The sequence below is a fragment of the Lynx rufus genome, unplaced genomic scaffold, assembly GCF_022079265.1.
Source record: "Lynx rufus isolate CCGP_SWC_20201006 ecotype Redwood Valley unplaced genomic scaffold, mLynRuf1.p SCAF_23, whole genome shotgun sequence".
NCBI lineage: Eukaryota > Metazoa > Chordata > Mammalia > Carnivora > Felidae > Lynx > Lynx rufus.
The window spans coordinates 7,830,050-8,118,407 of NW_025814838.1; the positions used below are offsets into that span (position 1 = coordinate 7,830,050).

The 288,358-nt window shown below is 38.3% G+C and overlaps 2 protein-coding genes across 2 annotated transcripts; one reads left to right on the plus strand and one right to left on the minus strand.

Annotated features, from left to right (window-relative positions):
• Window positions 1–35,213: 35,213 nt before the first annotated feature.
• LOC124517903 (phospholipid-transporting ATPase ABCA3-like) lies at window positions 35,214–223,346 on the minus strand. The gene is made up of 31 exons (XM_047087601.1): window positions 223,287–223,346; window positions 222,671–222,935; window positions 217,733–217,860; window positions 215,791–215,938; window positions 209,123–209,382; window positions 190,647–190,763; window positions 189,950–190,067; window positions 173,702–173,875; window positions 172,825–173,003; window positions 171,935–172,069; window positions 142,421–142,550; window positions 128,467–128,621; window positions 128,072–128,227; window positions 127,504–127,714; window positions 109,039–109,189; window positions 101,477–101,575; window positions 100,809–100,977; window positions 99,525–99,825; window positions 92,266–92,515; window positions 91,908–92,112; window positions 83,926–84,148; window positions 77,774–77,944; window positions 63,671–63,849; window positions 55,408–55,533; window positions 54,984–55,178; window positions 44,341–44,528; window positions 43,508–43,678; window positions 42,938–43,128; window positions 36,686–36,759; window positions 36,156–36,287; window positions 35,214–35,297 (listed from the first exon to the last, which is right to left on the minus strand). Exons 1-31 carry the CDS (start codon window positions 223,344–223,346, stop codon window positions 35,214–35,216), a joined length of 5,145 nt encoding a protein of 1,714 aa, XP_046943557.1.
• LOC124517904 (lysine-rich coiled-coil protein 1-like) lies at window positions 52,450–53,425 on the plus strand. Its single transcript, XM_047087602.1, has one exon. It carries the CDS (start codon window positions 52,589–52,591, stop codon window positions 53,360–53,362), a length of 774 nt encoding a protein of 257 aa, XP_046943558.1. The 5' UTR covers window positions 52,450–52,588; the 3' UTR covers window positions 53,363–53,425.
• Window positions 223,347–288,358: the final 65,012 nt, after the last annotated feature.

Here is a 288,358-nt window from a genome sequence, read left to right on the forward strand (position 1 = left end):
TTTTACAGATACTGTGTTTCTTACAAATTGAAGGTTTGTGGCAACCTTGAGTCAAGCAAGTCTACTGGCACCATTTTTCCAACAGTATTTGCTCATTTCATGTCTATATGTCACATTTTGGTATTTCTTGCAATATTTCAAACTTTTTCATCATTATTTTATTTGTATGGTGATATGTGATCAGTGATTATGACTCGCTGAAAGCTCAGAAGATGGTCAGCATTTTTTAGCACTAACAAGTATTTTTTTAAGCATTTATTAATTTTTGAGAGAGAGACAGAGAGCACGAGAGAGAGACCAAGCGCATGAGTGAGGAAGGGACAGAGAGGGAGAAACAAAAACTGAAGCAGGCTCCAGGCTCTGAGCTGTCAGCACAGAGCCTGATGCAGGGGTCGAATTCATGAACTGTGAGATCATGACCTGAGCTGAAGTCAGATGCTTAACTGACTGAGCTACCTAGGCACTCTGGTAACAAGTATTTTTTAATTAAGATATGCAATGCTTTCTTAGACATAATGCTACTGCACACTTAACAGGCTACAGTAGAGTGTAACTTTTTATATGTCCTAGGAAACCAAAACATTCATCTAACTAGCTTTACTGTGATATTTGCTTTATTTCAGTGGTTTGAAACTGAAACACAGTATCTCCCTGTGGTAGGCCTGTATTGTTTTATTGATTTATGTGTCTATCCTTCCACCAATACCACATTGTCTTTACAACTATAGTTATACTGCAAGTTTTAAAATCAAGAAGTGTGGGGCACCTGGATGGCTCAGTTGGTTGAGCATCTGAATCTGGATTTCAGCTTAGGCCATGATCTCATGGTTATGAGATTGAGCCCCGCATTGGGTTCTGCGTTGGGTGTGGAGCCTGCTTCATATTCCCTCCCCCCATCTCTCCTTTTACACTTCCCCCCACAAAATAAAAGAAAAATAGCAAGAGTGATTTCCTCTGATTTTATTCTTTTTTTAAAACACCACTTTATCTCCACTGAAAAGCAATTTAATAAGTTTTACAGAAAATTTTAATTTCTAACCTTTTACACTGATGTTCAGATTCCTCTTCACATTCTCAGCAATGTCGTTTACCAAATTAATATTAGAAGGCACATAAATCCATTCCCAGTCTTCAGGATTTATGAAGAAAGGAGGCAGAGTATTGATGGGCTGAGAAGTAAAATTGTAAGGTCCAACAGCCTTTATATTAATAATTGTACGGAATACCAAAATCTCGTTGGGAACACCAGTACTGATAAGACTTCCAATATTAAATTAAAGAAATGCCTCCTCTAGAAGAGGAACAAAAAGATGGTATTAATTAATCTGAGAATACACATTTAATGCAAATGGATAGCTCTATGATATTGAACTTCTGCCAATTTCACTCCGAAACAGCCAAGTGCTTCCTAGACTATCTTGTGCTACCCCTTCTTCTCCCCTCCCAACTTTCTAATAGGTCATACTAAACTATTGATTAACCAGTTTTATACATTTAGAAGAGCTTTGGAATTGCTTTTTTCAAAAGAATGTACACACATACCCCTCAACTACAACAAACAGGAATTTATGAACATTTTATATGGATGCCTTCACCTACCTTTAAAGTGAAATTTTTCCAGAGGAGCACTGCAAATTGGTTGAATGTCAACAAGTCCACTCTTCCACAATTCAACTCTGGGGATAGAGGAAAGGTTTTATAATGTTAAGTTACCTAATAATGTGGATATCAAGCAAATAATAGAATTACTTCTTTCTCCTAATTTTCCTTTCAATCAGCCTCAAATACTGATAGCAATTATGATTACATATTTGAATTAAAGAAAGTCATACCGTGTCTATTTTTCTATTAGTTTATTTACCATCTAATGAACATATTTAGAGTGTAATTAAGATGTGGCTCCATTTCTCCAAATGGTTATATGCCTGTGGATATTAGGGCCAAATCCTAATTCTTTCATAGAATGATGGTGAGAATGGTTTCATGATATATATCCAAATAAAATACATACATACACGCAACAAGGAAAATATCCATGAGTACACTTAATACAACTATTTGTAATAAAGAAAACCTAAAAACCACCCAAAAATCAACAGTGGAATGGAAACTGCAATGTATCTGTACAACAGAATATTGCAAATCAATGATAGGTATTAACTGCAATTATGCAGTCTAAACATCCCAACATAGTACTTACCAATGAAAAGCAAATTTGGGGTGCCCAGGTGGCTCAGTTGATTAAGTGTATGACTCTAGATTTTGGCTCAGGTCATGATCTCAGGGTCGTGAGATAGAGCCACATGTCGGGCTCTTCACTAGGAATGGAGCCTGCTTAAGATTCTCTCTTCCTCTTTCCCTACCCCTTCCCCCCACCACCTTAAAAAAAAAAAAGAAAAGAAAAAAGAAAAAGAAAGAAAAGAGAAAAGCAAGTCGAAGAAGAATATGTTCATTAACTTCCCATTTAGCTCAAGTTCAAAAGGCAAAACTTCAGCACATAGTGATTAAGAATGTATTCACAGGGATTATACTGAAACAAGGAAAGGATTAATCCAAATTATCAGAATACCTACAGACTAGGTTTGGAGAGAGGTTTACAAGTGGCTCTAAATTCCTGTAAATGTTATAATTTAATACTATAAAAAATAAGTATTTCTTCATTATAGTTTAAATTTCTTATATAATAGTCTTCTCTATGTATTACATGTAGCAACATTAAGCAAACTTGGAAATAATGTTTTTAACCTACTTTCATTCATATTTAGAAACTGAGAGTCACACCTGCTTCCTAAAACAATACTGAAAATACACAACAGAATGTGGGAAATGTAAAGATAGCTCAAAAATATAGAAAGAAAAGCTAATTCATGGTGTCAGCTCTTGGTAGGCTTATTAGAACTGGCAACACTCAGTCAGGAACCAAAAGGATAAATTAGATTTCAACAGACAGAGGAGGGAAAATAATAAGAAGAAAGGTAGGATGGCATAAAACTACAAGGTATGTTCAGAGAATGGCTGAATTTTTTTGGCTTTCTGGTGGAAAAAGTCTCATAAGTCACTACAATATACAGCGTTTTTCCTCTTGGCTTTTTTTTTTTCCTTCTGGAGAGATGTATAATGCTAGAATATGAATTTTATAAATTGAACAATTATTAAAATAAGGTGCACATAAAGTCCTTGTATGGAATACATATGTAACACTATACCTGAAATTATACATTATGTACAATTTATTTACCTCTGCTTATATATGTAGAATTATACACTTATCATTAGATTTCCTGTATGCTGAAGATATAATCACCATCTTAAGAACCAGATTGCTCCAGGTGCCTCCCACAGTCCCAGGCTCCCAGTGGGATGGCTCCCATAAACCTACCCTCCCAATCCACTCTGGCACCACCCAGCTCCCATCCAGCAGATTCCCAGTCCATTCTGATGCTAGCCAGCTCCATGGCACCAAGCTCCTGACAGGGTCTCAAAAGCAAGGCTCCTGGCTCACTCCAATGCTCACCAGTTCCATGACTGTGGTGGCTCCTGTGGCTCTAGCCTCCCAACTAGTCCCCATAAACCCAGGTTCCAGATAGGCACCTGTGAACTCAGGCTGCCAGCTAACCCCAGTACCAGATTGGCCTCCATGGACTTAAATTGCATCCTGGCTCCCACACATTCAGGTTTCTGGCTTACCTCACCACCAGACCAGCCGTGGAGACCCACGTTCCCATCCCACCTCAGGACCACATCAGCCCCCACAGACGCAACCTCCATGTTGCATACTGAGGTTATAGGCAGCCTCCTATAGTCCAGGTTCCCAGAAAACCCTAGGGTCAGGCCAGTACCTATGGCTTCAGTCTCTAGGCTCACTCCTGTGAAACCAGGCTCCTGACCTGTCCCAGTATCAGACCAGTACCCATGGACCTGTTGCTGGGCCCATCACGGTGCTCCAGGGTGCTGGATGGCTCCTGTAGACCTGGCTCTAGTAGTACCCACACAGACCCAGGTCCCAAGGTCCATTACCACCACTCAAATTCCACACCTATCCCTATAGACCTAGGCACTAGACTGGCCCCCATGCACCCAAATACCAGGCCTTCACACCTGCTGCTCCAGATAATGGATCAGCCCACCGGCAGTAGCCCATTTGTGGACAGCACCAGACTGCCCACCCAGAAACTCTGGACTGCCTAACTGGTGAAGGGCTTTTCCTGACAAACCCAGTCTACAAAGACTGGAAGATGTACCTACTTCCTGAAGTGCCAGACACAAGGCCACAAAGATTATGAATAATCTAAGAAATGTGACCACCACCAAAGGAATATAAAACTCCAATGACTAACCCTTAAAAAATGGAGGTCTACAAAGTGTCTGACAAAGAATTCAGAATAACGCTCTTAAAGGACTTTAGCAAACTACAAGCAGCATGGAGTACAATGCTGTTATTTAGTACAACTAAATAAAATCAGGAAAACACATCAACAAAATGAAAAGTTATAAAAAAAGTAAAAATTGAGATGAGTTAAGTAAGATGGTAGAAGAGTAGGGGGACCCTAAGTTTGCCTGATCCCTCAAACACAGTTAGATAAATATCAAATCATTCTGAACATTCAAGAAATTGATCTGAGGACTGAGAGCACAAACTGCACATCTACAGATGGAACAATGGCCACCTTTTGGAAGGTAGAAGCTGCAGAGAGTGGATTTGGGGGAGAAAAGAACTGTTGGCGCTGCAGAGGAGAAGGAGACCTGATCATGGAGACAGGAGCGACACACACACACACACACACACACACACACACACAGGGAAGAGAAAGAGGGAGAGAGTGCATGAAAGCACATGCAGGGAATTGCACAAGAAAAACTCATACCCAAAACCAATGACTGCAAATTTTTATAGGCAGTGGAGCACAAAATCTGAAGTTTTAGAAGTCTGTGGCATTGCCAGGGTTGTGCCTGGTCAGCTTAGTGGCATTCTGGTAGGGAAGAATGGCAGAGACCCAGGAGCAGGCAGCATGGTCTAAGAATCCCCTGGGTTGCATGGGGAGAAACAGTACCCCTTCTTGGAGTACATTTGGGAGTTTGTCATGGCTTCTCCAGGGACAAAAGAAGCTGTGGCACCAAAGTGCTGCTCTGTTCACTAGCATAGGAATGAAGACACAGGCTGAGGGCAGCACCTTGGTGCTGGTTTTTTGCTGTGCTTTACCATAAACTGAACTGCTGCACAGTCGCATGTGCATTTTCTGGGACAAACTAGCACTGGCCACAGCACAGTGAGACCCTCCCCCAGAGGAGCAGTGTGGGTATGTGCAACACAGATGCCTGAAATTTGGCATTTGGAAACCCACTGAGACAAAACACAGGAGTACTGGGCTGCATGGTAGGCAGACAGCTCAGTCACAGACATAGTGAAGGCAGGGATCTGACAGAAGCCAGGGACACAAAAGGGTGAATGTTTCCTCTTCTGTGAGGGCTTCTTGAAGAGTGGCAGGCACAAGCTCCCTGCTCTGGAGATAAGACAGTGGGGTGATGACATTTCCACCCTCTTTCTCCATCAGTCCTGACCAACTTCAGTGAGCAAAACAATGCCAAAACTGGAGGCCAGGGCCGCTTACACAAAGTCCCACACTCTTGCACCTTGCAGGTGCATCTCCACTAGGGCAAGTCTGTCTGAGAATCAGTGCAGCAGACCCCTCCACCAGAGGACCAGCACAAACCCCTCCCATGCACTAAATCTATTGATCACAGAGTGCTGCAAAGCTTCAGCTCTAGGGGAAATAGGATCCCTCTAGCAGCTTCTGCTGCTGCCGCTGCTGCTGCTTCTTCTTCCTTTTCCTCTTCCTCTTCTTTTTTTTTTTTAAATGATCTATCTTCCTTTATCAAGCAGACAAAAACACACTTAATTAAAACTTGCAACATAGTGGACAAGGTCCAAATACACCCACCTGCTTCTGAAGGCAAGGAAAAACTTTGCAAAGGACAGACCTGTGGGAAGGAGCAGTGAAAACTCAACAGTAGAATGCACACTCCAAACACCTCCTGAAGCAGCAGACCCAAGTCAGTATAGGACTTCTTTTCTGTTTTTGTTTTTGGACCTCTTCTTAATATAGCCATTATCCTCAGGAGCAGGAATATAACAGGCTTTCCTAACAATCACACACAAAAAACTGAACTAGACAAAATGACAAAATGGAGGAATTCACCCCCAAAAAACAAGTAGCAGCAGCCAGGGATTTCAATATAGATATAGGTAAGATGTGTGAACCAGAATTTAAACAACAATTATAAGGATACTAGCTGGGCTTAAGAAAATCACAGAAGACACTACAGAATCCATTACTGTAGAGATATAAGAACTAAAAAACATTCAGGCTGAAACAAAAAAAGCTATTAACTGAGACACAAAGCCAACTGGTGCAATGACAACAAGGATGGACAAAGCAGAGGATTAAACCAGTGATACAGAAGATAAAGTTATGGAAAACAATGAAGCTGAAAAGAATAGGGAAACAAAGGTATTGGATCATGAAGGTTGACTTAGGGAACTCAGTGATTTATTAAAATGGGATAACATTTGTTTCCTAGGAATCCCAGAAGATGAAAAGACAGAAAAGGGGCAGAAGGCTTATGTGAGCAACTTATAGCTGAAAATTTCCCTAATATGGGAAAGGACACAGAAATCATAATCCAAGAAGCACAGGGAACCTGCAATAAATTCAACAAGAGCTGGCCATCGCCAAGACACATCATAGTCAAATTCACAAAACACACAGAAAAGGAAAGAATCATGAAAGCAGCAAGGGAAAAAAAATCCCTAATGTACAAGGAAGACAGATAAGATTCACAGCAGATTTGTCCACAGAAGCTTAGAGAGCCGGAAGGAGTGGCAGGATATATTCAACACATTGAATGGGAAAAATATGCAGCCAAAAATACTTTATCAAGCAAGGCTGTCATTCAGAATGGAAGGCAAGATAAAAAGTCTCCCAGATAAACAAAAACCAAAGGAGTTCATGACCACTAAACCAGCCCTGCAAAAAAATATTAAAGGGGGCTCTCTGAGTGGGGAAGAAAAGACCATAAGCAGCAAAGACTAGACAGGAATAGAGAACACCACCAGAAACACCAACTTTACAGGTAACACAATGGCACTAAACGCATGTCTTTCAGTAATCACTCTGAATGTAAATGAAGTAAATGTTCCAATCAAAAGACACAGGGTATTAGAATGGCTAAAAAAATAAGACCCATCTTCTATATGCTGCCTACAAGAAACTCATTTTATATCTGAAGACACCTGCAGACTGGAAGTGAGGGGATGAAGTACCATCTATCATGATAATGGAGATGAAAAGGAAGTCAGAGTAGCCATACTTCTATCACAAAAACCAGATTTTAAAACAAAGACTGTAACAAGAGATGAAGAAGGGCATTATATCATAATTAAGGGGCCCATGCATCAAGAAGATATAACAACTATAAATATATATGCCCCCAACTTGATAGCACCCAAATATATAAATAAATTAACAATAAACATAAAGAAACTCACTGAAAATAACAATGGGAGATTTTTAATACCACTCACAGCAATGACTAGATCACCTTAAGCAAAAAATTAACAAGGAAACAATGGCTTGGCATGACACACTGTACTGGATGGACTTCACAGATATATTCAGAACATTTCTTCTAAAGCAGCAGAATACCATTCTTCTCAAGTACACATGGAACATTCTCCAGAATAGATCACATCCTGGGTCACAAATCAGACCTCAACAAGTATAAAAAGATCAACAACACACCATGCATATTTTCAGATCATGACACTATGAAACTTCAAGTCAACCACAAGAAAAAATTTGGAAAGACCACAAATACATAAAGGTTAAAGAACATCCTACAAAAGAATGAATGGGTTAACCAGGAAATTAGAGAAGAAATTTAAACATACGTGGAAGCAAATGAAAATGAAAACACAACAATCCAAAACATTTGGGCTGCAGCAAAGGTAGTCCTAAGAGGGAAGGAGCAAGGAAAGTCTCCAAACACACAACCTAAACTTACACCTATAGGAGCTAGAAAAGGAACAGCAAATAAAGCCTAAAGCCAGCAGAATAAGGTAAATAATATACAATAGAGCATAAATAAGTGATATAGAAGCAAAAAAAAAAACCCACAACAAATAAACAAAAATCCCCAAAAACAGTAGAACAAAATGAAACAAAGAGCTGGTTCTTTGAAAGAATTAACAATATTGATAAACCCCTAGCCAGACTTATCAAAAAGAAAAGAGAAAGGACCCAAATAGATAAAGTCACGAATGAAAGAGGAGAAATCACAACCAACACCACAAACTACTATAAGAGATTACTATGAAAAATTATACGCCAACAACTGGGCAATCTGGAAGAAATGGACAAATTCCTAGAAACTCACAAACTACCAAAACTAAAACAGGAAGAAATAGAAAATGTGAACAGACCCATAACCAGCAAAGAAACTGAATCTGTAATCAAAAATCTGCCAACAAACATAAGTCCAGGCAGGGCCAGATGACTTCCCAGGGGACTTCTACCATATATTTAAGAAGAGTTAATATCTATTCTTCTCAAATTGTTCCAAAAAAATTGAAACAGAAGGAAAACTTCCAAATTCCTATGAGGCCGGCATTACCTTGATTCAAAAACCAGACAAAGACCACACTAAAATGGAGAACTACAGGCCAATATTCCTGATGAAAAGTGATGCAAAAATTCTTAACAAGTTACTAGCAAATTGAAACTACAGTGTACTAAAAGAATTATTTACTATGATCAAGTGGGATATATTTCTGGGCTGCAGGGCTGGTTCAATATTCAGAAATCAATCAATGTGATACACCACATTAATAAAAGAAAGGATAAGAAGCATACGATCTTTTTTTTAAGAGCTTATTTGTTAATTTTGATAGAGAGAGAAAACTGGGAAGGGGCCAAGAGAAAGGGAGGGCGAGAGAATCCCAAGCAGGCTCTGCACCCTCAGTGCAGAGCCCAATGTGGGGCTCAGTTTCATAGACCATGAGATCATGACCTGAGCTGAAATCAAGAGTTGGATGCTTAACTGACTGAACCACCCAGGCATCCCATGATCCTCTTACCAGATGCAGAAAAAGCATTTCACAAAACACAGCATCCATTCTTGATAAAAACCCTCAACAAAGTAGGAATACATGGAACGTACCTCAACACCATAAAAGCCATATACAAAAGACCCACAGATAATATCATCCTTGCTGAGGAAAAACAGAGCTTTTCCTTTATGGTCAGAACCAAGAAGGGAAGTCCATACTCACCAATCCTAATTAACACAATACTGGAAGTCTTAGTCTCAGCAATCAGACAACAAAAGAAATAAAGGCATCCAAATAGGAAAGAAAGAAGTCAAATTTTTACTATCTGCAGACGACATGATACTCTATGCAGAAAACCCAAAAGTTTCCACCAAATATTACTCAAACTGATATATGAATTCATCAAAGTTCCAGATTATAAAATCAATGTACAGAAATCTGTTGCATTTCTATACAGCAGAAAGTGAATGAAGCAGCAGAAAGTGAAATCAAGGAATCAATCCCACTTACAACTGCACCAAAAATAGTAAGATTCCTAGGAATAAACCTAACCAAAGAGGTAAAGGATCTGTACTTTAAAAACTTTAGAACACTTATGAAAGAAAATGGAAAGGACACAAAGAAATGGGAAAAAATTCCATGCTCATGGATTGGAGGAACAATGTCACAATGTCTATACTATCCAAAGCAATCTACACATTTAATGCAACCCCTATCAAAATACCACTAGCATTTTCACAGAGCGAGAACAAACAATCCTAAACTATGTATGGAACCACTAAAGAATCTGAATTAGCAAAGCAATCATGAACAAGAAAAGCAAAACTAGAGGCATCGCGATTCCAGACTTCAAGCTATGCTCCAAAGCTGTAGTCATTAAGATAGTATGGTAGTGTCACAAAAACAGACACACAGATCAATGGAATAGAACAGAAAACCCAGAAATGGACTCACAACTATATGGTCAATTCATCTTCGACAAAGCAGGAAAGAATATCCAGTGGAAAAAAAGACACTCTCTTCAACAAATGGTGTTGGGAAAACTGAATGGTGAAATGCAGAAAAATTAAACTGAACCACTTTCTTATACCATACACAAAAATAAATTCAAAATGGACGAAAGACCTAAATGTGAAACAGAAACTATTAAAATCCTAGAGGAGAACACAGGCAGCAACCTCTTTTGACCTTGGAGGTAGCAACTTCTTACTAGACATGTCTCCAGAGGCAAGGGAACCAAAAACAAAAATGAACTAATGGGACTTCATCAAGATAAAAAAGTTTCTGCCCAGTGAAGGCAACAACCAACAAAACTAAAAGGCATCCTATGGAATGGGAGAAGACATTTCCAAATAACACAGCTGATAAGAGTTAGTATCCAAAATCTATAAAGAACTTACCAAACTCAACACCCAAAAAACAAATAAAACAGCTTTCCAGTTAAGACATGGAAACAAAGAAGACATGAAGAGGCCCTGTTCCAAAGAAGACATCCAGATGGCTAACACACAGAAAACAATGCTCACTATCACTTATCATTAGGGAAATAAAAATCAAAACCACAATGAGGCACTACCTCACACCTGTCAGAATTACATTAACAACACAAGAAACAACAGGAGTTAATAAAGATGCAGAGAAAGGGGAACCATCTTGCACTGCTGGTGGGAATGAAAACTGGTGTAGCCTCTCTGGAGAAGAGTATGGAGGTTCCTCAAAAAACTAAAAATAGAACTACTCTACAATCAATAATTATTTTAAACATAAATGGACTAAATTCTCCAATCAAAAGACAAAGAATGGCTGTTGACTGGATAAAAAAATGAGACACACCTATGTATTGCCTATAAGAGACTTACTTAAGAAGGACAGACAGAATAAGATATTCCATGTTTCTTTGAAACAAAAAGAAAGCTGATGTAGCTCTACTTATAGTAGAGTCAAAACAGACTTTAAGGGTAACTGGCTGGCTCAGTCAGTAGAGCAAGTGACTTGACCTCAGGGTCATGACTTCAAGCCCCACACTGGGTATGGAGCCTATTTAAAAATAAATAATTAGGAGGGGGCCAACATGGTGGAGAAGTAGGGGGATCCGAACTTCCCACATTTCTCAAACAAAGAAGTGTTGAAGCCAAAGGACTTTGAATCCCAAGAGTCTGGGAGGCAAAGAGACTGAGTTGCTGTCAGGGATACACTGGGACAATCTGATGGGCCAGAGGTGTGTGGCTGCGAACTGGGAGAGATTAAAGGAATGGAGGGGAGGGATCCTCTTCTGTGGACAGACAAAGGGAAGAGAAAGAGCAACTTGGGAAGCATAGGACTGTATCTGGACAAGAGGAAAACCTTGGACTGGGATGGGGAAAGATCCAATCTGTAACTGCTGGGCTTTCTCCAGACTGGGGCCGGCTGCCCTGTTCGTGCACCTGAAGAGGAGGGGAGTCAGCCTTCGTCTCAGTGGCTAGGTCAGGGGCACAGTCTGCAGTAGGAAAAAGGGATCCCCTCCTGGAATGCTGCAGGACAGGACAAAGCCTGTCCAGGGATCACATATCGGGTGGAGTGGAGCTGCGCTTCCCAGTACTGGGCGTGCCGAGTGGGAGTTTGAATCCCACCCAGCAAGCGCCAGGGTGTGAGAGTTAGCAGAGTGAGACAGACCACCTCGTCTGTACCTGTGGCACAGTGAGGATGGCTCTAACGAGGTGATTTGGGACACTGGGTCTGTGGAAGAGAGACTGGGGAGGAAGGAGTCACCATTTTTATCCCCACCACCTCAGGGATCAGTTGGTGGGGCCCACAGTGGAGGTGGGACCCACCTACACCAAACCATGTCCCTCTGTGCCGGGTAACTGGGTATCTACTGGGGTAGGAGAGATGCTGAGGAACCAGATGGCCTCCTCCTCCAGACTAGTGCTGCTGCATGGCCTGGATTAATTCTTGGACAATTCTCGTTATATAGACATATTCTTCCTTCTTTTTCTTCTTTTTTTTTTTAAATTTTTTTTAACGTTTGTTTATTTTTGAGACAGAGAGAGACAGAGCATGAACAGGGGAGGGGCAGAGAGAGAGGGAGACACAGAATCTGAAACAGGCTCCAGGCTCTGAGCTGTCAGCACAGAGCCCGACGCGGGGCTCGAACTCACAGGCCATGAGATCATGACCTGAGCCAAAGTCGGACGCTTAACCGACCGAGCCACCCAGGCGCCCCCCTTCTTTTTCTTCTTATCTCTTCCCTCTTCTAGTCTGGTTACTCTGGTTGTTGGTTTGTTTAAACAGACATATTTAATCCATTCTCTTGACACATGTTCTACACCTCCTTCTTTCCTTTCACTCTCTCTGGAATAATTAAGCTGTATAGTTTCTCTGTCTGTGAAACTTTATCTTCTTTTCTTTTCCCCCCTGCCTCCTTCTCTCTCTCCCTCTCTCCCTTTCCCCCTCTCTCTCTCTCTCTCTCTCTGGATTAGGCCATTTAGTCTCTCTGCTTGGTCAATGTTTACTTTTTCTTTTTCCCCAGCCCCTGTCCTTTCTCTCTTAGTATGTGCTCTTCCATCAGGACCGTCTCCACCCTGATCTTTACTTCTGGCAGGTGTTTGTGGTTTTTTTCTTTTTTTCTTATTTTTAAATTTGTGTGTTTGTGTTTTTGTTTTCTGTTTGTTTGTTTGTTTTCCTTTCCAGGGCTACTTCAAGGAACAAATCAAAGCACACCTGGTGGAGGGTCCAAAAAATCACTGCCAGTAGGGAAATAAAATAACCAAAGTCACAACAGAGAGCAAGTAACACTCTCCAAAAAACACTGCTTGAAGGGCCAGACCCTGGACAGTGTATGACCGCCCCCCTTTAATACAGCAGTGCTTACAGGTGCAGAGCACATAACAAGCTTTTAAAATGCATAAGGGACAGAAAACTAGCCAAAATGACAAAACGGAAGAATTCTCTACAAAAGAAATTCCAGGAAGAAGTGACAGCTAAAGAACTGATCAAAAGAGATATAAGGAATATAACTGAACAAGAATTTAGAATAATAGTCATAAGATTAATCACTAGGCTTGAGAAAAGCACAGAAGACAGCAGAGAATCTATTGCTGCAGAGATCAAGGAACTAAAAAATAGTCATGATGAATTAAAAAATGCTATAAATGAGGTGCAAAATAAAATGGAGGTGGTCACAGCATGGACTGAAGAGGCAGTGGGGAGAAGAGGTGGATTAGAAAATAAAATTATGGAAAGAGAGGAAGCTGAGAAAAAGAGAGTGAAAAAAATTCTGGATCATGAGGGGAGAATTAGAGAATGAAGGGATTCAATGAAACAGAACAATATCCGTATCATAGGAGTTCCAGAAGAAGGAGAGAGAGAAAGGGGCTGAAGATGTACTTGAACAAATCATAGCTGAGAACTTCCCCTATCTGGGGAAGGAAACAGACACTGAAATCCAAGAGGCACAGGGGCGCCTGGGTGGCTCAGTCCATTAAACATCCAACTTCAGCTCAGGCCATGATCTCACAGTTTGTGAGTTCGAGCCCTGTGTTGGGCTCTGGGCTGACAGCTCAGAGCCTGGAGCTTGCTTTGGATTCTGTGTCTCCCCTTCTCTCTCTGCCCCTCCCATGTTCATGCTCTGTCTCTTTCTGTTTCTCAATAATAAATGAACGTTTAAAAAAAAAGAAAAGACCTCCAAGAGGCACAGAGAACTTCCTTCAGACGCAACTTGAATCGATCTGCATACATATCATAGTCAAACTGGCAAAATACAAGGATAAAGAGAGATTTCTGAAAGCAGCTAGGGATAAATGGGCCTTAACATACAAAGGTAGACACATAAGGGTAGTAGCAGACTTATCTACTGAAACTTGGCAGACCAGAAAGGAATGGCAGGAAATCTTCAATGTGATGAACAGGAAAAATATTCAGCCAAGAATCCTTTATCCAGCAAGTCTGTCATTCAGAATAGATGGAGAGATAAAGGTTTTCCTAAACAAAAACTGAAGGAATTCATCACCACTTAACCAGCCCTACAAGAGATCCTACGGGGGATTCTGTGAGTGAAATGTTGCAAGGACCATAAAGTACCAGAGACCTCACTACAAGCATGAAACCTACAGAGATCACAACGACTCTAAACCCATATCTTTCAATAACACTGAATGTAAACGGACTAAATGTGCCAATCAAAAGACATAGGGTATCAGAATGGATAAAAAACAAGATCCATCTATTTGCTGTCTATGAGAGACTTATTTTAGACCTGAGGACACCTTCAGATTGAAAGTGAGGGGATGGCAAACTATCCATCATGCTATTGGAAGTCAAAAGAAAGCTGGAGTAGCCATACTTATATCAGACAAACTAGACTTTAAATTAAAGGCTGTAACCTCTACTACAAAGCTGTAATCATCAAGACAGCATGGTATTGGCACAAAAACAGACACACAGACCAATGGAATAGAATAGAAACCCCAGAACTAGACCCACAAAAGTATGGCCAACTCATCTTTGACAAAGCAGGAAAGAATATCCAATGTCTCTTTGACAAATGGTGCTGGGAGAACTGGACAGCCACATGCAGAAGAATGAAACTAGACCACTTTCTTACACCATTCACAAAAATAAACTCAAAATGGATAAAGGACCGGAATGTGAGACAGGAAACCATCAAAACACTAGAGGAGAAAGCAGGAAAAGACCTCTCTTACCTCAGCCGCAGCAATTTCTTACTTGACACATCCCCAAAGGCAAGGCAATTAAAAGCAAAAATGAATTGCTGGGACCTTATGAAGATAAAAAGCTTCTGCACAGCAAAGGAAACAATCAACAAAACTAAAAGGCAACCAATGGAATGGGAAAAGATATTTGCAAATGACATATCGGACAAAGGGCTAGTATCCAAAATCTATAAAGAGCTCACCAAACTCCACACCCAAAAAACAAATAATCCAGTGAAGAAATGGGCAGAAAACATGAATAGACACTTCTCTAAAGAAGACCTCCAGATGGCCAACAGGCACATGAAAAGATGCTCAACGTCGCTCCTCATCAGGGAAATACAAATCAAAACCACACTCAGATACCACCTCACGCCAGTCAGAGTAGCCAAAATGAACAAATCAGGAGACTATAGATGCTGGAGAGGATGTGGAGAAACAGGAACCCTCTTGCACTGTTGGTGGGAATGCAAACTGGTACAGCCGCTCTGGAAAATAGTGTGGAGGTTCCTAAAAATAGATCTACCCTATGACCCAGCAATAGCACTGCTAGGAATTTACCCAAGGAATACAGGAGTACTGACGCATAGGGGCACTTGTACCCCAATGTTTATAGCAGCACTCTCAACAATAGCCAAATTATGGAAAGAGCCTAAATGTCCATCAACTGATGAATGGATAAAGAAATTGTGGTTTATATACACAATGGGGTACTACAAGGCAATGAAAAAGAATGAAATATGGCCCTTTGTAGCAACGTGGATGGAACTGGAGAGTGTGATGCTAAGTGAAATAAGCCATACAGAGAAAGACAGATACCATATGTTTTCACTCCTATGTGGATCCTGAGAACCTTCACAGAAACCCATGGGGGAGGGGAAGGAAAAAAAAAAGAGGTTAGAGTGGGAGAGAGCCAAAGCATAAGAGACTCTTAAAAACTGAGAACAAACTGAGGGTTGATGGGGGGGTGGGAGGGAGGGAAGGGTAGGGGGTGGGCATTGAAGAGGGCATCTTTTGGGATGAGCACTGGGTGTTGTATGGAAATCAATTTGACAATACATTTCATATATTAAAAAAAATAAATTAAAGGCTGTAACAAGAGATGAAGAAGGGCATTATATAATAATTATGAGGTCTATCCATCAGGAAGAGCTAACAATTATAAATGTCTATGCACCAAATTCAGCAGCACCCAAATATGTAAAACAATTAATCACAAGCCTAAGAAATCTTACTGGTAAGAATGTGGTAATTTCAGGGGACTTTAATACTCCACTTACAACAAGGGGCAGATCATCTAGACAGAAAATCATAAAGAAACAATGGTCCTGAATGATACACTAGACCAGATGGACTTGACAGATATATTTAAAACTTTCCACCCTAAAGCAGCAGAATATACTTTCCTCTTGAGTGCACAAGAAACATTCTCCAAGATAGATCACATACTGGGTCATAAAACAGCCCTCAACAAATATAAAAGAATTAAGATCATACCATGCACACTTTCAGATCACAATGCTATGAAACTTGAAATCAACCATAGGAAAAAGTTTGGAAAACCTCCAAATGCATGGAGGTTAAAGCACACCCTACTAAAGAAGGAATGGGTCAACCAGGCAATTAGAGAAGAAATTTTAAAATATATGGAAACAAATGAAAATGAAAACACAACAATCCAAACCCTTTGGGATGGAGCAAAGAGAGTACTAACAGGAAAATACATTGCAATCCAGGCCTATCTCAGAACAAGAAAAATCCCAAATACAAAATCTAACAGTACACCTAAAGGAACTAGAAGCAGAACAGCAAGGAAACCCCAAACCCAGCAGAAGAGAAATAACAAAGATCACAGCAGAAATAAACAATATAGAATCCAACCCCCCGCAAAAAAACCCAACAGAACAGATCAATGAAACTAAGAGTTGGTTTTTTGAAAAAAATAAAAAAAATTGATAAACCTCTAGCCAGGATTCTCAAAAAGAAAACAGAGAGGACCCAAATAGATAAAATCACGAATGAAAATGGCTTTATTACAACCAATCACTCAGAAACACAAGCAATTATCAGGGAATATTAGGAAAAATTATATGCCAACAAACTGGACAACCTGGAAGAAATGGACAAATTCCTAAACACCCACACACTGCCAAAACTCAAAAGGAAGAAACAGAAAATTTGAACAGACCCATTAACTAGTGAAGAAATTGAATCTGTTATCAAAAATCTTCCAACGAGTCAGAGTCCTGGACCAGATGGCTTCCCTGGGGAATTCTACCAGACATTTAAAGCAGAGTTAATACCTATCTTTCTCAAGCTTTTCCAAAAAATAGAAAGGGAAGGCAAACTTCTGGACCCATTCTATGAAGTCAGCATTGCTTTGATTCCTAAACCAGACAGAGACCCAACAAAAAAAGAGAACTACAGGCCCATATCCCTGATGAATATGGATGCAAAAATCTCAATAAGACACTAGCAAATCAAATTCAACAGCATATAAAAAGAATTATTCACCATGACCAAGTGGGATTCATTCCTGGGCTGCACGGATCATTCAACATTCGCAATTCAATCAATGTGATACATCACATCAATAATAGAAAAGAACCATATGATCTGTCAATCGATGCAGAAAAAGCATTTGACAAAATTCACCATCCTTTCTTAATAAAAACCCTCGAGAAAGTCGGGATAGAAGGAACATACTTAAACATCATAAAAGCCATTTATGAAAAGCCCACGGCTAACATCATGCTCAGTGGGGAAAAACTGAGAGCTTTTTCCCTGAGATCAGGAACACGACAGGGATGTCCACTCTCACCGCTGTTGTTTGACATAGTGTTGGAAGTGCTTGCATCAGCAATCCGACAACAAAAGGAAATCAAAGGCATCAAAATTGGCAAAGATGATGTCAAGCTTTCACTTTTTGCAGATGACATGATATTATACATGGAAAATCCGATAGACTCCACTGAAAGTCTACTAGAACTGATACATGAATTCAGCAAAGTCGCAGGATACAAAATCCATGTACAGAAATTGGTTGCATTCTTATACACTAATAATGAAGCAACAGAAAGACAAATAAAGAAACTGATCCCATTCACACTTGCACCAAGAAGCATAAAATACCTAGGAATAAGCCTAACTAACCTATGTGTTGAAAACTATAGAAAGCTTATGAAAGAAACTGAAGGAGACACAAAGAAATGAAAAAACATTCGTGCTCATGGATTGGAAGAATAAATATTGTTCAAATGTCAAGGGTACCCAAAGCAATCTACACATTCAATGCATTCCCAATCAAAATTGCACCAGCATTCTTCCCAAAGTTAGAACAAGCAATCCTAAAATTTGTATGGAACCACAAGAGACCCCGAATAGCCAAAGTAATAATTAAGAAGACCAAAGTGGGAGGCATCACAATCCCAGACTTTAGCCCCTACTACAAAGCTGTAATCATCAAGACAGTTTGGTATTGGCACAAAAACAGACACATAGACCAGCGAAATAGAATAGAGAACCCAGAACTGGGCACACGAATGTATGGCCAACTCATCTTTGACAAAGCAGGAAAGAATATCCAATGGAAGAAAGTCTCTTTAACAAATGGTGCTGGGAGGGAAGCTTGGGTGGCTCAGTCAGTTAAGTGTCCAACTTAGGCTCAGGTCATGATCTCACGTTTCATAAGTTCAAGCCCCGCATCAGGCTCTGTTCTGACAGCGCAGAGCCTTGCACCTGCTTTGGATTCTGTGTCTCCTTCTCTCTCTCTGCCACTCCCCTGCTCATGCTCTGTCTCTCTCTCTCAAAAATAAATAAATATTAAAAAAATAAAAAAATAAAAAAAATGGTGCTGGGAGAACTGGACAGCAACATGAAGAAGAATGAAACTAGACCACTTTCTTACACCACATACAAAAATAAACTCAAAATGGATGAAAGACCTGACGGAGACAGGAAACCATCAAAACCCTAGAGGAGAAAGCAGGCAACAATCTCTTTGACCTCAGCCACAGCAGTTTCTTACTTGACACATCTTCAAAGGCAAGGAAATTAAGAGCCAAAATGAACTATTGGACCTCATGAAGATAAAAAGCTTCTGCACTGCAAAGGAAACAATCAACAAAACTAAAAGGCAACCGATGGAATGGGAAAAGATATCTGCAAATGACATATTGGATAAAGGGCTAGTATCCAAAATCTACAAAGAACTCACCATACCCCACACCTGAAAAACAAATAATCCAGGGAAGAAATGGGCAGAAGACATGAATAGACACTTCTCCAAAGAAGACATCCAAATGGCCAATAGACACATGAAGCAATGCTCAACGTTACTCCTCAGCAGGGAAATACAAATCAAAGCCACACTGAGATACCACCTCACACAGGTCAGAAAGACTAACATGAACAAATCAGGCAACTATAGATGCTGGAGAGGATGTGGAGAAATGGGAACCATCTTGCACTGTTGTTGGGAATGCAAACTGGTGCAGCTGCTCTGGAAAACAGTGTGGAGGTTCTTCAAAAAATTAAAAACATAACTACCTTATGACCTAGCAATAGCACTGCTAGGAATTTACCCAAGGGATATATGAGTGCTGATGCATAGGGGCACATGTACCCCAATGTTTATAGAAGCACTTTCAACAATAGCCAAATTATGGAAAGAGCCCAAATGTCCATCAACTGATGAATGGATAAAGAAGATGCGGTTTATATATACAATGGAATACTACTTGGCAATGCGAAAGAAGGAAATCATGCCATTTGTAGCAATGTGGATGGAACTGGAGGGCATTATGCTAAGTGAAATAAGTCATACAAAGACAGATACCATATGTTTTCACTCATATGTGGATCATGAGAAACTTAGCTGAAGACCATGGGGGAAGGTAAGGGGGAAAAATAAGTTACAAACAGGGAGGAAGGGAGACAAACCATAAGAGTCTCTTAAATATAGAGAACAAACTGAGGGTTAAGAGGGGTAGTGGAGAGGGGAATGAGGATGATGGGCATTGAGGAGGGCACTTGTTGGGATGAGCACTGGGTGTTGTATGAAAGCCAATTTGACAATAAATTATATTAAATAAATAAAAATAAAAAATAAATACACAATTAATTTTTAAAACCATGCAAAAAAAAAGACTTTGAAATGAAAATATAATAAAATACAGAAGGCCACTACGTTATGATCAAAGAGTCAATCCAGCAAGGAAATATGACATTTATACATATACACACCCATCAAAGAAGCACCAAAATACATAAAACAAATATTAACAGACCTAAATTGGGAAACTGACAGTAGTATATAGTAGGGGATTTTCACACCCCATGGATAGGTCATCCAGACAGAAAATCCATAAGGTAACGTCAGCCTTAAATAACACATTATACCTGATGGACTTAATATATATACACAAAACATTCCATACAAAAGCAGAATATACATTCTTATCAAATGGACACGGAATATTCTCCAGAATTGATCACATATTAAACCACAAAACTAGTCTCACTAATTCAAGAAAACTGAAATCTTATCAACCTTTTTTTCAAACACAATGATATAAAACTAAAGTCAATTACTAGAAACTAGAAAACTACAAATATGTGGAGATTAAACATGTTACTGATCAGCAACTAGTTCAGAGAAGAAATCAGGGGAGAAACTAAAAAAAAAATGCAAACAATTATGATACACCAAAATCTATGATATACAGCAAAAGTGGTTTTAAAGGGAAGGTTTTTTTTTGTTTTGTTTTTTGTTTTTTGTTTTTTTTAGCAATTTAGCCCTATCTCAAGAAACAAGAGATGTATCAAATAAACAATCTAATTTTACAACTAAAAGAACTTGAAAAGTATAAACATAGACCAAAGTTACCAGAAAAGAAATAATAAGGATTATAATGGAAATAAATTAGGGACTAAAAAAACAATAGAAAAGATCAACGAAACTAAGAGCTAGTCCTTTGACACAATAAACAAAACTGATAAAACTTTAGCTAGACTCACCAAGAAAAAGAGAGAGAGGGTGCAGATAGAATCACAAATGAAAGATGAGAATTTACAACTAATACCACAGAAATACAAAGGATCATAAGAGACCACTATTAAAATTATACATCAACAAACTGAACAACTTCGAAGTAAGTTCCTAGAAATTTATAATCTTCCAAGAGTGAAACATGAAGAAATAGGCAATTCTGAATAGACCAATTATTAGTAAAGGGAATGTAACAGTAATAAAAAACCTCCCAAAAAACAAAACTCTAGGAGTAGACAGCTTCACTGGTGAATACTAACAAACTATCAAAGAAGAATTAATACTTAACCTTCTCAAACTCCTTCAAAAAAAAAGAGGAGGAAACAATTCCAAACTCAGTTAAAAAGGCTAGCATTACTCTGTATCAAAACCAGACAATCACACCACAAAAAATAAAATTACAGGCCAGTATCCCTGATAAATACAGATGTAAAAATACTCAACAAAATATTAACAAACCAGGGGCGCCTGGGTGGCTCAGTCAGTTAAGTGTCCAACTTTGGCTCAGGTCATGATCTCACAGTTCATGAATTTGAGCCCCATATTGGGCTCTGTGCTGACAGCTCAGAGCCTGGAGCCTGCTTTGGATTCTGTGTCTCCTTCTCTCTCTGCCCCTGCCCAACTTGTGCTCTGTCTCTCTCTCCTTCAAAAATAAATAAAAGTAAAGAAATTTAAATTGTGCATTAAATACTGTTATCCCTTCTTTAAAAAAAACATATATTAACAAATCAAATTCAATAATATATTAAAAGGATCAAATACCATGATCAAGTGGGATTTATTCCAGGGATGCAAGGATGGCTCAACATCTGCAAATCAATATGATATAGCATTAACAAAATAAAAGATAAAAATGATATGATCATCCCAACAGATGCAGAAAAAGCATCTGACAAAATTTAGCATCCATTTATGATAAAAATTCTCAACAAAGTAAAAACAGAGGAAACATACCTTAACATAATAAAGTCCATTTATGACTAACCCACAGCTAAAATCATATTAATGGTGAAAAGCTGAAAGCTAAGATCAGGAACAAAACAAGGCTGTCCACTAGCCCCACTTTTATTCAGCATAGTCTTGCAATTCTTAGCCACAGCAATCAGACAAGAAAAAGAGGGGCGCCTGGGTGGCGCAGTCGGTTAAGTGTCCGACTTCAGCCAGGTCACGATCTCGCGGTCCGTGAGTTCGAGCCCCGCGTCAGGCTCTGGGCTGATGGCTCAGAGCCTGGAGCCTGTTTCCGATTCTGTGTCTCCCTCTCTCTCTGCCCCTCCCCCGTTCATGCTCTGTCTCTCTCTGTCCCAAAAATAAATAAACGCTGAAAAAAAAAATTAAAAAAAAAAAAAAGAAAAAGAAATAAAAGGTATCCAAATTTGAAAGAAAGAAGTAAAACTGTTTGCCATATATAAAAAATCCTAAAGACCCTACTAAAACAGAATAAAGGAATTCAATAAAGTTGCAGGATACAAAATTAATATACACAAATATATGAATTTCTATACATTGACAATAAACAATAAGAGAAAAATTATGAAAATAATCCCATTTACAGCTGCACCAGAAAAAAATAATAAGATACCTAGGAATAAATTTAACCATGGAGGTGAAAGACCTGCATACTGAACTCTATAATACATTGTTGGAAAAAAAATGGAGAAGACACAGATAAATGGAACGATTATTCCATGCTCATGGATTGTTAGAATTAAGAGTTAAAATTTCCATTTTATCAAAAGCAATCTACAGATTCAAAGTAGTCCCTATCAAAATTCCAATGACTTTTTTTTATAAAACTAGAATAATTCTAAAATTTATATGGAACCACAAAGACCTTGAATAGCCAAAACAATTTTGAGAAAGAAGAACAAAGCTAACAGGTATCATGCTCTCTGATTTCAAAGTATACTTCCAAGCTATAATAATCAGAACAGTATGGTATTGGCATAAAAACAAAAAAATAAATCAATGGAAAATAATAGCAAGCTCCTTAATAAATCCATGCATACATGGCAATTAACTTACAACAAAGGAGGTAAGAATATACAATGGCAAAAGGACAGTCTCTTCAGCAAATGATGTTGAGAAAACTGAATAGCTACACGCAAAAAAAATGCAATTGGATCACTATCTTACCCCATATGCAAAACAAACTCAAAATGGATGAAAGATTTGAATGTAAGACCTGCCTGAAACCATAAAACTCCTAGGAGAAAACAGGCAATAAGGCTCCTTCACAATGGTCCTACCAATATTTTTTTTGGATCTGACTCCAAAGGCCAACTGGATGTCTTCTTTGGAGAAATGTCTGTTCATGTATTCTGCACATTGTTTACTTGGGTTATTTGTTGTTTGGTTGTTGAGTTTTGTAAGTTCTTTATATATTTTTATGCTAGCTCTTTATTGGGTATGATGTCATTTGCAAGTATCTTCTGTAAAGTAACATACCAAGAATGAACTTGTAAAAAATGTAAACTACGGATTTGGACATTTTGGTGTGTTAATGGAGGTTGATCAGTTGTAATGATCTGATGAGTAGTAGTATGAGTATCAGTGAAACACAACATTAAACAAAAATAAGATACCTCAATACATACACTAGAATGACTGAGAAGGGACACTGTACAGGAAAGTTAACAAAGGCATGAAACTGAGATCCCTACCAAGGCATTCTTGCAAGAATGGACCCTGGCTAGCATATGCAAACTTGGATCTCAGGAGATTCCTACCCTTCTCCAACTGATAGGTGGCACTCACTGCACCTAAATCGTTTCTGCCTAAACAACGTGGTTTATGTTTGAAGGGGTTCAGAACAAAATATTCTCTGGGGGTTCTCTCCAAAATATTCCCCTTTTGGAAAGGGGTTCTCTCCAAAATATTCCCCTTTTGGAGAGGGGTTCTCTCCCAAATATTCTGCTTTGGTATATTTATTATTTTGAATGAGGGAATTTGAGTAACAACAGATGCAAGAAAGGCTTTCTGACCTCTTCCCTTTATATCTAAAAACAGTCACAAAACTTTATATGAAAGTCTGATGAGTGGATTAAGAAGATATGGTATAAACATACAATGGAATATTACTCAGCCATCAAAAGAATGAAATCTTGCCATCTGCAACAACGTGGATGGAGTTAGAGTGTATTATACTCAGTGAAATACGTCAGTCAGAGAAAGATAACTACTGTATGATTTCACTCATATGTGGAATTTAAGAAGTAAAACAAATACACATAGGGGAAAGGAGAAAAATGGGAAACAAACCAAAAGAGAGACTCTTAACTACAGAGGACAAACTGAGGGTTGATGAAGGGGAGGTGGGTGAGGAATAGGTTAAATGGGTGATGGGCATTAGGAGGGCACCTGTTTTGAGCACTGGGTGTTATACTTAAATGATGAATTACTAAATTCTACTCCTGAAACCAATACTACATTATATATGTTAACTAAAATTTAAATAAAAATTTGGGGAAAAAATCTGAGAAATTGGAAAAAAACAAAACAGAACAGAAAAACCAATTTCACATGAAGAAAGCACCCTCTCTGTACCAGAAAAAAAAGAACACTTGCATGACCAGAACACTGAAATTCACTCTGAAAAGGACCTGTACAAAAAACCCTACTAAAATAACCTTTATCTTCCATTACTTCCCCCTATATATTTCTTAGTCACTTTCCCACAATTGACTATCTCTAGCCCAAATCCCTTTGTCTTATCACATTTCCACATATTTATCATTTCTTTGTTAAAAAAGTATATAACCTCTGAGTCCAAACTGATGCTTTAGATCTTCATTTTCCTTATGAAGACCCCCATATGCATGTAAAAATGTTAAATAAAATTTGCATGCTTTTCTTCTGTTAGTCTGTCTTACATCAGTTTAATTCTCAGGCCTAGCCAAGGACTCTGACTGCAGAAGGAAGTCTTTTCTCTCCGACATGCTGAATACCTGCTTTTCTTCTGGGAGCCTGGAATTTTGGTACATGCGAGGCAAAGGGTACCTATATGATTGCTGTACAATCAAGAACTTGGGGGCTGAGTCTCTGATGGGCTTATATGGGCAGAAACATCACATGTGTCACGTCATTCTTGCTGCTAAGGGAAGAGTGAGCTACATGTGTCCCCTCAGGGGGGAGAGTGAGCATAAAGAAAACTGCACATTCCTCTAGACTCCACCTGTGTCTTTTTCATTATGACCCAGCTATGTATCCTTCCTACATCACTGCAATAAATCTTAGCCATGAATATGACTATATGATTAGTACTGTGAGTACTTCTAGCAAGTCTTTAAATATAGAGGTAGTCTTGGGGACCTCAAACTCAGGCACAAGAGAACTCTATGGGGTGATGGCAGTGTACCATGTTTTGATATGTATTTGTCAAGACAGACTGGATAGTACACTTAATATCTGAGCATTTCACCATATGTAAATTATAGTTCAATAAAATAAAAATGATTAAGAAGGCTAAAAATTTATAAATGCCAAGTTACAACAGGCAAGTATTACAAGCAAGGAGCAGGCACAGTAGAAATCAGGCCAAAAGGCAAAGAAAAATTTATATTGCTGAAGTCTACAATTTATGAGAAAGAAACAATAATTTTATCTCTGCTCTCAGTAATACATAAAACCCAACTACAAGAAATGCCAAGAAATACACACAGGCACACTAATGACAGGATAACTTAATAAAACAGTCCAAGAAAAGGCAAGTAGACAAAAAATAAGTGAGGGTATATAAGCCTTAGTAAATAAATCAGAAACTATTTAAACAGTGATTGAAGGAAACAAAGATAACAGGGGCACCTGGGTGGCTCAGTGGGTTGAGCTTCCAACTTCTGCTCAGGTCACCATCTTGCCATTGGTGAGTCTGAGCCCTGCATTGGGCTCTGTGCTGACAGCTCAGAGCCTGGAACCTGCTTCAGATTCTTTGTCTCCCTCTCTCTGGCCCTCCTCCACTGATGCTCTGTCTCTTTGTGTCTCAAAAATAGATATAAAAAACATTTTTTTTAAAGACAACATAAATGCTCATGTTAATAAAAAAATAGGTAAATTGAAAAAAACTACAATATTAAAATGGAAAATAGTAGGCTAAAGAAAATAACAAAAATAAGGAAAATTATGGGGTTAAAAAACTGAAGAACTTCAGAATTAAAAAAAAATCAAAATTGGTTCTATGGGGAAAAGGAAAGGAAAAACAACTAGCTAACCTGTTCAAGAAAAGGAGAAAAAAATACTATAAAAAGACAAGGAGCCGGGCGCCTGGGTGGCACAGTCGGTTAAGCGTCCGACTTTGGCTCAGGTCACGATCTCACTGTCTGTGGGTTCGAGCCCCGTGTCGGGCTCTGTGCTGACTGCTCAGAGCCTGGAGCCTGTTTCCGATTCTGTGTCTCCCTCTCTCTCTGCCCCTCCCCCGTTCACGCTCTGTCTCTCTCTGTCCCAAAAATAAATAAACGTTGAAAAAAAAAAATTTATAAAAAAAAAAAAAAAGACAAGGAGGAAAACATTTAAACAGAGGATTTTTTTTTAAATCATAAGAGATTACATGTATAACTTTATGCAAATACATTTTAAAATCTATTTGAATGGAAAATTTCCTAGAAAAATACAATACACCAAAATTTATCCTTTTGGAGATATAAAACAGTCCAATTTTCATCGAAGAAACACATAGTATCAAAGAAATGCTCCATCATAGCATAGGGAAATTCTGTCAAACCTTCAAATATCAGACAATTCCAATACTACTTAAACTTTCAAGAGCATATAAAGTAAATGACCAAATTATTTTTAGAAAGCAAACCTATCTAACAGACTACCTCCCAAAAAAACCCCACTAATTCCACTCACATATCAATGCAAAAATTCTGAATAGAATACTACCAAACATAATTACATTAAAAAAAATTAACACTCGGGGCGCCTGGGTGGCGCAGTCGGTTAAGCGTCCGACTTCAGCCAGGTCACGATCTCGCGGTCCGTGAGTTCGAGCCCCACGTCAGGCTCTGGGCTGATGGCTCAGAGCCTGGAGCCTGTTTCCGATTCTGTGTCTCCCTCTCTCTCTGCCCCTCCCCCATTCATGCTCTGTCTCTCTCTGTCCCAAAAATAAATAAAAACGTTGAAAAAAAAATTAAAAAAAAAATTAACACTCTAAGCAGGTGGCATTTATTCCAGGAACAGAAGGGTGGTTCAATATTAGAAAATCTATCATGTAATTCACCATATTAATATATCTCAGGGGGGAAAAATCTTACAACCACCTCCTTGAAAAGGCCTCTGACAAAATTTAACTTCTGTTCCTGATTAAAACCACTAAAAACGAATAGGAATTCATGAATATGTTCTAACACAGTAAAATGTATACACAAAGAATGATGGCCAGTGTAGTCACTAAGGTTTCACAATGGATTAAAGATATTAGACAATGAAATCAGACAAGAGAAAACAAGAGTAAAACTATCAAGCAGATATAATTGCTTGACCTAAAAGAATCAGAGTGAAAAGCAAAAAATTAAATCTTCTTAAATTTTAATAGTATGTAAAATTTTACTTAATTTGTAGTAATATATAAAATTAATGTAAAAACCAGTAACTTTCACATACACACTTCTTATAAACAGAAAACTTATTACAAGGCATAAAAGAAGAGAATATTCCAGTTTATAATGGTAACAAAAAGACAAAATACTTAGAAACAAATATAACAACAAATGTGCGATTTTAAATGAGGAAAACTTTAAAGCCCTCTTGTAAAACTCAGAAATTGATTTGAACAGTTGGAAAAATATTCCTTGTTCTTAAATAGGATATAAAATAAATATATCATTCTTCTCCCAAGTCAGTATGTATTTAATGTTGTCTCACTGAAAATAATAACCAGTAAGTTTCTTTTTCATTCTAAAGTTTATGTGGAAAGGTAAGAAAAAACAGCTAGGAAAACACTGAAAAATAAGATTAATGAGGTGAAGTTTAGCTCTACCAGATGTTAAAACATTCTATAAAGTCTACTTAAAAATGGGTGGTACTAGTAAAATAATTGAGAGTCAGAAAAATGGAACAGAATAGAAAGTCAAGAAATAAACCAAAACACATACAGAAATTCAGGATATGCTGTAAGTGACAATGAATTCACTGGGCAAAAGATGTATTTTTAATAAATGTTGCTAGAACAAAATAATACTCATTTGGAAAAGGTAAAATGTGGAAATGGGAAAAGTCTCCATGAAATCAAAATCCACTAGCAATACAAGTTTCACATTATAATATATATATAAAAAAGTAAGTGTTGTGCAGTAAATAGTAACGTGAGCCAAGTTAAAAGACAAATGACAAACTGAGGAAACTAGCAATGCATATGACAGGCAAAGGGCTCATCTCTCTAAAATACAGAGTTCTTCAAATGGAAGGGGGGAAATAAGCACCACAAAAATAGGGGGAAAAAAAAACCCTGTGTGGTATTGGTGAAGAGATAAAAACTACAATCAACGACACAGAATAGGATCCAGAAATAGATTCACATAAATATGGTCAATTATTTCCCACAAATTACCAAAGGAATTCAATGGGTAAAGAAAAGACTTCAAACAATGGTGCTGGGATAACTGAATATGTGAATGGGAAAAAAAATGAGCACTGACCTTACCTCAAAAATGAACCCCAAATATATGACAGATCTAAATTAAAAGCCTAAAAATATAAAACTTTCAAAGGAAACAGAAGAAAATCCTCATAACCTGGTATATGAAGATTTCTTACTTAGGACACCCAAACTATGAGGCACAAAAGAAAATGTAACTGGATGTAAGCAATATAAAAAACTTTTACTCTTCAAAAGACATTGCTGAAAAAAACCAAAAAGCCAGCCAGAAAAAGGAAACATTCATAATACATGTATCTGATAAAGATCTTCTATCTAGAATACATAAAAAATTCATATAAAATTTTAGGAACAGAAAACAGATCAGTACTCTAGTTATGGGAGGATGTGACAAAGGGGTACTGGGGAAAAGAGCCAGACACAAATGTACAGCCCATTAAGATGGTACCCAGAATAGGCAAAATCCTATCAAGGGTTAGGGTGAGCAGGGTGAGTGGTGGTTGAACACAATGGGGCAGGAGGATATTCTCTGTTGTGATACAAATAGTCTGTGTCTTCACAGAGGTATGCATTTTTCAAAACCGATCAAATTGTCACTCAAAATCTGGGCATTCCATCTTATGTAAATTATACTTCAAGCGAAACACATTTTAAAGATCATTGTAGCTCCTATTCATTGAACACAAAGGGTAAAAAACCAAAAAACAAAAAACCAATCTTTAGCTTTAAGAATGTGACAAGACACCTTCGACAGCCCTATAGTAGGGATAGTGTAATTTTCTTTTGGGTCTCAAACAACATGAAGCCTGGTGCACTGCGCATTATTTATATAAAGATTGCAATTCTCAATATAAGACTAACCTCACTCAAAATGGCATGGCAGGTGTTCTGTTTATATGGCAATGGCATAACATCAACTTATAATTCATACAACCTTCTAACTCTGCAATAGTGCCATTCTTCAATTTTTCATTAGGAGGGAGGGCTTCACCTCAGGGTAAATATTACTTCTCACTGATTGATAAAAGACACTCAATATATGTCTGCTACATTAATAATAAAGGAGTTTATGCCAATCAAAGTCTTAAAGAGAAAAAAAAAAAACTACAGAAACAAAGTTCCTAAAGCAAAACCATAGCAAAACAAAGACTCATACAAAAAAAAAAAAAATGATCATTCACCAGAACACTGGAAATAGTAAGATAAAATGAAAACAGAATGATTGCATAAATAATGGCAATCCCTTCAGTGAAATTTTATTTCATTCTGTTTTAAAGAGGATAAATTTCATGAGAGGATAATATATCATGAAAGGGGGAAAGATGAAAAGCATTCTATGTGATATAAATGCTTTTTTTTAAAAAAAATATATGTTAGTTTATGTATAAAGAAGAAAAATACAGAATAAATGTGTTGACAGTACTTGTCTCTCAGGCGGTGGAATATAGGAGATTTACACATTCTATAATTTGTTATGCCTTTAAGATTTGAATTCTACAGAATTCACCTGTACTATTGTTCTAATAGCTTCTTCAGATGTTGGGGGTAAAAACCTGTGAAGAAAGAACTACCTGATGTACTAGCTGACCCAAGAACTTTTTTTCTTGCTCTTATAGTGAATAATATTTTGATATATTAACCATAAGTTTGCACTTTAGTACAATCTTAGTATCGAAGTACTACATTCCCATTTTTTTTTTTTTTTTTGGTCTCAAAGAAGAGTGAGGAACACCTAAGCCTAAAAGGACAAAGTCTAATTTTTACCATTTATCCTTTCTAGGGTAACTCATGTGATTTGGAATTATACACAAAGAGGGAGTACAAAGCTTCTTAAAAACCTGTCATTCCACCTCCTTCACTACCTCCAAGACAGTTTTGGGAGAACCTTCAGGAAGAAGAGTCTAAAAGAGCCTGGCCAGCAATCAGTTCACCCACAATATCCTGGCCCTAAATACTAATTTCACTACCACTCTTGTCCTCCCCAAAGCTGGATGTAACACTGGGGTGGGAGGGAAAAGAAGAGGATGTAGAAGAGGCACAAACCTAGTATGTCTGAAAAGTTTTAGGGCAGTCTATTGATGTGTGGGTTCCAAAAACACAATTAAATGGAGTTACTGAAAATTAAGCTTACATTGCTTACAGTGCTGATTTCTTAAAATGAGATTTTTAGTCACTATACTTACTTCATTTACTTTTCTTAAAAGTACTTAGCTGTTCTTTTTTTTTATATATATATAATGTTTTTAAATTTATTTTTGAGACAGAGAGAGACAGAGCATGAGCAGGGGAGGGGCAAGAGAGAGGGAGACACAGAATCCGAAACAGGCTCCAGACTCTGAGCTGTCAGCACAGAGCCCGACGTGGGGCTTGAACTCACAGACGGCGAGATCATGAACTGAGCCGAAGTCGGACACTCAACCGAGTGAGCCACCCAGGCGCCCCATGAGTTGTTTTGAGTGAAATATAGCAGCTTTCTTAACTCTGCTAATACAGAGGCATCTTTCCTTTTAAATCTTCTGCCTACTTTGCATACAATGAGGTGACCAAGATGGCCTGCCTGTTACTCTGAGCTGGACCAACCTTTAGAAAGGCTCTTCTGGCTCTAGGTCCTAACCACCCTTTTCTTTGAACATGTGCTTTAGAAAACTTGTAATTATACATCTCTTCTCTGTTTAAAATACAGATAACCCTTTTTTACAAGCCTTTTTCCTGTTTTACAACCCCAAACTGCCTTTCTGAAGGACCTGGGAGTCATCCTTTGACACGTAATCCTCAAGGAAGATAACACCCCTATTCCCAGTCTCTGTGCGAGGGGGGGAGCTAGCTTTCAACAGGAACCAATCAGCAAACACAGATGGCCTCATCAGAGAACCACATGGACAAACTCAGGAAGTTACTCAAGGTGTTCTCCTGGTCAACCTTCCCTCTGAAAAGGTGGGCCTACGCCGGCCGACTCCATCTTGTTCTGTGTTCTCCACCTTGAGTGACTATGTCCCCGACATGACCCCTTTTCCAGGAAAATGGCAGAAACCTCAGGCCGTGCCTCCTCCCCTTGAGTAACCTCCCGCTCACCCGTTCAAACTTCCTGATCAAAACACGCCCAGCGACCTGCGTAACAGGACTCCGACCCTTCCCCAGCCAATCGGCTGAGGCCACAGCCATTACCTCACCAACTGCCCCTAGACCCCTATAAAACCTTTGTGCTTTTGAAACTCGCTGGCTCTCCCTGGTATCTCACCGCTGCGTCGGTGCAGGGGTGCAGGTAGGGGATTGAGCTCGAGCTAGCTCGAATAAAGGCTCTTTTGCTTTTGCATCGGACTCGGCTCCCTAGTGGTCTTTGGGGATCACGAATTCTGGGCATAACACCTCCAACTTTTCCAACTTTCCCACTGTCTCACCCCAGTCCACAAACACCTTCCCACCCTTGGTTTCAGCAGAGTTGAGCTCAGCCTGAGTTCTGGCCTCTCTTCCCTGCTCCGGTAGCCTCGCATAAAGTCTTCCTTGCCTGTTTTACTTCGTCCAGTGCAATTTTTGCTTTGACAGAAGAAAACTAAGACAACGTGAGCTTCCTGCAGCACTTAACTTCCATACCCCTTCTCTCTATTTATTGAACACTTACTGTGTTCTGTCAGTTGAAATAGTCTAGTCACCCTGAGAGATGGGTACACGTAATATCCAGGTTCTTTCAGACAAGGAAACCCAGGCTTTGTGAAGTCAAGTTTACCTTGGGTCATTGCTATAATCTGACTGTCTGGGTCCTCCCCTCCTCCCCAGATTCTTATGTTGAAATCCAAACCCGGATGTGATGGTATCAGGATGAGGGACATTGGGCACGTGATTAGGCCATGAGGATGGAGCCCCGGTGAATGGGATTAGTGCCCATATTATAAGACAGGGCCCCAGAGAGCTCCCCTGCTCCCAGAAATCAGGCTCTCACCACACACTGAATCTCACGGACCTCTGAGCTGAGACTTCCCAGCCTCCAGAACTGTGAGAAATACATTTGGGTGGCCCAGCCCACGGTAGGTATTCTATTACAGCAGCCCCAGCTGACTGGGACAGTCACACAGCAAGTCAATTCTGGACACCCCAGCCCTCGACCCAAAACACGTGCCTCCAGACCCCTGGCTTTCAAATACTGAAGGCAACCAAAATAAAATTCTGTTTGTTTAATGTGTTCCCATTAGCTTCTCTGTGTGTCTTGGGGTCCAGAGAAGTGTCTCCTACGTCATGTGCTTGTTTTGGCACTTTCTCCTCCCCGGGAAGTCAGGGATGCATTCCCCAGAGCAGGGGCACTTGGAGAGGAAAAGGAAGGGAGTGAGGTCCAGTGAGGGACATGCAAAACTACAGGATGGAGGGTCAACGCTGGGTGTGGCGGCCAGCGGCGAGCGACATTAGACAGCGAGGTACGGGGAATATTATAATATATATGTTACATACAACGGGCTTTGGAGGGGGCAGAAGGGTTGTGGAGGGTTCCAGTGTATTGGGGCTTTTGGTGTTGGCGGGTTCGCACTTTCCGGCTCTGCACTCAACAGTGCGGCCAGGGGGTGGGCCTCCGGGGAAGTCCAGGAGGCCCACCCTCCGCCTCCCCGGGGGAATCTGGGGAGCAGACACCACCAGGGCGGGGTGGTCCCGCACTCACCGCTCGGGCCTCGAAACCGCCACTGCTACACCTGCGCCTCCGCCGCTGAGGGACGCGGTCACCGGGCGCGGCGCCTCCTCCCAACGTCTTCGCCAACCGCCCAGCTGCCTGCCGGCCCCACGAGCAGCTCAGCGGCCAGGGACCCTTCCTCGCGCATGCGCGCACGCACCTACTCCCCAGCCTGCCCCCTCCTCCCTGCAGCCCCGCCACCTGGCCCGCACGAGCCTCCCTGCCCCCTGCGCGCTCTGGACCCTCCGCCCGGGACCCCTTAGAATGTGGGGCCCCACCCAGCACTGCCCGAGGCCCCCAGACCCTGAGGGCCCTACCTCGGGGCCCGTGCGCTTGCCCCCAGGCTCTCTGCCTCTAGACCCCGCTGGACCACCCCACCACCCTCCGACTCTCGCGGGCTCCCCTCTCCCTCAAGTGTCATGGTCACCTCAGCGGGCCAGTAGCTCGTGGCAGGAAGTTGGGAGAGATTCAGTGGCCGCCCTCTAGGGTCTGTGGGCGGCAGCAGAAAACTTGCAGCGTTCCCCCCCTCGGGGGCCCGCAAGCCTGCTGCGGGGGCCACTCGCAGCCCCCGACGTGGGGCGACTCTGGCGTAAGGCGCGCGATCCTCGAGTCCAGCTCCCCAGCGAGCGCCGCCCGCGCCTCGACACGTGGGCGCTCTGCGCGTTGTGACTCCCACGGCGTCCTCTCCACGCGCTTCCCCGACCCGCCAGCCACTCAGGGGGCCCCACGTCCCGACCTCTCTCCTGCTCCACAAATTCGTCAGTGGTCGCTTCTCTTGGCGGACCCCGCCCCAATACCCACCTTCGGTGTAGCTTAAGCGTTGCCAGGCAGGTTCTGAATTCTGCCAGAGGCAAATCTCTTCCCTACCCCGCCAGGGATCGGGTTCAGGCCTGTAGGCAGCAAATGGAATTGGGTTCTTGAACTGTCAGGTTAAGCTTGGTCAGGAGAGGGTGCTGGCGGGACGCTACAGGACCAAAGGCTGCTGCTCCAGGTTCAGTGTTTTCTCTTGATTGTTGCTCTCCCCTTGCTGCCAGCAGCAGGTGTGGAGGACATTTCTGGGCATTCACCCTATACCTCCCCCGACCCCCATTAACCGTGGATTCTCAGTGACTCCGGCAGGTGCCCCTGCCTAGCACCAGCCTGCCAACAACCACAGAGAAGAGTTTCCTGCTTGCTAGATCCAGCCACAGTTCCTTGCTGGCTAGCCTAGGCAGCCTGTAACTATGGGGTGTTTCTTGCTTGCTCAGCAGGTGTGGAACAGCCTTGACCCAGGGCCAAGAAACTTCTCCACCATCAAGTGAGCCCCAAGTTCACCTTCTCCAAGAATATCTGTCCCAGCCTTGGGGAAGGGTCCTCTTCCAAGTTTGTTTCTTCCTTGGATATTTTCCCTCATCCATAGTGTATCCTTTGGAGTTCCCTGTACCTCCTATAGCTAACCCCCTGCTATAATTAATCATTCTTTTAACTTTCCCTGTTCAAATTGCTGTGTGGTTTCCTGACTCCAAGTGGGGATACTGATGAATGCTCCTGCTTACTTGCTGGGTGACCCTGGGTAAATCCCTTAACCCCTCTGCCTCTCCCATGTACACTGAAGATAATAATAGCTGCAATACCTAGCCCAGAGTTTTGTAGTGGGATTAAATAATGCAATGCATGTAAAGTGCTTAGTAGAGGAACTGACATAATTTGTTCGTTTCTTGCTGGAAGATAAGAGGTGAATTGGATCATAGGACAGTGAAGAGACCACCACACTCAAGGAATTTTAAAAAGAGTCATTAATTATGCCAACTGTGAGACTAGATGCAAGTAAGACCTTAATAAAATGAGCTCCCCCTCCTCTTTTAAAGTTTGCCAGCCTGCAAATTTTGCAATTACTGAAATCACTGGTGATGTATGGCACGTATGGGAGTGGAACCCACAGAAAGTTATACCTAAAAACAATTAGCTTTTGGGTATAATTTTATTACTCACAAATGTCCAACTAAGAATATATAAACCTTGAACAAACCATCCTAAAGTAGAGCAGCTTCATGGATTCTTTCTATCTTGCAACTGGACAAAAATCATCTCTTGTCTGCTCATCTGCCCATGAATCTTGAGAGTTACTAGATTTCTCACATGGCTTATGGGGGACTCCATGTGGCCAAACAAGAATCTGAGGAAGAGCTCTGTATATCATTCTTCACTTCATTTCTTCTTCTTTTCTTCTTAATCAGAGGTGGGACAAGAATAGAAAAGAAAATAGTATTTTTTAAATAATGGTTTTGCTTTCTGTTCTTGGACTCTAAATGTTATGGTACAAAGATTCTCTTGCAAATGAAGAATCTTGGTTTGAGTTTTGGAAATAATAACCCCACACACCCCTACCCCTTAAAATTTGATACTGATTTTAATTAGATCCTTTTTGGTATAAAATTGTGTGTGGGTGAGGGGTGCCTAGGTGGCTCAGTGAGTTAAGTCTCTGACTCTTGATTGTGGCTTGGGTCATGATTTCATGGTCGTGAGACTGAGCCCCACATCTGATTCCGCACTGAGCATGGAGACTGCTTAAGATTCCCTCTCCCTCTCCCTTTGCCCTCAAAAAATAGTGTGTGTGTGTGTGTGTGTGTGTGTGTGTCTTTGTGTGTGTGTGTATCCATGGGAAAAATGGTTTGATACATGCTTAATGTTCCTCTTAACCACAACTCAAGTACTGAAACAATCCTTTTGCTTTTCAAGCTGTCCCATTTGACAGCACCATTTTTTTTGGATGTTTCTGTTTAAACATTCAGGATGCTCAAGAATATGTCCTTTTCCTACCCTGATTAATGCTGCTCTTTTGTATTTCTAGGAAAACAAACATTTCACCAAATGTCTTTAGATTTGCACATGCTGGATACACAAGCCACCCATGTAAATTTACAGAAGAGTGACATATGTATGTTATTCTTTGGAGGACTCTTTATTATGTAAATACATTTATGCCAAGATATACACACCCATAGTAATGCCCCTCTATGTGTCCAGTAATAGAGTAGTCTAAGGAAGACAGAAGGGTCACTGTTTGGGAGTAAATCTCATGGTACCTTTTCTTGATAATCACCTTCTGTGTTCTCTGGGTTAGCAAAGATCAGGAAGACTTGTTCCAGTGTTATCTGACTGATGGAGTAGTCTTCTAAATTGAATTTCTCTTTAGCTTCCTCCAAAATACCAAACACCTTTAGCAACAACAGCAGTAAAAAAGTGCAGTTACCATTGCAGGCCTCCCCTCCAGCCTCCAACCCAGCTGAGCATCTCCTGCCTGTCCTCCAAGTCCTGCCAAGTTCATGTTGGAGGACAAAAGGGGAAGATGAGAAAATGAACAGATAATTGAGAATCTGCAAGGAAGCACTTCTCTGTCCCTATTATCTTGTTAGACATGACAAATAATGGGATTTAAGAAAGAAAAATCAATTAAACTCTAGGGGCCTTTGAAAAATAACATACTTTAGGGAATTTTTCTGCTCCTCATACAATGTCAGCCTCCCATTACATATGCTTGGATATCAGATACTTCCCCCCATCAGAAGCACTTTCTTAACATGTAATGTTAGAAGAGCATGGTTTCTACATTCACCTTTCCCCAGCTGTTGTCCTTGCTGGGAATGTAGTAGTTTAGGATCCCTTGATTCTCATGCTTTAATACACTACCTAAGAAATGAAAGCAAGATAGATAATCTTAACAGATACCATTTTTAATTTCCAAAATATTGCTATATCAACTTCATTATACACAATTGTTAATACAAAAAAATGACATGGTCAAATAACCCACTCTCTTTGGTACACATGACATGGTTAATTCCTTTCAGATTTATTCCTGATGAATAGCCTTATTATGTGGAGTTCATAGCAATTACTAAAGGTATGCTTTCAGGTACAGTAAAGTTGTCAGCTCACATGCCCCATGTTCAAAACCTGAGCCTCCTCAAATTCTAATGTTACAACAAGACTTTATTCCTGAACATAGTGCTGAGAATATGATGAGCTGGCTGTAATGTTACAACAAGACTTTATTCCTGAACATAGTGCTGAGAATATGATGAGCTGGTTGTGTGGATATGTATGCATGTACAGTGTGCTTGGTGGGGAGGAGAGGAGGACAATGCCTCCTCACTATTCGCATGATCACATGCCCCATGAAAGACAAAATCATGCCTATAGATTACCAAAGTCAGCCTGTATGTTCTGTGTGTTCTTACCCACTGGTGGAATGACAGGGAAAAGGGTGGTATCCATTTCTAATGGGAACAAACATATTTACACTCATCAGTGCACATTTGCAGGTTGATGAAAATTGGATTAACTGGGTTTAAAATGTTTTAAAGTAAAAAGTACATGTTCATAATGGTGAGATTTTTTAATGCGAATTAAAAAAAATTTTTTTAACAGTTTTTTTTAATTTATTTTTGAGACAGAGACAGAGCATGAATGGGGGAGGGGCAGAGAGAGAAGGAGACACAGCCCAGAGCCTGACGCGGGGCTCGAACTCACGGACCGTGAGATCGTGACCCGAGCAAAGTCGAACGCTCAACCGACTGAGCCACCCAGGCGCCCCTTTAATGCGAATTTTAATGCATGTATTGTCTCCATGGTCATGTACAGCTTTTTTGTGTGTGTGAAATATTTGAAACATGGAGTTTAATGAATTACTCAGAGCAAACACTGGTGAAATCATCTCATTTAGGCCAAGTAATAGTAACACAGAAACTCCCATGTGCCACTTCTCAGCCTCTATCCCCCATAAAAGTCACCAATACCTTCGTTGCTATTGTGGATATTTCCTTTCCTAAGTGTTTTTACCTGTGCATACACCTCTAAAAATTGAGGAAGAGTTTTCCTACCTTTGAAGCTTATGTCAATGGAATCATCTGATATATATTTTTTCTTTCTGCTTCTTTCACTAAATGTTGTGAGATTCATTCGTGTGGTTGCATATAGCTATAATTCATTTTCCTCTGTAAATAGTAATCCGGTATATGAATATTCCACAGTTTGTTTTCCATTAGGCTACTGATAGACATACAGGTTGTCTGACTATTGTGAATATTGCCGACTTAAGTATTATTTTACTTATCTCCTTGTTACAGGTAGATGCAAGTATCTAAAGTGTAGCTGTAGGTAGAATTGTTGGGCCATAGCTTTTTTAAAAACTGGAAAGAGTGTCACTCGCACTCTTCCTACAAGAAAGCTGGAAAAATTGCAAATAATGTTTTTTCTTGAACCCATCAGTTTTATGATAGGGCAAACTCAGAGCAACCTGTGTCTGGGGAGAGACAGGCATCTACAGAGAGGATTAGGGCCAGAGCATTTGTTTGTGCAAGGCAGACACTGCCAGATGATAGAAGCTGAATTTAAAAAATGTAATAAGTAGCTAAAGATCAAGTGTGGGACAGCAAGAGAATTAAGAAGCCCACTCTTTCATTTTTAACTTCTCTGATTTAGTTTTTTTTAGTAGTGCTTCTTACACACATTAGAGAACTGGATTTTGCTTATGAGCCAAGCTGAATTTTTTTTTTCTTTTCATGCAGGAGTTAAGTCTATTTATATATGCTGAAAGCAACAGTATGTTTAATTGTAGTCCTCCTATATAATTTTTAAAATTATATATGGATATATATAGATAAGTGCATAAATATAAATACAAATGTAAATATACAAAATACATGTGTGTATGTACTTCACCTTGTGGTTGGGTGATATATTTTGTTCTTATGGCTAACTTCATACTAATGTCTTTTCCTAATACCCATAAATAGTCCCTTCTTTTCAAGACAGTGGTATAAACATTCAGTGCTCACCAGTAGTTCCTATGCAGAAACTTCTCCAATCATTCGTTAGTCGATAACAAAATTTTTGTTTGTATAGTCTTCAGGGAGAACCACTGGGGACAATATCTCCTGAATACCTATTTGTTTATAACTCTTTTTGAATTTTATTCTTGAAGATCATTTTGGTTGCATGTGAAAACTACAGGTTGTATTTTTCTTAGCATAAAATGTTTTATCACAAAGCCTGAGATCAATCTAATTTTCTTTCCCTTATAAACTTTCCTTCTTTCCCTTATCTTTTTACCTGGAATCCAAAGGTCAACCACCTTTATTATTAAAATACAATAGTTACATTGGAATACTCCTTGGTGTTGATGATATTGAGTCAATTTTTCAGGTTGTCCTTTTAGTAAGCAGGTTTGTCTCATCTTAGGAAATTTTCTTGAATGATAGTTTTTAGTATTTATTCCATTTTATGGCTTTCCTTTTCTTCTTTGTGGACTAATTTCATATTGTGTTGGATGGTCCTTGCCTTGCCTCTCTCTTACTTTCACATGCTTAACTATGTTTCTGTTTGATGGTTTTCTGTTTTTCTCCTTTCCAATACCGTTCCCTTGTGCTTTCTGTGTGGTTTATTTGCTCTTGATAGTTAAGTATTTCTGAAATATTTACTTAAAGTATTCTCTCCAGTGAGGTCAGCTGTCTTTATATATCCCCTTGATGTCTAGCCATCTAATCTTCTTGCCCTTTCAATTCTAATTTAGGATTTTCTTACATACCATCTATTCCCTTCTTAATTCTGTAAGCTCATATTGAAGTATTAGATGCTAGTTTCATCTACTTTGTAGCCTTACAGCTCTGCTGTTCTTTCAATCTCTGTAGGTTATTTTCTTTTATCCTCTTTTATGATATTTTTCTGTGGGATTCAATTTTAATCTTTTCAATCATTTATATTTAAATGAGGTTAATTTTCTTATAGCTTTAGTAGGTGTTTCCTATGTAGAAGGTAGGGTAGGACAGAATATTTTCTTAGCTTTAGAGTCCTCTTTTGAAGGGTTCCTTCTAAGAGTCTTCTGGGATTTATCAAGTAGACCTTCCTCTGGTACTCTCTGATATCTGCCTCCTGTGGGTCTCTCTCCACTCCAAGCTTAAATTTGAGATCCTTTCCTCCAGAAAGGATATCTGCTTGCTTCTACTTGGAATCAGAGGATGCTACTTTGATGAGGGAGCTTGGGGCAAGCTGAGGGCAAAATGCAGGCTGGCATCCCCTGCCCTCCCCCCCCCCCCCAAACAAGTGGAATATGTGTGATATTCCTTGGACACTCCTGGTTACCCAAAAACAAAGGAAAGGGGTTTAAGTGTTCGCCACAGTAATATGGGAAACTAAGGCAAATGAAAAATTAAGTTCCTTTACTGCTTGTAGCCCATTGACAAGTCCTTGAAACAGAGTGACCTCCTTCTAGGAGCTTAGCTGCCTCAATGATGACAGTTTGCTGGGGCAAAAGAGAACATTAGCTTAACATTATCCCAACCTTAAGGATCCTTAAAGTCTACTTCCTTTATCTCAGCTGCCCCAAGATATGTGCTGACAATCATACTCCAAGCTTATGGCCCCCGATATACTTCTGAAGGGTCTCAAGACTGAGGTTTTGTTAAATGGTAATAAATGATGTTTGCCTAGCAACAGCTAGCCCCTCAAGGTCCTGGAAACCTTGCTTCCAAAATTCTTTCAGAGACTTACTCTATCCCTGACCCCCTCCCAACCTGAGGGTGTATAGTGAGTTACCCATCAGGACTCCAGTGCAGCTCTTTCTGCCCATGGGTTCTGTCCCCGTGCTTTAATGAAATCACCTTTTTGCACCAAAGATGTCTTCAAGAAGTTTTTCTTGGCCATTGGATCCAGACCCCATGAACCAAAACTTCATCATAACTGACCAACCCACTTGTGGCTGTCTCTGGATGAACTTCCCAACCCTGACGAGGGTCCAGAGCTTCATCAGTGATCCCATTGCCAAGATGGCACTTGCTTCCACAATTCGCATTTTCTAACTGCTCACTGTTTCTTTTATTTGTTTTCTCCTTTTTTCTTATTTTCTGGTTGTTAAAATTTTTTCCCAATTTTGTTTGTAAGACAATTATTGTATTTAAGATGTATTTGTTTAAATTTTTACCAATTTCTAGGTTATTTCACCAGGAGCACTTTTCAGAATATATAAGCTAACATACTGTAGAAATCATCGTTGCCTTAAAAAAACCACATGGTCATTTAAATTTACTCAGGATTATGCAGAATTATTTACCCTAGATATCTGATTATTGTGGCAAATCCTCTTTAGAGTATACATTATAGATGACTTTTGCTTGCAGTATTTATTTCTTCTTTTTAAAAATCAAAATTTGGGTATAGATGCCATGTCAATTCCTTTTTGATTCTGTCATATTTGAATAGGTATTTGCTCTAGCATAATGTAAGAAAGAACAGGGCAACAACCACCTTACAGTTGAGAAAATGCCTCAAACCCACATTTCCATTAAAGTTCTTGTGTCCACATCCTTGAAAATAGGTCTTGGGTCAGTGTTTAGTGTCCTTCCTTCAAGAAGAGCTAGGACAGCACACAGTAGTGACGTTTTCTGGTCACAGCTTCTCTCATGGTAATTTATCACATGAAATAGAAGTTTGATAGAATAGTACTCAAAAATATGTGAATGAATGCATTAAGTGAGTATTAAACTTCTTTCTTAATGGACGCATCCATCTGCATGTGTCCTATGCACATGATAATCACTATGGCCAACAGTGAGGTAATTACTTTCCCATACATCTATTCTCCACATCTCCACTTCCATTCATTTCTTATCTATTTTCTTTTTTTTTAAGTTTACTTATTTATTTGGGGGGGGAGGGGCAGAGAGAGGAGGAGAGAGAGAGACAGAGAGAGAGAGAGAGAGAAAGAGAGAGAGAGAGAATCCTAAGCAGGCTCCACACTGTCAGCATGGAGCCTGACACAGGCTTTGAATCCAGGAACTGTGAGATCATGACCTGAGCTGAAATCAAGGGTCGGATGCTTAACCGACTGAGCCACCCAGGCACCCTTCTTATCTATTTTCTGATATTTATTCCTACTGTGTAATCAATCATGCTCTTTTCCATTGCCTGAAAGATAAACTTATAACTCCTCAGCCTGACACACAGTGGGAACTTCTCTGATATTTTACTCACCCTCACAAAGTGGAGTAAGATGAAAAACCAGAATTATTAAAATCTTTTCCATGCCTCTGCTTTATGTTTAAGAAAGAGAGGTAAAGGGGCACCTGGATGGCTCAGTCAGTTAAGTGTCCAGCTTCAGCTCAGGTCATGATCTCACCGTTCATGAGTTCGAGCCCCGCAACGGGTTCTGGGCTGACAGCTCAGAGCCTGAAGCCTGCTTCAGATTCTGTGGTCTCCCTCTCTCTCTCTGCCCCTCCCCCATTCATGCTCTGTCTTTCTCTCTCAAAAAATAAATAAACATTAAAAAAAAAGAAAGAGAGGTAAAGGACAGAAGGAAATAGTTGCTGTCTCTGGTATTGTACCATATAGGCAGAGAGATGCTTGTTGCATTTAGCAGCAGAAGCAGAATTAATCTTGAGAGAAGAGAAAAACTTAATGTTTCTTGTTTGCATTTCTATATCACATCCGGCTGAGATATCAAAAGATTGGGATACATGCTTAGTTAGAATAAAAAGCCTTAAGACTTTGCAAAAGTAATATGTGAAAATGAGCATTGTACTTGAAAATATGACTTTAGTGGTATAATTTATATTGATAGCACAAATCCAAAACTGCCTTATTACAATGATACAAGAGATTAGTGAGAACCTTTTTATATGTGTGTGAAAAAATATGTATCGTAATGCTAAAGTTATAGAAAGAAGGATCCCAAAAGGAATTCAGTATGGAAGGTCAATAAATATCAATATCCCACAGGAAACACTTACTGAAGACATAAAACATATGGATGATGAAACAGTAAAACCATGATTTAACACATCTTTATAAAAGTTAGCCTAACCTAGTTTACCTGGGAATGTCATTGTGATGAAAAATTTTAAATCATTCAGTTTATCCTCCTGTGCATCAATCTTGACCTTGATCTTCAGGACGTAAATGTTGCCAAACTTGCTTTTGAGGTGCTGAGGGCTACCCAGGCACATGAACTTTCCCTCCACCATGATGGCCAGCCTGGTACAGAAGGCATCACATTCCTCCATTCTAGCAAAACATGATACCATAAAAAGTTCTGGTTTTGGAGGACATTCTGTAGTTCAAACAGAGCCAGGATTTGTGACTCTGTTTTCAATGTGAAGTGGAATTTGGTAATCGTAAAGATTATAGTTGGGAAGTGAAAAATTTTCAAACAATTAGTAGTAGAGTACAAATCCTCAAACACAGCATCTCTTAAACTTCCTGCTCTTTCCCCACTCTTAATTGTTTAACTCAGTGAGTATTTTTGGCCACTCTATTCATTAGGATTAAGGAGGAACTCACATACACTAAAATTTATTGTCAATATTCCTAGCCCCAAATAATTCTCACTTATAGTCAGTATAGTACTTGACAACCCTCGTTCAAGCCTCCAAATGAGCCACACCTATGGGAAGTTATAATGATGGCTTTGCCACTTTCACGTGTCCATGTCACAGCATCCCAGAGCAGGCGTCGGGCTCCAGGGTCCATGCCAGTTGATGGCTCATCTAGCAAAATGACTGAGGTATTTCCCATTAGGGCAATAGCAGTACTCAGCCTACGTTTGGTTCCTCCACTTTATGGTCATAGAAGGAAAGAAAATTTAGAAGAAAGGGAAGTTATACAAATTAGTTATTTATAGGAAAGAGCATAAACATATCAACAAACATTTAACATGAAATTCCACAATGTTGATTAGTTTTACTTCAATAAGTTAGGTCCAGTACAGGTGTATATATCAAATAATTTTCATTTGAAATGTAGATGAGTGACTTCTATGTAACTGATTTTAGCCACATTATCAGTGACATTTATTTACTTGTGCTTAGGGTACCATGATTTCCCAAGTATATGAATCTCCCATAATTCAAAGGGCCTAGATTTCTTCTTTCTTGGGAGACAAAGAACTATTTGGACACTAGGACGAATAGTATACCTTTGTGATTATAGATAATATATTGAGGAAACATCTCTTTTGAGATTTAGAGGCTATAGTTCAAATATAACCGGGATTTTAGTTTCATCTCTGCAAAAGAAAGACATGGAACTACACTGATTTATCTTAATTGCTATTATCTGATATTAGCAACTCATGAGATAGTTTCACAATTAGATAATACTGTTACAGAGGGACTTGGGTAGAGCTGTGCACATTTATTTCAAACATAAGAGACATAGGGAGGCATCTCAACATTATAACAGCTGCAACAAAAAGATCCTAATAATGAAATAACTCACCTGTAGGTTATGATAAGCTTGTCAGCATGGAGATCCAGTTGCATTGAATTCAACCATCTATTCACATACAGCTGAATCTGGGGCTCAGAGATTCCCCATAACCTGGCATACATGATCATTATTTCCCGACCAGTCATGTATTCCAGCAATGCTTCAGACTGAGGACAATAGCCAACTCTCGATTTCACCTGATTAAGAGAATTGCCTTAATAAGGACCCAAGTCATCTATCCCACTGAGTGTCCCTGGATGAGACAGAAGACTACAGTCCTCCAGGCCATGTCTCTAAGAGTCCTACCAAGAATTTTTCTTTTCTAAATGCTACACAATGATGGCCACTGGATCTGTTGTAATAAGTTGGAATAAAAGATTCCTTAGTTCAGTTTTAATGATATTAGCAATGAAAAAGTTAGAAATAAAGTCCCAGAGCCCAGTGAATTTGGAATGTTAGAGTATGAAATACTCCCCTCATTAATAAGAAACTCTAATGGGCATGGCCACCATGGAAGTTTTTGCATTGCACAACCTGCACAGTCATGTCTAGATCTTGTTTCACAGTAAGACTGAACCAGAAGCAAAGCCTTATCCCACTCTCACAAACAGAATGCAATGAATGTTGCTTTGCCAATTAACCAATCCTTTTATGGATTTGCATTCAGATGCAAATAGGTATTCAGAGGAAAAAATAATAAAATTTTATTTTATTTATTTTTATAATTGTTTTTTAAAAATATAATTCATTGTCAAATTGTTTTCCATACAACACCCAGTGCTCATCCCAACAAGTGCCCTCCTCAATGCCCATAACCCACTTTCCCCTCTCCCCCACCCCCATCAACCCTCAGTTCTCTGTATTTAAGAGTCTCTTATGGTTTGCCTCTCTCCCTCTCTGTTTGTACCTTCCCCCACCCCCACCATGGTCTTCTGTTAAGTTTCTCAAGATCCACATGTAACATTATTTTATTAAAATTAATTAAAAATTAATTAATATTTAAAACAGTATTTCTAAATAATTAAAATTCATCCCTTTTCCTCTGAGATTTTATTAATTAATTTACAGTAATCCCAGACTATTTGCAGCCCTAGTCTCTTTGCAGAAATCAAAGCAAACCCTTTCTTCTATTCTAGGTATAAAATTATTGTCCCATATTATTTTTGAAAGTAAATGAACTGCATACAACATAACCCAGTGAACAAAGAAAAAGATACCATGAATGCCATCAGTAGAAATAATACTTACCAGCAACATATTTTTAATGACTTCAAATATTGGTATTATCAGATCAGATGAGAAAATGATTGTGCTTATTATGTTTAAATATATTTTAAAAAATTAAGAATATATTAATGAAAAAAGTGAAGCTGGAGATATTACAATTCAAGATATCAAGTTATACTACAAAGCTATACAAATCAAAACAGTATGGTACTGACACAACAATAGACACATGATCAATGGAACAGGAAAGAAAGTCCAGAAACAAACCCATGATTATATGGCCAATTAATCTTCAACAAAAGAGGCAAGAATATGTAATGGAATAAAAACAGTCTTGTCTCTTCAACAATTGATGATGGGAAAACTGGACAGCTACATGAAAAATAACAAAACTGAACTACTTTCTTTCACCATATACACACAAAAAAACTCAAAATGGATTAAAGACAAAAATGTGAGACATGAAACCATAAAAGTCCTAGAAGAGAATATAGGCAGTAATTTCTCTGATATTCGCCACTGAAGCATTTTTCTAGACATGTCTCCCAAGTCAAGGGAAATAAAAGCAAAAATAGACTATTGGGGCCACATCAAAATAGGAAGCTTCTGCATAGTGAAGTAAACAATCAGCAAAACTGAAAGACAACCTACTGAATGGGAGAATATATTTTCAAATGACATACTCAATAAAGGGTTAGTATCCAAAATATATAAAGAATGTATACAACTCAACCCCTGAAAATGAAATAATACAATTAAAAAGTGGGAATAAGACATGAACAGACATTTCTCCAAAGAAGACATTCAGCTTTCCAACAGCCACATGAAAAGATGCTCAATATCACTTATCATCAAAGAAGTGCAAATCAAAACTACAATGCGATATCACCTCACAGCTATCAGAATGGCTAAAACCAACAACCCAAGAAACAACAGGTGATGGTGAGGGTGTGGAGGAAGGTAAACCCTCTTGCACTGTTTGTGGAAATGCAAAGTATGGAAAGAGCCCCTCGACTGATGAATGGATAAAGAAGATGTGGTATGTATATATACAATGGAATATTACTTGGCAATCAAAAAGAATGAAATCTTGCCATTTGTAGCAATGTGGATGGAACTAGAGTGTATTATGCTAAGCGAAATAAGTCAGTCAGGGAAAGACAAATGTCGTACGATTTCACTCATATGTGGAATTTAAGATACAAAACATGAACATAGGGGAAGGGAAGCAAAAATAAGATAAAAACAGAGAGGGAGACAAGCTATAAGACACTTAAATACAGAGAACTGAGGGTTGCTGGTGTAGTGTTGGGTGGGGAAATAGGCGAAATGGACAATGGGCAGTAGGGGGGGCACTTGTGGGAATGGGCACTGGGCATTATATATAAGTGATGAATAACTAAATTCTATTCTTGAAATCGTTATTACACTATGTATTAATTAACTTGGATTTAAATAAAAAAAGAAAAAAATGCTAAAAGCTTGTAGCAAACTAGACATAGAAATGAATTTTCTTAAACTGACAAAGGGTAGTCAAATATAATATATAGTAGTAGAAATTTAGAAGTATTCCATGCAAAGGCAGGGGCAAAAAAAAGATATTTATCATCATTGCCAGTATTCAACATTGTACTGGTGGTCCCACTTTATGCAATAGCACAATAAATGAAGAATGACAATGGGAAAGGAAGAAAAACTCTCATTATTTTTAGATGATAAACCTACCTACATAGAAAAGCCAAGCTAATCTGTAGATAAACTGAAAACTAATTAGAGAATTAGTTCATATAGGTTTCTGGATAATAATATCAGCATATAAAAATTCAATAGCATTCCTGAATACTAGCAACTTATGTCAGAAAAAAAAGATCCCATGAACAGTATAAATAAAACCCACAATGTACAAATAATAATAACGTGACAAAGGAGGAGGAGAAGGAGAAAGAGGAGAAAGGAGGAGGAGGGGAAGGGGAGGAGTAGGAGGAGTTGTTATAAGGAAATAAATAAAACTGTAAAGGAGTTTAGGGGTAGAATTACAAAACAATGCTAAAAAGAGTAAATCAGAAAAATGTCCACCTGGGAAGCTCTAAGCCCTTGTTTTCCATGGAAACCTCAAAAAATAATCAGAAAGGGACTAAAATATCCTTATAGGAGCTCTGAAAAACTGTTGAAGCCTACAGCAACCAAGTGAATATTTAATTAAGAAAAAGCCATCTTCAAAATAGTAAGATATTTGGTGGCATTTTTACTCATCCTTGCCCAAACCCTCCCTGTTGCAGAATAGTCTTGGTCGGAGGAGGCAGCAGCCCAGTTCCCTATTACTTCTCCCAAATGAGAGGGAGTTGAGTAAATCTAACCTGGCTGGGGACTGCCTGAAGATTGGTGTTTGTTTTGCTTGGGCAAAAAACTGGAGGGTACTGTTCATGAAAGCTGCAGGAGGACTATAGACCTGCAGACTCCTGGAAGAATACAAAAAGCCACATGAACAAGCAGACAAGATGCACACACAGAAAAGACATAGAATATCTATCATAAGCCTTCACCTAAAGCTGATATCCAAGTTCAGAACACAGTCAGCTAAATAGTGAAGGACTGCCTCAGCACAGAGCCAGTCGGCAAAGACTAGGAGAGGTGGCTGCTTTGTCAACAGCCCAATTTTCAAAAAGACATACAAATAAACATGAATATAAGGCCCAAAGAATAGAATAAAATAAATTGGCAGAAACTGCTCCAGAAGTAGCACAGCTAGGACTTACTTGATAAAGACTTTAAAATAATTGTCTTCGGTATGCTGAAAGAACTAAAGGAAACTAAAGAAAATTATGAAAATGATAAATGAACAAAAGGAGAATATCAACAAAGAGGAAGAAATAATTTAAAAAAAAGAGAAATTCTGGACCTGAAAAATATAATGAACGAATTTAAAAATTCACTACAAGTGTTCAAGAGGAGTTTGATCAGGAAGAAGAAAGAATCAGTGAACTTGAATATAGGAGACTTGAAATTATTAAGTATGGGTAGCAGAAAGAAAAAAGAAGGGGCTTATTCTACATCATCAAACACAGCAGCATATACACATGGGATTCCCAGGAGAAGAGAGACAGAAATGGGAGGAAAGGTTATTAGAAAAAACTTCTGAAGTTTAACAAAATATATGGATTTACAAATTCAAGACACTTACAGACTTCAAGTAGGAAAACCCTAAGATACCTACAATAAGACACATTTTAATCAAACTGTCAAAAGACTAAAACAAAGATGTAATCTTGAAAGCAGCAAGCAAGAGCAATTTATCATATATAAAGGATTCTCAATATGAACATCAGTAGACTTCTCAGCAGAAACTTCTGAGACTGGAAAGTAGTGGGATGATATATTTAAAGTAAGAAAAAACATCAACCAAGAATTCTATAGCAAGAATTGTGTCCTTCAAAAATAGAAAATAAGAAATTCCCTGATAAATAAAAGATAAGGGGGTTCATTACCAACAGATCTACCCTACAATAAATGCTAAAAACAATCCTTTACATGGACATTAAAGGACACTAGACAGTAAATTAAAGCCATATGAAGAGATAAAGATCTCTGGTAAAGCAAAGTCCTCTGACACATATAAAAACCAGAATTATTATACTTTTGATTTATGACTCAACTATTTATTTTATACAATATTTAAAAGGCAAATGCATAAAATAATTTTTTTCCTTTTTATTTTTATTTTTATTATTATTATTTTTTATATATATGAAATTTATTGACAAATTGGTTTCCATACAACACCCAGTGCTCATCCCAAAAGGTGCCCTCCTCAATACCCATCACCCACCCTCTCCTCCCTCCCACCCCCCCATCAACCCTCAGTTTGTTCTCACTTTTCAAGAGTCTCTAATGCGTTGGCTCTCTCCCACTCTAACCTCTTTTTTTATCCTTCCCCTCCCCCATGAGTTTCTGTGAAGGTTCTCAGATTCCACATAAGAGTGAATCCATATGGTATCTGTCTTTCTCTGTATGGCTTATTTCACTTAGCATCACACTCTCCAGTTCCATCCACGTTGCTACAAAGGGCCATATTTCATTTTTTCTCATTGCCACGTAGTATTCCATTGTGTATATAAACCACAATTTCTTTATCCATTCATCAGTTGATGGACATTTAGGCTCTTTCCATAATTTGGCTATTGTTGAGAGTGCTGCTATAAACATTGGGGTACAAGTGCCCCTATGCATCAGTACTCCTGTATCCCTTGGATAAATTCCTAGCAGTGCTATTGCTGGGTCATAGGGTAGGTCTATTTTTAATTTTCTGAGGAACCTCCACACTGCTTTCCAGAGCGGCTGCACCAATTTGCATTCCCACCAACAGTGCAAGAGGGTTCCCGTTTCTCCACATCCTCTCCAGCATCTATAGTCTCCTGATTTGTTCATTTTGGCCACTCTGACTGGCGTGAGGTGATAGCTGAGTGTGGTTTTGATTTGTATTTCCCTGATGAGGAGCGACGTTGAACATCTTTTCATGTGCCTGTTGGCCATCTGGAGATCTTCTTTAGAGAAGTGTCTATTCATGTTTTCTGCCCATTTCTTCACTGGGTTATTTGTTTTTCGGGTGTGGAGTTTGGTGGGCTCTTTATAGATTTTGGATACTAGCCCTTTGTCCGATATGTCATTTGCAAATATCTTTTCCCATTCCGTTGGTTGCCTTTTAGTTTTGTTGGTTGTTTCCTTTGCTGTGCAGAAGCTTTTTATCTTCATAAGGTCCCAGTAATTCACTTTTGCTTTTAATTCCCTTGCCTTTGGGGATGTGTCAAGTAAGAGATTGCTACGGCTGAGGTCAGAGAGGTCTTTTCCTGCTTTCTCCTCTAGGGTTTTGATGGTTTCCTGTCTCACATTCAGGTCCTTTATCCATTTTGAGTTTATTTTTGTGAATGGTGTGAGAAAGTGGTCTAGTTTCATTCTTCTGCATGTTGCTGTCCAGTTCTCCCAGCACCATTTGTTAAAGAGACTGTCTTTTTTCCATTGGATGTTCTTTCCTGCTTTGTCAAAGATGAGTTGGCCATACGTTTGTGGGTCTAGTTCTGGGGTTTCTATTCTATTCCATTGGTCTATGTGTCTGTTTTTGTGCCATAAAGATGTAATTTTTGACAACAATGACAAGGTGTGGACATGGGAACAGTGGTGTACAGAAATAGAGTTCTGTGTGTGATTGAAATTCAGTTGGTATCAATTCAAAATAGATCGTTACAACTTTACGCTATTAGATGAAACCCCAATGGTAACCACAAAGAAAATATCTGTACAATATACACAAAAGTAAATAAGTGTATCAAAACATGTAACTACAAAAAAATCAACTAAACACAATGTAAAGCATTAATGGAGGAAATCAGGGGCAAAAAACATCGATAAGAGATATGGTAAACAACAAATGGAAAAAGTAAGTCTTTCTCTATCAGTAATTTCTCTAAATGTAATTCCCCAATCAAAAGGCATAGATTGGCAAAATGAATTTAAAAAAACAAACATGATCCAAATATATGTTATCTAGTCAGACTCACTTAGGTTTGAGGACACAAATAGGTTGACAGTAAAAGGATAGGAAAAAAAATTCATGAAAATAGTGCCCAAAAGAGCTGAATGGCTATACTATTATTAGAGAAAATAGACAAAGTCAATAACTGCTACAAGAACAAATACAGTATTATATATTGATAAAAGGATCAATTTACCATGAAAATATAGCAATTATACACATATATGCACCAAACATCAGAGCTCTAAAGTATATGAAGATAACAATAATAGATTTGAAGGGAGAAATAAACAACTGAAAAATATGAGTTGGAGACTTCAGCACCCCACTTTTACTTATTTTCTTTAAATCTTATTATTGAAGTATGTTTGACATACAATATTATATTAGTTTTAGGTGTACAACATAGTGATTAAGTTCTATACATTATGCAGGGCTCACCATATGTATAGTTACCATCTGTCACTAGACAATATTATTATAATATTATTGACTATATCCCCTATGCTATATTTATCATCCTCATGACTTATTTATTTTATAACTGGAAGTTTGTACCTCTTAATCCCTTTCATTTATTTTGTCCATCCTTCTACCTGTTTCCCTCTTGAAAACCCCCAGTTTGTTCTCTGTATCTAGAGTCTGTTTCTGTTTCTGTTTGTTCATTTGTTTTTTTAGATTCCACGTATAAGTAAAATCACATGGTATTTTTCTCTCTCTGTATAACTTATTTCACTTAGAATAATACCATTACGTCCATCCATGTTGTTGCAAATGGCAAGATAACATTTTTTATGGCTAAGTGATATTCCATTGTATATACATCTTCTTTATCCCTTCATCTATCAATGGACACTTAGGTTACTTCTGTATCTTGACTACTGTAAATTCTGCAATAAACATAGGGGTGCATGCATATATCTTTTGAATTAGTGTTTTTGTTTTCTTTGGGTAAGTACTCAGTAGTGAAATTTCCAGATCATATGACATTTCCATTTCTATTTTTTTAAGAACCTCATCACTTCCTGCTGGGAATTTTGAAATCTCTGACCCCAAGGACCACCTGGAAGAACCCACTCACTTCCTTTTATCACGTATCACTTCTTTCTCTATTTCAATTTCTTCCCTTCAAGTGTAAATGTGGTCAAGTTATTTAATGTATCAAATATCTCCTATTTCATTCCCACAACTTTGAGTGAATGTTTCTCAAACTTCTCACAAGTGAACTTTCTTTGCTTCAAAACTGACTTTCTCAGCGCCTGTCCCTGCCTCTCCGCCACCTCCACCCCCTCCTATCCCCCGGCTGGCCAGCGGCGTTGGTGGGGAGGGGGACAGTAGTTGTAGACGCCCGCCCCTGCCTCAGAGAAGCTTCCTGGTTGTTGCACAGTCTCACCATTTGGGGAAAGTCCATGCTAGAAAACTGAAGCAATTAATGGGGGAATATGATCAGATTTCTTCACCAAGTTCCCAGCCTTATAAAGAGAACCCCTTGTTGTCAACCTAATGAAGCATTCAAAGAAGACATATGACTCTTTTCAAGATGAACTTGAAGATTGTATCAAAGTGCAGAAAGCCAGAGGCGTAGAGCCAAAGATTTGTTTCAGAAAGATGAGAGAGGACTGTTTGGAAACTTGTGGGTACAAAGAAGAGGTTGATTACAGACCGAGGCATAGAATGTTTGATCACAGACTCTCATCTGAGACTGTCCAGACCTACCCGAGATCATGCTCTATTTCACCAAAGGTGGAAAACTGGTTACCTCAGTGGCTACCAGCTCATGACAGTAGGCTAAGACTAGACTCTCTGAGCTACTGCCAGTTCACCAGGGACTGTTTCTCAGAAAAACCAGGACCCCTGAACCTTAGTCAGCAAGGGTATAACTGTCGCCCATACAGTGTGGAATCTGGAGTTTACAAGCGTCTCTCCTCAGAAAACAGTGCCAGCGCCCATCAGGCCAGTCATAAACAGATACATCAGCAGGGGAAAAGGCACCCAGAGGAAGCCAGAGAAAAAGCAGAGGAGGAGCGGCCCAAGCATAAGAGGAAAAAAGGTTGTGAGGAAATAGATTTAGACAAACACAAGAACTTGCAAAGAAATGAAACACAAATGAAAACAGTCAGGGTCAGTACAGAAAAGCTTAAGAATCGAAAGGAGAAAAAAGGCCGAGATGTGGCCTCTAAGAAAGAGGAATGTAAGCGTAGAAAAGAGAAAAAGGAACAAGGTAAAGAGAGGACAGAGGAAGAAATGCTTTGGGACCAGTCTATCCTTGGATTTTGAAGATCCTGAGTTGGTTCTCCTGAGGTTAAATTGAAAAAATAGTTGAGGAGCTTGGTTTTATGATGTCCATGTTCATATCGATTTTTTCATGTGAACGGGTACTTTAATTTCTAACAACAGGCCAAGTGAACTGGAAGTATTTAATGTGGTTACTCTCCAGCACGGAAATTACTTTTCCTCATTTCCTGAAAGCATCCCTACGTTTTTCTTCTATATAATGTAATTTTCCTTAATGAGAGTGGCACTGCTCTTACTCATCAAATTGCTATGATAGTAGAAGTATTTTTCCCTTGGGAGGTCACTTATTTTAAATTGAAGTATTAACGGGCTTTGCAGAATCTATTTCTTGATTAGGTTTGTTTTAGTTTTGGGTGGGATATTTTTATATTCATTAGTTTTCTCTTTGACACAATTTAGACTGATTTTTTTTCCTTTGTTAGACCTAACTTGCAGTGTATTTTCTAGATTGCAAAGTGGAAAACGAAATGCATTATAATAATAATAAGCTAAGGTTACATATAGTTTTAAAAGTTTCAAAGAGTCTTGATATAAAATCAGTTTATATTCTGGAAATATTTATAATAAAGTGTTCTAATTTCTGAAAAAAAAAACAAACAAAACTAACTTTCTTCAAAGTATAATCCAAATTCTTAGCTTCACCTCTGTTACTAGAATACTATTCATCTTAGAGCATGCAGACTCCCACAACCCCATCTTCCTGATGTCATAATGACAATGTCCTGTGAACTAAAGAGGAAAGAAATGCACCATTCAGGCTCCCATTAATACCACCCAACTGACCATAGTACAATAGTTCTTGCTAACTGCATCAGTGAAGTTCTAGTTGCTAAATCCAATATACAGGTGTCTGGGTGGCTCAGTCAGTTAAGTGTCTGCCTCTTGATTTCAGCTCATGGTTTGTGAGTTTGAGCCCCGCATCAGGCTCTGTGCTGACACCATGGAGCCTGCTTAGGATTTTCTATCTCCTCTCTCTGTCTCTCTGTCTCTCTCTCTTTCTCTCTCTCAAAATAAGTAAACTTAAAAAAATCCAATATGCACTATTCAGGCTTTACGTTGCCTGAGACTTTCTGAAGTTTGAAACCTTTGACCATTTTCTTCTTGAATTTTTCCCCCACTTAGCTTTTCCCCAAGATTATTCACTCTTTCCCAGGTGGCATGTAAACCAATGACTGGCTGATTCAGAGATACAAAAGACGGCTATTTTGCTTTGATTTGGGACCACTTGGAAAGGCCATCCTGTTCCAGAACTCTCATGTGCATGAAGACCTCAATTATAAGTGAACTGCACTTATATGTGAACTGCATCTTCTGCCCAGTCTTTCCTTCCTTACAGTACCTTGTCTGGCATATATTAGATGTACTATTGATAGAGCTTGCCTTTTAATCTAACATTTTCAAAGAACACAAAAGATACTCATGTCTTAGATTCTGCTCTTGTTGCCTATCCTCAAAAATTTATTTCTCTCTCCAGAACTTACTGAGCCAAGAGTATCAATATCAATGTCTCTCATGATGGCCATCTATTATCTTCAGCATCTGCCCATTACCTGTACCTCAAGTCATCAAACTTCTTATATCTTAGATTGTAATAATGTCTTACTTTTTGGAGCCTTTTAGTGACGCTAAATTGCTCAAGGAACACATCCCCAGAGGTAACAGTCTCCTCTCCAGTCAAAATTTTGAAGGTAGTAGTTTTTCCAGCTCCATTGAATCCAAGCAATCCAAAGCACTCTCCCTTTTGGATTGTAACAGAGATATTTTTCACAGCCAGAATGACTGGATACTTAAAATATATCTAAAAAAAAGCCAGAAAACACAATATAGTAAAGAATATTTGAAAATCAAATATAATAAATTTCTCAGGTCTCTATGGACCACTACTTCAGACAGTTTTACAAGAACTTTTCTATTACACTTGGAAAAATACTCATAGATTCTGACAAACCACAGTGTGTCCCAGACACCAATGACATGTTCTTAGGGATAAATGAAGCCAGCATATATTGGCCAGTGAATGATGTTACCTTTGTGAGTTCCTTAATAAGTACTGCAGAATTCAGCAACTCCCTAGGCTGCCCCAGGATTCTCTGTCTTTCATTTTGTACATCTTCATCATCGGATTCTCCAGATAGTTCCTTGGACACTTTTTCCTATATTTTCAAAACAAGAATCATAAAAGTAAATTCTATTTAGGTGTCTGGTCTAGAGTGGGTGGTTTTATGAAAGCGAAACTGGGGATAATCTCAAAGATGTTAACAAAGATTTATTTTAGTAATTCCATGAAGTCTTTGAATATCACCTCAGCATCGTGTACAACTCGACTGAGTTTTGTTTTTTTTTTTTTTCAACGTTTATTTATTTTTGGGACAGAGAGAGACAGAGCATGAACGGGGGAGGGGCAGAGAGAGAGGGAGACACAGAATCGGAAACAGGCTCCAGGCTCCGAGCCATCAGCCCAGAGCCTGACGCGGGGCTCGAACTCACGGACCGCGAGATCGTGACCTGGCTGAAGTCGGACGCTTAACCGACTGCGCCACCCAGGCGCCCCATCGACTGAGTTTTGAATAATAAATAGTTTGTCGGGAGAATGATGGCGGAGATTAGAGAAGGAAAAGTCATCCACATAGTAGAAATATTGTGAATTAACATGCTACAATATGTACTTTAAATCTTTAAAATAGAGAATTTATTTTTTTAAGCTTTTACTTAAATTCCAGTTAGTTAACATACAATGTAATATTAGTTTCAGGGACACAATATCGTGATTCAATACTTCCATACAGCATCTGGTGCTCATCACAACAAGTGCACACCTAAATCCCCATCACCTTTTTAACCCATCTCCACACTCCCCTCCCCTCTGGTAACCATCGGTTTGTTCTCTATAGTTAAGAGTTTGTTTCTTGGTTTGCCTCTTTCTCTCCCCCCGACCCCACTATGTTCACTTGTTTTGTTTCTTAATTCTACATGTCAATTAAATCATATGCTATTTTTTTAAAAGACAGAATTTCTTTTAAGCATTCAGAGAAGTGATTTTTATAACTTGGATCTTTAAGAAAGAAATCATCCCAAGAGGAATGGAAATTCTAAAAAACAGCCATGAATTCTAAATAATGAATAACTTTTTCCAAAATTAATCAGGAATAGAAGCAAGAAAATCAGCAAGGCTTAACTAGACTTTCCCTAAGAAATGCCTGGACCCTATGGCCTATATTTGAATGATAAATATTACAAGATAACATTGCTCTTTATTATTCTTGACTAGACCAAGTAGCTTTAGGAAACTGATATCAAGATGGTACAACAGAAATTTGGCATAATTTTACAGACTGTTTTTTCCAATCAATTCAGAACATATTCATTTTTATTTACACAACTTTAAAAAATTAGGATTACATAGCATGTTGTTTTTTCCAGAACTGGACACCTCAGGAAAAACTGCAGCCACAACTGAGATCAATCAAGTGTGATTTATTACAAGTACAGCATGTTCAACAGTGAAAGCCTAAAGAAGAATAACTCTTTCTCTATGAGGGAAAGGAAAAAATCAGTAGGACTTCACCCTGAAATATTTTACAACTAACAGAATGTCAATTTGAGGAGATATGTGGACATGTGCCCTAGTGAAACTGGTGAAAATTATCTAAATAATAGTCATTTAAAGGTTCTGGAAATGATCCTAAGGGCATATAGCAAATTAAGAAAAATTTATTCAATAAATCTACTAAACTTGGTAAGAACGGGGAAATCCTGTGGCATTGGATCATAACCCACTCTCTCCCTCCCTTCCTATTGCTCAGAAAAGAACTTCACTTCAGGGAGGTGCAGCTATGAAAACAAAGCCTCCCCTTCCCTCACCTTTACAATTGAAGGCCAAGTAAATTCTGGGAGACACAGGATATCAGCATTTCTCATTTTGCAGAGGCTATGTTCTGGGTGAGTGTAAACGGGAATTTGGGGTTCCCTTCTCCCACCTATTCTCCACACAGGGAGTGGAGGATCCTCTACGTTGGGTGTAATGTGGACTCTAGTTCATTCTTAGGGCAGAGGCTTCATGCTGGGAGAGGTAAGCCAACAAGACCAGAGACCACTGTTCCCTACTGAGGACCCAGCTCCTGAAACAGTGATATCACTCAAGAAAGAAGCATACCACTGTTTCTGTCCTCAACTTTGGAGCCATGGCTCAGAAATTTTACCCAGGGATAGAGTTAGGTTGTAAAACAGAGAGCTCATATATTCTCGCCCATAGAACTGCCTTCATTCGAAACAGGGTAGAGAAGTTCGAGCCTAAAGATACTCTCAAAACAATGGTGGTTTTGTGTAAAGCAATTAAGACATGACTGGTAGCTTCATTAGATATATAAATTAACCATAGGCTAGCTACTCTACTAGAAAGAAACAGGGAAAGAGACAGCCATGAAAAGCCCTCCTGGGTGAAACAAATCTTGATTACTGACCTCAAGCTATTTCTGCAAAGAAGCTCAAATTTAATGGATCTATCAATAGAGCAATTTATGTGTTAGGAGAACACATTGTTGAAATAAAAAATCAGCCAGCAATTAGTGGAGCTTAACAGTTGGGTGTGGATATGGAAAGAGACAAAGAGAGACCTTAAAACTACAGTCATTCCAGGGTTACTGCCCCCATGCCCAGGTCTGCATCCTCTGAGGAATAATATCAGATGCTTCACACTACAAGGAAAATAGACTTCACAAAAACATCCCAGCCAGTCACTTAAACAAACTAGCAAATGACAGAAGTTCCCTAGGAAAGAACAATACCTAGAGAACCAATACACATTTAAAATATTCAGGGGTGCCTGGGTGGCTGAGTTGGCTGAGGGTCTGACTCTTAATTTCAGCTCATGTCATGATCCCAGGGTTGTGGGATTGAGTCCCACATCAGGCTGCATGCTGAGTGTGGAGCCTGCTTAAGATTCTCTCTCTCTCTCTCTCTCTCTCTCTCTCTCTCTCTCTCTCTCTCCCTCTGCATTCTCCCACTCTCTCTCTCTTTATCTAAAATAAAAAAGACCTCTTTCTAAAATAAATAAGTAAACAAACAAATAAATAAAATATCCAGAGTTCAGCAAAAATTATGAGATAAAAGAAACAGGAAACTGTGTTCCATACACAGGAAAAAGAGCAAACAATAGTAACTGCCTATGAAAATGAAAATGACCAGATGCAAGATTTAACAGACAAAGACTTTTAAAGACTTTCAAAGTAGCCATTATAAATATTTTCAAAGGAAAGGAAACCATGCTTGAAGGAGTAAAGGGAAGTATTATGACAATGTTTTTTTCAAATCAAGATTAATGATAACAAGATAGAAATTAAAAAAAAGAAGTGGAAGTTCTGGAGTTGAAAATTATAATAACTAAAATGAAAAACTCACTAGAAGGGCTCAATAGCAAATTTGAACTGGTAGAAAAATGAATTAGAAAACTTGTAGATAGATACAAAGAGGTACCTGAAGATGGAGAAAAAACCAATCAAGAAAAATGAACAAAGCCTCAGAGAAATGTGGGATACAATTTAGTGCATCAATATATGCATAATGGGAATGTCAAATGGAAAAGAGAGAAGTAAGCAGAAAAATATTTAAAGAAATGGCTGAGACTCCCCAAATTTCATGGAAAACATTATACACATCCACCGCTTAGTGAATACCAACTACAATAAATACAAATATATCTGTACACAGAAAAATTGCTGAAAGCCAAAGGCAAGGAGACAATCTTGAAATCACCAGGAGAAAAACATTCGTCACTTATAAGAGATTCCCAACAAGAGTAACACCTGACTAAAATCAACAGCACAAGAAACAACAGCTGTTGGCAAGCATGTGGATAAAAAGAAACTCTTGTGTGCTCTTGGTTGGAATGCACAGTGGTGCAGCCATTGTGGAAAGCAGTATGGCGGTTCCTGAAAATGTTACCAATAGAACTACCCTATGATCCAACAATTGCACTACTGAGTATTTGCCCAAAGAATACAAAAACACAGATTCAAAGGGATACATACACAGCTACATTTATTGTAGCATTATTTATAATAGCCAAAATATGGAGAGATGAACTGAGGAATGGATAAAGAAGTTTTATATATGTTTATATAAAACATATATATTTATATATAAAGCTTTTATATATGTATGAACACACACATATATAATATTTATACATGTATATATACATACAACTTTTATATATGTACATCTATATGGATAAATGGGTAAAGAAGTTTATATATATATATATATATATATATATTACTCAGCTATAAAAAAGAAAGGAATCTTGCCATTTGTAAAAATATGGATGAAGCTAGAGAGTATAATGCTAATTGTAATAACTCAGTCAGAAAAAAACAAATACCATATGATTTCACTGATATGTGGAATTTAAGAAACAAAATAAAGAAAGAGAGAGAAATGAACAAGCTGACCAAGAAACTCTTAACTATAGAGAACAAACTGGTGGTTGTCAGAGGGGAGATTGGTGGAGGGTATGAGTGAAACAGGTGAAGGGGATTAAGAGTACACTTATCCTGCTAAAGATGCTTCTTTTTTAAAAAATTTTATTTTTTTAACGTTTATTTATTTTTGAGACAGGGAGAGACAGCATGAATGGGGGAGGGTCAGAGAGAGAGGGAGACACAGAATCCGAAACAGGCTCCAGGCTCTGAGCTGTCAGCACAGAGCCTGACGCAGGGCTCGAACTCACGGACTGCGAGATCATGACCTGAGCCGAAGTCGGAGGCTCAACTGACTGAGCCACCCAGGCGCCTGTAAAGATATTTCAAGGTAGGGGGGCCTGGGTGGCTCAGTCAGTTAAGTGTCCAACTCTTGATTTCAGCTCAGGTCATGATCTCACAGTTTGTAGGGTTGGGCTCTGCACTCAAAGCATGGGGACTGCTTGGGATTCTATCTCTCTGCCCCTCCCCACCTGCACAATCTTTCTATAAACAAACAAACAAACAAACATTAAAAAAATGTACACTTATGATAAGCACTGAGTAATGCATAAAATTTTTTGAATCACTCTATTGTGCACCTGAAACTAATATAACATTTTATGTTAACTATACTGGAATTAAAATTTAAAACTTGGTAAAAATATGGGGCGCCTGGGTGGCTCAGTCGGTTGAGCGTATGACTTCGGCTCACGTCATGATCTCGTGGTCTGTGAGTTCGAGCCACTCGTCGGGCTCTGTGCTGACAAGTCAGAGTCTGGAGCCTGCTTTGGATTCTGTGTCTCCCTCTCTGTCTGCTCCTCCCCCACTCATGCTCTGTCTCTCTCTCAAAAATAAATAAACATTAAAAATTTAAAACTTAATAAAAATAAATAAAATATAAACATGTACAGGCAAAATGCAGTAAAATGAATTGCTCGATATTCGTTACTTTGTTTTTTAAACACGGCAATACAACAAACAAGTATTTGGAAAAAAAAGTATCTAATCATGGGAAATGACATTGCCATTCCCTGACTTATCCTAAGTAAATAATTGTGACTAGAGTTATGTTAGATGATACTCTTTTTAGTGGCATTATGCACAGCTGCTAGTATAGGTTGGAGTGGACAAGTTAAGAAGAGAGATATGCTGCTGTAAGACTGAGTCTAAGTCTGCTTCAATTCTGCCTTCAAAATCTCATGTGAATCTCCTTCTGTAACAACTCTAAATTGGGATAATACAGGGAAGGGGATTCTGGAAAATAAAGTTCTGGCTTAGCTAAGTTGGTTTATGCCTTAGTACATAATAGTCAAATTGGTGGAAACCAAAGATAATGAGAAACTTGTAAATAAAACAGCCAAAGAAAAACAGTGCATTACATAAAAGGGAAAGCAGTTTGAATGACTACCTCTTCGTATTTGAAATAAAAGAAACCAGAAGACAGTTAAATGATATTACATATAGAGTGCCCAGAAAAAAAAAATTATCAACCCAGACTTCTTTTTTTTTTTTTTCAAAAAATTTTTTTCAACGTTTATTTTTTTTTTTTGGGACAGAGAGAGACAGAGCATGAACGGGGGAGGGGCAGAGAGAGAGGGAGACACAGAATCGGAAACAGGCTCCAGGCTCTGAGCCATCAGCCCAGAGCCTGACGCGGGGCTCGAACTCACGTACCGCGAGATTGTGACCTGGCTGAAGTCGGACGCTTAACCGACTGCGCCACCCAGGCGCCCCAACCCAGACTTCTAATGAAAGCAAAAATATACTCCACAAATAAAGATATTTTCAGATAAAAGAAGACATAGGTCTTCTCTAGTTCTTAACTAAAATAAATGCTTAAGTAAGTTTTTGGTCTAAAGGAAAACCATAGCAGAGGGAAACTCATATATTCAGGAAAGAATGAACAGCACCAGAGATTGTAAATATCTAGGTGAATATAAAATCATTTTTTTCTATTACTTACTTTGAAATACATGCTGTTTTAAGGCAAAATATAGTATTATTTTTCATGGTTAATTATATAATGACATATATAGATGTAAGACATACACCAACTATAGCATTAAAAACAGTGAGCGATAGAAACAGAAATTATGGTTTCACATTTTCTACATTTTACAATATTAACTCTAAACAGACTATGAAAAAAGAACTATATATTATTTTGTAAACCCCGCACCAATCATTAAACATAAGTATGGAAGTATAGCTAAAGAGTGAATTGAAAAATTAAAGTGGAATTCTAAATATATTCAAATAATCCAAGGAAAAGCAGAAATGGGAAAGCAGTGAAACAAAAATCTGAAGGGACAAACAGAAAACAAATCATATATGTATGTGGTAGATAAAATATACAAACTTATCAACGAAGGGCTAAATGCTCATATTGAAAAAAGAACTACGTATTATTTTGTAAACCCTGTACCAATTATTAAACATAAGTATGAAAGTATAGCTAAAGAGTGAATTGAAAAATTAAAGTGGAATTCTAACTATGTTCAAGTAATCAAAGGAAAAGCAGAAATGGGAAAGCAGTGAAACAAAAATCTGAAGGGACAAACAGAAAACAAATAATATATGTATGTGGTAGGTGGAAATACAAACTTATCAATGAAGCGCTAAATGCTCATATTGAAAGGCAGAGATTATCAGAATGGATAAAAAATTAGGGTGTAACTATATGCTATTTACAGTGAGAATAAATACAGTGAAAATAAGTGTATGTAAAATGGCATACCATGAGAAAGTAAGTACAAGACTGAAGGTGCCATATTAATGTCATAGGAAATAGACTTTAAGACAAAAAAAAATAGGCTTAAAAAAATAGTACCAGAGATATATGTCATTACCAGATATCCTAGAATTTAATTAATCAGAAAGACATAAAATAATAAATGTCTATTGGCTTAATGATAGAGATTCAAAATATACTTTTTAAAATGACTGAATTAAAGGGGAGAAATAAGCCTACAACTGGGATTGGAGATTTTACACTCTTCTTAGCAATTGAAAAATAAATCTGACAAAAATATATCAGCTAGAGACTAGGTGTACAGCAATCCTATCAACCATCATAACCTAATTGATATTTATAGAACATTACAACTAACAAATGTACACATTTATTTCACATGTACATGGCACAATACCGATATTGGTCACATGCTGAGCCATATACAGCAATTATCAATGGTTTTTAAAAAAATTCACTACAGAGTATGTTTTTTAACCACAAGGGAATTAAACTAGGGATCAATAACAATATATCTAGAAACTTTCCAAATATTTTTACATTTATTTACAGACTTTTAAAGTAATCCATGCATCAAAAAAGAAATCGTATAGGAAATTTAAAAAATACTTAAAACATTTGAATGATAACAAAAATGTACAAAATCAAATTTTTTCAGAGTACATCTAAAGGAGTGTTTGCAGGGAAATGTTTTGCTTTAAATGTTTGTATTATTAAAGGAGAGAGACCTAAAACCTGTAATTTCAGTCTTTCCATAAAGAAGCTAGAAGGAGAGAAGTAAGCCAAAAGCAAGCAGCAGGAAGAAAAATTTTTAAATAAAGACCAAAAATATCAATGAAAGAGAAAATAGTCAACAATAAAGGAAATTAGTAAACACAAAATTTGGTGCTTTGAAACAATAAAAACAAATAAAGTTTATTGTAGGTAAATTAAACCTCAATGAGTTTTATTTAAGAAAACATATTTCTGTGAACATAGACTTTCTTTTACCCTGAGATAGTCATATATAGATACATGCTTTTCAGGCTTAATGTTCCCTTTTCTTGGAGTTATTCTTAAGGATCATGCTTAATTACTTACCTTCCTGAATGTCTTATAGATACCAAAGTAAACATATTGACTGAGAAATGTTCTTAGCTTCCACAAAGTAGTGTCCAAAAAGAAAAGCAAGAGAAGGCAAATAAAGCCTGTGATACTCATTACAATCATGTACTTTCCAATCATTTTCTCTTCCAAAGAATAAACATTCTTCGCAGTATCTGAGGATGGCGGGGGTGGGGGGTGGGGTGGGGTGGAGAGAGAGATTAGTACAGAACATTGACACTATGAACAAGGCCTGAGAAAACAATAAATAAGAAATATAGGGTGGAATGAAACATTAGGCTACACTGAGACAAGTAAACTATTTGGAGTGTGAGAAGTGATTATCCTGCTACACTAATATTCAACAATGAATTCTGAAGGCTAATTTCATGAATATAATGTACGGTAATCAAGTAAGCTAAGCAGATGAATATTAATATATTTATTGATATGCTTATTATTACATGCCATGAAAAAATGCTCCAAGTCCTTTCAAAAGTGTGAAATCTTAAACCAATAATTAGAAGCCAGTATTAAAGTGCACGTACTCTTGCAAAAGGTAACATTTTGTGTTTAAAAGGTAAAAATGACCATTAGTGATACTTCTTGAACTGTCTTGAGAAGTTGAGTAAAAAGTCCAGAATTTGTTATAAGAAAATTATATACTTTCCCTCCTTTAAAAAAAGTCAATCCTTTAGAATGGTTTTGGATTTACAGAAAAATTATAAAGACAATATAGAGAATTTCACATACTCTGCATGTGCTTTCCCTAATTATTAGCAACATACATTAGTATGGTATGTTACAATAATGAATAAATATTATCATTAATAAGTACCAAATATTACCATTAACTAAAGTCTCTGACATTTTCAGGATTCCTTTTTTTTCTAACGTAGTGTTATTTTTTTTTCTTCTGTGAACCAGTCCAGAATTCTACATTATATTTAGTAGTTATGTTTCCTTTGGTTCCTCTTAGCTGTGACATTTTTCTCAGATTTTATTTTTTTTCATGATATTGACAGTTTTGAGGAGTACTGGTGAGGAATTTTGTAGGACATCCCTCATTTGGGACCTGTCTAATGGTTTCTTTTTTTCTTCTTCATTATTAGACTGGGATTATGGATTTGGGGGAGGAAACTCACAGAAGTAAAGGGATATTTTTATTGCAACAACAATAAAATGTACACACTACCAGTGTGACTTGTCACTGTTAATGTTGACCTTGATCACGTGGTTGAAATTGTGTTTGTCAGCTTTCTCTGCGGTAAAGTTACTCCCTCTCGTCCCTTGTCTGTGCTCTCTATTCTCTGGAGGGAAGTCAAAATGTACATCCCACAAATATGGAGTGGGAAGTTATCCTCTACCTCCTAGAGGTTGGAATATCTACATAAATTGATTGAAACTCTATGGAGAATTTTTCTTCTATGCATCATTATTTATTTAGTCATTTATTTATATCAAAACAGATTCATATTATCAATTTATACTTTCAGTTACAAATCCAATACTACCTTATTTTGTTGTTGAAATTGTTCCAGTTTTGCCTTTGAACACTTTTCTAAGTGTTTACGGTTGATGTATAGAAATGCAATTGAATGTTTTGTTTGTATTTATTTTGCATTAATCAACCACAATATTAGGCTTATAAAGCCTAATAATTTATCAGGGGATCCTTTGAGATTCCTGCTTAGACCATCAAATCTAGTATTATTTTACCTTTTCTATTCCTCATACTTTAGAATTCTAAATAAAAAATACTTGATTCATGCATATTATATGCTATATATATACAGATTTAAAGCATAATATCATAATGGAATCTATGAACCCAGTCTCCAAATTAAGAGTTTACAAACAATTTTAAAATACTTAGATACTCCTTCATATATTTCCATCTTCCACAGGTAACCACTATGATGAATTGTATTCTGCATTCCTATTTTATTTAATACAAGTAGACCATTAAATATATATGAAATATGTAAATATATAAAGCTATATATGTAAGTAAATAAAATTTTGTTTAATTCTTGAATTTGAAATTTATAGAAATAGTATCATGCTCTATGTATTCTATGGGAGTGTCTTTTCCCTCCGTGTTATCATTGAAAAATTTTTTCAAACATAAAGTAAAATTGAAATAATAAAATAAAGACCATTCCCTCCACCTAGTATCAACTATGTTGATGTTTAGCCATATTTGCTTCCCACATATCACCCCACTATATGTATATTTCTAACTAAGTTAACTCTGTGGCTTTTTAAATTTTATTTTCTAGTATGTGTTATTTTTATTTTTGCCTTCTAGCCATACTAGCTTTTTATGAATGTTGGTTATCTCTGTTGTGAATTGGGAATTTTCATGAACCATCAAAACAATAATTTTATGGAGTAGTGATGATAAGTTTGGGCTGATTCCTTGGTTGCTTAGTTTATGAAAGGATTTTTGTTGGCAGAGTGAAATGTAATTTCTTTAAAAATGTCCTTCTGCTGGTGGTAGTGGTAGTGTGGTGGTAATGTGGATACAGTTTTCTGATTTCCTGATAACCTTCTGTTTCTGCAGTACTATCCATTGTTGCTATATTTTCCTTCTTTTTGCACATCATCAAGCTTCTAAGGGATAATTCTGTCTTCTAGGTTGTTCTTCTCAAAAGTGGTATCTTCCCAAGATGAGAATTTTATAAAAGTAATGAGAGATCAACTCACAAATACAGGAAGTTCAGAAAATACAAACAAGGAAAATACAAACTTCCCAAACCCCACTGCGATCCATCCTTATCATGAAAAGGAGATAGGCTGACAATAAATGATTTAAGAACCCATCTTAGCTCTCTCCCCGGTATCTCACCGCTGCGTCAGAGCAGTTAGGCATCAGCAAATTAATGAGAGGAGAGAGGAGGCCCCTGCTCTTGGGCACCCGCAGGAACTTACTCCAGCTCCAGACACACCATAAACACTTTAATCTAACGGAAGATAAGCTGTGAAATCGGATTTCTGAACCACAAGACACTTGTGTAAAAACTGCATTCCATGCCAGGCCTGAAATGTTCCAAAGCTCAGTTCGCTATCAGCATCCAGGTGGTGCAATTAATAAAGAGCTAGAGTGGGGCCACTGGCACAAACAAGGCAGCTCCTTAGAACCTGAACTTCCTATTTGTTCCATTCCTTGGGTAGATAACGCCTGTTAATTACTCTGGAGAAATTATTTTGGCGAGGAGAGAGGGAAGATGGCGGCGGAGGAGGACGCTGGGCTCATCGCGCGTCCTGCTGATCACTTAGATTCCACCTACACCTGCCTAAATAACCCAGAAAACCGCCAGAGGATTAGCAGAACGAGTCACTGGAGCCAAGCGCAGACGAGAGGCCCACGGAAGAGGGTAGAAAGGGTGGCGAGGCGGTGCGTGCTCCACGGACTGGTGGGAGGGAGCCGGGGCAGAGGGGTGGCCCGCCGGCCAAGCAGAGCCCCCTAGTCTGGCTGGCAAAAGCGGAGGGGCCTGACAGACTGTGCTCCGACAGCAAGCTCGACTTAGCGTCTGGGAGGTCATAAGTTAACAGCTCTGCTCGGAAAGCAGGAAGGCTGGAGGACAAAGGGAGGGAGAGCTGCGGAGCCCCCGGACGACAGAGCTCAGTTTGGTGGGGAACAAAGGCGCTCGCCAGCGCCATCTCCCCCGCCCATCCCCCAGCCAAAATCCCAAAGGGAACCAGTTCCTGCCAGGGAACTTGCTCGCTCTGCGCAAACACCCAACTCTGTGCTTCTGCGGAGCCAAACCTCCGGCAGCGGATCTGACTCCCTCCCGCTGCCACAATGTCCCTCCTGAAGTGGATCACCTAAGAAGAAGCGAGCTAAACCTGCCCCTCCTGCCCCCTGCACCTTGCCTACCCACCCCAGCTAATACGCCAGATCCCCAGCATCACAAGCCTGGCAGTGTGCAAGTAGCCCAGATGGGCCACGCCACCCCACAGTGAATCCCGCCCCTAGGAGAGGGGAAGAGAAGGCACACACCATTCTGACTGTGGCCCCAGCGGTGGGCTGGGGGCAGACATCAGGTCGGACTGCGGCCCTGCCCACCAACTCCAGTTATACACCACAGCACAGGGGAAGTGCCCTGCAGGTCCTCACCACTCCAGGGACTATCCAAAATGACCAGGTGGAAGAATTCCCCTCAGAAGAATCTCCAGGAAATAACAACAGCTAATGAACTGATCAAAAAGGATTTAAATAATATAACAGAAAGTGAATTTAGTATAATAGTCATAAAATTAATCGCTGGGCTTGAAAACAGTATAGAGGACAGCAGAGAATCTCTTGCTACAGAAATCAAGGGACTAAGGAACAGTCACCAGGAGCTGAAAAACGCTTTAAACGAAATGCAAAACAAAATGGAAACGACGACAGCTCGGATTGAAGAGGCAGAGGAGAGAATAGGTGAACTAGAAGATAAAGTTATGGAAAAAGAGGAAGCTGAGAGAAAGAGAGATAAAAAAAATCCAGGAGTATGAGGGGAAAATTAGAGAACTAAGTGATACACTAAAAAGAAATAATATACGCATAATTGGTATCCCAGAGGAGGAAGAGAGAGGGAAAGGCGCTGAAGGGGTACTTGAAGAAATTATAGCTGAGAACTTCCCTGAACTGGGGAAGGAAAAAGGCATTGAAATCCAAGAGGCACAGAGAACTCCCTTCAGACGTAAGTTGAATCGATCTTCTGCACGACATATCATAGTGAAACTGGCAAAATACAAGGATAAAGAGAAAATTCGGAAAGCAGCAAGGGATAAACGTGCCCTCACATATAAAGGGAGACCTATAAGACTCGTGACTGATCTCTCTTTTGAAACTTGGCAGGCCAGAAAGAATTGGCACGAGATCTTCAGTGTGCTAAACAGAAAAAATATGCAGCCGAGAATCCTTTATTTAGAATAGAAGGAGAGATAAAGGTCTTCCCAAACAAACAAAAAATGAAGGGATTTGTCACCACTAAACCAGCCCTACAAGAGATCCTAAGGGGGAGCCTGTGAGACAAAGTACCAGAGACATCACTACAAGCATAAAACATACAGACATCACAATGACTCTAAACCCGTATCTTTCTATAATAACACTGAATGTAAATGGATTAAATGCGCCAACCAAAAGACATAGGGTATCAGAATGGGTAAAAAAACAAGACCCATCTATTTGCTGTCTACAAGAGACTCATTTTAAACCTGAGGACGCCTTCAGATTGAGAGTGAGGGGATGGAGAACTATTTATCATGCTACTGGAAGCCAAGAGAAAGCTGGAGTAGCCATACTTATATCAGACAAACTAGACTTTAAATTAAAGGCTGTAACAAGAGATGAAGAAGGGCATTATATAATAATTACAGGGTCTATCCATCAGGAAGAGCTAACAATGATAACTGTCTATGCGTCGAATACCGGAGCCCCCAAATATATAAAACAATTACTCATAAACAGAAGCAACCTTATTGATAAGAATGTGGTAATTGCAGGGGACTTTAACACCCCACTTACAGAAATGGATAGATCATCTAGACACACGGTCAATAAAGAAACAAGGGCCCTGAATGAGACATTGGATCAGATGGACTTGAAAGATATATTTAGAACTCTGCATCCCAAAGCAACAGAATATACTTTCTTCTCGAGTGCACATGGAACATTCTCCAAGATAGATCATATACTGGGTCACAAAACAGCCCTTCATAAGTTTACAAGAATTGAAATTATACCATGCATACTTTCAGACCACAATGCTATGAAGCTTGAAATCAACCACAGGAAAAAGTCTGGAAAACCTCCAAAAGCATGCAGGTTAAAGAACACCCTACTAACGAATGAGTGGGTCAACCAGGCAATTAGAGAAGAAATAAAAAAATATATGGAAACAAACGAAAATGAAAATACAACAATCCGAACGCTTTGGGACGCAGCGAAGGCAGTCCTGAGAGGAAAATACATTGCAATCCAGGCCTATCTCAAGAAACAAGAAAAATCCCAAATACAAAATCTAACAGCACACCTAAAGGAAATAGAAACAGAACAGCAAAGGCAGCCTAAACCCAGCAGAAGAAGAGAAATAATAAAGATCAGAGCAGAAATAAACAATATAGAATCTAAAAAAACTAGAGCAGATCAACGAAACCAAGAGTTGGTTTTTTGAAAAAATAAACAAAATTGACACACCTCTAGCCAGGCTTGTCAAAAAGAAAAGGGAGATGACCCAAATAGATAAAATCATGAATGAAAATGGAATTATTACAACCAATCCCTCAGAGATACAAACAATTATCAGGGAATACTATGAAAAATTATATGCCAAAAAATTGGACAACCTGGAAGAAATGGACAAATTCCCAAACACCCACATTCTTCCAAAACTCAATCAAGAGGAAATAGAAAGCTTGAACAGACCCATAACCAGCGAAGAAATTGAATCAGTTATCAAAAATCTCCCAACAAATAAGAATCCAGGACAAGATGGCTTCCCAGGGGAGTTCTACCAGACGTTTAAAGCAGAGATAATACCTATCCTTCTCAAGCTATTCCAAGAAATAGAAGGGGAAGGAAAACTTCCAGATTCATTCTATGAAGCCAGTATTACTTTGATTCCTAAACCAGACAGAGACCCAGTAAAAAAAGAGAACTCCAGGCCAATATGCCTGATGAATATGGATGCAAAAATTCTCAATAAGATACTAGCAAATCGAATTCAATGGCATATAAAAAGAATTATTCACCATGACCAAGTGGGATTCATTCCTGGGATGCAGGGCTGGTTCAACATTCGCAAATCAATCAACGTGATACATCACATTAACCAAAAAAAAGAGAAGAACCATATGATCCTGTCAATCGATGCAGAAAAGGCCTTTGACAAAATCCAGCACCTTTTATTAATAAAAACCCTTGAGAAAGTCGGGATAGAAGGAACATACTTAAAGATCATAAAAGCCATTTATGAAAAAGCCCACAGCTAACATCATCCTCAACGGGGAAAAACTGAGAGCTTTTTCCCTGAGATCAGGAACACGACAGGGATGCCCACTCTCACCGCTGTTGTTTAACATAGTGCTGGAAGTTCTAGCATCAGCAATCAGACAACAAAAGGAAATCAAAGGCATCAAAATTGGCAAAGATGAAGTCAAGCTTTCGCTTTTTGCAGATGACATGATATTATACATGGAAAATCCGATAGACTGCACCAAAAGTCTTCTAGAACTGATACATGAATTCAGCAAAGTTGCAGGATACAAAATCAATGTACAGAAATCAGTTGCATTCTTATACACTAACAATGAAGCAACAGAAAGACAAATAAAGAAACTGATCCCATTCACAATTGCACCAAGAAGCATAAAATACCTAGGAATAAATCTAACCAAAGATGTAAAAGATCTGTATGCTGAAAACTATAGAAAACTTATGAAGGTAATTGAAGAAGATTTAAAGAAATGGAAAGGCATTCCCTGCTCATGGATTGGAAGAATAAATATTGTCAAAATGTCAATAGTACCCAAAGCTATCTACACATTCAATGCAATCCCAATCAAAATTGCACCAGCATTCTTCTCGAAACTAGAACAAGCAATCCTAAAATTCATATGGAACCACAAAAGGCCCCGAATAGTGAAAGTAATTTTGAAGAAGAAGACCAAAGCAGGAGGCATCACAATCCCAGACTTTAGCCTCTACTACAAAGCTGTCATCATCAAGACAGCATGGTATTGGCACAAAAACAGACACATAGACCAATGGAATAGAATAGAAACCCCAGAACTAGACCCACAAACGTATGGCCAACTCATCTTTGACAAAGCAGGAAAGAATATCCAATGGAAAAAAGACAGTCTCTTTAACAAATGGTGCTGGGAGAACTGGACAGCAACATGCAGAAGGTTGAAACTAGACCACTTTCTCACACCATTCACAAAAATAAACTCAAAATGGATAAAGGACCTAAATGTGAGACAGGAAACCATCAGAACCTTAGAGGAGAAAGCAGGAAAAGACCTCTCTGACCTCAGCCGCAGCAATCTCTTACTCGACACATCCCCAAAGGCAAGGGAATTAAAAGCAAAAGTGAATTACTGGGACCTTATGAAGATAAAAAGCTTCTGCACAGCAAAGGAAACAACCAACAAAACTAAAAGGCAACCAACGGAATGGGAAAAGATATTTTCAAATGACATATCAGACAAAGGGCTAGTATCCAAAATCTATAAAGAGCTCACCAAACTCCACACCCGAAAAACAAATAACCCAGTGAAGAAATGGGCAGAAAACATGAATAGACACTTCTCTAAAGAAGACATCCGGATGGCCAACAGGCACATGAAAAGATGCTCAACGTCGCTCCTTATCAGGGAAATACAAATCAAAACCACACTCAGCTATCACCTCACGCCAGTCAGAGTGGCCAAAATGAACAAATCAGGAGACTATAGATGCTGGAGAGGATGTGGAGAAACGGGAACCCTCTTGCACTGTTGGTGGGAATGCAAATTGGTGCAGCCGCTCTGGAAAGCAGTGTGGAGGTTCCTCAGAAATTAAAAATAGACCTACCCTATGACCCAGCAATAGCACTGCTAGGAATTTATCCAAGGGATACAGGAGTACTGATGCATAGGGGCACTTGTACCCCAATGTTCATAGCAGCACTCTCAACAATAGCCAAATTATGGAAAGAGCCTAAATGTCCATCAACTGATGAATGGATAAAGAAATTATGGTTTATATACACAATGGAATACTGCGTGGCAATGAGAAAAAATGAAATATGGCCTTTTGTAGCAACGTGGATGGAACTGGAGAGTGTGATGCTAAGTGAAATAAGCCATACAGAGAAAGACAGATACCATATGGATTCACTCTTATGTGGATCCTGAGAAACTTAACAGAAACCCATGGGGGAGGGGAAGGAAAAAAAAGAGGTTAGAGTGGGAGAGAGCCAAAGCATAAGAGACTGTTAAAAACTGAGACCAAACTGAGGGTTGATGGGGGGGGGGAGGGCGGGGAGGGTGGGTGATGGGTATTGAGGAGGGCACCTTTTGGGATGAGCACTGGGTGTTGTATGGAAACCAATTTGACAATAAATTTCATATATTAAAAAAAAAGAACCCATCTTATGATGTCAGAAAATTAATCCCCTAAAATGGAAAATGTGGAATATAATAAAGAGCTTAAATTGATAATTTAGGAAATAAACATGCAATAGGAAGAATCATCAAAAGTGAAAATTTGTGTTTTTTTTTTCTTGTTTTGAGAGAGAGAGCAAGAGAGCGAGCAGGAGAGGGATAGAGAGAAAGAGAGAGAATCTTAAGCAGGCTTTACACTCAGCTCAAAGTCAGTGTGGGACTTGATCTCATGGCTGTGACCTCATGACCTGAGCCGAAATCAAAAGTCAGACACTTAACTGACTGAGCTACCCCAGTGCCCCTGAAACATGTTTTTTGAAAAGACTAAAATAATTGATAAAACTTTGGTAAGATTTATCAAGAAACAATGTGGGTGGAAAAAATTCAGAATATCCTAAGTGAAAATGATAAGTTCTATAGAATTCACAGGTGTTAAAAATACCGGACGATATGGGGCGCCTGGGTGGCTCAGTTGGTTGAGCTCAGGTCATGATCTCGTGGTTCATGAGTTCGACCCCCATGTTGGCCTCTGTGCTGACAGCTCAGAACCTAGAGCCTGCTTCAGATTCTGTGTCTCTCTCTGCCCATCCCCTGCTCATGTTCTGTCTCTCAAAAATGAATAAACATTAAAAAAAAACGCAGAAGATATTATAAACAAATTTACTCCAATGATTTTGAAAATTTAGATAAATGAAAGGATTCTACAAAAACTCTATTAATTCCTCTCCCCAAATTGTTAATAGGACACCCAAATAATTGTATCTTTATTAAGGAAACATGATCAATAATCTCCATGTGTAATTATTCAGTCTATTTATTTTTTTTAATTATTTAACACTAGAAAATCCGTTTATGTAATTCAACAGAATATGTAATTCAGTAAAACAAAGAGAAAAATCATTTGCCCATCTCAACAGAAGCTTAAGAAAAGCTGAACAGTTTTTTGTGATTTAAAAAAAAAAAGGTTTACTAAACACAGGATAGAAAGAAAACAAAACAAAACGTTTTTAATCCAAAAACTAGGATCCCTTTGAATCTCAGTTCTGACTCATCAAAGCTGTGTGAAATAGGGCATATAGTCAGTATCAGTGAAGATGTTCTTTCTGAAATTGGAGTGAAACTGGATGTCGGCTATCACCACTTTGATTATATTTAAATTGTATGTCCTTAACAAAGCAGTAAAAGTAGTGTCCTTATTAGCAGCTGCTTTGAGTGTACCCATTGAAAATGAAAAATAATCTACTCATAAATTATTAAAGTTAATAAAATAACTTAGGGAGATCAATATACAAAAAATGAGCTCTTTAATTTTATTTCTCTATATCAGCAAAAAACAATGAAAAATGACTCTTCAAAAGTGATACCATTTATAATAACATCAAAAGATATGTAGGAATAAAGCTAACAACATATCTATAATACCTCTAAATCGGGGCGCCTGGGTGGCGCAGTCGGTTAAGCGTCCGACTTCAGCCAGGTCACGATCTCGCGGTCCGTGAGTTCGAGCCCCGCGTCGGGCTCTGGGCTGATGATGGCCCAGAGCCTGGAGCCTGCTTCCGATTCTGTGTCTCCCTCTCTCTTTGCCCCTCCCCCGTTCATGCTCTGTCTCTCTCTGTCCCAAAAATAAATAAACGTTGAAAAAAAAAATTTATAATACCTCTAAACCAATAACAAATAAACAGTATTAAATAAAAATGCAGAAGGCATAAGTAAATAGATGGATGGCTAAAACTAAATAAGCAAAGGAATGTACCAAGTTCATAGACTGTAAAATCAAAATTGTAAAGGTATTAAATCTTTCAAAATTGTTCTATAGAATTAAGGCAATGTCAATAAAAGTCCTACAGATTCTGGGGTGCCTGCATGGCTCAGTTAGTTAAGTGTGTGACTCTTGATTTCAGCTCAGGTCATGATTCCAGTGTCATGAGATCAAGCCCCATGATGGGCTCCACACTGGGTGTGGAGCCTGCTTAAGATTCCCTCTCTCCCTCTCCCTCTGTTCTTCTTCTGCTCGTGCATGCATCTTGAGTACTCTCTCTCTCTCTCTCAATAAATAAATAAATAAATAAATAAATAAATAAATAAGTAAATAAATAAAATTTGTTTAAATCCTACTAGATTTGTTTTTTGGGTCTTAAAAAAAGTAATTCTTTTTTTAAAACTTTATTTATTTATTTTCAAATAGAGAGAGAGAGAGCGAGCGAGAGAGCATAAGCAGGGGACGACCAGAGAGAGGGGGAGGGAATCCCAAGCAGGCTCTGCACTGTCAGTGATCATGAGATCATGACCTGAACCAAAATCAAGAGTTGGACACTTAACTGACTGAGCCACCCAGGTGCCTCCCCACCCTCAAAAAAGGTAATTCTTAAATGTATAAGGAATTGCAAAACAAATATCAAGACATAGCCAAGTTCCAGTTTCAAAAACTTACTACATAGCTAAAGTAATCAAGATGGGGGTGATACTGAAACAAGGACAGACATACACATCAATGAAATACAATTGAGAGTTTAGAAATAAACCCATGCTTCTGAGATCAACTGGTTTCAACAAGAGTGCCAAGTTAATTAAATGGGGAAATGAATAGTCTTTTTAACAAACGATGCTGAAAGAACTGGATATCCATATGTACAAGAATCAAGTTGGAACACTGTCTGACACTATATACAGAAATCAACTAAAAAAAGGATCAACAACCTGAATTTAACAGCTAAAACTATAAACCTCTTAGGATAAAACATTGAATAAATCTCTGTGACCTCTGATTAAGCAATTGACACCTAAAGTATACAAAAAACAACAACAAAAAAAAGTGAATAAACTAGACTTCATCAAAATGAAACACTGCTGTGTATCAAAGGACACTAGCAAGAAAGTGAAAAGATAGTCCTCAGAATGGGAGAAAATATTTACAACCCACATATCAAAGAAGGGTCTACTTTACAGAATATATAAAGGCCAATTACCCAATTTCAAATGGGTCAAGAACTTGAATAGACACTTTTATGAAAAAGATACACAAATGGACAACAGGCACATTAAAAGATGCTCAACATCACTGGTCATTGAATGCAAATTGATACAACAGTGTGATACAACTTCATACCTACTAGAAAGACTGTAATAAAAAAAAATGGAAAATAACAATTGTTGGAGAGGATATGGAGAAGCTGGAACCTTTCTATTTTTCTGTACAAAATACTCCATGCTTCTATGGAGACTCAGTAATACTCGACTTTCCATGTCACTAGATTTTGCATGAAATATTTCTTTTCCATTTTTTCCCCACCTCACCCCATCTGCTAAAGTTTATTGTCATACAGTTACAGTTTACTGATCTTCCCTTTGAGGTCATCAACTACTATTCTAGGTAGGATCTGGTTTGCTACTAAATATTCCTGCCTTTCTCATTCTGCCCACTCTCACCAAAGTAAGATACTTCCAAAATTACCTAATAAATGATACGGTGCCACTGTGGGAATTTCTTTCTTTCTTTCTCTCTTTTTTCTTTCTTCCTTTCTTTCTTTCCTTCCTTCCTTCCTTCCTTCCTTCCTTCCTTCCTCTCTTCCTTTCCTTCCTTCCTTCTTTCCTTTCCTTTCCTTTCCTTTCCTTTCCTTTCCTTTCCTTTCCTTTCCTTTCCTTTCCTTTCCTTTCCTTTCCTTTCCTTTCCTTTTCAGTAAGCTCCATGCCCAGCATGGCACCCAGTGCAGGGAGGGCTTGGACTCAAACCCTGAAATCAAGACCTGAGCTAATATGAGGAGCTGGATGCTTAACAAACTGAGCCACCCAGGCACCACCACCATGAGGACTTCTAAATGTTTATTCTTTCTGACAAATCTGCAGTATTGTTCTCCTTTCTCTTACTCTCTTTTTCTGGCTCTTTTCTCTATCGTACTGCTCTTTATTACTCAAATCACCACATCCTGACCTTTACTTATTTATTTAAAAAAGTTGAGTTCCTCTATGTGCAGATACTATATTAGACACTGGAGAATGGGTTTTATCTATTCCTTCAAATAAGTTGTGGCCAAGTGAGTGTGGGTGCTTATGAGTGATGAAAATGCTGAGAGGTAACAAGAGTAAATATCACACAAATTATTCCTACGGAGGTTTTTTTCTAAAGATGAAATGCATTATGCAATGAGGGAACATAAGCTGTGAATCTCAGTTCTGGACCACAAAAGCTATGTGGTCTAGGGCACAGTTTCCTCAAAATGAGCATAAAAACTGACAACTTGAGGTTGTGAAGATTTAACATAACATAGTTACTATGTGGTTGATTACTAGTAGCTCTTATTTTTATATCTGATGACTACTTGAAACTTGGCTTTGTTTTTGAGGTTTTATTATTACAAAGGCTTTCTCCCACTCTGATAAAATGACTTATGTACTGAATATGTGTCCTGACTCTCTCCTTTGAAATAAGGGCTGATTCCCCACTGTCTCATAGGCTAAGACTGAGACTAATTTTTTAGGCTTAAGGACTCCAAGGATACTGTGAAAATTAAAGGTAAGCCTCACTAAGATGGAGTCAGAAGGCCAACAGGCAGAACTCTCATACCATGCCCCTTGTCAATTACAAGAATTGTCAATTGTACACCCAACAGTAGAATCCTTAAAAAGAAAGAATCATTGATTACAGGCCCCAACAACAACAAAAAAGCACACTGTATCTCCTGTAAGAAATTGACTACCCCCTGCAGCTCAGTCAATAAGAAACTGTCATCACCCTGAAGCCTTGCTTCTCTCCAATGGAATTTTGTTCAAACAATTCCTCCCAATTTCTCCCCTCCTCCTAAATAATGTTCCTCTCTAAAATAATAATGTTTGTGAGACTTGTCTATGATTTGCTGTAACTTGCTTGTCCTGTATTGCAATTCTCTCCCATTCCCCAATAAACCCATTTTTGCTGGAAAAATTACTGGCAGTCTTATGTTTAAGATTAATGATACTTACTTTCTTTACTACAATTTATGTAGACAGGAGGTTTGTTTCCAGAGCACCATTTCTTTATCTGGTAGAAAGTAAAATAGTCATCGATACACTTCGCAAGGTTGTAATTAGGAAAGAACAGTAATGAATTAAGTATGAAGGCTCTGGTGGCTTTTGACATCTTATGTTGAACTTCTAAAAAGATGATAAAATTAGATTTCATTATAGGAAATGAACTATCCCTAGGACAACAAATCTCCCAAGGATGATCAAAATAAACTCTGGGAATTAAAAAAAAATTATTACATTTGAAGAATAATAATTACTACTCAATAAGTTTCTTCCAGTCAATATCCAGTGACAGTTTGTGTTGATAATTGCAGAGTTCTGAAAAGTCTCTTTGGTGAAGTGGGTGTCTATGTGATAAGACTTATGGCACCTGATATGGACAGGAAACCACTACTATTTTTTACATTTCTAATCCTAATTTATCAACTAAGGGAATAAAGTAGGGGTCAGAGATATAGCCTACAATTCAACAGTGGGGAACAGATGGGGAAATTAAGACATGTTTGAGAGTAGAAAAATCTTCAAGGGAACAATTATTAGAGACTAAGTTCCTGGAGATATGAACATGCTTAATTTATGAAGTGACAATATGAAATTTTGATAATGAATTCAGGTTTTTAGAAAGAATTCAACAGTGGGGAACAGATGGGGAAATTAAGACATGTTTGAGAGTAGAAAAATCTTCAAGGGAACCAGACTTCTAAAGAATTCTCTAAAGAATGCATTTGATTTGAACAATTATTAGAGACTAAGTTCCTGGAGATATGAACATGCTTAATTTATGGAGTGACAATATGAAATTTTGATAATGAATTCAGGTTTTTAGAAAGAAGATAAAAGGCCAGTCTAAACAGAAACTTCATATAAGACATTTTGGGTAAAGAGAGATGGCCAAGAAGCAAATCTTCAAGTGCCCAACCCATAGTGATTCTGTCCAGTGTAGATTTTGAGTTGATAGAGACAAATAATTGATTCAAGATATTGGCTAATTGAGCAGATGCCAAAAATGACACTAATTATATACACCACACTGTCTTTTTATGAATATGGAAGAGCTCTATAGCTGCACTAATATACACATGTGGCTACTGAGCACTTGAAATGTGGATAGTGTGGCTATGGAATTAATTTTAAATTGTACTTAATTTCACAAATAAAGGATATAGAATATTATACTATATCCCTAAAAATGTGTTTAGGAGAGGAGAAAGGAATGGGTTCAAACTAAATAGCCATCACTTAAATATAGACTGCTATATGCAGAAGAGTTTATATAAAAACGTAATGGTAACCATATATCAAAAACCACTAATAAATATGCAAAGAATAAAGAGAAAGAACTCCAAATATATCACTAAAGAAAATCAGCAAAACATGAGAGAAAGGCAAGAAGAGATCAGAAAAAAACTTGAGAAACAACCACAGAGCAAGTAATAAAATGGCAATAAATACATATCTTTCAATAATTACTTTGAATGTAAATGGACTAAACATTCTCATCAAAAGACATAGGGTGAAAGAATGGATACGAAAAAACAAGACCCATCTATATGGGTCCTACAGGAGACCCATTTACACCTAAATTTAATTTACATCTGTAAATTAAAATAAGAAGGGATGGAGAAACATTTATCATGCAAATGGATGTCAAAAGAAAGCCAGAGTAGCAATAGACTTAAAAACCAAGACACTGGGTGACAGAATGGGTAAAAAAACAATACCCATCTATGTGCTGATACTTCTATCTGTTGAGTTCTTAATTTAAATTATTATTAAATTTCATTTTTCAGGATTCTATTTGGATCTTTTTCAAGTCTACTTGTTCTCTCTCTCTCTCACTCTCTATTATATGCATGTATAACATACATGTACATAAATAGTATATGCATATATATGTTATTTTATTTATTACATATTCTATTATATATATTCCAGTATTTGCTTTTATACCTGAGACTCTCTATTACAATTTAAATATATTAAACATACATATTTATGTATGTTAAATGCACATTATACATATTAATCATTTAAACATATATATTTATATTGTATGCCTATATATAACACACATGCATACATGTCCTATTATTTATTACATGTTCAATTATTTGCTCATATTACTGAGACTCTTACAATTTAAATATTTTAAACATACATATTTGAATCTTTATTTATTTTTGAGAGAGAGACAGAGTGTGAGTAGGGTAGGAGCAGAGAGATAGGGAGACACAGAATCCGAAATAGGCTCCAGGCTCCAAGCTGGCAGCACAGAACCCAACGTGGGGCCCAAACCCACGAACTGTGAGATCATGACCTGAGCTGAAGTTGGACGCTCAACCGACTGAGCCACCCAGGCACCCTGTAAACATACATATTTTATATCATTCAAAAGTCCCCAAATCTTAATTTTGCAGGTCTGATTGTGATTCTACAATTTGTGATTTCTGCTAGCACTTGCTCTTAAGAGCTTGTATTTTTTCTCTTTCTTCTCTTTGTGCTTTTAATTTGATCTCAAGTTCTCTAGAAAATTTAACTATGGGAATACTTTGAAGTCTGGGAATTGTGTATACCTTTGCCACTCACCTAGGGCACACACAACCAACTGAGATTTAAAATAAATTATCAAGTTATGTTTTTTAGCTTACATAGGTTCTATGACTTCAGGATACAAACCAATATGAACATTTGCATGTGTTTATAAATTCCAAAGGGAAATTGTTATTCCTAATTCCAGTGCCAAATTCAACCCTTACAAATTTCCTTTATGTGTCTTACTGTGGCTTTAGTTTTGTTCACTCTTTTTTAAAGTTTATTTATTTATTTTGAGAGGGAGAGAGAGAGAGAATCCCAAGCAGGCTCTGAACTGTCAGTGCAGAGCATGATGCAGGGCTCAATCTTAGGAACTATGAGATCATGACAGAGCCAAGATCAGGAGTCTGATGTTTAATGGACTGAAACACTCAGGTGCCCCTTGTTTACCCTTGCAGTGAGTAGCCCTTTGAACTTCCAATTTTAAATAGGAAGATATTAAACCTTTGTTGTACCTCTATGCTTTTTATTCTGACTTCTCTGATCCTCACTACTTATACAATGGAAAATAAATGTCACCAGATGCTGTCAATAACCTCAAGTCAAAGCTACCTTCAATTATTGCTTTCATGTCATTGTAGGCCTCTGCCAATTCCATACTTTCTTTTCAGTTCATTATTTTTGGTACAGTATCATTCAGTGTTTGCTCTGCCGCTCAAAAGTGGAAGTCTCCTGTGACTTTCTAATTGCCAAATCTACTGGCTTCTGTTTTTAATCCCATTCTACTCTGCATTACTCTTTGCAACATATTCTTCCTAAAAAAAGCCTTCCAAAACTTTTCTGAAGTAGTAATTTACTCCTATTATTACCCTGTAACAACTATTTCTCTCTAGTTCCTTAAATGATCATTTCATTTTAGGTCTCACAAACTCAAATGATTTCAGCTGAGTCTTCCTCACATCACAAAACATGTGTCCAAACACCTGTCTTTGGACAAGTGTGCAAAAATATACAGACATTTGCTTTCCATAATTTGGGTATTCCTTTGTGAGAATGAGTGCTAAGGTATATCTATTAACACGTTTGGTTTTTTTTCATCTGCTATGCAGAAGCTTAAGTCTTACACATGTGAACTATTCATTCTCAAAGGAAGTTACAGGCAATTATTTTGTGACCAGTGAAGGACTAAGGGAACAAGACCAGTGTCTGTGGAGCAACAACAGAGAGGGAGGATGTGGGGGAAGTGTTGAGGTCAGTTGAAATGTACATTAGAGGGTGAATCAACAACTTCATTTTTAACAATAACCATTTTAGTGAATATCTCCCTGAATCTCAAAATCAGAGAAGGAAAATGAGATACAAATTCAAGAATACTATAAAAAGCAGGCCTGGGAGGAAGAAAAACTGGCTTAGGTAATTGTATGCGTGTCAGAGGCATATAGAGATTTTCTTTGGAAAACCTTGTTAGGGTGCTCACAAGCTTGTACCTTTTCGTTGAATTAGGGAAGGACAGCCACATGATAAAACCTCCTTCAACAAAACTGTCAGCCTCTCCCAAGAATTCAAGATTCCTCTACACTCTTCCCTCTCTTCACTTCACTACGAACTGCCCTAACATCAAGGAAGAACATTTTTTGGCACAAAAACAGACACTCAAATCAATGGAACAGAATAGAGAACCCAGAAATGGACCCACAAACGTATGGGCAACTAATCTTTGACAAAACAGGAAAGAATATCCAATGGAATAAAGAGAGTCTCTTCAGCAAGTGGTGCTCGGAAAACTGGACAGCGACATGCAGAAGAATGAACCTGGACCACTTTCTTACACCAGACACAAAAATAAACTCAACATAGATGAAAGACCTAAATGTAAGACAGGAAGCCATCAAAATCCTCGAGAAGAAATCAGGCAAAAACCTCTTTGATCTTGGCCACAGCAACTTCTTATTCAACACGTCTCTGAGGCAAGGGAAACAAAAGCAAAAATGAACTACTGGGACCTCATCGAAATAAAATATTCTGCACAGAGAAGGAAACAATCAGCAAAACTAAAAGGCAACCAACAGAATGGGAGAAGATATTTGCAAACGACCTATCAGATAAAGGGTTAGTATCCAAAATCTATAAAGAACTTATCAAACTCAACACCCAAAAAGCAAATAATCCAGTGAGGAAATGGGCAAAAGACATGAATAGACACTTCTCCAAAAAAGACATCCAGATGGCCAACTGACACATGAAAAAATGCTCAACATCACTCATCATCAGGGAAATGCAAATCAAACCCACAGTGAGATAGCACTTCACACCTATCAAAATGGGTAACATTAACAACTCAGGCAACAACAGATGTTGGCGAGGACACGGAGAAACATGATCTCTTTTGCATTGCTAGTGGGAATGCAAGCTGGTGCAGCCACTCTGGAAAACAGTATGGAGATTCCTCAAAAAATTAAAAATAGAACTACCCTATGACCCAGCAATTGCACTACTAGGTATTTATCCAAGGGATACAGGTATGCTGTTTCAAAGGGGCACATGCACCCCAATGTTTATAGCAGCACTATCGACAATAGCCAAAGTATGGAAAGAGCCCAAATGTCCATCGATGGATGAATGGATAAAGAAAATGTGGTATATATATACCATGCAGTATTACTCGGCAATCAAAAAGAATGAAATCCTGCCATTTGCAACTACATGGATGGAACTAGAGGGTATTATACTAAGCAAAATTAGTCAGTTAGAGAAAGACAAATATCATATGGCTTCACTCATATGAGGACTTTAAGACACAGAACAGATGAACATAAGGGAAGGGAAGCAAAAACAATATAAAAACAGGGAGGGGGACAAAACAGAAGAGACTCAAATATGCAGAACAAACAGAGGGCTACTGGAGGGGTTGTGGGAGGAGGGATGGGCTAAATGGGTAAGGGGCATTAAGGAATCTACTCCTGAAATCATTGTTGCACTATATGATAAATAATTTGGGTGTAAATTGAAAAAATAAAATTAAAAAAAGGAAGAACATTTTTATTTATTTATTTATTTTAATATATGAAATTTATTGTCAAATTGGTTTCCATACAACACCCAGTGCTCATCTTTTTAAAGATAATAATGGCCTCCTATAGTTGAGGCAGAATTTATTCCAACTTTCTGAGGCCTCCCCTTCAAAGAAGAAAGCTGCTTTTTTGTGTTTTCTCTCTCTCTGTCTCTCTGACAAATAAGTCTCAGGACAAATGCTCCTAAAATTTACCATATCTGTTGCGAAACGGACTTTTTAGGTCATGTGATGGAGTTACTGGAGCTGGGGATAGAGAGGAGGAACCCTGTCAAAGACCTGTAGGTCAGGTTCAGTCCTATCACTTCAGCATGAGGATCCCAGCTCTAACACAGTGCCCAGAATATCAGAGGCACTCGAAAATAATTTTATGGACTTAGATAAAGTACAGGATTTTCCCCAAACTGTGAACTTAATTGTCTACTATGTCTTTAGTCCATTCCTATTTATTTATTTATTTATTTACTGCCTTCTGGGGAAGGAGAAATTTTGTGAAGCCCCTTACCCTTACCGAACTGAAGAGTGACATCTATGAGGACACTGAAAATGCCTGAAAGGTAGTTGAATAGGACAAGCTTGATGTAGGCAGAAGTACTTTTAGTAAACAGAAAGCTCAGCAGGTACATGAGGGGAATGACAGACCAGCCATATAGCATGAAGATCAGCATTGTGTCCAGAAAATGGTAGTCTGTGATGTAAATATCCAGTTGGCAGAATTTGAATGCTCCCTGAAACACAGAAGACACAGAAATAAGGCAAAGTGAAGGGCAACTGCAAAAATAATGCAAGCCAGAATGTTTAGAGAAGGAGATAGCAAATCCCATCACTATTTAGCATGGAAGTATTCATTAATTACATCAGCCTCTAAAAAGGTCATTAGCCTAGGAGCATGAAGTAAGATACTTCTACGTCTGCTTCAGTAGAGGACAGCTCAATGAGCAGAACCAGTATAATTTCCTTTATTTTTTTCTACTTGGAATGATTTTTTAATTAACAAACAAAGTCAGTATACTTTCCCCAAAAGTAGATTATTTCTCCAGAAAGCCTATTTCTCTAAAGATTGTTTATCTCTGGTTATATATATTATTTATCATACCTTTAAACCAGGTCTCCTGATTCTATTCTATTCTCCCACTCCTATCACATCCACCCAAGCAACTCTGGGGCCTCTTTCTTCCATTTTTCTAATTGAAATTTAAAAACAGATACCGAAGCACAAAATTAGAGGTACCTAAACTGAATGGAAGATGGTGGTGGAGAGAAACCTGTAGTTGTTAAAGCAAAAAGATTTCTAGAAATCTGTATCTCATTAGTTAGTAAATGCAGTTTCTCCACAAATGTCAGCATTGTCTCTTTGGGCAGTTACACAATTACATAGCAGGACAACCAAGGAGAAAATAATACAGTTAAGCTAAGAATAGTTATGCAATTGATTACTGATACTCTTGGTGGTGGTAGCAGTAGCAATCGAAAGGATTAGTAGGTTATTTATTTAAATCCAGTATCTGTAGCTATGGTTGGTTTGTTTCTGAATGAGCATTCTGTAAACTTAAGCAGAATAAATACAATGAGGTAGTCAAATAAAAGTTGGGTGATCTAGAAATCTCTGTGTTTGAAGGCTTAAAATCCTTGAAAGTCACAAATCATAAGTTATCTCAAGGAAAAGTTAAATTCCTACTTGGATATGTAATATATTCTGTTCTTTGACAAGAAGACTGCATACTGTGAATATGTAGATTCTACCCAAATTGATCTATAAATAAACATGCACACAAGGTTTTTAAGTAAATATTTCAACCTCTTTATTATGAAATGTAACACATGCCCAGAATAATGCATAAAACATAAATGAATTATCACATTTTATTATCACAAAACATCGCGGGCAACTACACCATGCCAGTACCCAAAGAAATCAATCATGAACTCCTTCAACTCCTGTAAAAGTAACCACTATTCTGAAATTTATCAATACTTCCTTATATTTCTTAATAGTATGATATGCAGGCATTCCTAAATACTAAAATATGTATTAACTGTATTTTGAAATTTTTATGATTGTAATTATACAATACATATTTTTTGAATTTGGATTCTTACACTCAGCATTATGTTTGTGTGATTCATTCATGTGATGAACGCAACCTTAGTTCACTCTTTATCATTGCTATAGAAGATTCCTTTGAGTTTTACTTTTGATCGATAATGGGTTTCTTCCAAAGTTTCATCACTGTAGTAGCTTTGTTAGGGCTGCCGTAACCAGATAGTGTGGACTGGTGGCTTAGGCAACAGAAATTCATTTTCTCACAGTTCTAGAGGCTGGAAGTCCAAGATTAAAATGCCAGCAGGGTTAGTTTTTTATTTTATTTTCTCTTTTTTTAATATTTCTGAAAAATTTTATTCAAACATGTTTTTCTAGTTACAGAAATAGAACATGTTCAATGTAGAAAAACTAGAAAACGCACATATGCATAGGAAAATACAAAAATACTCAAAGTTCACAGCTCAAAGAACTTCACTATTAAAATGTGAACATCTATCACTTCAGACTATTTCAACTGCATACACTTATATATTTTTTCTTATAATGGACTAAATTTTTGATTACTTAATGCTTTTCATGAGAAAAATATACTTTTCTAGTAGCTTCTTAGTAGTTCAATATCATTCTTTTATATAAATGTATCGCAATTTACTTAGGCAATTTTTAAAAGTTTTTATTTAAGTTCCAGTTAACATACAGTGTAATATTTCAGGTGTATGATTTAGTGATTCAACACTTCATACAATACCTGGTGCTCATCACAAGTGCACTCCTTAACCTTCATCACTGATTTCACTCATCCCTCCACCCCCTTCCCCTCTGGTATTCATCGGTTTGTTCTCTATAGTTAAGAGTCTGTTTCTTAGTTTGCCTCTCTCTCTCTTTTTTCCCCCATGGTCATTTGTTTTGTTTCTTAAATTCCACATATGAGTGAAATCATATGAGTGGTATCACATGTCTTTCTCTGACTTATTTCACTTAGCATAATACCCTCTAGCTCCATCCATGTGTTTGCAAATGGCAATATATCATTCTTTTGATGGCTGAATGATATTCCATAATATTACATTCCAAACACTTGGGCTGTTTCCATTATTTGGCTATTGTAGATAATGCTGCTATAAACACTGGGGTGCATGTACCCCTTTGAATCAGTATTTTTGTATCCTTTGGGTAAATACCTAGTAGTGCAATTGCTGGATTGTGGGGTAGTTCTATTTTTAACTTTTTGAGGAAACTCCATACTGTTTTCCAGAGTGGCTGCACCAGTTTGCATCCCCAACAGTGAAGGAGGGTTTCCCTTTCCACACATCTTCGTCAACACCTGTTGTTCCTCATGTTGATTTTAGCCATTCTGACAGGTGTGAGGTGATATTTCATTGTAGTTTTGATTTCTGTTTCCCTGATATTGAGTGATATTGAACAACTTTTCCTGTATCTGTTGGCCATCTGTATGTTTTCCTTGTGAAATGATGTCTATTTATATCTTCTGCCCATTTTTAAATTGGATTATTTGTTTTTTGGGTGTTGAGTTTAATACGTTCTTTATAGATTTTGGATACTAACCCTTTATCAGATATGTCATTTGCAAATATCTTCTCCCATTCCATCGGTTGCCTTTTAGTTTTGTTGTATTGCTATATACTTCCCTCTTAGGACTGCTTTGTTGTACCCCAAAGGTTTTGGACTGTTGTGTTTTCATTTTTATTTGTTTCCATGTATTTCTTTTAATTTTTTCTTTGATTTTCCTGATTTACCCATTTATAGTTCAGTAGCATATTGTTTAACCTCCATGTATTTGTGGTCTTTCCAAATTTAATCTTGTGGTTGACTTCAAGTTTCATAGAGTTATAGTTAGAAAATATACACAGTATTATCTCAACCTTCTTACATTTGTTGAGGCCTGACTTGTGTCCTAGTATGTGATCTATTCTGGAGAATGTTCCATGTGCACTAGAAAAGCATGTGTATTCTGCTGTTTTAGGATAGAATATTCTGATTATATCTATTAGTCCATCTGGTCCAGTGTTATTCAAGGCCATTGTTTCCTTATTGATTTTCTGTTTAGTTCATCTGTCCATTGATGTCAGTGGAGTGTTAATATCCCCTATTATTATTGTCTTATTATCAATGAATTCCTTTATGCTTGTTGTTAATTGTTTTATATATTTTGGTGCTTCCATGTTGAATGCATAAATATTTACTGTGGGAACAAGAACACCACAATGACCACAGGTGCATATTTGTTCAGGCTCCAAGATCTCTGAGAAAACTTGAGATTGTAAGGTTAAAAATAACCTAAAAGGACTTGAGTGAATTGCCCTTGGGAAATGTGGTCTGTTTTTTAGTACACAGATAGGGATGTTTTGCTTAAAGGAAGCCAGCTGTATATAGCACAGTGCGTTCACTCCCTTCTTTGTCTTCGCTTCTATCCTAAAGATTCTTATCAGAACATATGTATCTGCAAGACTGCTTTGTATGCAAGATAAGTATGATAGCTGAATCAGATGTACATTGTTGACATGCTTTGCTAAGCTTCTGTTGTTAATCATTGCTGATCTGTTTTTCCTGAAAACGTATATAAGATGTACAATAAACCTTGGTACACCAGGCTGTTGGCTTGGGTCCCCTGTGCCTTGCTCTACTGTTGTCTTTTTTTCTCACTTCCTTCACCATCCCAAGTCCATTGCCTATTGAGGTCGACAATTTACAATTGTTAGATCTTCTTCTTTGATTGTCTCCTTTATTATGATAGAGTGGCCTTCTTCATGTCTTGTTATAGTCTTTGGTTTAGTGTCTAGTTTGTTGGATATAAGTATTGCTACCCCAGCTTTCTTTTAAGATACATTTGCATAATAAGTGTTTCTTGAGCCCTTTACTTTCTTTTTTTTTTTTAATTTTTTTTTTCAACGTTTATTTATTTTTGGGACAGAGAGAGACAGAGCATGAACGGGGGAGGGGCAGAGAGAGAGGGAGACACAGAATCGGAAACAGGCTCCAGGCTCCGAGCCATCAGCCCAGAGCCTGACGCGGGGCTTGAACTCACGGACCGCGAGATCGTGACCTGGCTGAAGTCGGACGCTTAACCGACTGCGCCACCCAGGCGCCCCGAGCCCTTTACTTTCAATTTGCTGTTGTCTTTAGCTCTAAAATGAGTCTCTTGGGCACCTGGGTGGCTCAGTCATTAAGCATCTGACTTGGGCTCGGGTCACGATCTCATGGTTCTTGAGTTTGAGTCCTACATCAGGTGAACACGAGCCCCAATTCCAGTGAACTCAAGCCCTGCTTTGGATAAAAAAGTCACAAAAAACATGTGCCCCACTTCAGGGGAGCCCCATTTTCTCTCTCTCTCTCTCTCTCTCTCTCTCTCTCCTTCTCTCTCTTCCTCCACCTCTCCTGGGATTCTCTCTCTCTCTCTGCCCCTCAATCACTCATGCCCTCTCTCTCTCTCTCTCTCTCAAAATAAAATAAAGTAAAATAAAATTAAAATAAAATAAAATAAAATAGTCTCTGTAGACAGCATATAGATGGGTCTTTTTTTAAATCCATTATGACATCCTGTATCTTTTGATTGGAGCATTTAGTCCATTTACATTCAGAATAATTATTGATAGATATGTATTTAATGCCATTTTATTATTTGTTCTATTGTTGTTTCTGGAGATTTTGTCTGGTCTTTTCTTGCCTTTGTCATTTTTGGTCTCTCCTTTCCACTTGAAGATTCCCTCTTAATATTTCTTGCAGGACTGGTTTAGTGGTACAAACTCCTTTAGTTTTTGTTTGGAAAACTCTATGTCTCTTTCTATGCTGAATGATAGGCTTCCTGGATAGAGTATCCTTGGCTGCAGCTTTTTCCTATTCAACATGTTGAATATATCATACTACGCCCTTCTGTCTTGCCATGATTCTGTTGAGAGATCTACAGCTAGCCTTATGGGTCTTCCCTTGTAAGTTAAGGACTTCTTTTGTCTTGCTGCATTTAAGATTTTTTTCTTTAGCACTTTATTTTGCAAATTTTATTATAATATATCTTGGTGTTGGTCTGCTTTTGTTGGGAATTCTCTGTGCCTCCTGGATTTTGATGTTTCTTTCCTCAGATTAGGGAAATTATTAGCTATTATTTCCTCAAATTTTCTGTACCCTTTTCTCTCTTCTTCTTCTGGGACTCCTATAATACAAATGTTATAACGTTTGATGGAGTCACTGAGTTCCCTAAGTCTATTCTTGTGTTCCATGATTCTTCTCTGTCTCTTTTGTTCAGTTTCATTATTTTCCATTATTTTGTCTTCTATATCACTTATTCATTCCTCTGCCTCTTCCACTCCACTGTTCACTGCATCAAGCTTGTTTCCAATCTCAGTTATTGCATTCTTTATTTCTGACAGATTCTTTTTTAACTTTTTTTTTATCTCTGTGGTAAGGGCCTCTCTGATGTCTTCCATTCTTTTCACAAGCCCACCAAGTATCCTTATAATTGTTGCTTTGAATTCTCCATCAGGCATGTTACTTATATCTGTTTCACTCAGATCTCTGGCTGTGGCCTTATCTCGTTCTTTCATTTGGGACGAATTCCTCCATCTTGGCATTTTTGTCCAAGTCTCCCCTGCCTTCTCTGTGTTAGAAAAGCCTGTAATGTTTTCTGTTCTTGAGAGTAAGTGGCTCTAGGAAGGAGGGGTCATATAGTGTCCAGAGTCTTGTGCCTTACTGTCTCTGGTGCATGTCGCATACACTCTGCATTGTGTTCTGGCTGCTCTATCCTTCAGACCAGTTGTCTGCAGAGGCTCTCCTTGCCTGCAGTGGGCAGTGTTTAGTCCTTGGCCAGAATGTATTGAGTTTTAACTAGGTGTGCTCTAGTCTGCTTATTAAATGAGACCATACTACTTCTAGAAGACCTGCAGAACTCTCTGGTCCGGAGACATGGTGTGATGAGGGGTTTCTGCTGGTCTTCTGGGGAAGGGGACCACTGCACTGGGACTGAGTCATGCTTGACTGAGATGGGCCATCCCGCCAAAGCACCGGGACATGGGACTTGTTGTAAGCAGGTTAGGAATCCTGTGTCAGTGCTGTGCTGCTTCCCTCAGGTGGCTGTGTGTTTATGATGAGGAGCAGGTGAATGAAATGGCACCAGCCAGCTCCTTTGTCCCCAGAGACATGTTTCTGTGAATGTTGCCCCTCAAAAAAGCACTACTGGAAGAGCGAATAAGCTCCCCACTGTGTGTCCCAGGTGTTTTTCAGATCGCTGTTTCCATGCTGTTTGCCTCTGAACTGTTCCTGCCTTCTTTCCAGGGAGCAGCACAGTGTCCTCTGAGCTCTATCCCAGCCAGCCTGCTGACCTTTAAAATTCCAGGCTTTAGAGAAATGGTGTGGCCAGGGGCTTGGCTGGTCTTCAAGGGAAAGGACTCTCTATACTGTACTGACACAAGCTTGACTGAGAAGAGAAGTCCTGCCAGAGTACAGGGGTGTGGGGTTTGGTATCAGCAAGTTAGTCAGCCTTTGTCAGCACTGCACTTCTTCCAGGTGGCTCTGTATTTAAGCTAAGGGGTAGTGGAAGGAAATGGGGCCAGTCACCTCCTTTGTCCCTGGAGAGGCATCTCCATGAATGCTGCCTTTCAGGGATGCCCTCCAAGAAGAGCAAATAATCGCACCCCTGTGTGTCCCAGGCATTCTTCAGATTGCTTTTCCACATCATCTGCCCCCTAGGTTGTTTGCTGCCCTTCTCTCCAGAGGAAGGATAATGACTTCAGGGATCTAGCCCACCCAAGCCCCCTGACCTTTAAAACTCCAGGATTTAAGCCCTGGTGGTTGCAAGAACTCACAAAAATCATTCCCTCTCATTTTCCCAGCCAATGACCTTGGGGAAATGATTTCCTGTGCACTCATCTGTGTGCTCTACTCTCTCTCACCCTTCTCCATTACCATGGCTCTCTCCCATCCACAGCACCTGTTATCTTTTTCTCCCCTAAACCATCTCCACACTTCCTACCTTCTATGATGTGGCTTCTTTTCTCCCTTTAGTTGTGGAGTTAGCTTTGTCAGTCTTTAAGTTGACTTCTGGAGTATTTAGAATGATTTGATAGTTATCTAGTTGTGTTCGTGGAAGGAGATGAGCCTAGCATCATCCTACTCTGCCGCCATCTTAGGGTTGGTTTTTCTAAGATCTTTCTCCTTGGCTTGCAAGTGGCCACTTATTGGCTGTGTCTTCAATGGTCTTTACTATGTGCATGCACACTCCTTGTATCTCTTTGTATGTTCAAATATCCTCTTCTTATGAAGGATACCAGTCAGATTGGATTAGGACCCACCCTAACTACTTCATTTTAACTTAATCACCTCTTTGAAGGTCCTATCTACAAATACAGTTAAGTTACATAATTAGAGAATAGGAATTTTCCATGGGGTACAGAAGGAAAATGAGCCCTCAAGAAACTGTATCTAATACTTACTAGTAATAAGCAGCAGGTAATAAAGAATATGATGAAATCCCACAGTAGAGCAGAAAGCCAGTACACAGGGACATAAACCCCACTCAAAAATTGGATGTGCTTTGCCTTAGTGATTTGTTCGGTCACTGTCAGGAGACAAAAGCCACTGATCAAAAGAGCCATGCCAAAATGTATATTTAAGGCCACGTGGAGTCCATTTGACAATCTACAGAATAAGGAATAAAAGTAGATATATCAGAAAATCAATACAGCAGAAACAAATTTCTAGCAATAGGTATTTTTAATTATCTAAATGTAATCATATAGCATAGGAGAGATGCATTTAAAATATCAAATTTTAATAAAAAGGATAACATACGTTGCACTTTGTTTTTTATGCCTAAGGTATGGCTGAGGCTTATTGGAGACTGTTAAAGAAGCATTAGAGCCAGCAATGGTCATGAGAAGAATGTTGTCTAATATCGACAGGGTCAGAGATGGTGAATGATATGCTTGATTGTTGAAAAGACCAGTAAGTATTATTTTATTTGTCTTCACCTCAATGGAAAATGCAACAATGCATAAGTGAATACAATCTTCATTTTCCATTAAGTATTTCAGTAGGTCACCTAGGATGAGGAAATGAAGTTGATCAGTTTATCCACAAAAGAGGTCATCTACAACATATGTTGGGGAAAGGAACAAATAATTTTACTTGGTTCTCATCCCTTTAAATTTTCTCATAATAATTATTTCAAAGATTTGCCATTCTCCTCAAGCACTCTATTCCATCATTAAATTCCAAGCTCTCTCACTTCATAGCCTATAACCTAGATTCCTACTTCACTGAGAAAACACAGGCACATGGTATAGACTTCCTTATCTAACTCAAAGAGATCCATAAGTATTTCCACTTATAGATTTTATTGCTTAAGGCAAAAAAACCCTTCCTCTGTGAAAATAAAAGTGTGGATTAAAAAAATAAAAAGTCACCTATTTGAAGGTGTAGATATCTAAAAATACAATCAACATTTGGGGACTAAGCCCCTAGAAGGAATATAAATGCATTGAAGTGAGCCAAAAATTCCATACCCCTTTTTCCTTTAAGGCATTTTAGATTTATAAATGACAGAATGCATTGGTAAATCTTCAAGTTTTCAGTGCGGCTCCTGAGGGCTATTCCATAAGAGTAAGAGTGAGTAACATTAGATCAGTTCTTATAAAAATTTCCACCCAGTCTCAAATTACTTAAATCACTGATTAGATTTAGATCTTCCCTTAACCTCACTATCTTTCAGAAGCTAAATTAAATCTCCTCTGGAGAAGACAATCTCAAGTAGAGTCATATCATTTTCATGTACAATATTTGGCATTCAATTAAAAAATTACTAAGTATAATAAAAAAACAGAACCAAGAAAAACCACAGATAATAGAACTAGATCCACATATAAACTAAGTATTAGAGACAGAAAATTTATCAGAGAACTGGAGTCCACAGAAAGAATCAAATATTGATGTTAGAATTGAAAAAACACATCAATTAAAATTAAGAATTCAACATGTTTAGGGGCACCTGGGTGGCTTAGTCGGTTAAGCGTCTAACTTTGGCTCAGGTCTTGATCTTATGGTTTGAGTTTGAGCCCTGCATCAAGCTCTGTGCTAACAGCCCAGAGCCTGGGGTCTGCTTCAGACTCTGTGTTTCCATCTCTATCTGCCCCTTTCCCTTCCCCCTGTCAAAAATAAATAAACATTAAAAAGTTAAAAAAAAATTCAACATATAACTCATAGCAGGTTGGATACAAATAAAGAGTTGACAGGAAACTGGAAGACAGGTTGATTAGAAAATACCCAGCTAAAAGCACAGTGAGAAAGAGAATGGGAAACAAAAGACAAGACATAAATTACCAATATTAGAAATGACACAGGGGAAATCAATACAGATCCTACAGATGTCAAAATGGTAATAAAGGAATACTGTGAACAACTTTACACACAAAATTTGACAATTTAGATGAAACAGAATACTTCCTCTAAATGGATAAACTACAACAATTCTCCCAATGTGATATAGGTCATTCAAATAATTGTAATTATTAAGGAAATTTAACTCATAAATTAAAAATTCCTCCCAAAAGAAATCTCTAGGTCTAGATGTTTTCACTGGAAATTCCTACCAAATGTTTAAGGACGAATCAACACTAATTATACACAATGTCTTTCAGAAAATATAGGAGAAGGGAGTATTTTTGAATTCTTTTTATCAAGTTAGTATTGCTCTAATAGAAGAAAGACAGCACTAAAAAAAAAAAAAGGAAAATTACAGACAAATATTCTTCACAAATATAATGAAACACCCCTTAACAAAATATTAGCAATAAAATTTAGCATGAAAATAATTGCAACTCTGATCACGTGGGGTCTATTCCAGGGATCCAAGGCTGGTTCAACATTTAAAACTCAGTCAATGTTATCCACCATATTTTAGGCTGAAGAAAAATCATTAATAATCATATCGATCTATGCAGAAAAAACATCTGACAAAACTCAGTAATCAGTCATGAAAATACTCTGAAAAAGAAAGTTATAGAGCTGAACTTCCTCACTTTTATATAGAACATCTAGAAAATCTCTATAGCTAAAATTATACTTTTGATGAAAGACTGCCTACTATCCCCCTAAAACCGGGAACAAAGGAAAGAATGCCCACTCTCACCACTCTGATCCAACACTGTGCTAGAGGTTCTACCCAGGGCAGTAAAGCATAAATAGTAAATAAAAGATATGCAGATCATAAAAGAAGAAATAAAACTGCTTTCATTTGCAGGTGACATGATTGTCTATATAGAAAATCCAAAGGAATTCACACACAAAAATTTGAAACTAATGCATGAATTCATCAAGTTTGCAAGTAACATACAAAAATCAATTGTTTTCTATACACTAGAATAAACATATAGACACCAAAATTAAAAATACAATACCATTTATATTTGCTAAAGAAATGAAATGTTTAGGTGTAAATTCAACAAAATACATACAGGACATGTACGATGAAAAGTATGCAACACTGATGAAAGAAAAAAGTTCTTCATGGAATTCTAAATAAATCAGTTATGTTCATGGATGGACTATCCAACACAGTAAAGATGTCACTTCTCCCCAAATTGAGACACAGATTTAATTAAATCTTGTCAAAATTCCAAAAATTTATTTTTGTATTTATAGACAAGCTTATTCTAACATTTAAATGGAGGGGCATCAGGGTGGCTCTGAAGTCAGCTAAGTGTCTGTCTTCAGCTCAGGTCATGATCTCATGGTTCATGAGTTTGAGCCCCGCATTAGGCTCTGTGCTGACAGCTCAGAGCCTGGACCCTGCTTTAGATTCTGTGTCCTCCTCTCTCTCTGCCCCTCCCCTGCTTGCATTTTGTTTCTCTCTCTCTCAAAATGAACAAACATTAAAAAAATTTAAAAAATATTTAAATGGAAACAAAGGAACTAAGAAACTTTAGATAATAAGAAAAAAGTGGGAGGAATCAGCCTACCACATATCAAACGTAATAGTGATGAAGGAAGAGATACACAGGTTAATGGAATAGAAAAGGGAGCCCCCAAATAGGCTCACATGCACCCAAATGATTTTTGATAAATGTGTGAAAAATTAAATGGATATCATAGTTTAACAAATGTTATTGAAGCACTTGGACATCTACAAGTACAAAATTTATCCTTGACCCACATCTCACATGTATTAAGGTCAATGCCAAATGAATCATGACTTTAGATGTAAAGTGTAAAACTAAAAATTTCAGAAAACTATAAACATTTAAGATAAAATTTTCAGGATCTAGGGCTAGGCAATGAGTTTTTAAATTATTTTTTAAACATAATTTATGGCCAAATTGGCTAACATACAGTGTGTAAAGTGTGCTCTTGGTTTTTGGGGTAGATTCCTGTGGTTCATCGCTTACATACAATACCCAGTACTCATCCCAACAAGTGCCCTCCTCAATAGGCAATGAGTTTTAGACTTGACACCAAATACACAATCCATAAGAAAATGAATATGTGGGACTTCATCCAAATAAAAAACTTTTATCCTGCAGAACCCATTAAGATAATGAAAAGATAATAAACAGTATGAGAGAGAATATATAACTAACTCTCAAAACAACAGTAAAAAACAAAACAAAACACTATCCACTTAGAAAATGAGCAAAACACTTGAACACACATTTCACTGAACATGATACACAGATGTCAATAAGCATAAGAAAGGATGTCAAAGGCAAATTAAAACAACAATGAGAATCTTAAGGTTTGCCTCCCTCTCTGTTTTTATCTCATTTTTCTTTCCCTTCCCCTATGTTCATCTGTTTTGTTTCTTAATTTCCACATATGAGTGAAATACGATGTCTTTCTCTGATCGACTTGTATTTCACTTAGCATAATACATTCTAGTTCCATCCATGTTGTTTCAAATGGTCTTAAATACAGAGAACAAATAGAGGGTTGCTGGAGGAGAGGTGGGTGGAGGAAGGGGTAAATGGGTGATGGGAATCAGGGAGGGCACTTGTGATGAGCACTGGGTATTGTATGTAAGTGATGAATTACTAAATTCTACTCCTGAAACCAATACTACACTATATGTTAACTAACCTGAAATAAAAAAACATAATGAAATACCACAACACATCTATCAGAATGGCTAAAATAAACATAAAAATAGTGACAACACAAATGCTGGGGAAGATGAGAGGAACTGGATCACTCATTCATTTTTGGTGGGAATATAAAAAGATATGGCCATCCTGAAAAACAGTTTTGTAGTTTCTTCAAAAAACAAACATGCAACCATCATGAGTCAACAATTAAAATTAAAATCCCAGGCATTTATCCCATAGAACTGAAGATGTAGGTTCACACAAAAATATGTACACAAAGTTTCATAACAGCTTTATTCATAAAAGATAAAAACTGGGGGGGGGCGGGGAACGAGGTGTCCTTCAATGGGTGAACGGTTAAACAAACTGTGGTACGTCCCCATGATGGAACAGCTCATAACATATGATGGAATGAACTATGGAGAGACACCACACCAGAGAATTATGCTGAGTGAAATGCCAATCCCAGAAGTTTACATATTATATGATTCCATTTTTATGTCTTGAAATGATTAAGCTATACAAGTGGAGAACAGATTAGTGATTGCCAGGGTAGATAGGGAATGAAGAGAGCAGCAGGAATGATCCTTGTGGTGATGGAATGTTCTGTATCAATGTCAATATCCTGGTGGGGATATTGTACTATAGTTTTGCAAGATGTTACCCTTGGTACACAGAATCTCTCAGTATTATTTTGCACAACACTAAAATGACAATTATCTCAAAACAAAAAGTTAAAGTATCAAATTCAGTGCTAATGGTTCTTATTCTCCTCCACTTCTAAATGGAAAACAAAATCTACTTTAGTCCTCTTCAGAGATCTTTCAAACCTATCTTTCTTTCTTTCCTTCTTTCACAGCCTTAACCTCTCTTGCCTGGATTATCACAATTATATCCTAGCTGACTTCATTGACATTGGATCCCTCCCCTTTCGAATCATTCCCTCACATTTAATTCAGTTTGATAAGATTATATTTAATTATATGCTCATTATGTGCCAGGAATTGGGTTAGGTTCTAGAGATATAAAAGAAGTTCTGGCCTCTCCACAATTAGTTTCAGAGGCACATGAAAAATGCGCTATTGTAATTCAGTGAGATAAATTCCATAAAAGAGGCATTCATCTAAATTGTGGAAGAAGAGGAAATGTAAACCGTTGTTTGGGAGGGCAGATGGCATTTTTCAGTTATTATAAGCTCATATCCTTTCTAAAGCACATACTCACTTATTTTGTGGTTCTGCTTAAAAAGTTAGCAGTGATTTCCCCAGTGTTAATGTGTATACTATTTGAGAAGAAAGTTAGAGAGGAGAAATTATCTAGAAACAATTTCCTTGTTAGTAAAGATTTTCTTATAGTTTGGGGAAAAGAGAGAGCAAGTTCTCGCTCTACCTTTACCCTAAAATTTTCAGTTAAAAAAGGCATGCAGTTTGGAATAGAGAGAAACCATGTAAAATTAGTAGAGTTCACTTATAAAAGGTTCTGTGTCTAAGCTAATGAGAGTACAAGATAGAAAAGTACATGTAAGGTTCTTAAAAAACAAAGTAGGACTGGCTAAGCCTAAACATTATCTCTCTACGACTTGATAATTTCTAGCTAATGAACTTTAAAATAATAACACTAAATTGAGAATGCTTATCAGTGGGGCTACTGTATTATTCTATTGTATTTTTCAGTCTTATTATCAATATAATAAAGCATATTTAATCATTTTACTTTTTTAATGTAAGCAGTATGTCATAATTTTTTAAAAATAATGATTTTATTCTTTATCCTCTGTCCTTACTGTATGACCTTGGTTAACAAAGGCTTACCTACTATTTGTAGTGGAGGAAGAATAGGGATGATTATTCGTAGTCAGCCAACCTATTACTTGTAGGTTGTAGAATCAGTATCAGTATGATGTTTATAAAGAACAATTAACATTTCTGAAATGCATTTTTACAACAGAACCTCAATGACAGAAAAAAAAGAACCATACAAGCTTGCCAAAACTTCAGGCTATTTGCTAACTCAAGAACACTGTTCATCAGATCACAGTTAAAAAAAAAAGTGCAGTCTCTGGGAGGAAATGATGACTTAAGAGAACAAACAGACTTTATGGTCAGAGAGGTAATGCAGTGCAGTGAGTGGTTAAGTTTGCAGATGTCAGCAGAACAGATTAAAGTCTCTATTTATTACATGCCTGATATGGGGCAAATTACTGCTTCCTTAAATGCCAGTACCCTTCATTTAACTGATGTTATGAATAAAAATATCTACTATAGGGTGCCTGGGTGGCTCAGCTGGTTAAGCGTCTGACTTGAGCTCAGGTCATGATCTCACAGTTCATGGGCTCGAGTCCTGCTTTGGACTCTGTGATGACAGCTCAGAGCCTAGAGCCTGGAGCCTGCTTTGGATTCATTGTCCCCCTCCCTCTCTGCCTCTCCCACAGTCGCACTTTGCCTGTCTTTCAAAAATAAGTAAACGTTATGGGGAGCCTGGGTGGCGCAGTCGGTTAAGCGTCCGACTTCAGCCAGGTCACGATCTCGCGGTCCGTGAGTTCGAGCCCCGCGTCGGGTTCTGGGCTGATGGCTCAGAGCCTGGAGCCTGTTTCCGATTCTGTGTCTCCCTCTCTCTCTGCCCCTCCCCCGTTCATGCTCTGTCTCTCTCTGTCCCAAAAATAAACGTTGAAAAAAAAAAAAATTTAAAAAAAAAAAAAATAAGTAAACGTTAAAAAAACATTAAAAAATAAATCAGGGTGATTGCTCAGATTAAATAACATGCAGGTAAAGTGCTTAGCTGAGTTCTTGTCAAAACCAAGGGCTCAGTAAATGTAAACTATTATTGCTAGTATCTTAAAAACAAATGTATTCAGAGGAACTAGCCCATTAAGTCTTTAGTTACACTGTAGCCAAATATACCATTAAGACCTTCTTTGCAAATCATACAACCAGATCTTCATCTAAGAGCAGTCTTTTTTTACTTAAAGAGTCTTACCTTGCACTTCCTTAAGTGTGTGTTTGTCAGACTCTAGCATACTCCTAAGATGTTTTAGGAAAATCAGGGTCAAATTAGAATTCCCAGAAATAGATAAAGGCACTATAGTTTGACCATATTGATTCAAATCCATTTGTCTGGCCTTTTCATCATTATTATGTAAAAAATTTTCAGCCTTTGAGAGAAAAGTAAAGGAACCTAGAAGTGCCAGCATCTGTAGCAAAATCAATTTCCAATTCCTCCAACTGAACAGCGCCCTCTTTATGAACATGGCACAGAACTGCTGGTGGTAGAGGGAATACTAAAGAAGGAGAAAAAAAACACCGTGTTACAATATTCATGGACCCAAACAGATCATTCATGATGACATTCATTAAGATGAATGAACACTCTGGAATTTTATAGTAGAAGACACATAAAATTTACCTACATAAATACTTAGAATCTAAGCATAGTGTGATACTACCTGAGAGTTTGATCAGTCTTTTCTTTATAAGGCAGGGGTCAACAAACTATGACCTATTTTTGTAAACCAAATTTTCCTGGAACACAGCTATACCCATTCATTTCTGTATTGTCTATGGTTGCTTTTTTGGAGTGACTGCAAGAGAGACCAAGTGGGCAACCTGCCTCAAATATCTATTATCCCTTTCTGCAAGTTTGCTAGCCACTATTGTAAGGTATTAAATATGGTGTTTAAGGTCTGGATTTTCATATAACACACTTAAAATCTCAACAGGATGATTTTCCCCAGACTCCTGACAGTCAAAATACAAACAAACAAACAAACAAACAAGTTCCTTATAGGAGGAAGAGATAATTAGAAGAAGAAGCAAAGAAATGCTGGGCAACTCACTTCCCATGGGAAGGGACTTCCCACGCTGAGGATCGCACTGATTAAGGAAAGATCCCTTATGCAGTATGAATACCCACAGCAAAAACTTAAAACACTGGGCATGCTTGATTACTAAAAACCATGCTCTTTCCAGTTCTCTTTAGCTTCAGTGAACTACCAAATTTCCGGGTTAGCAATTTGAGATAAAAGAATTCTAAGACAGAAAAAAGAACTAAGGAATAGCAATGGTGAGAGTGACCTTTATCTAGACCTCATCACTTCTGCACTGGGAAATTAATTAGTTCGTGGTACAGACTGCTCCCTAACTGGTGGGGTGCAGTGGCTAAGAATGCCACACCATCTTTGTTCAAGTAGTAAATTACAGATGATGCAACTCTTGTGCGCCAATCAAATAAATATACATAAGGTTTCTTAGCAAAGGTGCTTACCCCAGTATTAAACATAATAGCAGGACTTTCATTCATGGTGGAACACTGTGCTCTCTCATTGCTTTTCATATTCCTATTCTGGTTCTTAACTGAGACTTCACTCATCACACAGGGAGGTGGAGTTTGGGTAGCTGGGATATCTACTTGTGAATCTTCCATATTATTGACTCTGCATAAAAATAGAACACAGCATTTAATTTCAGTTCTATCCCATGTCTTATTTGAAGAATGTGAGTCACAACATTCAATTCAGAAGCCTCCTTGGTTTGCTTATTGACTTGGCAGGGGGCATTATATGGAGGCAACAGGGTAACTCGGGTAGAGTAGTGGTTCCCAAACACCAGTCACAGGACTGCTGTGAGACATAGTAAATCTAGGAAAACTAGTGCAAGGTATTAAATGCTTCATTAGGTTGAACTGATTCAAGTTAAAGATTAACATCTTAGTCATATTTTGAGTATATCAAAATATATGCTCCTATTTTGAAATGATGGCAGTATTTTTTCAGTGTTGCTGTAGAAAAAATCATGTCAGTTCCCTTCTCCTTGCACCTCTTAAATTTCTAATGTGTGACTCTGAGCCTTGTGAGTTTACAGAAGGGACCAAGATGTGGTCCTCCCCCCACCCCCTGGCCATGGTTTTTATTTTCCCTATGTATCCTTGCTCACCTAAAAAATACTTCTTCCATGGTAGTAACAGAGGCACCAAAGCTAGCAATACCTAACTCATACCGTCTCTTTTCCAGATCAGTAAACAGAGCTTCAAAGCTAGAATAAGAATTAGAATAAAAGTAAGAAGGGGAAGGGAAATGGGGAAGGGGAGGAGTAAATGTTAGCACCAAATCAGAAGATTTTCCTACTTATATATTTTTATTTTGAACTGATTTCCCCCCAGCAGTGGGGAAAATGTAGCTCATTCTTCACTTCAATACTTATAATAGAACCCACAAACTGCTGCAGCAAATTGTTTCCCATTCTACTTAATTCTTGAAAACACATAATTCTGGTCTTCTAAAACTACAAAAAGTCGGGGCGCCTGGGTGGCGCAGTCGGTTAAGCCTCCGACTTCAGCCAGGTCACGATCTCGCGGTCCGTGAGTTCGAGCCCCGCGTCAGGCTCTGGGCTGATGGCTCAGAGCCTGGAGCCTGTTTCCGATTCTGTGTCTCCCTCTCTCTCTGCCCCTCCCCCGTTCATGCTCTGTCTCTCTCTGTCCCAAAAATAAATAAACGTTGAAAAAAAAAATTAAAAAAAAAATAAAACTACAAAAAGACTATATATGCTAATGACTCTAGGGCACATGAGTTAATTTATCACGCACATATACAGGCTATGGTTCTTATTCAGTAAGTTTAAAAAAAGGGCGGCGCCTGGGTAGTTCAGTCAGTTGATGTCTGACTCTTGGTTTTGGCTGAAGTCATAATTCCAGGGTTGTGGGATTGAGCCTGGCACTAGGCTCCACACTGACAGCACGGAGCCTGCTTGGGATTCTCCCTCTCCCTCTCTCTCTGCCCCTTCCTCACTCATGCACTCTCTCACTGGAAATAAACTTAAAAAAATAATAACAAAAACATATTCCAATTAGCAGGGAAAAAGTCACTCAAAAATAGAAAATGGAGTAGGTATAGTAAAAATTATACGCAGAGAAGAACATACAGTTTCAGTAATCAAGAAAAGCCATGGAAATTGAGCCAGATGCAATGTAGAGACATCAAGAGTGGTTTTAAAAAAATTTTTTTAATGTTTATTTTTATTTTTGAGAGAGGGGGAGAGAGAAAGGCAGGGGCAGAGAGCGAGGGAGACATAGAATCTGAAGCAGGCTCCAGGCTCTTAGCTGTCAGCGCAGAGCCCAACATGGGGCTCGAACTCATGAACCTCAAGATCATGACCTAGGCCAAAGTCAGAAGCTTAACCAACTGAGCCACCCAGGTGCCCCAGAGACATCAAGAGTTTTAAAGAATAGTTTTCCTGGGAAGATTTTACAGTACTTCATGTTTAAAAGATGATCTTTTCCAAAACCCTCCAGGTCTCAAAACCATTGGATATATTCCCAATGAGGAGCAAGTGAAGTGTTTGTCCCTCTCAGTGTTGGAGGAACTCAAAATTCACTCTTTTGGAAGATAAAAATTTCCTCCATATTTAAACTTAAATTGTTTTCCATTCAATACATCTAGTTTTGCACATTGGTTCTAAACTTACACCCTTAGTTATATAGAACATGTATAATCTACCTACATGACAGCCTTCATATGTTTTAAGTCCATTTCTTCTGGGTGCTTCTTCATTCCTAGTGCTTGACTTTTCAGCTAGGATTCACACATTTTCTTTTTTTTCTTTAATTTTAGTTAAGAAATTAATATGTGTGCATCATAAAATATTTAGAGATGAGTTATAAAAATATAAACATCATCACAATACCAGGCCCCAAAGACACCGACTGTTAATACACTATAATTTGGCATATTTATTTGTTTTTGTTTGCTTTGACTTTATACAATACATCACAAAATTAAACTTGTATAATGCTTTAAATGCACAAATATAGCACTAACTGGAGACAAATACCCATTAACAGTTTAACAAATAAATTATGGTATGATATGATACAATAACATCTAAGTAAAATGTAGATTTTTCCTCAGTTATCTTAAAAATAGGAAATCCTAAAAGTCCTACCATAAACAGCTGACCAAAGATTCAGGTAAACAAAACAAGATTCAGAACACTATTACGATAGGATTTCATTTCTGTAAAACTAATTATTATTATTGTATCTATGTCAGTATATGTATGCAATGTACAATATATTGTATTCATGTCAGTATATGCATGTAATGATCCTGAGAAATATACACAGAAATCTTCCCAGTGATTATGGGAGACATTCACTTTCTATTTCATACACTTCAGAACTAAATAAGCTTTTTGATTCTGTAGCTGAGCAAACTTTAGGCTCCTTAGTGATAATCAGTAAAGAAGAAAGATAATAGGTAAAAAAAATTATTGTATGAGCCAATCATAATGTGAAGAACATGTATTTTTCTCATTATATAAATTTTATTATGTATAATATATAAAATAGTATATATTTAACAAATATAATTATATACATTCTATATATTATACTTGAGATGAATACAAAAAATATAAAAAAGAAATAAAAGTGACCATCTTGAGTATAGCTGTTTTTCTCATATGTCTTGTTATTTATTATATACAATATATAATACATGTTATCTATAATACACATAAATATATATTTAATAAGTATATAGATAAAATTATAAAGATAATATATAGTCTACTTAAGAGGAGAATACAGAAAAATATAAAAACAGAAAAAATGTGACCATCTAGAGTATACTACTGTTGACATTTGATGTATTCTACCCATTACGAAGTTTTTTTCATTACATATGTTTTTAAATAAAGATATTTTTTTACTGAGGTATAACAAAGTGTACTACTTATGAACTAATTTTCACATATGTACATACCTGGATAACCACCCAGATAAGATAGAGAACATTTCCAGAACCCCACAGGGGGATTTCCCAAGGCCCTTTCTTAATCAATAACTTCCTTCCCTGTGTCTATGTGTGCACACAACCCCCCCCCCCGACGTGCGCACACACACACACCTAGGCATTTTATGGTAATTTTATTATTTTTTTAAAAAAGATCTTATTTTGGGGGCACTTGGGTGGCTCCATTGGTTAAGCACCTGATTCTTGATAGTAGCTCAGGTCATCATCTTAGGGTTGTGGGGTTGAGCCCTGTATCGGGCTTTGCCTGCTTGGGATTCCCTCCCCTCTCTCTCTACTCCTACCCGGCTTGTGCCTGCTTTCTCTCTCTCCTTCTCTAAATAAATATTAAAAAAAGATTTTATTTTTAAGTCATCTCTACACCCAATGTAGGGTTCAAACTTACAACCCTAAGATCAAGAGTCATATGGTCCACTGACTGAGCCAGCCAGGCACTCCTCTTATAGAGGTGATTTTAATTCTAGAATTCCATAACTAAAGATTTTTTTTTCTTTTCTTGAACTTCATATAAATGGAATCCTACAGTCTATATATTTTTTCCTAATGTTTCCATGTCTGCGAGATTCATTCATATTGTATATACTAATAGTTTTTTTCTTTTTATTGCTATATTCTTCCATTTTCCTGCTGACAGACATTTAGGAGCTATTATGAATAGTGTCTACAAATATAAACACTCTTCTACGTCTCTTCTCAGGGACAAGTGTTTTTTTAGGTATATATTAGGAATAATTGCTGAGTCGTAGGATAAGCACATATTTAGCTTAGTAAACATAGCAATGTTTACTAAGTTTACATGTTAAGCAGTTTTACCATTTTATACTTCTATCAGCAAGGAGATCCATTTACCATGTTTATATGCTATAATCTGCCTTTTTAGTTTTAGCCATTCCTGTGAGTGTGTAGTGGTAATGTACTGGTTGGTCTCTTTATTTTTTGCAGTTTTCTTCATAGTTCTGGGAAGAATTCTTGACACAGTGTTCTCCTTCAGGAGTTCTCTTTTCTGCCACAATTATTTGGTCAGTTTTTTACTAGTCAATCAAGAATTTCATATCATTTTATCCCATTTTCCCTCCTCCAAGTGTTCTCTTTAATTGTTCAAGTGTTCTCTTTAATTTGATTGAGACTATAAAGCAGAGAGTTTCTAAAGTTTTTCATTTTGGGAAATTATTTTCAAAGTAGGCATTTCTTATTATTTCTTAGATTGGTGCTTTTATTTCAAAATGCAGTATCTTTTCTACAGGCATTCTTTCCCTTTTCACCTTTATGAAAGAGATTGATGTTTATCCATCATGTGGAAGAAACATGTGGAGGGAATTCTGTCCAAGACTAAGATGAGTTTTTGCATGATTTAGTGATTTCTTAGTTCTCATTCTAGGTTTTGTTGTGTTTGATTGTTTTCTTTGTGAATCAACCATGGGATCATCAATGTCAATTTTTGAAGTTTAAAATTAGAATTGGATTGGCACATCTCCAGTTTTCTAACACAACGGGTGTCGATGGGAGAACATAAAGTTTGGAGATAAATGGCCTTGTGTTTGAATCCAATTGTATCACCATTTCTTTTTGACTTAATCTCTCTTGATTTACTATTAACTTAATCTTATTATTTGGTATAATCTTTCTAAACGTGAGACATCATATCTCTTATAAAAAGGTAAAATTGAATACATTTGATTTTCTTCCCTTATTTGTTGCAAAGTTATTCCATCTGAACTAACATTTATTCCTCTGCAGTCACTTCATAGTGGTGTGCCTCATATGCACTTTATCCTAGCTTGGAGACTTGAAGTTACTTACAGCTGTGAGAAGCACAATGAAAATTTCTCCCTCTTTGTTTGTTCTTATATTTTAAGTTGAAAGATCATTTACTTTGATCAAAAGATTGAATCAAAACAGGAGTTAAAATTTTTTCTTTCCTTGACCCCAGCACTGAAGCTTCTTTTCCTTCTTGATGATATTTTAGACTTTTCTTTTTCTCATTTCCATATCCTAACCTCAAAATCTTATGCCTTTAAGACAAGTTGAAACCAGACTAGAGGAAGGTTTCAGAACACTTCAAAAGAAGCCTTGCCGAAGCATAACAATTATCTGGAGCTTTCATGTGCACATTTAATTTCCCTTCTATTTCTTCCTGGTTAACTTGCTGGACCTTGTCTCAAATACTAGCTTTTCTTCTGCTCTACCAAATAGATTCTTGTAACCCTCATATACCTTTCCAAATTTTCTGCTTAGGAGCCAGACTTGCTCAAGACACCCTAAATTAACATGAAATGAACTACTTTTTAAATTACTGTTGAATAACAGATTGGGGTGATAAAATTCCTCATGATATTCTGTAACAACTCTATTATTCTTGTTTATTGAATTTTAGCTGTCAGTCTATTTTCTCTATCTTTGGGATCTGTGGTAAAAATTTCATTTTTGAAGCTTCCAAACAATCTTGAGGTTATGTTATGGAAACTTGCTTTTCTATGTATCTTCCAATATTGGCCTGTATCTAAAAATACCAGATCCTTCCTTCTTTCCTACCATGAAATTTACCATGATGTTGTACATTTTCCGTAAAATATCTGACTCTTTTTTCCTTCAACCAACATTTTCTTGATTATCAGAATTAGAAATAGAGAGTTAGTTTTTTTTTTATTTCCTCCACTTTTCTAAGACATATTTGTTGGCGACAATCCTCAGAGACCCATCAGGAAAGCTGCTTTGAGGTAAATGAAATATTTGTTGCATGACTATACTTGATTACTCTCTTTATTATGTTGTCCTGCTTAATTAAACCTTATATCAGGAATAACACACTTCCTCCTTTTAACTTGTAGGAGTTTCACAAAATTATACTTGTTTCTTTTTCTTCCTATTATCACCTGCTGGTTTCCCTTTATATTTATAGCCTCTTCAAAAAATTTAAAAAAATGTTTATTTATTTTTGAGACAGAAAAAAAGAGTGAGAGCAGGACAGTCTCTAACTCATGAACTTTAAGCCTGTAAATATTCCCTGATATGTAGCACTATTATGAGACCCATCTTATGTCTCTGTGCCTTCGGAAGGCTGCATATCACTCCACTGCTACATTCTGAACTTAAGCTTCATTCCAACAAGTCTCAGCACTGTTTTACAGCAAGTTACAACACTGTTGTAAAGTTTCAAGAGTACTTTCCTTACGAGATACATTCAATGAATCAGAATACAAGTATATGCTGTTAACATTCTTTTTCTCTTCCTTATTGTTTATTCAGATTTGTGAATAAATCCTTATTAGAACAACATCTTGCAAACAGTTAGTGCTCAATTATTATTAGCTATGAAAATCTTAGCTGGAAGGAAAGATCACTAAGAATTGTAACCATCATTTCTTTTTTTTTTCATATTATACTCTGAAAAAATAGATCCATAGGTATTTTTGTCTTAAAATTGTTTTTCCTATTTCATACTTTAAAACATCTCCCTGTTAGAAAAACACATTCTTCCCTAATTTCATGGCTTTCAGTTTATTCTGTAGTGAGTCCATCATTCTAAATCTGAATTTATTGCCCAGCAATGTATAATTAGTTGTTCACCTTCTGGATCTTCTTTCTTTTTCTGTTCTTGAAGCCCAAATGATTAGTAAGAATATGTGATAAACATCCTTTGCTTCCAAATATGAAGGTATGATAAAATATGGAGAAGATATTATCAATATGAATATGAAGATATGATACAATAAATAAGAATACATTTTATAAATATGAAACAAATACACAGAAGATATCATCTCCTTCAGAATATTTTCATTTCCAGTTTTAGACATTTTTTGAGAATGCCATTTGTGTCCACATGAATAAAGACAGGCAGATAGTGTGATAAGTTTAAAGAAGTGGTTTACCTTTATGTCTCCTTCAAGAGAGACTGTGCATTTCACATGGATCACAAATGTCACAATGGGCCAAAGCACTCATCTGACTCCCAACTTTACTGAATGAGTCAACCACCATGCATCTTTGAGGTTACATATCTAGAATTTTATTTCTAATTCTCCACGGTATTTCATTCTCTTATTCCAGAATATGACTAGAATTTTAGTTCCATTCTGGTGCCTGATCACACTATACCATTCTGCTGATTCTCAAGAACTTTCAGATTTACTAGAAAAGAGGGCATTAAAGTCCTTCATATTCTTCTTGAATATGACAACTGGCTTTACTTTAGGGAATACTACATCAACTCCTTACTTGTATATTACAAGAAGATAAAAATATCATACTCTGAAAGTCTCTGATAAGTACGCTTAGTTTCCATTTCCCTTTATTAGGATGGTTGTCTTAGGTACAGTTATTATTCTTTGTGATTCCCTTTGATGAAAAACTTGCTTAGCTAGTGTAGTCAAACTGCCTATTTACTCGAAGTTCTTGTCACCTTGACTTCAAGAGCCACCACTAAATTTTTATCTCATTATATTTATATTTCCATTCACTTCACTCACCAGACAAGTTTTACTCTACCAATACCATCCATTATAACCAATTAAAACCAGGAATCTATAGCCAAAAGCAGAATCCTTCTTTTCAGTGCAAGTGATAGCAATGACTGGAGTTTTGGTTTGTTAAATAAATTCTACTTGCTATGCCTAAAGAAACCAGAAAGAGCAATAATAACATCCGGTTATCTAAACATCAATCATTTTACATTCTTTGGACTCATACCTGTGTGTATACTCTTTGGGTAGAAGAAAAGATATTTCATTATTAACATTCTTCTCCAAAGTGGCTTCTGGTATATGATACTGAATACATTTTAAGATTTCTTCAACATTGCAGTGAGCCTCCTTCACCATGACCATGTGGTATCCCACACCTGAGAAAATCCATTAAAAAAATTTTTTTTCAACGTTTATTTATTTTGGGGACAGAGAGAGACAGAGCATGAACGGGGGAGGGGCAGAGAGAGAGGGAGACACAGAATCGGAAACAGGCTCCAGGCTCTGAGCCATCAGCCCAGAGCCTGATGCGGGGCTCGAACTCCCAGACCGCGAGATCGTGACCTGGCTGAAGTCGGACACTTAACCGACTGCGCCACCCAGGCGCCCCGAAAATCCATTTAGAAGAATGAATAAAACAATTTTGTATTTCCAATATTCTTGTGAGACCACACTTGGCTTTCCATGGTTTGGGTGAGGTAGAATATAAGGCATGCTAATCATATGATTACAAGTCTAAGAAATCTAGTAAATACTTCTTTTGTAATTTCATTAATTTTCTTAGGGACTGAGAGAACAGAGATAGGGAAAAATCTCTGTTACATAGTCTCTTGTTCTACTGACACTAAAATCTGAGAAAACAAGGTTAATATTCATTAAACAGATATACATTGGGTGCCTATTATATGTAAGGGAGTAAATTAATCAGATACAAGTCCTTTCCTTCAGAGATCTGAGAAACCTTTCCAAAGTAGTCTCCACCTCCACTACCTGCACTGCCTAGGCCCTCAAAGGTGCAGCTGGGGTTTGGGGGAAGGGTAAGGCAGTAAAAACAAACAAACAAACAAACAAATGAACAAAAATGCCTTCAGGGCTCTTCAGAACTTTGTGAAAACATTGCAGTGGTACTCTGATAGCTCAGGACAGGACAAAAAAGCTAAGAAAAATACTTCTGAGGAACATCAGTCCTTTATTACAATGGGCCTTTAAAGGGTAGGAATAGGGCAGCAGCATAGAGAGAAAACCTTTGAGGTAAAGAAAATAGTTTAGAAATGGAAAGCAAAGAGCATTTGTCAGATCTAAAAGCTGGGAACTGAATTATAGCTTCAAGAGATCCCCATGATCTCATTCATATACAGATCCCATCCTCTGCTAAGAGCAAAATCCTGATCCTATTACTAACACACTTGAAGACAGTGATAAAGAAAATCTAAATAAAGGTGTAATACATCCCAATATTTGCTCAAATACAGGTTATATTAACTCAGTCTTCCATAACAGTGGCCTAATAGACCACGTTATACCATTTACTGAGGATAATTATCAGTTACTTTAGTCTCCACTATTATTTTATTCACAAATTGAATTATAAAAATGAAAAAAACATGCAAGGAAACTAGAAAATATAACACTAAATGGGATGGAAAAAATCAAGAGAAGCAGACACAGAAATGTTTTCCAATAAGAAAACATATATCCAGAATATGGCTCTATTAAATGGGGATCTATATAACTTACCTGACAGAGAATTTAAAATAACATAATAAAGATGCTCACCAAGGTCAGGATACCAATGCATGAACAAAGTGAGAATTTCAACCAAGAAACAGAAAGTTTAAGCAGTACCGAAAAGAGGCTCCGAGGAGGAGCCAAGATGGCGAAACAGCATGGAAGTTTTTTGTGTGTCTCACATCCATGAAATACAGCCAGACCAATACTAAACCATCCTACACACCTAGGAAACTGATTGGAGGATTAGCACAACAGTCTGCACAACCTGAACTACAGAATTCATCAGGTACGTGGCACAGAGAGGTGAATTTGGGGAGCAAGAAGCTGCTGAGGGTAGGGAACCGCTTTTGTGGGTGGAGAGAGGACTGAGACTGGGGAGGGGGGCAGAATACGGGAAAAGTACCCCTCCCCAAAAGCAGCTGGAGAGAAAGTGGAAAATTGGAAACAGCCACAGGGACTAAACTAAAAAGGAGAAAGGAGAAAGGAGAAGGTTTAAATTCCATTAGCACTGTAAACAAAGGGAGTGCAAAGGCTGCAACTCCTCAGCTCGATACCTGGTGGTGCTCTGGTGGGAAGGGCAAATCCCCAGGAACAGAGTGGGGTCCAGGAAGTTCTCAAGCCACACAGGGAAAAGTGGTTCCACTGCTGGAAGGACATTTGGTAGAGACTGTTGAAGCCACCTGGTCCCAGCAGATCCCAGAAAACAGTCACATTCACCGGTGCTGGAACAAGGTCGGTAAGTGTGAAGCCTGGTGCCAGATGTGTGTTGTGATTTTCCATAATCCCTGAAATGCTGCTGCTACACTATCTCGCAAACTTTTTCTGGGGTGGGCTGGCACCTGGCCGCAGTCTCGGGACACCGGCAGCAGCAGGGTCCAGCAAGTGTTCCTAGGTGCAGCCGACATTTGGCCATTGCTCATTCGGCCACTGCTCGGTGAGACCCTCCTGCAGAGGGGCGGAAGAGGTCAAAGCCGCAGTCCTTCAGAAGTAAGGGGCCGGGGAAAACAGCTGCATCTGAGACAAAACTCAGGAGAGAGGTACTGCCTGGGGCCTGGTCACAGAGAGTGAAAAAGCAGGGAGTGGATGAAAGCTGAAGATAGAGGACGGGTGCATGATTGCTGATCTGGGAGAACAGACTGGGTAGCTGGGTGGTGCCGTTTTCACCACTCCCAGGCATGTGCATACGCACCTATGAGCACCGCAACAATACACCCCAGTAGGCTTGCAGTGCCTTCTAGTGGAGAGCGGAGCTGTTACACTGAGCCCGGGCCAACTTTGCTCTTCAAGAACACAAGTCTATCGACCAGGTTAGTTTATGGACTATAAAGCGCTACAGAGACTGATTTCTAGGGGAAAACAAAGTAATTTCAGCCCTACTTCAATCTGTTAGCAGGTTCATCTATTCAATTTTCTTTCTTTCTTTTTTTCTTTTTCTTTTTTGCACTTCTTTTTCTTGAATACAGAAAGAGAAAAAATTCATTTTTATTTTTAATTTTTATTAAAAATATTTTTCTTAAATTTTTATTACTATATTTTTTACTTTTCTGTAAATTTTTTCAAATTCTATTTTACCCCCATCATCTCATTTTAGTCTACTTCAGTGTATTTTTTTCAAATTCTCAAATGATTTCCTTTTTTTTCTGCTCTGACCTTTTTTTCTCTAATCTGTCAAACCACTTTCAACACCCAGACCAAAACACTCCAAGGATCTAGCATCATCTATTTTATTTTTGTGTGTGTTTTTAATTTTTAATTTTAATATTTTTTTATTTCAATTTTTTATTTTCAATTTTTCTACCTCATTAATTCCTTTTCTCCCTTCAAAATGACAAAACAAAGAGCACCCCAAAAGAAAGAGCACGAAGAAACGACAGCCAGGGATTTAATCAACACAGACACAAGCAAGATGTGTGAACCAGGATTTAGAATCACGATAATAAGAATACTAGCTGGAGTCAAAAATAGATTAGAATCCCTTTCTGCAGAGATAAAAGAAGTAAAAAATATCCAGAATGAAATTAAAAATGCTATAACTGAGCGGCAACCATGGATGGATGCAGCGGCGGCAAGGATGGATGAGGCAGAACAGAGAATAAGTGATATAGAGGACAAACTTATAGAGAATAATGAAACAGAAAAAAAAAGAGGGAGATTAAGGCAAAAGAGCATGATTTAAGAATTAGAGAAATCAGTGACTCATTAAAAAGGAACAAAATCAAAATCATAGGGGGTCCCAGAAGAGGAGAGAGAAATAGCGGTAGAAGGGTTATGTGAGCAAATCATAGCAGAAAACTTTCCTAACCTGGGGAAAGACACAGACATCAAAATCCAGGAAGCACAGAGAACCCCCATTAGATTCAACAAAAATCAACCATCAAGGCATATCATAGTCAAATTCACAAAATACTCAGGCAAGGAGAGAATCATGAAAGCAGCAAGGGAAAAAAAGTCCCTAACCTACAAGGGAAGACAGATCAGGTTTGTGGCAGACCTATCCACAGAAACTTGGCAGGCCAGAAAGGAGTGGCAGGATATATTCAATGTGCTGAATTGGAAAAATATGCAGCCAAGAATTCTTTATCCAACAAGGCTGTCATTCAAAATAGAAGGAGAGAGAGAAAAAGTTTCTCAGACAAACAAAAACTAAAGGAGTTTGTGACCACTAAACCAGCCCTGCAAGAAATTTTAAGGGGGACTCTCTGAGGGGAGAAAAGATGAAAATATACATATAAAAATAAACAAATACCAAAAGCAACAAAGATTAGAAAGGACCAGAAAACACCACCAGAAACTCCAACTCTACAAGCATCATAATGGCAATAAATTCATATCTTTCATTACTCACTCTAAATGTCAGTAGACTCAAGGCTCCAATCAAAAGACACAGGATAACAGAATGGATAAGAAAACAAGATCCATCTATATGCTGTTTGCAAGAGACCCACTTTAGACCTAAAGACACCTTCAGATTGAAAATAAGGGGATGGAGAACCATCTATCATGCTAATGGTCAACAAAAGAAAGCTGGAGTAGCCATACTTATATCAAACAATCTAGACTTTAAAATAAAGACCGTATCAAGACAAGCAGAAGGGCATTATATCATAATCATGGGGTCTATCCACCAAGAAGACCTAATAATTGCAAACATTTATGTGCAAAATGTGACAGTACCCAAATATATAAATCAATTAATCACAAACATAAAGAAACTCATCAATAGTTAATACCATAATAGTAGGAGACTTCAACACCCCACTCTGAGCAATGGACAGATCATCTAATAAAAAAATCAACAAGGAAACAATGGCTTTGAATGAAACACTGACCAGATGAACTTAACAGATATATTCAGAACATTTCATCTTGAAGCAGCAGAATATACATTCTTCTCCAGTGCACATGGAATGTTCTCCAGAATAGACCATATACTGGGACAAAAATCAGCCCTAAGTAAGTACAAAAAGATCGAGATCATACCGTGCATATTTTCAGATCACAATGCTACGAAACTCAAAATCAACCACAAGAAAAAGTTTGGAAAGGTAACAAATACTTGGAGACTGAAGAACACCTACTAAAGAATGAATGGGCTAACCAAGCTGTTAAAGAGCAAATTAAAAAGTATATAGAAGTCAATGAAAATGATAACACCACAACCCAAAACCTCTGGGATGCAGCAAAGGGGGTCATAAGAGGAAAGTATACAGCAACCCAGGCCTTTCTAAAGAAGAAAGGGGATCTCAGATACACAACCTAACCTTACACCATAAGGATCTGGAAAAAGAACAGCAAATAAAACCCCAAACCAGCAGAAGACAGGAAATAATAAAGATTAGAGCATAAATTAATGCTATCAAAACTAAAAACACAGTAGAACATATCAATGAAACCAGAACCTGGTTCTTTGAAAGAATTAACAAAATTGATAAACCAGTAGCCTGTTTGATCAAAAGAAAAAGGAAAGGCTCCAAATAAATAAAATCAAGAATGAAAGAGGAGAGATCACAACCAACACAACAGAAATAAAAACAATAATAAGAGAATATTATGAGCAATTATATGCCAACAAAATGGGCAATCTGGAAGAAACAGACAAATTCCTAGAAACATATACACTACCAAAAGTGAAACAGGAAGAAATAGAAAATTTGAACAGACCCATAACCAGTAAGGAAATCGAATTAGTAATCAAAAATCTGCCAAAAAATGAGTCCAGGGCCAGATGGCTTTCCAAGGGAATTCTACCAAACACTTAAGGAAGAGTTAACACCTATTCTCTTGAAGCTGTTCCAAAAAATAGAAATGGAAGGAAAACTTCCAAACTCTTTCTATGAAGGCAGCATTACCCTGATTCCAAAACCAGACAGAGACCCCCACTAAAAAGGAGAACTGTAGACCAGCTTCCCCGATGAACATGGACACAAAAATCCTCAACAAGACATTAGCCAACCAGATCCAACAATACATTAAAAAAATTATTCACCACGACCAAGTGGGATTTATAACTGGGATGTAGGGCTGGTTCAATATCCACAAAACAATTAACGTGATTGATCACATCAATAAAAGAAAGGACAAGAACCATATGATCCCCTCAATAGATGCAGAGAAAGCATTTGACAAAATACAGCATCCTTTCCTGATAAAAGCCCTCAAGAAAGTAGGGATAAAAGGAGCATACCTTAAGATCATAAAAGCTATATATGAATGACCCAATGCTAATATCATCCTCAATGGGGAAAAACTGAGAGCTTCCCCCTAAGGTCAGGAACAAGACAGGGATGTCCACTCTCATCACTGTTATTCAACATAGTATTGGAAGTCTTAGCCTCTGCAATCAGACAACACAAAGAAATAAAAGGCATCCAAATCGGCCAAGAGGAGATCAAACTTTCACTCTTCGCAGATGACATGATACTCTCTATGGAAAACCCAAAAGATTCCACCAAAAAACTGCTAGAAATGATCCATGAATTCAGCAAGGTTGCAGGATATCAACACACAGAAATTGATTGCATTCTTATACACCAACAATGAAGCGACAGAGATATCAAGGAATCGATCCCATTCACAGTTGTGCAAAAAACCATAAAATACCTAGGAATAAATCTAACCAAAGAGGTGAAAAAAACTACACACTGAGAACTATAGAAAGCTTATGAAAGAAATTGAAGAAGACACAAAAAAATGGAAAAATATTCCATGTTTCTGGATAGGAAGAACAAATATTGCTAAAATGTCAATACTACCCAAAGCAATCTACATATTCAATGTAATCCCTATCAAAGTAACACCAGCATTCTTCACAGAGATAGAACAAATAATCCTAAAATTTATTTGGAACCAGAAAAGACCCTGAATCGTCAAAGTGATCTTGAAAAAGAAAACCAAAGCAGGAGGCATCACAATCCCAGACTTCAAGGTATACTACAAAGCTGTAATCATCAAGACAGTAAGGTACTGGCACAAAACAGACACTCAGAAATGGAACAGAATAGAGAACCCAGAAATGGACCCAAAAATGTATGGCTAACTAATCTTTGATGAAGCAGGAAAGAATATCCAATGGAATAAAGACAGTGTCTTCAGCAAGTGGTGCTAGGAAAACTGGACAGTGACATGCAGAAGAATGAACCTGGACCACTTTCTTACACCAGACACAAAAATAAACTCAACATGCATGAAAGACCTAAATGTAAGACAGGAAGCCATCAAAATCCTCGAGGAAAAATCAGGCAAAAACCTCTTTGATCTTGGCCACAGCAACTTCTTCCTCAACACGTCTCTGGAGGCAAGGGAAACAAAAGCAAAAATGAACTACTGGGACCTCATCAAAATAAAATATTCTGCATAGCGAAGGAAACAATCAGCAAAACTAAAAGGCAACTGACAGAATGGGAGAAGAGATTTGCAAGTGACCTATCAGATAAAGGGTTAGTATCCAAAATCTACAAAGAACTTATCAAACTCAACACCCAAAAAACAAATAATCCAGTGACGAAATGGGCAAAAGACATGAATAGACACTTCTCCAAAAAGACATCCAGATGGCCAACCAACACATGAAAAAATGCTCAACATCACTCATCATCAGGGAAATAGAAATCAAAACCACCATGAGATACCACCTCAGACCTGTCAGAATCGCTAACGTTAACAATTCAGGCAACAACAGATGTTGGTGAGGATGCAGAGAAAGAGGATCTCTTTTGCATTGTTGGTGGGAATGCAAGCTGGTGCAGCCACTCTGGAAAACAGTATGGAGGTTCCTCAAAAACTAAAAATAGAACTACCCTACGACCCAGCAATTACACTACTAGGCATTTATCCACGGGATAGAGGTGTGCTGTGTCGAAGGGACACATGCACCCCCATGCTTATGGCAGCACTATCAACAATAGCCAAAGTATGGAAAGAACCCAAATGTCCATCATGGATGAATGCATAAAGATAAATGGTGTGTGTGTGTGTGTGTGTGTGTGTGTGTATATAATCCATATATATATCCATATAATGGATAAAGATGAATGGTGTACACACACACACACACACACACACACACACACACACATAATGGAGTATTACTCAGCAATCAAAAAGAATGAAATCTTGCCAATTGCAACTATGTGGATGGAACTAGAGGGTATTATGCTAAGCAAATGAGTCAGAGAAAGACAAATATCATATCGCTTCACTCATATGAGGACTTTAAGACAAAGAACAGATGAACATAAGGGAAGGGAAGCAAAAACAATATATAAACAGGGAGGGGGACAAAACATAAGAGACTTTTAAATATGAAGAACAAACAGAGGGCTACTGGAGGGGTTGTGGGAGGGGGGGATGGGCTAAATGGGTAAGGGGCATTAAGGAATCTACTCCTGAAATCACTGTTTCACTATATGCTAACTAATTTGGATGTAAATTAAAAAAAAAAAAGAAGTACCAAAAAGAAGTTGCAGAGCTGAAGAATACAGTAACTAAATTGAAAAATTCATTATACAGGTTCAAAAGTGGACTACATAAAGTGGACAAAAGGATGGGTGATCTCAAAGTCAAGTCATTAATTGGTCAAGTGAATTAATTAGTCAAGTGAATAATTTCACTCAGAGGAACAAAAGAAAACAAAAAAGAATGAAAAAGAGTAAATAAAGCCCAAGAGACCTATGGAATATCACTAAGTAGAGCAATAAATGCAATATAAGAGTCCCATATGGGGAGAAAGTGGGGGGAGTTAGAAAGTTTATTCAAAGAAATAATGGCTGAAAACTTCCGAACCAAGGAAAAGAAATGGACATTCCGGGTCACAAATGCAAAAGTTCTATACTAGATGAATCCAAAGATATCTACAATAAAACACATTATAATCCAATAGTAAAAAGTCAAAGACAAAGAGAGGGTTTTGAAAAGCAAGTTGTCACATACAAGGGAACACACATGAGACTATTAGCTGATTTTTCAGCAGAAACCTGAAAAGATGGCTAGAAGGGAATGATGAGATATATTCAAAGTACTCAAAGAAAAAATTACCAAGAATACTATACATGGCAAAGTGTCTTTCAAAAATTAAGGAGCAAGATTTTACTAGACAAACAAAAGCTAAGAGAGTTTACTACCACTATATCTGCATTATAAGAAATGCTAAAGGGAGTTATTCAAATTGAAAAGAAAGGGTGATTTAAAGAAAAGGAAAGAAAGGATGGTAAACAGTAATACAAAGTCATATGAAAGTATAAATCTCACAGGTAGTGTTAAATATACAGACAAATACAGAATAATTTATATTGTAATGGTGGTGGGTAAATTACTTAAAGAAACTTGTTTTTAATCTTTCTTTATTTTGAGAGAGAGAAAGAGTGTGAGCAGGGGTGGAGCTGAAGGGAGGGAGACACAGAATCAGAAGCAGGCTCCAGGCACTGAGCTATCAGCACAGAGCCCAACGCGGGGCTCAAACTCATGAATTGTGAGATAATGACCTGAGCCGAAGTTGGATGCTTAACTGACTGACCCACCCAGGCACCCCTAAATTACTTTTAATTCTACTATAAAAGTTAAAAGATAAAAGCATTAAACACTATAACTAAAAAGTGTTATATTTTTACTAAAAAGTATAACTAAATAATAAGATACACAATACACAACACAAATAGATATAAATCTGATATCAATAACTAAAGTTTTATGAGGGGAGTAAAGAAAACAGTTTTTTATATGCAATGGAGGTTAAGTTGTTATCAGCTTATAATATACTGTTATATTTTATGTACGTCCCATAATAACCACAAAGAAAATATGCCTAGAAATTACACAAAAGAAAAAAAGAAATCAAAACATATCAATACAAAAATTAGTAAAAAGGAAATGAAGACAGCAAGAGATGAAAAGAAGGACATAAGAACTTCAAGGCAAATGGGACATGATTAGCAATAGTACTTCCTTATCAAAATCTGTGTTAAATAAAAACTGATTAAACTCTCCAATCAAAAGACAGAGTAACTGAATACATAAAAAAAAAGATCCACTCCTACAAGAGAACACTGAGTTAAAAGCCTCTTGACATAGGTCTTGGCAATGATTTTTTTTGGATATGAAGTCAAAAGCACAGGAAACAAAATAAAAGATAGAGTAGTTTGACTACACCAAACTAAAAAGATTCTGAGAAGCAAAGGAAACAATCAACAAAATGGAAAGGCTACATACAGAATAAAGGAAAATGTTTGCAAACCAAAAATTTCTAGAAGAAAATACAGGCAGTAATCTGACATTGACTGTAGAAACATTTTTCTAGACAGGTCTCTGACAAGGAAAACAAAAGCAAAATTAAATTATTGAGATTACACCCAAACAAGCTTTTGCACAGGGAAGGAAACCATCAGCAAAACAATAACACAGCACATTGACTGGGAGAAGTTATTTGCAAATGATAACCAATAAGGGGTTAATATCCATGATATATACATATGTATATATACGTATATATATGTATATATACATATGTATGTATATAGTTTTTATATATATAAATTATGCAACTCAACTCCAAAAAACAAATAATCCAATTAAAAAACAGACATTTCTCCAAAGAAGACATACAGAAGTCCAACGGACACATGAAAAGATGCTCAACATCACTTATCATCAGGGAAATGCAAATCAAAACCACAAGGAGAATCACCACATGCCTGTCAGAATGGCTAGAATCAGTAACACAAGAAACAACAGGTGATGGTGAGGATGTGGGAAAAAAAGAATCTGTTAGTGGGAATGGAAACTGGTGCTGCCACTGTGGAAAACAGTATGGAGGTTCCTCAACAAATTAAAAATAGAACTACTATATGATCCAGCAATTCCACTACTGGGTATTTACCCACAGAACACAAAAACAGTAATTCAAAAAGATACATGTACCTGTATGTTTCCTTTAGCATTATTTATCATAGCCAAGATATGGAAGCAACCCAAGTATCCATCCATTGATGAACAGATCAAGAAGATGTGGTAAATATATACAATGGAATATAACTTAGCCATAAAAAAAGCCTAAAAATAGCTAGAGAGGGAAGGAACCAAACCAGAAGAGACTCTTAAAAACTGAGGATAAACAGAGGGTTGATGGGGAAGGGGAAGGTGGGTGATGGGCACTGAGGAGGGCACCTGTTGGAATGAGCACTGGGTGTTGTATGGAAACCAATTTGACAATAAATCTCATTAAAAAAGTGAAATCTTGCTATTTTTGACAACATGGATAGACCTAGAGAGTGTCATGCTAAGTGAAATAAATCAAAGACAATACCAAATAATTTCCCTTGCATGTAGAATCTACAAAACAAAACAAATAGACAAAACAAACCAAGAGAGACTCATAAATATAAGAAAGAAACTGTCAGGGGGCGCCTGGGTGGCTCAGTCGGTTGAGCTTCTGACTTGGGCTCAGGTCATGATCTCGCAGTGAGTTCGAGCCCCAAGTCAGGCTCTGTGCTGACAGCACAGAGCCTAGAGCCTGCTTCAGAATCTGTGTCCCTCTCTTTGCCCCTCCCTCACTCATGCTCTGTCTCTCTCTGTCTCAGAAATAAATAAATATTTGGGGATTCTAGGGAAGATAGTGGCGTAGGAGGACACTGGGCTCACCACGCATCCTGCTGATCACTTAGATTCCACCTACACCTGCCTAAATAACCCAGAAAACCACCAGAAGACTAGCAGAATGGAGTCTCTGGAGCCAAGTGCAGACGAGAGGCCTGCGGAAGAGGGTAGGAAGGGCGGAGAGGCGATGGCGCTGTACAGACTGGCAGGAGGGAGCCGGAGTGGAGGGGCAGTCCACCGGCCAAGCAGAGCCCCTGAGTCTGGATTGCAAAAGCGGAGGGGCCAGATGGAGTGTGTTCCGACAGCAAGCGGGATTTACTATCTGGGAGGTCATAAGTTAACAGCTCTGCTCGGAAAGCGGGAAGGCTGGAGGACAACGGGAGGGAGAGTTGCTGAGCCCAGCGACAACAGAGCTCAGTTTGGCGGGGAGCAAAGGCGCTCGCCAGCGCCATCTCCCTCGCCCATCCCCCAGCCAAAATCCCAAAGGGAACCAGTTCCTGCCAGAGAAATTCCTTGCACCCCGCAAACACCCAGCCCTGTGCTTCTGCAGAGCCACCCCTCCTGCAGCAGGTCTGACTCCCTCCCGCTGCCACAGGGCCCCTCCTGAAGTGGATCACCTAAGGAGAAGTGAGCTAAGCCTACCCTTCCTGCCCCCGTGCACCTTGCCTACCAACCCTAGCTAATAGGCCAGATGCCCAGCACCACAAGCCTGGTAGTGTGCAAGTAGCCCAGACGGGCCATGCCACCCCAAGTGAATCCCGCCCCTAGGAGAGGGGAAGAGAAGGCACACACCAGTCTGACTGTGGTCCCAGCGGTGGGCTGGGGGCAGACATCAGGTCTGACTGCGACCCCGCCCACCAACTCCAGTTATACACCACAGCACAGGGGAAGTGCCCTGCAGGTCCTCACCACGCCAGGGACTACCCAAAATGACCAAACGGAAGAATTCCGCTCCAAAGAGTCTCCAGGAAATAACAAGAGCTAATGAACTGATCAAAAAGGATTTAAATAATATAACAGAAAGTGAATTTAGAATAATACTCATAAAATTAATCGCTGGGCTTGAAAACAGTATAGAGGACAACAGAGAAACTCTTGCTACAGAGATCAAGGGACTAAGGCATAGTCAGGAGGAGATGAAAAATGCTATAAACGAGATGCAAAAAAATGGAAACGACCACAGCTCGGATTGAGGAGGCAGAGGAGAGAATAGGTGAACTAGAGGATTAAATTATGGAAAAAGAGGAAGCTGAGAAAAAGAGAGATAAAAAAATCCAGGAGTATGAGGGGAAAATTAGAGAACTAAGTGATGCACTAAAAAGAAATAATACACGCATAATTGGTATCCCAGAGGAGGAAGAGAGAGGGAAAGGTGATGAAGGTGTACTTGAAGAAATAATAGCTGAGAACTTCCCTGAACTGGGGAAGGAAACAGGCATTGAAATCCAAGAGGCACAGAGAACTCCCTTCAGACGTAACTTGAATCGATCTTCTGCACGACATATCATAGTGAAACTGGCGGGGCGCCTGGGTGGCGCAGTCGGTTGAGCGTCCGACTTCAGCCAGGTCACGATCTCACGGTCCGTGAGTTCGAGCCCCGCGTCAGGCTCTGGGCTGATGGCTCAGAGCCTGGAGCCTGCTTCCGATTCTGTGTCTCCCTCTCTCTCTGCCCCTCCCCCGTTCATGCTCTGTCTCTCTCTGTCCCAAAAATAAATAAACGTTGAAAAAAAAATTAAAAAAAAAAAGAAACTGGCAAAATACAAGGATAAAGAGAAAATTCTGAAAGCAGCAAGGGATAAACGTGCCCTGACATATACAGGGACCCTATAAGACTCGTGACCAATCTCTCTTCTGAAACGTTGCAGGCCAGAAGGATTAGCAGAACTTCAATGTGATGAGCAGAAAAAATATGCAGCCAAGAATCCTTTATACAGCAAGTCTGTTATTTAGAATAGAAGGAGAGATAAAGGTCTTCCCAAACAAACAAAAACTGAAGGAATTGTCACCACTAAACCAGCACTACAAGAGATCCTAAGGGGGATCCTGTGAGACAAGCATAAAACATACAGACATCACAATGACTCTAAACCCATCTCTTTCTATAATAACACTGAATGTAAATGGACTAAATGCACCAACCAAAAGACATAGGGTATCAGAATGGATAAAAAAACAAGACCCATCTATTTTCTGTCTACAAGAGACTCATTTTAGACCTGAGGACACCTTTAGATTGAGAGTGAGGGGATGGAGAACTATTTATCATGCTACTGGAAGCCAAAAGAAAGCTGGAGTAGCCATACTTATATCAGACAAACTAGACTTTAAATTAAAGGCTGTAACAAGAGATGAAGAAGGGCATTATATAATAATTACAGGGTCTATCCATCAGGAAGAGCTAACATTAAAAATGTCTATGTGCCGAATACGGGAGCCCCCAAATATATAAAACAAATACTCATGAACATAAGCAACCTTATTCATAAGAATGTGGTAACTGCAGGGGACTTTAACACTCCATTTACAGAAATGGATAGATCATCTAGACACACGGTCAATAAAGAACAAGGGCCCTGAATGATACACTGGATCAGATGGACCTGACACATATATTTGGAACTCTGCATCCCAAAGCAACAGAATATACTTTCTTCTTGAGTGCACATGGAACATTCTCCAAGACAGATCACATACTGGGTCACAAAACAGCCCTTCATAAGTATACAAGAATTGAAATTATACCATGCATACTTTCAGACCACAATGCTATGAAGCTTGAAATCAACCACAGGAAAAAGTCTGGAAAACCTCCAAAAGCATGCAGGTTAAAGAACACCCTACTAAAGAATGAGTGGGTCAACCAGGAAATTAGAGAAGACATTAAAAAATATATGGAAACAAACAAAAATGAAAATACAACAATCCAAATGCTTTGGGATGGAGCAAAGGCAGTCCTGAGAGGAAAATACATTGCAATCCAGGCCTATCTCAAGAAACAAGAAAAATCCCCAATACAAAATCTAACAGCACACCTAAAGGAAATAGAAGCAGAACAGCAAAGGCAGCCTAAACCCAGCAGAAGAAGAGAAATAATAAAGATCAGAGCAGAAATAAACAATGTAGAATCTAAAAAACTGTAGAGCAGATCAACAAAACCAAGAGTTGGTTTTTTGAAAAAATAAACAAAATTGACAAACCTCTAGCCAGGCTTCTCAAAAAGAAAAGGGAGGGGCGCCTGGGTGGCGCAGTCGGTTAAGCGTCCGACTTCAGCCAGGTCACGATCTCGCGCTCCGTGAGTTCGAGCCCCGCGTCGGGCTCTGGGCTGATGGCTCAGAGCCTGGAGCCTGTTTCTGATTCTGTGTCTCCCTCTCTCTCTGACCCTTCCCCATTCATGCTCTGTCTCTCTCTGTCTCAAAAATAAATAAACGTTAAAAAAAAAAAGAAAAAAAAAGAAAAGGGAGATGACCCAAATAGATAAAATCATGAATGAAAATGGAATTATTGCAACCAATCCCTCAGAGATACAAGCAATTATCAGGGAATACTAGGAAAAATTATATGCCAACAAATTGGACAACCTGCAAGAAATGGACAAATTCCTAAACACCCACACGCTTCCCAAACTCAATGAGGAGGAAATAGAAAGCTTGAACAGACCCATAACCAGCGAAGAAATTGAATCAGTTATCAAAAATCTCCCAACAAATAAGAGTCCAGGACCAGATGGCTTCCCAGGGGAGTTCTACCAGACATTTAAAGCAGAGATAATACCTATCCTTCTCAAGCTGTTCCAAGAAATAGAAAGGGAAGGAAAACTTCCAGACTCATTCTATGAAGCCAGTATTACTTTGATTCCTAAACCAGACAGAGACCCGGTAAAAAAAGAGAACTACAGGCCAAAATCCCTGATGAATATGGATGCAAAAATTCTCAATAAGATACTAGCAAATCGAATTCAACAGCATATAAAGAGAATTATTCACCATGATCAAGTGGGATTCATCCTGGGATGCAGGGCTGGTTCAACATTCGCAAATCAATCACGTGATACATCACATTAATAAAAGAAAAGATAAGAACCATATGATCCTGTCAATCGATGCAGAAAGGCCTTTGACAAAATTCAGCACCCTTTCTTAATAAAAAACCTTGAGAAAGTCGGGATAGAAGGAACATACTTAAAGATCATAAAAGCCATTTATGAAAAGCCCACAGCTAACATCATCCTCAATGGGGAAACACTGAGAGCTTTTTCCCTGAGATCAGGAACACGACAGGGATGCCCACTCTCACCGCTGTTATTTAACATAGTGTTGGAAGTTCTAGCATCAGCAATAAGACAACAAAAGGAAATCAAAGGCATCAAAATTGACAAAGATGAAGTCAAGCTTTCACTTTCTGCAAATGACATGATACTATACATGGAAAACCCGATAGACTCCACCAAAACTCTGCTAGAACTGATACATGAATTCAGCAAAGTTGCAGGATACAAAACCAATATACAGAAGTCAGTTGCATTCTCATACACTAACAATGAAGCAACCGAAAGACAAATAAAGGAACTGATCCCATTCACAATTGCACCAAGAAGCATAAAATACCTAGGAATAAATCTAACCAACGATGTAACAGATCTGTATGCTGAAAACTATAGAAAGCTCATGAAGGTAATTGAATAAGATATAAAGAAATGGAAAGACATTCCCTGCTAATGGATTGGAAGAATAAATATTGTCAAAATGTCAATACTACCCAAAGCTATCTACACATTCAATGTAATCCCAATCCAAATTGCACCAGCATTCTTCTCGAAACTAGAACAAGCAATCCTAAAATTCATATGAAACCACAAAAGGCCCCAAATAACCAAAGTAATTTTGAAGAAGACCAAAGCAGGAGGCATCACAATCCCAGACTTTAGCCTCTACTACAAAGCTGTCATCATCAAGACAGCATGGTATGGGCACAAAAACAGACACATAGACCAATGGAATAGAATAGAAACCCAGAACTAGACCCACAAAAGTATGGCCAACTCATCTTTGACAAAGCAGGAAAGAACATCCAATGGAAAAAAGACAGTCTCTTTAACAAATGGTGCTGGGAGAACTGGACAGCAACATGCAGGAGGTTGAAAGTAGACCACTTTCTCACACCATTCACAAAAATAAACTCAAAATGGATGAAGCACCTGAATGTGAGACAGGAAACCATCAAAACCCTAGAGGAGAAAGCAGGAAAAGACCTCTCTGACCTCAGCCATAGCAATCTCTTACTCGACACATCCCCAAAGGCAAGGGAATTAAAAGCAAAAATGAACTACTGGGACCTTATGAAGATAAAAAGCTTCTGCACAGCAAAGGAAACAACCAACAAAACTAAAAGGCAACCAACGGAATGGGAAAAGATATTTGCAAATGACATATCGGACAAAGGGCTAGTATCCAAAATCTATAAAGAGCTCACCAAACTCCACACCCGAAAAACAAATAACCCAGTGAAGAAATGGGCAGAAAACATGAATAGACACTTCTCTAAAGAAGATCTCCAGATGGCCAACAGGCACATGAAAAGATGCTCAACGTCGCTCCTCATCAGGGAAATACAAATCAAAACCACACTCAGATATCACCTCACGCCAGTCAGAGTGGCCAAAATGAACAAATCAGGAGACTATAGATGCTGGAGAGGATGTGGAGAAACGGGAACCCTCTTGCACTGTTGGTGGGAATGCAAACTGGTGCAGCCCCTCTGGAAAACAGTGTGGAGGCTCCTCAGAAAAGTAAAAATAGACCTACCCTATGACCCAGCAATAGCACTGCTAGGAATTTACCCAGGAGATACAGGAGTACTGATGCATAGGGGCACTTGTACCCCAATGTTTATAGCAGCACTCTCAACAATAGCCAAATGATGGAAAGAGCCTAAATGTCCATCAACTGATGAATGGATAAAGAAATTGTGATTTATATACACAATGGAGTACTACATGGCAATGAGAAAGAACGAAATATGGCCCTTTGTAGCAACGTGGATGGAACTGGAGAGTGTGATGCTAAGTGAAATAAGCCATACAGAGAAAGACAGATACCATATGTTTTCACTCTTATGTGGAATCTGAGAACCTTCACAGAAACTCATGGGGGAGGGGAAGGATAAAAAAAGAGGTTAGAGTGGGAGAGAGCCAACGCATTAGAGACTCTTGAAAAGTGAGAACAAACTGAGGGTTGATGGGGAATGGGAGGAAGGGGAGGGTGGGTGATGGGTATTGAGGAGGGCACCTTTTGGGATGAGCACTGGGTGTTGTATGGAAACCAATTTGCCAATAAATTTCATATATTGAAAAAAAAAGAAAGAAAGAAATATTTAAAAAAATTAAAAAAAAAAAAAAGAAACTGTCAGTTACCAGAAGTAGAAGGGGTTGGAGGCCAAGCAAATAGGTGAAGGGGATTAAGAGGAATAAACTTCTGGTTACCAAATAAATAGGTAATGAAGATATAATACACAGCATAGAGAATACATTCAATAATATTATAATAACTTTGTATGATTACAGATGGTAACTAGACTTATGGGGATCATTTTGTCATGTATAAAAATACTGAATCCCTATGATGTAAACCTGAAAATAATATGACACTGTATGTCAACTCTACTTCCATATTAACAATATGTAAACTATGACCATTACTTCAAAGAGCTCACTGTAGAGTTCCAAATAAAAGGACAAAGGAAATAGAAGTTCTGGGGTGATAGACAAAAAACTAGGGAAATTATACTATAATATTATGAAGAAATCAATATCCATGAAGATTATGTTTGAAGAATATTAACATATCAATATCCAAAGAATAATCAAAGGGAAAGAGACCATATATTTTTTTCAGGAAAACTGAAGAGCCACAGCACCGCAGGGATCCTTTGACCATGATGGCTATGCGGTCACCCAAGATGTCAGCTTCATCCATGTAGTGGGTGGTCAATAAGATGGTATGATCCTCTTTATACTGCTGAAGGACATCCCAGGTGGCCCTCCTTGAGACTGGGTCCATTCCAGATGTTGGCTCATCAAGTATCACAACCTAAAGACCAGAAGAACAATTCCATAACCATTAAATACTATGTACTAGTGTCACTAGCGTCTTACCAGTTATGGGGTTTATTCTGGTTTTGCTTTTTCAGACCCTTGTCCAATTAAGCTAAGATAACAAGTTTAGACTAAAACTGAATTACGAATGCTAGGATAATTCCAAACCTGAGACAGTTTGGTTACAAGGTTGACAATATGAATTCCATATGGGATTTCATATGTAAAGTTCCTTTAACAGTCTTAGATCTATATCAGCTCTCAGGTTTCTGTTGGCTGATTTTTTTAGACCAGCTTCAGTGTGGATCCATTTTTTATGTGTGTTTCTTGTCATTGTTGTTGTTGTTTTTACCTGGGAGCCCCCTATAAGTGCTATGATCACAGAGAGTCTGCGCTTCATTCCTCCACTCAGTGAAAATGAAAATGCATTATGCTTATCTAGCAGGTTAAAAGTAGACAACATATGATCAATTTCCACAAGACGTGTCTTTCGAGGCATTCCTTTTACCTAGAAAGAGAAGCGAGACTTTACATGGTACTTCCAACTTTATCCTTAGAAACACCTTACACAAGCTGTTCTCTTATATCATCTGTATAGTGTCTTTTTCCTTTTGTCTGACTTTATGTTTAAAGGAGAATTCATCAAAAATAAGTTTTTGAACTTTCTAAGAATAAGGATATGGATAATTGGTAATGTGCCTGAAGTACACCAATAGAATGGGAAAAAGGAACATATTTTTGGCTTACCAAACAATAAAAATAAAGGTGTTCTGAGACGGTCAAGTAATCAAACAACAAGTTCTGTTGGGGACACAAGCCCAAGCTTTTCCTGATCTGGATCATCTGCTTTGAGGTGTCATATCCGTTAACATAGGCCTTTCCGCTGGTAGCAGGATAGAGACCTAGGATCAAGTAAAAGACATAACAAAACCTTAGCTTTCATGAGGGACATAACAAACTGTTCTTTAATACCTTAAATTTGAAATCTACGTATGGAGATTGGAAGATGGCGGCACAGGAGGACACTGGGCTCACCGAGTCCTGCTGATGGTTTAGACTGCTTAGACCATATCTGCCTAAATAACCCAGAAAAGCATCAGAAGACTAGCAGAATGGATTCTCTGGAGCCAAGCATAGATAAGAGAGGTCCACAGAAGAGGGTAGGAAGGGCGGAGAGGAAGTGCATGCTACCTGGACTGGTGGGAGGCAGCCGGGGTGGTGGAGGGGCAGCCCTCCTGGCAAGGCAGAGCCCCTGAAGTCTGGCTTGCATAAGCGGAGGGGTTGGACTGCGTGAGTTCTGACAGCCAGTGGGACTTCACATCTGGACTATTGTAAGTCAACAGCTCTGCTCTCAGAGAGCGGGGAGGGCGAGAGGGCACTGGGAGGGAGAGTTGCTGAGCCCCAGAAGAAAAAGCTCAGCCCAGCGGGGAACAAAGGCAATGACCAGTGCCATATTCCTTTCCTATTCCCCAGCCAAAATCCCAAAGGGAACCAGTTCCCATCACTGAACTTGCTTGCATGGTGCAAACAACCAATGCTGTGCTTCTGTGACTCCATCCCTGAAATGGGTCAGCCTCCCTCCCAGGGCTGCAGGGCCAATCCCGCAGGAGACCACTGATGGCAAAGCAAGCTAAGCCTTCCCCTCCCACCCCTGTGCATCTTGCGGGCCACCCCTGCTAATACGCCAGATCCCATCAAAGCAGCACCACAAGCCTGGCGGTGTGCAAATAGCCCAGACAGGGGCCACACCACTACACAGTGAGTCCCGCCCCTCAGAGAGGGGAAGATAAGGTACACATCAGTCTGACTGTGGCCCCAGTGGTGGGCTGGGGACAGACATCAGGTCTGACTGTGGCCCCGCCCACCAACACAAGTTACTCCAGACAGCACAGGGAAAGTGCCCTGCAGGTCTGTGCCACCCAGGACTATCCAAAATGATGAACAGAAGAACTTTCCTCAAAAGAAACTCCAGGAAGTAGTGACAGCTAACGAACTGATCAAAAACGATTTAAGCAATATAATGGAACAAGAATTTAGAATAATAGTCATAAAATGAATTGCTGGGTTTGAAAAAAGTATAGAAGACACCAGAGAATCTATTGCTACAGGGATCAAGGAACTAAGAAATATTTAGGAGGAGCTAAAAAAATGCTATAAATGAGGTGCAAAATAAAATGGAGGCAACCACAGCTCAGATTGAAGAGTCAGAGAAGAGAATAGGTGAATTAGAAGATAAAATTATGGAAAAGAGGAAGCTGAGAAAAAGAGAGATAAAAAAAATCCAGGAGTAGGAGGGGAGAATTAGAGAACTAAGTGATGCAATCAAATGCAATGACATATGCATAATTGGGATTCCAGGGGAGGAAGAGAGAGGAAAAGGTGATGAAGGTGTACTTGAAGAAATCATAGCTGAGAACTTCCCTGATCTGGGGAAGGAAAAAGGCATTGAAATCCCAGAGGCACAGAGAACTCCCTTCAGATGTAACTTGGACCAATCTTCCGCACGACATATCATAGTGAAACTGGCAAAATACAAGGACAAAGAGAAAATTCTGAAAGCAGGTAGGGAGAAACAGGCCCTAAAATATAAAGGGAGACCGATAAGAATAGTGACAGACCTATCTACTGAAACGTGGCAGGCCAGAAAGGAATGGCAGGAAATCTTCGATGTGATGAACAGGAAAAATATGCAGCCAAGAATCCTTTACCCAGCAAGTCTGTCGTTTAGAATAGAAGGAGACATAGGGTCTTCCCAAACAAACAAAAACTGAAGGAACTCATCATCACTAAACCAGCCCTACAGGAGATCCTAAGGGGGATTCTGTGAGTGAAATGTTGCAAGGACCACAAAGTACCAGAGATGTCACTACAAGCATGAAACCTGCAGACATCACAATGACTCTAAACCCATATCTTTCAGTAATAACACTGAATGTAAATGGACTAAATGCTCCAACCAAAAGACACAGGGTATCAGAATGGATAAAAAAACAAGACCCATCTATTTTCTGTCTACAAGAGACTCATTTTAGACCTGAGGACACCTTCAGATTGAAAGTGTGGGGATGGAGAATCATCTATAATGCTACTGGAAGTCAAAAGAGCTGGAGTAGCCATACTTACACCAGACAAACTAGACTTTAAATTAAAGGCTGTAACAAGAGATGAAGAAGGGCATTATATAATAATTACACAGTCTATCCATCAGGAAGAGCTAACAATTATAAATGTCTATGCACCGAATACGGGAGCCCCCAAATATATAAAACAATTCATCACAAACACAAACAACATTTTGATAAAAATGTGGTAATTGCAGGGGACTTTAATATTCCACTTAGAGCAAGAGACAGATCATCTAGACACAGGATCAATAAAGAAACAAGGGCCCTGAATGATACATTGGATCAGACGGACTTGACATATATATTTAGAACTCTGCATCCCAAAGCAACAGAATATACTTTCTTCTCGAGTGCACATGGGACATTCTCCAAGACAGATCATATACTGGGTCACAAAACAGCACTTCATAAGTTTACAAGAATTGATTTTATACCATGCATACTTTCAGACCACAATGCTATGAAGCTTGAAATCAACCACAGGAAAAAGTCTGGAAAACCTCCAAAAGCATGCAGGTTAAAGAACACCCTACTAAAGAATGAGTGGGTCAACCAGGAAATTAGAGAAGACATTAAAAAATATATGCAAACAAATGAAAATGAAAATACAACAATCCAAATGCTTTGGGATGGAGCAAAGGCAGTCCTGAGAGGAAAATACATTGCAATCCAGGCCTATCTCAAGAAACAAGAAAAATCCCAAATACAAAATCTAAAGCACACCTAAAGGAAATAGAAGCAGAGCAGCAAAGATACCCCAAACCCAGCACAAGAAGAGAAATAATAAAGATCAGAGCAGAAATAGAGAATGTAGAATCTAAAAAAAACCTGTAGAACAAATCAATGAAACCAAGAGTTGGTTTTTTGAAAAAATAAACAAAATTGATAAACCTCTAGCCTGGCTTCTCAAAAAGAAAAGGGAGATGACCCAAATAGATAATATATGAATGAAAATGGAATTATTGCAACCAATCCCTCAGAGATACAAGCAATTATCAGGGAATACTATGAAAAATTATATGCCAACAAATTGGACAACCTGCAAGAAATGGACAAATTCCTAAGCACCCACACACTTCCAAAACTCAAACAGGAAGAAATACAAAACTTGAACAGACCCACAACCAGCGAAGAAATTGAATCAATCATCAAAAATCTCCCAACAAAAAAGAGTCCAGGACCAGATGGCTTCCCAGGGGAATTCTACCAGACATCTAGCAGAGATAATACCTATCCTTTTCAAGTTTTTCCAAAAAATAGAAAGGGAGGGAAAACTTCCAGACTCATTCTATGAAGCCAGCATTTACTTTGATTCCTAAACCAGACAGACCTAGCAAGAAAAGAGAACTACAGGCCAATATCCCTGATGATTCTGGATGCAAAAATTCTCAATAAGACACTAGCAAAACAAATTCAACAACATATAAAAAGAATTATTCACCATGATCAAGTGGGATTCACTCCTGGGCTGCAAGGCTCATTCAATGTGATACATCACATCAATAAAAGAAAAGAAAAGAACCATATGATCCTGTCAATCGATGCAGAAAACCTATTTGAAAAAATTCAGCATCCTTTCTTAATAAAATACCCTTGAGAAAGTCGGGATAGAAGTAACATACTTAAACACCATAAAAGCCATTTATGAAAAGCCCACAGCTAATATCATCCTCAATGGGGAAACACTGAGAGCTTTCCCCCTGAGATGAGGAACACGACAGGGATGTCTACTCTCACTGCTGTTGTTTAACATAATGTTGGAAGTGCTAGCATCAGCAATCAGACAACAAAAGGAAATCAAAGGCATCAAAATTGGCAAAGATGATGTCAAACTTTCACTTTTTGAAGATGACATGATATTATATGTGGAAAACCTGATAGACTCCACCAAAAGTCTACTAGAACTGACACATGAATTCAGCAAAGTAGCAGGATACAAAATCAATGTACAGAATTCAGTTGCATTTTTTTTCCAATATATGAAATTTATTGTCAGATTGGTTTCCATACAACACCCAGTGCTCATCCCAAAAGGTGCCCTCTTCAATACCCATCACCCACCCCCATCAACCCTCAGTTTGTTCTCACTTTTTAAGAGTCTCTTATGCGTTGGCTCTCTCCCACTCTAACCTCTTTTTTTTCCTTCCCCTCCCCCATGGGTTTCTGTTAAGTTTCTCAGGATCTACATAAGAGTGAAAACATATGGTATCTGTCTTTCCCTGCTTATTTCACTTAGCATCACACTCTCGAGTTCCATCCACGTTGCTACAAAGGGCCATATTTCGTTCTTTCTCATTGCCACGTAGTACTCCATTGTGTATATAAACCACAATTTCTTTATCCGTTCATCAGTTGATGGACATTTAGGCTCTTTCCATCATTTGGCTATTGTTGAGAGTGCTGCTATAAACATTGGGGTACAAGTGCCCCTGTGCATCAGCACTCCTGCATCCCTTGGGTAAATTCCTAGCACTGCTATTGCTGGGTCATAGGGTAGGTCTATTTTTAATTTTCTGAGGAACCTCAGCACTGTTTTCCAGAGTGGCTGCACCAATTTGCACTCCCACCAACAGTGCAAGAGGGTTCCCGTTTCTCCACATCCTCTCCAGCATCTATAGTCTCCTGATTTGTTCATTTTGGCCACTCTGACTGGCGTGAGGTGATATCTGAGTGTGGTTTTGATTTGTATTTCCCTGATGAGGAGCGACGTTGAACATCTTTTCATGTGCCTGTTGGCCATCCGGATGTCTTCTTTAGAGAAGTGGCTATTTATGTTTTCTGCCCATTTCTTCACTGGGTTATTTGTTTTTCGGGTGTGGAGTTTGGTGAGCTCTTTATAGATTTTGGATACTAGCCCTTTGTCCGATATGTCATTTGCAAATATCTTTTCCCATTCCGTTGGTTGCCTTTTAGTTTTGTTGGTTGTTTCCTTTGCTGTGCAGAAGCTTTTTATCTTCATAAGGTCCCAGTAGTTCATTTTTGCTTTTAATTGCCTTGCCTTTGGGGATGTGTCGAGTAAGAGATTGCTATGGCTGAGGTCAGAGAGGTCTTTTCCTGCTTTCTCCTCTAGGATTTTGATGGTTTCCTGTCTCACACTCAGGTCCTTAATCCATTTTGAGTTTATTTTTGTGAATGGTGTGAGAAAGTGGTCTACTTTCAACCTTCTGCATGTTGCTGTCCAGTTCTCCCAGCACCATTTGTTAAAGAGACTGTCTTTTTTCCATTGGATGTTCTTTCCTGCTTTGTCAAAGATGAGTTGGCCATACTTTTGTGGGTCTAGTTCTGGGGTTTCTATTCTATTCCATTGGTCTATGTGTCTGTTTTTGTGCCCATACCATGCTGTCTTGATGATGACAGCTTTGTAGTAGAGGCTAAAGTCTGGGATTGTGATGCCTCCTGCTTTGGTCTTCTTCAAAATTACTTTGGTTATTTGAGGCCTTTTGTGGTTACATATGAATTTTAGGATTGCTTGTTCTAGTTTCGAGAAGAATTCTGGTGAAATTTTTATTGGGATTGCATTGAATTTGTAGATAGCTTTGGGTAGTATTGACATTTTGACAATATTTGTTCTTCCAATCCATTAGCAGGGAATGTCTTTCCATTTCTTTATATCTTCTTCAATTACCTTCATAAGCTTTCTATAGTTTTCAGCATACAGATCTTTTACATGTTTGCTTAGGTTTATCCCTAGGTATTTTATGCTTCTTGGTGCAATTGTGAATGGGATCAGTTCCTTTATTTGTCTTTCTGTTGCTTCATTATTAGTGTATGAGAATGCAACTGATTTCTGTACCTTGATTTTGTATCCTGCAACTTTGCTGAATTCATATATCAGTTCTAGCAGACTTTTGGTGGAGTCTACCGGATTTTCCATGTATAGTATCATGTCATTTGCAGAAAGTGAAAGCTTGACTTCATCTTTGCCAATTTTGATGCTTTGATTTCCTTTTGTTGTCTGATTGCTGATGCTAGAACTTCCAACACTATGTTAAATAACAGCGGTGAGAGTGGGCATCCCTGTCGTGTTCCTGATCTCAGGGAAAAAGCTCTCAGTGTTTCCCCATTGAGGATGATGTTAGCTGTGGGCTTTTCATAAATGGCTTTTATGATCTTTAAGTATGTTCCTTCTATCCCGACTTTCTCAAGGTTTTTTATTAAGAAAGGGTGCTGAATTTTGTCAAAGGCCTTTTCTGCATCGATTGACAGGATCATATGGTTCTTATCTTTTCTTTTATTAATGTGATGTATCACGTGATTGATTTGCGAATGTTGAACCAGCCCTGCATCCCAGGATGAATCCCACTTGATCATGGTGAATAATTCTTTTTATATGCTGTTGAATTCGATTTGCTAGTATCTTATTGAGAGTTTTGCATCCATATTCATCAGGGATTTTGGCCTGTAGTTCTCTTTTTTTTTTTACCGGGTCTCTGTCTGCTTTGGGAATCAAAGTAATACTGGCTTCATAGAATGAGTCTGGAAGTTTTCCTTCCCTTTCTATTTCTTGGAACAGCTTGAGAAGGATAGGTATTATCTCTGCTTTAAATGTCTGGTAGAACTCCCCTGGGAAGCCATCTGGTCCTGGACTCTTATTTGTTGGGAGATTTTTGATAACTGATTCAATTTCTTTGCTGGTTATGGGTCTGTTCAAGCTTTTATTTCCTCCTCATTGAGTTTGGGAAGCGTGTGGGTGTTTAGGAATTTGTCCATTTCTTGCAGGTTGTCCAATTTGTTGGCATATAATTTTTCCTAGTATTCCCTGATAATTGCTTGTATCTCTGAGGGATTGGTTGCAATAATTCCATTTTCATTCATGATTTTATCATTTGGGTCATCTCCCTTTTCTTTTTGAGAAGCCTGGCTAGAGGTTTGTCAATTTTGTTTATTTTTTCAAAAAACCAACTCTTGGTTTCGTTGATCTGCTCTACAGTTTTTTTAGATTCTATATTGTGTATTTCTGCTCTGATCTTTATTATTTCTCTTCTTCTGCTGGGTTTAGGCTGCCTTTGCTGTTCTGTTTCTATTTCCTTTAGGTGTGCTGTTAGATTTTGTATTTGGGATTTTTCTTATTTCTTGAGATAGGCCTGGATTGCAATGTATTTTCCTCTCAGGACTGCCTTCGCTGCGTCCCAAAAGCATTTGGATTGTTGTATTTTCATTTTCGTTTGTTTGCATATATTTTTTAATGTCTTCTCTAATTTCCTGGTTGACCCATTCATTCTTTAGTAGGGTGTCCTTTAACCTGCATGCTTTTGGAGGTTTTCCAGACTTTTTCCTGTGGTTGATTTCAAGCTTCACAGCATTGTGGTCTGAAAGTATGCATGGTATGATTTCAATTCTTGTAAACCTATGAAGGGCTGTTTTGTGACCCAGTATATGATCTATCTTGGAGAATGTCCCATGTGCACTCGAGAAGAAAGTATATTCTGTTGCTTTGGGATGCAGAGTTCTAAATATATCTGTAGTCTATCTGATCCAATGTCTCATTCAGGGCCCTTGTGTCTTTATTGACTGTGTGTCTAGATGATCTATCCATTTCTGTAAGTGGAGTGTTAAAGTCCCCTGCAGTTACCACATTCTTATCAATAAGGTTGCTTATGTTTATGAGTATTTGTTTTATATATTTGGGGACTCCCGTATTTGGCGCATAGACATTTATAATTCTTAGCTCTTCCTGATGGATAGACTGTGCAATTATTATATAATGCCCTTCTTCATCTCTTGTTACAGCCTTTAATTTAAAGTCTAGTTTGTCTGGTGTAAGTATGGCTACTCCAGCTTTCTTTTGACTTCCAGTAGCATTATAGATGATTCTCCATCCCCACACTTTCAATCTGAAGGTGTCCTCAGGTCTAAAATGAGTCTCTTGTAGACAGCAAATAGATGGGTCTTGTTTTTTTATCCATCCTGATACCCTATGTCTTTTGGTTGGCGCATTTAATCCATTTACATTCAGTGTTATTATAGTAAGAGATGGGTTTAGAGTCATTGTGATGTCTGTATGTTTTATGCTTGTAGCGATGTCTCTGGTACTTTGTCTCACAGGATCCCCTTTAGGATATCTTGTAGGGCTGGTTTAGTGGTGACAAATTCCTTCAGTTTTTGTTTGTTTGGGAAGACCTCTATCTCTCCTTCTATTCTAAATGACAGACTTGCTGGATAAGGATTCTCGGCTACAATTTTTTTCTGTTCAACACATTGAAGATCTCGTGCCAATCCTTTCTGGCCTGCCAAGTTTCAGAAGAGAGATTGGTCACGAGTCTTATAGGGTCCCTGTATTGTATATGTTAGGGCACGTTTATCCCTTGCTGCTTTCAGAATTTTCTCTTTATCCTTGTATTTTGCCAGTTTCACTATGATATGTCGTGCAGAAGATCGATTCAAGTTACGTCTGAAGGGAGTTCTCTGTGCCTCTTGGATTTCAGTGCCTTTTTCCTTCCCCAGTTCAGGGAAGTTCTCGGCTCTTATATCTTCTAGTACACCTTCAGCACCTTTCCCTCTCTCTTCCTCCTCTGGGATACCAATTATGCGTATATAATTTCTTTTTAGTGTATCACTTAGTTCTCTAATTTTCCCCTCATACTCCTGGATTTTTTTATCTCTCTTTCTCTCAGCTTCCTCTTTTTCCATAATTTTATCTTCTAGTTCACCTATTCTCTCCTCTGCCTCTTCAGTCCGAGCTGTGGTCATTTCCATTTTATTTTGCATCTCGTTTAAAGCGATTTTCAGCTCCTCCCGACTGTTCCTTAGTCCCTTGATCTCTGTAGCAAGAGATTCTCTGCTGTCCTCTATACTGTTTTCAAGCCCAGCGATTAATTTTATGACTATTATTCTAAATTCGCTTTCTGTTATATTATTTAAATCCTTTTTGATCAGTTCATTAGCTGTTGTTATTTCCTGGAGATTCTTTTGAGCGGAATTCTTCCGTTTGGTCATTTTGGGTAGTCCCTGGAGTGGTGCGGACCTGCAGGGCACTTCCCCTGTGCTGTGGTGTATAACTGGAGTTGGTGGGCGGGGTCGCAGTCAGACCTGATGCCTGCCCCCAGCCCACCGCTGGGGCCACAGTCAGACTGGTGTGTGCCTTCTCTTCCCCTCTCCTAGGGGCGGGATTCACTGTGGGGTCACGTGGCCCATCTGGGCTACTTGCACGCTGCCAGGCTTGTGGTGCTGGGGATCTGGCATATTAGCTGGGGTGGGTAGGCAAGGTGCATGGGGGCAAGAGGGGCAGGCTAAGCTCGCTTCTCCTTAGGTGATCCACTTCAGGAGGGGCCCCTCTTCCATGGGCCTCTCATCTGCGCTTGGCTCTGGAGACTCCATTCTGCTAATCTTCTGGCGGTTTTCTGGGTTATTTAGGCAGGTGTAGGTGGAATCTAAGTGATCAGCAGAAGGCGCGGTGAGTCCAGCATCCTCCTACGCCGCCATCTTCTGCCGGTCTCTCTCAAGCACTTTTTGTATATCATCCATTGCCTTCTGGCCTCCACTATTTCTAAAATTTTTTATAGCTTATTTATTTATTTTGAGATAGACATAGCATGAGCAGTGCAGGGGTAAAGAGAGAGGGGGAGAGAGAGAATCCCAAGCAGGCTCTGCTCTGCCAGCACAGAACCCAAGGTGGACCTTGAACCCATGAAACATGAGATCATGACCTGAGCCAAAACCAAGGGTCAGACACTTAACTGCGTCACCCAGGTCCCCTGGACTCCATTCTTTCTTTTTTTTTCTTTTATTTTTTTAAATTTACATCCAAATTAGTTAGTGTATAGTGCAACAATGATTTCAGGAGTAGATTCCTTAATGCCCCTTACCCATGTAGCCATCCCCTCTCCCACACCCCCTCCAGTAACCCTCTGTTTTTTCTCCATATTTATGAGTCTCTTATGCTTTGTTCCCCTCCCTGTTTTTATATTATTTTTCTTTCCCTTCCCTTATGTTCATCTGTTTTGTCTCTTAAAGTCCTCATATGAGTAAAATCATATGATATTTGTCTTTCTCTGACTGACTAATTTCACTTAGCATAATACCGTCCAGTTCCATCCATGTAGTTGCAAATGGCAAGATTTCATTCTTTTTGATTGCTGAGCAATACTCCATTGTATTTATATACCACATCTTCTTTATCCATTCATCCACCAATGGACATTTGGGCTCTTTCCATACTTTGGTTATTGTTGATAGTGCTGCTATAAACATTGGGGTACATTTGCCCTTATGCATCAGCACACCTGTATCCCATGGGTAAACACCTAGTAGTGAAATGGCTGGGTTGTAGGGTAGTTCTATTTTTAATTTTTTGAGGAAACTCCATACCGTTTTCCAGAGTAGCTGCACCAGCTTGCATTCCCACCAACAATGCAAAAGAGATCCTCTTTCTCTGCATCCTCGCCAACCTCTGTTGTTGCCTGGGTTGCTAATGTTAGCCATTCTGACAGGTGTGAGGTGGTATCTCATGGTGTTTTTGATTTGTATTTCCCTGATGATGAGTGATGTTGAGAATTTTTTCATGTATCGGTTGGCCATCTGGATGTCTTTTTTGCAGAAGTGTCTATTCATGTTTTTTGCCCATTTCATCACTGGATTACTTGTGTTTTGCGTATTGAGTTTGATAAGCTCTTTATAGATTTTGGATACTAACCCTTTATCTGATATGTCACTTGCAAATATCTTCTCCCATTCTGTCGGTTGCCTTTTGGTTTTGCTGATTGTTTCCTTTGCTGTGCAGAAGATTTTCATTTTGATGAGGTCCTAGTAGTTCATTTTTGTTTTTGTTTCCGTTGCCTCCAGAGACGTGTTGAGTAAGAAGTTGCTGTGGCCAAGATCAAAGAGGTTTTTGCCTGCTTTCTCCTCGAAGATTTTGATGCCTTCCTGTCTTACATTTAGGTCTTTCATGCATGTTGAGTTTATTTTTGGGTCTGGTGTAAGAAAGTGGTCCAGGTTCACTCTTCTGCATATCGGTGTCCAGTTTTCTCCACACCACTTGCTGAAGAGACTGTCTTCATTATTTGTAATGAGAACTCAGCTTCTAGTCCTATTGGGGCACCACTTAATGTGACAAATAACTTTTGGCTTGCTGTTTTCAAGATACTCTCTTTCATAATTTTTAGTATAATATTTATGGGTGATTATCTCTTCACATTCATGCTATTTGAAGTTTGTGGAAATTCTGAGATGTGTAGATTATGTTTTCAGCAAATTTGGCAAGTTTTAATCCATTATTTTGTAGACTACTTTTTAGCTTTGTTCTCTTTCTCCTCTCCTACATTCTATTACATGTATTCTGGTGCATTTAAAGATATCACAACTTGATTCTTACAGCTTTGTACTAGAGACTAAAGTCTGGGATTGTGATGCCTCCTGCTTTGGCATTCTTCAATATTACTTTGGCTGTTCAGGGTCTTTTGTGGTTCCATAAAAAGTGTAGGAGTGCTTGTCAAGACAGCATGGTATTGGCACAAAAAGAGACCCATAGACCAATGGAATAGAATAGAGACTCCAGAATTGGACCCACAAAAGTATGGCCAACTCATCTTTGACAAAGCAGGAAAGAATATCCAATGGAAAAAAGACAGTCTCTTTAACAAATGGTGCTGGGAGAACTGGACAGCAGCATGCAGAAGAATGAAACTAGACCACTTTCTTACACCATTCAGAAAAACAAACTCAAAATGGATGAAGGACCTGAATGTGAGAGAGGAAACCATCAAAACCCTAGAGGAGAAAGCAGGAAAAAAAGCTCTCTGACCTCAGCCGCAGCAATTTCTTACTTGACACATCCCCAAAGGCAAGGGAATTAAAAGCAAAAATGAACTATTGGGACCTCACTGGGATAAAACCTTCTGCAATGCAAAGGACACAACCAACAAAACTAAAAGGCAACCAACGGAATGGGAAAAGATATTTGCAAATGACATATCGGACAAAGGGCTAGTATCCAAAATCTATAAAGAACTCACCAAACTCCACACCCAAAAAACAAATAATCCAGTGAAGAAATGGGCAGAAAACATGAATAGACACTTCTCTAAAGAAGACCTCCAGATGACCAGCAGACACATGAAAAGATGTTCAATGTCACTCCTCATTAGGGAAATACAAACCAAAACTACACTCAGATACCACTTCATGCCAGTCAGAGTGGCTAAAATGAACAAATCAGGAGACTGTAGATGCTGGGGAGGATGTGGAGAAATGGGAACCCTCTTGCACTGTTGGTGGGAATGCAAACTGGTATAGCCACTCTGGAAAACACTGTGGAGGTTCCTCAAAAAAAAAAAAAAAAAAAAAAAAAAGATCTACCCTATGACCCAGCAATAGCAGTGCTAGGAATTTACCCAAGGGATACAGGAGTGCTGATGCATAGGGGCACTTGTACCCCAATGTTTATAGCAGCACTTTCAACAATAGCCAAATGATGGAAAGAGCCTAAATGTCCATCAACTGATGAATGGATAAAGAGGTTGTGGTTTATATATACAATGGACTGCTACTTGGCAATGAGAAAGAATGAAATACGGCCTTTTGTAGCAATGTGGGTGAAACTGGACAGTGTTATGCTAAGTGAAATGAGTCATACAGAAAAAGACAGATACCATATGTTTTCACTCTTATGTGGATCCTGAGAAACTTAACAGAAGACCATGGGGGAGGAGAAGGAAAAAAAGTTAGAGAGGGAGGGAGGCAAACCTAAAGAGACTCCTAAAAACTGAGAATAAACTGAGGGTTGATGGTGGGTGGGAGGGGAAAGTGGGTGATGGGTATCAAGGAGGGCACCTGTTAGGATGAGCACTGGGTGTTGTATGGAAACCAATTTGAGAACACATTTCACAATAAAAAAAAAGATAAAGATATCAAAACTTCCTATGAAACTGTTAATTTTACTCAATTCTTTTTGCTTTGTTTTATTCACATTTTATAATCTCCATCAATCTTTCTTCAAGTTCACTGGTTCTCTCTTGTGACAATTGATTAAATCTACTATTAAGCCCTTTTAATGAATTCTTCACTTTTGTTATTATACTTTTCAACTCCAGAATTCCCAAATGGCTCTTCTTTTCATAATTTCTACCTTTTTATGATATTTTCTATTTGATCTTGTTTTCATACATTCCATTATTTCTTTAAAAAAATTTTTTTAATGTTTATTTCTGAGACAGAGAGAGACAGAGCATGAGTGGGGGAGGGGCAGAAAGAGAGGGCGACACAAAATCAGTCTCCAGGCCCTGAGCTGTCAGCACAGAGCCCGACGTGAGGCTCGAACTCACAGAGCGCAAGATCATGACCTGAGCCGAAGCCAGACTCTCAACCGACTGAGCCACCCAGGCGCCCTACATTCCATTATTTCTTAAATCATGGTTTCCTTTAGTTCTTTGAACATTTTTTTTACAATGGTTACATTGTAAAATATTTGTAAAACCTGATATCTGGTATCTCTCACATGGAATTATTTACAACTTAAAAGAAAGTGAATTACTGAACAATTTTATGTATCATTGAACTGACTAAATTGTAAACATCAAAGGGATACAAAAAAGTCTTGCAAGTTTGATCTACAGTGTCTATGACACTCTGAAGAGACCTACCTGAGAGAATAGAGAGAATAGTGGATTTTCCTGCTCCATTGTGTCCTAGAAGAACAGTAATCTGTCCCATATATAAATTCAAAGACAAGTCTTTTACAGCTATTTTGGTAGTATTTTGCATTCGGAATTCCTGTTGGGGAAAATACACAAATATTGACTTCATCTATCACTATCACTTTGAAAGAACAAACACTCAAATCAACTATTTATACAAGAAACCATACCACATAATCAATCTTGTAAGGAAAAAGAAATAAAAATTTAAGAAGGATGAAATTGTGATTGGAACAAATTAATTGATGCCATAACACGAGTTGCAAAATTTCACAGTAAATATATAAACATCCCTCAGTAATATCCATTCATGCTTTGATTCAATTAACATCTTAAAGCTGATAATGCCATAATCTTCTTAAGTTCATGCATTTGTCCTGGTTTGGACAACTGCCAACAGAAAACCTGGATGAAACATCTAAAACATAGATATTTTATAGGCATCTCAAATTTCTTCTTTTGTGTAGGTTAGCAGTGCTTCTGCTTAAGATGCAAAAATATGGAAAGAGCATCACTCTCACTCTAGAAAACAAGAAACTAAATAATCTAAAAAAATCTTAAGTTTTCTTGAACTCATCAGAGGAGTGATATTTCCAGGCAACCAATCAGCCTTAAATTTAAGAAAAGATAGACGCCTTCAAGGAGAGATGATATACAAACATCTGCTTGTCTGGAGAAAACACAGGTACTATGAAGCTAGTAAAAGGATTCTGGTCAATTTTTGATGAAAATAAAGTAAAAACACTTGAAGAAACAATATCTAAATTAAAAAGTTGGGATTCAAGCCCATTTCATTCAGACTTCAAACATCTATTCCTTCCAATATAACTAACAGATGGTGAATAAAGCAAAACATCTTGTGTAACAACAAAAAAAGGCTATTTCCCTTTTATTCCAAATGGCAGTAAAAGTTTTTTCCCTAGGCGTCCTCCTTAATACCCATCACCCATTTAGCCCACGCCCCATTCACCTCCCTCCATCAACCCTCAGTTTGTTCTCTATCCTTAAGAGTTTCTTATTGCTTGCTTCCCTCTCTCTTTTTTTACCCCTTGCCATATGTTCATCTGTTTCCTAGATTCCACATGAGTGAAATTATATGCTTTTTGTCTTTCTCTGATATAGTTTTCTTAGCATAATACACTCTAGCTCCACCCACATTGTTGCAAATGTCAAGGTTTAATTCTTTTTGATGGCCGAGTAATATTCCAGCGTATGTGTGTTTGTGTGTGTGTGTACACACACACCACATCTTCTTTATCCATTCATCAGTTGATGGACATTTGGGTTCTTTCTATAGTTTGGTTATTACTGTTAATGCTGCTATAAACACCAGGGTGCATATACCCCTTGAAACCTGTATTTTTGTATCTTTTTCTTTTATTTTTTTAATGTTTATTTATTTTTGAGAGAGAGACAGAGTGTGAGCTGGGGGAGGGGCAGAGAGAGGGAGACACAGAATCTGAAGGAGGCTCCGGCTCTGACCTGTCCACACAGAGCCCGACGTGGGGATCGAACCCATGAATCACGAGATCATGACCTGAGCTGAAGTTGGACACCTAACCGACTGAGCCACCCAGGCACCCCTGTGTCTTTTTCAAACTTCAACCAAGCCAACCTCAAATTCTCCCTCAATGTCTTCAATATCCATAAATCTCTCCAACAACCACCCATTGTTCAAGGCACAAAACCAACAGCTACATTAGTGTCCTCCTTTTCCTTCAATTTCACAAGCAACAATTAAGCAAATCTTTTCAGCTCTAACCCCAAATACAGTAAAACATTGGTTTGTGAGTAACTTGTTCTGTGAATGTTCTGCAAGATGAGCAAATATTTCTAATAAATTTTAACTTGATAAATGAGAGATGTCTTGTAATACAAATAGTACATGATGCCAAACATCACATGATCACAACTGACCAATGGTTCTTTTCTCTCTCGCTCGCTTTCTTTCTCTCTGTGGTATTGTGAGTGATCATCTCCTATGCTCACATGCTCGATCTCAGGCCACAGTGTTTGGCAGAAGTCAGTGATTTTTTTCAGAATGTTGGAAGGTGCCCATAATGGGCAGTAGTGTATTTTTTGTCACTTCAAAGCATGTATGGACAGTCCTTTGCTTTTTCATACAAGAGTAAGCTTAGGGATGATTTGCTTCATTCTAGGTCAGGCTGCCTGCAGACATAGACACTTTTTTTCTGCTGCCTTACTGCCAGTTACATTAAATAGAGTATATGACAAGAGTTTATTAATACTGTATTGTAGTCAACATCTGTGCAAGCATATACAATGGGCCCCTTGCAGAAAAAGGTTGGAAAGAAAGGCAGCGAGAAGGAGATGATTATGGTGGAAGTTAAGAATGAAATCAAGAAGTACAAACGAGGTATGCAAGTGGCTGAAAGTGCAAGATTTTATTAGAAGTCTCTGTCTCTATTCTGTCTATAGAGGAGGAGGAGGACAAAAAGGTGGAGAAATTCCTCACTTCAAGTGAGATTAGGGGGATGTGTAAAATGTGGGAAACACTGCAAAATTTTATAGAAAATCATCACCCGAATAAGGATGTAGCAGTGTGAAGGATGAATATGTTTAATGACAATGCAAAATCACCTTTACATGAAATCCTGAAAAGAAGGCAAAACCAAGTGTCATTGGATAGGTTCCTTGTTAAAGTTGCACAAAAAGAAAAAGATTCCATTGAGCCAATAGATAGCAGTGATTCAATTAGTGATAGTAAAAATCGTCCTACACAATAACCCTCCACTCTCTTGTCTCCCTCACACCAGCATGAAGGTTTTCAAAGGTAGGTGCAGCTTAATTTATTTTTCTGTATATTTTGTATTTTCCTTATTATTTTGTATTATATTACAGTATTGTAATCATTGTTATATGTGTATTTTTGGGTTGTGGAACAAATCATCTGAGTTTCCATTATTTAAGGGGAAATTCGCTTTGACATACAAGTGCTTTGGATTACAAGCATGTTTCCAAAATGAATTATTCTTGCAAATGAATTTACTGTATGTTCTGAATCTCTACACTTCTATCTCCATATGATTTCACTCATATGGGGAATTTAAGGAACAAATGAATACAGGGAGGAAAAAGAGAGGCAAACCAAGAATCAGACTCTTAAGTATAGAGAACTGATGATTACAGGAGGGGAGGTAGGTGGGGCGATAGGTTAAATGGGTGATGGGTATTAAGGAGGGCACTTGTGATGAGCACCGGGTGTTGTATGTAAGTGATGAGTCACTAAATTCTATACCTGAAACCAATATTACGCTGTAAGTTAACTAACTGGAACTTAAACAAAAACTTGGAGAAAAAAATAATAAAAGCCTATAATTATTGTCCAACCTTTTAAAAATGGAATCCAAGTTTTATTGTGGCCTTCAAGGTCCCCTACATGATTTGTATTATGAGTATATTGCCAAATTCATTTCATGTCATTTGCTTTCTTCACTCCAACTTTTTTTTTCAATATATGTAATTTATTGTCAAATTGGTTTCCATATAACAAACACCCAGTGCTCATCCCAAAAGGTGCCCTCCTCAATACCCATCACCCACCCTCCCCTCCCTTCCACCCCCCATCAACCCTCAGTTTGTTCTCAGTTTTTAAGAGTCTCTTATGTTTTGGCTCTCTCCCGCTCTAACCTCTTTTTTTTTCCCCCCTCCCCTCCTCCATGGTTTCTGTTAAGTTTCTCAGGATCCACATAAGAGTGAAAACATATGGTATCTGTCTTTCTCTGTATGGCTTATTTCACTTAGCATCACACTCTCCAGTTCCATCCACGTTGCTACAAAGGGCCATATTTCGTTCTTTCTCATTGCCATGTAGTACCCCATTGTGTATATAAACCACAATTTCTTTATCCATTTGTCAGTTGATGGACATTTAGGCTCTTTCCATCATTTGGCTATTGTTGAAAGTGCTGCTATAAACATTGGGGTACAAGTGCCCCTATGCATCAGCACTCCTGTATCCCTTGGGTAAATTCCTAGCACTGCTATTGCTGGGTCATAGGGTAGGTCTATTTTTAATTTTCTGAGGAACCTCTGCACTGCTTTCCAGAGTGGCTGCACCAGTTTGCATTCCCACCAACAGTGCAAGAGGGTTCCCGTTTCTCCACATCCTCTCCAGCATCTATAGTCTCCTGATTTGTTCATTTTGGCCACTCTGACTGGCGTGAGGTGATATCTGAGTGTGCTTTTGATTTGTATTTCCCTGATAAGGAGCGACGTTGAGCATCTTTTCATGTGCCTGTTGACCATCCAGATGTCTTTAGAGAAGTGTCTATTCATGTTTTCTGCCCATTTCTTTACTGGGTTATTTGTTTTTTGGGTGTGGAGTTTGGTGAGCTCTTTATAGATTTTGGATACTAGCCCTTTATCTGATATGTCATTTGCAAATATCTTTTCCCATTCGGTTGGTTGCCTTTTAGTTTTGTTGGTTGTTTCCTTTGCTGTGCAGAAGCTTTTTATCTTCATAAGGTCCCAGTAATTCATTTTTGCTTTTAATTGCCTTGCCTTTGGGGATGTGTCGAGTAAGAGATTGCTATGGCTGAGGTCAGAGAGGTCTTTTCCTGCTTTCTCCTCTAGGGTTTTGATGGTTTCCTGCCTCACATTCAGGTCCTTAATCCATTTTGAGTTTATTTTTGTGAATGGTGTGAGAAAGTCTTCACTCCAACTTTAATCTCATCTGTGTTCCTCAACAAATGAAGATCTTTTCCATCTCAGGGCTTTGAATTTTCTGTCTGTTTGAATTATCTGTACCTAGTTGTTGTTTGTTTGTTTGTTTTTTAACTATCTACCCCATTCTCATCATTCTGATCTCAGCTTTAATGTCACTGTTACAAGCTGGGTTCCCAGGAAGCACTCTTGATTGGAAGATTAGAATGTAGGAAGTTTATTAAAGATCAACACCTGTAGAAGAAAAGGCTGGAAAAAAACTGGGCAGAGGATGAATACAAAATACAGTTCAGCAACTCTAAGGCCTCAGAGAAGCTGTTAGGCTAGAATGTCTATTTAAAGTTATCCCAACTTGAGAGATAGGGTCTTCATGCCCTCTCATGGAATAGTCATTGGATTTAGGTTTCTCCAAGGCAAGGAACAAGAGCTTAGGTGAGGGTAGCTCTCCATTGCCAAAGATATTCCAAACAAGGTGACACTGAGCTGTCAGCTAAGGCTGTCATCTTTTTCACACTCTTTTCCACAGTTGGGAAAAAAGGTCTTTCATTCCAGAGAGCGGCATCTGGGTAGTGCAGTATACTCTCCAGTCCACTCCTTGCATTAAATTCTCTTCCTTCATCAAGTTCTGGTAGCAGCTTCTTCAGGACTCTAGTGAAACGTTTCCTGAGGGGAACTTATATGAAAAACGTTAAGTGGGATCCCTGCCACTGGCCTTAACACTGCAGCTGAGATTATCTTCATAATTTACTGTCTATTCTAGATTACTCTCATATTTGGCTAGCATTGTTGATAATCTTATGTGGTGTTGATCCAAACATTCTTCCTGAGGTTGCTATGCACTCCTCAGGCCATGACTGCTACATTTTTCCTTTTACTACCAAATTGGGTAGTTGAGTATAAAGACATACAAGGGGATCATGTGAGTGCTAAATATATTCCTCCCTCTTCTATGTAATAGCTATCAACTTTACTTCCTGGTGATTATAATCAATCACTCTTTGCCAGAAATGTGATTCCTCTTCTTGTTGGTCTCTTGGCATAAAAGCTTCAAAGTGGCTTGGCAGTAACCAGTTTATAGTTCAAAGGATCTCTTGGTGCATCTTCCTTTTTGGGATCATGATCTCTCAGAGGCCATGGTTGGGATTACAGGAAGCACCAACTGCCCAAGTGGATCACTAGGAGTACTAGTAACTAGGACCACTTCTGCTTCTACCCCTTGGTTTCTAACCATGTCTCCTACTGTTGGGGACAAAGAACCACATAATGGCTTTTGTTTTAGTGTGACTATTGCATCCTGAAGGATGGTGACTCATTTGTGCAAATTACCATCTTTACATGGTTGCCTCAAATATGCCTTCAGCAGGCTATTTCATCACTTGCTTCAGATGATAGCTTCTGGATGTACGTATAGACCAGCACATCCCAGGGCTGTGAGCTCACTACTGTACTTCCTTTGCTGTGAAGTAAGATTCTTTGATGTGACTGTATGTGGAATCCCATACTGGTGGACCAAACAATCAATAAGCTCTGGGATGTCATCTTGCGTGAGGTTCTACAGGCAAAAAAGTGCTTACAGTAAGTGTTGATTCCTATAAGATGAAATGAAGTGCCTTTCAGTGTGAAAGAGGCCCAAAGTACTCATCTAGACACCAAGCAGATGTCTGATCTCCTTTGGAATGGTCCCCAGAAGTGAGTTTTGTTGAGGACATGCTATAAATGTGGCAAAAAGAATAGCAAGATTAACTATGGTAAGAGCCCATATTTTAGTTTTTCTTGTACTCCTGCCACTATAGATTTCTATTCCTGTACCACTAGTATTATCACTGATGGCAGAGGCTACCTAATGTCACCTGAGTCAATTTGTCTACATGGTTATTTAGTACTTTCTTCCATGATATGTAGTCTCTAGTGGTTGTTAACATGCATTAAAAATATCTTCCTACATTGTTCTCATTTTTATAGTTGCATCCATGTGCCTCTACCCTAGAATTTCTTGAACCTAATCTTCCAGTATTTCTCACTGTAAGCCCTTAATTTGCCAGATCATTAATCACTGCCCAGTTCAGTAGTCTTGGGCCAATTCAGTGACACAAAGTGGAGGACCAGGTGAAGAGCTGGAAGCTGTCTTTTGGGAGAATTTCCTCTCCTTTCCTCTTCCAAGGTTATTACCATTAGGGCTCAAGTGCAGCTGCTAATCATTTATGAACCTCACCTATGTACCAAGCTGAACTACCTGTGAAGCAAACTCGGAACTTTTTCCTTCTGTGTGAATTGGTTAAAATGATAATTCTCTATGGCCATATGTGTGAGCTGAGGGAGAAGCACTGAACTGATAATCATGGATGACATGAAGATTTAGATTCCCTGCTCACACAGCTTGCTGACGTCCACTGATTGTGCTCATGTTCAATCTTTGATATACCACTTTCATCTCATGATGGGGTAGCTGCCTGTCTCTAATGATATGGTGGTTCCAGCTCATGATGGAACCCAGCTCATCATGGCCACTTCTGGACCCAGTTACTTGGTGTCCTGTTATCAGTTACTTCATCTCCCCAACAGTGTGCCAGGAACTGTTGTTGAAAAACACAATTATCTATCAATTGCTGATGGCATGGCTTTGATACAGAACTCTAGATGTCTGCATTGTTATTCTCCCATTCAGGTTTACAATAAAATCAACATGATATACTTTCCCAGCATGACACCACTAATACCATAAAGTCTGATGGACTAGGATCACCAAGCAGCAGAAGTGCTTCTACTACAGCCTGGACCTGCTGTGGTGTCCTTTCCTGCTCTGGACTCTACTCAAAGTTGGCATCTTTTTGTGTCACTTGGTATAGGGGTAAAAACAGTATTCTCAGGTATAGAATATATTGACTTCAAAACCTGAAGTGGCCAGCAGGAACTATTTTCCTTTTTCATGGTGGGAGGTATAAAATATACTAACTTATCCTTTATTTTGGAAAGGAATACTGGCAGATACCAGATCACTAACTCCTAAAAATTTTACTGATGTAGTAAGCCCCTGAGTCTTTTTTAAATTTATTTTTAATATGAAATTTATTGTCAAATTGGTTTCCACACAACACCCAGTGCTCACCCCAACAGTTGCCCTCCTCAATGCCCAGCACCCACTTTCCCCTCCTTCCCACCCCCCCATAAACCCTCAGTTTATTCTCAGTTTTTAGGAGTCTCTTATGATTTGCCTCCCTGCCTCTCTAACTTTTTTTCCTTCCCCTCCCCCATGGTCTGCTGTTAAGTTCCTCAGGATCCACATAAGAGTGAAAACATATGGTATCTGTCTTTTTCTGATGACTTATTTCACTTAGCATAACACTGTCCAGTTCCACCCACGTTGCTACAAAAGGCCAGATTTCATTCTTTCTCATTGCCACGTACTAGTCCATTGTGTATATAAACTGCAACCTCTTTATCCATTCATCAGTTGATGGACATTTAGGCTCTTTCCATCATTTGGCTATTGTTGAAAGTGCTGCTATAAACATTGGGGTACAAGTGCCCCTATGCATCAGAACTCCTGTATCCCTTGGGTAAATTCCTAGCACTGCTATTGCTGGGTCATAGGGAAGATCTATTTTTAATTTTTGGAGGAACCTACACACTGTTTTTCAGAGTGGCTATACCAGTTTGCATTCCCACCAACAGTGCAAGAGGGTTCCCATTTCTCCACATCCTCTCCAGCATCTAAAGTCTCCTGATTTGTTCATTTTAGCCACTCTTACTGGTGTGAAGTGATATCTGTCTTCATAGGCTTTATCTGTACCCTCCTCACAATACATATGTCTTACCAAGGCCTTCAAAATACTTGCCATTTCCTGCTTGTCTGGTCCAATCATCAATATAGTGGGCCAGAGTGATGCTCTGCAAAATGTATAGCTAATCCAGGTTCCTCCAGATTATATTATGACAGAGAGCTGAGAAGCCCTCCTGGACAAATAAATATATACTATTGTTGTCCATTTCAAATGAATACAAAAATCTCTGATCCCCATTTTGATAGTATTTGAAAAATAAATTTGCCAAATCAGTGGCCCTATATCATGTTCTTAGGCTGTGTTAATCTCCTACCACAAGTCAAAGTTACCACATCTGACACAAAAGTGGCAAATAGGTGAACTATTTGTTTAAATTTGTGGTGGATTCACTGTCATTTTTCAGGTTTCCAAAGACCAGAGTGGAGAGTTAAATGGGTTTATGGGAACTGCAACTCATGCCTCTTTCATCCCTGCCACTTTCCCAAGAATGTGATATTGCCTTTGATAACCACCTTGTCCAGTGGAGATAGGCTGTTTCTAAGGATAGCTCTGCCCCAGAAGCCAAGGAGTGAAGATAAGGGTTACACCAGTTACCAGGTATGTCATTTCTATTTATACATTTGGCAACCATAGAAATTCCCACTAGGTGATTGTGTGGTCCCAGTGTAAGTCACTAAAAGCTAAGATTAAAATTATTACCTAGCCTGCACATAGCCTTGCTCTAACAATAGGACCATGATGGTACTTTGAATCTCCAAGTATGGTTACCCAAGTAAATTGCTAGAAGTCCCTTTGTAGGACTTGGGCAATCATTATCATGTACATTTCCTGTGGTATTGTAGAGCATTTCTTCCTAGCCAATCCAGATCCTCCTTGAGTCAATGAGTGTAAGCTGTGAAAACGGGAAACGGTGGAGGAAACCATGAATTTATATCAGGTGCCTGTCTTAGCTTCTGACAATCCAACTTTTATTTCTTCTGGTAGCATAGGTTGTCAATATCCTCACTGGATGTCCTCCTATCTTGCCTCAAGAGTGTTGTGTTCTGATAACCATCATTTGTGGATCAGGTGTTCCAGACTCCATACTTGCCACTTTATTAGAAAAATTGTTCCTGCCTGTGTCACCACCTATCCTTTATTATGTTGGAGTCATGTTACTCCATTGCTACCAGTGTGTCCATTTCTGTCAAGATATCTCCTACTGCTAGCCATGATCAGTGATGATCATGTTCCTCTCACTAGTATACTCCTTATTGTTTTGACTAGGCTCACATGCAAAAGCATAGTCATGTAGTAGATTAGTTGGATGAGGTTGGCTCAGGGTCTTTCTGAGGCTACAATCAAGTAGCAACCTGGGATACAGTCATCTGAAGTCTTGGCCAAGACCAGGGTATCCACTTCCAAGCAGGCCTACTCAAGTTCATACTGATTGATTTAGAAAGACTCAATTCTCGTCCATATGATGGAATGATATGGTGGCTATCTTCAGAGCAAGCAATTTATGACCAAGGCAAAAGCCATGATGACTTCTATGATTCAGTCTTGGAAGTCCCATACTTCACTTGCACAGTATTATACAGGTCACAAGATTAGCCTATTCACTGCAGAAGAGGACTGCACAAAAATGTGAATATTAGTGAGAATTCCTGGGGATTCTCATCCCATGATGAGGTTGCCAACAACCATAGTCCACCCTCTGACTCCAACGATTCATTTTATTCTCTCATAAAGACAGCTTTACCTGCTCTCACTGCTACAAAAGCACCAAACCTTTATAGCATCAGCTCAAAGTCCGAGGTCTTGTCACCTAAATCAGGTCCAGGTGTTGATGAGCCCCTTGTGGTCTAGTTTCTGGAGATTACCTCCTGAGTACAATTATTCTAGATCTGAAGACCTGTGATCCAAAGAGACTTGATATGTATCCTCTTACACTCTCCCCACAAACACAACAAAAACTGGCGAGATATGCATAACTTAACCATTACACATACTCCCAGTGAAATAAGTGGAAGGCAGGAAGTATGAATCAGTCAAATGAAATTGTGAAACCTACTACTGGGATTATTGGCAGTACTTTGATTAGGACTCAAGACCACAGAATGTTTCTCCAAGGCTTTTGGCTCCACTTTCTATTCTCTTGACTTCTCAATCATCCTTTCTTAATCATGAAAAGCATCCTATGGATGCAGTCAAGATTTTTCCAACATGCTATCTTGTTTTTTTATTTTTATAATTTTATTGACTTTTATAGCTTTGAAATATTGTTCCCCCAATGACAATAAATTTCATGAGTAATCATGAGTTGGCAGTACATACTATTAAGTCTTCTTTTTTTTTAAATTTACATCCAAGTTAGTTATCATATAGTACAACAATGATTTCAGGAACAGATTCCTTAATGCCCCTTACCCATTTAGCCCACCCCCCGTCCCACAACCCCTCCAGTAATCCTCTGTTTGTTCTCCATATTTAAGAGTCTATTATGTTTTGTCTCCCTCCCTGTATTTATATTATCTTTGCTTCCCTTCCCTTATGTTTGTCTGTTTTGTATCTTAAAGTCCTCATATGAGTGAAGTCTTATGATATTTGTCTTTCTCTGACTAATTTCACTTAGCATAATACCCTCCAGTTCCATCCACATAGTTGCAAACGGCAAGATTTCATTCTTTTTGATTGCCAAATAATACTCCATTGTATACATATACCATATCTTCTTTATCTATTCATCCACTGATGGACATTTGGACTTTTTCCATACTTTGGCTATTGTCAATAGCACTGCTATAAACACTGGGGTGCATGTGCCACTTTGAAACAGCATACCTGTATCCCTTGGATAAATACCTAGGAGTGCAATAGCTGGGTCGTAGGGTAGTTCTATTTTTAATTTTTTGAGGAACCTCCATACTGTTTTCCAGAGTGGCTACACAAGTTTTCATTCCAACTAGGAATGCAAAAGAGATCCTCTTTCTCCATATCCTCACCAACACGTGTTGTTGCCTGAGTTGCTAATGTTAGCCATTCTGACAGGAGTGAGGTAGTATCTCATGGTGGCTTTGACTTGTATTTCCCTGATGATGAGTGATGTTGAGAATTTTTTCATGTGTCGGTTGGCCATCTGGATGTCTTCTTTGGAGAAGTGTCTATTCATGTCTTTTGCCCATTTCGCCACTGGATTATTTGTTTTTTTTGGGTGTGGAGTTTGATAAGTTCTTTATAGATTTTGGATACTAACCCTTTATCTGATATGTCACTTGCAAATATCTTCTCCCATTCTGTCGGTTGCCTTTGAGTTTTGCTGATTGTTTCCTTCGCTGTGTGGAAGCTTTTTATTTTGATGAGGTCCCAATAAGTTCATTTTTGCTTCAGTTTCCCTTGCCTTCATAGACGTGTTGAGTAAGAAGTTGCTGCAGCCAAGGTCAAAGAGGTTTTTGCCTGCTTTCTCCTCAACGATTTTAATGGCTTCCTGTCTTACATTTAGGTCTTTCATCCATTTTATTTTTGTGTATGGTGTAAAAAAGTGGTCCAGGTTCATTCTTCTGCATGCCGCTGTCCAGTTTTCCCAACACCACTTGCTGAAGAGACTGTCTTTATTCCATTGGATATTCTTTCCTGCTTTGTCAAAGATTAGTTGGCCATACATTTGTGGGTCCATTTCTGGGTTCTCTGTTCTGTTCCATTGATCTGAGTGTCTGCTTTTGTGCCAGTACCGTACTGTCTTGATGATTTTGGCTTTGTAAAACAGCTTGAAGTCTGGAATTGTGATGCCTCCTGCTTTTTCTTTTTCAAGATTGCTTTGGCTATTTTGGGTCTTTTGTGGTTCCAAACAAATTTTAGGATTGTGTGTTCTACCTCTGTGAAGAATGCTGGTGTTATTTTGATAGGTATTGCATTGACTATGTAGATCGCTTTGGGTAGTATTGACATTTTAACAATATTTGTTCTTCCTATCCAGAAACATGGAATATTTTTCCTTTTTGTGTGTGTCTTCCTCAATTTCTTTCATAAGTTTTCTATAGTTTTCAGTGTATAGATTTTTCACTTCTTCAGCTAGATTTATTCCTAGGTATTTTATGGGTTGGTGCAACTGTAAATGGGATTGATTCCTTGAATTCTTCTTCCATTGCTTCATTATTGGTGTATAGGAATGCAACTGATTTCTGTGCATTGATTTTATATCCTGCAACCTTGCTGAATTCATGGATCAGTTCTAGCAGTTTTTTGGTGGAATCCTTTGGGTTTTCCATATAGAGTATCATGTCATCTGTGAAGAGTGAAAGTGTGACCTCCCCTGCCTGATTTGGATGCCTTTTATTTCTTTGTGTTGTCTGATTGCAGAGGCTAAAACTTCCAATACTATGTTGAATAACAGTGGCGAGAGTAGACATCCCTGTCTTGTTCCTGATCTTAGGTGGAAATCCCTCAGTTTTTCCCCATGAGGATGATATTAGCATTGGGTCTTTCATATATGGCCTTTATGATCTCAAGGTATGCTCCTTCTATCCCTACTTTCTTGAGGGCTTTTATCAAGAAAGGATGCTGTATTTTGTCAAATGCTTTCTCTGCATTTATTGAGAGGATCATTTGATTCTTGTCCTTTCTTTTATTGATGTGAAGAATCACGTTAATTGTTTTGTGGGTATTGAACCAGCCCTGCATCCCAGTTATAAATCCCACTTGGTCGTGGTGAATAATTTTTTTAATGTATTGTTGGATCCAGTTGGCTAATATCTTGTTGAGGATTTTTGCATCCATGTTCATCAGGGAAATTGGTCTATAGTTCTCCTTCTTAGTGGGGTCTCTGTCTGGTTTTGGAATCAAGGTAATGCTGGCTTCATAAAAAGAGTTTGGGAGTTTTCCTTCCATTTCTATTTTTTGGAACAGCTTCAAGAGAATAGGTGTTAACTCTTCCTTAAATGTTTGGTAGAATTATCCTGGAAAGCCATCTGGCCATGGACTCTTGTTTTTTGGGGAGATTTTTGATTATTAATTTAATTTCTTTACTGGTTCTGGGTCTGTTCAAATTTTCTATTTTTTCCTGTTTCAGTTTGGTTGTTTATATGTTTCTAAGAATTTGTCCATTTTTTCCAGATTGCCCATTTTATTGGCATATAATTGCTCATAATATTCTCTTATTATTGTTTTTATTTCTGCTGTGTTGGTTGTGATCTCCCCTCTTTCATTGTCGATTTTAGTTACTTGGGTCCTTTACTTTTTCCTTTTGATCAAACTGGCTAGTGGTTTATCAATTTTGTGAATTCTTTCAAAGAACTAGCTTCTGGTTTCATTGATCTGTTTTACTGTTTTTTTTGGTTTTGATAGCATTGATTTCTTCTCTAATCTTTATTTTTTCTTGTCTTCTGCTGGTTTGGGGTTTTAGTTGTTGTTCTTTTTACATGTCTTTAAGGTGTAAGGTTAGGTTGTGTATCTGAGAACTTTCTTCTTTCTTTAGGAAGGCCTGGATTGCTATATCCTTCCCTCTTATAACCACCTTTGCTGAGTCCCAGAGGTTTTGGGCTGTGGTGCTTTCATTTTCATTGGCTTCCATGTACTTTTTAATTTCCTCATTAACTTCTTGGGTAGCCCATTCATTGTTTGGTAGGACGTTCTTTAGTATCCAAGTATTTGTTATCTTTCCAAATTTTTTCTTCGAGTTGTGGTCTGAAAATATGCACGCTATAATCTCGATCTTTTTGTACTTCTTGAGGGCTGATTTGTGTCCCAGTATGTGATCTATTCTGGAGAAAGTTCCATGTGCACTGGAGAAGAATGTATATTCCACTATTTAGCATGAAATGTTCTGAATATATCTGTTAAGTCCACCTGGTCCATTGTGTCATTCAAAGCCATTGTTTTCTTGTTGATTTTCTATTTAGATGATCTGTCCATTGCTGTAAGTGGGTGTGGAAGTCCCCTACTATTATGGTATTACTATCAATAAGTTTATGTTTGTGATTAATTGATTTATATATTTGGTTGCTGCCACATTTGGAGCACTTTATTCCATTTATTGAAGGTCTGATATCTTCCACTTGTGTCTTCAGTACAGTCACTATTTTTATGTTCTATTGATCTTTGTGTCTACTTTTGTGCCAGTACCATACTGTTTTGATCACTACAGCTTTGTAGTATATCTTGAAATCTGGGATTTTGATACCTCCAGCTTTGTTCTTTCTTAGGATTGCTTTGGCTATTCAGGCTCTTTTTTTAAAATATGAAATTTATTGTCAAATTGGTTTCCATATAACACCCAGTGCTCATCCCAACAGGTGCCCTCCCCAACACCAATCACCCACCCCCCTCCCTCCCACCCCCCCATAAGCCCTCAGATTGTTCTCAGTTTCTGAGAGTCTCTTATGTTTTAGCTCCATCCCTCTCTAATCTTTCTTTTTTTTTTTCCTTCCCCTCCCCCATGGTCTTCTGTTAAGTTTCTCAGGATCCACATAAGAATGAAAACATATGGTATCTGTCTTTCTCTGTATGACTTATTTCACTTAGCATAACACTCTCCAGTTCCACCCACGTTGCTACAAAAGGCCAGATTTCATTCTTTCTCATTGCCACGTACTAGTCCATTGTGTATATAAACCACAATTTCTTTATCCGTTCATCAGTTGATGGGATATTTAGGCTTTTTCCATAATTTGTCTATTGTTGAGAGTGCTGCTATAAACATTGGGGTACAAGTGCCCCTATGCATCAGCACTCCTGTATCCCTTGGGTAAATTCCTAGCAGTGCTATTGCTGGGTCATAGGGTAGGTCTATTTTTAATTTTTTGAGGAACCTCCACACTTTTTCCAGAGTGGCTGCACCAGTTTGCATTCCCACCAACAGTGCAAAGGGTTACCGTTTCTCCACATCCTCGCCAGCATCTATAGTCTCCTGATTTGTTCATTTTGGCCACTCTGACTGGCGTGAGGTGATATCTGAGTGTGGTTTTGATTTGTATTTCCCTGATGAGGAGCGACGTTGAACATCTTTTCATGTGCCTGTTGGCCATCTGGAGATCTTCTTTAGAGAAGTGTCTATTCATTTTTTCTGCCCATTTCTTCACTGGATTATTTGTTTTTTGGGTGTGGAGTTTGGTGAGTTCTTTATAGATTTTGGATACTAGCCCTTTGTCCAATATGTCATTTGCAAATATCTTTTCCCATTCCGTTGGTTGCCTTTTAGTTTTGTTGGTTGTTTCCTTTGCATTGCAGAAGCTTTTTATCTTCATGAGGTCCCAATAGTCCATTTTTGCTTTTAATTCGCTAGCCTTTGGGGATGTGTTAAGTAAGAAATTGTTGCGGCTGAGGTGAGAGAGGTTTTTCCCTGCTTTCTCCTCTAGGGTTTTGATGGTTTCCTGTCTCACATTCAGGTCCTTCATCCATTTTGACTTTACTTTTGTGAATGGTGTAAGAAAGTGGTCTAGTTTCATTCTTCTGCATGTTGCTGTCCAAATTTCCCAGCACCATTTGTTAAAGAGACTGTCTTTTTTCCATTGGATATTCTTTCCTGCTTTGTCAAAGATGAGTTGGCCATACTTTTGTGGGTCCAATTCTGGAGTCTCTATTCCAATCCATTGGTCTATGTGTCTGTTTTTGTGCCAATACCATGCTGTCTTGATGATTACAGCTTTGTAGTAGAGGCTAAAGTCTGGGATTGTGATGCCTCCCGCTTTGGTCTTCATCTTCAAAATTACTTTGGCTATTCGGGGTCTTTTGTGGTTCCATACAAATTTTAGGATTGCTTGTTCTAGCTTTGAGAAGAATGCTGGTGCAATTTTGATTGGGATTGCATTGAATGTGTAGATAGCTTTGGGTAGTATTGACATTTTGACAATATGTATTCTTCCAATCCATGAGCATGGAATGTTTTTCCATTTCTTTATATCTTCTTCAATTTCCTTCATAAGCTTTCTATAGTTTTCAGCATACAGATCTTTTACATCTTTCGTTAGGTTTATTCCTAGGTATTTTATGCTTCTTGGTGCAATTGTGAATGGGATCAGTTTCTTTATTTGTCTTTCTGTTGCTTCATTATTAGTGTATAAGAATGCAACTGATTTCTGTACATTGATTTTGTATCCTGCAACTTTGCAGAATTCATGCATCAGTTCTAGTAGACTTTTGTCGGAGTGTATCAGGTTTTCCATGTATATCATGTCATCTGCAAAAAGTGAAAGCTTGACTTCATCTTTGCCAATTTTGATGCCTTTGATTTCCTTGTGTTGTCCGATTGCTGATTGTTGTCTGATTTTGCTGTCTGATTGCTGATTCCAACACTATGTCAAACAACAGCGGTGAGAGTGGACATCCCTGTCGTGTTCCTGATCTCAGGGGGAAAGCTCTCAGTGTTTCCCCATTGAGGATGATATTAGCTGTGGGCTTTTCATAAATGGCTTTTATGATCTTTAAGTATGTTCCTTCTATCCCGACTTTCTCGAGGGTTTTATTAAGAAAGAATGCTGAATGTTGTCAAATGCTTTTTCTCCATCGATTGACAGGATCATATGGTTCTTTTCTTTTCTTTTATGATGTGATGTATCACACTGATTGATTTGTGAATGTTGAACGAGGCCTTCAGCCCAGAAATGAATCCCACTTGATCATGGTGAATAATTCTTTTTATAAAGCTGTTGAGTTCAATTTGCTAGTATCTTATTGAGAATTTTTGCATCCATAATCATCAGGGATATTGGCCTGTAGTTCTTTTTTTATTTGCTGGGTCTCTGTCTGGTTTAGGAATCAAAGTAATACTGGCTTCATAGAATGAGTCTGGAAGTTTTCCTTCCCTTTCTATTTCTTGGAACAGCTTGAGAAGGATAGGTATTATCTCTGCTTTAGATGTCTGGTGGAATTCCCCAGGGAAGCCATCCGGTCCTGGACTCTTATTTGGTGGGAGATTTTTGATAACTGATTCAATTTCTTCGCTGGTTATGGGTCTGTTCAAGTTTTCTATTTCTTCCTGTTTGAGTTTTGGAAGTGTGTGGGTGCTTAGGAATTTGTCCATTTCTTGCAGGTTGTCCAATTTGTTGGCATATAATTTTTCCTAGTATTCCCTGATAATTGCTTGTATCTCTGAGGGATTGGTTGTAATAATTCCATTTTCATTCATGATTTTATCATTTGGGTCATCTCCCTTTTCTTTTTGAGAAGCCTGGCTAGAGGTTTATCAATTGTGTTTATTTTTTCAAAAACCAACTCTTGGTTCCATTGATCTGCTCTACAGTTTTTTTAGATTCTATATTGTCTATTTCTGCTCTGATATTTATTATTTCTCTTCTTCTGCTGGGTTTAGGGTGTCTCTGCTGTTCTGTTTCTATTTCCTTTAGGTGTGCTGTTAGATTTTGTATTTGGGATTTTTCTTGTTTCTTGAGATAGGCCTGGATTGCAATGTATTTTCCTCTCAGGACTGCCTTCGCTGCATTCCAAAGCATTTGGATTGTTGTATTTTCATTTTCATTTGTTTCCATATATTTTTTAATGTCTTCTCTAATTGCCTGGTTGACCATTGGTTCTTTAGTAGGGTGTTCTTTAACCTGCATGCTTTTGGAGGTTTTCCAGACTTTTTTCTGTGGTTGATTTCAAGTTTCATAGCATTGTGGTCTGAAAGTGTGCATGGTATGATGTCAGGTCTTTTGTAGTTATGAAGGGCTGTTTTGTGACCTAGTATGTGATCTGGAGAAGGTTCCATGTGCACTTGAGAAGAAAGTATATTCTGTTGCTTTGGGATGCAGGGTTCTAAATATATCTGTCAAGTCCATCTGATCCAATGTATCATTCAGGGCCCTTGTTTCTTTATGGACCGTGTGTCTAGATGATCTATCCCTTGTTGTAAGTGGAGCATTAAAGTCCCCTGCAATTACCACATTCTTATCAATAAGGTTGCTTATGTTGTGATTGTTTTATATATTTGGGGGCTCCCGTATTCGGCGCATAGCCATTTATAATTGTTAGCTCTTCTTGATGGATAGACTCTGTAATTATTATATAATGCCCTTCTTCATCTCTTGTTACAGCCTTTAATTTAAAGTCTAGTTTGTCTGATATAAGTATGGATACTCCAGCTTTCTTTTGACTTCCAATAGCATGATAGATAGTTCTCCATCCCCTCACTTTCAATCTGAAGGTGTCCTCAGGTCTAAAATGAGTCTCTTGTAGACAGCAAATAGATGGGTCTTTTTTTTTTATCCATTCTGATACCCTATGTCTTTTGGTTGGAGCATTCAGTCCATTTACATTCAGTGTTATTACTGAAAGATATGGGTTTAGAGTCATTGTGATGTCTGTAGGTTTCATGCTTGTAGTGAGGTCTCTGGTACTTTGTGGTCCTTGCAACATTTCACTCACAGAATCCCCCTTAGGATCTCTTGTAGGGCTGGTTTAGTGGTGATGAATTCCTTCACTTTTTGTTTGTTTGGGAAGACCGTTATGTCTCCTTCTATTCTGAATGACAGACTTGCTGGGTAAAGTATTCTCAGCTGCATATTTTTTCTGCTCATCACATTGAATATTTCCTGCCATTCCTTTCTGGCCTGCCACGTTTCAGTAGATAGGTCTGTCACTAGTCTTATAGGTTTCCCTTTATATGTTAGGGCCTGTTTATCCCTAGCTGCTTTCAGAATTTTCTCTTTGTCCTTGTATTTTGCCAGTTTCACTATGATATGTCGTGCAGAAGACCGATTCAAGTTACGTCTGAAGGGAGTTCTCTGTGCCTCTTGGATTTCAATGCCTTTTTCTGTTCCCAGATGAGTGAAGTTCTCAGCTATGATTTGTTCAAGTACACCTTCAGCCCCTTTCTCTCTTCTTCTTCTGGAATTCCTATGATACAGATATTGTTCTGGTTGATTGCATCGCTTAGTTCTCTAATTCTCCCCTCACACTCCTGGATTTTTTTTTATCTGTTTCACCGCTTCCTTTTTTCCATAATTTTATCTTCTAATTCACCTATTCTCTCCTCTGCCTCTTCAATCGAAGCTGTGGTTGCCTCCATTTTTATTTTGCAGCTCATTTATAGCATTTTTTAGCTCCTCCCGAGTATTTCTTAGTTCTTGGATCCCTGTAGCAATAGATTCTCTGGTGTCCTCTATACTTTGTTCAAGCCCAGCAATTAATTTTATGACCATTATTCTAAATTCACTTTCTGTTATATTGTTTAAATCGTTTTTGATCAGTTCTTTAGCTGTTGCTACTTCCTGGAGTTTCTTTTGAGGAGAGTTCTTCCGTTCATCATTTTGGATAGTCTCTGGGGTGGTGCAGAACTGCAAGGCACTTCCCCTGTGCTGTCTGGAGTAACTTGTTTTGGTGGGTGGGTCTACAGTCAGACCCGATGTCTGTCCCCAGCCCACCACTGTGGCCAGAGTCAGACTGCTGTGTACCTTATCTTCCCCTCTCTGAGGGGCGGGACTCACTGTGGAGTGGTGTGGCCCCTGTCTGGGATACTTGCACACTGCCAGGCTTGTGGTGCTGCTTTGATGGGATCTGTTGTGTTTCCGGGTGGATCTGCAAGGTGAACAGGGGTGGGAGGGCAGGCTCAGCTCGCTTTGCCATCGGTGGTCCTCTGTGGGAGGGGCCCTGCAGCACTGGGAGGGAGGCTGACCCGTCGGAGCGATGGATCCACAGAAGCACAGTGTTGGGTATTGTCTGGTGAAAGCAGGTTAGGGGAACTGGTTCCCTTTGAGGTTTCAGCTGGCAGATGGGAGAGGGAGATGGTGCTGGCCAGGGCCTTTGTTCCCCGCTGAGCTGAGCTTTGTCTTCTGGGGCTCAGCAGCTCTCCCTCCTGGTATCCTCTTGTCCTCCTGCTCTCTGAGCAGAGCTGTTGACATAACATTCCAGATGTTAAGTACTGCTGGCTGTCAGAACTCATGCAGTCCAGCCCCTCCACTTTTGCAAGCCAGACTCAGGGATTCCACCTTGCCGGGTGGGCTGCCCCTCCACTGCTGTGGTTCCCTCCTGCCAGTCCGTGTAGCATGCACCGCCTCTCTGCCCTTCCTACCCTCTTCTGTTGGCCTCTTGTCTATGCTTGGCTCTGGAGAGTCCCTTCTGCTAGTCTTCTGGTGGTTTTCTGGGTTTTTAGGCAGGTGTGGGTGGAATTCAAGTGATCAGCAGGACGAGGTGAGCCCAGCCTCCTCCTACGCCGCCATCTTCCAAAAATTATTCATGCGCTTTTATGGTTCCATTCAAATTTCAGTATTATTTGTTATAGTTTTGTGAAAATGCTATTTGCATTTTGAAAGGGATTGCATTGAGCCTGTAGATTGCTTTGGGTAATGTGGACATTTTGACAATATTAATTCTTCTAACCCATAAGCATGGAATATCTTTCCATTTGTTTGTGTTATTTTTAATTTCTTTCATCAGTATTTTATTTTTTTCAGAGATATTTACAACTAATATATCCTTTGACTGATCCTGATCCTTTGACTGATCCCTTTATCATTATGTACTGTATTGTTACAGTTTTTGTTTTAAATTTTTTTTTCAATGTTTATTTATTTTTGGGACAGAGAGAGAGACAGAGCATGAACAGGGGAGGGCCAGAGAGAGAGGGAGACACAGAATGGGAAACAGGCTCCAGGCTCTGAGCCATCAGCCCAGAGCCTGACGCGGGGCTCGAACTCACGGACCACGAGATCGTGACCTGGCTGAAGTCAGACGCTTAACCGACTGCGCCACCCAGGCGCCCCCAGTTTTTGTTTTAAAGTCTATTTTGTCAGACAGTATTGCTAGCCTGCATTTATTTTTCACATTCATTTGCATGGTCAGTGTTTTTCCATCCCTTCACTTTCAGTCTGTACGCATTTTTAGATCTGATGTGGGTCTCTTGTAGGAAGCACTATAGATGGGTCTTGGGTTTTTCCCCCCATTTTGATACTCTGTGTCTTTTGAGTGACATGGATTATGAGCATTTAGTCCATTTACATTTAAAGTAATTATTGATAGGTATGTAACTACTGCCATTTAAAATTTTGTTTTCTATTTTTTATTTTTAGTTTTGCTTTGTTCCTTTCTTCTCTTGCTTTTTCTCTGGTCAATGTGTATCTATAGTGTTTTGTTTGGCTCTATTTTTGTGTGTATTTATCACAGGTTTTGGGTTTGTGGTTACCATGAGATTTATATATAACATCATAATACCAGTTCATATTAATTTGATGGTCATTTAAGTTCAAACACATTTTAAAAAAAACAAAGAAAATTGTTTTTCTTTTTCCTTCTTTTCTGTCTTTAGTTTCTTATCCACATTCAAGTATATATTGTCTTATTTTACATCTTTTTATTCATATTTTTCATATGCATAATTATGGCCACTTTTGGACTTAAAGAAGTTCCTTTAACATTTCTTGTGAGGTTAGTTTAGTGGTGATTAACTCCTTTATCTTTTGTTTGAGAACTCTATTATCTCTTTCAAATCTGAATGGTAATCTTGCTGGGTAGAGTATTCTTGGCTGTAGGTTTTCTTTCTTTTTGGCACTTTCAATGTATCATATCATTGCCTTCTGGCTTACAAGATTTCTGCTGAAAAATAAGCTAGTAGTCTTATAGGTTTTCCCTTATAGGTAAATTTTTGTTTGTTTTTCTGATTTTAGGATTCTCTATCTTTAACCTTTGAAATTTTAATTATTATGTTCCATGGTGTAGACTTCCTTGTGTTCATCTTGTTTGGGACTCTCTGTACTTCTTGGACTTGGATGTCTATTTTCCTCCCTAGGTTATGGAAGTTTTCAGTTACTATTTCTTCAAATAAGTTTTCTACACTTCCTTCTTCTTCTTCTCCTTTGACCCTAAAATGTTTTTGGGATGTTAATGTTTGTGGGGAAATAGATTCTACTTACATAAATGGGTTAGAAAAAAGCTTAGGGTGGAAAGCCACCACCATAGGACAAAAGTGCCCGAGGATAGCTAGCGAGATACTGTAATGGGATCATGAGTAACTTGTTATATCACCTGCAGGAAATTACTTTCCATCTGATGCCAATATACTATTGTACTTTGATCACAAACTCCACTTGCCCCCAGCCCAGACCGTTTGCTTCCTACACAACTTAATAATTACTGTCTGATTCTTTTCTCCACATTCAACTGTGTAAGATCTTATTTTCTTCACATTTACCACGTGGGTAATATCTTGTGGGCTCAATAAATACAGAGATGAAACCACTGTTTGGGGCTCTTGTCTCCTCCCAGACATTAGCCTCTCTTGTTTTCATTTCTGCAACTGCTCTCTTGCTGGACAGGAGAGAACTCCAGACTCATAGTCTACAACAAATGTTTGTTTGCTTTATATTGCCCAGGAAATCTCTTAATCTATCCTTATTTTAAAACATTATTTTCTGTTCAGCTTGTGTGCTTTCCATTACTCTGTCTTCCAGATTACTAGTATGTTTTTCTGAATCCTCTAATCTGTTGATTCCCTCTAGTGTTTTTTTTTTAATTTTAGTTATTGTATTCTTCAGCTTTGATTGGTTATTTTTAATATTTTCTTCTCCTTATTGGAAGTCTGAGTTCTTCCATTGGTATCTTCAGTCCAGTCAGTATCTTTATGGTAATTACTTAAAATTTTTTTGTCACGTAGATTGCTTATCTCTATTTCATTTAATTGTTTTACTGAAGTTTTGTCTTGTTCTTTCCTTTGGACGATATTCCTCTATCTTCCCATTTTGCTTGACATTCTGTGTTTGTTTCTATGGATTAGATGAAATAGCTACTTCTCCTAAAGTTAAAGGAGTGGTCTTGTGTATGCTGACCCCCTATAGACTGTGTGCTTGTTGACTTTTAAAGGCTGGTTGGAGCTGTGGCTGTACATGCTAGTTATATTTTGAACTGTGGCTTTTTACAGAGAATAAAGAAAAACTAAATAATTTTAAAAAGAAAAGAGATAAAAGATAAAGAAGATAAGAAAAAAGAGAAAAAAACAAAAAAATAACAAATTTTAGGATTATTTTTTCTAGCTCTGTGAAAAATTCTAGTGGTATTTTGATAGGGATTGTATTGAATGTGTTGCTTTGGGTAGTATAGATGCTTTAACAATTTGTCCTACCAATCCATGAGCATGGAATGTTATTCCATTTCTTTGTGTCTCTTCAGTTTCTTTCATTAGTGTTTTGTAGTTTTCAGAATACAGATCTTTTACCTCTTTGGTTAGGTTTATTCCTAGGTACTTATGGTTTTTGGTGCAATTATAAATGGAATCGATTCCTTGATTGCTATTTTTGCTGCTTCATATTTGGTGTATAGAAATGCAAAAGATTGCTGTATGTTGATTTTGTATCATGTGACTTTATCGAATCATCCTATGACTTTGTGTATCAGTTCCAGCAATTTTTTTGGTAGAATCTTTCGGGTTTCCAATATAGGGTATCATGTCATCTGCAAATAATGGAAGTTTGACTTCTTCCTTGCTGATTTGGATGCCCTTTATTTTTGTTGTCTGTTGAGGCAAGGACTTCCAGTTCTATGTTAAATAACAGTGGTGAGAGGGGACACCTGTCTTATTCCTTAGCTGTGGGTTTTTTTGTAGATAGCCTTTACTATGTTGAGGTATGTTCCCTCTATCCCTCCTTTGTTGAGGGTCTTTATCATGATTGGATGTTGTACTTTGTCAAAAGCTTCTTTTCTACATCTATTGAGAAGATCATATGGTTCTTATCAATTCTTTTATTAATGTGGTATATCAGATTGATTGATTTGCAAATATTGAACCACCTTTGCAACCCAGGAATAAATCCCACTTGATTGTGATGAATGATTCTTTTAATGTTCTGTTGGATTCAATTTACTAATATTTTATTGAGAATTTCTACATCCATGTTTATCAGGGATATTGGCCTATAGTTCTCTTTTTCAGTGGAATATTTGTGCAGTTTTGGAATCAGGGTAACATTGGACTTCTTACACCATACACAAAAAATGGATGAAAGATCTAACTGTGAGACAGAAAACCACAAAAATCCTGCAGGGGAACACACCTCTTTGACATCGACCTCTTTGACATTGGCCATAGCAACTTCTTACTTGATATGTCTTATGAGGTAAGGGTAACAAAGCAAAAATAAACTTTTCATTGGGACCTCATCAAGATAAAAAGCTTCTGCACAGCGAAGGAAACAATAAACAAAGCTAAAAGGCAACCTTCAGAATGAGAGAAGATATTTGCAAATGACATATTTGATAAATAGTTAGTATCTAAAATCCATAAAGAACTTAACAAACTCAACACCCAAAAGACAAACAATTCAGGTAAGAAATGAGAAGAAGACTTGAATAGACATTTTTCCAAAGAAGACATCAAGGCAGCTAATAGACACATGAAAAGATGCTGAACATCACTCATCATTGGGAAATGCAAATCAAAACTACAATGAGATATCACCTCACACTAGCCAGACTGGATAAAACTAACAACACATGAAACACCAGGTGTTGGAGAGGATGCAGAGAAAGAGGAGCCCTCATGCATTGTTAGGAATGCAAACTGGTGCAGCCATTCTGCAAAACAGTATTTAAAAAGTTAAAAATAGAACTACCCTATGAGCCAGCAATTACACTACTATGTATTTACCCAAAGGATAGAAAAATACTCATTTGAAGGGATATATGTACCCCTATGTTTATAGCAGCATTATCAACAGCCATATTATTGAAAGAGCCCAATGTCCATCAACTGATGAATGTATAAAGAAAGGTGGTGTGTATATATATATATACACACACACACAATAGAATATTACTCAGCCATCAAAAAGAATGAAATCTTGCCATTTGCATTGAAGTGGATGGAGCTAGAGAGTATTATGCTAAGTGAAGTAAGTCAAAGAAAGACAAATACTACATGATTTCATTCATATGTGGAAATTAAGAAACAAAACACATGAACATAGGGGTGAGAAAAACAAGAGGCAAACCAGGAAACAGAGTTTTAACTATAGAGAACAAACTGAAGGTCCTGGAGGGGAGGTAGGTGGGAATGATGGGTTAATTCAGTGATAGGCATTAAGGAGGGCATTTGTTATGATAAGCACTGGCTGTTGTATATAAGTGATTAATCACTAATTCTATATCTGAAACTAATACTACACTGTATGTTAATGAGCTGGAATTTAAATAAAAACTTGAAAGAAAAAAGATAAAAAATAAAAAATAAGACAAATTTTAATAAGTATAGAATGAAAATATTAAAAACTAACAACAACAAAACACAAAACTGCAGCTTATTTTCTGTGCCCCAGCACCACAGAACAGCTGGCATGGGCTTGTGGACCCTGGGCTCACTTAGGTTGCAAGCTCACCATGAGCCAAACCTTGTTCTGGTCTGGAGGTGGAGGTGGGTAAGAATGTTCCCAGAGTTCCTCAGCCCTTTTAAACCAAGGCTTTTTTTTCCCCCTATGCCCAGTGTGACTGGGGCTGGTGTGAGAGTTTCAGGATCCTGATCAGAGGGACTGAGGAGTTTATGTTCTCATCCCACCTCGGAAGCCTGGACCAGAGCAGAGTCGGGATATCATGACAAGTGGGTTGGTCATCTCAATGTGATCTTGATGTGATGTAGCTCCTCCATTGCTTAGCACAATTCTAGTGTTGCCTCTTTTATAGGTAGTTGCCCTTTTAAACCGTGTGTGTGTGTGTGTGTGTGTGTGTGTGTGTGTGTGTGTTTTCCTGTGCCCAAGGACAGAAGGATCTATTGTTGGTCTCTCAGAACTATCCCGTCCCAGTGCTGTTCACAGAGTTGAGGGGGGGGGGTTCCCTTTGTTACCATGTCTCTGTCTCTCTTGCTGTTCTCTTGCCATTCTCCCTGCCTTAGGCTGGGAGCTGTTTAGTAGCTGTTTAGTCAACCCTCAGTACTTCTTCAGGAATAATTGTTCTATTAATAGGTATAATTGGTGTGTTCTGTGGAGGATGGAGTTTAGAGTCTTCTTATGTTACCATCTTGAACTGGAATTCCTTTATTCAACACTGTGGGTTCAACTTCGGACCACGGTTTTCTGATCTGGATCTTCTCTTTGATTAGATGCCACTTCAATTTCAACATCATCCATCATCAGGAGAGGCTAGGATTTCTCTAAACCAGTATCTGTCTCCTTTAAGTTTCATAATCCTTTCTTCTGTTTCTCTCTCTCCTCTCACATACACCACATTTTACTTAAGGCAACAAGAAATCAGGCAGCTCCTTCACCAACTCACCTGAAAATATTTCATTTAACCAGCTCATTAGTAACATTTTCTGTTTCCCACATTACTGTTAAGTGATGGTGTTGACAGACTTTGTATCTTAAATAACAAGTACTTATTTCCTCCCAGTTTTCAGTTAACAGTTCCTCACTTCCCTTTAGGCCTTCAAAGGCAACCATCTCCAAGATCACTAGGTTTCTGCTAACAGTCTACTGTAGGCCCTCTAGGCTTCCAGTGTCCCCTCACTTCCCAATCCTAAAACTACTCCCACATTTATTGGTTTTTTGTTATGGCAGCATCCCATTTTCAGGTACCAATATCTATTTATCTATTGCTCAGTAATAAATTACCCAAACTTAGTGACTTAAAACAATATTTATTTTTCCTCACAGTTTCTGGCCTCATAAACTCGGGACCTCTGGCTCAGGGTTTGTCTTGATTTTGCATTCAAAATGTTGACAAGAGCTACAGTCATCTGAAAGGCTCACTGGGAGTGGAAGACCCACTTTAAAAGTGACTCACTCAACTGGCTGGCAAGTTTGTTCTGGTTGTTGGAGGAAGGACTCAGTTAATCCCATGTGGGCCTCTCTTCAGTCATTTAGGCGACTGAGTATACTCACAGCATGGCAGTTGACTTAGCCAGAGTAAACAACCCAAGAGACCAAAGTGAAGCCTCAGTGCATTTTATGACTTAGTCTTAGAAAGCAGTCATTTCACTTCCGCAGTTCTTGACTGCTCATACAGGTCAGGCCTATTCAAAGGCATGAAAATCAGGAGATGTGTGTCACTGAGGATCATCTTTGAGCCTGTCTACTACCTTTTGTGATATAATCTATGTTATTTTCCTAGTGGCTAGAAGGAGTTGTCTTGTGGGGTGGATATTCAAGGAAGAGAGAAAGAAATCCTAGCCCTGAACAGGGAGGAGTGAACAATTTCTGCAGGCGAAGGGCTCAGGAGAAAATGGGACTTGAGATTTTTGCATCCTAGATTTCCTATCCTATGTCTCCATAGTCCATTCTCTCCAAATCAATGCCTTAATCCTGGGAGAGTAGACTTTCCTAAATTAAAATTTTAACTTTTTCTAAAGCTTGCTATTCTTATGATTAAGTCAATGGCTTAGTTCTCAGCTTTTCTGCTCTTGGGTGCTGGAAATGAAAATCTCTTCATGTGCTTCCTGGAAGGCTGACTAGATTTCAGTTAGCCTCTGATGGTTAATCATAGACAGCCTTTAATTTTCTGTCTCCAGTCTATCAGTTCCCCCCAAAACAACCACCCATCCCATGGTACCTATAATTACTGCACCCATATTTTTCACATGCTTGATACATGACGCCAACTAATGGATTTCTTTCCCTGGAATACATCCCAGTTCAACACCTATGGACACTGCACTGCTACCTTGTATCTCATCATCTGCTTTCTCAGTCCACTCAGGTACCAACTATCCCTAATTAAGTTCCCTGGGAACGTACATTCCCAGTGGGAAGTACACTCTAAGACAGAAGTTAGTATCCAGGAAGTTTACAAAAGATAGAAATTAGCATGGAGGAGTGTTCCTGAGATCAACATCTGAGTGAAGACAAGAAGGTTTGGGAGAGAGAATAGTTGGGCCAACTCCTCAAGGAAATGCATTTGATTCTGTGTGAGGTGACTCTGTTCAGGTGAGGTTATTGTTGGAGAGGGTGGCCAGTATCCACAGTGGCCATGTTTTCAGAGAGTTCAAATGAATAACTTACCCAAAGTGTTTTTCCTCCCCCACTTATTCTTTAATTACTGTATCATCACCCTATTTGTTTTCCCAATGGCATTGACTGTATGCTATAATTACCCTGTTTGTTCACTTCTCAACCCACTTTCATTCATACTAGAATGTAAGCTCCTTGAGAGCATGGGTCTAATCTGGATTTTTCATCACTTATATCCCCAGTGTCAATAATGAATGAATGAATGAATGAATGGAGTGATACATAGAAGGACCTTGGTTCTTCTGGGCATTTTCATGAGAATCTGAGGGAGTCACATCAGAGTGGCTTCTCAGGGAAAATCTGGTAGGAAAATTATGAAGAGAGAAATAAGGGGGGCCAAGGTAACTACAGCTGGGGAAATTGTCACAGACCATGTGTTCCTTAGGCCAACACCCTCCAGCCCTAATCTATACTGATATCCACAAAAATGTTGGATGTGACTACATTTCCTGAGAAAACCAGGGAAAAGAGTGAGTTTTGCATTTGGGTTGATGTAACCAAAACAGAGAAAGCATACTGGAGGCAAAGGGTACGACAAGAGTATACTCATCTCCAAAATTAGCTGAATTCGCATGGAGGGCTTTGGGTTTCCATAGGCTGTGGGGTTAAGAGTTCAAACCAAGCTTAGGTAGACCTTTGAGAGGCAACGGAATGCCAGCCCATACAGGTTACCTGAATACTACATGCCTACAGTTGGTGCAGATAAATTAAGAGATTAAAAGCCCTCCCTTGATGAACTCCTTGACAGGGGAAAGATTACATAATAGATAAATGCAAAGTATTTGTGAACAGAAATTAATGCTTACACACTCAAATCATTCATCTCCAACAGACTCTACTTTTTAAAATGAGAGAATTTGTGGAAGATACCATATAGCTTATAGAAAACCTGACTCTATTCTGGGGGAAGGAGAAAAAGATTTGACTTTTTATTATATACTGAAAAAAATGATTTTTTTTATCTTTCTCAAAGATCAAAAGGATGGCTGTGATCTTTTATTAGCATGTGATCTTTTTCTTGTATTTCTAGTAATAATCATTTACAGTGAACACTAAACTAAATTTCAGTCCTATCAAGAAGAAAAAATTTGAAACAATACCTTGCACAAATGTTTGATTTGGATACCTGCCACCAAATTAGTAGGTTCTGCTTCAAAATACTTGCTTTCATTTGTCTCATAAAATTGCCTTCTTTCCTTTTTTCCCTTAGATGCTTCCCCAAACCAGTAAGAGCGCTAAAAAAAAAAAAAAAAAAAGAGGGGAATGAATGTGACATTACTGCAATGGTATTGAAAAATGATTCATTATAAAATACTCTAGCCTGTTATCTTTTGTACTGAGATGGATTGCTGAAATTTTTTTGTGATTGAATTTTGGAGCTAATTGGTTATAATTTGCATTCCCGGGCATAAAAGCAGACTACTCTATGAAAAATATAAGTGTCCAAGAGGGACAAAAGAAAATTACTCCAAAATGAGGTCATGGCAAAAATGATTGTATCATTTTTTGTCATATCTTCTCTTAGCAGATAAGGAAAGGAATCAAGAAAAAGAATGAGCCATCATGCTATAGTTCTGACTCCAAGAGATCTGTGCTAACCAAGGATAAAAATCAGTCCCCAGATGGGGGACTTAACTTTTTTTTTTTTTTTTTACCACCCAAAAACCCATCCTATATTACTTTCTTTATGCCCGAGTTTAATCCTTTATGAAATACTTGCCTGTAAATGTGATGGATTACTCAGAGTTTGTAAAGTTTGAGGTAATAGGCCATGATCTACAGATTATTTATATTTATATATACTGGATGCTTTAAAGTGTAATAAGAAAAAGCCAGTGAATGGCTGGAGTAAGTAGAATGATTCTTTCACCTGATCTATTGGTTCAAGTATAGACAGTGCAAAATTAACTCATGGTGGCTTTTACAGAAATTACAATACATATTCATAAGGACCGTGGCCTTTCTCAGTAACACAAGCATTAGAACTCACCAGCAAGAAAAAGTTCCATGGCTTGGGCACACCATACTCCCCTGGAAAGACAGCTTCTATATACCAGGCCACAAGGCCATATAAGAAAGCATCAAATAAAAACATTCCCAGTACGTGGGCAAAGCCAAAGTTCTCCATTTTGGGTGGTGAGAAGATGTTGCTCCATTTAATTCCAATTTCTAAGAGACAACAGTTGACATTTAATTTAGGTGCCAACCGACACTAAAACAGTTATCCATCTGCATCATAATTAAAGAGTGAAGAGAAAAGGTGTTAATATTTTCTAGAAATTCCTGCTATAGTCAGTTACTTTCTAATACCACTAGAATTTAGGACATTTGAGGAAGTAATCATTTAAGATGTTTTCTAGTGTGCCAGAAACAATCAGTTATGAGTGAAACCAAAACAAAATACATATACTAAAAACTCAGGAATATAAGCTTTAAGAAAAATAAGGAAGCCCTTATGGGTGAAGACACTGACTCCTTTCTCTCAATCCCTCCTCATGCTAAATGTTCACTGGAAAATATAATTTTGGAAAACATAATCATTGAAAAGCAGAAATAAATGCTATCTACAGAAGAGAAGACTAGAAGAATTTTTGCATAGATATTGCACTGATGAAAAAAGGAAGACTGAAAGGTGCTAAAAGCAGACCTGTGCTGCTTTCTCTCCTAGCATCAAAGAGCAGCCAGGAACTCCAAATGGAGTAGCAGACTTGAATAAATTTATGCAGAGAAAGTGGAGGAACTCATGTGCTACAGGTGGTGGTATGAAGTAATATCATTTTTTGAAGGACAGTTTAACAATATTAATCAACTTTAAAACTGTGAATATCTTATGAGAATACGGCCGAATTTACAAGGTAAATACTCACTCTCCATTTCTGCCTTGACTAGGAATTTAGTTCCCAGCCCCATTGCGATATTTGAACTGAGACAGGAAGCCAGCTTCTGGGTGAATGTCATTTCTGCAAAGTTTATAGAGACAGTAACAACTGGAAAGTAGGTAACGAGATAAATGAAACCTCCAGCAGAAACAGCAAAATGTACTAGAAATAAAAAGAAAATTATAAGGTCAATTTAAGCATTATGCAAAAGCCTCAACTACAAATATTTTGTAGGATGTATGTAATAAAATAAGCACATTGAGAATAAAATTTTTTTTGTTCACCATTGCTTCCTCAGCACATTATATAATACTTGGCACTTCCTAAGTGCTCAGAAGTATTTTTTGAATGAAAAAAAGTCTGAAATTAAACATTTTAGTAACTGATTTTTCTGGAATTTGTCATTCTATATGTAGTACTATAAATATTATAGCTCTTAATAGAAATTTTGCATATTTATTATCACTCAGCATAAAAAAATTATAAATGTAAATACTGTTATTATGGTATCAGAAAATATCTAGATTCTATTTCCAGACACTATGAGATTCAGTCTATGTCATAATACTGGGGGAAAAGAAGTATACTTGAGTAAACAGAAATACAAAGTTGGTCTTAAAAAGCCAGATATGGTTTAGAATATGAAGAGTTCCAAAAATGTGACTCTGATAAAACACCAAAAAGAAAATCCCTGTTAAGAAACCAATTAACATCATTGGGAAGCAAAATTTAGCATCTAAATAAAAATTGAATATTATGAAATATAACATATTATCCCACTATTAGGAATGATTCTTGCTTTTCTTCTTTACCTCACTCCACATACCATATTCACCAACTAGAACAATTATGTTTTATGTACTCATCTTTATGTACATGTCTTATGTACATGTACATCTTATGTACATGTCTGTTATTTTCTAAAATTAAAATTATAAAGAGAATGAGAGGGGACAAATAAGGGATAATAAAGGCAATATATCAGATGCACCTGATAAAAAAGAATCAAAGTATATACGGCAAAAAGTAACAGATTCTAGAATAAATATGCAAATTTACAACCATAGTAGAAACGTTAACCATCTTTCTCCAGATTAACAAACTTGGCCTAAATGAAAATACATGTCAACTACCCCAAACAACCTCATCATATATATTTTTTCAAACAGACTTGGAATATTAATTAAAAAAAACTAGACATTAACTAGGTCATAAAATAAATCCTAACAAATTTTAAAGGATTTAAATTAAATTGGGAATCAATAACCAGAAGATGACTAAAAAATCCAGTATGTTGAGAAATTAAGACACACACATCTTTGAATAATTCTCATTTAAAGAAGGAAATTACAAGGAAAATTATAAAACATTTTAAAGTAATAGCTCAGGGGCGCCTGGGTGGCTCAGTTGGTTAAGCCTCCGACTGCGGCTCAGGTCATAATCTTGTGAGTTCAAGTTCCATATCAGGCTCTGTGGTGACAGCTCAGAGCCTGGAGCCTGCTTGGGATTCTGTGTCTCCCTCTCCCTGCCTCTCCCCTGCTCATTTTCTCTCTCTCAAAAAATAAACACTAAAAAAATATTAAAAAAAATAAAGTAACAACCAAAAAAAGCTTACTTATCAAAATTTGTGTCATGCAAACCAGTACTAAGAGGGAAGTGACTAGCCTTAAATTCATTTATTGAAAGAAATAAGACAGGGGCGCCTGGGTGGCGCAGTCGGTTAAGCGTCCGACTTCAGCCAGGTCACGATCTCGCGGTCCGTGAGTTCGAGCCCCGCGTCGGGCTCTGGGCTGATGGCTCAGAGCCTGGAGCCTGTTTCCGATTCTGTGTCTCCCTCTCTCTCTGCCCCTCCCCCGTTCATGCTCTGTCTCTCTCTGTCCCAAAAATAAATAAATGTTGAAAAAAAAATTAAAAAAAAAGAAAGAAAGAAATAAGACAAATATTCACTACCAAAAGCTTTAAAAAATGGCAATAAACACAAAGTTTATGGAACGTAAGGGTAAAGATAAAAGCAGAAATTAGAACAAAACTATACCAACAAAGCCAAAAGCTGAATCTCTGTAGAGACTAATAATGCTAACAAACCTGTTATGAAACTGATCAAGAAAAAAGACAGAAGGCACAAATTACCAGTACAAAGAGTAAAAAAGGATATATCATGACAGATACTTACAGACATTAAAAACAGAAGAAACACATATCAAATTAATGATATTGCACCAATAAATTTCAAAACTAAAAGTATAAATTAAAGAAAACAGAACTTACCAAAATTGAAAGAACTAGAAAACCTGAATGTCCTACAGTCATTAAAGAAATTGAATCAATAATTAAAATCCTTCTCAGTGCTTTTTCAGCAACTTCTAGCAGATATTCAAAGAGGAAATGATTAGGACACTGCACTGAAATTTCCAGAGAGATAGAGATACAGAAAAAGAGGATATCCTTCCTAAGTACTTTTATAAAACTACCATAACTTGATATCAAAATCAAACAAAGGCAGTACAAAAAAGGAAATTATAGAGCAATTTCACTACTGAACATATAGGTAAAAATTTTAAACTAAATATTAGCAAAATGAATCCAGCCTGTATACAAAGGAAAACATATCTTGACAAATTTATTCTAAGAATATGAGATTGGTATGGGTATTGAGGAGGGCACCGTTTGGGATGAGCACTGGGTGTTGTATGGAAACCAATTTGACAATAAATTTCATATATTGAAAAAAAAAGAATATGAGATTGGTATAGCATTTAAAAATCAGCTTATATAATGCACATTAAGAAGAAATATATTTTTACCATCTAAATAAATGCAAATTAAAATGTTAAATAAAACTCAATATCCTTAGCTCAGATAAAATTCTTAAACAGTAAATGAACAGAATCTTTTTAACCTGATAATTATATATCTATATACTTTAAAAGCTTCCAGTCACCTTATACCCTAAAAACTTGTTGTGGACCCCAATTTTAAAGTGGATGTGTGTGTGTGTGGGGGGGTTCCCCATACCACCAAGCAAGTCTCCAGGATATTAGCTGGGTGTCACTCAATTTTGACACTATTTATCCCAAGATAGCATCAGATTCCATAGTTTAAGGATTCAGTCCTACAGGGCCATTCCCCCTACCCTGACTTCAGATGCCAGTCACAAGCCCAGATTATTACCTTTGCTTCTGCTGACTGATTATAGATCAGAGGCTCCAAGGACAACTTCCTTAGGCTCAATTAATCTGCTAGAGCAGCTCACACAACTCAGAGAAACATGTTACTTACCAGACCATTAGTTTATTTCTAAACAATACAACACAGGAACTGCCAGATGGAAAGATGCATAAGATAAGATATAGCACAAAGGCATGGTGCTTCCTTGTCCTCTCCCATTCCACCACTCTCCCCAAATATTCAGATGTTCACCAAACTGGAAGCAATCCTAATCCATCCTTTTGGATTTTTATGGAGGCTTCATACATTAAATAGGCACAATTGATTAAATCATCAGTTATCAATGGATGACTGATTCAACCTCCAGGCCTTCTCCTGGATGCTGGAGGTCAAGGGAGTGAGACTGAGAGTTCCAATCTTCTAATCACATGGTTGGCTCCTGCGGCAACCATCCCCCATCCTTAGGTGCTTTCCAAAAGCCACCTCAATACGTAACAAAAGACACCTCTGTTCTCAACACTTCAAAAATTTCAAAGATTTTAAAATCTATGTGCCAGAAAAGGGGACCAAGACTATATATATATATATATATATATATATATATATATATATATACTTATTTATTTATTATAAATCACAATGTCACATATCAAATGGTAAACTGTTAAAATGTTTCTTTTAGGCAGAACTCCAAAACTGTATTCTACTAAACAATGAGTAAACTGACAAATATAAGCTTGATTGGTTCAAGCTGTCAGAATCAGCTGATTTTTTGGAGGTCTGGAATGTTATTTTTAACACTTATAAGCACCAGGAAAATGCTTAAATAAAGAAAAAAAGCTGACAACTTTCAGTAAAACAACATTATGGTGTTTTTTTCTTAACTGCCTACCATGACTGACTCCCCAGCTCAGTGCCAACCATGGGGATGGTGTCTACCTTCCTGATATGACTTGCTGTTACCAGAGGGTGCAATACAGACTTGACTCTTAAAGAACTGTGCTTGACTCTTCTGATCTGCCTGATGGCTCCTTGAGGGATTCCGGAGGAAGTGGCTCAAGGACTTCACATTGTTTCACACCCCTCTGAACTTTCTCAGAGCAGCGTCAGCCTCCCAATCAGTGTTTGTTGAAAGCATTTAAAGGCAAACACACTTCCCACAGTTGACTGCTGCAAAGGATAACAATGAGAAAAGTAGCAGACACAACAAAAAGCCTGGTGAAAAAAAGGTGTGAAGAAGAAACACAAGGAAGAATAAGGGCATTAAAAAACTTCCACATATAGTGGAGAATCTAGAAGGCCACTCACATGCTCAGGGTTGGACAATGTTCAAAACTGACCTGAGAAGACCCTACTCTTTAACCTTGAGCTGACCTTTAGGCTCTGCAAAAGTGAGAAGTGAAGACTAACGCTAAACATTGAAAGAGTGCCCAACAGAGAGCCAATCAGAGAGTATACTTTTTTTTTTTTTGCTCTAGTTAAGGAAATCTGTCAAATCGCTGGCTGACTACTAAACCAACAGAGCACAGACTTCAGTGATTACACATCAAAATAATACAGTCTTTGTAAAAATAGTTTAGAAAACTTACTAAGTTAATAACTACAATCCACACAACCAACAATAAACCATGAAGTTGGGGGAGACATTTCTAGAATTACCACATTACATTATTAATCAAAGACTTTAAATAGAGTGCTCTAAATATGCACAGATATCTAAAGGAGACTATTAACAAAGAGCTAAAGGAAATAACAAGAATCATATCCCTTGAACCAGAAAATATCAATAAAGAGATTTAAATTATAAAAAGACATCAAACAGAAATTTGGGGGCTTAAACAGAAAACTGAAATGAAAATTTGATTAGAGGGGTTCAACAGTATATATGAGTAAGCAGAAGAAAAAAATCAGCAAACTGAAGATAAGACAACTGATATTATGTGATCTGAAGAGCAGAAAAAGAATAAGGAAAGATTAATTGAGCCTAAGAGACCTGTGGGACACCATGAAGGGTACCAGAAAGTGCATAATTGTGGAGTCATAGAAATTAAAGAGGGAGAAAAAGGGTGAGAGAAATTATATGAAGGAATAATGGCTGAAAAATTCCCAAATTTGATGAAAGACATAAATGTACAAATCCAAAAAGCTACACAAACTCCAAGTGGAATAAAATCAAAGGAATCAGCACTAAGACACATTAAAACAAAAATGAGGAAAGTCAAAGACAAAAAAAAAAGAATCTTGAAAGCAGCAAGAGAGAACTGTTTCATAATGTACCAGATTAAAAACCAATTTGCCAGAAAGCTGCAGGCCAGAAGGAGGTAGAGTGACATTTTTAAAGCATTAAAAGTAAAAATAAACTGTTAAGCAAGAATTCTGCACACACCAAAACTATCATTCAAGAATGAAGTAGACATTAAGAAATTTCCAAATCAGGGCATCTGAGTGGCTAGTCGGTTAAGCTTCTGTCTTAGGCTCAGGTTATGATCTTATGGTTTGTGGGTTTGAGCCCCACATTAGGCTCCATGCTGATAGCTCATACCCTGGAGCCTGCTTTGGTTTCTGTGTCTCCCTCTCTGTCTGCTCCTCCCCACTCATGCTCTGTCTCTCTCTCAAAAAAATTAATAAACATTAAAAAAAAAAAAGAAATTTCCAAATCAACAAAAATTGATGGAGTTTGTTGCTTGTACATGTGCCACACAAGGATGAACAATCTGAATGAAAGGATACTGGATAGTCACTCAAAGCCATATAAAGAAATAGAAAACTCCAGTGAAGGTAACTGCATCGATAAATATGTAAATCAGAATTATGGTATTTTCTGGTTTATAACACCTCTTTTTGTTTCCTATATGACTTAAATAAATTCATGTAAATAACTGGAAAGATGTGTTAATAGGTATATAAATATAAAGATACAGTTTGTGAAAATACCAACATAAAAGGTAGATGGAGACTGACAGGAGCAGAGCTTTTAATACTATTAAAGCTAAATTAGTATTAATTATCATTAAGTTGTTTAAAGTGTTCATTGTACTCTCCAAATTATCCCTTAAGAAAATAACTAGAAAATACATACAAAAAAAAAAATAAGGGAATCAAAATGGAGGATATAAGGAACAAAAAAGTATGATATATAAAATACAAATACCAAAATGGCAGATATAAGTCCTCCATTATCAGTAATTATTTTCAATATAAATGGATTAAACTCCAATTAAAAAGTGAAGATAATAGAAGGGATTTTTAAAAAATGATCCAGGGGTGCCTGTGTGGCTCACTCGTTAAGTGTTTGACTTCCGGCTCAGGTCATGATCTCACAGTTCCCGAGTTCAAGCCCCACCTTGGACTCTGTGCTGACAGCTCAGAGCCTAGAGCCTGCTTCAGATTCTGTGTCTCCTTGTCTCTCTGCCCCTATTCGGGTCATGCTCTGTCTCTGTCTCTCTCTCTCTCTCAAAAATAAATAAAACATAAAAAAATTTTTTTAAGATCCAAAGATACAATTTTGTTAAAGGGAAAGAATGGAATAAGATATTTCATGTAAATAGTAACCAAAAGAGAGCTAGAGTAACTCAACTAATATAGGATAAAATAGGCTTTAAGTAAAAAATTGTTACAAGACACAATCAGGGATATCATACACTTATGGAAGTGTCAATCAAAAAGATGTAATAATTAAAAACATATATTCATCTAACAAGAGAATTCCAAGAACCAAAAAAAAGACAACTGAAGGGAGAAATAGAAAGCTCTCTAATAATACTTAACAACTTCAATACCCAGCTTTCAATGATGGAGAGAACAACTAGACAGATGATCAAAAGAGGACTTAAACAACACAGTAAATTAACTTTACCTAAAAGACATACATAATACTCCATCCAAAAAGAGCAGAATACATATTATTCATTTTTAAAGAATGTTTATTTATTTTGAGACAGAGCGAGTGTGTGAGTGGGGGAGGGGCAGAGAGAGAGAGAGAGAGAGAGAGAGAGAGAGAGAATGAATCCCAAGCAGGCTCCATGCTGTCAGTGCAGAGTCCCATAGGGGGCTTGATCTCATGAACCATGAGATCATGACCTGAGCCAAAATCAAGTCAGATGCTTAATAGGCTGAGTCAACCAAGCACCCCAGAATATATATTCTTAAGTGCACATGGAACATTCTCTAGGAAAGACTATATGTTAGACCACAAAACAAGTCTCAATAAATCTTTTAAAAAGGTTTAAATCACACAAACAATATTTTAGGACTGCAATGGAATGAAGCAAGAAATCAGGTGGAAAGTTACAAATGTGTACAAATTAAACCAAAAAATGTGTGAAAATTATAGAAAAAAAATCTCTTAAACAACCAATGTGTCAAAGAAGAAATTCAAGGAAAATTAGAAAATATTTATGGATAAATGAAACAAAAATACAACATACCAAAACATACGAGATACAACGAAAGCAGTGCTGTGGAAAATTTATAGCTGTAAAGACCTACATTAAAAAAGAAGAAATATCTCAAATCATAACCTAACTTTCCACCTTAAGGAAAAGGAGAAAGAAGAACAAGCTAAACCTAAAGCTAGCAGAAAAAAGGAAATAATAATGATTAAAGTAGAGACAAATAAAATAGAGAATAGGAAAACAATGAGCCAATTAAGAAAAACAGAAGTTTTTTTTTCTTTGAAAAGGTCAACAAAATTAATAAACTTTTACATATACCTCCTAAAAAAGAGAATTACTAAAATCAGAAAGATGTGCACTTTCACACCAACTTGAAAGTAATACAAATAAGAAATATTAATAATAACTGCATAGCAACAAACTACACAACCTTGATGCAATGGGCAAAATCTTTGAAATGCAGATCCTGCCAATAGTGACTCAAGAAGATATAGAAAATCTGAATAGACCTATAACAAGCAAAGATGTTAAATTACTATCAAAAACTTTCCAATTGAAAAAACAAAGTACTATATGGCTTCACTGGTGAATTATATAAAAACTTAGAGAATAATTAACACCAATCCCCCTCAAACTTACCAAAATAAATAGAGAAAGGAATGCTTCATAACTCACTCTGTGGGGAAAGCATAACCCCAGTAACAAAGTCAGAGAGAGACATCACAAGAAAATAAAATGTGAATAACAGATGCAAAAGTCATCAACAAAATCTAGTAAACTGAATACGGCAACATTTTTTTAAGGTATATATTTTAATTCCAGTATGGTTAACAGACAGGGTTACATTAGTTTCAGGTTTACAATGCATTGATTCAACAATTTTATACATTACTCTGGTGACCATCAGTTAGTTCTCTATCGTTAAGAGTCTGTTTCTGTCTGTCTGTCTGTCTGTCTGTCTATCTCTCTCTCTCTCTTCCTTCCCCCCTCCCTCATTTTTTGTACTGTTTTATTTCCTAAATTCCACACGAGTGAAATCATATGGTATTTGTCTTTCTCTGACTGACTTATTTTGCTTAGCAAAATACTCTCTAGCTCCATCCATGTTGTTGCAAGTGGCCAAATTCTTTTTCATGGCCAAACTATATTCCATTGTATATATATGCCACATCTTTATCCATTCATCTATTGAAGGACACTTGGGCTGACTTCATAATTTAGCTATTGTAAATAATGCTACAATGAACACAGGGGTGCGTGTGTCCCTGTGAATTCATGTTTTTGTATTTTTGGGGTAAATACTTAGCAATGGAATTACTGGATCTTATGGTAGTGCCATTTTTAATTTTTTGAGGAACCTCCATACCATTTCCCACAGTAACTCCACCAGTTTTCATTCTTACCAATAGTACACAAGGATTCTTTTTTCTCCACATCCTCATCAACACTTGTTATTCTTTGTGTTTTTGATTTTAGCCATTCTGACAGGTATGAGATGACATCTCATTGTAGTTTTGATTTGTATTTCCCTGATGATCAATGATGATGACCATCTTATGTGTCTGTTGGCCATCTGGATGTCCTCTTTGTAAACATGTCTATTCATGTCTTCTGCCCATTTTTAATTGAATCATTAGTTTTTGGGGTGTTGAGTTTTATAAGTTCTTTATATATTTGGGATACTAACCCTTTAACAGATATGTCATATGCAAATATCTTCTCCCATTCTGGGGGGTGCCTTTTAGTTCTGTTGATTGTTTCCTTTTCTGTGCAGAAGCTTTTTATTTTGATGTAGTCCCAGTAGTTAAATATCTTTGCTTTTATTTCCCTTGCCTCAACAGACATATCTAGAAAAATGTTGCTATGGTCAATGTCAAAGAAATTATTGCTCATGCTCTCCTCTAGGATTTTTATGGTTCCAGGTCTCACATTTAGGTATTTAATCCATTTTGAGTTTATTTTTGTGTAGTATAAGAAAGTGGTACATTTTCTTTTGCATGTAGCTGTCCAGTTTTCCCAGCATCATTTGTTGGAAGATACTGTCTTTTTCCCATCAGATATTCTTTCCTCCTTTGTCAAATATTAACTTACCATATAATGGTGGGTTTATTTCTGAGTTTTCTATTCTGTTCTATGGATCTATGTGTCTATTTTTGCGCCAGTACCATATTGTTTTATTACAGTTTTGTAATATACTTCAAGTCTGGAACTGTGATACCTCCAGTTTTGCTTTTCTTTTACAAGACAGCTTTGGCTAATCATAGTCTGTTATGTTTCCATACAAATTTTAGGATTGTTTGTTCTAGTTCTGTGAAAAATGCTGTTGGTATATTGACTGGAATTGCATTAAATCTGTAGATTGCTTTGGGTAGTATAAATATTTTAACAATATTTGTTCTTCCAATCCATGAACATGGAATGTTTTTCCATTTCTTTGTATCATGTTCAATTTTTTTCATCAATGTTTTATAGTTTTCAGGATACAGGTCCTTCACCTCTGTGGTTAAGTTCATTCCTAGGTATTTTATTTTTGGTGCAATTGCAAATGGGATTATTTTCTTAATTTCTCTTTCTGCTGCTTTATTATTAGTGTATATAAATGCAGTAGATTTCTGTACATTGATTTTATATCCTGAGACTTTACTGAATTCATTTATCAGTTATAGTAGTTTGGTGGAGTCCTTATGGTTTTCTAAATATAGTACCATGTCATCTGGAAAGAGTGGAAGTTTTCCTTCTTCCTTACCAATATAGTTGCATACTATTTCTTTTTATTGTCTGATTACTATGGCTAGGACTTCCAGTACAATGTTGAATATAAGTGCAGAGATTGGACATCCTTGTCTTTTTCCTGATCTTAAAGGGGAAAGCTTTCAATTTTCCCCCAGTGAGTATGATGTTGCGTGTTTTTCATCTAAGGCCTTATTATGTCAAGGTACGTTCCCTCCAGACCTACTTTGTTGAGGGTTTTTACTATGAATGGATGTTGTACTTTGCCAAATATACAGCAGCAAATTAAAAGGATTCTACACCATGACTAAGTAGGATTTGTCCCAGGAATGCAAAGATAGTTCAACAGAGAAAAATCAGTCCATGGAAACACACTACATTAATAGAAAGGAGGAAAAAACCCATATAATCATCTTAATTTGTGCAGATAACAGATTTGACAAAACTCAACATCATTTCACGAAAAAAAATCTCAAAAATTAGGAAAAGAAGGAAACTTCAACATGATAAACGAGATTATGAAAAATCCACAGCTAAGATCACACTTAATGGTTTAAGAATGAAATTTTTCCCTCAAGACTAGGAAGAAGGTAAGAGTTTCTGTTTTCACCGTATCTTTCTTTTTTTGTTTTTGTTTTTCAATTTAAATTTTAATTAGCTAGGATACAGTGTAATATTGGTTTCAGGGGTAGAATCTAGTGATTCATCACTTACATACAACACCCAGTGCTCATCAGAACAAGTGCTCTCCTTAATACCCATCACCCATCTAGCCCATTGCCCACCCACATCCCTCCCATCAACCTTCAATTTGTTCTCTATCATTAAGAGTCTCTTGTGGTTTTTTCCCCTTTATTCTCTCCATGCCTTCCCATATGTTCATCTGTTTTGTTTCTTAAATTCCACATATGAGTGTTTTCACCATTTCTATTCACATAGCACTAGAAGTCCTAGCCACAGCAATTAGGCAAGAAAAAAATTAAAGACATCCAAATTGGAGGGGAAGAAGTAAGCTTATTTCTATTTTTTCTATTTGCAGATGACATGATCTTATATGCAGAAAGCCCTAAAGAATCTACAAAAAAAATCTGTTAAAACTAATGAACATATTCAGCAACAATGGAGGGTACAAGTTCAATACACAAAAATCAGCTGAATTAAAATTTTTTTTAATGTTTTATATTTGAGGGAGAGAGAAAGAGAGAGAGTATGCAAGCAGGGGAGAGACAGAATCTGAAGCAGGCTCCAGGCTCTGAGCTGTCAGCACAGAGCCCGACACAGGTCTCAAACTCAGGAGCAGTGAGATCATAACCTAAGCCAAAGTCGGATGTGTAACTGACTAAGCCACCCAGGCACCCCTCAGCTGAATTTTTGACACTATCAACAATCTGAAAATAAAATTAAAAAGGAATTCCATTTGTAATAGCAGAAAAAAATAAAATAGTTAGGAATAAATTAAACCAAGGGGTTGCAGAAGTGTACACTGAAAACAATAAAATATTCCTCAATGAAATTAAAGACTACCTAAATACATGGAAAGAAATGTCTTCATGAATTACAAGACAATATAGTTAAGATAAAAATACTCCCCAAAGTGATTTACAGATTCATTGTGATCTTTAAAAAAAAATCCCATTTGCCTTTTTTGTTTGCAGAAATAGAAAAGCCAAACCTAAAACTCATGTTGAATTGCACAGAACCCTAAACAGGCAACAAAAACAAAAACAAAAACAAAATTGAAGGCTCACATTTCCCATTTTCAACACTTACTACAAAACCATAGTAATCTCAAAAGTGTGTTACTGATCTAAGGATAGATATAAACCCAGTGGAATATATCTGAGAATATGGAAATAAAGGACTTATGTCATATGTCATATATACACATGATTCTTGACAATGGTGACAAGAGCATCAATAAGGGAAAGAACAGTCCCTTCAATAAATGGTCCTTTGACAAACAGATAATCTAAATGCAAAAGGTATGAACTTCGACCTGGATTTCATACCATATATAAACACTAAAAGTGGATAAGAGACATTAATATAACAGCTAAAACTATGAAATTCTCAGAAGAAAATGTACAGGTAAATCTTTATGACCCTAGGTTTAGCAAATGGGTTCTTTGACACACACAAGAGAAAAATAGGTAAAGTGGATTTCATGAAAATTAAGAATTTCTGTGCACCAGAGGATATTATTAAGAGAGTCAAAAGGTATTTTGAAGATCATGTACCTGAAAGGGCTTAGTATCCAGAATATATAGAGAACTCTTACAACACACCAACCAAAATACAAGCAATCCAATTAAAAGATAGTCAAAGGACTTGAACACACAGTCCTCCAAAGAAGATACACAAATGACTAGCAAGCACATGAAAAGATGCCCAACACCATTACCGTTTAGGGAAGTGAAAATCAAAATCACAATGAGGTATCACTTTACACTCATTTGGATGGCTATAATAAAAAATGGAATGTATCAAGTAGTGGCAAGGATGTGGAGAAATTGTTACCTTCCTTTATTCTTCGTAGAAATGTAAAATGTTGCAACAACTATGGAAAACAGTTTAATGGTTCCTCAAACAAGTTGGGAATTAAATTACCATATGACCAAACAATTCTACTCTGAGGTTTATATTCAAAATAATTGAAAGCACATGCACAAACAATAATTTGTACCCACATGTTCATTGAAGCACTTTGGCTCACAAGAGTCAAAGGAGGAATCAATCCAAATGCCCATGAATGGATGACTAGATGAGCAATATGTTGTACATCCATTCAATGTAATATTACTCAGTCATAACAAGGAGTGAAGTACTGATAAATGCTACACAAAAGATGAATCTTGAAAACATTAAGCTAAGTAAAAAAATTCAGACACAAAATGTCACATATTTGTATCATTACATTTATATGAGATATCCAGATAGGCAAATCCATAAAAACAGAAAGCAGATTAGTGGTTGCCAGGGGCTGAGGGGATGGTGGGATGGGAGTACTGCTTAACAGATATGTGGTTTCCATTTCAGGTGATGAAAATGTTTTGAAATTAAATAATAGTGATGGTATATTAGGAATATACTTTATGCTACCACATTGTATACTTATTTAATATAGCTAAAATGGTAATTTTTATGTTGTATGTATTTACTACTAATAAAAAACATTTCCATTTGCGACACCTGGGTGGCTCAGTCGGTTGAGCATCTGACTCTATATTTCAGCTCAGGTCATGATTCCAGGGTTGTGGAAGTGAGCCCCATGGCAGGCTCCACGCTGAGCATGGACCCTGCCTGGAATTCTGTCTCTCCCTCTCCCTTGGTCACTCTCCCCAACTCATGGACGCTCTTTCTAAAATAAAACAAACAACAAACAACAAAACCCCACTTCCATTTAATTTTAGGAACAAGACAAAGATATCTACATTAATTCCTTTTATTATATATTAGAGGATCTAGCCTGTGCAGTAAGAGTGAAAGAAAATAAGACAAAATGACTGAGGGAAAAAAAAAAACCACCTTATTTTCACGTTATAGGAATGTGAATATAGAAAATCCAAAGGAATGTATAGTTCTTAGAAATAATTTGAGAGTTTAATAAATTGTAAGGAAAGGCAACCTTTAAATATTATCACAAGCAGCTGAAAATATGACTTTGATAATACTTCATTTTTAATAATAAAGAATAAAAACACTCAGGAAGACAGTTATTAAATTTTTATAACAAAAATATAAAGCTAGAAAAAAGAATTTTAAAAGACCTAATCAAAAGGAAATATATATCATGTTCTTGAAGAGGATGATTCAAAATTACAAAGATGTTAATTCTCCCCAAAATGATCTATAGATTTAATACACTTTGATTGATAATGCAAACAATATTTTTTAATGAAATATAACCTACTTATTCTAAAATGTATACAGAGTAGCAAAGGCCAGGAATAGTCAAAAACATACTTGAAGAAAAAGAATGGACTGGACGTCTTTCTCTACCAGGTGATAAGATTTATTATGAAGCTATATTGACTAAAATGCTGTGAATATGCTTCAAACATAACGTATCAGTGAAAGGACCACCTCCATACAAAGGCACACATGAGGGGGATCTTGACGTATAACAGAATAGGTACTGCCGAGCAGTGAGGAAAGGGTGAACTATTTATCACATGTTGCCAGACAACTGCTTATGCACTTGAGGGAAAAATCAATTCACCATATCATACCACACACAAAAGTATCAATCCCTATATAGAACACAGGAAGATAACTCTGTGCCTTGGAAAATTTTTTTCACCGAAATATTTAGTATCACAAATTATGAAGGATGAGATTGGTAACGGAAACAATTGGTTACATTAAAATTGCTATTAAAAGATAACATTAACAAAAAGCTAAAAGTTCCAAACTGGGACAAGTTTTGCAACACATTTGCAACTAACAAAAAGTCGGCAGTAGGAATATATAAATAACTCCTGAAAATCAATAATCATAATAGACAAGCATGGACAAACAGATTTTATAGAAAAGGAAACACGTGACTCATATTAATAACACTCAGCTTCATCAGTAAGTGGGAAAATGAAGGTTTGAACTGCTATAAGATAGTATTTCATATCTCTAGTGTGGCACAAATTAAAGTTTGACAGTAAATTCTGGCAAGGATATGAGCAATAGGAATTCTCATCTTCCTTTAGTGGGGCTGTAAAGGCACACAACCACTTTGGAAATGTTGGACATGGGTAGTCATGCTGGACATTTACAAACCTTGCTATGACCTAGCAATTCCTTTCCTAACTATATACCACAGTGAAAGTCTTATACATATATACCAAAAGACACGTACAAAAACCTTCTAAATATCTAGTCTGCCATAATTCCAGAAACAGAAAACAACAGTATTTGTTTTTTAACTATCTCTTTTTTCTCTTTGGTATATCACATTGTGCCTTATGTTGACACACCACTTTTCTTTACCTCCGGGTTGGCTGGTTTTGTTTTTTAATTTTGGCTGTTTATGGTCATACATACAATCATGTGCCTTGTGAGGAGCCATTAACTAACAATACTCATGATAATGTACTGAGAAAAATAAAAATAAAATGAAATAGAATTATTGGTCATGACTGCTATTGGTATGTGAGCCCTCAAAAAGGAAGGAAACAATTTTCACTTGCCTTTGTATATTAGACACCGTGCCAGCACAAAGATATGAATGATGCTTGCATCCATTGACTTGACTTCCTATTCCAATCTTCTAGTCTTTCAAAAGTGTTTAAAAACTAATCTCTACAGGAAGCATTCTTTGGTTTATCTCAACCTTAATATGAATTTGGAGGATTTTAATTCTTTCTTCGTGTGTATACTATGATCCATTAATTTTCAATGCTCTCTGCTTGTCCTGTCAAATCTTTTTTTGTGCATATGATATGCATGTCTCCAAGGTCAATGTCAGCTCTATGGGACACTATATTTCAAATTCACATCAAACACACAATAAAAATCTATTAATGAAGTACACAGACCCTTTATTTCAGGAAAGCAATTTTGTTGTTTTCTTCCTCTTCACATACCCCAGGATCATCATCGCATACTGACAGACTTTATTCCCTCTAGTAGAATATACAGAAGCCATCTCAATCATTACCATTCCTGCTGGATGGTTAAACAGATACCACATGTGAAGCCACAGGTAAAGGTTAAAAAGAATCCTCAAACATTATCTTATTTTGGTTCTTATCCTTTTCACATGTATACTATACTATATTTTCACTACTTCTTTCATTTCTTTTGGAATCATTTCATGTACATATAATACTTGTCTTTTTAGCTAGAATGTAATCAGAAGCTACAGATGAGATGGCAAATGAAAGTCACAGGAGCTTCCAAATATAATCCCCACTGAGTCACTGACAATTTTTCCCAGGAGTTTTTGACTTACCTTTATTGAAGAATGTGCTAACCATAAAGCTGAAGAACATTGTGGCGATAGCAAAACATAGCAAAAAGACGAACACAAGAGATGGGTCACTGTATTGGATAACTGGCACAGGTTCTATCTAGCAAAACAATCAGGAAACCAGTTGAGTCATACTCTAAATGGTGTCACAGCAAAACAATAGAAGAGAAACGAAACATCTTTAAATATTTTAAAAGTCCTAGTGAAACTAATGACAAGCCTCAGGGAGATGAGTAAACAATTCATTGACTACAGAAGGTCCACACACCTAGACTTAAAGTTTAACTTGCTGGAGGGGCGCCTGGGTGGCTCAGTCAGTTGAGCACCCAACTTTGGCTCAGGTCATGGTCTCACAGCTTGTGAGTTCGAGCCTTGTGTCAGGCTCTGTGCTGACAGCTCAGAGCCTAAAGCCTGCTTCAGATTCTGTGTCTTCCTGTCTCTCTGCCCCTCCCCTGCTCATGTTCTGTCTCTCTGTCTCTCTCTCAAAAATAATAAACATGGTTTTTAAATCTTAAAAAAAAAGTTTAGTTTGCTGAGAGACTAAGCAGCACTTGAATTTCCAGAGCGGAGTCACCAATAGGCACATGTTCACTTCCTGAATCCAACAGGACCACACCATATGTATCCGTTTTTCCTCTCAGAGTTTAGCTATAGCCTGGACAGTGAAATAGACACTTGCCTTGGCAAAGAAAATAATGCACATCAAAAGGATGATAACTGAATACAAAGAGAGGAATGTGAAGAAATAGGCAGCCCAGAGCATCCAATTACTGAGTCCTATCATGAGCAGGTACTCCTGTGGGGGAATTAACACAAATCAACATCATGTAAAACAATATAATATACAAAATGCTTTCACAAATATTATCTAAATTTCCACCACAATCAAAATTGGCTAAATAAGAAATATTATCATGCCCAATTTATAGAGGAGATCAATGACTTGACTAAAATTACTCAGCTAGTGTGTGGGAGCTCTGTGATGCTTATAAGCCCATAGATGACCTCACCAATAATTTACCTGATATTGTTCAGGCATGAAACACCCTTAATAAAACTATAAACTACTTACATTAATATCCCCTTTCTTTTTATTATGCCTTCTTCTAGTAGGGCATAATATATTTTAATTCAATGTAATATAAATATATTTTATAAATGTAAACATGTAATGTAGGTATATTTTAATTCAATTACAAAAGATAAAAGCAAATGGACAAATTTTTGGTCAAATTGGCTAAAAAATGAGAGAAGACTCATATTACTAAAATCCAAATGAAACTGGGGACATTACTTCTGATTTTACAGAAATAAAAACAATCACTTAAAGCATACTATGAACAACTATATGTCAAAAAATTAGATAACCTATATAAAAGGCACAAGTTCCTAAAAACACACAAGCTACCAAAACTGAATCATGAAGAAAGAGAAAATCTGAACAGATCAATAATGGGGAATAAGATTAGATCATTAATTAAAAACTTCCAACAAAGTACATCCCTGGAGCAGAAGGCTTTACTGGTGAATTCTATCAAATATTTCAAAAAGAATAAACAATAATCCTTCTCAAACTCTTCCAAACACTTGAAGAGGAGGAAACTCATTTTATAAGTCTAGTGTTCAGACAGATACACATGAAAAGAAACTACAGACCAATATCCCTTGTGAATATTGACACAAAATTTTTCAACAAAATAGTATCAAACCAGATTTAGCAGCATGTTGAAAGGATTATACACCATGACCAAGTAGGATTTATTCATGGAATGCAAGGAGAGTTAAACATAGAAAATCAACCAATATAACACACCACATTAAGAGAAAACACATGATCATTTCAGTTGATGCAGAAATTCAAGACTGATAAAACATTCAACTAGAAATAGACGGGAACTCCCTCAACATAACAAAGGCCATATAAAAAAATAACAGCTAATATCATACTCTTTCACCTAAGATCAAGAGAAAATTAATGATACTAGCTTTCACTCCTATTCAACACAGTATTAGAAGTTCTAATCAGAGCAAATAAATAGATAAATATATATATACACACATATATACATATATACATATATATGTATATATGTGTGTGTGTGTTTGTGTGTATCATATGGCATCCAAATTGGAAAGGAAGGAGTACTCTGCAGATGAGATGATCTTACATGTAAACCCCACAGATTCCACACATTAAAAAAAGTCATAATTAATAGATGACCCATCAAAGTAGGAGAATACAAAGTCAACACACAAAAATCAGTAGAACTTCTATATACTATCAATGAGCAATCTGAAATGGAAATTAGGAAAACAATTCCATTTACAATAGCATCAAAAAGAATAAAACACATAAGAACAAACTTAACCAAGGATGCAAAAGACTTGTACAATTGAAACAATGAAAAGTGAAAGATCTCTACATTTTTGAAGCCAAAACACTCCCATAAAATTGGAAAAAAATTAGAAAATTAGATAAAATTTGGGCACCTGGGTGACTCAGTCCATTAAGCACCTGACTCTTGATATCGGCTCAGGTCATGATCTCATGGTTGGTGAGATCAAGCTCCACATGGAGCTCTGTGCTGACAGCACTGGCATTATCTACTAAAGTTAAATATGCATAATCTAACATTCAGCAAAAAATGTATAAAATATTCATAGAATTACTTACGATACCCAAACTCCAAACACAGAAGGAAAATAGGTAAGTTTTGATAGTCATACTATGGAATCTTAAAACTCCTATAACTCAATGACTATGAACGAACTACAGCTACATATTTAGCTGTAAAGAATCACACAGACACAATATAGTGCATGATTCCATTTATATCAAGTTCAAAACAGACAAAACTAACTCATGCTATTAGAAATCAGGTTACTGTATATTTCGGGGAAAATGTTTTGAGGGGAACACAATCAGACTTCTAGAGTGTCGGCAGTGTTTTATTTCTTACAGGATCATGATAATATGGGCATACTTTCTTTATGATAACCCATTCAATTCTACTACAATAGTTTCAATGTTATTGTTTCCTCAAAATTCTTAAGTTGAAAACCTAGTCCCTTTGTAGACAAGTCAAGTAAGAAAATGCTGCGACTGAGGTCAGAGAAGTTTTTTCCTGCTTTCTCCTCTAGGGTTTTGATGGTTTCCTGTCTCACATTCAGGTCCTTCATCCATTTTGAGTTTATTTTTGTGAATGGTGTAAGAAAGTGGTCTAGTTTCATTCTTCTGTATGTTGCTGTCCAGTTCTCCCAGCACCATTTGTTAAAGAGACTGTCTTTTTTCCACTGGATATTCTTTCCTGCTTTGTCAAAGATGAGTTGGCTATACTTTCGTGGGTCCAATTCTGGAGTCTCTATTCTATTCCATTGGTCTATGTGTCTGTTTTTGTGCCAATACCATGCTGTCTTGATGATTACAGTTTTGTAGTAGAGGCTAAGTCTGGGATTGTGATGTCCCCTGCTTTGGTCTTCTTCTTCAAAATTACTTTGGCAGCTTCTGGGAAGATGGTGGCATAGGAGGACGCTGGGCTCACCGCATTATGTGGATCACTTAGATTCCACCCACACCTACCTAAATAACCCAGAAAATTGCCAGAAGACTCGCAGAACGGATTCTCCAGAGCCAAGCGTAGACGAGAGGCCCACGGAAGAGGGCAGGAAGGGCAGAGAGGCAGTGCCCACTACAAGGACTGGTGGGAGGGAGCTGAGGCGGAGGGGCGGCCCGCCAGCCAAGCAGAGGCCCCGAGTCTGGCTTGCAAAAGTGAAGGGGCCGGACGGAGTGTGTTCAGACAGCAAGCAGGACTTAAGATCTGGAAGGTTATAAGTTAACAGATCTGCTCATAGAACAGGAAGGCTGGAAGACAACAGGAGGGAGAGTTGTTGATCCCCAGATGACAGAGCTCAGCTTGGTGGGGAACAAAGGCGCTCACCAGCGCCATCTCCCTCGCCCACCCCCCAGCCAAAATCACAAATGTAACCAGTTCCCATCACAAAACTTGCTTGCACCGCGCAGACACCCAACCTAACGCTGTCCTTCTGCAGATACATCCCTCTGGCGGGTCTGACTCCCTCCCGGTGCTGCAGGGCCCCTCCTGAAGTGGATCTGCAAAGGAAAAGCAAGCTGAGCCTGCCTCTCCTGCCCCTGTGTACCTTGCTGATCCACCCCAGCTAATACGCCAGATCCCTAGCACCACAAGCCTGGCAGTGTGCAAGTAGCCCAGATGGGCCACGCCACCCCACAGTGAATCCTGCCCCTGGGAGAGGGGAGGAGAAGGTACACAACAGTCTGACTGTGGCCCCAGCAGTGGGCTGGGGGCAGACATCAGGTCTGACTGTGGCCCCGCCCACCAACTCCAGTTATTCAAGACAGCACAGGGGAAGTACCCTGAAGTTCTGCACCACTCCAGGGACTATCCAAAATGACGAAACGGAAGAATTCACCTCAAAAAAACTTCCAGGAAATAATGACAACTAAAGAACTGATCAAAAACAATATAAACAATATAACAAAAAGTGAATTTAGAATAATAGTAATAAAATTAATCGCTGGGCTTGAAAACAATATAGAGGACAGCAGAGAATCTATTGCTACAGAGATCAAGGGACTAAGGAACAGCCAGGAGGAGCTCAAAAATGCTATTAATGAGCTGCAAAATAAAATGGAGACGACCACAGCTTGGATTGAAGAGGCAGAGCAGAGAATAGGTGAACTAGAGGATAAAATTATGGAAAAAGAAGAAGCTGAGAAAAAGAGAGATAAAAAAAATCCAGGAGTGTGAGGGGAAAATTAGAGAACTAAGTGATGCACTAAAGAGAAATAATCTATGCATAATTGGTATTCCAGAGGAGGAAGAGAGAGGGAAAGGTGATGAAGGTGTACTTGAAGAAATCATAGCTGAGAACTTCCCTGATCTGGGGAAGGAAAAAGGCATTGAAATCCAAGAGGCACAGAGAACTCCCCTCAGACGTAATTTGAATTTATCTTCTGCATGACATATCATAGTGAAACTGGCAAAATACAAGGATAAAGAGAACATTCTGAAAGCAGCTAGGGATAAACATGCTCTAACATATAAAGGGACACCTATAAGACTCGTGACCGATCTCTCTACTGAAACTTGGCAGGTCAGAAAGGAATGGCAGGAAATCTTCAATGTGATGAACAGAAAAAATATGCAGCCGAGAATCCTTTATCCAGCAAATCTGTCATTTAGAATAGAAGGAGAGATAAAGGTCTTCCCAAACAAACAAAAACTGAAGGAATTCGTCACCACTACACCAGCCCTACAAGAGATCCTAAGGGGGATCCTGTGAGACAAAGTACCAGAGACATCGCTACAAGCATGAAACCTACGGACATTACGATGACTCTAAACCCATATCTTTCTATAATAACACTGAATGTAAATGGACTAAATGGGCCAACCAAAAGACACAGGGTATCAGAATGGATGAAAGAACAAGACCCATCTATTTGCTGTCTACAAGAGAATGATTTTAGTCCTGAGGACACCTTCAGATTGAAAGTGAGGGGATGGGAGAAGGAGGGAAGATGGCGGCGTAGGAGGACGCTGGGCTCACCGCGCGTCCTGCAGATCACTTAGATTCCACCTACACCTGCCTAAATAACCCAGAAAACCGCCAGAGGATTAGCAGAACGGAGTCACCGGACCCAAGCGCAGACAAGAGGCCCACGGAAGAGGGTAGGAAGGGCGGCGAGGCGGTGCGCGCTCCACGGACTGGCGGGAGGGAGCCGGGGCGGAGGGGCGGCTCTCCAGCCAAGCAGAACCCCCGAGCCCGGCTTGCAAAAGCGGAGGGGCCTGACGGACTGTGTTCCGACAGCAAGCGCAACTTAGTGTCTGGGAGATCATAAGTTAACAGCTCTGCTTGGAAAGCGGGAAGGCTGGAGGACAAAGGGAGGGTGAGCTGCGGAGCCCCCGGACGACAGAGCTCAGTTTGGCGGGGAACAAAGGCGCTCGCCAGCGCCATCTCCCCCGCCCATCCCCCAGCCAAAATCCCAAAGGGAACCGGTTCAGGCCAGGGAAATTGCTCGCTCCGCGCAAACACCCAACTCTGTGCTTCTGCGGAGCCAAACCTCCGGCAGCGGATCTGACTCCCTCCGGCTGCCACAGGGCCCCTCCTGAAGTGGATCACCTAAGGAGAAGCGAGCTAAGCCTGCCCCCCCTGCCGCCGTGCACCTTGCCTTCCCACCCCAGCTAATACGCCAGATCCCCAGCATCACAAGCCTGGCAGTGTGCAAGTAGCCCAGACGGGCCACGCCACCCCACAGTGAATCCCACCCCTAGGAGAGGGGAAGAGAAGGCACACACCAGTCTGACTGTGGCCCCAGCGGTGGGCTGGGGGCAGACATCAGGACTGACTGCGGCCCCGCCCACCAACTCCAGTTATACACCACAGCACAGGGGAAGTGCCCTGCAGGTCCTCACCACACCAGGGACTATCCAAAATGACCAAGCGGAAGAATTCCCCTCAGAAGAATCTCCAGGAAATAACAACAGCTAATGAGCTGATCAAAAAGGATTTAAGTAATATAACAGAAAGTGAATTTAGAATAATAGTCATAAAATTAATCGCTGGGCTTGAAAACAGTATACAGGACAGCAGAGAATCTCTTGCTACAGAGATCAAGGGACTAAGGAACAGTCACGAGGAGCTGAAAAATGCTTTAAATGAAATGCAAAACAAAATGCAAACCACCACGGCTCGGATGGAAGAGGTAGAGGAGAGAATAGGTGAACTAGAAGATAAAGTTATGGAAAAAGAGGAAGCTGAGAAAAAGAGAGATAAAAAAATCCAGGAGTATGAGGGGAAAATTAGAGAACTAAGTGATACACTAAAAAGAAATAATATACGCATAATTGGTATCCCAGAGGAGGAAGAGAGAGGGAAAGGCGCTGAAGGGGTACTTGAAGAAATTATAGCTGAGAACTTCCCTGAACTGGGGAAGGAAAAAGGCATTGAAATCCAAGAGGCACAGAGAACTCCCTTCAGACGTAACTTGAATCGATCTTCTGCACGACATATCATAGTGAAACTGGCAAAATACAAGGATAAAGAGAAAATTCGGAAAGCAGCAAGGGGTAAACGTGCCCTCACATATAAAGGGAGACCTATAAGACTCGTGACTGATCTCTCTTTTGAAACTTGGCAGGCCAGAAAGAATTGGCACGAGATTTTCAGTGTGCTAGACAGAAAAAATATGCAGCCGAAAATCCTTTATCCAGCAAGTCTGTCATTTAGAATAGAAGGAGAGATAAAGGTCTTCCCAAACAAACAAAAACTGAAGGAATTGGTCACCACTAAACCAGCCCTACAAGAGATCCTAAGGGGGACCCTGTGAGACAAAGTACCAGAGACATCACTACAAGCATAAAACATACAGACATCACAATGACTCTAAACCCGTATCTTTCTATAATAACACTGAATGTAAATGGATTAAATGCGCCAACCAAAAGACATAGGGTATCAGAATGGATAAAAAAACAAGACCCATCTATTTGCTGTCTACAAGAGACTCATTTTAGACCTGAGGACACCTTTAGATTGAGAGTGAGGGGATGGAGAACTATTTAGCATGCTACTGGAAGCCAAAAGAAAGCTGGAGTAGCCATACTTATATCAGACAAACTAGACTTTAAATTAAAGGCTGTAACAAGAGATGAAGAAGGACATTATATAATAGTTACAGGGTCTATCCATCAGGAAGAGCTAACAATTATAAATGTCTATGCGCCGAATACCGGAGCCCCCAAATATATAAAACAATTACTCATAAACAGAAGCAACCTTATTGATAAGAATGTGGTAATTGCTGGGGACTTTAACACCCCACTTACAGAAATGGATAGATCAACTAGACACACGGTCAATAAAGAAACAAGGGCCCTCAATGAGACACTGGATCAGATGGACTTGACAGATATATTTAGAACTCTGCATCCCAAAGCAACAGAATATAATTTCTTCTCGAGTGCACATGGAACATTCTCCAAGATAGATCATATACTGGGTCACAAAACAGCCCTTCATAAGTTTACAAGAATTGAAATCATACCATGCATACTTTCAGACCACAATGCTATGAAGCTTGAAATCAACCACAGGAAAAAGTCTGGAAAACCTCCAAAAGCATGGAGGTTAAAGAACACCCTACTAACGAATGAGTGGGTCAACCAGGCAATTAGAGAAGAAATCAAAAAATATATGGAAACAAACGAAAATGAAAACACAACAATCCAAACGCTTTGGGACGCAGCGAAGGCAGTCCTGAGAGGAAAATACATTGTAATCCAGGCCTATCTCAAGAAACAAGAAAAATCCCAAATACAAAATCTAACAGCACACCTAAAGGAAATAGAAGCAGAACAGCAAAGGCAGCCTAAACCCAGCAGAAGAAGAGAAATAATAAAGATCAGAGCAGAAATAAACAATAGAGAATCTAAAAAAACTGTAGAGCAGATCAACGAAACCAAGAGTTGGTTTTTTGAAAAAATAAACAAAACTGACAAACCTCTAGCCAGGCTTCTCAAAAAGAAAAGGGAGATGACTCAAATAGATAAAATCATGAATGAAAATGGAATTATTACAACCAATCCCTCAGAGATACAAACAATTATCAGGGAATACTATGAAAAATTATATGCCAACAAATTGGACAACCTGGAAGAAATGGACAAATTCCTGAACACCCACACTCTTCCAAAACTCAATCAGGAGGAAATAGAAAGCTTGAACAGACCCATAACCAGCGAAGAAATTGAATCGGTTATCAAAAATCTCGCAACAAATAAGAGTCCAGGACCAGATGGCTTCCCAGGGGAGTTCTACCAGACATTTAAAGCAGAGATAATACCTATCCTTCTCAAGCTATTCCAAGAAATAGAAAGGGAAGGAAAACTTCCAGACTCATTCTATGAAGCCAGTATTACTTTGATTCCTAAACCAGACAGAGACCCAGTAAAAAAAGAGAACTACAGGCCAATATGCCTGATGAATATGGATGCAAAAATTCTCAATAAGATACTAGCAAATCGAATTCAACAGCATATAAAAAGAATTATTCACCATGATCATGTGGGATTCATTCGTGGGATGCAGGGCTGGTTCAACATTCGCAAATCAATCAACGTGATACATCACATTAACAAAAAAAAAGAGAAGAACCATATGATCCTGTCAATCGATGCAGAAAAGGCCTTTGACAAAATCCAGCACCCTTTCTTAATAAAAACCCTTGAGAAAGTCGGGATAGAAGGAACATACTTAAAGATCATAAAAGCCATTTATGAAAAGCCCACAGCTAACATCATCCTCAACGGGGAAAAACTGAGAGTTTTTTCCCTGAGATCAGGAACACGACAGGGATGCCCACTCTCACCGCTGTTGTTTAACATAGTGCTGGAAGTTCTAGCATCAGCAATCAGACAACAAAAGGAAATCAAAGGCATCAAAATTGGCAAAGATGAAGTCAAGCTTTCGCTTTTTGCAGATGACATGATATTATACATGGAAAATCCGATAGACTCCACCAAAAGTCTGCTAGAACTGATACATGAATTCAGCAAAGTCGCAGGATACAAAATCAATGTACAGAAATCAGTTGCATTCTTATACACTAACAATGAAGCAACAGAAAGACAAATAAAGAAACTGATCCCATTCACAATTGCACCAAGAAGCATAAAATACCTAGGAATAAATCTAACCAAAGATGTAAAGGATCTGTATGCTGAAAACTATAGAAAGCTTATGAAGGTAATTGAAGAAGATTTAAAGAAATGGACAGACATTCCCTGCTCATGGATTGGAAAAATAAATATTGTCAAAATGTCAATACTACCCAAAGCTATCTACACATTCAATGCAATCCCAATCAAAATTGCACCAGCATTCTTCTCGAAACTAGAACAAGCAATCCTAAAATTCATATGGAACCACAAAAGGCCCCGAATAGCCAAAGGAATTTTGAAGAAGAAGACCAAAGCAGGAGGCATCACAATCCCAGACTTTAGCCTCTACTACAAAGCTGTCATCATCAAGACAGCATGGTATGGGCACAAAAACAGACACACAGACCAATGGAATAGAATAGAAACCCCAGAACTAGACCCACAAAAGTATGGCCAACTCATCTTTGACAAAGCAGGAAAGAACATCCAATGGAAAAAAGACAGCCTCTTTAACAAATGGTGCTGGGAGAACTGGACAGCAACATGCAGAAGGTTGAAACTAGACCACTTTCTCACACCATTCACAAAAATAAACTCAAAATGGATAAAGGACCTAAATGTGAGACAGGAAACCATCAGAACCTTAGAGGAGAAAGCAGGAAAAGACCTCTCTGACCTCAGCCGTAGCAATCTCTTACTCGACACATCCCCAAAGGCAAGGGAATTAAAAGCAAAAGTGAATTACTGGGACCTTATGAAGATAAAAAGCTTCTGCACAGCAAAGGAAACAACCAACAAAACTAAAAGGCAACCAACGGAATGGGAAAAGATATTTGCAAATGACATATCGGACAAAGGGCTAGTATCCAAAATCTATAAAGAGCTCACCAAACTCCACACCCGAAAAACAAATAACCCAGTGAAGAAATGGGCAGAAAACATGAATAGACACTTCTCTCAAGAAGACATCCAGATGGCCAACAGGCACATGAAAAGATGTTCAGCGTCGCTCCTTATCAGGGAAATACAAATCAAAACCACACTCAGGTATCGCCTCACGCCAGTCAGAGTGGCCAAAGTGAACAAATCAGGAGACTATAGATGCTGGAGAGGATGTGGAGAAACGGGAACCCTCTTGCACTGTTGGTGGGAATGCAAATTGGTGCAGCCGCTCTGGAAAGCAGTGTGGAGCTTCCTCAGAAAATTAAAAATAGACCTACCCTATGACCCAGCAATAGCAGTGCTAGGAATTTATCCAAGGGATACAGGAGTACTGATGCATAGGGGCACTTGTACCCCAATGTTCATAGCAGCACTCTCAACAATAGCCAAATTATGGAAAGAGCCTAAATGTCCATCAACTGATGAATGGATAAAGAAATTGTGGTATATATACACAATGGAATACTATGTGGCAATGAGAAAAAATGAAATATGGCCTTTTGTAGCAACGTGGATGGAACTGGAGAGTGTGATGCTAAGTGAAATAAGCCATACAGAGAAAGACAGATACCATATGGGTCACTCTTATGTGGATCCTGAGAAACTTAACAGGAACCCATGGGGGAGGGGAAGGAAAAAAAAAAAAAAGAGGTTAGAGTGGGAGAGAGCCAAAGCATAAGAGACTGTTAAAAACTGAGAACAAACTGAGGGTTGATGGGGGGTGGGAGGGAGGGGAGGGTGGGTGATGGGTATTGAGGAGGGCACCTTTTGGGATGAGCACTGGGTGTTGTATGGAAACCAATTTGTCAATAAATTTCATATATATAAAAAAATAAATAAACTGTGTTTCTTGTAGGTAGCAAAAAAAAAAAAAAAGAAAGTGAGGGGATGGAGAACTACTTATCATGCTACTGGAAGTCAGAAGAAAGCTGAGGTAGCCATACTTATATCAGACAAACTAGACTTTAAATTAAAGGCTGTAACAAGAGATGAAGAAGGGCATTATATAATAATTACAGGGTATATCCAACAAGAAGAGCTAACAATTATAAATGTCTATACGCCAAATACAGGAGCCCCCAAATATATAAAACAATTCATCACAAACATAAGCAACCTTATTGATAAGAATGTGGTAATTGCAGGGGACTTTAATACCCCACTGACAACAATGGATAGATCATCTAAACACATGGTCAATAAAGAAACAATGGTCCTGAATGATACATTGGATCAGATGGACTTGACAGATATATTTAGAACTCTCCATCCCAAAGCAACAGAATATACTATCTTCTCGAGTGCACATGGAACATTCTCCAAGATAGATCATATACTGGGTCACAAAAGAGCCCTTCATAAGTATACAAGAATTGAGATCATACCATGCATACTTTCAGACCAAAATGCCATGACTCTTGAAATCAACCACAGGAAAAAGTCTGGAAAACCTCCAAAAGCATGGAGGTTAAAGAACACCCTACTAAAGAATCAATGGGCCAACCAGGCAATTAGAAAATAAATTAAAAAATATATGGAAACAAACGAAAATGAAAATACAACAATCCAAATGCTTTGGGATGCAGCAAAGGCAGTCCTGAGAGGAAAATACATTGCAATCCAGGCCTATCCCAAGAAACAAGAAAAATCCCAAATACAAAATCTAACAGCACACCTAAAGGAAATAGAAGCAGAGCAGCAAAGACACCCTAAACCCAGCAGAAGAAGAGAAATAATAAAGATCAGAGCAGAAATAAACAATAGAGAATCTAAAAAACTGTAGAGCAGATCAATGAAACCAAGAGTTGGTTTTTTGAAAAAATAAACAAAATTCATAAACCTCTAGCCAGGCTTGTCAAAAAGAAAAGGGAGATGGCCCAAATAGATAAAATCAGGAATGAAAATGGAATTAGTACAACCAATCCCTCAGAGATACAAGCAATTATCAGGGAATACTAGGAAAAATTATATGCCAACAAACTGGACAACCTGGAAGAAATGGACAAATTCCTAAACACCCACATGCTTCCAAAACTCAAAGAGGAGGAAATAGAAAGCTTGAACAGACCCATAACCAGCGAAGAAACTGAATCAGTTATCAAAAATCTCCCAACACATAATAGCCCAGGACCAGATGGCTTCCCAGGGGAGTTCTACCAGACGTTCAAAGCAGAGATAATACCTATCCTTCTCAAGCTATTCCAAAAAACAGAAAGGGACGGAAAACTTCCAGACTCATTCTATGAAGCCAGTATTACTTTGATTCCCAAACCAGACAGAGACCCAGTAAAAAAAGAGAACTACAGGCCAATATGCCTGATGAATATGGATGCAAAAATTCTCAATAAGATACTAGCAAATCGAATTCAACAGCATATAAAAAGAATTATTCACCATGATCAAGTGGGATTCATTCCTGGGATGCAGGGCTGGTTCAACATTCGCAAATCAATCAACATGATACATCACATTAACAAAAGAAAATATAAGAACCATATGATCCTGTCAATCGATGCAGAAAAAGCATTTGACAAAATTCAGCATCCTTTCTTAATAAAAACGGTCGAGAAAGTTGGGATAGAAGGAACATACTTAAACATCATAAAAGCCAATCATGGAAAGCCCACAGCTAATATCTTCCTCAATGGGGAAACACTGAGAACTTCCCCCTGAGATAAAAAACACAATAGGGATGTCCACTCTCACCACTGCTGTGTAACATAGTGATGGAAGTGCTAGCATCAGCAATCAGACAACAAAAGGAAATCAAAGGCATCAAAATTGGCAAAGATGAAGTCAAGCTTTCACTTTTTGCAAATGACATGATAATATACACGGAGAACCCGATAGACTCCACCAAAAGTCTGCTAGGACTGAGACATGAATTCAACAGAGTTGCAGGATACAAAATCAAGGTACAGAAATCAGTTGCATTCTCATACACTAACAATGAGGCAACAGAAAGACAAATAAAGAAACTGATCCCATTCACAATTGCACCAAGAAGCATAAAATACCTAGGGATAAATCTAACCAAAGATGTAACAGATCTGTATGCTGAAAACTATAGAAAGCTCATGAAGGTAATTGAATAAGATATAAAGAAATGGAAAGACATTCCGTGCTCATGGGTTGGAAGAATAAATATTGTTAAAATGTCAATACTACCCAAAGCTATCTACACATTCGATGCAATCCCAATAAAAATTGCACCAGCATTCTTCTCAAAACTAGAACAAGCAATCCTAAAATTCATATGGAACCACAAAAGGCCCCGAATAGCCAAAGGAATTTTGAAGAAGAAGACCAAAGCAGGAGGCATCACAATCCCAGACTTTAGCCTCTGCTACAAAGCTGTCATCATCAAGACAGCATGGTATGGGCACAAAAACAGACACATAGACCAATGGAGTAGAATAGAAACCCCAGAACTAGACCCACAAAAGTATGGCCAACTCATCTTTGACAAAACAGGAAAGAATATCCAATGGAAAAAAAAAGACAGTCTCTTTAACAAATGGTGCTGGGAGAACTGGACAGCAACATGCAGAAGAATGAAACTAGAACACTTTCTCACACCATTCACAAAAATAAACTCAAAATGGATAAAGGACCTGAATGTGAGACAGGAAACCATCAAAACCCTAGAGGAGAAAGCAGGAAACGACCTCTCTGACCTCAGCCATAGCAATCTCTTACTCGACACATCCCCAAAGGCAAGGCAATTAAAAGCAAAAATGAACTACTGGGACCTTATGAAGATAAAAAGCTTCTGCACTGCAAAGGAAACAACCAACAAAACTAAAAGGCAACCAACGGAATGGGAAAAGATATTTGCAAATGACATATCGGACAAAGGGCTAGTATCCAAAATCTATAAAGAGCTCACCAAACTCCACACCCAAAAAACAAATAACCCAGTGAAGAAATGGGCAGAAAACATAAGTAGACACTTCTCTAAAGAAGACATCCAGATGGCCAACAGGCACATGAAAAGATGCTCAACGTCGCTCCTCATCAGGGAAATATAAATCAAAACCACACTCAGGTATCACCTCACGCCAGTCAGAGTGGCCAAAGTGAACAAACCAGGAGACTATAGATGCTGGAGAGGATGTGGAGAAATGGGAACCCTCTTGCACTGTTGGTGGGAATGCAAACTGGTGCAGCCACTCTGGAAAACAGTGTGGAGGTTCCTCCAAAAATAAAAAATAGACCTACCCTATGACCCAGCAATAGCACTGGTAGGAATTTACCCAAGGAGTACAGGAGTACTGGTGCATAGGGGCATTTGCACCCCAATGTTTATAGCAGCACTCTCAACAATAGCCAAATTGTGGAAAAAGCCTAAATGTCCATCAACTGATGAATGGATAAAGAAATTGTGGTTTATATACACAATGGAGTACTATGTCGCAATGAGAAAGAACGAAATATGGCCCTTTGTAGCAACGTGGATGGAACTGGAGAGTGTGATGCTAAGTGAAATAAGCCATACAGAGAAAGGCAGATACCATATGTTTTCACTCTTATGTGGATTCTGAGAACCTTAACAGAAACCCATGGGGGAGGGGAAGGAAAAAAAAATAAGGTTGGCGTGGGAGAGAGCCAAAGCATGAGACTCTTAAAAAGTGAGAACTGAGGGTTGATGGGGGGTGGGAGGGAAGGAAGGGTAGGTGATGGGCACTGAAGAGGGTATCTTTTGAGATTAGCACTGGGTGTGGCATGGAAACCAATTTGACAATAAATTTCATATATTAAAAAAAATACTTTGGCTATTCGGGTCTTTTGTGATTCCATACAAATTTTAGGATTGCTTGTTCTAGCTTCGAGAAGAATGTTGGCGCAATTTTGATTGGGATTGCATTGAATGTGTTAATTGCTTTGGGTACCATTGACATTTTCACAGTATTTATTCTCCCAATCCATGAGCATGGAATGTTTTTCCATTTCTTTGTATATTCTTCAATTTCCTTCCTAAGCTTTCTATAGTTTTCAGCATACAGATCTTTTACATCTTTCATTAGGTTTATTCCTAGGTATTTTATGTTTCTTGGTGCAATTGTGAATGGGATCAGTTTCTTTATTTGTCTTTCTGTTGCTTCATTATTAGCGTATAAGAATGCAACTGATTTCTGTACATTAATTTTGTACCTTGCAACTTTGCTGAATTCATGTATCAGTTCTAGTAGACTTTCGGTGGAGTCTATTGGGTTTTCCATGTATAATAGCATCTCATCTGGAAAAAGTGAAAGCTTGACTTCATCTTTGCCAATTTTGATGTCTTGATTTCCTTTTGTTGTCTGATTGCTGATGCTAGAACTTCCAATACTATGTTAAACAACGTGGTAAGAGTGGACATCCCTGTGTTGTTTCTGATCTCAGGGGGAAAGCTCTCAGTTATTCCCCATTGAGGATGATTATTAGCTGTGGCCTTTTCATAAATAGCTATTATGATGTTTAAGTATGTTCCTCCTATCCCGACTTTCTCAAGGGTTTTTATTAAGAAAGGATGCTGAATTTTGTCAAATGGTACGTCTCCAAAGGCAAGGGAATTAAAAGCAAAAGTGAACTATTGGGACCTCATGAAGATGAAAATCTTCTGCACTGAAAAGGAAACAATCAACAAAACTAAAAGGCAACCAATGTAATGGGAAAAGATATTTGCAAATGACATATCAAACAAAGGGCTAGTATCCAAAATCCATAAAGAAGTCACCAAACTGCACACCCAAAAAACAAGTAACCTAGTGAAGAAATGGGCAGATGACATGAATAGATACTTCTCTAAAGAAGACATCCAGATGGCCAAGAGGCACATGAAAAGATGCTCAACGTCACTCCTCATCAGGGAAATACACATCAAAACCACACTCAGATAGCACCTCATGCCTGTCAGAGTGGCCAAAATGAACAAATCAGACTAGAGATGCTGGCGAGGATGTGGAGAAACGGGAACCCTCTTGCACTGTTGGTGGGAATGCAAACTGGTGCAGCCACTCTGGAAAACAGTGTGAAGGTTCCTCAAAACATTAAAAATAGATCTACCGTATGACCCAGAAACAGCACTCCTAGGAATTTACCCAAGGGATACAGGAGTGCTGATGCATAAGGGCACTTGTACCCCAGGGTTTATAGCAGCACTTTCAACAATAGCCAAATTATGGAAAGAGCCTAAATGTCCCTCAACTGATAAATGGAATTAAGAAATTATGGTTTATATACACAATGGAATATACGTGACAGTGAGAAAGAATGAAATCTGGCCTTTTGTAGCAACATGGATGGAACTGGAGAGTGTTATGTTAAGTGAAGTAAGTCATACAGAGAATGACAGATACCTTATGTTTTCACTTTAATGCGGATCCTGAGAAACTTAACAGAGGACTATGGAGGAGGGAAAGGGGAAAAAAAATTAGAGAGAGGGAAGGAGGCAAACCATAAGAGACTCTTAAAAACTGAGAATAACCTGAGGGTTGATGGGGGGGTGGGAGGGAGGGGAAAGTGGGTGATGGGCATTGAGGAGGGCACCTTTTGGGATGAGCACTGGGTGTTGTATGGAAACCAATTTGACAATAAATTTCATATTAAAAAAATAAACACACCTACCAATTTTTTTTTCAAAATAAACAAAAAAGAAACCAACTTGACAATAAATTTCATATTAAAAAAATAAACACACCAATTTTTTTCAAAATAAACAAAAAAAGAAACCAGTTTGACAATACATTTTGTATTAAAAAAAACCCCAAACCCGGTCCCCACTCTAAGGGCACTTTGAGGTGGGGTATTGAGAGATGATTAGGTGATGAGGGATGAGCCCTCATGCATCAGAATAGTGCCATTATAAAGCAGACCCTGGAGAGCTTGCATTCCTTCTGTCACAGGAGGAGACAGTGATGAGGTGCCATCTATGAACCAGAAACACAGAGTGGGTTCTCATCAGACATTCTGAATCTGCTGGCACATTGATCTTGGACTTTCCCGACTCCAGAAATGAGAGAAGTAAATTTCTATTGCTTATAAGGTATACTGTTTGATATTTTTGTTATAGTAGCCTGAAGGGATTAAAACACATACACTTAGGACTTGTGTATTTTTTTGTTTGTATGTTATACTTCAATGAAAATTTTTTAAAAATGAAATATAAATAAGTCACAATGTTGACATTTATGTACCATGTTCTGGGGACTCAAAGAAAAAACTTTAAATTATCATTGAGAATTAAAAAGAGACCATCAACAAGGAGATAGCAGCACAACATTTGTGACAAGTAAGTTAACTGTGTGTACACCAACCAGAAAAGAAAGAGGAAAGCATTACAGTCAGAGGAAACATAAACATAAAGGAAGTTTCAAAAAAGCCATTCGTTTGATGGATGGATAAGGAGATGTATGACAAGAGCCCTGAGTGAGAAGAGCTGGATGGGGAGAAACAACATGAGCCTGATACATGAAGTGTTGTGGCCACTAAGAAAGGAAAGAGAGAAAATATGATTCAAGATTACATAAGGAGATAAGTGACATGGAGATGGCCGATGTGAACAGTCACATCTAACAGCTACTGAGTATTCAACTATGCGCCTGGCAATCTATCAAACACTCAACATGCATTTCTTCCTTTATGCCTCACAACAGCTGGTCCAGGTGACTAGATAGTGATAATTTTTCACACAATATCTAGTTGAATATCATGACAGTCCTGTAAATTAGTTTTAATCAATTTATATCTGAGAAAAAAGGCTAGAAAAGTTATATGACATGTCACAGTTAATAAACAACAGAGATAGGATTTAAATCTATGATTTATCAGTTCCTGAAACAAATTAGGCAATAAATCAACCATATGTGTATGTATATGTGTATGTGTGTGTGTGTGTGTATATATACATATAAGTTATATAAGTCTTCTCACCCTCTATATTTATATTATACATTTATATATATTATATAAAATTATTTTATATTATGTATTTTATATATTTACATTATATATATTATACACATTATTGGCTAAATGACTGGAGTTTGAACTGCAAAGCATGTGGCCATAACACAACATGCTCTCTGACCAAGAAACAGAAATTCTGAAGGGAACTATGAGAGGTCATTTAGAAAAAAAAATTCAGATATCAGAAAATGGAAAAAACTAATCACACAATCATAGAATCTTGACATTTAATTGTATCCGAATTCATCAAGAATTCCACAGCCCAGTTGATTATTTCTTTGTAACTCACCTTATTCCAGAGAGATTTAGAGCATTTGGCATTTAAATTCTATCTGTAATTATCTTCTGAAACTAAAACTAAAGACCAATCCAATAATTCCAATAAAAAAAAAATTCTAGAAAACTGCGAAGAGAAGTAAGTGTTCACTTTTGGCTGCTACCAAACCATAACCATCCACCAGTGCTGAGTGGTCAGAAATAATCCAACCCTCCACAAAAATTTATGCTACAAACCCAACTTTTTCTACAGAAATTCTATCTACCACAAGAAAAGGAAAGTTACCTTCAGTCGGTTTTCCTTTTCCCACACAATAGCCTGAATGAGGGTAAGATGATTCATAGAGAAGATAAATAAGATTACTAAAGGGATGAAAATACCAAAAAAGGTATAGAAGTAATCATGAGAATATGCTGGATATGGAAATCTCTGAACAAATACAGTGACTTCTTGGAATAGCTTTTGTGTAGCCTTGTGATTATAGTATTTCATGATGGCAATATCCACGGCATGCTGCATAGCCAGGAACCCTTCAGTGATGTACCCTAAGTGAGAAAACAAGGATTGCTAAGTACAACAGAACAAGTAACAGCTGAGCTGAACAAAGAAAAAGGTAACTGAAGTATGTCAAAGACAAACAACAAAGTTAATTATTGTAAAGAGGCCCTTGTTATAGTCTTAAATTTCCCAGAGCAGCTATTATGGTTTACCCATACAAGCAGATAATAAATACTTTTTATTATTTAAAAAATACAAATATGGTTGACACGCAATGTTACATTGGTTCCAGGTCTACAGCATAGTGATTTGACAAGTTTATACGTTATGCTATGCTTACAAGTGCAGATACTATCTGTCACCATAAAATGCTATTACACTACAATTCACTATACTCCTTATATTGTGCCTTTATTCTCATGACCAATTTACTCCTTAAATGGAAGCCTGTATGTCCCATTCCCCTTCACCCATTTTTCCTATCCCTCCCTCCTCTGGCAACCATCAGTTTGTTCTCTGTATTTATAGGTCTGATTTTGCTTTTTGTTTATTCATTTTTTTTTAAGATTCTTTTTAAAAGGATCCTGAGGCGCCTGGGCGGTTCGATGGGTTAAGCATTCAACTCTTGATTTCGGCTCAGGTCATGATCTCACATTTGTGGGTTCAAGCCCCATGTTGAGCTCGACGCTGACAGTGTAGAGCCTACTTGGATTCTCTCTCTCTCTCTCTCTCTCTCTCTCTCTCTCTCTCTCTCTCTCCTCATCTCTCTCTGCCTCTGCCCTGCTTGCTCACTCATATGCTCACACACACTCTCTCCAAAAAAATAAAAAATAAATAAATAAATAATAAAAGGATCCTAATTCCCAGCTTCCCAGAAAGTAAATATTGTATGAAATTACAGAACTGCTTTCTGAAATTTCAATCAACTGAATGAGAATTACTGTATAGGTATAGATTTTAATTCAGTACTCTTGACATTTGAAAAATTAAGTGAAGTTCATACTGTGAGCTGATATCCACTAAGACAGTAATACTCAGTGTGGTCTTTAGATCTGTGGTAGTATGCAAAAGCTTCTTGCCATTATATAACTTTAGTATGAAAATGAGCAAACACTTAAAAAACTTATTAAAATTTGGCATTGCTGTGACATCTGAAACTGATTTTTCTATTAATCTATACAAATTCTTTATAGATTTTGAATGTGAATATGTGTAACATTTTCTCCCCTCTGGATCTTTCCTTACTATATATTTTTTTAATGTTCATTTTTTTTGAGAGAGAGAGAGAGAGCGAGCAGGGGAGGGGCAGAAAGGGGGAGACAGAGAATCTGAAGCAGGCTCTATGCAGCGAGTGCAGAGCCCAATGCGGGGCTGAACTCACAAACTGTGAGATCATGACCTGAGCCAAAATGAAGAGTTGGACGCTTAACCAATTGAGCCACCCAGGCACCTCTTGCCTTACTATTTTTTTTTCTAATGTTTATTTAGTTTTGAGAGAGAGAGTGAGACAGAGTGTGAGTGGGGGAGGGCCAGAGAGAGGGAGACACAGAATCAGAAGCAGGCTGCAGGCTCTGAGCTGTCAGCACAGAGCCCCACACGGGGCTAGAACCACTAACCGTGAGAACATGACCTGAGCTGAAGTCGGACGCCCAACCAACTGAGCCACCCAGGTGCCCCACCTTACTATTTTTAATAGTGTCTTTCACATAAGCAGAAGTATTTAATTTTAATGAAGTCAATTTATCCATTTTCCCCCTTTTATGGTAATACTTTCTGTCTTAATGAATCATTGCTAGCCCCAAATTCATGAAGATATTCTCATAAATTTTGTTGTGGAAGATTTATGATTTTAGCTTTTGCATTTAGGTTTATGATTATCTCATTAATTAACTAATTTTGTGTAGATATGAGTTAGTGATCAAGATTCATTCTTTCCATATAAATGCCATGTTATTCCATCACAATTTGTTCAAAAGATTTCATTTCCCCAGTGAATTATATTGGCATCTTTGTGGAAAATCGAATGTCTATTTCCAGATACCTCATTCTTTTTATTAATGTATTTCTTCATCCTTAAACCTATACAGTTTTGTCTTAATTATGTACATTTGTACATTAATTAAGTACATTTGTACTTAATGTATTTCTTCATCCTTAAACCTATACAGTTTTGTCTTAATTATGTACATTTGTACAATAGTACAATTGTACTAATTATGTACATTATGTACATATGTACTAAGTCTTAAGTGTTCTTTAACACTGGCATTCCTTTCCAAGATTTTTTTTTACTAAGCTAGACCCTTTGCATTTCCTTATAAATTTTAGGATAGCTTGCCAATTTTTTCAAAAAAGACTGCTGGGATTTTGACTGTCACTATCTTGCTATCATAGATCAATTTAGGGAGAATCTACATCCTAACAATTTTGAGTCATCCAACCAATGAGATTTAGATATCATTTGTTTAGGTGTTTAAATTATCTCTCAGAAATGTTTTGTTATTTTTGGTGTAGATTTATAATTTATTTTTGTAGACTGGCTTTCTATTTTGGGTATTTGCTAAATTAATACATTGTATGTAATACTTTTTTGTGGATCTCTTCAGAATTTCCTGCACACGTGATTCTGTCAACTTCAAACAAAGGTAATTTCACTCTTTCCTTTCCAAAATCTATACATTTTATTTCATTTCCTTTTTCTGATACAAGCTAGGACATCCAGTAATATGCTGAATAGAACTGATGAGAGCAAACAACTTTACTTTATTCATGATTACTAGGGGAGAAATGTTCAATATTTCACTAGGAAGATAACAAATTTCTCACACATGTACTTGATCAGATTCAGAAACTTCACTGTTTTTGTTTTGTTTTGTTTTGTTTGAGAAAGAGGGAGAGACAGCATGCATGCACATGAGTGCATAAGCAGGGGAGGGGCAGAGGGAGAGAGAAAGAATCTCAAAGCAGTCTCCATGCCCAGCGTGGAGCCCAAAGTGGGGCTCAAAGCAGGGATGGATCTCACCACCATGAGATCATGACCTGAGCCAAAATCAAGAGTTAGATGCTTAACAGAGCCACCTGGGGAGGGGGGGGGGGTGGGTGGCGGCCAGAAACTTCACTTGTATTGCTACTTTGGTTTGGAGAGTTTTTAAAATATACCTCTATATTTGGGGAAAAAATGTAGTCTTACAGAAAAGTTGCAAAAATAATAGAGACAGTCCCATATACCATGCATTCTCAACAGAGGGTTATACAACTTCAATTAGACCATAGCACACAGAGCAGATCTGTAGTGTACCTGTAGTATTAAAATTTCATGAGAACACTTGGGGAGAAAATATCCAAAATGATTCTCTAGAAGGGCAATGATGAAAAAAAGATTGAGAAATATTGCTTACACACTGCACCCAGCTTCCCAAATATCGTATCTTACACTATCATGGTAAATCTGTCATAACTAAGAAATTGACAATGGCACAATACAATTTCTAATTTATACAAACTTTGGATTCACCAGTTTCTCACCAATGTCATTTTTTTTCTGTTGCAGAACCCCCATCCAAGATACTACATTGTATTTAGGTGCCATGTCTCCATAGTCTCCTTTGATCTATGAAACTTTATCATCCTTTCTTGTTTTTTAAAACCTTGAGAGTTTTCAAGAATACTGGGCATGTATTTTGGAGAATTATCTACAATTTGGGTTTGCATGATGTTTTTTTTACTAATAGACTAGAATTAAAAGTTTTAGAGAAAGATACCACAGAGGCAAAGTGGCCTCTTCATCAAATTGTATCAGGGAATATTTGCTATCAACATGACATCAAAGTACTCATAAAATTATTTTAAATTCCTTGGCTACTAATTCCAATATCTAGCTTCTCAGCTCACTTATTTATAATGACTCTTTTTTTCTTTTAATTTTAGGTAACATTTTCCTGCTTCTTTGCATGTCCTATAATTTTGGATCTCGTGCCAGAAATTGTGATTAAAGGAAGAGTGGACACTAAGGTGTATAATCATTTGTTCTGTTTTCTTAAAGATGCTATCTCCTTCCTTTGTCATACAGCTAGAGGAAGGAGCTGACCATTTAAATTCCAAGAGTTCAGCTGAGTTGGGCTGAACCTGGGCCTCAACTTAACTTACAGATTGCCTCCTATTCCTTGCCACTACAACCAGCAGTGCCAGGAACTCTCTATGGATCATTAAAAAGAGTTTCTTAGGGTTTCTACCCAGGAACATATTATTAATTTGGCTACTACTATGGTGTGAATGTTCACATCTCCCCAAATCCATATGTAGAAATCCTAACCCCTAAGGGTGATGGTATTAGAAGGTGGGATCTGTGAGATGTGTTTTAATCATGACAGTGCAGCCCTCATAAGTGGGATTAGTGCCTTATAAAAGAGGCTCCAGAGATCTCCTTAGTCCTTTCCACCAACTGAGGACATAGTGAGAAAGCACAAGTGAGAAACTTAGGAAGGGGGCCCCTCACCAGAACATGACCATGCTGGAGCCTTCATCTTGAACTTCACAGCCTCCAGAACTGTGAGCAAGAAATTTCTGTTGTTTATAAGCTGCCCAATATGTGGTATGTATTTTGTTACAGCAGCCTAAGTGAGCTAATACAGCTGCCACTGCCAGACCGCTCCCCAGAAGGGCTGTATCAGCTTGTGTGGCCTCCCTTCTGCAGTGCATTTACATACCCCTGGCAACCCTTAGCATTATCCAACTAACCCTTATAAAATCATACCCCAGGCGAAGTTCATAATGCATGCAGTATGTATGGTGGAAAAGACATAAGATTCCTTGTTAAATTTTATGATGGGGGGGCGCCTGGGTGGCGCAGTCGGTTAAGCGTCCGACTTCAGCCAGGTCACGATCTCGCGGTCTGTGAGTTCGAGCCCCGCGTCAGGCTCTGGGCTGATGGCTCAGAGCCTGGAGCCTGTTTCTGATTCTGTGTCTCCCTCTCTCTCTGCCCCTCCCCCGTTCATGCTCTGTCTCTCTCTGTCCCAAAAATAAATAAACGAAAAAAAAATAAATTTTATGATGGGAAAAAGTTTAAAATATTTATTAAAGAAAATAATAACAAAATAATAAAGAAAATAAAGAAATAAAGAAAATAATAACATGCAAAACAATCCCACCACCTAACAGAGTAAAAGTTTTCATATTTGGAAATTTGTCCCAGCTTTGTGCTGATAAATATGCAGTTTACACAGTTATCATTTCAAAATACAGTTCTGAACTCTGCTTTTTCAGAAGATTTAATGATGGCTATTTTTAATGACTGTACAATGTTCAGTAAAATTAAATTTTATACTTTTGTTATTCATTTACCATATTTAAGATGCAGGTTATTTCAAATTTTTATGAATTATGGTGAATTAGTTATAGCTTGTTTTTCTTGTTGGATAATTTCTTCAAGGTAAATGTGCATTATTGTTAATAAAAACAAAGCCCCACTTAAAGATGTTTTAACCGGGGCGCCTGGGTGGCGCAGTCGGTTGAGCGTCCGACTTTGGCCAGGTCACGATCTCGCGGTCCGTGAGTTCGAGCCCCGCGTCAGGCTCTGGGCTGATGGCTCAGAGGCTAGAGCCTGCTTCCGATTCTGTGTCTCCCTTTCTGTCTGCCCCTCCCCTGTTCATGCTCTGTCTCTCTCTGTCCCAAAAATAAATAAACGTTGAAAAAAAAAATAAAAAAAAATAAATAAAAAAAATTAAAAAATTAAAAAAAAGATGTTTTAACGGTAGTTTGTATAATATATTTTAAATTAATAGAACTATATTAGAAACTGTTTATCAACCCAACAGAGTAGCATACAGTTATAATGAATCAGACCGTGTCAGTACCCAGGAACATGTATGTTAAAGTCATTAAAATCCAAATTTCACAAGTGAAACTACATGAAAAAATAAGGATATACAATGACCAGGAAAAGATAAAAATACATTGTTCCAATATATAAAAGTTTTATATAGGTTTTTGGACACTGAAAATTTTAAATAAAGAAATCACCAGTAGAATTTAAGAAACACAACAGATGAACATGGGGGAAGGGAAGGGAAAAAAGATAAAAACAGAGGGAGGCAAACTATAAAAGACTCTTAAACGCAGAGAACAAACTGGGTTGCTGGAGGGAAGTAGATGGGGGGATGGGTTAAATGGGTGATGGGCATTAAGGAGGGCACCTTTAGGAATGACCACTGGGTGCCATATGTAAGAGAGGAATCACAAGATTCTACTCCTGAAACCAAGACTACACTGTATGTTAACTAATTTGAATTTAAATTTAAAAAAAAAGAAGAAATCACCAGCACAGTAAGTTAAAAATTAACAATTTTCATCACAAGGTTAAAGAAATACAGGTATAAACATGTGATGCCTTAAGAGCCTTACTTATATGACTTATGTGACTAGGATATAAAAATAAGTATGATTAAAGATCTGCTTACCAGGACTCCCCCCATGGGAACTACGTTCACTTCTGGGTCCCAAAGAAGGAAAAGTTGGAAAGAGAACACCTGTTTCCCAGCCTTCTGTTCGGACAAAACCCATATACTTGTTCCTCTGAAAACTACTAAAACGCAGATAATATTTTACCTACAGGGAACAAAAAGAAATGATACCTGTAAACAAAAGATAATTAAGGAAGAATGAGAAACAAAAGGAAGTTAAAGAAAAATCGCATGTGTGTGACTCTGAGGCAGACTGTTGAGCACTAAGTGGATTCCGAACGTTAGGCAGCGGAGCAGACTTGTCATATGGCTATTGTGGGTTTGTGGTAAACAAACACGGTGGCAACTTGCACACCAGTGCCAATGTCTTTTTCCCAAAATAGACAGCTGGCATGCATACTGAAATGAAACACACCAAAAGATGCTGCTAATTTCTCTTCCCATTACATCAGCCAAGTGTTTTGAGAGGAAAATCCCTTCCTCCCCTAAAAGTGATTGTAACCATAAGAAAGAATCCCACATGAGGACAGAGGAGAAATGTGATAAAATATAAATGTGGAATACTGCATAATTTCCCTATTAAATGAAAAGATAATACTAATTCTAGAGAACTAAATAAACCTCGAGGTAGAGCATGCTGGGTCTAAGTAGCTTTACAAGACAGAAAATGGTCCAGCAGTTGCCTAGAGTCAAGGGTCAGACCAGAGAAATCAGTAACATCAGGAGGAGCATGCCGATGTCATAAATCTAGGTAAATATTAATATACTCAGTTATCAAGCCGAGAGCTTCAGACACTTACTGCATGTTCAAGGACTAAGACATAGAACTTATTCCTCAAGGAGCTCAAATTCTAGTTGAGACAACATATATATTTACTTTACAGCAAATTCAATGATAGTAACATGTAAGGAGCATTTATGGGAGTATGGAGGAGGACAGAGGTGGGTGTGGTTAGGAAAGACTGTACAGCAAGTCACAGTAGCAATGTTAAATAAAGGTAAGAGAGTGAGCCAAGTGGCAGGGACAGTGGGGAGATTGTCCAAGGAAAAACAGGTGAAGTTTGAAACTGTACCAAAAACATTCTAACCAGTCTGTATATACACTGATGAGCCTACATCAGCACCAGCTCATACCAAATTAGTAACTTGAGGGAATTTTACATACGTGAAAGGAGTGAGTGAGGGAAAAGAATGAAAACATACCTCCAACTCTACTTACAACCCAGTGGTTTTCCTTACTCTTTCCTTCCATTGAGAACCAGCAGTTATCTTAAATGCAGAATTATAGCTCCATGTGTACATCTATACTATATTTTGATTATTTCCTTCAACACCAAGGACACCAAGTTCAAAGCACAGTCCTTGTCTCTCCTTCTTGGAGGTTGTTATCAGAATCTTCCTCAGAGTCTGCCTATGTCCTAATTCTGATTCCACTTGGCTAAACCTTGGCACTGTTTTCTAGATTTAGATTCTGGTGAAAAACTATGAGATTCAAACAAAAGAAAGAGGAATATTTTCATGCTGTGTTCCATGCTGGTGAAGATGCAGCTGCTTTTAACCCCTCAGGTCTTTTGAGCTGGGAAATCTGCATTCACTTCACCATCATGTACAGAGCTGGGAAAGAGCTGTATCAGATACAGTGGGAAAGGTAATATCCTTGGTGGTCAATGTCTCCTATGATTCTGATTTATAAGGAGAAAATCTAGTACATGGTAAATTTAATTCTTTCCCCACCAACATAAAGCTATGGCTAAATAAGTGCACATACGCAGAAATTAGTTAGATTTGGATTTAAATCCCTGCTCAACTATGTACAAGCAGTATGATCTTGGGTAAGTTGCAGTCCCCCCACTTAATAAATGAAATAATTATGCCTCTACTTCATTAAACCTCAGAAACTGGAAGCACACTTATGAAGTTCTACATAAAACCTTCTTACCTTAAGTGGTAGGGGATCATCACTATTTTGGAATTCATGGTCAAAAACAATAGCAACCAACAATTTTTTAGAGTTATTCTCTTGTTTAACATACTCTTCAAAATCTTGTTCTGAAGAAAAGCCTTGAACTGTAGAAAGAAAAATAAATCTAATGTGTGAGTTGCCCACATACAGGCAAATGTATCTGAGTGCCTTTTCTATCTATAAGATGGAAAAATGCTTTACACGGATGAAAGATTATCAACATATAAATTTTAAAACACTGTTGCTCAGGGGTACCTGGGTGGCTCAGTCGGTTAAGAGTCCAACCTCGGCTTAGGTCATGATCTCATGGTTTGTGAGTTCAAGCCCCGCATCGGGCTCTGTGCTGACAGCTCAGAGCCTGGGGCCTACTTCAGGTTCTGTGTCTCCCTCTTTCTCTCTCCCTCCCATACTTGTGCTGTCTCTCAAAAATAAGTAAATATATATTTTTTAAAGTAAATTTAAAACAGTGTTCAAACATCGGCACAACAAACTAATGGATATTAGGAGTGCATGAAAATCTTTAGGAGTTTTAAAAGTTTGACCACAAGTTTAAAGTATAATTAAAAAAATAAAGTATAACGAATCATTATAATAAATACATACTGAAATAAAGCAAGGAAGAGGGATACTTCCAAAGTGTTTTGAAATTTTCATTTTAGAAGGAAATAACAAAATTGATCCATGAAATCTATTCAAAGTCGTGTACGATGAGAATCTCTAATATCAGAATAAAAACTACTCAGAAGTTGAAGAATGAAACAACTTCACAATTTTAATATTGGAGGTGATTATATGTGATAATCATTATTTTTGGTAGTTTGGAAATGCCAAGCGTGCATACTTTTCTCAAGGTGGGCACAGCTGGAATATAAATTCCAAAGCTGGAAGCAGGATGTCAGGGACTGGAATCAGGTTTGCACCCACGCAAGGTGACCAGGAGCAGGACAAAACAAAATCCTCAGAGAGTTTAAATGATCAAAGCTGGAAAAACAAAGTCCACCAAATTAAACAAAACAAAATAAAACATAGGAACACAGCTGGAAATTTCAGAATATTATCCTGAAAGTACACTGTGAACAAGGTGAAGTGCATACAAACAGGTAGTCAGGTACACTTTGGGGCATGTAGCCTCTGCTTCTGCATCTGAACTTAACCACTGTCATCATCTCACCTGTACATTCTTTACGTCCCAGGGAACCTTCCATCTGCCTTAACCATGGAATGTTGTGGGAATAACCACAATTCTTTGTAACTGCCTGGCCAAGGTGGTAAGGGACTGAGGAGGAATCCACCAGTTTGTCAGTCTGGGCTTCAAGGAAGGTGTTACCTGCTCAAGCAGGGGTATGTGAAAAGACTGAGAGAGATAAAGGGAGATAGTGAGAGATTTTTTTAAATGTTTATTTTATTTTTGAGAGAGAGAGAGAGAGAGAGAGAACAGGGGAGGGAGAGAGAGAGAGGCAGACACAGAATCCAAAGCAGGCTGCAGGCTCTGAGCTGTCCGCACAGAGCCCCACACTGGGCTCGAAATCACAAACCCCAAGATCAAGACCTGAGCCTCAGGAGTTAACTTACTGAGCCACCCATGTGCCCTGAAAGTGAGAGATTTATGAGTGCTTAATGAGGCTAAAACATGTGTTTGTGTGGATTTCTCAAAAATAGAACTGGAGGGAAATTTATTTATTATTTATTTATTTTCATTTATTATCTGGGGTGGCTTTATTTTTTCCCCAGCTTTATTGAAGTACATGACACATAAAAGTTGTGTATTTAAGCTGTAAAACATGATAATGTGACATATGTATACACTGTGAAATGACTGTAACAATCAAGCTAATTAATATCTCCACCATGACACAGTTACCACTTACTTTATTTTAAAAATTTTCTGCCCAGAGTGATTTAGGTGTTACTGACAAAATAAAATTGTATATATGTAGGTTGTATAATGTGATTTTAAGGTATAACATTATGTTTTAATATATGCATAGACTGTGAATTGATTATCAAAATCAGGTTAATTAACTCATCTATCACCTTTTGTAGTCACCATCCTCTTTTATGAGAAGAACACTGCAAGATCTACTTCCGGAATAAATTTTATGTACACTATATAGTGTTATTGACTATAGTCACCATGTACATTAGATTTCCAGGACTTACTCATCTTTATAACTGAAAGTTCATACACCCTGACCAAAATCTCCCCATTTTCCCCACCCACCCCCACTCCAGAAACCATGACTCTACTCTCTGTTTCTGTGAGCTCAGTATTTTTAGATAACACATATAAGTGAGATTATAAAGTATTTGTCTTTCTGTGTCTGGCTTTTTTCACTTAGCATAATGTTCTCCAAACATAATACATATTGTTACAAGACAGGATCTCCTTCTTTTTTGTGATGGAACAATCACTTTTTCCTTATGCACTGATCTGCTGATGGACACTATGGTTGCTTCTATACCTTGGTTGATTGTAAATAATGCTGCAATGAATAATTATGGACTTACAAACCTTGAAAAAGGGAAATGCATAGGGTGAGTGCCATATCCACCCTGGTACTTTCCCTGAACGCATTTGCAGAAAATTGTAGACTTACTGAGCTTAAGAAAAGAGATGAGAGCTCAGGCTGCCAAAATGGCTGGAACTTGAGAGGTAAACTTGCAAAGAGAGGAGAAGAGCATAGAAGTGAAAATCAGCTTGTAAATTCCTCTGAAGTCAGCAGCCAACTCCTGAACTGAGAATGTATAGGCTAAGACTCTTTGAAACCAAGGAGATAACAGCAGGTGGCAGGCTAAAATGCTAAGCAGGGATTTCATCAGGTACACAGTGCTGATGAAATAGAGGATATTAGTGTTCAAGCCCCACAAAGGTCGAGGAGCCCTCATAAATACTCCAGGCTTCCAGCTGACACCCTAGAAGAGCCATGCCCTAGAACACAGGATATGCTGCAAGAGTAAAGACAAAACTGAAACAGAGCCGCCCTTATGAAGCCTAAAACCAGACTTTGATGGAATCAAGTTACTCTGTCAGTACTCTAACAACCAACCAGAAGAAAAGTTAACCCTCAGGAGCCTCTGATGTTTTTTATCCACAACACCTGTCATTTTATAAAAATATACAAAATATGCTATAAAACAGAACTCAATGACTTAAAGAGAAAAAAATATATACAAGTAATCTAGATACCACAATTTTCCAGTTAAGGACTTTAAAAGTAACTATGGTTAATATAGTTAAAAAAGAGAGAACACTTCTCTGGTTACCTGAAATCTATTAAAAACAGGACAAGCGGAAATTCCAGAACAGAGAAATATTTTTAGAAACGATTCAACAGAGAGATCACATGAGCTAATAGTTTCAAAACATATAAGCATAAAGAAATTTGAACATTGTATATAATGTTAAAGTAGATGTTTTATGTCTATATATTTATATATAAAACACCTATTTCATACTAACAACACCGAGGTGGAAATGTAATACCTCTGTCAATAACTGACAGAATAAGCAGACAAAAACCAGTAAGAATACATATATTTTTTTTAAACGTTTATTTATTTTTGGGACAGAGAGAGACAGAGCATGAACGGGAGAGGGGCAGAGAGGGAGACACAGAATCGGAAACAGGTTCCAGGCTCTGAGCCATCAGCCCAGAGCCCGACGCGGGGCTCGAACTCCGGGACCGCGAGATCGTGACCTGGCTGAAGTCGGACGCTTAACCGACTGCGCCACCCAGGCGCCCCAAGAATACATATTTGAAAAGCATTATGATTAACTAACTTGACAACTTCGCCTGGGTAGCATTTATAAAACACTACAAGCAAAACCCACAAAACACATGGTCTTTACAAATGTACATGGTACATTTTTCAAAATACACCATAAAGTGGGCATAAACAATTCTCAAAATTTCAAAGAACTGAAATCAAATATATTCTGATTCAAGGAAGTTAAAATAGAAATGGAAAAAAAAAAACCGAGAAAGAGAACAACAAATTCCAAATGTTTTCAAGTAAAGTAATACATTTCTAAGAATCCCATGCATCAAAGATGAAATCAGAATGGAAATCAGGCAATATTCTGGGTAACCCAAAGTAGCTTCTAAGAGACTACGTTTATTGGGATATTTGTATTATATACTTCAAAGCTTATTGGGGATTTTGCATTCTTCTGCTTCACTGATGTTTTAAATAAGATATGTTTTGAGATGGCATCTGGTCTCAAGTTCCCTCAAATCCCCTGAGAGTCAAAAAAAAAAAAAAGGCTGAAAAAATATACTAGTGAATAAATGTATGTATGTAAAAGGAAGGGGCACTAGAGGTATGCTCACCAAACTTTTGACAGTGTTTCTTTCTGGGGGAAAAGGAGAGAAATTGAGTTGAGAAGGCGGGGTAAGCTTACTGTGGGGCTTTTAAGATAATTCTATGTAGTTTAAGTCTTCTCTAAAGCATCTATATATGACTTGCACATTTTTATATGAACAATGTTTGAAATAACTGACCACAGAGCATGCATCCAGAATGAGGGCTCATGCTTATGCTGTGCCTGTGTGTACCTTTGGTGCACATCATATACCTCCAGGGTTATACTTACCAGGTTTAAGAAGCACAACCAGAAACCAGGACGACTTAGTATCAAAGAATTGGATAATAATCCAAAATAATATAAATTGATTATCTAATTTTTAAATATTACTATGTTTTGGGCTCTAGGAGAAAATATTTTTTTATGAATTTAACTCTCAAGTTTAACAAAGTCTGTAATATTATATCTAGGAGGGTACTCTCTGGTTATGAGGATATATCCTATAATGCTTTAGCTGGGAGAACAATGCCTGGCTAAAAGATTACATATGTGTCTTTACTGAAACCCAGTTTAATAATACATTTTTTCAAAAAACTTTAATTTCTAACCTGTGAAATTATAGTGTAAATCCCTCTTCACGTGGTCAACAATACTCTTCACCACAACACTTTTGGAAGGCACGAAAGCCAGTTCCCATGGACCAGGAAAAATCATGGGCATTCCAAGAAATGCAGGTAACTTATCAATAGGCTGAAGAGAGTAATTGAAAGGCCCATACTTCTTTATAGTCAAAATCTTTCGTGTTAACAGAAGCGTACCAGCAAATAGTAACGTCAGGGTGAATTCTACAAATAACGCCACCAATCGCCGCCTCTAGGAGATGGAAAAAAAAAAAGATTATGTTAATTGTCCTGTAAGTCCATTACCTCTGCAAATGCCTAATTCTTTTTTATTAAAAGACACTTCTTAAAAGAAGATATATAGATGGCAAAGAAGAACTCTATAGTAGCAATAGTTTCCTGGACTATCTGTTTTCTCCATTCTCCATGTCATTCTGCTATTATTTCACTCTGTGAGGACTCTTCACATTTGGAAGAGATACCCCCAGCTGTAGGACTGCGAAAAATTTAACAGTATAAATTGAAATGTAGTGATCAGGCTGTAAGAATTTTCACACTGTGGTCTCTTAGCTGTTGCAAAACTCCTATAGATAGCTCAACTTACCTTTAAAATAAAATTCTTCCACAGAAGAGCCATAAATTGGTAAACCCATGAGAAATCCATTCTTCAATTCTAAGGAGGGAGTAAAGATTTTTACTTAGATTTGAATTGTTTAATGTTTTAATCAAACTCAAAGGAGGACAATAAGAAACAATAAGCACTTGAAATATTAGAGAAGCTGTTTATCCCTAAATCCCTACTCAGTATCTACCAGGTTTCTAATATGTATAAAACTTCAAGCACAGGGGCGCCTGGGTGGCGCAGTCGGTTAAGCGTCCGACTTCAGCCAGGTCACGATCTCGCGGTCCGGGAGTTCGAGCCCCGCGTCGGGCTCTGGGCTGATGGCTCAGAGCCTGGAGCCTGTTTCCGATTCTGTGTCTCCCTCTCTCTCTGCCCCTCCCCCGTTCATGCTCTGTCTCTCTCTGTCCCAAAAATAAATAAACGTTGAAAACAAAAAAAAAATTAAAAAAAAAAAAAAAAAACCTCAAGCACAAAACAAAGATCAGTATGTTATTGATGCAAGCTTCCAGGTAAATTTGACCAGTGCCTTTCCCAATGATTACTAAGAAACAATACAAGAGATAATAAATAATCACCATCAGCAAAAAGACAAAATGGTATGTGAAAATCACATCATAGCTATAAGCCCAAAAATGCCACTCAACAAGTAGCAAGATTGAAAGTACTTCCATTAACAACATTGCTAATAGGAGAAGATTCATTTTTATATTTAATGAATATTTGCTGAACATCTATTACGTGACATATTAAGTCACTAAGGTGTATAATGGGAAACATAACAAAGGTTTTTATTTGTTATTTTATTAATAGGTTATTAATAACCCAGGATCTGAAACCAGACTATCTAGGTTGGTTCTCAGCTCTACCACTATCTGTGTGATCTTGAACACTTGACTTAAATTCTTGGAGCTACCAGAGAGAGAGCTACAATTCAGGGCCAGGAAGGGGAGACATTATTTTAGGACCTCACCTTATAAATAAGGATGAATGTGAAAGAAACTGGCCAGGGCCTGTGCAGGGACTGCACAATTTCAAATAATTTTAATCCTTGATACCAGATGAAGGTATCCTATATTGCAAATGCCTGTGGTACCTAGAACAACAAAAAAAAAAATAAATCCTCTCTGAAGAAAACTAATATTATCCTGGAGACTTGGCTATTTCTCCAAACAATTTTTTGGAATATAACATCTGGCACTCCTGACATCTGGGGTGGAATTATCAGGAGCAAAATTTAAAATAAGTATGCTTACCATTTTCAAGGCAAAAAACATAGAAGGTTTAGAAATTCCACAAAAGGACATTAGATTAGGATCTCAAAGGATGGAGGAAGCAGTGGTCCTAGACCTAAGCATAAAGCTAACCTATAAAACTAGTAGAAAACATATAGAAGAATATCTTTGTGGCCTTGTGGATACAGAGATTTCTTAAAGTAAATGAAAAAAACTACAAGCCATAAAAAAGATCTTCATCAAAATCTAAAATTTTTGCTCCTAAAAGAATACCATCATGAAAATAGGAAAGAAAGCCATAAAAGGGGAAAATATTTCTAACATATTTATCTGACAAAAGACATATATAAGCATTGCTATAAGTCAATAATAAAAATATAACAACCCAAATTTTTAAAGTGGGAAATACACTCAAAAAGACATTTAAGCTAGAACAATGCTAAAATTTGTATGGAACCACAAAAGACCCTGGATAGCCAAAGTAATGTTGAAAAAACTGAAGGCATCATAATTCTGGATGTTAGCCTGTTTACAAGGCTGTAATCATCAAGGCAATATGGTATTGGCACAAAAATAGACACACAGACCAATGGAATAGAATATAGAACCCAGAAATGGGCCCACAAACATATGACCAACTAATCTTTGACAAAGCAGCATAAAGCATCCGATGGACAAAAGACAGTCTCTTTAGCAAATGGTGCTGGAGAACTGGACAGCAACATGCAGAAGAATGAAACTGGACCACTTTCTTACACCATACACAAAAATAAATTCAAAATAGATGAAAGACCTAAATGTGAGACAGGAAACCATCAAAATCCTATAAGAGAAAAGAGGCAGCAAACTCTTTGACCAGCGGCAGCAACTTCTTACTTGACAGGTCTCTGGAGGCAAGGGAAATAAAAGTAAAATTGAACTGTTGGGACCTCATCAAGATAAAAAGCTGCACAGTGAAGGAAAAAAATCAACGAAACTAAAAGACAACCTTCAAAATGAGAACAGATATTTGCAAAAGAAGATATATTGGATAAAATATCAAAAATCTATAAACATCAAACTCAACATACAAAAAAAAAATTCAGTGAAGAAATGGGCAGAAGGCATGAATAAACACTTTTCCAAAGACATCCAGATGGCTAACAGACACATGAAAAGACGCTCAACATCACTCATCATTGGAGAAATACAAATGAGATACCACCTTACACTTGTTAGAATGGCTAAATTTAACAACTTGGGAAAACAACAGATGTTGGCCAGGATGTGGAGAAAGGGGAACCCTCTTACACTGTTGGTGGGAATGCAAACTGTGCAGCACTCTGGAAAACAGCATGGAGGTTCCTCAAAAAATTAAAAAAGAACTACCCAATGACCCAACAATTGCAGTAGTAGGTATTTACCAAAAGATACAAAAATTCTGATTTGAAGGGCACAGGCACCCCAATGCTATCAACAATAGCTAAATTATGGAAAGCGCCCAAATGTCCATTAACTGATGAATGGATAAGAAAATGTGGCATGTGTATACACACACAGTACGGAATATTAGTTGGCAATTAAAAAGAATGAAATCTTGCCATTTTCAACAACGTGGATGGACCTACTTTGCTAAGCAAATTAAGTCAGTCAGAGATAGAAAAATTATATGATATCACTCATATGTGGAATTTAAGAAACAAAACATGTAAACATCAGGAAGGGGGGGGAAAATAAAATAAAAGCAGAAAGGAAGGCAAACCATAAGAGACTCTTAAATAGGACAAACTTAGGGCTGCTAGATGGGAGGTTGGTGGGGCAATGGGCCAAATGGGTGATGGGCATTAAGGAGGGCACTCGGATGAACAGTAGGTGTCATATGTAAGTGATAAATCACTAGGTTCTACTCCTGAAAACAATAGTATACTGTATGCTAACTTGAAATAAAATTTTTAAAAAGAATAAAGCTGCTATAAAGACCTAATTAATGAATAAGAGGTACGGTTTCCGGAGGAAGATGGCAGGGTAGGAGGACGATGGACTCACCGCGTCCTGCTGACCACTTAGATTCCACCCACATCTGCCTAAATAACCCAGAAAACCACCAGAAGACTGGCAGAATGGACTCTCTGGAGCCAAGCGTAGACGAGAGGCCCACAGAAGAGGGTAGAAAGGGCCGAGAGGTGATGCGTGCTACATGCACTGGCGGGAGGGAGCCGGGGCAGTGGAGGGGCAGCCCGCCCAGCAAGGCAGAGCCCCTCAGTCTGGCTTGAAAAATCAGAGGGGCCGGACGGAGTGTGTTCTGACAGCCAGCGGGACTTAACATCTGGAATATTATAAGTCAACAGCTCTGCTCTGAGAGCGGGAGGGCTAGAGGACAAAGGGAGGGAAAGCTGTTGAGCCTCGGAGGACAGAGCTCAGCCTGGCGGGGAACAAAGGCTCTTACCAGCGCCATCTCCCTTGCCCACCCCCCAGCCAAAATCCCTAAGGGAACTAGTTCCCGTCAAAGAACTTGCTGGCACCAAGCAAACAACCAATGCTGTGCTTCCGCGGATCCATCCATCCGATGGGGCCGCCTCCCTCCCGGTGCCGCAGGGCCCCTCCTGAAGCTGACCACCGAAGGCAAAATGAGCTGAGTCTGCTCCTTCTGCCCCTGTGCACCTTCAGGATCCACCCCAGCTAATACACCAGATCCCATCGAAGCAGCACCAGAAGGCTGGCAGTGTGGAAGTAGCCCAGACAGGGGCCATACCACTCCACAGTGAGTCCTGCCCCTGGGAGAGGGGAAGATAAGGTACACACCAGTCTGACTGTGGCCCCAGCGGTGGACTGGGGGCAGACATCAGGTCTGACTGCGGCCCCACCCACCAATGCAAGTTACTCCAGACAGCACAGAGGAAGAGTCCTGCAGTTCCATGCCACTCCAGGGACTATCCAAAATGGCGAAATGGAAGAATTCTCCTCAAAAGAAACTCCAGGAAGTAGCAACAGCTAACAAACTGATCAAAAACGACTTAAGCAATGTTAGAGAAAATGAATTTAAAATAATAGTCATAAAATTAATCGCTGGGCTTGAAAAAAGTATAGAGGACACCAGAGAATTTATTACTACAGAGACTAAGGGACTAAGAAATAGTCAGGAGAGCTAAAAAATGCTATTAGTAAGCTGCAAAATAAAATGGAGTCGACCACAGCTCGGATTGAAGAGGCAGAGGAGAGAATAGGTGAATTAGAAGATAAAATTATGGAAAAAGAGGAAGCTGAGAAAAAGAGAGATAAAAAAAATCCAGGAGTAGGAGGGGAGAATTAGAAAACTAAGTGATGCAATCAAATGCAACAACATATGCATAATTGGGGTTCAGGGAAGGAAGAGAGAAAGAAAGGTGATGAAAGTGTACTTGAAGAAATCATAGCTGAGAACTTCCCTGATCTGGGGAAGGAAAAGGCATTGAAATCCAAGAGGCACAGAGAACTCCCTTCAGACGTAACTTGAATTGATCTTCTGCATGACATATCATAGTGAAACTGGCAAAACACAAGGATAAAGAGAACATTCTGAAAGCAGCTAAGGATAAACATGCTCTGATATATAAAGGGAGACCAATAACTAGTGACAGATTTATCTACTGAAACTTGGCAGGCCAGAAAGCAATGGCAGGAAATCTTCAATGTGATGAACAGAAAAAATATGCAGCCAAAAATCCTCTATCCAGCAAATCTGTCATTTAGAATAGAAGGAGAGATAAAGGTCTTCCCAAACAAACAAAAACTGAAGGAATTCGTCACCACTACACCAGCCCTACAAGAGATCCTAAGGGGGATCCTGTGAGACAAGGTACCAGAGACATCACTACAAGCATGAAACCTACAGACATCACGATGACTCTAAACCCATATCTTTGAGTAATAACACTGAATGTAAATGGACTAAATGCTCCAACCAAAAGACACAGGGTATCAGAATGGATAAAAGAACAAGACCCATCTATTTGCTGTCTACAAGAGACTCATTTTAGACCCAAGGACACCTTCAGATTGAAAATGAGGGGATGTAGAACTATTTATCATGCTACTGGAAGTCAAAAGAAAGCTGGAGTAGCCATACTTATGTCGGACAAACTAGACTTTAAATTAAAGGCTGTAACAAGAGATGAAGAAGCGCATTATACAATAATTACAGGGCCTATCCATCAGGAAGAGCTAACAATTATAAATGTCTATGTGCTGAATACGGGAGCCCCCAAATATATAAAGCAATTAATCACAAACATAAGCAACCTTATTGATAAGAATGTGGTAATTGTGGGGAATTTAATACCTCACTTACAACAATGGATAGATCATCTAGACACAGGATCAATAAAGAAACAAGGGCCCTGAAAGATACATTGGACCAGATGGACTTGACAGATATATTTAGAACTCTGCATCCCAAAGCAACAGAATATACTTTCTTCTCGAGTGTACATGGACATTCTCCAAGATAGATCATATACTGGGTCACAAAACAGCCCTTCATAAGTATACAAGAATTGAGATCATACCATGCATACTTTAGGACCACAATGCTGTGAAACTTGAAGTCACCCACAGGAAAAAGTCTGGAAAACCTCCAAAAGCATGGAGGTTAAAGAACACCCTACTAAAGAACCAATGGTCAACCAGGCAATTAGAGAAGAAATTAAAAAATATATGGAAACAAACGAAAATGAAAATACAACAATCCAAATGCTTTGGGATGCAGCAAAGGCAGTCCTGAGAGGAAAGTACATTGCAATCCAGGCCTATCTCAAGAAACAAGAAAAATCCCAAATACAAAATCTAACAGCACACCGAAAGGAAATAGAAGCAGAGCAGCAAAGGCAGCCTAAATCCAGCAGAAGAGAAATAATAAAGATCAGAGCAGAAATAAACAATGTAGAATCTAAAAAAACTGTAGAGCAGATCAACGACGCCAAGAGTTGGTTTTTTGAAAAAATAAACAAAATTGATAAACCTCTAGCCAGGCTTCTCAAAAAGAAAAGAGAGATGACCCAAATAGATAAAATCAGGAATGAAAATGGAATTATTACAACCAATCCCTCAGAGATACAAGCAATTATCAGGGAATACTAGGAAAAATTATATGCCAACAAACTGGACAACCTGGAAGAAATGGACAAATTCCTAAACACCCACACACTTCCAAAACTCAATCAGGAGGAAATAGAAAGCTTGAACAGACCCATATCCAGCAAAGAAATTGAATCAGTTATCAAAAATCGCCCAACAAATAAGAGCCCAGGAACAGATGGCTTCCCAGGAGAGTTCTACCAGACGTTTAAAGCAGAGATAATACCTATCCTTCTCAAGCTATTCCAAGAAATAGAAAGGGAAGGAAAACTTCCAGCCTCATTCTATGAAGCCAGTATTACTTTGATTCCTAAACCAGACAGAGACCCAGTAAAAAAAGAGAACTACAGGCCAATATCCCTGATGAATATGGATGCAAAAATTCTCAGTAAGATACTAGCAAATCGAATTCAACAGCTTATAAAAAGAATTATTCACCATGATCAAGTGGGATTCATTCGTGGGATGCAGGGCTGGTTCAACATTCAGAAATCATTCAGCGTGATACATCACATTAATAAAAGAAAAGATAAGAACCATATGATCCTGCCCATCGATGCAGAAAAAGCATTTGACAAAATTCAGCATCCTTTCTTAATAAAAACCCTTCAGAAAGTCGGTATAGAAGGAACATACTTCAACATCATAAAAGCCATTTATGAAAAGCCCACAGCTAACATCATCCTCAATGGGGAAAAACTGAAAGCTTTTTCCTGAGATCAGGAACACGACAGGGATGTCCACTCTCACCGCTGCTGTGTAACATAGTGTTGGAAGTGATAGCATCAGCAATCAGACAACAAAAGGAACTCAAAGGCATCAAAATTGGCAAAGATGAAGTCAAGCTTTCACTTTTTGCAGATGACATGATATTATACATGGAAAATCCGATAGACTCCACCGAAAGTCAGCTACAACTGATACATGAATTTAGTAAAGTCGCAGGATACAAAATCAATACACAGAAATCAGCTGCATTCTTATACACTAAAATGAAGCAACAGAAAGGCAAATAAAGAAACTGATCCCATTCACAATTGCACCAAGAAGCATAAAATACCTAGGGATAAATCTAACCAAAATGTACAAAATCTGTATGCTGAAAACTATAGAAAGCTTAGGAAGGAAATTGAAGAAGATATAAAGAAATGGAAAAACATTCCATGCTCATGGATTGGAAGAATAAATATTGTCAAAATGTCAATACTACCCAAAGCTATCTACACATTCAATGCAATCCCAATCCAAATTGCAACAGCATTCTTCTCAAAACTAGAACAAGCAATCCTAAAATTCATATGGAACCACAAAAGGCCCTGAATAGCCAAAGTAATTTTGAAGAAGAAGACCAAAGCAGGAGGCATCACAATCCCAGACTTTAGCCTCTGCTACAAAGCTGTCATCATCAAGACAGCATGGTATGGGCACAAAAACAGACACATAGACCAATGGAATAGAATAGAAACCCCAGAACTAGACCCACAAACGTATGGCCAACTCATCTTTGACAAAGCAGGAAAGAACATCCAATGGAAAAAAGACAGTCTCTTTAACAAATGGTGCTGGGAAATTTGGACAGCAACATGCAGAAGTGTGAAACTAGACCACTTTCTTACACCATTCACAAAAGTAAAGTCAAAATGGATGAAGGACCTGAATGTGAGACAGGAAACCATCAAAACCCTAGAGGAGAAAGCAGGAAACGACCTCTCTGACCTCAGCTGTAGCAATTTCTTACTTGACACTTCCCCAAAGTCAAGGGAATTAAAAGCAAAAATGAACTATTGGGACCTCATGAAGATAAAAAGCTTCTGCAATGCAAAGGAAACAACCAACAAAACTAAAAGGCAACCAACGGAATGGGAAAAGATATTTGCAAATGACATATCGGACAAAGGGCTAGTATCCAAAATCTATAAAGAACTCACCAAACTCCACACCCAAAAAACAAATAATCCAGTGAGGAAATGGGCAGAAAACATGAATAGACACTTCTCTAAAGAAGACATCCGGATGGCCAACAGGCACATGAAAAGATGCTCAACGTCGCTCCTCATCAGGGAAATACAAATCAAAACCACACTCAGATATCACCTCACGCCAGTCAGAGTGGCCAAAATGAACAAATCAGGAGACTATAGATGCTGGAGAGGATGTGGAGAAACGGGAACCCTCTTGCACTGTTGGTGGGAATGCAAACTGGTGCAGCCACTCTGGAAAACAGTGTGGAGGTTCCTCAAAAAATTAAAAATAGACCTACCCTATGACCCAGCAGTAGCACTGGTAGGAATTTACCCAAGGGTTACAGGAGTACTGATGCATAGGGGCACTTGTACCCCAATGTTTATAGCAGCACTCTCAACAATAGCCAAATTATGGAAAGAGCCTAAATGTCCATCAACTGATGAATGGATAAAGAAATTGTGGTTTATATACACAACGGAGTACTACGTGGCAATGAGAAAGAATGAAATATGGTCCTTTGTAGCAACGTGGATGGAACTGTAGAGTGTGATGCTAAGTGAAATAAGCCATACAGAGAAAGACAGATACCATATGTTTTCACTCTTATGTGGATCTTGAGAAACTGAACAGAAGACCATGGGGGAGGGGAAGGAAAAAAAAAGAGGTTAGAGTGGGAGAGAGCCAAAGCATAAGAGACTCTTCAAAACTGAGAACTGAGGGTTTATGGGGGGTGGGAGGGGGAGGTGGGTGATGGTATTGAGGAGGGCACTTTTTGGGATGAGGACTGGGTGTTGTATGGAAACCAATTTGACAATAAATTTCATATAAAAAAAAAAGAAAAAGAGGTACAAATATCCGGTTACCAAAGGAAAAAAGAAAGATCTAATTAATTAATTAATTAAAAACCCAGAGGTTTCCTTCCTTTTAAATCTTCTGCCTACTTTGCATACAATGAGGTGACCAAGATGGCCTGCCTGTTACTCTGAGCTGGACCAACCTTTAGAAAGGCTCTTCTGGCTCTAGGTCCTAACCACCCTTTTCTTTGAACATGTGCTTTAGAAAACTTGTAATTATACATCCTTTCTCTGTTTAAAATACAGATAACCCTTTTTTACAAGCCTCTTTCCTGTTTTACAACCCCAAACTGCCTTTCTGAAAGACCTGGGAGTCATCCTTTGACACGTAATCCTCAAGGAAGATAACATCCCTATTCCCAGTCTGTGTGCGAGGGGGGGGAGCTAGCTTCCAACAGGCACCAATCAGCAAACACAGATGGCCTCATCAGAGAACCACATGGACAAACTCAGGAAGTTACTCAAGGTGTTCTCCTGGTCACCCTTCCCTCCAACTTTTCCAACTTTCCCATTGTCTCACCTCAGTCCACAAACACCTTCCCACCCTTGGTTTCAGCAGAGTTGAGCTCAGACTGAGTTCTGGCCTCTCTTCCCTGCTCCGGTAGCCTCGCATAAAGTCTTCCTTGCCTGTTTTACTTCGTCCAGTGCAGTTTTTGCTTTGACAGAAGAAAACTAAGACAACGTGAGCTTCCTGCAGCACTTAACTTCCATACCCCTTCTCTCTATTTATTGAACACTTACTGTGTTCTGTCAGTTGAAATAGTCTAGTCACCCTGAGAGATGGGTACACGTAATATCCAGGTTCTTTCAGACAAGGAAACCCAGGCTTTGTGAAGTCAAAGTTTACCTTGGGTCATTGCTATAATCTGACTGTCTGGGTCCTCCCCTCCTCCCCAGATTCTTATGTTGAAATCCAAACCCGGATGTGATGGTATCAGGATGAGGGACATTGGGCACGTGATTAGGCCATGAGGATGGAGCCCCCGTGAATGGGATTAGTGCCCATATTATAAGACAGGGCCCCAGAGAGCTCCCCTGCTCCCAGAAATCAGGCTCTCACCACACACTGAATCTCACGGACCTCTGAGCTGAGACTTCCCAGCCTCCAGAACTGTGAGAAATACATTTGGGTGGCCCAGCCCACGGTAGGTATTCTATTACAGCAGCCCCAGCTGACTGGGACAGTCACACAGCAAGTCAATTCTGGACACCCCAGCCCTCGACCCAAAACACGTGCCTCCAGACCCCTGGCTTTCAAATACTGAAGGCAACCAAAATAAAATTCTGTTTGTTTAATGTGTTCCCATTAGCTTCTCTGTGTGTCTTGGGGTCCAGAGAAGTGTCTCCTACGTCATGTGCTTGTTTTGGCACTTTCTCCTCCCCGGGAAGTCAGGGATGCATTCCCCAGAGCAGGGGCACTTGGAGAGGAAAAGAAGGGAGTGAGGTCCAGTGAGGGACATGCAAAACTACAGGATGGAGGGTCAACGCTGGGTGTGGCGGCGAGCGGCGAGCGACATTAGACAGCGAGGTACGGGGAATATTATAATATATATGTTACATACAACGGGCTTTGGAGGGGGCAGAAGGGTTGTGGAGGGTTCCAGTGTATTGGGGCTTTTGGTGTTGGCGGGTTCGCACTTTCCGGCTCTGCACTCAACAGTGCGGCCAGGGGGTGGGCCTCCGGGGAAGTCCAGGAGGCCCACCCTCCGCCTCCCCGGGGGAATCTGGGGAGCAGACACCACCAGGGCGGGGTGGTCCCGCACTCACCGCTCGGGCCTCGAAACCGCCACTGCTACACCTGCGCCTCCGCCGCTGAGGGACGCGGTTACCGGGCGCGGCGCCTCCTCCCAACGTCTTCGCCAACTGCCCAGCTGCCTGCCGGCCCCACGAGCAGCTCAGCGGCCAGGGACCCTTCCTCGCGCATGCGCGCACGCACCTACTCCCCAGCCTGCCCTCTCCTCCCTGCAGCCCCGCCACCTGGCCCGCACGAGCCTCCCTTCCCCCTGCGCGCTCTGGACCCTCCGCCCGGGACCCCTTAGAGTGTGGGGCCCCACCCAGCACTGCCCGAGGCCCCCAGACCCTGAGGGCCCTACATCGGGGTCCGTGCGCTTGCCCCCAGGCTCTCTGCCTCTAGACCCCGCTGGACCACCCCACCACCCTCCGACTCTCGCGGGCTCCCCTCTCCCTCAAGTGTCATGGTCACCTCAGCGGGCCAGTAGCTCGTGGCAGGAAGTTGGGAGAGATTCAGTGGCCGCCCTCTAGGGTCTGTGGGCGGCAGCAGAAAACTTGCAGCGTTCCCCCCCTCGGGGGCCCGCAAGCCTGCTGCGGGGGCCACTCGCAGCCCCCGACGTGGGGCGACTCTGGCGTAAGGCGCGCGATCCTCGAGTCCAGCTCCCCAGCGAGCGCCGCCCGCGCCTCGACACGTGGGCGCTCTGCGCGTTGTGACTCTCACGGCGTCCTCTCCATGCGCTTCCCCGACCCGCCAGCCACTCAGGGGGCCCCACGTCCCGACCTCTCTCCTGCTCCACAAATTCGTCAGTGGTCGCTTCTCTTGGCGGACCCCACCCCAATACCCACCTTCGGTGTAGCTTAAGCGTTGCCAGGCAGGTTCTGAATTCTGCCAGAGGCAAATCTCTTCCCTACCCCGCCAGGGATCGGGTTCAGGCCTGTAGGCAGCAAATGGAATTGGGTTCTTGAACTGTCAGGTTAAGCTTGGTCAGGAGAGGGTGCTGGCGGGACGCTACAGGACCAAAGGCTGCTGCTCCAGGTTCAGTGTTTTCTCTTGATTGTTGCTCTCCCCTTGCTGCCAGCAGCAGGTGTGGAGGACATTTCTGGGCATTCACCCTATACCTCCCCCGACCCCCATTAACCGTGGATTCTCAGTGACTCCGGCAGGTGCCCCTGCCTAGCACCAGCCTGCCAACAACCACAGAGAAGAGTTTCCTGCTTGCTAGATCCAGCCACAGTTCCTTGCTGGCTAGCCTAGGCAGCCTGTAACTATGGGGTGTTTCTTGCTTGCTCAGCAGGTGTGGAACAGCCTTGACCCAGGGCCAAGAAACTTCTCCACCATCAAGTAAGCCCCAAGTGCACTTTCTCCAAGACCTGAATCTCAGCCTTGGGGAAGGGTCCTCTTCCATGGTATTTGGGTATTTTCTTCAGCCATAGTCTATTCTTGAGAGTTCTTTGTACCTCCTTACAGCTATCGCCCTATTATAGTTACTAATTCTTTTAACTTTCCCTGCTCAAATTGCTGTGTGGTTTCCTGGCTCCTAATAGGGACACTGACAGGTGTTCCTGCTTGCTTGCTGGGTGACCCTGGGTAAATCCCTTAACCCCTCTGAGGCTCCATGTACAATGAGGATAATAGCAGCAGAGTTCTGTAGTAGTATTAAATGATGTAATACATGTAAAGTGCTTAGTAGAGGAAGTGACACAATTTTTTGTTTGTTTGTTTATTGCTGGAAGATTAAAGGTGGGTTGAGAAATAGGCAGAGTCAGTGAAAAAGACTACCTGACTAAAGGAATTTTTTAAAGGGATCATTAATAAAGACTACTGGGAGATGAGATGCAACTAAGAGCTTAATCAAGTGAGGTTCCTCTCCCTTTTTAAAGATGGCCAGCCTGGGAAACAACTTTTGCAATAACTGAAATCACATGTCAGAGATCTATGGGTGGTATTGGTTGGAAACCACAGAAAGTTATTTTACAGCTAAAAACAATAAAACAGGATAGTTTCTGGATATCACTTTATTACAGTATCCAAATGAGGATATAAAAACCTTTATCCCCAAACAACCCAAATGAGGACATAAAACCCTTTGTCCCCAAACAACCCCAAAATAGAACAGCTTCAGTGACTCTTTCCATCTTGTAATTTCAGGAGAATCATCCTCCCTTCTGATCATCTGCCCAAGAATCTAGAGAACTGATTAGCTTTCTCTCTCTCTCCCTCTCTCCCTCTCTCTCTAAGGGGGACTCCATGTGCCCAAACAAGAATCAGAACTCTGTTTCCTCTACACCTTATTTGTCCTTTGTTCCTTCTTAATCAGAGAGTTGGGCAAGGGTAGGAAAATAAACACACTATTTTTTTTATATATGAAATTTATTGACAAATTGGTGTCCATACAACACCCAGTGCTCATCCCAAAAGGTGCCCTCCTCAATACCCATCACCCACCCTCCCCTCCCTCCCACCCCCCATCAACCCTCAGTTTAAACACACTATTTTTTTTTCCCAATGTTTTTTATTTATTTTTGGGACAGAGAGAGACAGAGCATGAACGGGGGAGGGGCAGAGAGAGAGGGAGACACAGAATGGGAAACAGGCTCCAGGCTCTGAGCCATCAGCCCAGAGCCCGACGCGGGGCTCGAACTCACGGACCGCGAGATCGTGACCTGGCTGAAGTCGGACGCTTAACCGACTGCGCCACCCAGGCGCCCCTAAACACACTATTTTTAAAGAATGTTTTTGCTTCCTTTCTTGGACTCTAAATGTTCTTGATGCAAAGATTCTTTTACAAATGTAGACAAATGTAGAATCTTGGTTTGAATTTTGAAAAATAATCCAACTTATCACCATAAACTTTGATACTGATTTTAATTACTCTTTTTGTTATAAAACTGGTGTGTGTGTGTGTATCTATGGGAAAGATGATTTTTTGACCCAGGCTTTATGATCCTCTTATGTTTAATTCAGCTGCTAAAACATAAAGCTTTTGCTCTTCATGTTGTCCCATGTGGCAGCTCTATCATTATTGGATGTTTCTATTCAGACATTCAAAATACTCAGGAATAAGTCCTTGTTCTCACCCTGATAAATGCTGCTCCTTCATGTTTCTAGCATAGAAAACAGGAGTTTTACCAAATGTCTTTAGATTTGTATAGGCCATGTAAACCTACAAAAAAAAAAAAAAGTGACAAATAGTCTCCTTAGGGGGAATCTTTATTACATAAATATATATACACTAAGATGTACACATACAGATATGCCCCTCTATGTATCCAGGCTTAGTAAAGAGTACTACAGAAGACATAGTAAATGTCACTAGTTAGAAGTGAGTCTCATTGTACCTTTTTTTTCAATCAACTCCAATGTTCTCTGAGTTAGCAAAGGTCAGGAAGACTTGTTCCAGTGTTTTCTGAGTGATGGGGTAGTCTTCTAAATCGAATTTCACTTTAGCTTTCTCCAAAACATCAAACATCTTTATCAACAACAACAAAAAAGTACAGTTAACATTGCAGCCATCCCCTCCAGTGCCCAACCCAGATGAGCCTCTCTATCATTTCTTCCAACTCCTACCAAGTTATTGTTGGAAGACAAAAAGCACAGAAAGGGGAGATGAGAAAGTGACAGAATAAATCATTGATAATCTGTGAGGAAGCAGTTCCCTGTCCCCATTTTTTTGAGAGGGACAAAAAATGGGATTTAAAGGTAGAAATCTGAAGCAATTAAACTCTAGGAACCACTGAAAAGCAACCTAAGGTCTCTGCTAATTCTATAATATCAGGCTCCCATTCCACATGAGAGTCCCAAATATTTCCCATCATTAGGACTTTCTTAACATGTAATATTAGAAGAACATGGTTTCAACATTCGCCTTTGCCCAGGCATTGTTCTTGCTGGGAATGTAGTAGTTAAAGAGCCCTTGATGTTCGTGTTTTAATTCCCTACCTAGGAAAAGAAAGATAAATAATCTTACAGATTTAATTTTCAAGTTCTAAAATATTGCTACACCAACTTGATTATACACAATAGAGGGATGAATAGAGGTCTCAAATAAAAGAGGGACATAATCCAAAGGCCAACCTTTTAGTATACGTAACACGGTTAATTATTTCAGCAGGCTTCAGTCACCAAAAAATTATTACTTCATATGTACAATGTAAAACCTGAACCTTCTGAAATTTTTGTTACTACAAACCAAGTTTTGAGAATATGAACTGAAAGGATTTTCATTCTGGTTGTATGAGTATGTATGCATGTACACTATGTTCGCTGGGGAGTGCAGCAGGACAAGGATTTCTATTCTCACATGAAATAGGAAATCACACATATAAATCCCCAAAGTCAGGCCACGTGTTATTTCTTTTACAGGTGAATAAGAACCCACTGGTGGAATGAGAGGGACAGTCAGGGGGCATCCATTTCAAATTAAGAACAAATAGATGTGTTTATTCTTAGCACTGCGTATTTGCAAACTATTACTAATTAAATTCATCGGGGTTAAAATTGTTTTTAAAATATATGTTAAAGTAATTAAAGAAGTCATGAGACTGAGGTGGGTCTAATTCCTTGGTAGGCTACATAAGTAAATCAAAACCCAAGCCAGAGTAACTGTACTCAAATCTAAGAAAATGAAACTCAAGAAAAGATAGCCACAAATAACCAGCTAGTTTTTCTCAAATAAGGCAACTACTTAATCAAATATTTCCTTGATTATCCACAGGTTTTTTCTGTATAAACCTCTCCCTTAGCTCCTGTTTGTGGAATCCTCCTCATGACCTTTAGTTTGGAGCTGCCCAATTAGAATTGATATATGTTCTAATGAACTCTTGAAAATCGTAATATGCACCAGTTTATCTTTTAATAGTTCTGGTGATACAACTGGATCCAAAAGAGCCCCCCAGTGGCCCTGGGAGCAAAGATCAAACAGGCATAGGTACTCACTGAGCCCTTTGCACTCATTTACTTTCACACTGTGCCTGAAAGTCTGTGTATGTTCCTATTGGATATCTGAGCTCCTCAGTATTGTGTCACGAGCTCTCCGACTTCATTTGACCTTTTCTTTTACCAGACTGAGTCTGGAGTTGAACAAGGTCTGACTTAAACATTATTAATTCTCTGTCTTCAATGAAACTGGGTCCAGGGTTGGACTGGATCCAACTAAAACTGAACTGAGTTCAGTGTGGGGCCTTAGGTAGGTTTAAATTTTGTTTTAAGGAATGGAGAGGAAAAAATTAGTTCCTCTGAGCCCAAAGAGTCCGGGAGTTCTCCATCTGGGACTCCAAATGTATAAAAATTATGGGTCCATGTTTTTTATCCATTCTGCCAATCTCTTTTGGTTGGATAGTTTAATAAAGTTTAAATCCTTTCTGGCCTTCCTTTCTAGAGGACAGCTCTGCCAGGTGTATTATTCTTGGTTGACAGATTTTTTTCCCAATATTTTGAATATATAATCTCACTTTCTTTTAGTCTGCAAAGCTTCTTTTAAGGAATCTTATAGGGGATTCCCTTGTGTGACAATCACTTTTCTCTTGCATTTTCAAAATTATCTTTTGTTTTTGACATTTGAGATATGTATTAAAATGTGTTTCTCAGTTAACGTTTTTCTAATTCAACTATTTGGGGTCCCTTGGGCCCCAGGAATATGTACATAATATCCCTCCCCAAGTTTGGAATGTTTTCTGCCATTATTTTTTTAAATAGACTTTCTATTTCTTTTTCTCTTCTCTTCTGGAATTTCCATAATGCCTATAATTGTTTCTGTTACAGTGTCTCCTAAGTCCTGTAGGCTTTTTTTTTTCATTTTTTATCATTCTTTTTTGCATCTCTGACTGGATAATTTCAAATGACATACCTCATATTTCACTGATTGTTTCTTCTGCTTGGTTGAGTCTGTTGCTGAAGCTCTCTATTGAATTCTCCAGTTCAGTCATTGTATTTTTCAGCTCTAGGATTTGTATGATGGTGTCAATTTCTGTATTTTTCATTTTGTTCATGCAACTAATTTTGCTTAGCTGTCTTTCTGTATGTTTTTGTTGTTCACTAAGCCTCTTTAAAAGGATTATTCTAAATTCTTTGTCAGATAGTTCACAGATCTCTCTTTAGGGTCGATTGTTGAAGATTTATTAGTTTCTTTTGGTGGCATCATGTTTACCTGATTCTCTGTGGTCCTTGTGTTTGTACCTGCACATTTGAATGAATAGTCTCCTAGACTTTACAGGTTTACTTTATCAGGGACAGATCTTCATCCATCAACTTGAGGTACTAGACTGTTTTTACGTGGTAGCTTCCAAGGGCAGAGAGTGCTTGTTATCAGGGTCTTGGTTTGGTTGGGTCGAACACTTGTGCTCTAAGGTGAGGGGAAGGGCAGTGGCTGTCTGTGTTCCATCGCTTGATTGGCCTGCCCATTGAGCTCTGTGTTCAAGCAGGGCTACTGGGTAGGCTTCCTGATTGGGCAGGACTACTGGCTGTGCTCCACAGTCTAGCAGTGCCATTAACTGGGTTCTGTACCCCTAGAAGGGTGGCGCCACTGTTTGGACTCCACAATTGTTCAGGGCCAGGGACTAAGCCCCATTGCTCTTATCTAGGGGAGGCCTCAGGCTGTGCTCTCTAACAGGTTGATGCTACCATCTGATCTCCGTGTTCTGGTGGAGCCACAAGCCGGGCCTAACAGTCAGGTAAGGCCTAGACTGTGCTGTAAAATTATGCAGGGGCGTGACTGTTTCCCAAAGTTGGGCAAGACTGAAGGCTGGCCTTTATAATCTAGTAAGCTACTGGCTGTGCTTCATTGTTGGGATCTAAATAAGGCAGATGGCCCACTGAGTTCACTGGTCAGATAGGGCCACTGGTTCAGCTCTGCAGCTGGGCAGAGCTACTGGCTGGAATCTCTGATTAGACACCGATGAAAGTATAGCTGTAGGGTAGGCTCCATGGCTTCCTGGCTTCCTAGTTGGGCAAGACTGGAGGCTATGCTTAGCAGTTGGTCAGGACTTTGCATTTACTCCTCTGGCTAGCAGAGCTGTAGAATGGGCTCCATATCTGGCACAGCTTTTTGGCTGGGGACCCAAATCAGGCAGAAGTACCCTCCTGCTCCCAGGCCAGACGTAGTACCAGCTCAGCTCTGCAGACGGGCACACCCACAGAGTGGAATCTCTGCTCCAATGCCAGTACAAGTAGGAATGTGGTCTGCCAAGATCTGGATGCTGCTTGCTTTAAGCACCACCTACCTTCTCTGTTCCTATGCGATCCACAATGCTAAAAGCCCCATAGATTCCTCAGTGATCCTTGGAAGGTGGCACCCAAGTGAGAATTCATTGCATTAATGATTTGAGGTAAGTTTTTTGGGGGGTGTCTCGTTGCCTTTTCAATTAGGTTTTATTTTAGTTTAGGAAATTTTCCTGAAAATTTTTAGTATTTATTCTATTCTGTGACATTTTTTGTTTGTGGACTACTTTTATGATTGTGCTGTATTAACATTCCCTTCCTTCTTTCTGAATGTCTCTCAAGTGCTTGTTTATATTTTTGTTTGGTGTTTTCCTCTTTTTCTCCATTCCAATCCCCATTTCCCGTGAACTTCCTACACTATTTGTTCCTGATACCTAATTATTTCTGAAATGTTTACTTTTTAAAAATGTTTTATTTATTTTCGAGAGAGAGAGAGAGAGAGCATGAGCAGGGGAAGGGCAGACAGAGAAGGAGACACAGACTCCGAAGCAGACTCCAGGCTCTGAGCTGTCAGCACAGAGCCTGTTGTGGGGCTTGAACCTGTGAACCATGAGAACATGACCTGAGCTGAAGTTGGACACTTAACCAACTGAGGCACTCAGGCACCCCTGAAATGTTTACTTAAAAAAAAAAGCTGTCAGTTGTCTTTCCATATCTCTTTGTTGTCTAGTCATCTAATTTCTTAGCCCTTCCTAATGTGATTTAGTATTTTCTTTCATGGAACCATTTACTCTAAATATTTCTCATTCCTCTGGTAAGCCCATTACAGACGTGAATATTCCAGTGGTGCCTGGTGGCTCAGTTGGTTGAGCGTCTGACTTTGGCTCAGGTCATGATTTCATGGTTTGTGAGTTCAATCCCCAAGTTTGGCTCTGTGCTGACAGCTCAGAGCGTGGAGCCTGCTTTGGATCTTGTGTCTCCCTCTCTCTCTGCCCCTCCCCCACTCACAATCTGTCTCTGTCTCTCAAAAATGAGTAAATGTTTAAAAATTTTTTTAAAAAGAAGTGGATATTCCAGCTGCCTTTGCTTGTAATATTTATTCCATCTTTTTAAAGTCAATATTTATATAGGGGTTCCATGTCAGTTTCTTTTGGATTATATCATATTTGAATAGATTTTTGTTCAAAATAATGCGAGGAACAACAGGGCAACAACCACCTTACAAGTGCCTCAAACAAGAAAGTGCCTCAAACCCATGTTCCCATTAAAGTTCTTGTGTCCACATCCTTGGGGATAGGTCTTGTGTCAGTGTTTAGTGTTCCTCCTTCAAGTAGAGCAAGTTTCTAGGACAGCACACAGTAAGGTTTTCTGGTGGCAGCTTTTCTTTGTGGTGATTTAGGGACCACATCAAATAGACCTCTGATACAAGTACTACTCAGAAATATTTACCAAATGAATGCATAAGTGAAAACTGAACTTTTTAATGGACTATGAACACCACTGAAGTAATTCTATTTCCCACATATATGTTTCCAAGATGTAATCTACTATCCATTTCTTTCTATTTTCTGATCTTCATTCTTATTGCATAATCCATCATGCTATTTTCCATTGCTTAGAAGATAACATTCTAACTTCCCAGCCTGACACACAGTGGAAACTTCTGTGATATTTTGTACAGCATAGCGGGGTGGAAACTAAGGTGAAAAACCATAATTATTAAGTCTTGCTAGGTCCATGCTTTATATTTAGGAAAGAGAAATAAAGGGTAGAAAAAAATAGTTGCTTTCTCTGGTATTGTACCATATAGTCAGAGAGATGTTTATTGAATTTAGCTTGTAGAACCATGCTACTCTTGAAAGGAGAGAAAAGCTTACTGATTTTTATTTGAATCTCAATTCCATATCCTGGCTCTTACAGAAAGAGACAAGAGTTACATTATTAGTGCAAGGAAAAAACCTTAAAAGATCTTATAGACTGAACTGTATCTTCCCAAATTCATATGCTGAAGTCCTAATCCCGAATGTGATTGTATTTGGACAAAGGGCCTTTATGGAGGTAATTAATACTAATGGAGATTATAAGAATGGGGCCTCAATCCACTCTTAACTAGTGTCCTTATTAGAAGTGGAAGAGACACCAGAGCTAAGGTGCACACAGAGCTAAGGCTGGATGAGGACAAAGGAAGAAGGCAGCCATCAGCAGCCAAAGAAAGAGGCCTCAGAGGAAACCAGACTTGCTAAAACCTTGATATTGGACTTCTAGCCAGAGAACTATGAAAAAATAAATTTCTGTAGTTTAAGTCACACAGTGTATGGTATTTTATTATAGCAGCCCTAGCAGACTTAGATTATATGTGCAAATAATTGAGAATTATGTTAAAATATATGACTTTACATATATAAACATATGGACAGCCTAATCTACAACAGACCTACTCGTTAATATACAGAAGGTTGGTGAGTACTATTGACCTTTGAACAATGTGAGGATTAGTGTATAACTTTCAACTCCCCCCAAATTTTACTACTAATAGCCTACTGTTTTTTTCCAATATATGAAATTTATTGTCAAATTGGCTTCCATACAACACCCAGTGCTCATCCCAAAAGGTGCCCCCCTCAATACCCATCATCCACCCTCCTCTCCCTCCCACCCCCCATCAATCCTCAGTTTGTTCTCAGTTTTTAAGAGTCTCTTATGCTTTGGCTCTCTCCCACTCTAACCTCTTTTTTTCCCTTCCCCTCCCCCATGGGTTTCTGTTAAGTTTCTCAGGATCCACATAAGAGTGAAAACATATGGTATCTGTCTTTCTCTGTATGGCTTATTTCACTTAGCATCACACTCTCCAGTTCCATCCACGTTGCTACAAAGGGCCATATTTCATTCTTTCTCATTGCCACGTAGTACTCCATTGTGTATATAAACCACAATTTCTTTATCCATTCATCAGTTGATGGACATTTAGGCTCCTTCCATAATTTGGCTATTGTTGAGAGTGTTGCTATAAACATTGGGGTACAAGTGCCCCTTTGCATCAGTACTCCTGTAACCCTTGGGTAAATTCCTAGCAGTGCTACTGCTGGGTCATAGGGTAGGTCTATTTTTAATTGTTTGAGGAACCTCCACACTGTTTCCAGAGTGGCTGCACCAGTTTGCATTCCCACCAACAGTGCAAGAGGGTTCCCATTTCTCCACATCCTCGCCAGCATCTATAGTCTCCTGATTTGTTCATTTTGGCCACTCTGAGGCGTGAGGTGATATCTGAGTGTGGTTTTGATTTATATTTCCCTGATGAGGAGCGACGTTGAGCATCTTTTCATGTGCCTGTTGGCCATCCGGATGTCTTCTTGAGAGAAGTGTCTATTCATGTTTTCTGCTCATTTCCTCACTGGATTATTTGTTTTTTGGGTGTGGAGTTTAGTGAGCTCTTTATAGATTTTGGATACTAGCCCTTTGTCCGATATGTCATTTGCAAATATCTTTTCCCATTCTGTTGGTTGCCTTTTAGTTTTGTTGATTGTTTCCTTTGCAGTGCAGAAGATTTTTATCTTCATTAGGTCCCAGTAGTTCATTTTTGCTTTTAATTCCCTTGACTTTGGGGATGTGTCAAGTAATAAATTGCTACAGCTGAGGTCAGAGAGGTCGTTTCCTGCTTTCTCCTCTAGGGTTTTGATGGTTTCCTGTCTCACATTCAGGTCCTTTATCCATTTTGAGTTTATTTTTGTGAATGGTGTAAGAAAGTGATCTAGTTTCACACTTCTGCATGTTGCTGTCCAGTTCTCCCAGCACCATTTGTTAAAGAGACTGTCTTTTTTCCATTGGATGTTCTTTCCTGCTTTGTTAAAGATGAGTTGGCCATACGTTTGTGGGTCTAGTTCTGGGGTTTCTATTCTATTCCATTGGTCTATGTGTCTGTTTTTGTGCCCATACCATGCTGTCTTGATGATGACAGCTTTGTAGTAGAGGCTAAAGTCTGGGATTGTGATGCCTCCTGCTTTGGTCTTCTTCTTCAAAATTACTTTGGCTATTCGGGGCCTTTTGTGGTTCCATATGAATTTTAGGATCGCTTGTTCTAGTTTCTAGAAGAATGCTGGTGCAATTTTTATTGGGATTGCATTGAATGTGTAGATAGCTTTGGGTAGTATTGACATTTTGACAATATTTATTCTTCCAATCCATGAGCATGGAATGTTTTTCCATTTCTTTATATCTTCTTCAATTTCCTTCCTAAGCTTTCTATAGTTTTCAGCATACAGATTTTGTACATTTTGGTTAGATTTATCCCTAGGTATTTTATGCTTCTTGGTGCAATTGTGAATGGGATCAGGTTCTTTATTTGCCTTTCTGTTGCTTCATTATTAGTGTATAAGAATGCAGCTGATTTCTGTGTATTGATTTTGTATCCTGCGACTTTACTAAATTCATGTATCAGTTGTAGCTGACTTTCAGTGGAGTCTATCGGATTTTCCATGTATAATATCATGTCATCTGCAAAAAGTGAAAGCTTGACTTCATCTTTGCCAATTTTGATGCCTTTGAGTTCCTTTTGTTGTCTGATTGCTGATGCTAGCACGTCCAACACTATGTTAAACAACAGCGGTGAGAGTGGACATCCCTGTTGTGTTCCCGATCTCAGGGAAAAAGCTCTCAGTTTTTCCTCATTGAGGATGATGTTAGCTGTGGGCTTTTCATAAATGGCTTTTATGATGTTGAAGTATGTTCCTTCTATACCGAATTTCTGAAGGGTTTTTATTAAGAAAGGATGCTGAATTTTGTCAAATGCTTTTTCTGCATCGATTGACAGGATCATATGGTTCTTATCTTTTCTTTTATTAATGTAATGTATCACGTTGATTGATTTGCGAATGCTGAACCAGCCCTGCATCCCAGGAATGAATCCCCTTTGATCGTCGTGAATAATTCTTTTTATATGCTGTTGAATTCGATTTGCTAGTATCTTATTGAGAATTTTTGCATCCATATTCATCAGGGATTTTGGCCTGTAGGTCTCTTTTTTTACTGGGTCTCTCTCTGGTTTAGGAATCAAAGTAATACTGGCTCATAGAATGAGTCTGGAAGTTTTCCTTCCCTTTTTGTTTTTTTGGAATAGCTTGAGAAGGATAGGTATTATCTCTGCTTTAAACGTCTGGTAGAACTCCCCTGGGAAGCCATCTGGTCCTGGACTCATTTGCTGGGAGATTTTTGATAACTGATTCAATTTCTTTGCTGGTTATGGGTCTGTTCAAGCTTTCTATTTCCTCCTGATTGAGTTTTGGAAGCGTGTGGGTGTTTAGGAATTTGTCCATTTCTTCCAGGTTGTCCAGTTTGTTGGCATATAGTTTTTCCTAGTATTCCCTGATAATTGCTTGTATGTATGAGGGATTGGTTGCAATAATTCCATTTTCATTCATGATTTTATCTATTTGGGTCATCTCCCTTTTCTTTTTGACAAGCCTGGCTAGAGGTTTGTCAATTTTGTTAATTTTTTCAAAAAACCAACTCTTGGTTTCGTTGATCTGCTCTACAGTTTTTTTAGATTCTATATGGTTTATTTCTGCTCTGATCTTTATTATTTCTCTTCTTCTCCTGGGTGTAGGCTGTCTTTGCTCTTCTGCTTCTATTTCCTTTAGGTGTGCTGTTAGATTTTGTATTTGGGATTTTTCTTGTTTCTTGAGATAGGCCTGGATTGCAATGTATTTTCCTCTCAGGACTGCCTTTGCTGCGTCCCAAAGCGTTTGGATTGTTGTATATTCATTTTCGTTTGTTTCCATATATTTTTTAATTTCTTCTCTAATTGCCTGGTTGACCATTGGTTCTTTAGTAGGGTGTTCTTTAACCTCCATGCTTTTCAAGGTTTTCCAGACTTTTTCCTGTGGTTGATTTCAAGCTTCATAGCATTGTGGTCTGAAAGTATGCATGGTATGATTTCAATTCTTGTATACTTATGAAGGGCTGTTTTGTGACCTGGTATGTGATCTATCTTGGAGAATGTTCCATGTGCACTCGAGAAGAAAGTATATTCCGTTGCTTTGGGAATGCAGAGTTCTAAATATATCTGTCAAGTCCATCTGATCCAATGTATCATTCAGGGCCCTTGTGTCTTTTTTGACAGTGTGTCTAGATGATCTATCCAATTCTGTAAGTGGAGTGTTAAAGTCCCCTGCAATTACCACATTCTTATCAATAAGGTTGCTTGTGTTTATGAGTAATTGTTTTATATATTTGCGGGCTCCCGTATTCGGTGCATAGACATTTATAACTGTTAGCTTTCCCTGATGGATAGACCCTATAATTATTTTATAATGCCCTTCTTCATCTCTTGTTACAGCCTTTAATTTAAAGTCTAGTTTGTCTGATATAAGTATGGCTACTCCAACTTTCTTTTGACTTCCAGTGGCATGATAAATAGTTCTCCATCCCCTCGGTCTCAATCTGAAGGTGTCCTCAGGTCTAAAATGAGTCTCTTGTAGACAGCAAATAGATGGGTCTTGTTTTTTTTTTTATCCATTCTGATACCCTATGTCTTTTGGTTGGCGCATTTAGTCCATTTACATTCAGTGTTATTATAGAAAAATATGGGTTTAGAGTCGTTGTGATGTCCATATGTTTTTTGCTTGTAGCGATGTCTCTGGTACTTTGTCTCACAGGCTCCCCCTTAGGATCTCTTGTAGGGCTGGTTTAGTGGTGACGAATTCCTTCAGTTTTTGTTTGTTTGGGAAGACCTTTATCTCTCCTTCTATTCTAAATGACAAACTTGCTGGATAAAGGATTTTTGGCTGCATATTTTTTCTGTTCATCACATTGAAGATCTCCTGCCATTCCTTTCTGGCCTGCCAACTTTTAGAAGAGAGATCAGTCATGAGTCTTATAGGTCTCCCTTTATATGTTAGAGCACGTTTATCCCTCGCTGCTTTCAGAATGTTCTCTTTATCCTTGTATTTTGCCAGTTTCACTATGATATGTTGTGCAGAAGATCAATTCAAGTTACGTCTGAAGGGAGTTCTCTGTGCCTCTTGGATTTCAACGTCTTTTTCCTTCCCCAGATCAGGGAAGTTCTCAGCTATTATTTCTTCAAGTACACTTTCATCACCTTTCCTTCTCTCTTCCTCCTCTGGAATACCAATTATGCATAGATTATTTCTCTTTAGTGCATCACTTAGTTCTCTAAATTTCCCCCCATACTCCTGGATTTTTTTATTTCTCTTTTTCTCAGCTTCCTCTTTTTCCATAATTTTATCTTGTAGTTCACCTATTCTCTCCTCTGCCTCTTCAATCCGAGCCGTGGTCGTTTCCATTTTATTTTGCAGCTCGTTTATAGCATTATTTAGCTCCTCCTGACTATTCCTTAGTCCCGTGTTCTCTGTAGCAATAGATTCTCTGCTGTCCTCTATACTGTTTTCAAGCCCAGCAATTAATTTTATTACTATTGTTCTAAATTCACTTTCTGTTATATTGTTTAAATCCTTTTTGATCAGTTCGTTAGCTGTTGTTATTTCCTAGAGATTCTTTGGAGGTGAATTCTTCCGTTTCATCATTTTGGATAGTCCCTGGAGTAGTGCGGCCCTGCAGGGCACTTCCCCTGTGCTGTCTTGAATAACTGGAGTTGGTGGGTGGGGCCACAGTCAGACCTGATATCTGCCCCCAGCCCACCGCTGGGGCCACAGCCAGACTGGTGTGTACCTACTCTTCCCCTCTCCTAGGGGCGGGATTCACTGTGGGGTGGCGTGGCCCATCTGGGCTACTTGCACACTGCCAGGCTTGTGGTGCTGGGTATCTGGTGTATTAGCTGAGGTGGATAGGCAAGGTGCACGGGGGCAGGAGGGGCAGGCTCAGCTCGCTTCTCCTTTGGTGATCTGCTTCAGGAAGGGCTCTGCAGCAGCAGGAGGGAGTCAGACCCGCCGCTGGAGGGGTGGATCTGCAGAAGCACAGCGTTGGGTGTCTGCATGGTGCAAGCAAGTTCCCTGGCAGGAACTGGTTCCCTTTGGGATTTTGGCTGGGGCATGGGTGAGGGAGATGGCACTGGTGAGCGCCTTTGTTCCCCACCAAACTGAGCTCTGTCGTCCTGGGGCTCAGCAACTCTCCCTCCAGTTGTCCTCCAGCCCTCCTATTCTCCGAGCAGAGCTGTTAGCTTATAACCTTCCAGATGTTAAGTCTCGCTTGCTGTCCGAACACACTCCATCCGGCCCCTCCACTTTTGCCAGCCAGATTTGGGGGCTCTGCTTGGCCAGCGGGCTGCCCCTCCACCCCGGCTCCCTCCCACCAGTCCGTATAGCGCGCACCACTTCTCTGCCCTTCCTACCCTCTTCCGTTGGCCTCTCATCTGCGCTTGGCTCCAGAGAGTCCATTCTGCTAGTCTTCTGGCAGTTTTCTGGATTATTTAGGCAGGTGTAGGTGGAATCTGAGTGATCAGCAGGATGCGGTGAGCCCAGAGTCCTCCTACACGGCCATCTTCCCCAGGTCCTCCACTAATAGCCTACTGTTGACCAGAACCCTTACTGATAACATAGTAAATTAACATATGTTTTGTATGTTATATGTATTATATGTTGTATTATTACAATAAAGTAAGCTAGAGAAAAGAAAATGTTATTAAGAAAACTATAAGCAAGAAAAAATACACTTATAGTACTATACTGTACTTACTGAAAAGAAAATCCATGTATAAGTTGACCCATGCCATTCAAACCCATGTTGTTCAAGGGTCAACTGTACTTCTGTGTTTTTTTGTGTGAAAAGTTCTTAACACAACCGGATACAATAGTTTTATAAGAACAAACATTCAAAAGGATCTCAATGTGGACTATCAATAAATATCAATCACTCACAAGAAATAGTTATTGGAGACACACACCATATGGATGGTGAGAACAACTAATATGATTTAACACATGTCTAACAAAGTTAGCGTAGCCAACTTAATTTACCTGGGAAAAATGCTGCAATATATTGTTTAAAATTCTCTAATTTATTCTCATCTGTATCAATCTTGACCTTAGCCTTCAGTATGTAAATACTGCTGAACTTGTTCTTGAGATGCTGAGGGCTGCCCAGGCACATGAATTTTCCCTTCACCATGATGGCCAGCCTGGTACAGAGGGCATCACATTCCTCCATACTAGCAAAACAAGACACCAGAATGATGTAAGGCTGAAAAGATCTCTATTGGAAGACATCCTGAGTTCAAATTTTCAGTATTTTGTGACTCTAAAATTGGAAGGTGCATTTCCCATCATTAATATCATGGGAAATGGAGATATTTTCAAGTTCAAGGTAGTTGAGGACTAAATTCTCAAATGGAACAGATCCTAAACTTTCTGCTTTCTCCTCTCAGTGAGAATTCTTGGCCATTCCACTCACTAGGATTCAGGAGGAGCTCATGCTTAGGCAAGTTCACTGTCCAATATTGCAAGCTCCAAATAATGCCCTCCCATAGCCATGAAAACACTTCTAATCCTTAATCAAGCTTCCTGAAAAACCACACCTGTGAGAGCTAATGAGGATGACTTTGCCACTTTCATGTGTCTTTGTCACTGTGTTCCAAAGCAGATGCCGGGCCTCTGGGTCCATGCTAGGTGATGGCTCATCCAGGAAGATAGCCGAGGGCTTTCCGATTACGGCAATGGCAGTGCTGAGTCTACATTTGTTTCCTCCACTTCATGGTCAAGGAAGGAGACAGAAAGCAGAAGCAGAGATGGCTATACATTATAGTAACTTAATACATCTACTTAATACATCTACTTAATCTAAAAACATCTACTTAACACATATCAACATTTACAGAAAATAATTTGCCTATTTCCAAAATGCTGAGTCAGGGAACAAGCAGAGATACTAAAAATGCTGATTACATGTGGCTCAATCAAGGCTCCAGACCCAAAACCAGATGATTTGAAATGTAGAAGGGTAACTTTTGTTTACAAAATCAATTTAGCCACATTATCAGTGAAATTTGTATTATTATTCTTGAGGTTCATTGGGATTCCTAGATATATAAACTACGTAGTGGCCAGGCCAATGCAAAGAATCTTACATTGTTTTTATTTGAGAGACAAAGAACTATATAGAGAGACAGGTAGAAAAATGGTCTCTTTTGTAACTCAATGGCTACAATTTTAATAGCACCAGGATTTTTAGTTTCATCTCTGCAAAGGGGAGATATGATACTGTCTAGGTCTGCTTTACTACTGGCATCTAAACACTGCCAGGGCATTAGATCACCTCACAGTCATTGCCTCTGTTTGTCAATGGAACTCTGGTTAAACCGTGGGCACCCATTTCAAAGAGCAGAAACACAGGAGGCTCATCAATATTAGCTGCAATGAGAGCACCAGTACAATACCTCACCTGTAAGTGTAAATAAACTTGTCAGCATAGGGTTCCAGATTCAATGATTGCAATGATTTATTCACATATGGTTTAATCTTCTTCTCAGGAACCCCCCACAACATGGCATACATGACCATTATTTCCCGACCAGTCATGTAATCCAGCAAGGCATCAAACTGTGGACAATAGCCAATTTTTTACCTCACCTGCAATAAGAAATAACAATGAACACAACTCAACTATCTTACTGAGCATATGGTAAATATGGATAATATAGAAGACCTGTAGTTCTCCAGCCCATGTGTCTAAAAAGGTTAGAACCCACAGTTTTTCCAAAGAATTTCTCCAGTGATTATGGAATCATTACATCTAGAAGGTATTGTCACGTGCTGGATCTACAACTGTGCAAAAGTATGGATTTTTCTGTCATGATGTTATTTCCCTATAAAGGGCCATAATTAATCTGTTAAATACATGGAAAATAATTACAAAATAGCAGTGTACCGATTTACATAAGTATATTCACCTGAACAAGCTGAATGAGCTAGAAAGTGGTTAGCCTACCATTGGCTCAACCTTTACTCACTGTAAACCTAAAGGAAAATCTGATGACCCTGAAAAGTAAAAGAGATCTAAATCACTAGTTTGATGTACAGTGTTAATAACTGGATGGATATTTTTGAAATTTGGGACTTTATTTTCTCTAATAAGTCTTCATTGGTTTAGTCTCAAGGGATGCTATGATATCATAAGCAAAGACTGTCAAAGAAGGGGGTTTGGACAATAACATCTAGGTTCGGCTCAGTGACATCCTACTTTTTGGTAGTGGTAGTAGATAGATGTGCAGTAACTGGGGCCTTCCATAGCTCTATTATATGCAATATGACATTATGACCATTGTTTAAGATGTAGGTGAGTAGAACTGGGATCCTAGTTATTATTGCAGTCATATATTGATGATAATGTATTATAAAAATTATCTAATATTCAGACAAAATAGCTGACTAAAACCTAAGTTAAAACCAATAATAAAAATAATGAATATTTTAAAAACTTGTTTATTTTACAAATTTTAAAACAAATCTCTAAGCCTACACTCATAATTCAGGTGTTTTAGAGAACCCAATACATCTTGCAAACTATTTTGAACAACAAATACTGTGATCCATTGAGAAGCCCACTAAACAATTAAGAAGTTAACTCAAAACAATATAAAAAGAATACAGATTCAGGGGATTCTGGGAAGATGGCAGAGTAGGAAGCATCAATTTACCTCCCCACCTAGACAACAATTACACAGGCAGAAGCTGTCTAATAGAATATTTTGGAACTCTGGAGTCTACTACAAGCTTGGAAATTCCAGAGGCAGATATGCACTATAAATTGTAGTTAGTTTTAATTAGCTTTTAGCACACTAGCACCTACCATCCTCTATTCCCAGCACTATGATAGTATTTGAGGACATGTTTCTGGAGCAGCTTGCATAGAGCTAGGTGGAGCAGGGTGGGCAAAAGGGATCCTCTCTTCCAAATATTGGGCACCTTGTACTCTGACTGCTTATTTCTGCTTTTGATCAGAGAGATGCAAAAAAACCGGGAAGTAGAGCCCATTCAAAGGAATAAAATAAATCAATAGACACTGTCCCTGAGTAAGACCTGATGATAGATCTGTTACACAAAGACTTTAAAAACTCCCTCCCTTCCTTCCTTCCCTTTTTTCTTTTCTTTTTCTTTCTTCTCTTTCTTTCTTTCTTCTCTTACTCCTCTCTCTCTCTCTCTCTCTCTCTCTCTCTCTTCCTTGTTAGTTAACATACAGTGTAGGTGTGGCTTCAGGAGTAGAACCCAGTGATTCATCACTTAACATATAACACCCAGTGCTCATCCCAATAAGTTCCCTCCTTAATGCCCATCACCAATTTCCCCCATCCCAACAACCCTGTTTGTTCTCTATTTAAGAGTCTCTTATGGCTTGTCTCCCTCTCTGTTTTTACCTTATTTTTCCTTCCCTTCCCCCATGATCATCTGTTATGTTTCTCAAATTCCACATGAGTGAAATCATGTGGAATCTGTCTTTCTCTGACTTAATTCACATAGCATAATACCCTCTAGTTCCATCCACATAGTTGCAAATGGCAAGATTTTATTCTTTTTCATTGCTGAGTAGGATTCCATTGTGCATATAAATCACATCTTCTTAATCTATTCATTAGTTGATGGACATTTGGGCTCTTTCCATAATTTGGCTATTGTTGATAGTGCAGCTATAAACATTGTGCACGTGCCCTTCAAATAAGCACTCATATATCCTTTGGATAAATTCCTAGTAGTGCAATTGTGGGGTCACAGGGTAATTCTATTTTTAATTTTTTGAGGAACCTCCACACTGTCTTCCAGAGTAGCTGAACCAGTTTGCATTTCCACCAACAGTGCAAGAGTGTTCCCCTTCCTCCATGTCCTCACCAACATGTATTGTTGCCTGAGTTGTTAATTATAGCCTCTCTGACTGGTTTGAGGTGGTATCTCCTTGTGGTTTTGATTTGTATTTCCCTGATAATGAGTGATGTTGAGCATCTTTTCATATGTCTGTTTGACATCTGGATGTCTTCTTTGGAGAAGTGTCTATTTATGTCTTCTGCCCATTTCTTCACTAGATTTTTTTTTTCGGATGTTGAGTTTGATAAGTTCATTATAGATTTTGGATACTAACCCTTTATCCGATATGTCATTTGTAAATATCTTCTCCCATTCTGTCAGGTGACTTTTAGTTTCATTGATTGTTTCCTTTGCTGTGGAGAAGATTTTCATCTTGATGACATTCCAATAGTTCATTTTTGCTCTTATTTCCCTTGCCTCCAGAGACATGTCAAGTAAGATGCTACAGCCGAGGTCAAAGAGGTTACTGCCTGTTTTCTCCTGTAGGATTTTGATGGTTTCCTGTCTCACATTTAGGTCTCCATTTTGAATTTATCTTTGTATGTAGTGTAAGAAAGTGGTCCAGTTTCATTCTTCTGCATGTTGCTGTCAAGTTCTTCCAGAACCATTTGCTAAGGAGGCTGTCTTTTTTCAATCGGATACTTTCTCTTGCTTAGTCCAAGATTAGTTGGCCATATATTTGTGGGTTCATTTCTGAGTTCTCTATTCCATTGGTCTATGTGTCTGTTTTTGTCCCAATACCATAATGTCTTCATGATTGCAACTCTGTAGTAGAGGCCAAGATTGTGATACCTCCAGCTTTGGTTTTCTTTTTTAACATTACTTTGGATATTCACGGTCTTTGTGGTTCCATACAAGTTTTAGGATTGTTTGTTCTAGCTATGTGAAGAATGCTGGTGGTCTTTTGATTGGGATTACATTGAATGTGTAGATTCCTTTGGGTAGGACTGACATTTTAACAATATTTGTTTTTCCAATCCATGAGCATGTAATCTTTTTCCATTTCTTTTTGTCTCCTTCAATTTCTTTCATATGCTTTCTATAGTTTTCAGTGTACATATCTTTTATCTCTTTGGTTAGGCTTATTCCTAGGTATTTTATGGTTTTTGACTCAATTGTAAATGGGACTGATTCCCTGGTATCTCTTTCTGTTGCTTCATTATTGGGATATAGAAATGCAACTGATTTCTCTACATTGATTTTATATCCCGAGATTTTACTGAATTCCTGTATCAGCTCTAGCAGTTTTTGTTGGTCTTTCAGGTTTTCGATGTAGAGTATCATGTCATCTGCGAAGAATGAAAGTTTGACTTCTTCTTTGCCAATCTGTATGCCTTTTATTTTTGTTGTCTGATTGCTGAGGCTAGGACTTCCAACACTATGTTAAACAACAGTGGTGAGAGTGGATATCCCTGTCATGTTCCTGATCTCAGGGGGAAAGCTCTCAGTTTTTCTCCATTGAGGATGATATTAGCTGTGGGTATTTCATATATGGCTTTTATGATGTTATGTTCCTTCTATCACAAATTTCGTGAGGGTTTTTATTAAGAAAGAATGCTGTATTTTGTCAAATGCTTTTTCTGTATCTATTAATAGGATCATGGGGCGCCTGGGTGGCTCAGTCAGTTGAGCATCTGACTTCGGCTCAGGTCATGATCTCGCAGTCTGTGGGTTCGAGCCCCACATCGGGCTCTGTGCTGACAGCTTGGAGCCTGGAGCCTGCTTTGGATTCTGTGTCTCCCTCTCTCTCTGCCCCTAACCCACTCGCATTCTGTCTGTCTCTGTCAAAAATAAATAAAGATTAAAAAAAAATTTTTTTTAAATCTCTGTCAGACAAGAAGGAGTTTGTATTAACAGGATCATATGGTTCTTATCCTTTCTTTTATTAATGTGATGTATCACATTGATTGATTTGCAAATATTGAACCAGCAGCCCAGGAATGAATCCCACTTGATCACGATGAATAATTCTTCTTATATGCTATTGAATTTGATTTGCTAGTATCCTGTTGAGAATTTTTGCATCCATGTTCATCAGGGATATTGGCCTGCAGTTCTCTTTTTTTGTTTGGTCTCTGTCTGGTTTGGGAATCAAAGTAATGCTGGCTTCATAGAATGAGTCCAGAAGTTTTCCTTCCATTTCTATTTTTTGGAATAGCTTGAGGAGGATAGGTGTTAACTCTGCTTTAAATGTCTGGTAGAATTCTCCAGGGAAGCCATCTGGTCCAGGACTCTGATTTGTTCAGAGATTTTTGATAACAGATTCAATTTCTTCACTAGTTATGGGTCTGTTCAAATTTTCTGTTTCTTCCTTTTGAGGTTTGTAGTGTGTGGGTGTTTAGGAATTTGTCCATTTCTCCCAGGTTGTCCAGTTTGTTGGCATATAATTTTTCCTAGTATTCCCTGATAATTGCTTGTATTTCTGAGGGATTGGTTGTAATAAATCCATTTTCATTTGTGATTTTATATATTTGGGTCCTCTCTCTTTTCTTTTTGAGAAGCCTGGCTAAAGGTTTATCAATTTTGTTTATTTTTTTTTTTCAAAAAACCAACTCTTAGTTTCATTGATCTGTTCTGTTTTTTGGATTCTATATCATTTATTTCTGCTCTAATCTTTATTATTTCCCTTCGTTAGCTGTCTTTGGGCTTTATTTGCTGCTGGCTTTTGAATTCCTGTAGTTGTAAGGTTACTTGGGACATTTCTTGCTTCTTCATATAGGCCTGCATTGCAATGCATTTTCCTCTTAGGACTGCCTTTTCTGCTTCCCAAAGGATTTGGACTATTTTGTTTTCATTTTCATTTTCTTCCATATATTTTTAAATTTCTTCTTTAATTTCCTGGTTAACCTGTTCATTCTTTAATAGGATGTTCTTTAACTTCCATGTAGTTGGGGGCTTTCCAAATTTTTTCTTGTGATTGATTTTAAGTTTCATAGTGTTGTGAGCTGAAAATATGCATGGTATGATCTCAATCTTTTTATACTTGTTGAAGGCTGTTTTGTGACACATTATGTGATCTATTTTGGAGAATGTTCCATGTGCACTCAAGAACAATGTGTGTTCTGCTGCTTTAGGATGAAAAGGTCTGAATATATCAGTTAAGTCCATCTATTCCAATGTGTCATTCAGAGTCATTGTTTCCTCATTCATCTTCTGCTTAGATGATCTGTCCATTGTTATAAGTGGAGTATTAAATTCCCCTACAATCACGCTATTATTATCAATAACTTTGGTTATGTTTATTATTAATTGATTTATATATTTGGGTGCTTTCACACTGGGGGCATAAACATTTACAATTGTTAGCTCTTCTTGGTGGACAAACCCCTTTAATTGTGATATAATGCCCTTCTTCATCTCTTGTTACATTCTTTGTTTTAAAATCTAGTTTGTCTGATATAAGTATGGCTACTTTGGCTTCCTTCTGACATCCAGTAGCATGATAGATGTTTCTCCATCCTCTCATTTTCCATCTATAGGTGTCCTCAGGTCTAAAATGAGTCTCTTGTAGGTAGCATAGAGATGGATCTTGTTTTTTTTGTGTGTTTTTTTTTATCCACTCTAATACCCTATGTCTTTTGATGGGGGCATTTAGTCCACTTACATTCAGAGTGATTACTGAAAGATATGGATTCAATGCCATTGTGTTATCTGTAGGTTTTGCTGTTTGTGGTGATGTCTCAGTCCTTTGCAGTCTTTGCTGTTTTCCACTCAGTGTCTCCCATAGAATCTCCTGCAGGGCTGGTTTAGTGATCATGAACTGCTTTAGCTTTTGTTTGGGAAACTCTGCATCTCTCCTACTATATTGAATGACAGCCTTGCTTGATAAAGGATTTTTGGATGCATATTTTTCCTACTCAGCTCATTGAATATTTCCTGCCATTCCTTTCTCACCTGCCAAGTTTCAATCGACAGGTCTGCTACTACCCTCATGTGCCTACCCTTGTAGGATAAGAACCATTTGTCCCTATCTGCTTTCAGAATTCTCTCCTTATGTTTGTATTTTGCTAGTTTCACTATGATATGTCATGGTGTTGACCTGTTTTTGTTGATTTTGAAGGGAGTTCTTTGTGCTCTTGGACTTGGATGCCTGTTTCTGTTCGCATAATAGGGAAGTTCTCAGCTATAATGTGTTCAAATATAGCCCCTTTCTCTCGCTCTTCTTTTTCTGGAACTCCTATGATATGAACTTTGTTTCATTTTATGGAATCACTTAGCTCTCTAATTCTCCTTTCATGATCTAGCCATTTTCTTTCCCCCCTTTTTTTCAGCTTCATCATTATTTTCTATAATTTTGTCTTCTATTTCACCTACTCTTTCTCTGCTTCTTCCACCTTGCTGTCACTGTATCTAGTTTAGTTTGCATCTCATTTACAGCATTTCTTAATTCATTGTGACTATTTCTTAGGTTTTTAATCTTGGCAGTAATAGATTCTCTGCTGTCTTCTATGCTTTTCTCAAGCCCAGCTATTTCTTATGACTGTTATTCTAAATTCTTGTTCAGATATATTGTTTATATCTGTTTTGAGAATTTCTCTGGCTGTGATTTCTTCCTGAATTTTCTTTTGAGGAGAGTTCTTCCATTTCATCATTTTGGCAAGGTTTCTGTCTTTTACATGTTTTAATAGCTCATTATGTCTCCTTCACTCGCAACTACTACTATATTAAAAAGGGGTCATACGCTGTTCAGGCCCTGGCACTTCAGAAAAGTGTTTTTGGAGTGTGTTGTGTGCACTCTGTTATTGTGTTTTGGCTCCTCTATCCCATTGGTCAGTCCTCTGCAAGGCTCCTCCTTGCTTGTAGTGATGGAATGTTGGGACTTCAACCCTGGTGCTTTGAATTGTTTGTTGAAGTAACCCCGGAAGAAAAAGGAAAGGGAGGGGGAGTCTGATCCCATACAAAGGGAAAAATGAAAGGGGAGAAAAGAAGACCAGGCAGAGAGCCAAAAGAACTATAAGACTTTATCTAGAGAGAAAGAAAGGAAAATAAAGAAGAAAATAGGTAAAATGTATGAAAAGAATAGAGTAAAAATGCCTGATTAAACAAACAGAAAAAATTATATGTATAGATTTATATGTATATATATATATATATATATATATATATATATATACCTATATGTATATCTATATATAGATATATATGGAGTAAATTAACCAAAAACAAATCAGAAACTATAAGCCTGATTCCAAAAGAAAAAGAGAAGGCAGAAAGAAAAAGAAAAAGGAAAAGAAAGAAAAGAGAAGAACAAACAGACAGACAGACAAATAGACAAAACAAAAAATAGGTGTACTTGAAAAAATCATAGCTGAACACTTCCCCAGTATGGGGAAGGAAACAGACATTGAAATCCAAGAGGCACAGAGAACTTCCTTCATATGTAACTTGAATCACTCGTCTGCATACATATCATAGTGAAACTGGCAAAATACAAGGACAAAGAGAGAATTCTGAAAGGAGCTAGGGATAAATGGGCCTTAACATACAAAGGTAAACACATAAGGGTAATAGCAGACCTATCTACTGAAAATTGGCAGTCCAGAAAGGAATGGCAGGAAATCTTCAATGTGATGAATAGGAAAAATATGAAGCCAAGAATCCTTTATCCAGCAAGCCTGTAATTCAGAATAGAAGGAGATATAAAGATTTTCCCCAACAAACAAAAAATGAAGGAATTCATCCCCACTAAATCAGCCCTACAAGGGGTATTCTGTGAGTGAAATGTTGCAGGGACCACAGAGTACCAGAGGCATCACTACAACCATGAAACCTACAGACATCATAATGACTCTAAACCCATATATTTCAATAATAACACTGAATGTAAATGGACTAAATGCTCCAACCTTAAGACATAGGATATTAGAATGGATAAAAAAAAACAAGAACCATCTATTTGCTGTCTACAAGAGATCCACTACAAGGTATCTGAGGACACCTTCAGATTGAAAATGAGGGGATAGAGAACTATCTATCATGCTACTGGAAGTCAAAAGAAAGCCGGAGTAGCCATACTTATATCAGACAAACTAGACTTTAAATTAAAGGCTGTAACAAGAGATGAAGAAGGGCATTATATAATAATTATGGGGCCTATCTATCAGGAAGAGAAATGGATGTCTATACACTGAATTTGGAAGCACCCAAATATATAAAACAATTAATCACATTAATTAATCAATTAATCTTATTAATAAGAATGTAGTCATTTTAGGGGACTTTAATACTCCACTTACAACAGTGGATGGATCATCTAGACAGAAAATCAGTAAAGAAACAATGGCCCTGAATGATACACTGGACCAGATGGACTTGAAAGATACCTTTTGAACTCTACATCCTAAAAGCAGCAGAATATACTTTCTCCTTGAGTGCACATGGAACATTCTCCAAAATAGATCACATACTGGGTCACAAAACAGCCCTCAGTAAATATAAAAGAATTGAGATCATACCACGTAAACTTTTAGATCACAATGCTATGAAACTTGAAATCAACCACAGAAAAAAGTCTGGAAAACCTCCAAAAGCATGGAGGTTAAAGAACATCCTACTAAAAAACAAATGGGTCAACCAGGCAATTAGAGAAGAAATTTAAAAATATATGGAAACAAACAAAAATGAAAATACAACAATCCAAACGCTTTGGGATGCAGCAAAGGCAGTCCTGAGAGGAAAATACATTGCAATCCAGGCCTATCTCAAGAAACAAGAAAAATCCCAAATACAAAATCTAACAGCACACCTAAAGGAACTAGAAGAACAGAAAAGACACCCAAAACCCAGCAGAAGAGAAATAATAAAGATCAGAGCAGAAATAGACAATATAGAATCTAAAAAACTGTACAGCAGATCAATGAAACCAAGAGTTGGTTTTTGAAAAAATAAACAAAATTGATAAACCTCTAGCCAGACTTCTCAAAAAGAAAACAGAGACGACCCACATAGATAAAATCATGAATGAAACTGGATTTATTACAGCCAGTCCCTCAGAGATACAAACAATTATCAGGGAATACTAGGAAAAATTATATGCCAACAAACTGGACAACCTGGAAGAAATGGACAAATTCCTAAACACCCACATACTACCAAACCTCAAAAGGAAAGAAATAGAAAATTTGAATAGACCTAAAGCTAGTGAAGAAATTGAATCATTTATCAAAAATCTCTGAGCAAATCAGAGTCCTGGACCAGATGGCTTCCCTGGGGAAGTCTACCAGACATTTAAAGCAGAGTTAATACCTATCCTTCTCAAGCTGTTCCAAAAAATAGAAATGCAAGGCAAATTCCAGACTCATTCTATGAAGCCAGCATTCCCTTGATTCCCAAACCAGACAGAGACCAAACAAAAAAAGAGAACACCAGGCCAATATCCCTGATGAATATGGATGCAAAAATTCTCAACAAGATACTAGCAAATCAAATTCAACAGCTTATAAAAAGATTTATTCATCATAATCAGGTGGGATTCATTCCTGGGTTGCAAGGCTAGTTCAATATTTGCAAATCAATCAATGTGATACATCACATTAATAAAAGAAAGGATAAGAACCATATGATCCTGCCAATAGATGCAGAAAAAGGATTTGACAAAATAAAGCATCCTTTCTTAATAAAAAACTCTCAAGATGGGAATGCAAGCTGGTGGAGCCACTCTGGAAAACAGTATGGAGGTTACTCAAAAAAAACCTAAAAATAGAACTACCCTATAACCCAACAATTGCACTACTAGGCATTTCTCCACGGGATACAGGTGTGCTGTTTCGAAGGGACATGTGCACCCCCATGTTTATAGCAGCACTATCAACAATAGCCAAAATATGTAAAGAGCGCAAATGTCCATCCATGGATGAATGGATAAAGAAGATGTGGTATATATATACAGTGGAGTATTACTCGGCAATCAAAAAGAATGAAATCTTGCCATTTGCAACTACATGGATGGAACTGGAGGGTATTACACTAAGTGAAATTAGTCAGTCAGAGAAAGACAAAAATCATATCACCTCATTCATATGAGGACTTGAAGAGACAAAACAGATGAACATAAGGGAAGGGAAACAAATATAAAAACAGGGAGGGGGACAAAACAGAAGAGACTTATAAATATGGAGAAAAACTGAGGATTTCTGTAGGGGTGGTGGGAGGGGGGATGGGCTAAATGGGTAAGGGGCATTAAGGAATCTACTCCTGAAATCATTGTTGCACTCTATGCTAACTAATTTGGAGGTAAATCTTAAAAAAAAGATTAAAAAGGGGAAGGAGCGGGGCGCCTGGGTGGCGCAGTCGGTTAAGCGTCCGACTTCAGCCAGGTCACGATCTCGTGGTCCGTGGGTTCGAGCCCCGCGTTGGGCTCTGGGCTGATGGCTCGGAGCCTGGAGCCTGTTTCCGATTCTGTGTCTCCCTCTCTCTCTGCCCCTCCCCCGTTCATGCTCTGTCTCTCTCTCTGTCCCAAAAATAAATAAAAAACGTTGAAAAAAAAATTTTAAAAAGGGGAAGGAGGAAAAAAATAAGTTACAAACAGAGAGGGAGGGAGGCAAGCCATAAGAGACTCTTAAATACAGAGAACAACCTGACGGTTGGGGGAGAGGGGAAAGTGGGTGGTGGGCATTGAGAAGGGCACTTGTTGGTATGAGCACTGGGTATTGTATGGAAGCCAATTTGACAATAAATTATATTTTTAAAAATCTTGAAAAAGAAAAAAAATAAAAATGTCATTGTATATAAAAAAAAGAAGATGTGGTATATATATACAATGGAGTATTACTCAGCAATCAAAAAGAATGAAATCTTGCCACCTGCAACTACGTGGATGGAACTAGAGGGTATTATGCTAATAAGCAAAATTAGAGAAAGACAAATATGTGACTTCAGTCATATGTGACTTTAAGACACAAAACAGATGAACAGAATGGAAGGGAAGCAAAAATAATATAAAAGCAGGGCAGAGGACAAAAATAAGAGATTCTTAAATATGGAGAACAGAGGGTTACTGGAGGGGTCATGAGAAGAGAGATGTGTTAAATAGGTAAGGGGCATTAAGGAATCTACTCCTGAAATCACTGTTGCACTATATGCTAACTAACTTGGATGTAAATTTAAAAAATAAATTAAATTTAAAAAAAGAAGAAGAAGAGAGTCTTGGGGCACCTGGGTGGCTCAGTCAGTTAAGCATCCATCCTTGGGTTAGGTCATGATCTCATGGTTCATGAGTTCAAGCCCTGCGTTGGGCCCTGTGCTGACAGCTAAGAGCCTGGAGCCTGCTTCAGATTTTGGGTCTCCCTCTCTCTCTGCCCCTCCTCCACTCACACTCTGTCTCTCTTTTTCTCAAAAATAAATAAACTTTAAAATCATTGAAAAATTTTTAAAAAAGAGGGTCTTGGCATTGACCAATGAGAACATTGTACTATGAAGAAGTGTGATGCACTTAAAATACAGAAACAAATACTAATTTTTAAACTTTATAATAAATGATTTACACTTTAGGAAGAGCATGAATTAATAAACAACTGTGTATATCACTTAAATAACAATGATGTTAATGTCAAGAGGGTACACAGAAACAGAAGCTTCAGAGCTTCATGCACAGTATCTGTGATCAGGGTGACCCTGAAAACTTACTTGTGAGAACTGATAAGGTGGTAGTCTTTCCTGCCCCATTATGTCCTAGAAGAACAGTGATTTGCCCTTCATATACATTGAAGGATAAGTCTTGTACTGCTAAAATGGTAGTGTTGTGCGTTGTGAATTCTTGTGAAAAGAACACAACAAAGTATGTATCTATTACTATTGCTTATAAAGAACAGGCATATCTATCAATTATCTAGAGAAGAACAAATGAGAGAACATTAATCTGAAAAAGAGGGGAAAAAGCATAGAAGAGATAAAACTGAAAAAGAAACAATCTTTAAAGGCAATATATGCAGAGACCTTGAAAATAGGTCTACAAAACTCCTACTGAACCATCTCATCTAGTCCTGCTTCATTCCAGTTACTGTCTTGAGGCTGCTCCAGTCAATGTCTTCTCCTAAGTTCCAGAAATTCATACTGGAAACCCATTATACTAGGTTTTCCTTGAGGCACTCCCAACACTACTCATTATCACCTCTGAAAATGTACTCCTTGTGCCACATTCCTTACCTGAGTGAGTTGCACCATTACCCATGTAGATGTACAAAGACAGAAACCTGGGACTGACTTACTTTAGACACTTCCCTCTGCCTTATCTACTAAAACTCATCAGTCACTAGTCACTGATAACCAATCCATTTATTCAATAAATATTTATTGATGGCCTACTATGCAACATACATTGTGTAAAGTACTATGAATACATTTATGAATAAGACCAATGCAGCTCCTGCTCTCATGAGAGAAAAATTCCAGTAGGAGAAACACACAAAAAGCAAAAACTTGTCAGTGATTATCGATTGGAATAAACATTGGTAGATGGTGCTACTTAATATAAGATGGTCAAGTAAAGTTCCTCGAAGTCATAACGTTTTTAAGCTACAATCTGAAATTTAATATGCTCAAGGAACTAATAAAAATAGTCTCCTCAACAGATAAAGATTTTGGAAATTAAAAGTCTCATTCTCACTATGACAAAAAAAAAGCTGAGGAAACAGCAGTAATTCTTAGATCCAGTGGAGTTGAGGTCACAGAACAAACCAACACCTCAAAAACTGGGATGCTACAAAATACACGGAATTACAGCTTACTGGGAGCAGAAGCCAATGGAGCCAGTACTGGTAAGACCACTGACATAGTGATGGACGAATTCCTGGTGGCTAAGTGTGGGCTAGCACGAAAGTTAAAAACTCCTGGAGAACAAGTTTCAAGAGGTCTGCAGACTTTCTTGAGTTTACCTTCTAGCAGCCTCACCATGTTCTCATGGTACAGATTAGAGAAAAACATCCTCAGGTTTCCCAGAAGGGAAAATGGGGGCAAAATAAACAACTTTTCAATATGCCCAACTGTTCTGTTCTTAGCAACAATGGCCTATCCTCAAGGGAAGCTCCTTTATCAGAGCCTTGCAGACTTATGAGAAAGTGAAATACCCAACTTCATAACCTTCCAGTCTCAAATAAGGAGGTGCAGGAGAACTGGGGAACTCTGCGGAAGCTCTGAGACCAGGGGCACAGGCCTACTAAAATACTGACACCTAGTCAGAGGATTATGGAACACTTTTCCTCCCTGTACATCTCACCACCTCAATAGTAGGGCTCATATATAATAATGGGTCTAGAGCAGAAAGAACCACAAGACTCAGACTATTTAAGGAGTCTTTAGGAAAACCCAAAGATAAAGGGGGCAAGAAAAAACAAGGACACTAGAGGAAACTAAAGCCTCTGATGCTTACAAAACTAAAGAGTAAACACAGTCTAATTCCTGGCCAGATAAAAATGAAACCTCACATTAAGGAATAATTACACCAGTTATATTAACCAATCTGCCATGTCTGGCTTTTAGTAAAAAAATTAAAGGCAAGGGAAAACACAGTCTGAATGGACTGAAAGGAACAGACAGATACAGACATTGCACAGATTTTGAAATTATCAGGCTGGTAATATAACTGTTTGGAGCACCTGGGTAGCTCAGTCGGTTAAGCGTCCGACTTTGGCTCTGGTCTTGATCTCACGGCTTGTGAGTTCAAGCCCTATGTCAGGCTCTGTGCTGACAGCTCAGAGCCTGGAGCCTGCTTGGATTCTGTGCTCCTTCTCTCCCTGCCTTCCCCCACTCATGCTGTCTCTCTCTTTCCTTAAAAAACAAACATAAAAATAATAATAATTATAATTACATAAATTAATAATAACTATGTTTAATATGCTAAGATCTCAAACAGACAATATGAAGAACAAATGTGCAATGTAAGCAGAGTGATGGACACCCTAACAAAGAACCAAAAGGAAATATTAGAAAGTAAAAATATCGTGACAAATGAAAAATATTTTTGATGAGCTCACCAATGGACTGGACATGGTTTAGGAAAGAATCAGTAAGCTTGAAGATACATTAATAGAAACATCTTACACCGAAATAAAAAGAAAAGAGAATGGAAATGACCAGAATAGAATATTCAAGAACTCTAGGAAAAACACACAAGGTGTAGCAAGCATACATGGAATGCTAGAAGGAGAATAAAAAGAAAAAGGAGCAGAAGAAATATCTGAAGTAATACTGACTGAGAATTTTCCAAACTAATGGTAAACATCAAACAACAGATCTACAGGTAAACTACATCAAACTACAGGTAACTCAGAGAACACTAAGCAGAACTAATGTCAGAACACTAAGCAGAACCCAGACCTAGACATACCATGTGTAAACTGCAGAAAACCAGGTAACAAAAATCTTGAAAAATAAAAAGATTTTGAAAGTAGCAGTGATTAGGTGGGGAAAAGCTTACCTATTGATGAATATGGATAAAATTACACTAGGCTATTCTTTAGATGGGCAGAAAAGGGGGGGGGGATAAAACAAGCAACAAAGAACAAATGTAACATATGTAAAACAGTTATAATTCTGTAGATACTTATTGAATTATTTTAATAATTGCTTTACAGATAACGGACTAAATGCACCAATTAAAAGAGACTTGACAAAGTAGATACTTAAAAAAATTTTTAATGTTTATTTATTTTTGAGAGAGAGACAGAACACAAGCAAGGGAGGGGCAGAGAGACGGAGACACAGAATCCGAAACAGGCTCCAGGCTCTGAGCTGTCAGCACAGAGGCTGGCATGGGGCCCGAAGTCAGGAACAGCAAAATCATGACCTGAGCCCAGGTTGGGCACTTAACCAACTGAGCACCCAGGTGTCCCCAACAAAGTAGATGTTTTAAAAGATGCAACTATATATTGCCTACAACAAATCCACTTAAAATACAAAGATACAGATAGATTTAAAGTAAAGGGATGGAAAAAGATATATGATGCTGCACTAATAAAAAAAAAATCTGGAGTAGCTATATTAATTTCAGACAAAACAGACTTCAGAACAAGGAAAATTACCAGGGATAAAAAAAGGCATTATCAGAATGTTGTCAGCAAGATAACAGAATAAAAGGTCCTCAACTCTATCCCCTCACATAAACAGATTTAGCAACTACCCATGAACAAGAATGGCACTGTGAGATTTCTAGAGTCTGGGGGTAAGGTAATAGCACCCAGTGGAGCACAGAAACTGAAAGAAAGAGAAACACACTGCCCACTCACTCTGCCCACAATGCCTCTCCTCCAAGCCAACACAGAACAGCATAAAGAAGGATCCTTTCATCCTAATTTCTCCAGTGGCATAAAGGGAAAAAGAGGTAGACACCCAACTTCCCAGATTTCTGTCTTTCCAACTTCTGTCTTACCTCACATGGAATGCTAGGGGAACTAATACAGCTAGACCACCAGGCAAGAGCTGGGACCAAATAGAAGGAGTAAAAGTTCTCAGGTGGCAGTAGTGGTGGATCTCAGTGGAAGCTCTGTGATTCCCATCAGACATCCCTGCCTGGCCACAAAATCTCCACTGGTGGATCCTCCTGAAAATAGAGGCCCACCAGCCAATCCTGTAAAACAACAGAGTCCCACCAGCAATCTTATGGGAATGTAGAGGCCAGGTAGGCCTCCATGACCAAAAAGCCCCACCAGCCAGCCCCAGTAAACTATAGTTCCACTACACTGCAGAGTACTAGCAATGGGCCCTGCCTGACCCTGCAGTTCTCATACAATGGTACACCCCATGGGCCCCAACAGTAGGTCACATTTGGCCATGGGCCCCACAAGCAGGCCCACCCCAAATTCCAGGCTAGGCTGACTGGCAAAAATATCTTTTCTTGACAAATGCAGTCCATAAAGAATGCAAGAGGTAACTTCTTAAATGTGCAGACACAAATTCAAAGTTACATGGATCATGAAGGTTCAAGGAAACATGACACTACTAAATGAAACTAATAAAGCTCTAGTAACGAAACCTAAAGAAATAGAGATTATGAATGCCTGACAAAATTCAAAATAATCATACTTAAAGAAAGAAGCTCAGTGAACTACAGAACAAGAGAGACAAATGAACAAAAACAATACATAAACAGATGAGAAGTTCAACAAAGAGAGAAGCCATGAAAAAATGAACAAAAATCCTACAGCTGAAGAATACAGTGACTGAATTGAAAAAAAAAAATCAATAGACAACTTTTTTTTTTTTAATTTTTTTTTTCTCAACGTTTTTTATTTATTTTTGGGACAGAGAGTGACAGAGCATGAACGGGGGAGGGGCAGAGAGAGAGGGAGACACAGAATTGGAAACAGGCTCCAGGCTCTGAGCCATCAGCCCAGAGCCCAACGCGGGGCTCGAACCCACGGACCGCGAGATCGTGACCTGGCTGAAGCCGGATGCTTAACCGACTGTGCCACCCAGGCGCCCCATCAATAGACAACTTTAACAGCAGACTCAATCAAGCTGAAGAAAGGCTTAGTGAACTCCAATATAGGTCATTTGAAATTATCCAGTCAAATGAGCAAAAAGAAAAAAAATGAATGAAAAATAATGAAGAAATACTATAAGACAGATAAGACACCACGAAAAGAAATAACATATTCATTAAGAGAGTCATAGAAGTAGAAGGTACAGAGAAAGGGTCAGAAAGCTTCTTTGAAGAAATAGTGGCTGAAAAATTTCCAGATCTGGGGATAGAAATGAACATCCAGATTCATGAAGCTTAAAAATGCCCAAATAGGTTGAACCAAAGAAGTCTACATAAAGACACATTATAATTACATTTTCAAAAGTCAAGTCAAAGACAAACAGAGAATTTTCAAATCTCCAAAAGAAAACTAACTCATCACATACAAGGGAACCCCCATAAAACTGTCAGTGGATTTCTTATCAGAAATCCTGCAGGCCGAAAGACAGCAGGGAAATATATTCAAAGTACTCAAGGAAAAAAAAACACCCTGCAAAACAACAAATCTCTACCTAGTAAAACTGTCTTTTAAAAATAAAGGAGAGGGGGGCGCCTGGGTGGCTCAGTCGGTTGGGCGACTGACTTCGGCTGGGGTCATGATCTCACGGTTCGTGGGTTTGAGTCCCACATCGGGCTCTGTGCTGACAGCTCAGAGCCTGGAGCCTGCTTCCAATTCTGTGTCTCCCTCTCTCTGCACCTCCCCTGCTCGTGCTCTGTCTCTTTCTGACTCTGAAAAAATAAATAAATGTTAATTTAAAAAATTTTAAAAAAATAAAGGAGAGGTAAAGATTTTCCCTGTTAAACAAAGTAGCGGGAGCAAATTCATCACCAGTAGACCTGCCTTGCAAGAGGTGATAAAGGAAATTCTTCACATTGAGATGAACTGATGTTAAAGAGCAACACAAAAGCATAAGAAAATAAATCTCACTGGTAAAGGTAAATATATAGACAAACACAGAATATAATAATACTGTAATGGTGGTGCATAATCACTTTTAAATACAGTATAAAAGTACACAAACACAAAAATATTAAGAGTAACTCTAATTGCAAAGTTTGTTAGTGGATAGACAATAGAGAAAGAAGTACACACTGACATTAATAACAAAGTATGAGGAGGGAGTAAAAGTGTAGAACTGTTGGATGTAATTGAGATGAAGATGTTACCAGCTTAAAATAGATGTCATAATAATAAGGCTCAATGCAGCTTCATGGTAAGAACAAAAAAGAATTTGTAATAGGCACACAAAAGATAAACAACCAAAGCATATAAAAAAAAGAAGAAAGATCTCAAATAAACAACTGTGTACCTCAAGAAATGAGAAAAAGAAGAAACAGCACAAAGTTAGCAGAAGGAAGGAAATAATAAAGATCAGAGCAGAACTCAAATAAAGAATAGAAAACCAGTGGGTGGCTCAGTCGGTTAGGCATCTGACTTCAGTTCAGGTCATGATCTCACAGTTCGTGAGTTCCAGTCCCACGTTGGCCTCTGTGCTGACAGCTCAGAGCCTGGAACCTGCTTCAGATTCTGTGTCTCCCTCTCTCTCTGCCCCTTCCCTGCTCACCCTCTGTCTCTCTCTCTCTCTGAAATAAATAAACACTACAAAAGTTTTTTTAAAAAAGAAAAAAAGAAAAAGAAAACCAGTAGAAAAAACAACACTGAGAACTCATTTACACAAAATCAATAAATCCTCAGGTAGACAAAGAAAAAAGAGAGAAGACTCAAATAAAATCAGAAATGAAAAAGTAAACATTACAACCAATGCAATAGAAATTTTAAAAGATTATAATGTGCTATTATGAATAATTACATCCCCCCAAAAAACTGGATAAATGGATAAATTTCTAGCACTATAAAACCTACTGAGATTGAACCAAGAAATAGAAAAATATAAACAAATAAATAAATATATTGAAACAGTAATCAAAAACTTTCCAAGAAAGAAAAGCCCAGATCTAGATGACTTCACAAGTGAATTCTACCAAACATTCAAAAAAGAATTAAAATGAATCCTTCCAAAACTCTTGCAAAAATACTGAAGTAGAAGGAATATTTCCAAATTCATTTCATGAGGTTAGCATCATTCTAATACCAAAACCAAAGACAACACACACAAAAAAAGAAAACTACAGGCCAATATCTCTGATGAACATAAATACAAAAATCCTTAGTAATATACTAGCAAACCTAATTTAACAACACATCAAAAAGATTTCACACCATGACCGAGTGGAATTTATCCAAGTAGAATTTTATACCATGATCAAGTGGATACAAGTTCAGTACAACATGTGCAACTCAATCAATATGATACATTATATTAACAGAATGAAAGATAAAAAGCACATAATTATCTCACTAGATGCAAAAAAGCATTTAACAAAGCTCAACATCCATTTATGGTAAAAACCTTTTAATAACATGTGTAAGAGGAAATCTCAACACAATAAAGTCCATTTATGAAAAACCACAGATAACACCATACTCAAGAGTCAGAAACTAAGAGCTTTTCCTCAAAGATCTGGTACAAGGCAAAGTCACTTCTATTCATGTGGTAGTGAAAGTACCGGCAAGCATCACCAGACAAGAGAAAGAAGTAAAAGGCATCCAAACAGGAAAGGAAGAAGTAAAATTATCTGTTTACAGATGACATGATCCTCCTAAAAAACCCTAAACTCCAGCAAGCAAACAAATAAAACCCTGGTTACAACCAATAAACAAATTCAGTAGAGTTGTAGGATATAATATCAACATACAAAAATCAGTTGTTTCTTTACACCAACAACAATGTAGCTGAAAAGAAAATCAAGAAAACAATCCCACTTATGATGGCATCAGTAAGTACAAAATACTTCGGAATAAGGTTAACAAAGGATGTGAAAGACTTAAACTCTGAAAACTATAAGTGATGAGAGAAATTGAAGAAGATACAAATAAGTGAGAAGATAATCCATGTTCATGGATTGGAAGAATTAATATTTTTAAATATTTATACTACCCAGGGCATCTGGGTGGTTCAGTCAGTTAAGCATCCTACTCTTGGTTTCAATTCAGGTCATGATCTCATGGTTTCAGGGGTTCAAGCCCGATGTTAGGCTCTGTGCTGTCAGGGCAGAGTCTGTTTGGGATTCTCTGTCTCCCTCTCTCTTTGCCCCTCCCCTACTTGTGCTGCCTCTGTCTCTCTCAAAATACATAAATAAACTTAAAAAAAATCCTTAAGGGGGCGCCTCAGTGACTCAGTTGGTTAAGCGTCAGACTTCGGCTCAGGTCACGATCTCACAGTTTGTGAGTTCGACCCTGCATCGGGCTCTGTGCTGACAGCTCAGAGCCTGGAGCCTGCTTTGGATCCTGTGTCTCCTTCTCTCTCTGCCCCTTCCCCACTCTGTTTCTCTCTGTCTATAAAAAATAAATAAATGTAAAAAATTTTTTTTATCCTTAAAAAAATATTTATACTACCCAAAGCAATATACAGATTCAATGTACCCCTATCAAAATTCCAATGGCATTTTTCACAGAAATAGAAAACAAAATTCTAAAACTCATATGGATCTACAAAAGACCTTGAGGAGCCAAAGCAAACTTGAGAAAAAATAACAGAGTTGAAGGCATAATACTTCTAATTTCAAATTATATTACAAAGATATAGTAATCAAAACAATATGGTACTGGCCTAAAAACATACATAGAATAGAATATGGTACAGAATATAGAGCCAAGAAATGAACCCATGTATATAATAGCCAACTAATTTTTAACAGAGATGCTAAGAATATACAATGGGGGAAGGATTGTCTCTTCAATAAATGGTATACTGATAACTGGATATTCACATGCAAAAAATGACATTGGACCCTTATCTCACACTATATACAAAAGTAAACTCAAAACAGATTAAGAACTTAAATGTAAGACCTGAAATAAAAATACTCCTAGAAGAAATCACAGAGAAAAAGCTTCTTGACATTGGTCTATGCAATGATTTTTTTTAAATATAACACCAAAATCATAAGGAACAAAGCAAAAATAAGCAAATGGGAGTGTGTAAAATTTAAAGTCCTCTGCTCAGCAAAGGAAACAATAAAGTGAGAAGACAACCTATGGAAAGGGAGAATATATATGAAAACTACCTATTTGATAAAAGGTTAATTTCCAAAATACGTAAGAAACTCATAGAACTCAATATTATAAATTTTTATTTAAAAATGGGTAAAGGAGGGCCACCTTGGGAGACTCAGTTAGTTAAGTGTCCGACTTCAATTCAGGTCACGATCTTGTGGTCCATGAGTTTGAGTCCCATGTCAGGCTCTGTGCTGACAGCTCAGAGTCCAGACCTGGCTTCGGATTCTGTGTCTCCCTCTCTCTCTGCACCTCCCCCCCACCTCTCTCTCTCTCTCAAAAGTAAATAAACATTAAAAAAAATTTTAATGGATAAAGGAACTGAACCCATTTTTCCAAGGAAGATACACAAATAAGCAACAGGTATAAAAAAAGGCACTAAATTTCACTAATCATGAGAGAAATATAAATCAAAACTACAATGACATAAAACCTCACAGCTATTAAAATAGCCATTATCAGAAAGATAAAAGATACGTGTCGGCAAAGATGTGGAAAAAAAGGGAATCTTTATACATCACTGACTAGAATGTAAATATGTACAGTCCTTATGGAAAATAGTATGGAGGTTCAAAAATTAATACTAGAACTGCCTTATGATTTAGCAACCTCACTGGATCTATAACCAAAGGAAATGAAATCAGATCTCAACGAGATATTTGCATTCCTGTGTTTATTTCAGGATTATTCAAAAGAGCCAAAATATGGAAATGACCTAAGTGTCCACAGATGAATGGATAAAGAAAATGTGGTGTCCATATACAATGGAATATTATTCAGCCTTGATAAAGAAGTAAATCCTTCCACTTGTGACCATATGGATGAGCTTGGAGGACATTACGATAAGTGAAATAAGCCAGATGTAGAAAGACAAATAATGTGTGATCTCACTTATATGTGGAATCTAAAACAGTCAAAACTACGGAAACAGAAAACAGAATGACGGTTGCTAGAGTTGGGGGGAAGAAGGAAATTGGGAAACCTTTGCCAAGGGGGTAAAAAGTTTTAGGTATATAAGATGAATAAGTTCTTTAAATTTATGTACAACAATTATGACTATAGTTAACAATATGGCATACTTGAAATTTGATAAGAGTAGATCTTAAGTGTTCTCACCACAATAAAAAAGTTAATGGTAACTATGTGAGGTTATGAATATGTTAAAAAACCTATTACAGTGAAATATTCAGAATGTACACATAAATCACACAATCAAGTTGTACTCCTTAAATATATGTAATCTTAAATTGTCAACTATACCTCAGTAAAGTTGCAGAAAAAAATAAAGTTTATGTGAAAAAAACAAAAGACCCAGAATAGCCAACAAGATACTGAAGAAAAACAGCAAAGTTGGAGGACTAACACTCACATTTCAAGACTTAGTATAAAACTACAGTATTGAAGGGTTGCCTAGGTGGCTCAGTCAATTAAGCATCCAACTTTGGCTCAGGTCATGATATCATGGTTTTTGGGTTCAAGACCTGCATCAGGCTCTGTGCTGACAGACTGGAACCTGGAGCCTGCTTCAGATTCTGTGTCTCCCTCTCTCTCTGACCCTTCCCTGCTTATGCTCTGTCTCTGTCTCTCAAAAATAAATAAATGTTTTAAAAATGTTTTAAAAACTACAGTATTTGGAACAGTGTGATATTACAAAAATATAAATATATACATTAATGGAACAGAATACCGAGTCTATAAATAGACCCAGACAAATATAGATGAGTGATAGTTGACAAAGTATGAAAGGCAACTCAATGGAGAATAGCCTTTTACAAATGGTTGCTGGAGCAACTGGACATCCACATGCAAAAGAAAAAATCCAGACACAAACGTTACACCTTTCACACACACACAAGCAAAAACACACATATTCAAAATGAATTGCAGCCCTAAATGTAAAGCCCACAAAGCTATTCCTAGAAGAAAACGTAAGAGAAAATCTAGATGTCTTTGGAGTTTAGTGGTAAGTTTTAGATACAAACCAAAAACAAGATCCGTCAAATAAAAATTGATAAACTGGACTTTGTTAATATTAAAATATGTTAAGACAATGAAAAGACAAGCCACAGACTGGGAGAAAATAATTCCAAAACACACAGTCGATAAAGAACTTATAACCAAAATATATAAAACATATAGGGAACTCTTAAAACTCAAGATTAAAAAAACAACCCAATTTGAAAATAAGCAAAAGATCAGAAAAGATATCTTACCAAAGAACACAGACAGATAGCAAATAGGCATATTAAAAGATACTCAACATTGTCATTAAGAAATTGCAAAATTAAAACAAAAATGGGATATTACCAGAAGCCTATTACAATGACTACAATTTTTTTTAACTGTCAACATCAAATGAGGAGGAGGAGGCAGAGCAATATAACTCTTATTCGTTGCTGGTCAGAATGCAAAATGGTGCAGCCTCTTGGAAGAGAATCTGGCAGTTTCTAAGAAAGCTAAACATAGTCTTACCATACAATGCAATAATTGTGTTGTTAGGTATTTCCCAATTGATTTGACAATTTATCACAACCTTCCTGAAAATGTTACAGCAGCTTTGTTCATAATTGCCAAAACTGGAATCATTCAAAAAATGGATGTATAAACAAAGTGTGTTACATCCACACAATCAATGACAAAAACAAATGAGCTATCAGGCCATGAAAAGACATGTGGGAACCTTATGTGTATACTGCAAAATAAAAGAAGCTTTTTTGAAAAGGCTATATATGTGTATGGTTCCAATTACATAACCTTCTGAAAAAGGTAAAATTATACATACAGTACAAAGATGAGCAGTTGCCAGGGTTTGAGGCAGGAGGGAGAAATCAACTGGTGAAGTACAAGGCATTTGGGAGTCAGTAAAAGTATACACTGTATGATACTGTAATGGTGAATACATGTCATTATGCACTTGTCAAAAGTGTAATGTTTTCTCCTTTTCTTGATAGGTTTTCTTAGGGTTTATTCATTCTATTGATCTCTCCAACAGCCAACTTGTAACTTTTTGATTTTTTTCTATTTTCTATCTGCTATTTCTTTGATTCCTATTTTTTTCTTTATATTGTCTTCCTTCTTTCTTTGGACTTGATTTGCTCTTTTTTTATTTATTGAAATGAAACTTTAATGATTAATGATTTTCTACTATATGCATTTAGATACACGTCTTTATCTAAAATGGTGTGAGCTGAAACTTGTAAGTTTTTAGGTGCCATGCTTCACTATTATGCACTTCAAAATACTTTCTAATTTTTATTTTGCTTTCTTCTTTGACCAAACATTGGGGGATTTTCTAATTACTTTTGCTTATTCTGTCCTAGTTAATTTCCACTTTGGCCAACAACGATACTCTGATTTCAATTTATGTTGAGATGTGCATTATGGCTGGCATTTGATCTCTTTTTCAAATGTTTCCCATGCACTTGGGCATAATTTTTGACACTTACTGAATGAAATGTGTCAACTGGGTCATTTTGTTTAATCGTTTTTCAAATCTTCATATTCTTACTGGTTATTCTACTTCTCTGCTGACATTATCAATATTTTTTTCTTTTTGTCTACATTTTTAATAAAGTAATCATAGTTCTTTTAAAATCTTTCTCTGCTAACTCCAATACCTAGATCATCTATGTGTCTGCTTCTATAATATATTCTTACTCTTGGTTACCAGTTACTGTTTTATGCCTCTTCACATGCCTAGTAATTTATTTATTTGTACCATGCATTTTGCATAAAAGAACCATGGAGACTCCAACTATCTCCCACTAAAGAGTGACCCCTTTCCTTGATTAAACAGATACAGAAAAGTGGTTTTCACTTCCACCTAATATGGGATTCAGCAGGGTGAAGGAAAGGTTGCAAATTTAGAAAGACTTGGTCCATCCCAGATTATTCCTGTTCTTTGGACATGGTCCTCTTAAGCTTCTGGTGGAACATGTTCCAGGTCTATATATTTTCAGTCCAAAGAGACTAAAGGAGATTCTGTTCTGTTTTACATTTAGCTCTTTATCCTCCTGCTTGTTACAAATATGGCAGATGTGTAGGAGGTGGGCCCTTCCTCTAGTGTCACTTTGTTTTCTGAAATTCACATGTTCACTGTGTTCATGCTGCCTTTTAGAATCCTTGATCTAGTTGCCTAGAATCCCACATGAAGTTCTATAAATAAGCAAATGTTCCATATGTAAAGGTGACCATATGTTTGGACTCCCTCAATCTTCTAAAATGTCATGCCAGCTAAATGAGACCATCAAAAAGATTACCTATCTCTTACCTCCAGTGGAGTTTTTGTATGGGGACCTGATTCTCAGCCCATAGTTAGAATCAGCAAATGGCTATAAGGAAGAAAATAGCCAGCATTTCTAAGTTCTGTTTAGAAGGGTTGCTTATCCTTGAGAACTAATAATAACCTAGTCCTCATTGCTTCTACAGCTATCTGATAAGTATAATTTATCCAGCATCTTCTACCTTTTGTAGTTTGAGTGTTGAGATGCCAAGACCTTCTCTATCCAACTTGGAAGCAGAAGTGCCCCTAAGTAATATTTGTTTACATTTCCTTTAAAATAGAGATTTTTCTGCCTGGTTCACAACTATACCCCAATACGATCAGTTCCTAGAACATGATAGATGCTAAGAAACTAGGTTTTGAACTTGAATTAATAAATAAATGGCTTATGGAAGGTCTTTGGCTCTGCTGAACACTCATGAGTCTGCAAATGCTCTACCATTGAGCTATACCCCCTACTCATAAGTCTGGATATGCAAGTATAGGGGAAAGATCTGGGAAGAGGTGAACCACAATACACAGTAGAGAAAACTCTGAAGGACAATCTTAGAGAAAAAGCAAAAACAAGATAGATTAAAAGAGACGTGCGTGAATAAAGGCAGGGATATGGCCACAGCTCAAGCATTCTGCGATATAACCCCATCAAGCTCCAGACTATATTAAAGGTTAAAAACACACACAAAATTGTTGATGTGAGTGGATTACCTAAGAAAACCAGAGAAAAAGGTGAGTTTTACATCTGGATTGATGTGATCAAAAAGGAATCAAAATGCAATATGCTGGAGGCAAAGAAAACTAGAAGAGCATAAATAATCCCCTTTCCAACACATGTAAATAATTAGCAGAAACTGTGAATAGAAATTTAAGTTTTCCACAAGTTGTGAAAATAGAGGTTCAGGTTAAGCTGAACTATCTCGTTCAGGGGCAAGAGAATGCAGGTAGACATATGAGTTATTCAAATAATACACGCCTGCAATTGGTCCAAAAAAACTGATATATCTAGGAACACCTCACCAAATGTTTGGACAAAGGAGAATTCAGCCAAATAGTCTAATGAATAATTGGTAGAACAAGTAAAACCCAACTGTAAAGATAAATTAATATGTACACATCAAATCATCACAGTTCCTACTAGGCTTATAGTGCAAGTACTATAAAAAAAACCCCACCATTATCATAATACAAACCTGGGTTCTATTCTGAAGAAAGGAGAGAAAGAAACACATGGATTTTTATTTTATTTCCATGTATTTCATTTTAATTTTGTCAAATAATTAATATGCTGAATACAACTTTTATTAACATCTTATGGAGGGGGTGAGGGTAGGGCCATGGCCAGTGAAAATATTTACTATGCACTGTAAATTAACTTTCAGCTGCATCAGGCAAAAGAGACCTATAAAACAGTACCTTGTACAGATATTGGATACTGATACCAGGCACTAAACCAACAGGGTCATCTTCAAAATAAACATTTCTAATTACATCACTAATTTGACTATCTTCTTCCTTCATAATGCTTGAAGTTTTACCAAACCAGTAGGATTTCTAAGAAAAGACCAAAACCATAATAATCATGATGTCAATGAAACATGAAATGCTATTAACACTTTGCCTCATTTCACTTTGGTTTCAAGATAGGCTGAAGCAGATAAATTGAAACAAAATTTGGAAGCAAACTGCCTAGAATTTGAATTTCTACACAATAAGCACAAAACATGTTATTTAAAAGCTCATTGTTCAAGAAGAGAAACAAAATAAAATGCACTTTAAAATGGCTCAGTGAAAAGCATTCTATCACTCTAAGTCAGATCTCTTTATTCGGCCATGTGGTATCAGACAGATCCCTAGAGATTCTTAACACACTTGCAATGGGTCTGTGAGTTCAAAATTCTTTCTCACAAAAATACTTTAAAAAACACATTATTTGCCTTTTTAATGTGTTGATATTTTCATTGGTGGTGTAAAAGCAATGTTGGGTAAAATGGATGGTGCTTTAACACAAATCAAATTAGTAGCATAGAAGTGTACTAAGCAATCACTATCTTCTTTACCACTAGACACACGTAAGTAAGTTAGTTAGTTAATAAATAAATCTGTCTCACTTAATTAGGTCTTTGATGAAAAGGTAAAATTAACTTATTAAGTCTCATTCCTTGAATACTATTTTTTAATATTTTGTGTGATGAAATGGGAAATATACATAAAGCAATTCTTTAGTGAATGAAAATATAATAGGAGCCCCGAGAAAAATTACTTGTGTCATTGTTTGAGTTGTGACCTAGTCACTTTTTTCAAGAGATACCCCTTTTATGTGAAAGAATGAAAGACATAAAAATTACGGTTGCTCAGACTTGGATATCTAGTAGACATTTTCTAGAAAATTATCATTTGATGTTATATGAAATGATGTTATCATCTCAAGGAAAAGAGCTGAGAGTATCTGTTGCTGATGATAAAATCTGAACTTTCAAGTGAAAATTAGAATTGTGAAAAACTGATATGCACTGTTGTGTGACAGATTTCCAATACTTAAAAACTACTATGTAGACATATTGATATTAATAGATGTGACGCTTTGATAATGTATGATGAAATATGTTACCCCTTGGAAGATATGTATCAGTGAACCAATATTTTTCAAATAATCAAAATATGAGTTACAAATTTATGAATGGTTAAAGATCTATTCAAATTGCAACATACACCAATGAATATTATTATAAAACATAAGAAATGTTCATTAATGTGTTTTCAGATTCCAAACTTCAACTAACCACTAGAAAATTATCATTAGTCGAGTTTTGGTGAAGTACCAAAGAAGAATACCCAAATTTGTTTAACAGGTTACTAAAATACTCCTTTTTCAACTAGATATCTGCATGAGGCTATATTTTCTCCATATATCTTAAGCAAAACAACTTAATACAAAAGATTAAATGCAGAGCCAGATACACACTCTCCAATGAGAATTATATTTGCTACCAAGCAAATATAAAAGATATATGAAAAAATGTAGGGGCACCTGGGTGGCTTAGTTGGTTAAGCATCTAACTTTAGCTTGGCTCAGGTCATGATCTTGTGGTCTGTGAGTTTGAGCCCCATGTCAGGCTCTGTGCTGACAGCTCAGAGCCTGGAGCCTGCTTCGGATTCTGTGTCTCCCTCTCTCTCCCTGCCCCTCCCCCCTTCCTCTCTCAAAAATAAATAAACATTAAAAAATTTAAAAAAGTAAAAATGTAAAACAGGTCACTCTTCTCACTAATGTTTTTAAATTTTGAAAATAGTTATTTTTCACCAAAATGTTGACCTCACCATGTAATAGGTTTAGTAGTGATATATTTAAATAAGTTGATAAATGTTTTTTCAATTTCTCAATTTTAATTTCCAAATAAGGTTAATATTGATGGATAAAACATATTAACCAAGGCTCTTTGGGGTGCTTAATAATTTTTAAGGGTATAAAGGAGTTCTGAGACTAAAGAGTTTGGGAACCACTTGATTTGAATTACAGAATGATAAAGAAGGGGACTGAAAATAGAGGCTAAGATACAGATTCTCCCCACATTTCTATGGCTTTGATTCTGAGTAATCTGGACTAACAGTGGAAAAAAGCAGATGGTGATAGACCAAATATGGGACATAATTCATCCCCCTTTCACTAGAATCTAAGAACCCCACCACATTGGGCCGCTTGGGTGGCTCAGTCGGTTAAGCTTCCGACTTCGGCTCAGGTCACGATCTTGTGGTCCGTGAGTTCGAGCCCCTCATCGGGCTCTGTGCTGACTGCTCAGAGCCTGGAGCCTGTTTTAGATTCTGTGTCTCCCTCTCTCTCTGACCCTCCCCCGTTCATGCTCTGTCTCTCTCTGTCTCAAAAATAAATAATCGTTAAAAAAAAAAAAAAGAACCCCACCACATATTCATTGATGGAGATTTTTTTTTCTGTAGAAAGCCATCTGATTCTATTATACATGTTACAAAGTTAAATTGTAAAGGCTTTAGTTCAGAAAGGATAAAAACTGTATTAGTACCATAAGACTGGAGCACCTTAGGGAGGGTGTTCAAGGTAATAATGTTCACTGTTTGACAAACTAAGTACATAAGAACTTAAGACAAACTAAGAACATAAGAAGCATTAGAACTTACCTGCAAAAAGAAATACCACGGCTTGGGCACACCATACTTCCCTGGAAAGACAGAATCTATATACCAGGCCATAAGCCAAACAAGAGAGCATCAAATAAAAGCATTCCCATAATATGGGCAAAAAGAAAGTCATCACTGGGGACAGGAAGTTATCCCACTTGACACCAAACTCTGAAACATAACAGAAGACAGTTACTTGAGGTGCCAAGCTGTGACTAGAACAAAGTTATCCAGCTGCTTCATAATTAAAAAAATGCATTGGTATTCTCTGGAGACAGGTACTGTCTATTTGCTATATGCCAATACTTTAAAATTTCAGGCTGTCCAAGAGGATAATGAAATAAGCAATGATACAGTGGGCCTCTTCCTACAGCCAAAATCAACTAAGACTTAGTGACTGAAACAAAAATAAACAATCACAAAAAGTCCATAAAATAAGCTTTAAAGCCATAAACAGGCCTACTGGTTGGGATGGTGGCCCTATTCCTCCATTCTCTTTCATGTGAATCTCCAATGAAATAATCAACCAGATATACAAATTTGGAAATACATTCATAAATATAAAAATAAGGTTCGGCTTCTAGTTTCTGGTCTGGCATGTAAGGAGCTTAGAAATCACTCCCATCCTAACAAAAAGTAAAAGGATGAACTGAAAAATCAACCATTCTTCTTAGATCCATCAGACACGTGAGGTCACAGGGCAAACCTCTGCCTCCACAGCTGGAGAGACAGGCAGATAACAGAATTTAATGAAACAGAAACCCTGAGCAGAAACGTCCAAGGGAACCAGAACTGGGGTAGGAAAACCTGAACAGTGATTGATGAATGGCCGAGGCCCAGGGTGGGCCAGGCTGAGAGTTAAAAACTCCAGGGGATCAAGTCATGGAGGGTTCCCCAACTGTGAGTTTTATCTGTAGGAGCCTGCCAGTTCCTCACAGTTAATTATCAGAGAAAAATCCCCTCATGCTTTTAAGAGGGAGAGGCAAAAAAGGAGCCATTTGGAAATGTGCCTGAGCATTCCTTTTTTTTTTTTAAGTTTATTTATTTTGAGAGAGAGAGAGAGAGAGAGAGAGAGAGAGAGAGAGAGAATGAGTGGGAGAGGGGCACAGAGAGAGAGAATCCCAAGCAGGCTCTGACAGCACAGAGCCCAACACAGGACTCGATCCCACTAACCCTAAGATCATGACCTGAGCCAAGACCAAGAGTCTCAGCCAACTGACTGAGCCTCTCAGGCACCACCCCCCCCCCCCAGCATTCCGTTCTTAACCAGGCCTTCCTTCGTGAGAAACGATTTTATCAGAGCCTAACTTGCTTAGGGGAAGGGAAATACCTAACTCTAGCCCCTCTAGCCTTCCTGTCCCATCTAAGCAGGGGAAAAACTATGCACCTGACCTCTACATCAGGAAAGGCCTATTTACTGCGGTTCCTTTTACCCAGTACCTCATATCCACCTTTTAACAAAAACTTACAAGGCATACTGAAGGGCAAAGAACACAGTTTGAAGAGAATGACCAAGCATAGAATCAGACTTCAATTTGACAATGATGTTGGGATTATCAGGCCAGGAATTTTTTAAAAACTGTGATTAACACTGTAAGTGCTTTAATGGAAGATGCATACAACACATAAGAGCAGATGGATAACCTACGCGGAGAGATGGAAATTCTAAGAAAGAATAAGAAAAGAAATGCCAGAGTCCTTGGTGAGCTACAGAGGAGGTTGTGGCAGGAACACCGATGGAGAGGAAGGCAGGAGAGGAAAAGCCTGGGAAGCCACAGCTGGCTACAGCCTATGAAGTAACAGGGGAAAGTTCCAGTCATGGTGCTGGGAAATGCCCAGCTGAAGGGCAAGCTGCAGACTTCCAAACAAAGCCTGTACAGACCTCCAAGTCTGGGCATGGGAGTCAGATAACAAAGAAAGAAAGCATTCGCCATATTCATCCGACATGGATCAAGTATGCCCAAACAAAAGAAACTTTCAATTCTTGCTCCAGAGACCCTGTCAGTGGCAGAAGGGATACACCAACATCAGCAGAACCAAACTCCTTCAAGAAAGGATAGCAGGGTTTCCTGATAACCAAAAGCTATGGAAGTGAAATATAAAACCTCTTCTTCGAAAGGTCCATGACCAGGGCACCTGGGTGGCTCAGTCGGTTAAGTGACCGACTTTAGCTCAGGTCATGATCTCACCATTTGTGAGTTCAAGCCCCGCGTCGGGCTCTTTGCTGACAGCTTGGAGCCTGGAGCCTGCTTCAGATTCTGTGTTTCCCTCTCTCTCTGCTCTCCTCTGCTCGTGCTCTGTCTCTCAATAATAAATAAACGTTAAAAAAAAAATTAAAAAGAAAAAAAAGGAAAGGTCCATGACCAAAATAATTAAAATGACCTGTTATGAAATCAGGGTGTGAGGAGGGTATAAAGTTAAAAGGAGCGGTTTCCTGTGTACAAGACTATCTTTTATCTCTGGAGCCACTTTTTAAAGTTTGAATGCTACACAAATATGTAAGAGTTTTGAAACTAGAGGTGATAAATGTTTTACATACAGATTTCAAGACATTTGCTAATTTTACATTTTCACATGATTCATTTACAAAGGTTACATATTATAAAGAGAACAGAAATGGTACCTTTTTAAGAATTGGTTTTTTTTTTTTGTTTTGTTTTTAAGACACAACTACTAGCACACTGAGTGGAAAGCAAAAAGTTACTATTTAAAGTGCAAGCAATTACTCCTTAATGTAACCCCCTCATTACCTAAACTGTCTGGCTCCCAGGAACTACCTTATAAGGAAAGAATACTGTATTGAGAGGAAAATGTTACTGAACTACCGGCTAAGAGTAAATTCGGTAAATTCTGATAATATTAAAGTAAAGCTTTTTTTTTCCTTATGGGCATTTGTTTTCTTTTAAGTCATCATAAACTAGGTATTGCCTTGCTTTAAGTGGCTAGAGATGCTTAGCCCTTTAAAAAATATATTTTAGGGGCGCCTGGGTGGCGCAGTCGGTTAAGCGTCCTACTTCAGCCAGGTCACGATCTCGCGGTCTGTGAGTTCGAGCCCCGCGTCGGGCTCTGGGCTGATGGCTCAGAGCCTGGAGCCTGTTTCCGATTCTGTGTCTCCCTTTCTCTCTGCCCCTCCCCCGTTCATGCTCTGTCTCTCTCTGTCCCAAAAATAAATAAACGTTGAAAAAAAAATTAAAAAAAAATATATATTTTAGGGGTGCCTGGGTGGCTTAGTCAGTTAAGCATCTGACTTTTGCTTTTGGCTCAGGTCAGGATTTCACACTTTGTGAGATCGAGCCCTGTGTCAGGCTCTGCACTCACAGCATGGAGTGCTTGGGATTCTCTTCATCCTCTCTCTCTGCTCCTCCCCCTGCTCACATGTACTCCCTCCCTCTCTCTAAATAAATACTTTAAAAAATATATATGTAAATATATGTGTAAATATGTAAATATATTGTGTAAATTACTGAGTATTTGAAAGAGCTCACTTCATCTTAATGGGTCATGTCTACCTTCATTAGTCTTCAAATAATAACCATTTGCTACCAAAGTAAATCAGTATTTTGAATATGCTTTTCTTGGTTTTAATTATTAGCTAGTAACACTACTTTAATTATCAGCTAGAAATGCTCTAAGCATTTCTATCAGAACTTAAAGCAAATCATAAGGAAACTGTTTCCTTAAAAAATTTTTTTGAACAAATCAGGAGACTATGGATGCTGGAGAGGATGTGGAGAAATGGGAACCCTCTTGCACTGTTGGTGGGAATGCAAACTGGTGCAGCCACTCTGGAAAACAGTGTGGAGGTTCCCCAGAAAATTAAAAATAGACCTACCCTATGACCCAGCAATAGCACTGCTAGGAATTTACCCAAGGGACACAGGAGTACTGATGCATAGGGGCACTTGTACCCCAATGTTTACAGCAGCACTCTCAACAATAGCCAAATGATGGAAAGAGCCTAAATGTCCATCAACTGATGAATGGATAAAGAAATTGTGGTTTATATACACAATGGAGTACTACGTGGCAATGAGAAAGAATGAAATATGGCCCTTTGTAACAACGTGGATGGAACAGGAGAGTGTGATGCTAAGTGAAATAAGCCATACAGAGAAAGACAGATACCATATGTTTCCACTCTTATGTGGATCCTGAGAAACTTAACAGAAACCCATGGGGGAGGGGAAGGGAAAAAAAAAAAAAAGGAGGTTAGAGTGGGAGAGAACCAAAGCATAAGAGACTCTTGAAAACTGAGAACAAACTGAGGGTTGATGGGGGGTGGGAAGGAAGGGAGGGTGGGTGATGGATATTGAGGAGGGCACCTTTGGGGATGAGCACTGGGTGTTGTATGGAAACCAATTTGACAATAAACTTCATATATTGAAAAAAAATAAAATAAAAAAATAGGCAAAGGACTCGAATAGATATTTCTTCAAAGACATTGTACAAATGTCCAAGAAGCACATGAAAAGATGTTTAATATCGTTAGTCCTTAGAGAACTAAAAACTAAAACAACAATAACATGCCACTTCATACCCACTAGGATGAGAATATGTCTTTTTAGGGGCGTCTGGGTGGCTCAGTTGGTTAAGTGTCCAACTCTTGATCTCAGCTCAGAATATTTTTTTTTTTTAGAAAAGGAGGAGAAAATACAACTTCAAATGAAGAGAAACATGGATTATTAAAAAAAAAAGAACATACATATGTTATGTAGCAAAGGTGAAGGATTTTTCATATGTAATTAGGAATCCCTAATCAGTTGACAGCAGCATAAAGAAGTGAACTACTGATACAAGGAAGAGCATGGATGAAAAACAGATGCCTTAGGCTAAGTGGAAAAAGCCAGTGTCAAAACTATACAATTCCATTTGCATGATTCCAGAAAAGGCAAAACTACCAAGATGAACAGATCAGTGATTGCTAGGTATAGGGGTTGAAGAGAAGGGGCAACACAAAGGAATTTTTTTGTTATGAGGAAATGGTTCTGCATCCTGGCTGCCATAGAGATTAAATTAATATATACATGGGTTCAAACACAGAAGTGTACTCCCCCCAGATGGGCAATCTTACTGTAAGAATATGAAATTTAATGATATTTTAAAGGGCCCAGATAAAAGATAATAAAGGAATATGAAGAACAACTTTATCTCAACAGTTTTGACCACTTACATATAATGGACAAATTCTATAAAAGACACAAGGTACTAAAGCTTACTCAAGGAAAATAGATAATCTGAACATTTCCACATCAATTGAAGAATTAAATTTGTAGTCAAAATCCTACTCCAGGCCCACTTCTGATAACTTACCCTTATGCTACATATCCAATAACACAAAAATACATACATATAATTCATTTAAGTTTTACTTTGTTTGAAAAATACTGTAAAGGTCCTAAATGCTCATAGATGGAAGATAGGTTGAACAAACTTTGCCATATCCACACAAGGTATCTGTAAAAACTAATGAAGATGTATCTGTAAGCTCACAGGGAATGATTTCTAAAATATGTTAGCTGAAAAAGCACATTGTAAAGGAGTGTGCAGTACACTAACATTTTTATAAGAAACTAAGGAAAATAATATAGAAAATTGTTAATTTTTTAGAAAATAAAATACACAAAAGATAAAACAGAATTAATTAAGATACTACCTACGAGGGTGAGATGGACTGGTAAGAGGAGGGAATCATTCTTTTTTTTTTTTAATGTTCACTTATTTTTGAGAGAGAGAGACATACAGACGGAATGTAAACAGGCAAGGGGCAGAGAAAGAGGGAGACACAGAAACTGAAGCAGGTTCCAGCCTCCAAGCTGTCAGCCCAGAGCCCAATGTGGGGCTTGAACCCACAGCCTGGAAGATCGTGATCTGAGCCGAAGCTGGCCACTTAACCGACTGAGCCACCCAAGCACCCCAGGAGGGAACTATTCTTTTTTTTTTTTTTTTTTTTTAATTTTTTTTTTCAACGTTTATTTATTTTTGGGACAGAGAGAGACAGAGCATGAACGGGGGAGGGGCCGAGAGAGAGGGAGACACAGAATCGGAAACAGGCTCCAGGCTCTGAGCCATCAGGCCAGAGCCTGACGCGGGGCTCGAACTCATGGACCGCGAGACCGTGACCTGGCTGAAGTCGGACGCTTAACCGACTGCGCCACCCAGGCGCCCCAGGAGGGAACTATTCTTATCTAACTATGCTTTTTCTATAGTTTGTACACAATTTCTAAAAATTGTGTTAATGTTTTCAATACTGAGCAATTTATATTAAATTTACAATGGTGGTGGGATGAAAAATGGGTTATAAACAAAAACAAATGTACCTACTTACATTTCAAGAGAATAACTACAGTGAACGTAAAATGAAATACTAACCCAAGTAATTTTTTAACACAGTACTTTGACTACAAAGCCTCAGGCTAAATATAGAATTACAATGACCACACTTAATATGTTTCTTGTTTACAGTGGTATGAATGAGAAATTCACTATTTTCTGAGTATTGCAAAACTGAACAAATGTGTAATTATATTGATAATGATGGGGGGGGGCACATTTCCCATGGTTGAAAAGGGAGGTAAATATACAGAACAGGGGAAAGCTAGGAAGAACTCTTGATATTAGATAGGTATTAGATGCAATAGCATGAACTCATAGATGTTAAAATATGAATATTAACCCGGGTATTTTAATCTTGCCACCACTGACATTTGAGCCTGGGTAATTCTGTTTCAGGGGCTGTCTTGTCCTTTGTAGGATATTTAGTAGCATCTCCGGCTGCTACACACTAGGGATCAGTCACAGTCCTCCATCAGACACGATAATCAAAAACCAAAAATATCTCCAGACATTGCCAATATCCTCTAGGTGGTAAAATTGCCCCCCACATGAGAGCACAGATATAAAGACACGTAGATACGTACATACATACATACGTACGTACATATATATCTGCATGCATATATGTATACATACAGTGTGTGTGTGTGTGTGTGTGTGTGTGTGTATGGATGGATAGATAGATAGAGATACCACTTTTATAATAAAAAAATACTACAATCCAGAAAAAATATTTAAGACACACTACAATAATCTCTCACCCACTGTCCCACCCATTCCACTGGCAAACTCAGATCACATGTTTTTCTTCCCGGGAATCAAATCATCGAAGTCAATTTTACTAAAGGAAAGACTCACGTTTCATTTCCATTTTGCATATATATTCAATCCCCAAAGCTACTGCAATATTTGACAAGAGACAGAAAGACAGCTT

Coding starts and splice junctions, on each gene's coding strand:
- LOC124517904 (XM_047087602.1), top strand. CDS start 52,589: ATGAAGCATTCAAAGAAGACATATGACTCTTTTCAAGATGAACTTGAA.
- LOC124517903 (XM_047087601.1), bottom strand. CDS start 223,346: ATGGATTTCTCATGGGTTTACCAATTTATGGCTCTTCTGTGGAAGAAT. Junction 209,383..215,790: donor TTCCCATGGGGGGAGTCCTG/GTAAGCAGATCT, acceptor TTTCTCACTTAG/GGTACATCACTGAAGGGTTC. Junction 173,004..173,701: donor AGTCAAGGCAGAAATGGAGA/GTGAGTATTTAC, acceptor GTTGTCTCTTAG/AAATTGGAATTAAATGGAGC.